The sequence below is a fragment of the Takifugu rubripes genome, chromosome 22 (genome assembly GCF_901000725.2).
Source record: "Takifugu rubripes chromosome 22, fTakRub1.2, whole genome shotgun sequence".
In the NCBI taxonomy this organism is placed as follows: domain Eukaryota; kingdom Metazoa; phylum Chordata; class Actinopteri; order Tetraodontiformes; family Tetraodontidae; genus Takifugu; species Takifugu rubripes.
In genome coordinates, this window is record NC_042306.1 from 8,246,361 (window position 1) to 8,534,718 (window position 288,358).

The 288,358-nt window shown below is 41.8% G+C and overlaps 3 protein-coding genes and 1 long non-coding RNA gene across 6 annotated transcripts in view; 1 reads left to right on the forward strand and 3 right to left on the reverse strand.

Moving 5' to 3' along the window:
• LOC115247966 (BMP/retinoic acid-inducible neural-specific protein 3-like) overlaps nucleotides 1-4,669 on the reverse strand; it is a 36,207-nt gene extending 31,538 nt beyond the window's left edge. The window contains exons 1-2 of the mRNA XM_029831141.1: nucleotides 4,658-4,669; nucleotides 3,724-3,787 (exon numbers count right to left, since the gene is read on the reverse strand). Of these exons, the coding sequence (XP_029687001.1) occupies nucleotides 3,724-3,787; nucleotides 4,658-4,669 (76 nt within the window). The remainder of the gene's footprint in view (nucleotides 1-3,723; nucleotides 3,788-4,657) is intronic.
• A 25,907-nt stretch (nucleotides 4,670-30,576) lies between these two features.
• brinp2 (bone morphogenetic protein/retinoic acid inducible neural-specific 2) lies at nucleotides 30,577-156,246 on the reverse strand. Its single transcript, XM_011616381.2, has 9 exons — nucleotides 155,682-156,246; nucleotides 96,188-96,631; nucleotides 75,547-75,737; nucleotides 72,625-72,806; nucleotides 67,061-67,166; nucleotides 54,950-55,186; nucleotides 37,326-37,548; nucleotides 33,239-33,545; nucleotides 30,577-32,904 (listed from the first exon to the last, which is right to left on the reverse strand). Exons 2-9 carry the CDS (start codon nucleotides 96,562-96,564, stop codon nucleotides 32,083-32,085), a joined length of 2,445 nt encoding a protein of 814 aa, XP_011614683.2. The 5' UTR covers nucleotides 96,565-96,631; nucleotides 155,682-156,246; the 3' UTR covers nucleotides 30,577-32,082.
• A 20,437-nt stretch (nucleotides 156,247-176,683) lies between these two features.
• astn1 (astrotactin 1) overlaps nucleotides 176,684-288,358 on the forward strand; it is a 254,474-nt gene continuing 142,799 nt past the window's right edge. The window contains exons 1-12 of one of the 3 annotated variants that reach the window (XM_029830837.1): nucleotides 176,684-177,153; nucleotides 225,255-225,436; nucleotides 234,446-234,696; nucleotides 234,845-234,987; nucleotides 237,835-237,981; nucleotides 249,529-249,636; nucleotides 251,577-251,726; nucleotides 257,354-257,521; nucleotides 261,766-261,850; nucleotides 264,287-264,361; nucleotides 269,281-269,418; nucleotides 277,117-277,267. In XM_029830837.1, the coding sequence (XP_029686697.1) occupies nucleotides 176,844-177,153; nucleotides 225,255-225,436; nucleotides 234,446-234,696; nucleotides 234,845-234,987; nucleotides 237,835-237,981; nucleotides 249,529-249,636; nucleotides 251,577-251,726; nucleotides 257,354-257,521; nucleotides 261,766-261,850; nucleotides 264,287-264,361; nucleotides 269,281-269,418; nucleotides 277,117-277,267 (1,908 nt within the window). In that variant the 5' untranslated portion in view covers nucleotides 176,684-176,843. Of the gene's footprint in view, nucleotides 177,154-225,254; nucleotides 225,437-234,445; nucleotides 234,697-234,844; nucleotides 234,988-237,834; nucleotides 237,982-249,528; nucleotides 249,679-251,576; nucleotides 251,727-257,353; nucleotides 257,522-261,765; nucleotides 261,851-264,286; nucleotides 264,362-269,280; nucleotides 269,419-277,116; nucleotides 277,268-288,358 lie in introns of all 3 variants that reach the window. The other 2 variants (XM_029830836.1, XM_029830838.1) reach the window with 2 other exon arrangements.
• Nucleotides 262,128-274,509, reverse strand: LOC115247898 (uncharacterized). Its single transcript, XR_003886959.1, has 4 exons — nucleotides 274,211-274,509; nucleotides 273,998-274,107; nucleotides 262,609-262,746; nucleotides 262,128-262,388 (listed from the first exon to the last, which is right to left on the reverse strand). It is a non-coding gene; the product is annotated as an uncharacterized lncRNA (long non-coding RNA).

Genomic DNA, 288,358 nt, shown 5'->3' on the forward strand with positions numbered 1-288,358 from the left:
GGCAGCAGTTTTTCGTGATGTGTGGGTGATCACAGAAATCAAAATTACGTTTTCTGGGGTGCTTGGAAGAGCCAAATCCATCATGTATTTGGCCACTTTAAAGAGTACCCACACGCCTGGCATGAATATGAGAATTATCATATATCTGTCAGAATGGCAAATTCTCTTCCCTGCTCTTTGCACACAGACTCCAGAAGCACTGGTGGACCTGATGAGGGGGCAGGTAGTGAACCAACCTAAATCCGAGGTACTAGTTCTTTAAAACCTATGGCATCATACTTTGTCTGTAATTAACACTATATACTATAATGATTTGTTAAGATATCAATATATGTCTTTTTTAAATTATTATTCAGAATTAGAACTTCAAAAATATGAAGGTTGATTTTCCAGGATTGGGGTGGTCCACCCTGGTGATTTCTGCCTATGGCTGCAAGGATGCTGAAGTTAAACTTCCAGGCTGCCATTGTGGAACAACCTACCCTGTATGCTTCAGGATGGTGGGGGATGCCGCATGCAGCATACTTACTCAACACAATGTAAGTGAGAACAAAATAAACGGTAGCAACATTGTTCTTTGAATCCAGACTGCATTCCCCAGCTGTCTATATGACAGTCTGACTTTAGGCAGAGATCATGCAATTATTACTCTCCTGTCCTGTTGCTGAAAATAAAATGGATAAGTGGTGTTGGCATTCATTAGTTATAAGTATCCAACCACTCTCATTTTCCTGTGAGTTCTAAATTTGCATTTTAAGCACAATAAATCATCAAAAGTGTCTGTACAATGAGTAATGAACCACAAACAAGACACTAGAATTTTCAGCATGTGTTGGAACTAGGGGAGGCAAACCCTCATTGTAAGCCCTCACTATTGTCCTGTGAGAGATTATAAGGTATACCATGGGAATGATCTCAGTTCACTATATTTTTCTAATAACCTTTTTTTTTTTGCTTATAATGTGTCTGTCCTAAACTCCTTCCACGATGTTCTAAGGTCCATGACAATAAATAAACTGTGACTATATTCTCATTATCAGACTCCTGTCCTGAAAGAAGTGATGCAGTTGATGTCAGTGATGAAAAACAAGGCAGCTTATGCAGCTGGAGTGGGAGGCAACCTCCGCCCGAGTTCTCTGCACTTGCACTCACATCAAAACGAATGACTTTAATAAAAACTCTTCCACACAGTGAGGAATGTTAGAGAACCTACCAAATTTAATGGAGTTAAAGTTACATATGGGTACTCAAGGTGTCTTGCTTAGAACGGAAGAATGACTTTTATAATGGAGCTCAAGGCTGGGCAACTGCCATCTCTGTAAACACACCTGCAGAGACAGAAAATGAGTTCTTGATACAGATGATTTGTTGTGTCTGGTATTGTAATTCAAATTTTAGTCATGATGTGTGTCTAAGCAGGCAGCATGGTGGTGTGGTGGTTAGCACTGTTGCCTCACAGCAAGAAGGCCCCGAGTTCGATCCCCAGTTGGGACTGAGGCTGGGGACTTTCTGTGTGGAGTTTGCATGTTCTCCCTGTGCCTGTGTGGGTTCTCTCCGGGTACTCCGGCTTCCTCCCACAGTCAAAAGACATGCATGATTGGGGATTAGGCTAATTGGAAACTCTAAATTGCCCGTAGGTGTGAGTGTGAGAGAGAAGGGTTGTTTGTATATATGTGTTAGCCCTGCGATTGACTGGCGTCCAGTCCAGGGTGTACCCTGCCTCAGCCCATTGTGCTGGGATAGGCTCCAGTCCCCCGCGACCCTCAGTGGAAGAACAAGCGGTAGAAAGTGAGTGAGTGTGTCTAAGCAACTTCAAGAGTCTCTTTTAGCAGTAACAGAATGATCATTTGCCTTTTTGTAAATCCTTACCCTTAAATGAAAACAAGCACCTTTGGAAACCTATCAGCATTAGAACATGCAAAGGGAATGAATGACCACTGTCTATAGCTGAATGGTGACACCATAATAATATACAGAAACATATCTTTCCAATAATAAAAATAATTCAGCCATTTTGTCCCCTGAAATCTGTATTTTTACATTCTCGGTACATCACACTGAACTGCTGGGTAACTAAGTTATATCAATGCACAAATGCTAATCTGAATGACATTGCTCATGTTAAGGACTTGTTTAAGGCTGAGATGTAGACAAGTGAATTTCCAGCCACATAATGACTGTAGCAAAAGAATAATCGCTGATAACATAATGAGTACAAGCCAACTCCTGCATTTATGTTGGAGCTAAATCACAGTAATGGACCGAGCTGTGGCCTCCTGCTGAGCTCATACAGGCTTTGCTCGAAGTCAGGGATAAACCACTTAAGCTTAGACAGGAGTGATTGTGTTTTCTCAGTCCTTTCAAACATTAAACACAGAAAAATCTCAGCATGGCCAACTGAAGTTGACTTCAATATTTAAGATTATAGGAACTACTCACCACAGTATACACATGCAGAGACACAAAGTGAACAAATTACAACAAAATATATATAAAATTTCCCTAATTTCAGCAATGATCTTGTTGGGGATCAAACTTGAAAAGGGATCCTTTTCACTCATAGTTTTAGATGTTTTGTTTCTTATTTATTTATTTCCCCTTCCCCTCTAATGTCATCTATCCTAAGGACAAAATGTTCTCTCAATAAATAAGTCAACATTCAAATGTATTTGTGTACTTGGGTGTTAGCAAAACCTTTGCATATGTTAATTGTTCTATCAAGATGGGTTGATTTGGAATCATTGGGCTCCATTACATCAGGCAGGGAAATGTCTTTATATGATCAGAGTTGGATTGAAATATAAGTGAAATGTTGTTTTGCCTTCACCATTTTAACATTAGAAGGATTTAAACAAAGGATTATGGAGTTACAGTGTAGACAGTGCAAAAGAAAAGAAGATTGTCCCTTCATTTCCTTGATATTCTGCTGCGTCTGTGGCCTTACAGAGAAGACAGTTAAAATAGAAATGGCACCTTTCAGCGACCCTTGGCAGAGTGCCCAGTATGATCGCCCTAGGACATTTATTTGGACCTCTGATGATGCTGGGTCAGACCTCACAGAAACTTTCAACTTCCAGGACACCACTTACAGCACAGCGTGAAACGGAAAGAATGAGGGTTAGCTTCTCTGAAACTGAGGTCACTGAAAACCACTGAAAACCAGCTGGACTGCTCACACTGCCAAAACTGAGCACCAAGAGCTGCTTTTTTACGCTCTGTCTTATGAAGACCTTTACACTTTAAAATCACAGTGATTTTAGTGTTGATCTGCGATAAACTCGCTCACTAATAACAGCACAAGTACTTGTACTTTTGGAGAAAGCCAAGAGGTCAACAGCTCCATGCTTGTTGAGGCTATTGTACTTTCTATTATTGTATAACATTTAAAGTACCACATTATTTTACGTGTTTCCATAAGTGTTTTAACTCTGTGGCACTCACAGATTAGTGTTTGTGCAGTTGTTTTAACATCTTAATAGGACACTGATTTCAAATGATAGTCGTTTGATGTGAGACTGATTGTTCGATAGTCTGACTGTGAATCTGGAATATTTTCATTACAATTATAGGGAAATGTTCCAGTTCACGAAGGTCATCAATATTGACAAAACACTTAGACACACACATTCTCATTTGTCTCGCTCGGCCTGTTTTCTGTCTCGCGTTGGACCTGTCCTTGCTGTTGTTGCTGACTAGGACCTGGACCTGAACCAATCCAGTTACCTGTGTCTGCATTGCTCAGTTCCATGTCTGTTGAGTCAAAACCTTGACATTTTTTATGCTGGCCCTGAAATCACAACATCGACACAAAACACAATGACACAAAATACGAGATATCCATCAAACACAACATTAACAGAAAAAAAATATGAACCAAAACCCGAATAGGGAAGTATACTCAACCACACATGATTAACCCTGTCTGGAGGAACGACTGGTGCACCCCTTAATCCAGAAGTCATGTTATGTGAGGTGTTCAGGGCATGTCCCTCCGGTAGGAGGCCCCCGGGAAGACCAAGGACACGTTGGAGAGACTATGTCTCTCGACTGGTCTAGGAACGCCTGGGGAGACCCGTATGAGCTGGAAGAAGTAGCTGGGGAGAGGGAAGTCTGGGCTTCTCTTCTTAGGCTGCTGCCCCCGCGACCCGACCCCGGATAAGCGGTAGAGGATGGATGGATGGATGGATGGATGGATGGATGGATGGATGTTTTTAAACATATTTATTCATAGAGGACACATTTAGAAATGATGTATAGGTGCTTTTATCTGACTCTATTTTGCTCCTTGTTATTTATATGACTTGTTAACTCATTAAGGATCCACATACACACTTTGCATCTGCTGAACAAAGACTTCTCTTTCAAACTGGAAAGGAGGGGGAACATACATGAATTATGCAAAAAGAAAGCAGGAACTTTCTGCACAGAAACAAACCAGGCCCTGACCCTGCCTGGCAGAGAATGAGGGTGAATCTATTGTGCAGAAATAACAGCGAGCATCAAGTGCTGCTCCTTTTTTAAAACAATACCAGCATAGTGAGTGTGGTGAGCTAAGAGGAAAACACACCCTCTCTCGACTGCACTGCATTCCTGTTATTTTAACATTTCATCACAGCTACAAAGGTGTTTTTCAGCCCACCAACACTCTCAGTCTCACCGTTTGGGACATCGTGATATATGAATGTGCTGTTGGTAAACAAGCCCTGAATACTTTCAATAGGTTTTGCGGAGAGCTTTTTTGAGACAGTTGTCGATACGTGACTACAGTTTATTTGAGGATTTTATCTTTTCCTATAGAATACTGAGTCCGTCCCTGCCTTCATTTGTTTTTTGAGTTTCGGTGAAACTGAGCACACACAATAGAAGAAATAGAATTTCTTTCTTCAACTGCAGAAAAAGAGGTGAAGGCTCCCGGAGCAGAAATCTTGGTATAACTTTAACTGTAGTGTCTGTTAAAATGTAAATGTTTGCACGTGTAACTAAGTTAGAAAATCAGAACGATTCAGATGTATTATAGCCTGGATTTCTTCAGATTGGCTGCCAAAGAAAATTGCTGCTGTTTTACTGAGTTTCACAAGCTCCAATTTTAAAATTTAAAAAGGTAAAAATGGGAAGCCATTGTGTTGGTGCCATTTTCACATGTAGTCATGTTTCACATGAAATGTCTGCATAATAAGATTGTTATGTATAAATCTGTATTGGTAGAACAGAAACAGCAATAATGAATCACACCAACATTTTATTTAATGTCACCGAAGGTCATGAGTTCACCTTAAGATCTAATTTAAAAACATTCGGAAACCACATAAGGAAAACAGTCTATTGAAACAACAGATGTTAATTCCATGTTGGAAAACCTTTGATCTGTTTATAAGAATCAGTTTTTGCATTCTACCCCATGCTAGAAACCTATTTTATCCAGATTTAGTTCCCACAAAAATGCCAAACAATAAACTCCTGCCAGCCTCCCTGCAAACACACATATACCGGTAGACCAAAATTGTAAATCACATTGAATTGTGTGTTTTTGTGTCTAGGTCAGAGATTGTATGTCCCTCTTCAGCCCCTCTACAAACCTAAGAGGTCTGAGTCAAATTTGGAAAAAAGCCTTCAGTTTGCCTAGCCTAAAGACCCTGTTCCAGAGCGATGGGTGCATCAGGGAAAGAACAGAGATAGATGTGATGCATCCATCATGCCTAGTGCCTACTGCATAAGCCTACGGAAGCAGTGCTCCAATCTGGGGTTACTGCACTCAGGTTCAGGTTCAGCAACATTATGTGACCAAAGAATGAGGTCAGCTGACTAAACATGCAATATGACCAGGTTGTTTTGTGAATCTTTCGTCGATATTGTCCACTCCGTGGACAGGGGCGTATTCTAAGGTGACAATGCCAGCATTCATCGGGCTTAAAATGTGGTTCAGGGAGACTGAGACATCATCACATGTTGAATAGCTAGCAAAGAGTCCAGAGCCTAACCCCAATGAGAATCTTTAAGATGTGCTGGAGAAGGATTTGTGCAATGGTCCAACTCTCCCAACATCAATACAAGATCTTGGTGAAAAAAAATACAACCCTGGTTTGAAAAAAAATTCTGCAATTGCAGAAGCTCATTGAAACAGTGCCACAGCCAATGCGAATGAGGATTTTTTATTTTTTTGGCAGCAGGCAGAGAAGCGACTCATGTCTTCAAACCACAGCTCTGGAACAGTAAGGCACAAAGCTCTGTTCAGATGGAGAATACATCAAAGAATCTATCGTTTAAATATCAGAGTATCTTTCTTGGACTTTCAAACACAAATATGATATTGTCCAGACAATCACTGATCAGCTTTATCTTTATATTTATCTTTATCTTTACCACAGTCATGTTGGAGCGTAGAATGACAGCGTTTACCTTACCTGTATAGAGAAGAACGTGCTAACTCACTTCCCCTCCCTGTCCCTGACAGAATTCAGAGGAGCACACAGTCACATATACCACACCATCATCGCAATGCAGACTGCAAGATTGAAAGCCTCCCTGAATTTGACAATGGTGGTTTGACACATGCATAGCCATTGCGGACACATATGCTTGAAAAAAGTATGTATGTGGCATCCACTTGAATTTCAAACGTACACATTACAGCTCTGATGTGTAAAGGGAAGCTCCACATTATGATTCATACTTAAACACACCACAATATGACTTTATTTTATATTCTTATAAGGCAAGGATAATTGGATCTGCATAATTCTGCTTTTTTTTTTTTTTTTAAATGCTGTGTTCTTTTTTATTAAAGGAAATGTAATTGCAGCTATGCTATTCAGTGGAAAAGGGTGTAAAATGTCTCAATATGGTATATGTTTTAGAGCTCAAGTTTGATGAAGAAAAATATCTTAAGGTGTTTTTTTTTTAAGGAACAACTTTACAATTCCAAAATATTACTATTCAAACTGATTTCAGAGCGAGCATACTTCTGACAGGCACTGTGGAATGCTGAAAAGTGAAAGGATTAGTGTCTCTAGGACCTGTCTTCAAGCACTTAAACCCACAGAATCTCCGCACAGCTTCGCATCTTTTTATTTTGGATTTGTCATCACCTAGTTTTCTATTCATCTCAATATGTTCAGTGCCATTTAAATAAGGAAAATCATTCCGATTCCATGTTTTAACAGCGATGAAATGATGAACTCACAAGAGCATCTTGTGAAAGATGCCAACATCTGTGGTGTGTCCTTATAACCACCAGTTTAAGGCAGTTATCTCACACATGGAAGAACCTTCGGATGACGTGATTTATGATTTCATGATGTTTGTTTAAGATAAGTCAATAGACTTATGGTTGCAAAAGCTCATTTATAAAAGTCACCCTAGTTTTTTCTTATTTTCCCAGTGAAAACTGGCAGGGATAAGAGTGGACTGGTCTTCCATTCTCTTCCATACTGAAAGCCAGTGGGTGAATTATCACATTCAAACACATCAGTGTACGTTAACAGTAAAGTTCCAATCGTCCTTATAGAGAGCAGCAACAATCTTCCGGAAAATTGACAAGATGAGGTAGCTGAGACTTGCATCAGTGTGGAGTCTGACAGGATCACAGTGATGGGAGATCTTAAAAGCAGCATGGAGTGTGTGGGCAAAAAAACATGAGCTGGTCAGACTTACAGACTAGTTATTATTATATATATTACCGGTAGTTTATATATACACACGAGTATGTGTGCGAGCATATATATCCACACTGACCGCCCCAGGACCTTGCTTGTCAGAAGACATTCTGCTGTGCAAAAGACAACATGAAGGGTTGACTCCCACTTGCTCAGGGGTCATATATTTGACCTTGGAGAAGCTGTCAGATGCTTTATTTCAGCAAATGTCACACTCTGCTCTCCTCTTCTCTGCTGTCTCCTCAGTCCCCTCAAACCACAATGAAGGCTGATCAGAGAATATGCTTTCACACATCACTGATTTCTCTTCAGTCTAAGCCCCATCACACTTTTTATGCCTCTGTCCCTCTGACTTTACTTCAATTTGCCCTTTCCCAGTCTCTCGTCAGTGCCAGGAAGCTACGAAGGAGAGCAAGAGAAAGGATTAAGAGAAAGGTAGCGAGGAAATAGATAAATACTACCTCGATAAAACCCAATTTTCCACTCATTTTTCCGTCCCACAAGTGGTAGCAAACTGATCCAACTATGCACTTGAAAACTATCATTTCATTCCATGAAGTTTTGATAGCATTACTGCTCTCCTCTGAGTGAGATGCTTTAGCTCTGAGTGTGTTTAGATCACTAGTGGTTGATTTAAGCAGCATTTGGTCCTCCCAGTTGAATTACCGGAGTAGAAAATACCAGTTTCAAGCACACTTTATGATCTAGTTTGGAAAAAAAACAAAAAAAACACATCAACACAGCTCAGTGTAAAAGCACTTACAACACAGTTCATCACAGGGGAGCAGGAAGGTTTCTAGATAAGGTGTCTCTCTGGTAACGTTTCTACTGCACTTTCAGAATCATTTTAATCTATCCAGTAAATCATTGGCTTACATCCATTTTTAGAGTATGACTCAAAGGATGCAAATGGCTTTTTAGATTTCAAGATTTGGAGCCCACGTGAGGTGGAATTACTGGATAACAACTATATTCTACTGACACAAGATACAGAGCAAATCTTTTTTTTCTGCTACTTTTCAGAGAACAAGCCCTCTTAGTTAAAATATGACCGTGAAGGTGCTGAGTTGCTTCCAGCATCCCGTAATGATTTGCCTTTCTTATGGTGTTGAAAACATTAATACAACAAATGTTAATTCTAGTTGGTGGGCAATTGAGCTGTCTGAAAAATCCATGAAAATAGGACACTATAAACAGCATCAGATGTCAAGTATATCGATGAACGTACATTGTCTAAAAGTGTTTCTACTTATCACTGATAGGATCTTAATGTTGGGATAGTTCGTCTGATAGTTTCAGAAACTCTACGTTAACTAATTCAAACCAAAAAATCCACATGCATGGTCGAGGGCTGAAATGTAGACCTTGCTGAATGCTTCACATTTTACATTTTGTCCGACCTAAGGAGGAAGGGCTCCTTAACGTCAGCATGGTCATCTTTATAGCACACCCTTCACTACAGCATTGAGCACTGTGTTGATGACTCTGGACTGACCAATGCCTGGGAGAGAAAAAATAACCGGGAACTTCATGAACCCTCCCGTGCCCCCCTTCCCCCCCAGCTAGTGGCTTAGCACTGTATATATAGTAACTCTGAGTGTGTAGGGATGAGTCATGTGTGCTTTTGGGTTCTACCTCCAGATGTTTGAGTCTTCTTGCCTGTTTTGAACCGTGTTGTCTTCCATGAGGCTGTCCAGGGTAACGAGAACATTGTGATGCTCTGGAAGCTCTCTGCAGATGATGGCTTTTGCTGTTAGATGCAACCTACACACTTTCAAGAAAGCAGAGCCACCTTGGGTGTGTTAGTGTGTTCTGACTGCAAATTGCCATGAGTTTGAATGTGATGGGTTGATTCTGAATGCAGCCACATCTACAGTTCTCACATGACTTCTCTTTTTTTCCATTATAAATACGTGACATTTAAACAGATATGTGGAAAGACCCAGTATATACAGTGGCCGGCCGTGCATTTTACACCTAGGCCTTCAGTAGTGCTCCGTCTGAATCAATCCAACCCTCAATAACCATTTTATGGCTATAAAACTTCCACTGCAGGTACAGCTGCAACACACATAAAAAAAATCGTCAAAAATAACCTGATAAGATTGCAATATTATTGTTACAAGTTATGGTTTTAGGTTGCAGAAGAACTCAGACACAGACTTCTGCCAGCTTATTCTACAGTTCAACTGCAGAAAAGCGTCACTTTATTAAGCACGGAACTGAAGACACGTGAACGAAGGGAGGTCTTCAATCACACACATTACCTGGCTTATGGTGTGCAAGTGCAAACAGTAATTAAACAGTAATTAAATACATCAACAACCAGAACTCAATAAATAGAACACTAACATTTAAAGTTGCAAAAGATAACATTTACAACAAACAAAAACAGGGTTAACACCAACCTGAACCCACAGACACACTGCCACAAAGCATGCTGGGAATTTCCCACACTGACCCTGTCAGTGTATTGCGTCAGGTTGCGTGAGTATTGCGTCACTTCCTGTCTCCTCTATCGTTCGTTGGTTGCATTGTGCATGGGGTGCCGTATTCACTTAATATTGAACACTTGGTGTGTTGTATTCACTTAATATTGAACACTTGGTGTGTTGTATTCACTTTACTTAAAATTTTGAACACTTGAGACATTCTAGTCACCCGATATCAACAGTGAGAAACAACCCATATTAAACAAATACAGGGCTTCGCCGATCACTAGCGTTAGCATGGCCTCACCGTCTGTTTCACCCGGTGTCTTTGTCTGTTCAGAGTGCGAAATGTTTAGTTACTCCTCTGCCTCCCTTAGTGAAGGGAATAGGTGCAGAAAGTGTAGTTTATTTATGGCTATGGAGGCAAGACTTAGCGAGCTTGAGACGCGGTTCCGCAGTTTGGAGTTAGCTGGAGTTGCGTCATGTAGCCAGGGTAAGCTAGCTGCTGCGGCGCCGCCTAGCGTAGCTACAGCTAGCGGTCCCCCGGCAGCAGCCGAGCAGCCGGCTAGCCAGGGCGGCTGGGTGACGGTTCGTAGGAAGCGTAGCCCAAAACAAAGGCCCGCGGTGCACCACCAACCGCTTCCCGTGGCTAACCGCTTTTCCCCACTCGGCGACACACCCGCTGAGAAACCGACCCTGGTAATTGGCGACTCTGTTTTGCGCCACGTGAAGCCGACTCCAGCGACCATAGTTAGGTGCATTCCGGGGGCCAGAGCGGGCGACATAGAAGCAAATTTATGGCTGCTGGCGAGACGTAATCGTAAATTTGGTAAAGTTATTATTCACGTCGGAGCCAACGACACCCGGCTTCGTCAGTCGGAGGTCACTAAAATTAACTTGAAGTCGTTGTGTAACTACGCAAAAACGATGTCGGACTCCGTAGCATTCTCTGGTCCCCTCCCCAATCTGGCCAGCGATGAGATGTTTAGCCGCATGTCATCGCTTCGTCGCTGGCTGTCACGGTGGTGCCCCGATAACCAGGTGGCCTTTATAGACAATTGGAGCACCTTTTGGGGAAAACCTGGTCTGATTAGGAGAGACGGTGTCCATCCCACGCGAGATGGTGCTTCTCTCATTTCTAGTAATCTGGCTAATTTTATTAGACCCAAACTGACCTGACAATCCAGGGTCCAGACCAGGATGCAGAGTTGTAGTCTTACACACCTCTCTGCTGCTTCCTTAGAACCCTCACCCACCAACAATAACATATTTAACACTATAGAGGTAGTCTCTGTTCCACGGTTAAAAGTTCACCAAGCACAGAGTTGGGGAGCGGTCAATCACCAAAATCTTATTAAAATTAATACTGAAGCACAAGTTGCAGAAACTAATATCACAATTAAGTGTGGACTGTTAAATATTAGACCTCTTTTGTGTAAATCCCTGTTAGTGCACGACCTGATAGCGGATCATCACATTGATTTATTTTGTCTTACTGAGACCTGGCTTCAGGTGGAGGAGTATGTGAGCTTAAATGAATCTACTCCTCCTACCCATCTTAATTATCATATTCCACGTGTTACTGGTCGAGGAGGGGGAGTGGCAGCAATCTATCACTCCAAGTTATTAATTAATCCCAGACCAAAACATAGCTTCAGTTCATTTGAAAGCCTGACTCTTGGCATCACTCATCTGAACTGGAGGACAGAAAAGCCACTTCTGTTTGTAGTTGTATATCGGCCCCCTGCTGGGCCACATTCAGAGTTCCTGTCTGAGTTCTCTGATTTCTTATCTGACTTGGTCCTTAGAACGGAAAAAGTCATTATCATTGGAGACTTTAATATCCATATGGACGTTATAAATGACAGCTTTAGAAATGGCTTCATTTCATTACTTGAGTCAGTTGGTTTCCTCCAGCAGATAAACCAACCAACTCACAGCTTTAACCACACCCTAGATCTAGTTCTGAGTTATGGTGTTGAGGTAGAACATGTGTCAGTGTTCCCTCAGAACCCAGTCCTGTCAGACCACTCTTTGATCACTTTTACATTTATGATTAAGGATTCTTCTATGCTCAGAACAAAGTCTTACTATAGCAGATGTCTTTCAGATAATGCTGTAGCTAAGTTTAAGGAAGCAATCCCTGTGCTGATCCCAGGACCACCGTGTGTTTCCCCAGGGATCAATCATTATAATCTTAGCCCTGCTGAGGTTGACTCTATTGCTGAAGGCGCAGCAACCTCACTGAGAATCACGCTTGATTCTGTTGCCCCCCTGAAAAAGAAAATAGTAAATCAGAGGAGGTGTGCCCCCTGGTATAATGCACATATCAGGACCCTCAAGCAGAAAGTGCAAAGACTGGAAAGGAAGTGGCATTCTTGTAAAATAGACAGCTACCATGTAGCCTGGAAAGATATATATATATATATATATATGTGTGTGTGTGTGTGTGTGTGTATGTGTATGTGTGTGTGTATATATATATATATATATATAGACGTAAAGATTGATTTGATTGATGCTATATAAATAAAGATTGATTTGATTGAGATTGATACTCTTCACCCGACTCAGAGACCCTCAGAGAATGTTCTTTTGTTCTGAGCTTAAATTCATCGAATTAAATTAACAACCACAACCTCTTTTTAATGTTTTTTTATTGCATTATTTTCAAGACAATTATTGCTGTCCCCCACAATTCCCTGGTCTGTATGTCCTCAGGGCATGGCGATGGTGAGTCAATTTAACTTCCTTTCCTTTCTCCACTCGTCATGCCACATGTTTTGTGACATGTAAAAAGCTGGAACTGAATGTTGAAAAAAAAACAAACTTTTATTTTCTTTGGTGGTGATTATTTCCATATGAATTTATGAAGGGTGCTTTTCTATCATCGATAATCACAATAGCATAATCTCTACATCTCTGACTTTAATAAATCTGCATCTATTTCAGTTACTCTGGCCGGGGCTGCCCTGCACAACATAAGGACAGCAAATGTGTTTGATATGATTTTCATCTGTTTCCTGTTAACCCTTGCTTATTCTTAATCGAGGTCACAGGTGTTGGACTGTGTCCCAGCAGCCGCTGAGAGAGAGGCAATAATGGCCTCCATTGGCCGATGGAGCACATTAGCTTGCTGCTACCTAGAGTCACTGAAGAGTGACGTCGTTGTTCACAAATCAGCCAAATTTATTACTACCTATAAACATATACATCTGCTTTTCCCAGGACAAAAAAACAGGAAGAGGTAAATACCCACATTATTCTCCTCTAGTTGTGTTCAAGTGTCAGCAGCCTGCCTCATTAAAACCGTAACATTTATTTACACTCATCCAAAGTATCGAATAATTGCAAAGAAATTGGTCTATTCCATGGCCTGTTACAGCACAAGTGCAACACAGCAGTCTGGAGTCGCTCCAGGATGCTGCAATTAAATCCTTTGTTCTTCATCAAATACCGTATCTGATCTGAGATTGCCATAACTATATGGTAGAACTCTAGAAGGTAAAGAAAAAAATGTTTTCAAGCCAAATAGTGCATATATACAAAAAAATATTTTAACATGCAAATGCTCATTAGCTTGAATAATGACTGTAAATTTCCTGGTAATATAGGGGTGAAAGGAAGAATAACAGAAAAGATTGTTTCTGTTTTGGCTCTATTCTCATGAATCCCATTGTGCTGTCTGAACATTTGTTTGCTACGCTTTTTTTAAATTCTTGAACTGACAAGAACGAGAGCTCTCTCCAGATTCTCTCTATTGATGCAGCAGCTCCACCATTTTGCCTGGAAAGAAAGCCTGGAACGACTACCTTATCCACCTGCTTTGAATGACATTTATTCAAGCATTTCAGATAAATCTACATACTTGTCCATACTAATGTTTGAGGTATAATATATTTACTAAAAAAAAGACAGCATATTAATTGTCTCAACTTTTATGCATAGGGACATACATCAAACCTAAATTATTAAAATGAAAAGGGAGAATAAAGCTGCATTAATTCATGAGAGAAGTAAACGAGTTAATAAAGTTCTGAACCGTCCATCCGGTTTGATGAAGTACTGAGCAGACGTTCGCGCAGAGAGTTCCTGTCAAATCTTTGTTTTATTTTTTTCATGTGAAAGTGTGCATGGCACAATGAGAAAGTCAAAAATGAAATAAAAGATGGTATAAGCAACTGGAACATCTTGACTAAGCTAGCTAGCATGGGTAATAAGAGAGTCTTTCACTGCCTAGTGGTGTGAATACTCCAGGCCCTCTGTTACCCTGGATTCACACAAAAAGCAACATCAGGTCCCGGGCAACTGTACTGCCATTCATGCTCATGCAGATCGGCGACCAGAACTTCAGCAGCGGTGAGTGGTGCAATGGGAGCGACTTAAGTGGCAAGTGGAAATTGCAAGAAGCTCAACTTTAAAATTTGCGTGTCCGCTTTTTCCAAACTTAGCAACAAGGGGTTAAATTTATAAGAAATAGAGTACTGAGGTCCCATAGCTAAATGTATAAGCATTTGTTAATTGTTTAATAGTTATGTACTACATGTTTAGCATTTGTACAATTATGAGTCATGAATTCTACATAGGCCTAGTGAAAACAAGAATGACAGTAGCTCCAACATCATCCAGAGCACAGCTGATCACATCTGCACTACAGCTTAAAACACCGTCCCTCGGGTCGCTTCAGTCACGCCTGGTGAGCAGCCACGCTCTTGCACAATGTGAGTGACCAGAGCAGCCGAGGGCAATTATGTCGCTTTTGGTGTGACTCCAGCATAAGGGTGCCTATATGTATGTGTGTTTGTGTGTGTGTGTGTTGTATCTGTATTGCAGGTTCCAACAGTTGGTAATTAGGTGACTGAAAGCAGTTGGCCACTGTCTCCTACAAAACTGTCCATGGTTTCATTTGTGTCTCCTCTTCCAAATGGGTACCATGCACTTTTGTGTTGCCCCGTTTGTCCTCATCGGTATTAGTTTAAATAGCTTTACAGTCACAGTCTCTTTGTCTTCCTTTTTGACTGCAATTGTTGTAATATTTCAAAATATCAATCAATTTTTTATCTTTCATTTGGCTTCCTTTATTTGCCTTGATCTTAGAGCCAGGAACACGATGGTGAATACTGACTTTGAAGTTTAGGATGTTGCGTAAAATTGAATAATATCATATGGTGTTGGCACTAAAATGGATATTTTGTTGAAAGTAAAGTCTGAAAGACAATGGTTAATATAGTTGTTGACCCACACTCGCATTACTGAAATAAAGTGGTGTGGAATCAGTAAAAGACATCGGTCATGCACTCATCAGCTACTTTAAGCCTGTTCAAGTGCTTGTTAACACAAAATGCTAATCAACCAATCACATGGTCACAACTCAATGTACATGTGGTCAAGACAACTTGCTGAAGTTCAAATAATAGATCATCAGAATGGAAAAGAAATGGGTTTTAAGTAACTCACAACATGGCCTGGTTGTTGGTGGCGGATAGGCTCTTCTGTATTTCCGAAAGTGCTGATCTACTGGGGTTTTCATGCAAAACCATCTCTAGTGATTACAGAAAAGATAAAATATCCCATGGACGGCAGTTGTGTGGACAAAAATGCTTTGTTAATGTGAAAGGTCCGAGGAGAACACTGGTTTGAAATCACTGAAAGGCAACAGTAACTCAAAAAACCATCTGTTATAATCATGGAATGCAGAATATCATCTTTGAGTGGAAATGTACCCCAGTGATATCTGTTGTCTCCTACTATTAGTTTCCCCCTTAGCCACAGCCAGAATCTGCCCTTATCCACCTCCTCAGGCATTGATGGCAACCATCGTCGAGTACATGAGCAGTTTAGGAGCCGGAGAAGACTCTATATCACAATTGTGGAGGATCTTGCTCTGCATTCTTTGAATGCTTCCGATCGTTGGCAGTCTCCATACCATCCTCCCATGGGACAGTTAGTGTGGCTGTGACCACATAAGAAAGTTGGGATGGATTGAGGTTTCTATGATCTGCCTTGGGAACTGCAGCCTAGAGTGTTTATTTCGGCTGATTGCCATGTTGACCTCTTCCTGACCTTCTCAATTTCTTACTTTTCAAATCTGGAAGGCAGCTCCAACCAGCTTGTCAGTGGGTTCCCTCAGCTCCAGCACCACTGAAGCCTTCTTCTGCTTGTATTTTCAGGCATGTATTTCTAGGAGCATACTACACCTGCACAGTGGCAGGTGCAGCATGCTCCTGCTGAAGGGGTAAACCTCTACAAGACATCTCAGCAGTATAAGCCACTTCCTGATGAATGACTTTGCCAGAATGTTCTTCTTGTCTGCCACTGAGGAGCAGTCTTTTTTTTTCCTCTTCAGACACTACATCTCTGGTACAATATGAACTGCTAGGTCCATACTTTATATTGTGGAAGGTGGGTCTGACGGATCCTGGCTATGCCATCTGTGAGCTGCCTCCTCACCTTTTTACCCATCTATCAGAGAGGTATACCATGTAGTTTTTACCCAGGCTTCAGACAGTTTGAGTTGCCAGCACTAGGATCTCCTCGCCACCAGCACCGCAAATTATGTTTTCAAATGACCATATTCCTAAATAAGAGACCGCACGATTTAGTGGGTTTAATCATCATCCTCCCTCACCACGCAAGCTCATAAATTCTCCTCAGAAGTCTTATTGTACATGCGGCTGTCTTGAGAATGGTGTTGATGTCATTCATTTAGACTTTCACTGGTGGTGACCTGGTTGTTGATTCAATGATCTAACCACCGTCCTTGCCCCCGTGAGCATGTTCTTGAAGGCTGCAACAAACAGGCTAGGAGAGATCAAGCATATCATGGCAATGCCTATTTTTAGCTGCAGTTCCCAGCCTATAGTGAAGTCCTGATGGGTATATCGCACATCTGGAGGTCTTCAAAGTACTTGGCTACCAAGATTCTAATCCAGTCTCGAATGTAGAAGTCCAAAGCCTACTCAATTTGGTGGGTCACAGACCAATGTACATTGGCAAGGTCCAGCCCCATCACATGCAGGTCAGATCTCTATCTTTCTGCTCTCTAGATTTGCTCAAGATATGGCTGCAGAATGTTCCATGCACCCTGGAAACCCAGGTACGCTTGCCTTGTGGCAGCTGGTGTTGATGCACCCCATATGTGTGAGGTAGCTTGTTAACCTCCTAGCTATGAAGGAGAAGAATATTTTCCACTCAATATTCAGGACTGTGAAGCAAGGAATATAACTTGATGATCTCCTAATTTTAATGATTGTTATGTCTGGAGTGGTGGCAGCCACCATTGTCATCCATTTTTTTGTGTCAGACAGATTTTGCTTTATCAGGATGAGGTTGTTGAACTCATCATGTATCATGATTAAAATAAATATATATATTCAAACAATGAGAGCAAAACTGCAACAAAACAAACACAAAAAAACAACAGAACACAAGAACAGAAGAAACAATAAAAACAAAGAAAAGTGGAAAATAGACAGGACCCTAATGCTAACCCCTATTAACAATATCTTATTGACAATAACAATACACATGCATTTATTTACACCTGTAAATACATACACCTACACACATGTTTAGACATGGATACATGTAAACACATTCCCCTACAGATGTATGTAAGCATAGTACAAAAGTTAATAATGTTAATAGTAATACAACAAATTCAGCAACATTGAAATTAAACACAAATACAAAAAAAAAAATCTGCATTTAAACTACACATTTGTCTTTCATAAATGTGATTCCACAGCCAAAGTAAGTACTTAAGTCCACTTGTGCATGAATCTGTAGATATAGATATGTCTGTGTTAATGTTAATGAGCATGTGTTTAAATATGTGATGTATATGTTAGATGTGTAAGTCTGCCACTTGGTGTACCAACTGGGATGCTGCAACCCCAATCACACCAATCCAGGCAAGTCAGAAGTGGCGCAGATGGAAAGAATACGCAATGACCCCTGCAGGATAGAACAGAGCAAAGGGCCACCAAACCTGCGGACAACCACTGTCCTGCCCCAGGGGCAGAAGAGCAAAGGACCACTGAAGGAGCTCCCACAGCAATAGGTGCCAGCACCAGATAATTACAACCCCAACCCCACCGGAAGCCAGGCCCCCAGGCACTGATAAATTCAAAAATTCGAAAATGTACATCCCTTCAGCCCAGGGTTCGCCACTCGCCAGAGAAACTGTAGCAGTTGCAGGCCACCGCCCCTTGGGAGAGTATAAGAACCCGTTTGAAAGTAACCCAGTGAAACCCAAGATGCAGCAAGCTACCTGCACAATGGGAGGGGTGGTAGGAGTCAATTCCAAGAAAGTCAATTCCTACACACTCATAATTACACACATCCGTTCACAACACACTTACACGCATTCCGGCAAGGGATACACAAAGAGAAGAAGATAAAAAAAGAGCAACACAGGCCCACAGCCAATCTGGTCTGGTCACTCTGGAGCACAGAGTCCTACATCCCCCCACCCCAATGAGGTATGGGCAAATGTTATTTTCGCCCCTCAAGGGCAGAAAGGCACTCTGGATCCTCCACTGCCATCCCCCTGGCTGCTGTGGGGAATAGTCCCTTTAATGTCGGTATATATGTAATGGAGTGTTGTATGGATTGTGGGTTGTTTAAAGTGTAATTAAAATAAGTTCTCCAGCTCTTTGGTGATTCTTTCATCTTGATTTGAAAAATCTTGATTAGAAAAAAAATGTCATAAGGTTCACACTTTTCAAAAATGATTATTTTTATATTGATAGGTATTCTCTTCCTGCTGTAATACAGCATTTTCAAAGAGTATTATCATACCACGCCCAGCTCTTATTTGAATGCTCATTTATACTCTTGCTCAAGTGATCCACGCTTTTTTCCTAAATAGTAACATAAACATCTTTTCTCCATTTCTACTGAGGAAGACGTTGAAGGTGGCAGTCAAAAGAGAGATTATATCCCTCAGCAAGGCAACACAAAACGCTGCCCCTGAATTACACAAAAGAGACAAAATGAAATAATTTAGTTTCAAAGCAAGAGACTGAAAACTACAATGCTTTTCACTTTGATTACTTTATGAGCACAGAGTGAAGGCCAGATGACATTTGTCACCAAAACACACCACACACAGTAATCCAGCCAATGGCAACACAATAAATGGCAGGAAAGGAACACATGGATGACAGGGACAAGGACATATGTAACATTTGTAACAGCCATCAGACACATTGTTAGAAAATTTGTCACTAATATATTTTAATAAGACAATCCTAAACAGCACCTTGAAATGTCTGTGGGTATGTATCCATTATGCATCTATTATAAAAATGTATTTACTAGCTCAAATTTCTGGCCACTGAGCAGCTGTGTAGTTTATCAACTTTTTCAGAATCACCTGTGATCACAACTTCAGAAGTGGTTCTGGATGTTCTTAGGGTATTAAAACTCAGAAGGTCTTGTCTGGGGTTAGGCCCTGGGATTCTGGAAAGCGCCTTGAAACAATTTTGATTGTATAAGACACTATATAAATAAAGATTGATTTGATTTGATTGAGATTGAGAAGGGTGCAGACATAAAATAACTGACAATTTTAATAAATCCTATTCATTCTTGGAGAAATGCTGTTCAAATGATGAAATTAAGCCTGAGCAAGAAATCCACATTAATCAAAGTAAACAGTCTGTAAGAACTGCAGAGCAACAGATCCTTGTATTTTTCAAGAGCAGATTTATAGACACTCATCTTAAGGTACTGTTAAGTGTCATCCCGAGTGTTTTCCCTCTCCCCCTTCCCTTCTATTTCTTGTCTGTGTTTCCTTTGTTTATTTCCCGGCTGGGCAGGGCTGCTTTCAGGTTCCCATCATGCATCCTATACCCACCTGCATCTCATCTCCTGATGATCATCCACACCTGCCTCCTGCTTTAAAAGCCTGATCCACTCCTCAGTTGTTGACAATTTGTTGTTCAACCTCTGTGTTACAGCCTGGCTTCTGAACAATCTGGCTTACATGTACCGGTATGTTTTTTGATTCCTTTTTTGAGCTCTGAACTCATTGTCTGTCTTTCCTGCAGAATGTCTTTTTGGATGCCTGTTCATGCTGCCCAGCCTGGTCCAGCTGCAATTGTGTTTTGTCTGCCTCCAGTTCCTCTTGGTTTTGTTCTAAAACATCAGTAAAGTTTTCTGTTCCAACTAAAAACAGTTGTGTGTGTGTGTCTGCCTTTGGGGTCTCGGTTCATGTCTGCAGCTCCTAACAGGTAGGAAGATGAATTGTTAAGCTGAAATCTCATGCACATGGAATTTAATAATGTGGACAGTTTAGGTATAAATACAGTAGTTTAAAATATCCAATCAGAAGGCCAGAGCTTTGTTATTTGGTATGTTTTTTTTGCAATGTTCTTGAATACAAAATCTTTTTTTTTTTTTTAGCAACATCTTGGTTTATAGCAGGACAATAAAGCATCCATTTCTGAAATGGCAGATGGAGGTTCAGACTTGTATAAGGAGAGCTAGATGAACAAAATTTGAAGCATGAAAATTAATCTTTTAATAAGATCATACATGAAGTTTTTTTTTTTTTTTTTTAAATACATTGATTTCTTTATGAGCACAGAGAGGGAAGAATAAATGACATTTGTCAAGCTGCATCTGGGCCATGAGCCAGGTTGCCTAATCACCACCTACATAATCATAAGATTGGTGATCATAAATGAAAGTCTTCCACTTTCCTGGTCATTGCTGGATAATATTTTAAGCAGATTAGGACATACTTGAGTGGAGATTTGTTGGTCTATTGAGCCAATTGTGTACAACTGGACTTAATTAGGCCCTGTGAGAATGTCTTCATTGATTCCCATCGCTGTGAAGAAGCTATGGATTCACCCTCATTCTGACTGTAAGCACTAAAGTCATCAATTAAAGCTTCAATGCAATTATTAAAACAAGCATCCAATGAAAGTAAGCAAAGTAAGACTTTAGGGAAACTAGAATAATCCCTGTATGGTTTTCTCTTTTATTTATGTATATATGTGTGTGTGTGTTTTGTGTCACTATATTACTTTTATTGCTATCGGTTGATTTAATTAAATTTCCATGTCATTGCAATAGTGTGAGTACAACTCAAAAACATGGAGTCATGACTCGTGAGAAATTCAGGAGGCTTTGCATTCAGCCATTCAGTGACCTCAATGACCTCAGAGACAAGATGATAATACAGAATGATCTCACAATGAGAGAGCAAACTTGGAAGTCATCTGGCTTGGCTTCGTCTCTGGAGTATGTAGGGAGAGCCCTGAAATCCGTTCTACTGTCCAGATTTGTTGTCCGACTTTGATCACACTGGTTTCATATTTCCAAAACACAAGTTTGGATAATTGATGTGTGTCCATCTAAACTGAAACAACTGTACACGTTCACACACTGCATTGTTAACATCAAACAGCAGTTTAAAGTAATTCCCAACCTACACAACCAATAGCAAGCTCCCCCCCCCCTAGAAGTAGTTATTGTCTCTTTCAGTCAGCTGTCAAAATATGCTTTCATCAAGGAACACATATCCCAACAATATTCCATGATGAAAAGATTCAAGCTCCCTTCTTTATAGTAACAACTGGTGTTCGTGTGTGTGTGTGTGTGTGTGTGTGCATGTGCTGACAGGCATAAAGCTGATGTGCAAAAGGCTGGAATCACTTGTGGTAAATGCCCTCCCCCCCAACACACACACTCACTGAGCATGTCCACTTGATGAACAATTATCATTCATTACCGGCTGCTGACAGCCGCTCTCTCTCTCATTGTCCTGCTCCCACTTCCTGCCTTCCCTATTCCTCCCTCTATGCACCCCCTTTTACCGCTGTCCTTCAGTGATCACCATGGAGCTGTCATTCTGTCAGCCCTACATCAGCCTATCGATTCACAGATCTTTACCTGACCACAGGCAAATGCTTGCATGCCAATTTCTCCCACACTTCCTTCCTCAGTCGCTTCTGTTCCTCTGACTCCTCCTCTAGCCCTAAGTAGTTTTGGCAGGGAGCTAAATGATCAGCTCTAAACTTCAATTCTCAGAAGACAGGAAGTATTGCTCTTTTGGGAGGAGTGTCAATGGTGTTTAGATAGGCAGTTGGTGGTGGGAAGTGCTAATACTCGCATTTGGGGATCTCACATGTATTTAGCAAAGAAACTGAAATGTTGAAGCTCTAGTTGCTTTTATTATTATATTATTTGTTGTGCAATTTAGCTATTTGCGTAATTGCAAACCATTCATGCTAAGGTCAAAAGCCCAAACTAACAATAAGGCTACACTGGATTTACTAATGCAGATAACAGGAAACATGTTTCATATGGACAAACCAAGCTACTAATATTTATTAAAACTTACCATTCATTAATTATATTAATTTATGTATTGTTTTCATTTTTTATTTTTTATTTAACCCTTGCTTGACCAGTAAATTAATTGAGATCTGAAATCTCAAGAGACTTGTAGACCTGTTGTCCATAAAGTTGGAATAATTTTGCTTTCAGATGCATTTCTTATTTTTTATTAGGAATAACCTTTGAGCTGTATAAAATGTATAGAGGGTAGTAGAAAATTATTCCTTTTCTTATTATTACCCTCACATCTCATAATTTTCAAATGAATTCCATGTCCTCTGTCGTGTTGTCTATATTCACCAGTATATTTTCCCCGCTGTCAGGGCTTTGAGTCTGAACTAGTGTCCCCACATGTGGTGACAACAGTGCCCTGGCTCTGCCAGAAAGACTGGGATGAACTGTCCCTTCTGCTGTGTGCTGTCCTCTTGTGATCATGCTCATGGCTAAATGACAGGATTACTATTACACAGGACAGCTACTTCCACGGGAGAATATTTGGATGTCAGCCAGCCTGTCTGAGTCTTTCTCTTCCTCAATTTGTCAACCTCTGTCGCGTTTGCTCCTTTTCAGGCATCTCCATTCTACACAACACAGCATGTCACTCATTCACTCCATTTGTGGTAACAGATTAAGAGTGAATCAGTTGAAAAAGCAAACTGTCCCATATTTACTAAGATAACGTCACTAAAGGACAAGACAGTTTCAATGTAGACCTGTAAATACCCATTCCTGACTGTATGTGGTCACTTCCTGTACAAATCCCAACTCAGCAACAGCCCTATTGCCCCTTCACTTGCTCGGCCTTCAGTGATGACTCAGACTTGCAAAGCCAGAGGGATTTTACAAAAGCTTTATCTTCAATTGATTACATCTATCTGTATTTTCACAGTAGTACTGTGCAAAGATAGGATGGGATGCCAACGTTTTAGAGCTGCGATGGAGGTTGATGCTGTTCCATTTTTGAAGCTAGGCGACAGTAACATCACTGATTCATTATTTAGATTATGAACTCAGGAGCTGGCAGGTATGTTATTTTAGAGTAATCTAACCCAACATGATATAATCTGGCTGTATTGCGAGTTGCACTTGTCAGTGAAGATATTTTCTGACAAGTTGCGGACTCTCTCATTAAAGTGTTTCTAATAATGTGACTTCATTGTTACTATGAAATACTCTACACAATGACCCATTTTTAAATATAACTCCTTGTTGAATTCATTGTCCTTTAGTATGAATTACAATTCACTGTTTAAGCTCCTTTGCAGGAACCCCCCTCAAGCACTGATGGGCCTTGAGTAGATCGCATAAGATGTCTAAATCACTGGTCAGAGCTGATTTTCCTATGAATCACAACCTAAAGACAATATTTCAGCTGACTGTTTATAATCAAATCTAACATGTACTGGTGGATTAGACCTGAACCAGCTTGTATAATGTACATTTTAAAGGTTTACTATCGTTTTATGTTTTCCAGTAAATCTATGACAATCAAATTTGTCTCTAGGTGCTTTAAAGAAACCTTGACTCTGACCTCTAAAACAAGCAACAGTGGCAGGGAAATCTCCCTTTTAACAGGCAGAAACCTTAAGCACAACCAGGCTTATATGGGGGATCCTCTTGTGTATAGACAGATGGGTGAAGTAGGAGGAAAGGAGGAGGAAGGGAAGGAGGCAATGACAGAAAGAGAAGATGAACAGACACAGACATTTGTCATACATGTAAAGTAAATATACATGATGGTGAACAAAACCTGAGCAAGTCAGTGGGGTAAAAGGTCAGTGCACAATTATTTGGTCTGTGATACCTGTGGATATATGCAGTGAGAGACAGCAATGTAAAAGCTGATACACACTGCATTACTGTAGCTGGTATGATTATGATCATATGATCACTGCTTTTCCTCAACTTTGATTCAAGGTTAGAAAAGGCTGAAAGCTCCATCTTTGCATTTCAATGTCACATTCCTTCACAGGACTCTTTCCCACCATGAATCATTGCTCTGGGTACATTTGTAATAATATAATTTTAAACTCATGATTCTGGACTGTTGTTGATGACCGTGTCAAAAGACCTCCAGGTGCAGGAGAGGCTTCTGCACGTGCACACATGTGCCAGTCTATTTCACCAATTTTACCTCATTAATTCAGATGGCCTTACTCACTAAACATCATAAATCACTGCAAGACTAGCAGCCCAGGCCCTACCTATTTGTTCTCCCTCTCCACCTTATCCTTGTTCCACCTCTGCTCCCAAGTCATCTATCGCTCTTCAGATCACCTTTTAATTTTCTCTTTTCCTTTTCCTGCTGCGCTCTTCCAGTGAAGTTTGTAGTCCGCAGTCCGAACGCTACGCTGATGGATTGGCTGTCATTGGTAGGCCTGAAGATTAGCCCAAGGGCAAACCCCCTCCTGTTCCCTAGGTGCCACACTGAAGATGAATAACTGTTTATTGAACTAATGCATAGTGACTCCATCCTCACTTCATAATAGGGTTAAAATCAGTCTGACTGGACTTCCTCCCCTCCTTTCTGTCTGTCACTCCTCCTACCTCTGTGCTCTCTACAGCAGATAAACCACTGCCCTGATGCAATGTGACAGTCTATGTTTGCTTCTTGTTTGCTCCCTGACAACCCAGGAAATTGGCTTTTCATCTTACAAAAAACACCACACTCCACATATTAGAGGGCATTAATCTTATTATGAGAAGCCCTGGATAATTGGAAATGTATGCTTTCATTTAATGCCAGTGTACGGTGGGTGCATTATACTTGAGCTTTTTCAACCTTTTGTTTCAGTTCGGGCATGTTGTATATTCCTAACCAAGTAAATAAATACTGGAAGCATGAAAGGTATTTGAATGTCACTGCGACGTGTGTTTCTCTTATATACATTTATGGTGGTGAAAGGGATTTTGGACAGCAGTTTACTTTTATTCAAGGGTTTACTTTTACCACCAGTGAAGCTCTGTTCTCAGAATTTTTAGATTTTTCACATCCACACGTCCCTCCTTTAAGGATCAGGTGTTTATTTGTATTTATAAATTATGATTATTTAATAAATGTGTTTTTCCTGTCCTGATTTTGCTGTTCATATGAGGTTGGTGACGTAAATAATTCTGCCTATATACCAATAACTAGCTTCAAAGCAACATTTTTTGTTCTTAACCACTATATAACTGCTGCAGATGATAACAGGGTTTAATTCTTTATGAGTCACCAGCTCAATCTATGTTAGCATTTTGGTACTTTGCTCAAGATCACCATGGCAGTGCTCAGAAGGTGACTTGGTCCCCTCCCCCTGCTACCAGAACACTTTCCATGTTTTGTCCACGCCAGGGCTTGAACCGACAACTTTCCTGTGGTCAACCGACAACTCTCACCTGGACTACCGCTTACATCAATGCGACTGTTTATGAAAATGTGAATGTTTTACAGGCTGTTCTATCTAATGGTTCCAGCAGGCCAATTGCACAATCCCTCAAAACTTGTAACATCTGTGGCCTTGTGCTGTGTGATGAACTGCACATTCTAGGGTGGCCTTTAATTGTGGGAAGCCTGAGGCACACCTCTGTAGTAATCAGGCTGTCTAACAAATACGTATCTTGATTAGATTTATCTGCGTAAATGAGAAGTGCTCAGAAACAGAGATTTGGGTAGATTTGTGAACAATATTTGAGAGACGTGGTAACATTGTGTACATAGAAATGGTCTTAGATCTTTGAGTTCAGCTCATGAAAAATTGGGGGGAAAAAGTGTTGCATTGATATTTTTGTATCACTGCACGCCTTAATAGGGAAAAGTTCAAATTGTAATTGTTTATTTTTGAGATCAGATGCTGGTGAGAATGAAGAAGTTTAAGATCTAAGATCTAGCTTGTAAAAACAAAGCGGTGTCATATAACAGTTGACTTCATGAGATTACCCCTACTGTGGTTTCTATACCTTTTAAATTACTTTTCATAATATATGATTAAATTTATTTATAAAGTAAAAATTAAATACAGGGACACAGGGAAACCCTGTCAAATTCCATGTTCCATTCTAAAATCTTTGTGTATTAAAACCTTCCTCAATAATGTGGCTAAACATGAGGCAAAATTTTCACGATCATTGTTTAGCAATAAGATAGGATGCCAGTTGTCCAGTACTAAAAAATCTTTCTGTTGCTGTAGGAATAGTTATTAAACCTTGGCATAACAAGGAAATTCTTTGTTAAGACTCTTGATAAAATCATTAATCAAAAAGGGGGCAAGCTGGATAGACAGTGTCTAAAATTCTTAGATAAACCCATCTGTCCCTGGGGATTTTTTCAACTTGAGTTTTTTAATGTCATCTGTATATTCCCCATCATTAGTCTATGACATAATAATTGATCAAAATCTCCAGATGTCAGAGCCTCCTCTAAGAAATCAAAAGAAAAATCACTTTAATTTCATAAAAGCTTAGATTTTTATAATATGACTGTGCCACCTAAAGATCATTCGTTATCTCTCTTAATTTGCCCTTGTTTCTCTAATCTGAAAAAAGTAACTTCAATTTTGTTTGCCCTCTTCAAGCCATTTGGCCTTTAAAGGTATAAAAGCTCTATTGACTTTATTAATATTGATAACTGATCTTGTTTCAGTTGTAATGTTTGCAAATGTGCCTCTTGAACCTCTGAAATATTTTAAGGTGGTACAGAAGATAAAGATATCTCATCTATTAAATCTCTTTTGGATGTTTTTATTTTTTTAAATAGTTGATCCTATTTTCATTAAGCATTTAATACCGTATTTAAAGTTTGAAACAACTCTTCCTGTTTTCCTGTAGCCCGCATTGCTATGGCCCTAAACATTACCAATAAAGAATATTATACCCAAAGAGCAGTCTGAGTGAGCTCTAGCGATCCTGTGTGGAGAAAGTTTTAGACCAACACCCACTTCTGCAGCTCTGCTCTATGGAAGAGGGGACCAATGGAAGTTTCTTCTCATTAGAAGATAGTTCTCAAACCCCGGGAGACTTTCAGGTGTGTCTTTGAAAATACTGTCCTGCTTTTCAAATGTTTTTCCCTCACCAGAATCTTCCAAAATGGATTTTTTTAAATTTAATTTCGACACCAGGTTTCACCATAGAAATAGTGAAAAATTTAAGAGGTTGTGAGTTACGTTTATTTGAAGAGCTGAGTGACATAACTACACATTGGTAAAGTAGGTCTTTGATGCACCTTTTCCATTAAAATTGGATAAAGCTACAGAAAAATTGAAAAGTTCTGAAAAAGCGCTTACCTCTTCTCCGCCATCTTGGATTGTTGGCTATCTGCAATCATTACTGAGTCAGTTATGAGTTAGTTAGTCAGTTAAATCTAAATCTAGCGGATTTTCGTATCGTCCTGTTGATTTTTTTCCCCTCAAAAGCAAGTAGCAACAAATCTAGTGACTTTTTCTGATGTTTTGGAGACTGATGTGAAATCATGTAATTTAGTGTTGTGTCACTACTATCGTCGAAGAACAGCGGGCGCTGAATGAGCTCCTCCCCTGTTTCAAGGCACACAGGCGAGCTCCCAGCACCCTCCCGTAGCAGCTCCAGCTGCAGTCAGAGCAGAGAAAGCACTTTGGTGACTTTGAAGCACAGAAAAGTCATTTGGAACTGCTTCGCATCCCATTTTCCATTGACATGGAAACTGCACCTGCAAAGATTCTGAGCTGCAGTGTAATAATGGCACAATTCACTCCATTCCTGAGGGAGTGGCCATGCTCCATCTTCATTCATAGATTTGGTAGCATATATCTTGAAAAGATGGTCTCTTTGATGAAGATTAACAAATAATCACAGAGGAGTCACCTCACCGGTGAACACCTGCAGTCCGTCCTGAGACTCCGTGCACTCAACCTCACACCAGTGAACTTCTCAACAAGAAAATATGCTAAGCATCCAGCTTTGGCAAAATGGCATAATAACGACAATATAATGTTATGACTTGGTAATATTACGGAATACATGATTTTTATTTTTATTTTTTGGCTTTCTTTGGTGCATGCTTTGTATACACTTTGTGTAATTGTGACAGGAGAGTTAAAAAGTTATAAAGTTTCTGTATTTTTATTTTGTAATATTATTGCTTCCTCTCTTTTGATTCATAATACTGTCATAATACTGAAACATTTATCTTTTTTCGGTTCAATAAATATTTATTCTGTTTAGCCTGACTTTAATCGTGCTTTGAATTCTGGCTCCCTCTGGTTTACATCGTAACCAATATAACAGTAAGTCAAAGGGTACTGAAAATACATTCTCCTCACTCATTTCTCACCACACCATCACCAACCACACATTTTTGGACAGAAATAAAAAGTATTTACTGAGAGAAAAGCACTGCTGCCACAGTGATACATGAGGGGCAACTGGAGCAAGCGACAAATCTTAGTCACTGGCCAGAAATTGTCAAAGTACAATTAAAGGTTTTTATTTTTAGGTTTGTTGCTTATTTGCCAAAAGCAGTTAAACACAGCTGAAATTAATTCATCGTTGAGGTTCATTTTAACACTGTCAGTCTTGAAAGGTTTATTTTTGTGTCCATTTGTGTCCGTAGTGCTTGGCACAGAGGGAAAAGGCAGTTTTTCCTGTTTCATTGATATTTTCTTCTACACTTCTACAATTTCCTGCCTTTCTGAAAAGAGCTTGTTGGAAAACGTGTGTTTGTGTGTTTATGAGAGGTTTTACACTGCCTAGATAATGATGGTATGTTCACGTTGGGCATGCTGGGTTATCGAAGCATCAATGTTAGCATTTAGACCAAAGTTCTAGAGCAAAGAGACGTAGATAACCTTTCTGAGATTGCATCAAGGTCATCTTAGGTTGTCCATTCATATGTCCCTGTCTGTAGCAACTGTCATAATCCAGCTGAGCCACTGCTGTATTAATCAGAACACATAATATGTTCACACATTTTGTTAACAAATGCAAAAAAAAAAGAAAACCTGAAACCAAAAAGATGTGGTGTTACTGCGATATAAAATCAGTGGGAGAATGTTCTTGACACGTCACTGAATTCTCACAGAATCTCAGATAAGCTATCAGAGATATGAAGCACAAGCCCACCTGATCACCAAAGTAAGATGAACTTTGCATCCCTGCACTTGATGCAGATGACTTGATGCAAGATAGCAGCACTGTCACCAAATGACTACGCATGAGTACATAGTCATACATGATGCTTGTCTTTGTGCAAGATTTGGATTTAATCTGTGTTGTCAGTGTAGATCACAGAAGCTGTTGCCCTTGATGATGGTTTTGAGAAATTTGAGAAGATCTGATGTTCTATGGGGATCAGGATAGATTCAACTTGCATCACGCCGGTATTGCGTCGGTCCCACATGGCTCCTTTGTTGGCAGGACTTACACTCACTGTCAAAACTCTCTAGTGAGGTATACACCAAAGGTGCACACTATACCATTGGGGATGGTTTTTTTTACACTGTGTATTTCTTCTGCATTTCTCTTTATTTCTTAGAGCTCATGAAACAGTTCAGGAGAGCTTAAGGAAATAAATCTGCAGATGTTAATGTTTACACAAATCTTGTTAAGGTCTAATTTCTTCAACCATAGATCATTCATCGCCAATTGCACCATGTAATATATGGCAGAACAAACACACCAACGCACAATTAGAAATGCTCCACTGTGCACAAGTTGTGGTGCAGAGCCAATACGTAACAAAATCTAAAAGCCGTAAATATTTATAAATCACACAAAATGCATAGTTGACTGCATTGAAGTGATTCTTCTCCTGTAATTGCGCACATAAAAAGCACATTTCTCCTCCAAAAGGCATGGAAACTGTGCATGGAAAACCTTTTCTTTGGCCATTGAACTTACCAAAGTTTATCAAATCATGTTTGTCCCGTCTCTAATCTTGTCTCTGTTTTCGAAAGGTAAAAAGTGAAATGCGCACCTAAAACCTGGATAAAAGAAGAGAAAATGACTGAAGTGGACAGTGAGCGATACATCTAAATGCGATTTAGATGCCACTGAGGTCAGCAAATGCAATCAGTATGAGTAATGGCATTTTATGTGGATGGCGGTTGATGCGGTGTCTGCACTGGAAGGTGACCTGGTGGGATAAGTCAGATGATAGAAAAGAACAAGGATTTCAAATTGATAAACCACTTTGTTTTTACTTAAGCAAGCTGAGCACAGAACTGCTGAAAATGTTATACAAGGTTTACTGACTCAGTGAGAAATTAGCGAAGTAAATGTTGTATCAAGTATCACCCCGGTAGGTTTGCAGCTCTCCAGAGTGTCGTGGCTTTTCGGTAGAAACTCCAGTCACTGTGGACGCTGGTGACTGCTATTGGGTCCAAACATGGAGTAAAAACTGTTTCATTGACCTGAGACTAAACAAAACAATTTATAACCATGATAAAGCCATAAAATCTGGTCTTGTGACTCATGAAAGAATTGTCAAGGTGGCGATTTTTGCAACAATTACAATATGCAAGTACCGGTGTGACCCAAAGATTCACAACACCAAATCAAAACGAGAAAAGTTCCGAAAAGTGCGACTGGCATCTACATGAAAAAGCTACATTAGCACTGGAGAATGTGTCCGCCGTTCTGTTTTTGGGAGACGATAAAGAAGATTGAAAGCAACACAGCCTTGGCTGGGAAATCAAAAATAGAACTTAATGTGCTTCTTACCTTAACACTGACTCCATATAAGGCATGAGTTTGTCTGGTTATAAACCTTTTTTTTTGTTTTTATTTTTTTTTTTTGTCTTTGCACTTGGTTATCTAGAAAGCTATGTGCACTTGTCCACACCTCAGGTTAGATGGAGCATTATTTACAGCGCTGTATCAGCACACTTTTGTGACCACATCAGAAGATTGCTTAATGATTTTCTGCTCAACAAAATCTAACCTAACTCAGTATTTAAAATAGTTTGCCATTCATAATGCCGATGTGTTTGCCGTCTTTCAGTATGGTAACACCACCAAGGACATAACATCACTAACAAGCTTCTTACTTGGATGTTTAGCATAGACACTTACAGTTTTCCAAATGCCAAAACAGAAGGCAGATATTAAAAAATAAAAATACTCAAATACAGTAACAGGGTCGGAATTATCAAATATGAGAAACGGTTAAGCATAACATAACTCATTCACCATATATAGTATTTCTCATCCCACGAGACTGTGCTGTAACCCAAAAGAAAGTTAGAAAAGGGGATCCTCTTCCGGTAGCTCAACTGTGAATACTCCTGAAATGTTCCTCTATACATATCAAAATCACCTCTGTCTTTTCAAGTTGGAGGTGTTTTAATCAACATTTTTAAAATCATAGCTTCTCATCAGTTCTGAACGACAAAAATCTCTGTTGTATTGGGTTGTAGAGTTTGCTCAGAGCAATCCATCATACATTAGATCTTGTCAAAGCGAATCGGAGTCCTCTTCCTTGAACTTCACACCATCACTTTGTAGTTTGTCCAAATGCTGCCATATATACTAGATTCTTTCTCCAAGACAAAAAGCCACACAGTATGGCTTCAAAGTCAAACCCTGCCTGATGAGTCAGTTTACTGTGGTCAACTTAATTTTGTCCCTGAAGCAGCAACACTTTTTTTTGTGGTGTCAGTCCTGAATCAGACCTCCTGAATTAAGCTAGCTAGCTAGCTGCACAGCTGGGCCAACTCCGGTTCAGGAGAAGCATTGGGAAGTTTGGAGTTGAACATCTGGAGAGAGTCCTTGATGCGTGCGACCTCTCCAGCCGAAAGCTTCAGCCGGTGGCGCAGCAGACAGGAGAAGAGATCAAGTGGCTGTGGCGCTGGGGGGGACAGTCGGTTGATCCGGTCCCTCATCTCCAAAAGCATCTGAAAGGCAGCATCCTGTGTACCCTGTGTGTAGGGATAGTCCAGCTGGAGAATCAGATCCTTGATGCCTTCAGGGTCAAAGTGCATGCTGTACCCAAACACTTTCAGTGTGTTTATCTTCATATAACCCAGGTTGGACGTCTGGTCATCCAAGTCCAGAGGTTCGTAGAAGAGTGTTTCGTTAACTGTTGGATCGTCGGTGATGATGCGGCTTCGCAGATAGATGTGCACCGTTTCGAAGAAGGACTTCCATTGGCTGCCCAGAGACAGTGTCCAGTTGTAACACTGTGCTGTGACCACAGCGTCCAGTCGAGTTCTCTCCCAGTTAGCGAATTCCGGCTGATTTACTGGCATGAACCAACTCTCAGAGTGACTACCGCCAAAGGGATTGACATAAATTGCTGGTACAGGCTCAAGTGTGGAATTCTTAGTGGAGCATATTTGGAAAGAAATGCCCATCAGCATGTGGATGAGGTTGGACTTATTCTTGTTGCTTTTAAGTGTTAACAACATTCTCTTCCTCCACGCTGGATTGAACCAGCTTCCCAGGCGGACATCATTGCTGATGTAGATGGCGTGGACTTCTATTCTACTGTCTAGCCGCTGGAGGAGATACTTCACCTATAGAAGAAGAAATACACGTTATAGTGGAGGTCTTTCACAAGAAAAAGCATCTGTGTCAATCTGTGATGCATATGTTTGCCCACATGATGATTAGGTTATATGAGAACGAAATGGTATTTTAATCGTGAGGGCATATTTACATGGTGGCAAACATTAGTATTTGCTGAAATCAGTTTTCATGACGTTGTTTGCACTCATTTACAGCCTAGCATATGGGGAGATGTTACACCTCACCCAAACGCTTGCTGGTAGGCTTTGTGTTATCCTAGTCTGGTAAGAATCAACAAAGTGGGCGCCTGTGCTAAAAAAGTACTATTTTTCACACAAGGACCTCAACATCAGGGATATCCAAGTCCAGGTTCAGATAGTGGTCCAGAGACGGGGCAACGCTGGGTCGACAGGCACCGAGATGGAGGATGTTGCCGTGATGACAGGCTCCACATCGGGTCGAGTTGTCCATAGCACAGGAGGAGCAGGATAAGGCTGATGTGCCAACGATGCAGGGTATGACTCCCTGGCAGGTTGGATGCTCCACGGGGCAAACACAGCTCTTCGCCTCCTCAGAAAAGAATCCCAGGACACTGTGCTCATTGCAGTAGAGCAGAGACTGAGCCTTAGTCAACCAGAACCCTGCAGGCCTACAAAGAGAAAAACACCAATGATGCACTTCATATAGGGCAGAATATTACAGCCCCAAAACAAGTGTGGCATGCTGGTGTGGAGGGATGAATAAAAAAAAGAACATCTTTAAAGTAACTTTGTAACTTTGAGGTTTTCAATAACCCCCGCCAAAAAAAGGATATCATAAAATCAGGCCCACAATGCACTGCAATATTCGCAACCACGGGCTTCATCTTTGCAAAGACGCAAACAGCAGTTTTATTTTTAACACAATTGGATTTTCATGATACTGGAGCCCAGATTTAAAGCACCCCCTGACTCTTTTACTGCTTCATACACATCAAAAACAAACAAATCACTTTCATGTATTACAGAAAAGCTAGTTGGACCGTTGCTCTGTCTTTATTAGAACTATACGGCAATTTTTACATGGCCAATTTCTGTTGTTACACAATTTTGAAGAAACACCTTAAAAAGATCTCGGTGTCCAACGGGAAAAAAAATGTCAGAGGGAAGCATTCACCGAATTAAATCATAGATGTGCAGCAATCTGTCTGCCTTTTTTCCAACCTCCTCCAGATACACAACACCATGAGGATGTGACAGCGAGACTGCACACTGTGCACTGACCACTCCACATTTATCCACTTATTCATATTCATTGCTATTCTGATCGTGTCCATCAGATGATTGCTGACATTTGCTCTCACCACAGTCATCTTACTCCCACATGCAGCTGCTGCTTTCTGCCTGGTAATAACCTCTTTCAATCATAGCCGTCCATCCTATCTTTCTTACATTCTGCTTACTGCTCCTCCCTGTGGTGCTAGATTGCTGCAGCTTCGTGGCTTTTCTAACCTACCTGGATCTTTGCACCCTGCTTGACCCTTCATACCTGTTTCGCTTTTCTTAAATTTCTGACTATTGACACTATGGTAGACATTGTTAGAATGGTTCAAAAACATATTTAAATTGAGTATTAAATGTGCCTGTCAAGCAAAGTTCATTTACAGCTGTCACTGTTGGGATTTCTGGGTTGTGTCTTGCTGCCTATTTAAGCAGGTTGTGCCTGCCTGTCAGTGCCGGGGTGTCTGTTCATGTTGGGAGTGTGTTTGTTGGTCTGGTGTGGGAGCTTGTTTGGGTTCCTTGGTGTTGGCTCCTGTTCCTGTGTTTCCTGTTGCCTTGGAGGGCCGCTCCTATTCCTGGTTTTCCTGGAGGGCCGCTCCTGTTCCTGTTCCGTGTCTCCTGGAGGACCGCTCCTGCTCCCCTGCAGTCTAGGAGGACTGCCTCTGCCCTCAGGGTCTCGGGGCACGTTCGTGAGGCGAGCGTGTCGCGCCGGACTCCCGAGTCCTCGCCGGTCCAGGAGGACTGCAGCCGTTTGAGGACTCACCGGTGTTCCGAGTTCCCGGCAGTCCAGGGGGACTGCGTCTGGTTTGGGAACTCGCCGATGGACCTTGGAGGAGCAGACGCTGCCTCCTAATCGCCAGCAGTCCAGGAGGACTGCTTTGTCGCCAGTGTCTCGGGGCACGTTCGTGAGGCGAGCGTGTCGCACCGGACTCCCGAGTCCTCGCCGGTCCAGGAGGACTGCAGCGTGTGGAGGACTCACCGGTGTTCCGAGTTCCCGGCAGTCCAGGGGGACTGCGTCTGGAGTAGCGTCTGGTTCGGGGACTCGCCGATGGACCTGGGACGGGCGGACGCTGCCTCCTGATCCCCATGCGGTCCAGGAGGACTGTTTCTGTTGATGTGTGCTCCCCTTCCCTGTAAATAAAGCCCTTGACCTCTCCACCACTGTGTCCTGGCCTGCGTTCGGGTCCGCTACCATCATGTAGCGTAACAGTCACAGCATGTTCTTCCATTAAGAACACTGCAATTTAGTGAAGTTTAATGTTGGTGCAAGAAAAGTTGAATCCAAAGAGACTTTGATCCAATTATGTTCATGAATTCAGCTCATATTAAATGTTTTAACATTGCAAAACATTTGCAAATACTCTTTTGTTCCTCTGCCAATTTTCATGGCCTTTACCTGAGGAAAAACCTCTGTCTGGTTCAAAATATTTAAGACTTTTTTATGCTGTCATAGATAAATGCAAAAAAAAAAAAAAAGGTTGCCCCACAATTACACTAATATTTATTCATCCATCTGATTTCCTCACAAAAATATTCAGTTAATGTGGAACTCGGCACCTACTGGCAAGTTTTCCTTCTGAAAGCCGGGGTTTGCTGTGAAGGTGAGATGAAAAGGCCGACATGCATAAATTACCATCCTCTTTGGTATATTAACAGTAGCAACAAATTCAGACGGAAAAACTGTCTCTGCCGATTTACTCCCGAGGCTAAGTTCAGCAAATCACACACAACATTGCTCAAATGCTCCGGCAATTCTTCTGCTGCCCCCCAGGCCTGAGTAAATAGACAAAAATGAATGATGATAAAATAAATGGATTTGAGCAGCAGAAAATAGGAAGCCATTGCAGCTGAGCATCCCATGATAATATGCTGTTGCTGGTATTAACTGGGTCAAGACTTTGACTGATGGGTGAGCCAGACAATCAGGGGGGAGAGAGAGCTGGAATGACAATAGAAGGGTGAGTAAGGGAGAAATGAAGACAGAAAGCCAGGCACTGCAAGTGAGAAGGGGGAGATGGAGTGACTGTTTCGGGGGAAAAGACTGTCAGGGAAATTAAAGTGTGCTGTAAACAAGTGGTAAGCTGTCAGCCTGGGAGAAGGCTTGATTACAGCGTGCCAAAATAACATGCTAGTTAACTCACAAGAGCCCTAAACATCAGTAACCAGACCCTTAATCTTGGCTTTCCCTTTTTTAAATCTAATTTCTGCTTCACTGCTCTTCTACTCATGACAGCAGAGTGGAGCCAATAACAGTGTTTGACTGGAGAAGGCAGCATGTAGAACAGACTCAGGACAGGAACTTATTTTTTCTCTGATATTCTACCACAGGGGTGCAATGTCAAATTACATGCTCTGACATTGCTTTAATGACATAAATTTGAGTAATTCTGAAGCATATAGTGGGAAATCAGACAAAGATGTGTGTGATTGTATTTGGTGTCATCTGTTTGTTTTTTGGGTTTTTTTTTTCAGGGCTGTCAAGACTCTTATCAGTCATTTCTTAATGACATCCATGTTTAGGTTGGGTCAACTTCCAGGACAAAACTAGTAAAAGTATTCTATGGCGATGGTACCTTAACTAAAAATGGTAATTGTTAGGAAGATGCTTTCATTTGATTGCTCAAAAATGTCCATAAATCACTATTATTATTATTATTATTGTTATTATTATTATTGTTATTATTATATAGTGTAAATGTTTGTCAGTGCAAATGTTTTGCATTGATTTGCTTTACAAGAATTCTACTGTCATAACTGCAGTGTGACAGTGGATAAACATTGTGATTATACTGGGACAGACAGGTGACGATGACTTGTTATTTTTGGAATGATGGTACATTTTCCCCTTAATCAGAAGTTAATTAAATAAAATATGATACCTATTGTTGGTACCTATATGGTCTGTTTCTATTCTGTATTTCTATTCTAAAATGTCTTCTCTTCCGGATAAATAAAATCTGAAACAGCAACAGCTTATTTGTGCTCCACCTGTCTACATCTCAACTTCCTTTGTGCGTAACTTTGGGAGTTTTACCGAATTCCCCACTGAGCTCTTTCTAGACTGATAACTGTAGACTTCCCAGCATACTTTGCTTGAACCAGCAAAGAAACAATCAACTTCTTTCTTACTCATTGGGGTTGTTTTGAACTGCTGTATCGCTGTGGGTTACCTCTCTCTGGGTAGACTGATGTCAGGTTGTTTAGGGCAGCGTTTGCTCAGGGTGAAGAGTTTCCTGACAATCTTCTGGGCTTTTCCCAGGATGGAGGCAGTGCTGGACTCCAGCTGCGTATACCGCTTCTGGAGTGACAAGTCGACTGACCAGAACTTGGCAATGACGGACACATTCAGGAAGCGATCAGTGGGCAGGCGCTTCAGAAAGGCTTTGAATTCATCTGTAGAGAGGGAAGAGGATGCACGAAAGGAGAAAAAAAAACAATCATTAAAGGCTGGAAAATATTTAAGATTTTAACAACGCTCATTTTTACTGCAACTATACTTGCCAGACAATGTTTCCTCGGTGGCACACATATATAATGAGATAATTAGGAGCTGGGTGGATGCTTGTGTGCTATTAAAATACAAAACAGCCCTCACGTTCTAATGAACTGTCATTACAGACTAAACACCTGCACTTCAATATGCAGTCACACTCATTTTCCTCAGCATTAGAAGCTTATTGAAGTCCCAGAAGGGTTAGCAGCACCTGTTAGCATTGTTTATGGATGGCAGAAATCATGCAGCCCAAATCAGGTAAGAACAATAAAAATAACAATAGAGGAACAATAGATTAATCAAAAGAGATCAAAGCCTTGGCCTTCTCACTGATCAGCATGGGGATTTTAAAATTTTACAGGTTTTTCATTGAGGTGTGTGTCTTATGCTGACTGTCAAGACCAACTAAAATAACAAAAAAATGCTTATAGGATTCAGCACCCCTGTTTAAGACCTCTGGGAAGATCTGGTAGACTCTACAGTTGAGCTTCATCTCAGCTACACCACTGCAAATACGGTTCTTCATAGAAGGGTTGTGAGAAGAAACCTCTCCCAAAACCTCACCTCAGAGTTCAGCTTCTGAACTATGACACGGACCATCCAGATGAGCCAGATGCCTTTTGGAATTAAGTCCTGTAGACCCATCAAGTTTGCAATCAGCAAAAAAATCTGAGGTTGAAAAAGTGGACGGCCTCAACAGATGATAACGGTCCTAAAATCACCTTAAAGTTGGACATTGGACCACCTCAGGAGGCACCAGCTGAAGGTTCTTTTATGGCTCTCACAGTGCCTTGAACCTTTTTTCCATTAATTTGTAAATTTAAAAGATTAAAGAAAAACATGGTTCTGTTTAAAATATAAAAGGGATGTGTCACCTGTAACTGACATTTTGAAAGATCATTTCATCTTCCACCACCTGAAGTGTTGAGATTTTGATCTTTCTCATGTCACTGTATAACTCTGAACAACTGTAGTATATCTGGCTTCAAAACTTCCAACACATTTAGATCTTCACTTCATTATTTGATGACTTGACAACAGCCTTGTGACCCATGAGTGACACATGGGTGATGCAAAAAAGAGGAGTTTCTCCTTGTATCTGCGTGGGTTCTGTCTGGGTCCTCCAGATTCCTCCCATAGTCCACAGACATGCAATTAGCAACTCTTTTGACTTTATCTGTAAATGTGAGTGTCAATGGTTGTTTGCCAGCCCTGTGATGAGCTGTCCCATGGTTTTACTGGCCAGCTTCTGCTCCGAATATAACTTAAGACACTGTAGATTTCCATAATTGCTACTCTCTCTGCTACTGTATGTTATCCTTGCAGGCCTTTGCTGCCTGAGCCACGTGTGTCTGTCTGTGTGCGTGTTTATGTGTGTGTGTGTGTGTCTGTGAAAGTTCTGACAAGGAAAAGACTGGGCACTGAACTGAAGATTGAGAATAATGTTGGACCATTTGCAGTGCTGGTTTAGCCAAAGTGTTCTGTTGTTAAGATCTCTGTACTTCTAGTCTGAACTGGTGGGTTGGTATTATCCCAGTATCATGCCTCTGGGAAACTTAAAGCTGTTATTTCTCTCCCTTTTTTTTCCCGAGGCCAGATCTGGAAGACCTTCTAGGATTAGCCGTGTGCTAGAGAATCATATTCCCATGTGCTGTTATTGGCAGGAAGACATGGAGGAAATCTGCAGCCAAAGCGACCCGAGCTGAGCAGGCGTGATGAGACGCAAGCCTATTACAATGTTCAGTGATCCCAAATGACTCAGTGGTCCATGTCTCTGTCTTTTTACGTATACCTATTTGCCTCCACTCCCCCATCCCACCTTTGCCGCTTCCGCTCGGTTTTACACCTGCCTCACCTCTTCCTGTCTATGCTGACATGGAGCTAAATTAGCAGCACAACATTAACTTTGTAATTACTGACTATCTTCCTCAGATGGGCTGTTTTTAGTGCTTGTTTGGTGTCACCTCTACTATCTTCACTGGAATACCTGTGTGTGGGTGTGTGGGCTGGGTGGGTGTGGTGGTAGGACTTTATTTCGAAAGGTGCTCCAATTACCCTTGATCCTGGAATTAATCTATCTAGTTCTATCCTCTGTGGGTGAATGAAGTGTGGAAATGAGAGAGGCTAAACGTGCGGCACATTGCAATTTAAAATATAACGATTGATGCTATGAAATTCGAATTTGAGCCTAATATCCTGACAGTTGGGGATATTCCTTAATCGTTACCACGGCTTCTACATAAGCTGCTGCCATCACACGTCTTTGTGTCACTGTAATAGTGAAGGGAGTCCTTTGAGGTTGGAGCTTTTTCCGCCCACCTGAAGATAGTCACAAATCTGCAGCTCATTAAGTTTTCGACATTTTCCAGCATCAGGTCAAAAAACAGTCAGTAATTGTGTCCCTCCTTAAGAGCGATGATGCAGGCAGAGGGGAGAGAGAGTCGGCTCGGCTAGCCACTTTTATTCACCGTGCCAGGGGAGGAGCTGCACAAAAGACTACAAATGTCCAATCAAAATGTCCAAATCCAATCGGCATCCACTTTCTGCCTCGCCACACCTCTTGTGTACTGGTGATACACATAAATGGAGATTAGATCAAATACAAGAGGGTTTGAATACTGTTCTGATGCACAACACAGGTCTGAAACAAACTCCAGTGTGAAATTTAAAGGCTGGGCAGAAAATCAGTCAACAGCCACCAACGGTGAGATGTGAGAGGATTATATTGATCTTTTCTGTAAACACTGCAACACAACCTGCTATCTATCCATACAGTGTCTCACATTCCTAGACACTCTATGGATCCACCCTTATTCTTTGTTCTACATCAGTGCCCCTATCGTTATACCTTTTTTCCCCCTCAAATGTTCTGATTTTCTCTATAAATCTGCACTGAGCAGTCTTTTAACATTGTTCAACCTAACCACCCCCCTTCATCACTCCTTTCTAACATGCTCATCATTATTTCTGCCATCACCCTTCTCAAATTTGTCTCTCTGTTTTTCTCCCTTTTCCTGACATTTATGACTCCATGTCCAAAATTTACGGCCAATTTGGCGGCTCAAAATCCATCAGATTAAGAGGGCATGGGTGTGGGGGGTGGAGTTGTTTTCCATAATGGGTGACTGCACTGCCCTGAGAGCTCCATCTTTGCTCCGAGCTAGTGATTCATGACATCATCAAGTAGAGACGACAGCTAAGTGACTGGCTGGCTGAGGGCTGTTCTTTCAGCTCCCTGCAAGGGCAGGAGGTATTTAAGTCTGAATTGGGATTTTGGGAGCCAGACATGTGTGGAAGGCCAGTGGTAGCATTGTCAGTCAAGAACATCAAGCTGTCCACAATGAGAGAAATGTGTCAAGCCTATAATTCCTTTCCATCTGCATGTTGTCTTGCAGCTTGGATGCTGTATATGATGAAAATCAGAACAAATTAGCTGGAAGACATCATTATGCAGTCATCATCACAGGTCCTTTGTCACAACTGAAAATTGGAACTGATGGGTTTACTAGAACCTGTCATGTGTAGGAGTGAACACTGTTGCTTGGAACATGCTCTTTGTTTCCCTGCAGTGCCCCTTGTCTGTCACTTACATCTTAAGTTAGTTCCTCTCATTAAATCCCATATGAGTCCTCAGAACAACAACTTCAAGAATCCTCCTTCTTCCTCTGTGCCTTTAAACCAGTCACAAACATGACAGACAGCGTGGATGGAGCTGGGATGTCTTCAGGCGATTAAAGCTGGATGGGAAACGGAGAGCGGAAAACAGGGGTCCAGAGCTGTCGAGTGAGCTCCCGTTTCTCGCACTTCAAAGCGTCACATTAAAGATACCGTCCCTCATATACACCCAACTCCACTCGCACAACAGTCACACACGCATACTCGCACGCATGCACAGAGGATCTGATGCTAGTCTTCAGTCATCGAGAAACTACAGCTCCTTTTTAGAGCCCTCAGCACTCGGTGGATGATCGATCCCTCGGAACACCAGCTCACTATTTTAGGTACAATTCACTAACTTAGAACACAAATCCTTTCAATCCACATGATAGCTCTTAACATGCGATGATGGAAATATAACACGTACATAGATGCAGTGCTGCTGGAAAGTATGTGCACTTGAACAGCTTAGATGTTGCTTTTGTTTTTCCACGATTTTCTTATTCATCATGACCAGTTTTATGTATGAAATGTCAGATATATGTTTATCAATTGCAGGTACTTGTTTATTGGGACTTGTTTAAGTAGCCCAAAAAATGAATTACTGATGAGAGGGTTCACATACGTTACATTTTCAATGTTTTTTTTAAATAAAATTATAGCGTTTCTCCATTATTTGAAAAGACACTTTGCAAACTGGGATTTGGATGTACATGTAATATGGTTATTTTAATGTTGTTGTTTTTTTTTCTTTACAAAAGCAGTGACCACGTTGGGAGAGTTCACACAGATTTAAGCTGTATATGCATACATATGTACACATACGTATACGTATACTCAGCAAAAAACTCTACATTAGAAAGTGATATTCTCTCTTCTTTTGCCCCAGCCATAGATCTAATGTTGACCTAATGTTGACCCCCTCCAGTAAACCGACAGGTCAGCACATTTAAAAAGCTCTTATTTAAACCCACAGGCTCAGTCACGGAGGGCCATCCTTCACTGAGAGATGAATAGACCAAATGACAGTGTTTTCATTCCCTTAAGAGACATCAGTAGGCATTGTTCGAAGGTGAGGAATTATAACTTTATGCAGAGCCACAAAAGGAACACACTTAGCACATTCCTGACATCAGAGGAGTAAAAACCCCACTTGATATGTGCACACAATCATGCATTTGTGGCAGATTCGCACATTGCTTCTCAGGGGAAATATTGTAGTCAGTCAGTCAGTCAGTCAGTCAGTCAGTCAGTCCGTCAGTCCGTCAGTCCGTCAGTCCGTCCGTCCGTCCGTCCGTCCGTCCGTCCGTCCGTCCGTCCATCTATCTATCTATCTATCTATCTATCTATCTATCTATCTATCTATCTATCTATCTATCTATCTATCTAGCTATCTATTCTTAGATTAACATTTTGTCTGGAATACAGATGGGCCACATGAAGCCACACATGAGCCACACCAAATGATCAAAATTACAAAAAATAGAAATAAAAAAGTTCCCAGTCAGGGGAGGATGCTGGATCTCTCCTTTGCAAAGTTATTTCAAGCCTCTTGGTGCTTCTTTTTTTTTTAGAATTCAGTGATTCTGTCTTTTCCCACAGGAGTCAGTAGACAGAAAAAATTCACATTATTATTTGGCATCATGCTTTATATTGGGCTTCCTTTGCTTCAAAAGTCCCCTTACAGTTCAACCACATGCAGAGAGCCTCAGGCCTCCACTAGCATGCTTCCTGTCTGCTTAAGTAAAATTGCTGCTCTTCCCTCTCACCAGGCTGCTGCATTATGCTCCAGGTCAGCCTAGAATGACTAGAGTTGAAACAAACGTTTCAGTATTTCGCTGCCCCTTACCTTAGCATACCGGTTTAAAGATGAACTACCTTCCTGACTCCTGTCGAGATATCAGAAATGGATAATGGTTCCCATCGAACTACAGAGGTGGGGGGTACTCTATAAAGCTGATTCCCACAGAGGGGAAAAATATTAAATTGGGGTTAGTTCTCACTGTTCTATTCATCATTGAAAGAAATCGGGATCATGTATGTTCTTTTCAGCAGCGATCGTTTTTAGGTGCGACATTGATCTGGGAGCTGCCTATTAAAGCCTCCACCTGCTGAAGGCATACCCTAAAGATCCACATGGTTCCTGATGCTTCTACCGCATATGGACCCCTTCATGCACAACGTTCACCGGCAGGGTGTCTTTGTAATGCTTTCTATTCAGGTTTTCTTTATTGTTGCACTTCCACAATGGTGAGCAGTCGGTATTGTTCTAGGATATTTTTTTTTTTTTTATTTACTTCTTTTGGAAACTGCAAGCTGTTTTGAAACTTGTCCGTAATATGTTCCCCAAGATCCTCTCCGATTCAATCTTATGAGTTAAAATCAATAACTCATATTTCATACTGAGCAGAGCACAGCCACGTCTTGTTGGGAGCTCCCAACACTAGACTAGACTAGAATGCTCATGGCAAAGCTGTGCTGAAGTTTGCATCCCATGGAGATCAACACTTTTATTTATTTTTTTGCTTTAGTAAAGCTGTAGGATGGTGTTCAAGGGCGTTTTCAGAGCAGCTGTGAACTTTTTTTTTTGCTTTTTCCCCCCCTGACATTCACCATGATTGAGATGTTGTGAAAAAAATGTGACATTGCATTTTATTATCCCCTGCAGATTTTTAGATTTTCGCTGTTTGGAGGGTATTTGGAAGAAAGATGAGGGGCACTGCTGCCAGACAGCACAGATCTCTGTGCATTTGAGAAGATTACAACGATGGGAAGAGGGAAATCCGTCTATTAAAGTACTTAAATGTCACTGCTCCTCTCACGCATGTGAAATATTGAAGGCCTTTGTTTTAAAGTCGTTGCAAGTTGGTCCACAACACAATCGGACCGTGCCTTCCTTTGAGGTGCGTTCAGTGTCATCGTTGCCTCACGTGTTTCCCAGACAACTATCACAGCGAATGAGGTGACGTTCAGAATCAGGCATCAGGAGGTCATAATAGATCAAAGATATGCTGCACGGTTTCAGAAAACCTGTATGCATCTTCTCCACAAACATTGTTTAATAAGAAACCTGCAAGAAATGGACAAGTACTGATACCAATCCCATTCGTAGAACTCTTAAAATAAGACGGCTTGAAGACATATTTTCCCTCTAATATTTGAACAACATGTGGTTCTCTTGTATTGGCTGAACATTAGAACTTCTGCACACGATATAAATACATATAAATCAGAGAAAAAAGTTCTAGTAGCTTCACTACTATGGTTTAATGCAAAAGATGCATGCATGGCAACACGTGCACTGAACCACTCTCAGGCACTCGTTAACATGCAGACGTTGTATAATAAGAGGAAGCCATTGTAGGGTCTGATGGCTCTACTAATAAGGGGAATTACCTTTGAATAGTCCAAGAGCCTGAGATAGAAAAACAGGCCCACATGTGTGTGGGTGTCTTCAGGCAGATGGGTTTTAACAGTGTACCCAGTGGAGCTGCAAATGATCACCAGTTACAGCTTCGCTGTGTTACCAGCAGCAGCATCACGCGTTCTTTATTTGTCATGTTTTGGAGCCAAACGGATGAGTAAACTGCAGTAAGACCACAATTTACAGCATCGTATTAATGAGAAATTACACATTGGGGGAAATTCTGCACATTCAGGATACAAAATGAATGCGACATAATATACACAACATTTGTCACACTATCTGTGCCATGCATTTGCTTTCTATCATTTCTGGATGACTGAAATTGTACATTTCCTGCTCTTAAAGGCAGCAGTTGGACATTTTATTCATATGTCCTCAGTTTCCTGTAGCTCATGTTTTTATAGTAATGTTTTTAGTCAAATCAAAATAATGTTAAACTCTTTTGGAACCTCAAGGACAGATTTGGCTTCAATATTATCTAAATATGTAATTCTGGCTGTGAAAGGGTTGCCAGACATCGCTGCATGTGATAAATTCAAAACCACCAATAACAAAAGTCCAATTTCCATATTCCAACTGTTCAATGACAAGTAAATATTGTCTAAAATCTAAAAAACACCATCTGCAAGAGCGTCAGCATCCCTTTTTGAACTGAATAATTTGGATTTAATTACTTGTGAACCAAAATTATTTGTCAATATTATATTGGCCTTTAAAAAAGCATCCACTGGCTTCTGTTTCCAAACTGCTTTTTGAGGTTATCATTTAGTGCATGCGACCTGAACTATGTGCCAATACGATACAGACCCTTCAGAACGGTTCTGATTGAGGACAAATTAAATCCAGGCAAACAACACAAAATACAATTGGTTCATTTTATAATTAGAAATACAGAGTTGCCCATCACAGATAAATTGAGCATTTCAACTTCTCAAAGATGGGAATCTTGCGGAGCCGAGAGCAACGTAAGTAAAAGACTGAAGTGTGGGACTGCCCTGAGCTCTCACTGCTGAAGGACTGAGAATTACTGCCCTGTCTGCTGAGACTGGAGGGTCAGGAGAAGGAGAGGCAGATTAAAAGAGATTGACTAAGAGAAGAAATAAGACAGAGGTTGCTGGAAGGGTTCTGGCCAGTGTTACTGCAGGTTACAGGAGGCTAACCTTCTGCTGGAGTATTAAAAATAGCCTTTATCATCTTAACTTTTTTTTTTTTAGCTTAACACAGAATGAAATAAATCCATTTAATATTAATACTATAATATTAATACTTTAAATTCCCAAGTGGTTTATGATACTTTTGTTAATGAGCTAATCATCTGAAACAATAAATTTGCTTCAGATCTAATCAGGCCACTCTGGCTGAGTCAGAGGTTTGATTCTTTACTGTCCACACTGTTAAGAGTGTAGCTTCTGTCTGGTGGTCCCAGCTGCACAGAAAGTGTCAGCGACTCTCCAGAGGCCCAATTACGAACCAGCTTATCAAGTGTTGCCGCTGTGTGTGCACACTCGTGTAAGTATGAGGATGATTGTGTGTCTGTGTGGGTCATGGCTGCATATGGGGCCTTTTCCGTTCACGGGCTGTTCATTAATGAGGCGATGGCATCTTTTGCGCTGTTTTTAAAGTTCACCTGGAAATCAACTTTCCAGACAGGAGAGCATACAGCCTCAAGGGTTGCTTTTGCGGCCTGACCTCAGTCAGAAAGCAGCTACCATCCGGTGCAGGAGCATGCCAATTAGTTTTATAGTCAAAATAAAACAACAAAAAAATCATCACGCCAGAAACCAACAACTATGAATCGTTAATGATCAAATGTGGAGAAGGTGTTGCCTGATTTCTGTGGGCTCATTCCACAGTTTAAGGAGTGAAGATTTTGTTTTTTTTGCACTTCTGATGCGAACAACAACTGAAACTCAACTGTATGAGGCACATGTGTCATCTGAACACATTTCTATGCAGCATGATTTAAATACTTGATCAGCTCTCCATAAGGGCAATTTAAATGCCATCTTTAATAAATTGGAATTAGATTTAAACAACTAAATATTAGTCAGTATAGTGATATTTCTAAAATTTCAATAAAGTGCATTTGTGCTGTGTACGTGTTTCTACTGAAGGGCGTTTTGGGCACGAGCTTTCTCAAATTTTTCATGAAATCTCATCTCCTGAGACTCTGCGGGGCGAAAGACAGACGTACACATCCTGTTGCATTACCTCAATGCGGTTGCATTGACAATATTAAAAATTGTCAAGATTATTTATTATTACTTCTAATTAAATAGTCAGTCCATAAGTTCTGTGTCACCGTAAATGTAACAAAGTGTTTCAGTTGCACTTTTGCAATATATTTCGAGATAAAATGTCTGAAAAACCTTTTCAAAGGAGCGCCTCAGTGATATTTTAGAGGTTTTTAGAAATTCATCTGTTTCCATTAGAGGTCTTTTATTGTGTCATTTTGACTTTGCTCATTTCTAAGGGTAATGGAAAACAGTCTAATGACATTACTAGTAAATATAGACGTACTTGTCATCCTTTACATCCTTTAAGAAAAAAAAAGAAAAAAAGACGTACTCAGTGCTTGAGCGTCCGAAGAACACAGCAGCACCTTTAGCAGGTGTTGTTGTTCCAGCAAAATACTTAAAGGATGAAATTAAAGTGGAGAACATTAATCGAAGTGGATGAAAAGCTCAAACTAACTCTTGGGATTACATTTGATGAGAGATTGAGTCCCTCTATGTATAGGGAGTTTTTAGCTGTTGAGGACCCTCAATGCAGCAGTTATCCGTTAAATGAGGCAGCCCACAGCACCTCTGCACCACCTTACTCTCAGTTATGCTTCAGAGTGGTTGGTCCTCTCCAGTAAGTGACACAGGAGAGATGATGGGAGCGTGCTCATCAGACCAACCAAGTCCCCAGAGAAAGATGGCACCTCCTCCCTCTCTTATCTCTACTTTTAGGATTAACAGTTTTTCCGAAGGTTGCCCAGGCTCACCTGAGGAAGAAAAAGAACTCTGTGTGTTTGTGTGTGTGTTTATCTCTTAAAAAAATGAATTCCTTAATTGTGGCTTGATTAAAAAAAAAGTCTTCCAATTATTATTAGCTGGTACAGTTTTCCAGCATCCATATTGAGTAATGTGGACTGAGCCAAAATGGAGGAAGAATCTGCATTTAATGATGACTTAATGATAAATTTAATGACGAAGTCCAGCAGGTTTAATTCCGCGTGAAATCCTGTTACTATTCTGTCTCTAACCAGCACTGAGTCCTTGGATAGATGGGACGGAAATAGAACAGGACAGAAATTATTTGTACTGTGCTTGTCTGTGTCCAGTGCCATCCATGGCCCCTAACAGTTCACCCTCCAGGCTTTTCTGATGCATCTTCTTTGTACTTACAGGCTTAGCAGAATTACCAGTGACGAGGCGGCGCACAGTCCCGGCATCACTTTGTCTCACCAGGAAACATGTGCAAACTGGAACTGCTGTTCACTGCCTGTCTCCAGGCACTTGCCCTGGGGTTGTTTAAAACAACCCCTAACGTGTTGACTAAAGAGAAGAAATATATGCGAATGACTTGTTTTATGCAATTTCAACTTTCACTCCTCCTCAGACTCCGTTATTACTGTCAGTTTTCAAAGTCTGACTCTGCACCTGTCGACTCGTCACAGCGTCTCGCCGCCTCTGTGTTTCTGTATGATCCACCTCCTTTCTCTTCCCCTCTCGCCAAATCCTCCTCCACAGACATCTGTGCGGCTTTGCTACTGCCAGTGGTCAAGCCATTTGAGACAGGAATAAAGAAAGCGGCTGCCCACTCATTTCCAACCCCCTTCACCCCCCCCCCCCCTCACCCTCGCCTCCTCAGCTCTTTTCCAAGTATGTCGGCGTTGCTTCAGCAAAGGTTTTTCTAAAGGTGAGACACGCGATGGCCTCCACTCACACATCTGAGTCACAGAAAAGATTTAAAAGTTAAAGTAAAACAGAGAAGAACTGATGAATAAAAACACATAAAAGATTATCACTGAAAATAACTGCACCCAGAATTAAACAAACAAAAAAAAATTGGTAAATAGAAAAAAAGTCTCTAATGACTCAAACGCAGCAGCACGATACTCATGAGAAAATTTAAAAAAAATCAGCAAAATTAAAAAAGTGTGTCTTAATTAGAGTGCAAAAAGGGAAAGTGCAATTCAAAGGCAAACATGGAAGGATGATCAATGGATTAATGGATGATGGATGTATGTATGTATGAATACATAAAGATAATTGGACACTTTTGGTCCCAATTTTTCCCTTCCCAACCACTTTGCCAGATTATCTTGTGTCTTATAAAATTGTCCTATACGTTTTTATTATAACATTGTCCTGTGCTGTGAGATGTTATTAATAAGATATTAAATTTGCTCAAGGAAGCAGGCATAAATAAAAATAACATTCGTGCTGTTGCCAGGATTTTCTCCATTCTTTTCTCTTTTAAGTGAAAAATAGACCACCATCATTCTCTCCTCCAAGTTGTGTTTGCCGGTTGTTGCCATGTTTATTCTTTGTACTATTAGATCATGTGTGATCACGCAAGATTTCTGGCTTGTTGGCACAAAAGTCTAGATCAGCGGTGGGACGGAATCTTGACCTGCCAACCTTTGACCCCAGTGACCCACTCAACGCTTACACTGACAGCTTGTAATAATTAATGTACTTGCATGATCTATGCCTGTTCTCTCCTCTCCCTGTCCTCATCCCCCTTCTCCTCCTCCTTTTTCCTTGTCGCTGTTGCTTTTAGGGGGTCATGCCCTGGGATTGAGTCCAGGGCATGACCAGGGCATGGGATTCTGGGAGCACACAGTACGAACAAAACATTTCAGTTCCTGATCTCTTAAGATTTAGAAAATCCTTACATGTGGACCCCGCTCTTCTCATAATTCATACATTAAAAGTTAAAATGATTCTAAAACAATTCAACCTCATTTCTTCCCAGTGCATCCCCATCACGGCCTGGAGCCCTTCCCTATGCTGATGATTGAACTTATCACTGACGAGTGATTGTCAGTTGTGGTGGATAAAGAGAATAAAGATAATAGCTGACCAGTATGTACGATAAATTTACAATAATCAACCAGGTTATATTTGTATAGACGAGCAATTCCTGCCTGACAGCATCGTGCGATCTAGCAATGGGCCTAAAGCAGCTAACACTAATCTCATAAATGAAAATGTAAATGTGTTCCTCAATAGGTTTGGTTTTTATTCAATAGCGCTTTCAAGCATAAAGGTGACAAGAGCTACAAAGGAAGGAAAAAAGAGCCACATTTTTTTTAAACTTGCAGAGAGAAAGATAGCAAAAACAGAGCATAAAGCTGCATGTGTGAAATGCCTCCCCTGTATAAACAAGGAGAAGGAGGGAGGAGGATTGCCAAATCTTGAGCCGCAGTCAAATTAATCTCTGAGAAAAAGATAATTGCCTAACTTTTCTGTCGCCTACATAAATCCAGCAAGCCCATTTGCCACACAGACACCCTGAAACAACACAACCCAACACAAACCAACAGCGTCTAAGATGGAAGCAGGCAGAGATTCAAAGTGTTGGGGTCCTGCTCATGCTCAGACATCTGCCAGAACTATTTGTAGGTGGTTCCAAGTATCAAACAGATTCCCCAATGCTCCCAGGGAGGCTTTTTAATTGGGATAAATGGACGAAGAGAGACAATTTCACAATTTGTACTGCATCACACGACTAGAGCAGCGAGACAAAAAGTAAGAGTAATGAAGACAAGATTAGAGGATGGAACGGAGAGAAGGGAAGTAAAATATTTATGATTGGATTCATTGAAACTTTATGCTGTATTTATGTTCATAAGGGAATGACTTATAATTTCGGCACATTTGTATGTGTTTTCTTTCCTGAAATCTCTCACTTCTTCCTGCATTGGCGCTGACAAAGTTTTGTTGGGATATGCTGTTGGGCTCAAGATTGAAATCAAACAGGTTAATTAAAAGCAAGGAAAATGAAGACAATTTAGACGAAAAGATTCACGGATACATAACCTTTGCCTTTTTTAAACTACAATCTTATTATAACATCTAGGATAGTAATTAGCAGCTGCCGTGAGCTTTTATTAGTTCCGATTGATAAGACTGAAATTTTTCTCCAGGGCAGAATTATCACCAAATATCTAATCATGCAGGATGTCCAACAGGGGTTTATGTGTCTTACACGGTGGACCTTGCTGACTTAAAGGTTTGTGTCTCTGTTCAGAATCAGAGGTGGCGCTCACAGAAGCCACTGGATCTCTGCAGGGCCAGCTCTTCCGTGGTGACAGACAAACAGACAGACATGTTGTTGCAGCAACATTTTGGACACCATCATTTTTCTTTTTCCAGACACTGAAAGTGGTTTTGGCAACACGATCCCATTGGTCCAGCCTAAACACTTTACATGAGGTGCACTGACACCATCACACATCCATCCATCACACGTGAGCGCGCGTGCTTCATGAGCCGCAAAATCAAACAAAATCCTGCTTTGGTAGTGAGAGCAAAAGGTCTTTCCTGGCTCTATCTCTCAGATGGGAAATTGCACTTCCTCTTTTCCAGCCCAACGATGGGGACTTGAATCTCAATTACTTAGAGGCTTCACCGTATGATTCATGTATGAGTGTCCTCATTAGTTACCTTGTCTGCACCATCATGCTCCACTCTGTGACACGTGTGTCGGCTGTGAAGATGCCACCACCCCCCACACACACACCCTCACCAGCCAACTTAACACTACAGAGGTCCAACGTAATGATTAGATGTTCGGTACCACTGTTATGGTAATTCCAACCCCATGTCAGAATTTCATCGTGCTTTTCATTCAAATTTAGTGGCTGAGTCTGTGAGGCACCGGAGTCATGACATTGGCTGGATGAACTCCTAAAACTGTGATACTTTTCAGCCACAGCTTCTCTATTACGCCAATAAAAGCCTGGATGCCATTGCGGTTCTGTAGCGTATAAAATGAGCCACAAAATTCAAACATTTGAAATACCCTCCAGAAGAGGAGAAAATGTTTGTTTTTGTTCAGATTTCTGCGCCTTTAATGTATGTATTTCCATTATTTCTTTTTGAAAAATTTCCAGATCTTTTGTTTTGTCTTTGCACTCAACTTACCATCCTGCACATGCCAGATGCCAGATGGCGGTGACGCGCTCCGTTATTTGACAAAGATAGATATTTTTTTCGAATGGCTTGGATTGGACCCGTGTTTACGCAGCTGGATTTGAATAGAAGTGAATCAGCTACCCCATCGTATTGGAGCAGATACAATATTCCGCCCCAACTGCATCCAGCCTATTTTAGGGGATAGCCTGTTGAAATACTGCCTCCACAATCTGCCACGGTACTACAGCAGTTAATTTCTTATCTGTACAGAATTACCAGAGAACACATAACAATGTAGCTTGGATTTTAAATGAGCTTCTCGTCACAATTTACAAAATACTGCCCTCTATATGACTCAAGTAAATGAAATGTTATTTGGATTTCTGGCTCCCATTTCAGTAGGCATTCTAGGATCTTTATGAAGAGCAAAACTTCTTTCTTTTGGATGTTGATTTGTCATTTATTACCATCAAACCAAGACTTTTACGTGGAAACATGCCACATTTCCGCGCTGTTAATGAAAAGTATCAGCGTTTCTTGGCAGTGAGGTGAGATTGGGCCTTTTAAGAAGCCACTTGACAGACACCAGCGCAAAGGAGTCTCTCGCTGATCTCTAAAGCTGATTCTGCTTCCAATTTTTCCAAACACAAAAGGTGTGATCTTCAATCCATCACTTATTCACCTCCACCAGTGATCAATTCAAAAGGATACATTTGCTTATGTGGCTCCTGCTGCTGGGAAATTTTGAGCTCTAGATTGAGAAAATGGCATTTGGCTGAGTTTTAGGGTATCCTTCCCTTTCCCCCTTGCTCATTGATGCACACTTTGATTGGGACTCTCCCTTGTTCTCTTTCTGTCTCTCTGTCACACACACATAAAAAGCTTGCAGTGGGTTTCTCTCACCACAACAAATTTATCAGCCTGTCCCAGCAGACAAGATCCACACCGAGTTCTTAGGTTCCCCCAGAAGCCAAAGCAACTTTAAATGTCCGCGTGTGTGTGAGTGTGATAATGAGAGGGGATCCAAAAGTAACAGTTTGAAAGTCAAGCACATTTCCTGTCGATTATCCTCCAATCTTCCCACATTAATATTTCATTTCACTTTGCCTTGCATACGTCTGGTTAACTGTGTGAACGTGTTCTTTAAAATGGGTGGAAACTTCGAAGAAACGGAAGATTTGTGCGATGGGACGTCAAAGTGAACAACTGTGGTATTTCCAGCTCACTGCACAGGCGCTCAAGCCTCTCAACAACCCAAAGATCTCATTCAGTTTAGTCAAACGGCACAAAGTTTAGCTGCTGACATAAACAGGTGATGTCCCCGCAATTATGGGTCTTCATTTCAATACTCCTGGTATGTTTAGGAAGATCTCATTTTTAGCAGTGGGGAATCACAGAAAACTGTTTGCTGTAACTGCAGAGCTGCAAACTCTGCATACACACACGCAGGCAGTGCGGTGTGGAAACAATTCCGGCATCACAGTTATCTCTGATGGGACGGAAGGGACTCCATCGTCTCCCGTCTGTTCTTCACACTTGTGCTTGCCTTAAGCAGAACACTGAACATCATGAAGCGTTTGCTCAGTTGCTTAATCGTATCTGTGCCTTACCTCAACGATCAATCTCTAAATGTGTTGCAGTACATTGTCAACCTTTTAATATATTGCTTCATAAAGGCCTGTAGTTAATTAGTTAGTTCCCTTTGACAGTGTCAAGAGTTACTTTTTGTTTTGTTTCTTGCACAACATCTCAATATTGCACTATCCTTGGTAATTTTTGGTAATAACTTTGGTTGGCCTCCAGTATGGAGGGTTTTTGGTTCACAGTTGAAAAATCTTTGGACAGGTTTTGAGTCATGTAATCTTTTAATGTGGGTTTTTTTCTTCATCAGGAGTGACATTAAGTCACTGTTTGCTAATTTTGCGTTGTCAAGGAACACCTTAATCTTGTTAAATCAAGTTGGCTTCAGTTATTAATCTCAGTCCTGTTTTAAGCCCTGGCCTGACACATCGTAAAGCATCATAACATAGTTTATCTTTATATTATTAATGAAAACATGTTATTTTACAAGTAATATTCCAAGTTTAATTGTATTCCTATAATTAAAGCAACAAAAACCCAAATCTGCCTCTGAAAATCAGCTGTCAGAGTTTTGAATTATCATCAAGCAGCCAAACCTGAAACTGGAACCTCCAGCTCTAGTCTCTTAGCTCCTCTTACACAGCGAGAACATCCAACAGGACCTCCAACATTACATCATTATTCTCTTAGCAGAGCCAATTTATTTAAAAATAAATTAAAACCAACCAGGTGACTTAAAAAAAATAGATAGTGAGGTGTATTAGTATAGTTAATATGACTAAATCAATATATTCTATAATATTAATAATTTATTTTGGTTTTTATTTTCATTTAATAACCAAGCCATACATGCATTGTATTTCTGCTCCTTCCTCAGCTTGTTTCAACATTTCCAGCTGTATCGCTAAAAGAATACTATTTTGACTCCAGGAGGGGATCGGCACATGAATCACACGAACAGGGTCTACTTGTTGCTCTGCAAAGCGATGATTGTAAAGCAGCACTTCCAAATCCACCTGTGGAGTTTCCTTTGGCAGGAGCCCCAGACAGGATGCATGAATAGGTTAATTAAAAACAGTCGCCATTTGGTCTGAGTCAAAGGTTTAAACTTTAAACTTTCATTGACCTTTAAGGCTTCTGTTCTTTCAAAATTGGCTAACCATCTTTGAACTTGTCTATTTTGGCACTAACTTCGATATGTAATTCAAACAAAACCAAAAGCTCAGCAAAAAAAGCGCAGCCATGTGAAAACCAAGTTGTGATTATACCTCCAATTCCTGTTTATATGTTGTATTTATTTTATATTTATTGTATATTTTGTGATTTAAAAGATGAGAATTCAAAGGGATTCTTGATGATCCATTAAACCCTTTACCTTGTAGTTGCTGGTGAATTTAAGATGTAAATGACAAATGTGCTATATAGTGTTAATAGGAATTAGATGCCAGAACAGCGACTTTGCATTGTTTTAAGGCAGCATTGTCGCATCATTCCAGGATGTACCTGACTCCATGAACTCATGGTTCAGGGTGCTCCAGGCCTGCTTGCTCTTCTCCAGGTTCTCCTCCATGACCTTGATATCAGCAAAGGGACAGTTGCATTGTGGGAAGCGGGTTGAGCAATGGCACCAGCAGTCATTGTTGTGGCAGAGCAACTCGCCCTCTGAGTTGCACGCCACATAGCTGAGGGCTGCCTCTACAAAGCGCCCACGTAGGAATTCTGGCAGGACATCTTGCAAGCCTGAAAACAAAAAAAAATATTTGATTGTTACATAATTAGAGCCCATTTGAATAATGATACAAGTTGTATTTTAACACATGAACAAATGCAAATGAGGAAAAATCTAATTTGCAATATTGTGAAATACTGTTTTTTTTTCTCCTTGTTTGAGATTAATTAAATTATTAAGGATTCCCACATTCTGAAAAACCTTTAGTGATGACTGTAATTGTTAGACAATCACTGCATCAGAAACACTCTTTCTGGACACAGTCAATCTCTGCGTCCACAAAGGTAAATTTCCAAAGGGAAAAAAGCATAAATGCCACTGAGCACAAACCAATAACGATTTCAGAGATTCAGATGCCAGTTGGAACGCCAAAACCCATGATGACATGAACGTCCACTAATGATGAGAACGTCATCGGTACCAATCAGTTGGCACCTTCATTCTTTCTACATTTATGCCTTATTCTCATATTTTCATAGGGAGCAATTCCATTTTTTACAGTCATGTTGCAAAGAATCAAAGCCTCATTTCATTTTAATCTGTTGTGTCCATTTACTCTTTTATGTGTTGTATTAATATTTTAATACCCTTCATTGCCTTTGTTCCTGAAATCCTCTCCTCCAAACTCCTCCACTGTAATGTATCACTTTCCAGGTAATCACCACAAACAGGAGTCTCAGACCGTCAATACTGGTGCACCACAGGGTTGTGTCCTGTCCCCACTGCTCTTCACACTCTACAACAACTGCACTTCCAAGCACCTTTTTAAAAAAAATCTCATGCGGAGTGTGTATATTCAATATTTTTTGAAGTATGTATACACTCTCCTATAGATAATTGTCTTGGATTATTTTTAATTCTATTCGCTAATCCCCAAGTAACAACAGCTAAAAGCAAATTCCTTTTTTTTGGCAAAAGATGAATTTAGAAAAGTGGAGAACTGTGGATATTTCCACATATTTGTGTAATGGATGCCTCCATTGTGTGCTGCCGGGGAGGGGAAGTGCTGAAGCCCGCCCAGCTGCTGAATACCTCCAGACAAACTAAATGATTTATACGGTAATCAGGGAAGGTCAGTGGTCATCTTGCAATGAACAGGTATGGTGTAAGGTGTGGCTCACATCAGCTCTGTGTCTGATTAGCTGTAGTCTGATTAGCTGTACAGTGACTCCTGAGTGCGTTCGGATCTGCTCTCAGAGCTGTCCTCTTCTACCCGTTCATTTAAAGCACGTGCTGTTCAAGCTCTGAACTGTAACTGACACCCACCTACACAACTGGGTAGCAACTCACTCATCAACAGCCTGCAGATTGTCTTCCCAGCCCACGTCTCTGATCTCTGTCACATCATCCATTTCCCCGAGAAGTAACAACAAAAAGGGAAGACGGCTATTAATTTGGAGTTTTGGTCTGACTGTCTCATAAATCTCGACTTTCACACCACTGGCGCTGATAGTAAATAACGTGTCCTAACAACATCCTTAAAAAAACAAATTACCGGTAGCACTGTGAAACAAACCTAAAATACAAAACAGACAAATTTATCTGCTGATTCTTTTCATGACAATTTTTGCCCAAACGTGTTTCTCTCTTCAGCAGAGAGGACTGTGACCTGTCACAGCGGCTCATGTAAATCACGAGACTGCCAAGGCTAAATAGCACGCCTCAGTTGCAAGCTCCTGTTTTTTTTTTCTTCCCATGCCAGATGATGGACGCTCTAAATGACAAATGGAACATTCGTGATTTCTGACAAAATCTCATCCTGTACTGACAGTTTTCAGGAGCATTCACAACAGTAACAGTGTCAAAAGTGTGTATATAACCTTATTGTAGCTTCCTGCTACTCTGAATTATGGGTGATCATTGGCCACACAGCAATACAGTGACTATAGTTTTGAGGGATCTGCCTCTATGCAGATGCTTCAACTCAACAATTCAAGGCCTAGCATGAAGAAATTTCAATATGTCAAAAAGGATATACACATTTGTTTTTGTTTGTAATTTATCTTAGCCAGCTGTGATCTGTTCATATTCTGTTCATATTCTCTTGAAGGTTGATAATAAATCCAACATTAGGGTAGGTCCCCATCCATGGTGATGGGTTTATGAGCTGACTTGCTGACTAGAATATAGAATATAGCCCAGACTCTGTTGTAGTCTAAAACTTTCCATTTCCAGTTGTTAATTTCTAAATTGCAGCTGTCAAAACCAGTGTTTGGAAGCATGATCGCTGATCTCCGGATGATGCGTTCATTTTTATGGAATAAATACTGCAGTGCTTTAATGTTGTAACTCTTAGCACAACAGGAGGAGCTGAACAGAGGGGTTTTGGAAGTGGGGAAAAAAAGAAATCTGTTTTCTCAAGAATGGCAAGAAAAAAGGAAGCATGAATAAGATTGTAGTGAATTGCACACAGGAAGGCGCTTGAAGAACCATCTTAATCCAAAACATGCTTGAATAAATACACGTATCCAACATCTGCCATGAACCGCTCCATTCCCAGGACTTAAACCGAAAATTTGTCAGAATTATTGGTCTTTTAAGATTATTTCTGATGAATCTACTCCGCACTTAATCTGATTAAAGATGTCATCCTTTCACAGCCTTCTCCTATCTAAAAGGAATCTCTGGTAAAACCGGATGCTGCAGTGGCAGAGACTTTAGTTTCCAATACTAGTTTCCATCATTCAGGACACGTTTCAGTTCTCACTTCTCATTGAACCATACACATGAAACCATCTAGGGAACCAAAGAAGCAAAAAAAAAACAAAGCAACAAATGTAATCAGATCATTTGATTATCAACTGCTTTGCTAGTCTAACGCGCCTCGGCTAATCTGAGAGTCACTGACATACGTGCTCATAATTCATCTCTACTTTCCTTCATTTCTGTTGCAGATTGACTCACAGATAGAACACTATGTGATAGCAAAGTTTCAGCTTCCTTGCTTTTATTATTCGAATGAGACTTTATTAAATATACAAAATGATGGTAATTATGGCGGCAAAGCTCGATGATTGTACATGGCGGCAAAGCTCGATGATTGTACATATTAAGGGAAGTCAAAAGCAGATGCGTAATGTTAAAAGAGCGTCATTAGGAACAAGCTGGCAGCTTTTGAAAGGTTTGACTTACAGAGCTCCTGCTGTGTTCCCTGAATGTGCCGATTGGACCGCGTGTCTTTTCCTGTCTGATGATCATCAATTTGTTGTGTCAAAAGCTTCCTGTCTGCCCGCCTCACCATCTCTTTCTGGATGATCGTTAACAACATGTCAATCCCACTGTGCCCTGCTATGAATATGCATGTCTTCTTTGGTATTTACTCTTTCAATAGCTCGGAAAGAGAGCTGTAATTAGCCGCAGTTTCCCTCTTGCGTGGTTTGGCAGGTGCTTTGAGGTTTTTGTCTCTCTGTGTACCAGTAGCGAGTCTGGCTCGGTTTCTTCGTGTTGGATGGCAGCTAAATAACACTTTTCCCTCTCACCAAATGCCATTCCGATTTTTTTTCCCCTGCTCTCTTCCACCTCATTGTCTGCCTCTCGCATCCTTCAGTTATAATCACAGTCACATTTGGAAAGCAGTTAAACTAATTTTCCTGTGGACATTTCTGGCTCTGCAAAGACTAATCTCCTTACTGCGGCAGCAACCATCGCTGCCATGAATTTCCTAAAAAAAAAGTACTGGATTTAATCTAAAGCCTAAACATTTGAATTGTTGTGGTGCACCCATTGAACAAACAGGTGAAAAGAGATAAATATTAATAATCCCATTTCAGATCATCTTCTTTTATCAGCTATTAGCAGAATGGATTTCACCTGAATCATTAAATGCTCTAGTTGTCTCATACTGATGCTTTTTATTTGACCCCCAAACTGTTTAAAACTTTATGTAAAATGCAATCACCATTTTCCCTGATGTTCTTTCTTCAAATGATGACTAAGTGGCAGACATTTAACCTTGTATGGAGAATCTTCATCACTGTGGTAATATAATAAATGCAGTTTGAAAATGAGTAACTCAATGAAGACAGGCTCTTGTTTTTTCTAATGCGTATGATATATACAAATTAAAATTGCAGCAAATCTAACACTTTAAAGAAAATGTTAGGATAAATTGATTTATTTGGTGTGTTTAGCTGCACAGAACTGATGTGCAAGGAAAATACAGTTGTGTGTGTGTGTGTGTGTGTGTGTGTGTGACATCAGAAACTCTGAAATGTGAAAATCAATGACACTCTCAGACATTCATATTCTTTTAATAAATCACTAAAGCCAATTATAGATGAAACTGTGTCAGTTCCACTTTATTTATTTGCTTATTCAATTGTTTATTTAATAATAATTGTTCTGCCCACTGACAGCTGAGTAATAATAATTGATTACCTCTTTATTGAGGCTCCTGAGATGTTTTAAGCAACAAACGAACATTTGATCCTCAAAGCTATTGTGTTGGAAGGAGAAAAATGGTCAAGCTTGAGGATTTGAGAAGGTTCGACAGAAGAAAACTGTGATGGCTGGTTTAGAGTTTAGAGCATCCCACTGCTGCTCTGGTTTAGGTCTACAGTGAGCAGACTAGCAAAAAGTACTAAAGAAAGGTCATCAGAAGCCAAGGCTTATTGGTGCAAATGAGGAAACAGTATTCTTGATTGCTAACTGGCCTGTTTAGCAGGGTTGTGATCTAGCCACAAAGCCAGAATGCTTAAGAAATGGTTTGAGGAGCCCTATAGGTGTTACATTATCTAGACCTCATTCACTCTGTAAAAGGGGTTGAAAAAACAAGTCCAATCCATGGAGACAACGTAAGGGAACTGCTACTAACATCTTTAAGGTGGTCTAGTGGGGTCAATGCTTTGATGAGTCAGGGATGTTCTGCCAGCAAAGGGAGGACCAACACAATATTAAGAAGCTGGTCACATTGATGTGCCTGATTGATTCTGCAGTTCGCTTCTAGCAGTGACAACCATGGTTTCAAAATGACCGTTTTGACGTTGAAATGAAATCGAAGTTTATTTTTGGCTCTTTTTGACACTCATTTCACATAATATACTCTATGGGGCCTCCTGGGATTTTGATTCCCCAAGTCATCTGTTCACACATGCAGCAGACACGAGGAGAACGTCTGCATCAGATGTGTTTAAAGACACTGGGAATCCTGACGACGTCCAGATGGTTTGAGAAAGAGACACAAGTCCTCCCGAACAGTCAGAATACTGCAGCCCAACAAAAGCTGTCAGACATAGTTGATAGTAGTTGTGTAAATTAAAGTGTACATCTACCCTCTCCCGTCCAACCTCCTGATGCATTTAAACAATCGATTAGGTGTTTGCTCCAATGGATGGAGTCTCAGTCAAAACCAAGAAACAAAATAATAAATGAATGAAACACTCATAGCTCTTTTTGAACGCCATCCCGATTAGGTCAGGATTATAATAGCTGTGTGGAAGGATCTTCTCTCTATCTGACTGAAATAAGAATCATCATCCAAAAATGAGCCGACCTGAACACACACATTAAGAAATTAAAACCAACTAAAAATGTGTACTTATGCACGTACATTAAATGAACCCGTTTATTGGATAATTTTAAATCATCGTGATTTTTGGTATCGTGGATTTTCTACTTTCTGTATGGAAAGAAAATGGCAGGATGAGCAATGAGTCAAGGATGTAGAAATAGCTCCAGAATTGACTTCAGGAGGCCTCTGGCTTTGAAAATGTTTACAACCCCTGAATAACTTATTTTCCTTTTATTTATTTCACTCACTGCTCAAAAGATAATCCTTGGTAATTCTCATGAAATCCGGTACTGCTGAGACTGCTGCAACTTCAGTATCAGAAAAATCTATGAAGCAAAACATATGGTGTTCAGGGCTACGAAACAGGAGTGAGGAAATTGAAAGAATCAACCAAGGGCCTCTCTAAAATGGAATAAAACACCGTGGCATTTTACGTCAGTGCAGGTATTGTTTTGATGCTATCATGATGACAGGGCATGTGCGCACGCAACATCATGTGTCGTGGGATCATGTGACTGAGATTTACGGGATTACACAGGGATGTTTGTCTGAATAAAGGTAATAGCTGAGGTATCAGGGCAGCAAATATGAAACATGTCATTTGTGATTTGGGCTGACAACACTGACAAGAGTATTCTTTGTCACCCCCTCTTTGGTGTGGGTGTCATCCTTTCTTCCAGGAAAGGTTCCTGGGGGTGCGGAACTGCGGGGGTCCCCTGCTGATGGAGGCTTTCAGCGTCATTACCGGCAAGGTTTTGCTTCCATCCAGGAACACATTTCGGTCACCCAATTGGAGGACAAATAGCAGGGCCGTGGTTTTCTTTCTGTTTCCCTCTCAGTCTCCAACATAACCCACATTTTGGGCAAATTGATGCTCTAAAGCCCCCCCCCACCTCCACACACACACACACACACACACACCTTGACAGAACCTTATCAGTTACAGTGTGTTCTCCTTCTACTTCACCAAGAGTTAGGTGCCCCCAGGGTCCAAGTCTCACACAGGAGCAAAATAAGGTATAAAAGTGCATTTTGGTATAAGACAATTCTCTAAATCTCTTTCTGATAATATTGTGAGCAGTTCAGTTGGACTTATTAATAAAGAAAAAACTTGTAACTAATTTCTAAGTTCAAAATAACAATTAATTACTTTTTTCCTCCCTCCCAGACTAAAATAAAGCAGGTATAATTGAGTTATACTTGAACGTGGGAGAAGAACATAATTTTTCTCTTTTTTGTCTAGTTCTACTGTATGTGGTTTCCATTCAATATTCTGCCAAAGTAACCTTATTATTCATTATTTAAAAGGCTGTTTGTCATGTTTGTATCCTTTTGTATTGCTGTAAATGTTGTTGTCGTCTTTGGATTATTATCACCTAAGACTTTTCTGACGCGGTGCATTTTTGAACACTGTTCAAATATACCACACTACTTACTGTATAACAAATCTAAGCTAGAAAATAAGAAGTAACTGGAGTTCAGTCAGTAAAAGCTTGATGGCTGTATTCTAAAACCCTGTCTGGTTTGTAGGAGATGCATGTTTAATGAAGTGGAACCACGCAGGAACCTTCCAGGGGTCACAAGAGGGATCCAGACTCATTTAGGCCCCAGTCACACTTTGCACCACTGTAACAGCATGAGTTAGTGTATAAAGGACTTTTCTAGCTTTCTAGCTGTCTGTTTTTTCCTTCTGTGAATATCTGAATGTTCTGCTGGCTTGTCACATCCATTCTTCATCCTTGATGACAGGCAGTTGTTGCAGCCTTATGATAATTTTGTGTTGCTTCACTCAGGCCTGCAGTGGGTGTCAGAAAAACATGGGCCGTGAAGCTGCGAATACAAGTCTGACCTACTTGAGGTGGTTTGACTGCTACAAAAATGTAACTTGATTGTTCTGCAGTCGTCTGAGTGTCCTGAGACTTATCTCAGCTCCGACCAATTCACAATATTCTACGTACATACTGACAAACATGGTTGTTTACATCCCTGTATGAAGTATACTAGCGTGTGTATCACATCTTCAAATTTCAGCACAATGTAGCTTGTTGCCATGTTTGCACCAACTGTAATGTCACATGACTGGGTCGACATGAAGCCATGTCAATCAGGTTCAACTGTTCCATTTAAGCACGTTTAGCACATTTTGCTAATTAAAACAAGAACTCATAGTTTTTCAGTAATACTGACATGTGACTGTAAGGGCGCACATTTATTACAAAAATGACTGCCAAGGATCAACAGAGACACAAAGATGTTCTGGGTAAAGTCTAAAAGTCATTATGGACTTTTCGGATGCAAAAACTCACCTGAGAGTAGTTGAAATACATATAGAAAAAGATCAGATACATAACTGCTGCATCCACATGGGATGGATGTAAAATCCTTGTGGAATTGTTGAAGGAAGCTGCAATAATTGTTTCATAAGAAGGAATGGAGACATTTTTTTTCTCAGATAATAAAATAAATTAAGCTAATTTAACATGTTTTTTTTTAAAAAAACAACATTTTTCTACAATTGTAATAAAGCGAAAAACCCCTACAAACCTGGAAAATATTAAGAAACTCATTGAAAAAGCCTGCAGGGGGATTTGAGGGGAGGCTGCATTAAACAGGTTTAACCTTTTCCTGAGAATACTGTTTAGAGAAAAAAAAAACAAACAAAACGAAAAACAGCTGCTAAATTTATTCCATGTTCCACGATAACTGACAGGTGTGCTGAGAATAAGTGTGTGAATGCTGAGAGCAGTGAGGAGGGCGTTTGATAAACCTTTCACCCCACAGGGGCAGAGATGTTGTACAGCATCTGTCCCCAGGGTCTGCTCTGCTGCAGCTATTGATGGAATTCCAACAGGGTTCCAATGGTGCATTGGAAGTCTTTTCAGTTTTCCAGAAATTGATGTTTAAAAGAGTCATCAGAATATAATTGTCTTGTTTCTGACAAAAAAATGAAAAGAAAGGACTTGCATGTTGTTCTCTAAAGGTATTTGGCTGCAAAACAACATACATATGAATCAAACAATTTTTTATTGTAGCATCCTGAAAGTATTTTTTTTTTTAATCTTTTACACTCCCTGAGCCATCCTCTTAGGTAATATAGGCCATTTTGATTATAAGATTAGCGCTGCACTACAGGCAGACTGGAGCATCCAGACATGAAATGAGTATCGATGGGGAACTGGTTACAGTCCGGTTATCAGATACTTGTGGTCATTACTGAAATGAGAGCAGCACCTCTATTCTACCACCCTGAAGATGGAAAAGTAAGAACACTCCAGACTTGGAGACCCTTAACGCTATTCTTATTGCACTGAAGCTTTACCATTACACTAATGTCATGTTATACATTATCTACTGCTGTTTTTAAATGATTACATAAGATAAATAGACTAAAGGTTCATTTACTCAATAGCATGCTTGAAATGACCACAGTTGTGAGTTTAAACTTTGTTCTGTGACTGGGAGTTTGGTGAGAAATTAAAATGTGTTGATGTTCTTATATATGATAGTTTATAGGTGCACTAAACATATAGAGTGTGAAACTAAACCTGACAGTAAAGTTTGTTTTTTTAAAACAAAAAAACAAGTAAAAGTGTTGATCTCATGTCCACTGCTTTCTATTACGTAAAGGATAGAAGGAGCTTGTAACCTACACTTTTGTATGACATGTAATGATTTAGTATAATTTTGAATGTATGTATGTATGTATGTATGTATGTATGTATGTATGTATGTATGTGTGTGTGTGTGTGTGTGTGTGTGTGTGTGTGTGTGTGTGTGTGTATGTGTGTATTTATTTATTTATTTATTTTAGCACTTCAAATAACCCAAGAATGTTGAACAGTGTAGACAGAAGACAGGATTGTTATCCATATGGGAAAGACTGATTAAAAGCAGAACAAACATCTTCAAGGACACTGGAAACTCTTCCTGCAAACAGTCAGAGATGGATGGAAAGGATAGAGAGGAGGGGAGGTGACAGAACTAGAGATGTGGGGTTAAGCTGTACATTTGGAGGTCAGATAGGGATGAATGAGGGTACTGAGGCACTTGTAGGTGAGCAGCAAGATTTTGTGATATGGGACTTGACCGGAAGCAAGTGAAGATGGATGAGGGTGATGCACTGTCAGGCTTTAGTGTAAGTGAAGATCAGCAGAACAGTTGTAGACATACTTGAGCCTCTCTAGGGCTTTGCTGGAAACAAACAGAATGATATTACAGTGGCCCAGACAGGTAGAGAACCACTGGGGGGGGTTGGATGTTGATGTTGATATTGAGCTGTGTGTTATTGTATATGAGGGGAAACGGAGGCCCTGTTTCTGGCCAAGTGAAGAGGAGAGGTTAAACAGGAGACACTCAAACACAGAACCTTGGGGTTAGCCTGGGATGATTGAGGACTGGGTGCATTGCCGAACAAAATGGGACCCATCAGTGTAATTGAAGGAGAGTAAAGGGTCAGTTTAAATAAATATGATAAAAAACACTTTGGGATTAGCAACATTTAATAATTGAGACTATTTTGCATCATGATTATGAAGATTTTTTTTGAAAACTTTTTTGAAAAAAGTTTTTTGAAAACCCTTTTTATAACCACCTTCATAGTGTTGAAGCAGGGTGTCACTCAGCAAAGGCTTTTTTCTTGCTTCTGAAAATTACAGAATCCCAGAGACAAAGTCAGGAGAAACTGACGTTCTTTTATAATTATTGAGCCCTTTCTCTCTATTTCCCCAAGTCCCATCAGGTTTGTTTGAAATCCATTTGGTAGTACACGTGTAGGCTAATCCTTATCCAATGAAACATGGAAGGGTGAAACAAACAGCAGTGCAAAAGAGGAGTGCCTCAAACAAAGACATCCGGCATTTGCCAAATGCCTATTGGCTTTTCCAACTTTAATTGGCAGGGGTGGCTTATTCACGGGGTTGGATTGTGCTTCCTCAGTGTCCACAAAATAACCATTAAGGTCAAAAGGAGATGATGCCTGGCAGTTTTTACCCTGTGGGGAAAGCAGTCAGCTTTACTGGTGCATCGTGATGTTCAAGTTAACAAGGGAGCATCTGCACAACTTGCAGCTGTTAAATGACGGCTTTAATTATGTTATTTTAATGTCAGTTCCTAAAAGCTCCACCTTTGAAAATAGCTAAAAGAAGAGCTCATTAATTGCTTAGGTCATTCTATAAAAACAACAAGTAACAAAACAACACTTCAAAAGGTTAATTTGTACAGATTGAAAAGTGTTTGGGTTGAGATTTCTTGTCAGGTTTAAAATTTCTGTGAGATAGAGAAAGAGGGAAGGAAAATGCAGAGGGAGCCAAACTAAGTGGGAGAAAGAGGAATTGTATAAATCAGCATTATGTTAAATATGAGAATCTGGCAAATAAGGGCAGTTGGTATCATCTGAGCTAAAGTGAATTGGGCATGAAGTATCGCATTAAATATTTCAAAAGTGTAGTTGTACTTTTCTAACTCTTTAAGGTGTCGTTCCATTTAAGTTTTGGCCATCATCTTTAACAATAATTTTGAACGTTAAAGTTGACTTTGGTTTGATGCGCCACCTTTATCTTAGTTATGGTATGAATAACCATGGCTCTGTTAAAATGATGTCTGCTCTCTCTACTACCTGCTGCTTTGCCTTATTTTAATTGTAAATTTGTCTAGCATGTTGCAAAATGCAAAACAAGAGCCATCATGTTTAAATTAGTCTGAAGCGCTAACAGACGCAGCGTCAGAATTATACCTTCCTTTTCCTCCACACTTGGTGATTAATACATGAGGTGATTAGTTCCTTCCAAATGTGTTCTGGCTGTTTGCTGTTGCAGTATGAGTGCAGCCTCATCCCAGGCCAATGGCTGTTTCTCAGTACGATGTTGAATAATTTATACCCTTATGGATATTTCTGTGCTAAAACTTCCTCACCCTATTCCCACCTGCTTTAACAATGAAGATTCCCCGTTTTCTTGTTTTGGTTCACTCATTGAAAAACAAATAGATCCTCAAATGTGGAATTTGGACAGAGACAAGGGGGTATAAACACAGTAAAATGTTTTTTATTCCAAATCTCCTCCCTCTATTACAGGTGCACACAAAGTCTGTGGATTACGTTTGCTTCTGTATTCTATAGTGAGATTTCCAGGTGCTGCTTGGGGGGTTAGGCCGGGGTCAACGTGACCTGTCATGGTCTATCTGCAGTCTGGTAGGATAACAGATTTCCCATGAGATCGAGGGGCAGTCAGGCAGAGCAGACATATAAACTACTGCAGCGTAAAACAAAGGGTCAGTTTGGTCAACGACTACACAGAGGAGGATGGGGGGCCCAGGTGAGTGTTGATGGAGGTGGCACCAGTGCGAGGTTGAGTTTTTGTGTGTGTGATTGCAACCTCACCTTTCAGGTGGATCTTATTTTCCGGGCTGTGCACCAGCACTGAGCTGACTGAATCCAAGCTGTCGTAGTTACTGCAGCCGAGAGGCCCCGTCCTCGTTTCCGTTACCTGAGAAACAAAAGAGTGGCAGACTTTTAAAATGATGTCCTCTTTAATGCTTAAACACATTTAAGGTGCTACAACTATGGAAGCATACTGGAAAAATATATATTGGGTGACTATCATGTTATAACATGCATATTGTATGAATATGATAATTATAATGTTTTTTTTTCTTGAATATACAGATTGGATATTGAAATAATTAATTGTGTATAGGCAAATCAATGGACACATCTAGCAGCGGTAGCACACAGAACACCATCACATCTAGAGTGTCATATCGGTTCTTCTGTCTCTACGATTCCATTTATTTTAGGATCCTTCTCAGTGAGCGCATACTAATAATGATGTCAACCACGCTGTGTGGCAGCATTTAGTACATTTAGATGCACAACATTTTATTTTGGCATCTCAGAATTTTTCCCTTGTCCCGGTTTTCATGCAACAGAGGCCTATTATGTCACATAAACTGGAATCAGGCAGCAGACTTCAGGCAGCATTTCGAACAATGGGAAGATGGATAAGCGTATGGAGCTGTTCATCTCATTCGTAATCCATGCGTAGCTTATTGCCCAAATAAGTTGCACTAAGATTCCACGCTGCCTTCTTTTTAGAGTTTCTTCATCCAAGAAATCTGGTCATGACCATGAGGTTCAGTTTTTTATAATAATGACATAATAGGTCAAGTGGAAAAGGGGCTGAATTAACCCACACACAAGGTGCCTATCGCCACCTAGTGTTGAGGAGGACATGTTTCAGTTCCTTGATTTTATGCATTGCATGTAAACTAGGACAAGGATTCAATTCCGACGAGACACCAAAGTCAAATTTAAGCTCAGTTAAGCTGTGCATATGAATTTACTAACTATATCTTTTCACTCAGACTGAGCATGTAGTCAAACTTGATCAACTCCTGAAAATTTGCCATTGTTGCCGCTACTAGTCCTACAAATCGGCACTTATATGATACAAATTATCATCTTTGTCCAATATATTACATTTGTACATTAGTTATTGTGTAATAATGTAAAAAGCCATTAAAAAGAAATATCCAATGACAGCAATACACTTCAGTATGAAGTAAATGGCGTTGTACCCGAGAAAACGTTTGATTCTTGCAAATCTGTGATGTGGGACAGGAAGGGCCAAAACAATAAATAAATATAAATATATCAACTCTTATAAGTATTATTCTGACTAAGTGTTCAAGAGTTTTTAACTAAATACAGTGAGAGTTTATGTAGGTGTTTAAATTGTGTTGAGGTAAAGCCAGAAATTCATTTTACAGAAAGCAACTACAATATCTCTGCACATTAATATGCTAACTAATACTAACAGGAGTGACTGTTACTAATCAGTAAATTTGTCAAATGTTTAATTTGTTAAATGCTCAATCAAAATGTAAACAAATAGCAGTAGTATACCTCAGTGATGGACAGATCATGTGTTAGTACTTGTAAGACTGAGAGAAAGAGAAGAACATTTAACGTATGAAGTCAAACTCTGTGTAGACACAGCTAAAATAATAACTAAAGTTGAATTTAATCAAGCAAAATGATGTTTTATGTAAAACCACCTCCTCAGGTATGATGACTTTTTGAGTTCGGCCTGATGTTGAGAAGGATTTTGTCTGATATCAAAGCATAAAATATTCTTCTGATGCCATCCATCAGCATGGGGATGACATACAGTGAATCGCTGTTTTTTCCGAGCACAAATAAACAGATTTGTTTTTGTACAGAGCTGTAGCAAACCGCAGTATTTCCTCCTGCCTGTGAAACATTTAGAACCCAACCGTCTGCAGCTTCAGGGAATCATTTATTCCTTTAAAACCGAAAAAGAAAATGTTTGTCCTGAGCTGTCTTATTGACTTCACAACAATTTAAGGTAATGAGTGTAAATGAATGGCCAGGAGCAGAATGCAAACTTCCTAACTTCATAAATTGTCTGGCCTGAACGCGGCAAATGTGGATTTACTGCTATCAGATGGAATTAATGACATCATGACATATGACTTTCATACTACAGAAGAATATGAGATACTTGGGTAAAAGCGGAGCCTCATATGATTAAAGGCTGGGATCATTTTTCTCCTACATAACCTTTACTGTACTATTGTCAATAAAGTGATTATGTTCACGGTGATGTTTTACAACAACATTATTTTGATTTTATGGTATGGTAGCGTTCTGACAACTGCAGTAAAACAGTCCTTTAGTTCCCTTCGTTCGGACGCGCCAGTTTTCACACAGTGTGACAAGACAGGAAAATTGCAGTCAGCACTGGAAATGTGATGGCAGGCCATGATAATGTGCAGTATCACCCTTGCCATCTCCCACATTGTGCTACCCAGAGGCGTGTATGTGGGCACAGGGTCAAGTACATCCCACTCAGTGTCGCTTGTTCTTGGGTGATGAGTTGACCTGGCAAGGACCCACCGCAGTGGGTGTCTGGAATAATAGAGCTCATTTAAGAGGCACATGTGAGAGATGCTGTTCTTTATATTTTGTGTTTTGGCTGATCAAGTACTTGAGCGTGTGCGCTGCGAAAAACCTGTCAATGTTTAATAAGATTCATCATCTCAATGCTGTCCTGAAAGACCGGCAATCAGGTTTATCTGCATATTTGTGGTTGTTTTCTTTAATGTTCAACTATAACTTGCTAATCTTGGTCAATGTTGATGTGACAACAGAAACTTGTGATAATACAAAATCATATTTAAAACTCCGGGGGCAAAAACATTTGTACTCAGCAGAGGATTCAGGTGATAATATGCTGTTTTCCTTTCATGTGGAAGCAATCTCACAGCATGCGTCTGGCTGGATGACTGTTGCTATAATAATATGTGGTCCAGAGTGTCACATGAAAAGATTCTCAAAACATCACTGTTTCTTTTTGTTCAGTTCAACATTATCTCCGACGAGCAGCAGGAACGACTATATTCCTCTGAAAAGGGACGGTGCAACTAATTTAAAGATTAAAGATTTTTAAAGGTTTATTAAGTATGTTGTGAAAAGGACATGAGCTGTTTTCAGATTTAACAGTTTCCTCAACCACGCTGCAGCATTTTCTGTCTGTGTCTCCAGTGTTGCACCTCGTTTCTTCTCCTAACTCGTTGAAACTGAACTGAGTTTTGCTCAGCTCATTGTGGTTGCTCAGCTCATTGTGGTTGCACGTAGCTCCAGTCGTCTCTGCCCTGATCTACCAGCTCAGTTCCCAAAGCTTCACTGATAATCAATCATTTAAATGCTGTATCAGTAAACATGTAGCTCTGGTTTAAGTCGAACAGCTGGAACCACTGGTTTTGAGCTACACACAGCAAAAAGCACAGAGAGCTTTGGTAAGTTGCATGTTAAAGTGATAAGGCAGGAGGCAGCTTAAGATAATGATTAGACTCACAGTTCAGTTACTTCTGACAGTTACATCCCTGAGTAAAGTTAACATTCACTTATTTTAGGTGAACTTGTGGGACACACAAAGCCTGGGCCTATTGGGGCCTTTCTGGAGACGTCACATTCAAGGTTTTGACATCAAAACGATGGTATGCACAAGCCAAACTCACAGGGCCTAATTTTGAACTCTGTTAAATTAAACGGTGCAACAAAAGTGTTTATTTATGAGCGTCCTTCTTGTCTTCTGTGTCAATGAAAGCAGAGTTTCCTATAAAATGAGTACTTTATTGTTTGACTCAAGACCAGCCGTTGAATATAAATTAAATGCAGCCCTTTTGTCACAGAATATCACTGCGCCGGAACCAGAAGGCACAAATTGATGTTGAAAACAGATCTTAATGGTCACCATTTACTTATCTACAGTTGCTGATTGCTTGGTGGAAGATAATGGAATACTTTAGTGCAACATTCATTCATTAGCTTCTCCCCACAGACACAAATGTATCAAAATGGGTAAGATTTCTGCTCCTAATTAATTCATGCTGAGTGGATAATGTGGTTCTGTGGCCTAATGGGAGCTGTCATGACTGAGATAAAGTATTCATGCCCCAGTCGCCAAAGAAGATCATGCTTGTTGTTTTTCTCTTCTACACATTAAAGTGTGGTTTGGTTTTCGCTATATATATGGGATATTTAGCATTAATGATACAGCAAAAAGATGAAGCTGGATCTGAAGATGATTCTGGCTACAGCTGAGGAATATATGAAAATATATGTTCCATGTTTTAACTACTTCACACCCAGCAGCACCAAAGACAAATGATCACTCATCTGCTGTGTGTTGTGTTGAGACTAGCATCGCTTTGTGGGAGTTTGGGATTATTTCCGGAATACATGTCTTCCAATTATTTTTTCTTATAAGACTTTGGTAACATCTTAAAAATCATAATCATGTTCCAGCTCTGCTTTTCTGAACTCAAATGATGTCATTATATTGTGAATTGTGAGCCTGCCTGTTTGTCCTTTGGACGGGGCCACTTTAGCGGGTTTGTTGAACACATTTGGAAAGCGCTTCAGTCCCTTTCAAAGTCTCTCATGGCAACATAAATCACACACATGCCTGACTCTTCAAAAACAGACTTATTTTTATTGTCGTTGCACATATTAGACAGCAGTGCATGAAGCACAGTGGAGCACTTTATAATGAGTCACCTTAGTCACGACGCACACAAAAATGATGCACAACAAACATTCATTTCAGTCAGATTTGCTATTCGAGCTGATGCAAAAAAGCAACGACAGGCCACCCACACACCTGCTGTCAAAGTGTGAATGTGTTTCAGTGTGAAAAATGTATTTCTGAGATGTTTTTCCCTGTCTAAAGATAACTGAAGGAGGTACAAGCAGCAGAAAAGGTAATGGGATTAATGCAGTTTAAAATTAAAAGAGGACCTGAAAGCTTGTTTGGTTTTTATGAATAAATGTGTTTCTCCTCATCAGGTTGCGAGGAACAATAACAGAGTGTGCAGGTAAACAAATAAACAAATGACCTCAAAAGCCTGTTCATTTATTCAAGTTCTTAGCAGCTCTGAGGTTTGCACATGCACATTCAGCCCCCCCCCCACACACACACATGCACACACACACATGCACGCACACACATGCACGCACACACACAGACACAACAGCTGGCCTACAGCAGAGTACAGTATGCATAAATACTCTGTCCCCACAGGTACTTTAAGATACTTGACATTTGCCACACTTTAGTGCCTCTGCAGGCTACAGTTCACACACACTGTGCTGTAAATCCAGCCTGTCATAACAAAAAAAATGTCCTTGCAAGCTCTCTCATCTCTCACCCTTAAAAAAGATTGTTTGCGCCTATAGCTTCAGAGCAAGCAGAACTATTTGTTATGGGTGCAGCGTGCAGCGATGCATCCTGGAGGGACAGTTTTATGTTTTCTTCTCTGCCTTGATGGGTGGCTGTTTGTGGACCCACGACCCCAGTCCAACATGTAGCAGGTAAAAAAAGGAAATTTGCATAGGTGTTTTATGTATGTGTGCTGTACCTTGATAGCAGAGGTGGCGATCTGAAGGTGGTGCAAGCGCCTGAGCGTGCTCTCGCGATCTGTGAAGTAGGAGGCCGCCAGCTGATGCAGGAGCTCCAGAGACACCACTGAGCTGTTGCTGTTGCTCTCAGACTTTTTATTCAGCTTCTGCTTGTCCAGAAAAATGGTTAGAGACTCCTCCCCTGTGGATGAAGTTTAACTTTGTCACTCTCAAAAGACACTGATATACATAAACACAGTAAATTATTTAACATTTCATTAGATACTATAAAGCCCTCTTTTTTTATCTTCAATAACATCACATTATTTGCAACAAGTTTGCACCGAACCGCCCAGGTGTTAACTTATAGTGCAGCAAGTTCATGTAGATGGAGCCGTAAATGTCATCCTTCTTGTTGCAGCACCCTCAATGCTGAGAAATAAGACAGTGAATCAGAGCAGCTTCTCCGCATAGTGGAATCCACAGATTAGCAGAAAGCACAAAGGTCCATAAAAGAGTAGGATTGTTCCAAAATAAAAGGCTGTCATCCAGCCTGGAGGGTCTAAAAACACCCTCCATCGACAGAACTGCCTGTTATTCTTCCCTAATTGAACAAAACAACAAGAAACTCAAGGTTTTTTTTCAGCTCTGTAGCCAAACTGGTCATAGCGGAGCCACATGTACCTTTTTTCCTTGATAGTGATGACTTCACCAGCTTCCTTACTCGTAAAATTTTAACAATTATAGAGAAAATTACTTATTCTGTTAGACAGTCAGCAGACATTTTCACTCTAGAAACACCTGGAGGCCCTAAGGAGCCCTTAAATTCCTTTTAACTTACAGACTTTTGTGAGACAACCTCTTTAATTAGCAAATCTAAGTCCACTAAATGTCTCAGACCCAATCCCAACTACTTTCTGTAGGATATTTTTCCCTTGATTTGCAGTTCTGTTCCAAGCCAGATGAATTTTTCTTTAGTCACAGATTATTTTCCCCCGACTAACAAGGTCACAGTCATCAGACCACTGCTGCTATGTTCCTTTCCCTTCTCTTCATCTCTGAAGTTCTTGAGCAGGTGGTGGTGACTCGATACTTGATCAACTGAAGAGGAACAGTCTGGTTAAGATGTTTCTGTCAGGTTTTAGAGCTCATACAACACAGAGTCAACACTTGTGAAAGTTCCCGATGATCTTGTCAAAGGTTCAGAGCATGAATTGGTCTCAATACTGGTTGTGTTTGCCCTTAGTGCTGCCTTTGATTCAGTTAATTATAGCATCCTGTTAAAGAACCTGGTGAAACCGGGATTTGAGGGACAGCAGTAGACTGGCACAGATCATATACCAGTAGATACCCAAGCTGATGATATTTCCTCTTCATAGAGTAGGGTTAGTCATAGAGTTCCACAAGGTTTTCACTTGGACCAATTCTTCACATTTTTACCTGTTTTCCAGAGGAAACTTGATTCAGCAGCCTGGAATAAATTGTAATTGCTATGCTGATGACACTCGGCTATATTTATCTGAATGATAACCTATGAACCCAGGTTATTAGTGTAACATTGCAAAGATCACGATCAATCTGGGTCAGAATGATGCTGAAATGCTCTTCCAGCATTTGTTACATCCAGGCTGGATAACTAATTCAGTGTTAGCAGGAAGTCTAACAATTCTTTTAGAAGCCTCTAATACAAAATTAGTTCTGACAGGATTTAGCTAAAGAGGTTAATCTTCTCCTATACTGTCTTCTCTTTATCACCTGATAAAATCCAAAATAGACTTTAGGCCAATCTCCATCCTATCTGGAGAATCTAACAGCACCAGATCACCCCAGTCGAACAATCTGCTCTCAGAGTGGTTTAATGGTGGTTTTAGCAGTAGAATGGGGGGGTGGGGGCTTTAGCTTCCTCAGTAAATTTTTAGTCAGTATGATTGCTGAGTTCATGTTCATAGAACCAGATTGGATAATCTTACCCTAGCTATGCTGCTAAACTTTGAAGGTTAAAGTTCGATGGCATTACCACCTTTGAATAACCCCCCTCCTTTGGGCTTCTGTAAATCACCTACAGATAATCTTAACTGTAACAGAAGCTGTATAAATAAAGTTAAGTTGAATTGAACAGCTGAAAATAATACCATGAGCAAATTGGCTGATTTGGATTTACTTTTTAAGGAGCCTTGAATGTATCTATTTAAACTAACCCTTATCCTTCAGCTCCTGGTTCAGCTAACATCCCAGTCACAGCCCCTCTATGGCTGAAGTTTGATGCAGATGATGGTGATTTATTATCATTTTAATCCCATTTTTTTTGTCCTACAAATGAGAAGCCTCCTTTTAGTTTCTGATCTGAGTACCCTGGTGTGCCACCCTTCCACCAGACGCTTCAAACTAATGTTTACAGAAGTTGATGAAATGTACTCACACCATTGATTTTCTAGGAAGTCAGTTCATAAAGAACAGCTGTCAAAGGTGTCTCTGTACACCTCCCGTTTGCTGACCGCTCTCAGCAGTGCATTAATACTGTAAGAAATACCAAAACATTGGGGTCGGGCAGCTTGTTCTGAGGGAACTGGTTTAGAAATTAATTTAAAACAGAAAACAAAAGATGAGCAACATGGAAAAATGGGTCAATATATTCCGTCTCATGTTGTGTCCAGGGCTGATCAGTGGGAAGGTTGAGTAAAGAAGCACCTGGGCTCAATCTAGCAAGTTCCTGGCTTGAAGTGTTTTTTTTTTTTTTACATCTTTTCTTTTCTTTGTCTTCTTTTTTTTTACAAGGCCATTTAAACCCTTCTACAGTAGCAGCACTTCTGCGAGGCGATTGCCAGCTGCATTATACTTCCTATGATTCCTCTGAGACCTCTAATGAGCTACTCCTCTATTTCTAGAACACCTCGACACACCACTAACCTGCGAACAGCACGTCACCTGCGGTCCTGCCTTACCTCCCAGGGTAGCAGAGATGAGGAAGTGGGTTCCGTATTTCTTGATGAGGTTTTCGTTGATTTGCTGCAGGGTTGGCCGTCGCCCCAATAACCGCAGGTTGCGTAGGAACTCTGGCGCTAAGGGCAGCGGTGCTTTGAGGAAATCTCTCTTCTCTGTTGCCAGGCTGCTCACCTTCCAGTGGCTGAACTCCCTGGAATTAAATCATTAAGCAGTCGTCATGAATCAAATTTTCATTGTTCATTCATCATTTTAGTATTTTACTTGTAAGTGGCAATTATTGTCACATAACTAACAAAATAAACTAGTTGTTAATGTTACTTAACTTTTCTTATCAATATATAAACTAATATCAGTAATACATATTTGAGTTTTTATTTTGAATGATATGCCCTGGTTTTCTGGCTGAAGAACTCCCCCCCACTGTTAAAAGCTTCAGCAGCTGCACCCTGGGTGCTCCCATTAGGTGCCATTGGGGCCTCAACATTGTTTATTGAACTCTTCCTCTTTGCTCATAGAAAACCTCTCCCCTTTCCTGAGATGGAGATTCATTTGACCAACGTGAACATTCGACTTTCTGTTGAAATGTAATATCGGACTGGAATGATCAACCGCTTGATCAAGGTTTGATCTGTTGTACACTAAGTTCAACAAGAACTGCCAATAATATTTATATCATGTTTCATCCCTAACAAGGAGGTACCAGCAGTTAGGCAAATATCACCACTCTGTTTTGTTGGGGGTATTTTATATTTTGACCAATCTAATGTAATGTTATGTAATATAATGTAATGGAATCTAATCTAATCTAATCTAATCTAATCTAATCTAATCTAATCTAATCAATCGGCTTGTCTAAACTGCAGCAAAGACAAACAATTCATTTCAGATGGTCAACAGACCAGAGAAAGAGATCAGAATGGAAAATCCTCCCATCTCAGGTATCCGATAATTATTTCGTGCTTTCAGTCCTGCCTCAAATAAACCAGAAAATATGCGAAGACGATCTAATTAGGGGAACCCTGCAAATGCAGTGTGTATGTAAAGAATATGCTATGTGAATTTCAGTGCATCATCTTTGCATTACCCCCTATTTTCCCAGGGCCGCTCTCTTTCATTAGCTTTTATACACGCTTGTCAAGATGACATCAACTTCTTTGGTATTATTGCAGCCAACAGTGTGACTAACAGATTAATGTGCCAAATTACAGTGGTATCTGTAGTTATACTGTCCAGGCATTGTATCGATCGACAGCAGCATAAATGAAGGAGTCAATTTCTCCTTATTTCAGGCGATGCAGAATATACATGTTATTATTCTGTATGTGTTGCAGAGTTTGCAGCTGTTACATTGCATATTAGCCCTTCAAGGAACTGCTGCAACACTCAGCACTAAAAGCAACAAGGCTTTCCCCACAAGGAATGAGGCTGAGAACATACAGAGTCAACCCCAGTGATTCATTAGACGCTTCAGTCTCTGTAATGCAACAATTACGGTAGTGTTTACAGTTTGACCACAGTCACACTGCAGTTTGTAAAATCTAATTTTGTCTCGGGCCTCTCAATATAAAATGAATGAATAAATAAAGGGAATAAATAAGGGAGATCACACAATTGAATACCATTTTGCTACTTGATGAGCTAAACAACCCGAAAAGTGACAATACGGAAACTTCTGCCTGACACAAACACACAAACATAGAACCATTGTGTCACACACGCAGCAGTGATGATTAAAAAGAGACATAGTAAAAGTAAAAAGGCATGAAATCATTTCCAAACACGAACCATGCACTGAATTGATCAGCTTTGTATAATGTTTGGTGCTTGTCATTTCAAATCAAGCATGCAGTGAATGCACCATATCCACTATTCCTCATTGAAAGCCATTTTAAAGCAGTCGATACATTCAAGCTGTTTTGGTCACCTTCTCATCAATTAGTGTTCAAGGTTGAAGCACTCCACAATAGAACAAACAGCGTTAAGATGAGTTTTACCAAAAAAAAGAAAGATTTTTAACAGAAAGGACCAAAGTCACTGCAGCTTGGATACGGAGGACAAATATAGCGATACTTATTCCAGCAGCAGCAGCATGACAAATATCCCCAACCAAAGGTCAATCTCATTTAAATGCAGCAAACTATAATAATTAGTGTGCAGCCATCACATGCATCAGCAGGCATTAGTTGTAGCCCCATATTGAATCCAGCAAGTCACAGGATAGCAGCCAGCAGTTGCCCACTGATTAACTGGGCCTGATTTAGACGGATGTGTTTTCTGAGCCACGCTGCAAAGACCGAGCTGACGCCAAAGGGTCGAAAATCAGGAGCGGTGCATCATTTACTTTTCTCCTCGCTTCACTTTCTAAGAGTTAACAGTGAGACTGTTGGCTGACTATTTGTCTAATGATGATAGATGCTGTTAATTAAAAGGTTTTAGCGTGGCGCTGATTGCACCTGCACACTTTGTGCTTTAGCAAAAGTGTTAGGATTGCATCCCTCCCCCACTCTTCCTTTTTGGGAATTGAGAATAAATGAAATTCTTGGCCTATGCAGAATTTCCCATTCTATGGTCTCTGTAGCCGCTGTTTGGAAACCGACGCCTGGATGGAATTAGCTGTCAGACAGGGATGAATGGAGAAATGCTGGGGTTAAGAAACACCTAACAGTGGCTCTGATGTCTGCACACCAAAAGGCAACTTAGGACCGCGGTGTTAACACTATTTAATAAACCGCCGCATAAGGTACTTTGGCAGTTGTAGCCTGTTAAAATAAGTAACTAACTAACTAACGAACAAAATAACTAAATAACTAAATAATACGTGCAAAGGACTGGCTTCCCCTCAAAACTTACATCTGCTAATGTCATGATATTTTACATATCACACATCTGCTACAGCCTCATTAAAGCTAATTACAGTGTGTGTACTCAACACACTTCAACTGGGCTCACTGATATTCCCTTTCTTTGAGGTCTTGGCAGAGATATTTTGGCTCTAAAAATGTGCCAGTCAAATATTCATAAAGGTCTGGGTTGTTTTTTGGGGTTTTTTTTTAACTCCACAAATGTGTTTTTAGATGGCATATGTACAACTGCAGAGGCGTCTATGGTTGCTTCCCATCGCATTTGAATTGTCTTTGTCAAAAATGATACAGAGGGAAAAAAATGTGTAAGAGAAAAATGGACACAATTATGAATACAATACAACAAGAAAGCTGCAGTAAGATAATCTTCAGTATGATTTGTATATTTTATTTAATTTTCTTAAAGCTACAATGTCTATAAAAACCTTCTTGTATTTTTTCTGCTTTTGTTCTTTTTAAAAATCAACTGTTAATATAAAGGCTATTTTTTTACAAGAGTTTTTTTTTGTAAAGTTATTCATTGTCAAAGTGAAAAAACAAGCTAAAAGTCTACAGCCCAAATTAATCAAAATGGGTTCTGTCCATGTTAAACGTGTTCTGAAAGAGAAAGCAAAATGAAATTACAATGTTTTTATACCAAACAATCCCAGAAGATGAAGGAAATACAGTATGAGCAGCAGTGTGTCAGGGTATCAACAAAACCCTCGACAAAAAATATTTTTTTTATGAAGGAATACTGAGGGCAGCAGCGCAGCAATATGGACAGTCACGTCAAATGTCAAACTTGCCAGTCAAAGCAGTTGTCTTTGGTGAAGACATATTGCTTGTTGTTATATATTCACAGTTGAGTGTGTTAAAATAATTTTAACACAGTAACCCCCATGGATACTGCTGCAATCCCATTAAATCATAATTTCCCCTTCGCCATTGTGATCGTCATCATTAGAATGAAAGTGGCAATCCAATTAATTCTCCCATCTTTGTTTTTACAGACTAATGTTTTCCTCACCAACAGCCACCCTGCCTGGCCAAGATGCAAACAAACCATCCACCATCTGTTGGAGCTGAGTAAATGCACTTTCACAAATGTATTCATTGATGCATCTGTTCTGGTTTAGAAAAGCACATATAAAGCTTTTTTTTTCCTCCCGCAACTCTGCAGACATGCTGCAACCTGACCAACATGCAACATGAGAATTGTTAATATGGCATGTTTTCATATACGTATATAGAAATATATGGAGATTTCTTCGGAACGAGAAAGGACTGAAACAAATAAATATGGAAATTAGAGACATAAATGTTCAATAACTCAATCCATTGTTTACTTGGGTGTTGATTAAAGTAAACAGACCAATTCTAAAAAGTGCATTTATGTCATGGCTTGAAACATTGGTTCTTGTTTGGTTCCGCGGGCCTTCTTTTCTCATCATGTTCCAGATGTCTGCGGGTACAGCTGTGGCTCACTGAGGAGAATTCAGGGGCAGCTTAACTACCTGCACGTCTCTGTGGGGAAACCAGAGTGTTTCTGCCACTCCGGGGGGACCAGGCTCAAGCTAAAACATCATGTTTTAAACAACTTAAAGATGACATATAACTGCATTTATACAAACCATATACCGTAATAATTTGTGCATTTACAAAATACAAGTGACCGTGAATCTGTTTCACTTGTGTTGAGGTGACAATGAAAAATGCATTGGAGAGAAAAAGTCTTTTACATGGATTTGCCATGAAGCATTCCTGTTTTCCCCTTTAACTTCTAGTTACCGGTGGTACAGTTCAGGGTACCTGAAGCCACATTGGTTTGCACAAGGAATCCCAGACATACAGAACAGAACCTCTATCTGTACAATTGCACAAAGATTTTCTAGAAGGGTGCTCTTTCCAAAACGGTGTTAAGACCATCAGGACCGTGGAGGTTATATCAGTAGAACCTGCTGTCAGACAGGGAGTGCTGGATCGAGCCTCTGATGTGCATCAACCGACCAGTCTAACCAGTATCTGCTACAGTGAGGAGCAGATACTCTGTATTCATCTACAGGTATCGCCACCTTCATAGTTGTATGCTGACCTACTGACCTCCGACCCCGCTGACCCACTCAACTCAACTCTACCAGTTTATTTTAATTAATATAATGTATTTTTATGATCTCTACCTATTCTTTCCTCTACCTGTCCTCCTCCCCCTTCTCCTCTCTCTTTACCCAGCTGGCCATCAGCAGGACGGTCCCCCTATATGAGCCTGGTCCTGCTCAGTGTTTCTTCCTGTTAAAGGGGAGTTTTTCCTTGCCACTGTTGCTTGTTCAGGGTCAGGCCCTGGGATTCTGTAAAGCACCTAGAAACAATTTTGATTGTAACAGACGCTATATAAATAAAGATTGATTGATTGATTGATTGATTGATTGATTGATTGATTGATTGATTGATTGATTGAGAAACAATAGGATCACTGCCAGAAACAGCCAGCCTGTGGCCCCCCTCTTCTCCACCCCACACCTGTGTGTGTGTGTGTGTGTGTGTGTGTGTGTGTGTGTGTGTGTGTGTGTGTGTGTGTGAATTGTTCTGCATACTTTTTGGCTGACTGTAAAGTCTTGCTTTACGTTAATTATGTAAATGTTCCTGAACCAACGGCAGTTTCAATTAAGGGTTCCAGTGTGAAATGGCTCAGGAAGGTTGTGCAGCTCATCCTCCTCTTCCTGACTGAGCTAAGGCACAAAGCCCCCAGTCTTTGTCATCCTGGGCTCTCCCTTCATTAAAACTCTCTTCAGTCTTTCGGGAGCCTGCTAGAAATAGACCCTCCACCGTTTCTGGTGGGTGGAAGCCAGCGTATGATTTTTTTAATGATCCCCGAGTTGCTCCCATGAGAATCATTAACTACCTACTGAAAGGAGTTGAAGTGGGAGCTGAAGGCAGGGCCCCCTAATGGTGATCATATTCTGTCAGCATTCGGGAGGTGTGACACAAAAGGCGGTGGGGGGCAGGGGGCTGTGACAAGAAGTCATCTACTGTCTTCAAGCCGAGTTGAGTGTGTTGTTAGGTCTAAACCAGAAGCGAGTCGTGATTGTGGTGGATAAACTGTGGAGGAGACGTCACAGTCATTCCAGTGTTGAATCTTATGCTGCCCTGAACCTGTACAGGACATTTCTAGCTTGACTGAGTCTGTCAGAGAATTTCAAAATTAGCTGATCTGATCTGCGTTCAATCAGAATCCATTCAGAACCAATTAGAATCAAACCAAAAACAAGTGAACAACCCACAAGAACGCAATCTTCATCAACAGATAGCTGCAATCATTTCATTTTTATTTAATTCTTCCTCATAACTGGTTGGTCTTTACGTGGGTCCTACATCAGCCACTTGCAAGTTTTCACCGCTCCATTAGTCGTGAAAATCCAACAGTATCATGGGTTTTTGCATCTTACATGAGATAATCAACAACCAAATCAATGGAGAGAGGCCCTGAAGCAGCAATATCTCACACCTACACAATTAGTTTTAGTCTCTTCACTTAATGAATTCATTATTTAAATCACGTATTTCTTTGTTTGGTTCTTTCTTTCATTTATCAATTTAACTCCAGGGTTCTAAAAGTAGCTGAAGAAACTCCGCGAGTGAGTCGAGTGTCCCCTGAGTTTTGAATGAGCAACCACTTTTTTTTGTATTTGTTGCTCATTCTGGGCTTTTTTAAAATGGTTTTCCAGTCATTGGAGGTCTTGTGGAGAGTCAAAAGGACCAGTGAACTAAATATTTCATTGCAGTCATTGTTTGCTACCTCTGCTTAAGGGTTCTGTGAGAAACACGACTAAATCATGATATCATTATGTCCTCAACTTTAGCTTTTAGTCGTTTGAAAAAGTCTCCACGAGAAACTCCTTTGCAGAGGGACGCAGGTCAGGAAGATGTTATTCCAGAAGGTAAACATGTGCTACAACGGCACAAGTGCTGATCAGAGTGGGCCTCAGATGCCTACTTGTACCTACTAAGTAGGTACAACTACTACTAAGTACCAAAAATACTCATTGACTAACCGTGAGCACATTCTGGCTGGTCCTCACAAAGGACTGCTTAAGGGTTGAGACCTGATTTTAATTTAGAGCTTAGAATTGGGTTTAAGCTAGGGTCAGGGTTTGGGGGTGAGGGTGAGGGTCAGGAGATGCAGGATGTATTATGTCTATTAAAGTCTTCACAAAGTACAAGGATGTGTCTATGCCATGCTTTTCAATGTGAGACTGGAGGACAAATGGACCATATGGATAAAGAGTGGACAGTGTCCAGGTTGTGCTAAGAACCATTTGATTGGTCTGTTGTGCAGTTTGGCTGCCGGCCTAATGTTTTGCACGCTGGGAGGTGGCACACTAATGGAAACAAGCAAACGGTCACAGCTCTGACTTTTGAAAAGTTTCAGGACGCGAGAAGGAGAATCTTCCACCGCAGTTTTGTGGAACACATTAACCCACCGCTGAGAACAAAACCTCATCCTGGCATGAAATTGATTCAGAATGTTACATGAAACGGATGATGTGCATTTATCCAAGGGGTGAAATTTACTGTGTTTAGCACTGCTTGGAGCCTGTATCTGTGAAGACAAATATTAAATACTTGACAGCATATGTATGCCGCTCTTCTCTCCATGTGCCCTTCTCAGCATTGGCTCATTTTCTTTCCAGGGAGGAACAATAGCGTTAAGCGGCAGCTTCGGCAGCAAAGAAACGGGATGTGAAACCAAGGACATAAAGTCTGCATGCAAAGCCAGCTGATGCTTATTAAAAATATCGTATGGAGCTCAGAGCAAATACAGTTAGAATCAATGGGCCTCATTCACGAACCGTTCTTACGAACAAATTTGTTCTTAAGTCCCACTTACGAACATTTTACGAAGATTGTGGCATTCACCATTTTCTTCTTATCCTGGATTTATGCGTAGGTAAGAACAAATCCTACGAACACTCAGGAGTACTCTTACGCACATTTCAGTGCCGACATGTTGGCATGGTTGTGTTTTCTTCTCTTGTGCAGTTTAATAAAATTCAATATTACAATGATAATTCTGTCATATTTATTTATTTATTTATTTATTTATTTCCTATTTTTGGTAATTTACAGAGAATTTTAAAATTACTTAAATGTGCCAATGACTTAACATTAATCAACCAAATTGGAAACCATGCCAAAGCTGTCTTTTTATTTGATTTTATCTTGATTGATTTTAATAGGGGATCGAGGGTATGCCCTGGCTCCCTGGTTGTTGACATCACTGACCAACCCTCAGACTCCACAGGAAATTTTATTCAATCAGATGCATGCGCGCAGTCGCTCCACCATTGAACGCACCATCGGCATTTTAAAGGGGCGCTGGATGTGTTTGGACACAGCAGGTGGCAAATTGCTGTACAAACCGCAGAAGGTAATTATTTATTTTTGTTATAAAATCTGCTTAGATTACGTTTATTCATCGAACTTATGACTCTCCCTCAGTATTACAGGTCTGTAGGATAATCATGGCCTGCTGTGTCCTGCACAACATCGCTACGAAGCGTTGTGTCCCTCTTTCCCCCTCAGCCACAACCCCGTGAGGATGTGCGTCCTGGCGGTTCACGTTCGAGCGCAATTAATTGCCCGTTTGTGAATAAAATGCATTATTGTCACAATTTCAGTCTAACAGTCTTTATTCACTTCAAAAAGAAAAAAAATAAGAGAGAGCGGTTTCAGAGCACAGCTTTTACACGTTTATTTATTTTTTTTACATTCTTATTTTTTTTCTCGTTGATTTCTTTAAGCGTGCTATAGTCATCAGGGTTGAGGCAATTTTATCAAGCATGTTAGCCATCCTTTCTTGATTGTTCAACAGGGCGTCAAAATCCGTTATATTCAGTAGTGTTAGTGCTGGTTATACCAGCACTAATAAAAAGGAAACATGGGAGGCAATCACACGTGCAGTGGACGCAGTGTCAGGAGAAGGACGCTCAGTAGCGGAGGTGAAAATCTTAAATCTGAAACCAAAAAGACATAGCTAAATTCCGACGGGAGACGCAACAGACTGGAGGAGGAACAGCAGACACCAAAAGATTGTCCGAGTTGGACCAACGCGTCGGGGCCATCATCGGGGAGACGGCACTCTCAGGTAGCCTATATGGGGAAAATCTTATACTGTAATTGTAATGTTATTTACTTTAATTGATTGTTGAATTTCCCCACCTCTTTAGGTGTACCATCGGCTGAGTGTTTGGATACAGACCTGGGCCCCGTGGCAACACTGTCACCCCCTCCCTGTGCGTCATCTGCACCAGATGAATCGGAAGATTATTTATTTTCTGGAATAATAGCTTTATTTAAAAGTTGTAGTACCGGGGGAGTTTACCATAGTGTGTGTGGCATCGGAATACGTATTGGACTGAGGGTCGCAGCCATGGCTTGACTTATTAGCCTATTTATTCACAGATGAAGTCCCACAGAGCCAACCTGTGGAAGGACAGACGGAGCCGTCCTGCAGCCATACCACCTCCAACACGCGTACTCGCGTCCCTTGCCTCTCCACGCCTGAATTCTGACGCCGTGTTGAACAATCAAGAAAGGATGGCTACCACGCTTGATAAAATTGCCTCAACCCTGATGACTATAGCCAACACACTTAAAGAAATCAACGAGAATGTAAAAAAAAATAAACGTGTAAAAGCTGCCGTGCCTGCAGTCCCATAAATAAATAAATAAATGAATAATGTATGTAATAAATAAAAAATATGACAGAATTATCATTGTAATATTGAATTTTATTGAACTGCACAAGAGAAGAAAACACAACCATGCCAACATGTCGGCACTGAAATGTGCGTAAGAGTACTCCTGAGTGTTCGTAGGATTTGTTCTTACCTACGCATAAATCCAGGATAAGAAGAAAATCGTGAATGCCACAATGTTCGTAAAATATTCGTAAATGGGATTTAAGAACAAATTTGTTCGTAAGAACGGTTCGTGAATGAGGCCCAATGTTCTTAAACTAGGTAAAGTGAATCAGATGATGTCAGAGGACGTTTTAAGGGTGAGTGGCTGCTGATCAACAGCTAGAGGCAGGCTTTAGTCGAACACCCGCTTTTGTTTCAACATAATCGCACCCAAAAAAGCAGCCCCTGTCAGCCACCGCGGCAGCTAATATATACTTTTAGTGGCTTTCCATTTTTGTTCACAAGGGATCCAACATCAACTACATGCTCATCTCATTTTAAGTTATTGCTTGTTCTAATCATTCTGATGCATGAAACAAATGCTAATGGAAATCCATCAATCAAATGTCTTTGTCACAAGTGCAATCACGGTGATATTTAAGTGCAGGTGGCCGCCACTAAAATTCATTAATGCTGCCGCCGCATTGTTGTAAGTGTCACAGGGGAGCTTGGCAGATCAGGGAGGGAACAGCAGTCCCCTCCTCCCACTAGAACTCTGGAACTGGATCTGGTGCTCCAGCTGACATGTACGTACATGTCTGCACTACAGCAGCACACCAGGGCCAACTGATGAGAACTCACACAGGATTTGTGTTTAAAGATGTCTTTAAAGATTAAAGTCTTTGATTTCAGAAAGCAAAGAAAAAGAAAAGAAAAGAAAAAAACACTCCACTGTGAAGTACCAGTGCTAAAACAATGACACTCTCTCCCCCCTCTCTCTCTCACACACACAGACACACTCATGAATATAGATATAATATATCCTCCCATCATATCCTATATCATCTAGTTTCTGATTGTCTGACAACGAAGCAAAAATGATGCTACTGGAATCATGTAAAAACAATTTAATTATTAAAAACCCCCCAAAAAATGTGTTTTTCGGCTGTCCATGAGTCTACCTGCTCTGAGATAATGATAGAATAATTTCGGTGCCAACACATGAAAAAAAAACCAGCCTTTCAGGATTCCAAACCTGGCAGCTCAAGGTCGTACAGTCCATCAAGCAGGCTGCCGTGGCAATCAAATACAGACATTTTTCACGCTTTCTTGAAAATCAAAAAATGACCCTTGCCAAAACCTCCTAAACCGAGCCCTTTATTTGCTGCCGGTCATGTTGGAGTAATTACAGAAAGATGTTTTTGCAACACAAAATGTGTGTGGAAGGAAAAGCAGAGGGAAAGTTGCTGGAACTGAGACAAACTATCGCTGGAAGACACAGCCAAAGGAAACTGGCAAATGACCGCGTAGAACCAGATCTTCCCATTCAGCCGACAGGAGATGTACTGATTCCACACCTTGATCAACGCCAGAAGGCTCATCTGTTGTCCAATGACGACGACACGCTGGAGAACTTTTGTACGAATGTTCTCTGCACAATGGCCCAACAGTCACATGTCACATCTGCATTTAAATTGGCTCCTTGCTCACAATACCTTCAATGTTCTCTTGTGTTAACAGGCACAAAAGCTGAGGAGAAAGATGAGGGCTGCCAGTCAGGCGGGAAGCATGTCAACATTTCTACCTCATTCGCGTCTCTCTTTGAGCCAGAATAAATGAACTCCTGCATTTGTTGCCTATTATTCGTTGCTGCTCCTGGAGAACACCGTTCCTGTCCACATCGTCGTCTGCTATTCACCCATATGGGGTCCTGCCTTTCTCGCAGCCTTCATGTGAAGGATGATGGTCTTCTTAGACTCTGGAGGTCACTTTTAAGACCGTTGTCTCATTTCCATTCTGGGTGCATCCCATCTGTTCAGTTAAAGTCAGGTGAATCTCTGATTAACAGCACAGACATCACGTTTCTGTGTTCTCGTGCAGTAGACACACTCGGAGCACATCTGAGCGACCTTTGCGACTGTTCTTTTCTTGACATTCCCGTTGCAGCCACTGGTAATGAACACATCTCCTCTTAATAAGGCCATAAACACTTTTGTGTCAGTTTACGCTCAGTCAGTCAGTGCACAAGAGTGCAGATAGACCTTCAGGGACAAATATGTTTGATGAACAATGTTGTTGTTTTTTTATTTTTTATTTTGAAGCTGCTGCAACTCAAAAATACACATTTTATATGGTGCATTTCAATTCACAGGAGTAAACAGAGGACGGCGGAGGTGGTCGTAGAAAAAAAAAAAACACAGAAGCCTTTCAGATGCACTGGTGTACTGTTGCATTATAAAAGGTTCATGGGGTCAAAGGTCACACAGTTCCTGTATGTAGGAAATCAACGACACTCCACTAAAAATGCCTGAGCACATCTGGCTAACACTTCTGGGAGCACCGGTTAAGTGGGTTTGCATTCACATATAAGTTTTTAATGGAATCTTTTCAAGGAAGTATAGATGTGAAGTGTAGAAAGAGCAATGAGACTGAAGAGATTTTCTTTCTCAAATTAATTCAGAAGAGCTTTATATCACCGCAAGATGGTGTGTGGTCAGAATGGATGGTCTGATGTAAGAGAGCCCTGGAGGCACCGTGTTATTTAGTGTAGACAGGACTATCCCGCTGTTGTGGCTTCAGTGGTCACAGCATCAGTGGTGGTTGATAAACGACGACAGACTGCAGGAATAAGTGAAAAGTTTCTGAAATTGAGATTTTGATGGACAATCAATGCTAAACCTCATCACTGTGAAGTGGAGACATTTTCCTTTAAAAGGCATTTCATCAGGTAATGGCCAACACGGGTTGGAAATTGTCCATATTTCATTCATTTTGCCTGTCAGATTCCATATTTCTGTATGTCCGACTTTGAAGACTTTGAAGATTTTGGAGCTGATAAATAGATCTATTATTAAAAGTTAGACCAGGAAGACTCATTACGCTACCTCAGCTCTGCCTCTTGGCTTCTGTCCATCTACATATTTTCTCATTTGCCTTGATTTAACATTCACAAGGGAACTCCCCTCTGGTACCGACTACTTTCCATAAGGCTCGCTGCATGATGCCCATCACTAATCAGCAGGCTCTTCTTACTGCTGATGTTCCACCAGTTTCTTAAAGGTGTTTAACAGTGAAGCTCATGTTTTGTGCTGGGACTGTTCCGTTAACAGTACTCTGCGGTGTTTCTGGTCAGTTTTAAAAGAAAGCAGATGTCCAAACAGCTTTTTTGTTTCTGCACTGGGTCCAATTCTTTCTGAACTTCACTGCACATAGAGACTCGTCAGTCTGATACTTGAGGGTAAAACTCCATGTGAAAATAGGGCCGTTATCAGTGGACATGATTATTACTGACAATCACAGGGTCTTCTGATCCACAGTGAGAAAAAAGGGGGGAACCAATGGACATCTTTTTTAAAATTAAGAACTACACACTGAGAATTCTCAAATAGATCTGTTTCACTGACTGGTTGACATATCTTGTCAACTTCAAAAATGAAGCAGAGACAGGACATCTTTTCAACATTAAATCTAAGTGATCGTGCTGAAAATATGAGAAATTAGGTCCAAAATAGCACAGCCTGTGTTCCCTGTTATCTATCTCATCAAGAGAGCAATAATTAAAAGAATAGGATTTTGAAATCTTATTAGGTTGAATCATCATCTACTTTTGGAAGAGGCCATTGGCAGAGAGCTGATGGTGCGCTGGTCTGTGAGGGTTTATGGATATAAAGAGTAGGAGTATTTTGTTCAAAAAAGAGCCAATCTATGGATGATGAAAACATGCCTCAATGCAATCAGCGTTAAATCTAAGGCAGTCGGCTTTGATGCTAAGACTTCAGATATTTGGGTCTGAGAGGCTCGCATGTGTCCTCTCTTACCTCCTTCCATCTTTAATTTGCACATTCAGCTGAAGGTTGGGCTCCACATTTTGTACAGTCGTGTGTGTTTGGTGCTGATTGTTCTCGAAGGGATGTGAGTAATGAGGTTTCCACCTGTTTCACTGGGTCTTATTGAGGATTAATACATCTAAATACATGTATTATCACTGCGTACTCCTTTGATACATTCAGGCCGAAGAAAACCTAATTTAAAACTCCCCCCCACACCTAGCTGTTTTAATCATACTTGCAGTTTTAACCTGCCTGTATCATTTGAGCAGATCCCTGTATCTCTGCTTTTCTTTCTTACAGTGCTTTAAAATTTGCAGCTCTGTGAGAACTGAGCTGAAGACCTCAGTTTCCTAAGCAATTTGGTTAGGGGCCAAGTGGAAATGGAGCGGCAGTCGCACATCAACACCTCATTCTCTTCGTCTCGTGTTGAGTCACGTCTTCGACAGTGGTAACGATCCCGGTTAACTTCCACTGTCAGCGACAAGTCTATCAAGGACTCAGCACCTATTTATTTGCAGCATATTAATGACAATCATCTAGGTCTTGGTTTGCCATTGGCCCTGAACATATCCGCCAGGTGGAGGGGAAAAACCGTCCTTTATGTTGCTCTCAGTGAAAATGAAAATAGCCATGAATCACTTGATTTATCCAACTGAAACACTCGGGACTCATTGCTATTGATGACCACTCAGTGTGCTTATGTGCAAAGACAAATAATTCCAAATTAATCTGCTCCACTGGGTTAGTAATGAGTCAGTTTATCTCCATTTTGCCGGCTGAAGCATCTTTAAGAGGCAAAACTGCCATCTCAACAGCAGATGAGACTCTTTCTTGAAGGGTTATAGAAACATGAATATTTTCCAGCTGGTTTTGAAGGATTGTGCTCTGACTAACGTTAATCACCCACTGTGATGGTAGGGAATGGGAAACGATCTAAGTGTGAAAAATGTATTTACACCTTCTCTCGCTATCAGTCTCATCGCACCGCTAGGTTGGAGCAATGGAAATGCTAGCTCCCAAAGCAAGGCGGTGGTGAGAGCTGACAATAACAGCACCATCTCAAAGATGCCATCTACCTGTTTTGATGTTCTTCTCATCAGATAAGATATGGGTTCTCTTTACCATCTCACTTGGTCTCCATTTCTATCTAAATTCAGAACAGGTAGAATGTCATTGCTGGTTTTGCTCAGGATAGTCATAACTAGGAGGTTCTTTGCTGTAAGTACGTCCTTTCTGAGCCTGCATGCATTTTCTCCAGGTTCTTCTGTTTCCTCCCACAATGCTGTATAAATGAAATTGCCCTTAGGTGAAAGTAGGTAAGTGTGTGTTCCCTAATGTATTCTTGCCTCCTGCTGGTTGACGACTGTGATACACTCCAGCACACATGGAGACTTTGAACAGGGAATGGGTGTCACTCCAGACAAAATGGTTGGAGTGATGGAAACTCCTGTGTATGCACCAATATAAACTACAATTGCAACCTGTCCATAAGGTTCTATTAAGAGTCTATACGTTGTAAATGTATGCATAGCTTTGTCATGTTTCACATCTTGGCAGTATCTCATATGTCTTGCTACTTGATGCAGAGTGTTTCTTCTGTGAGCATTTGCTCTGGTTCAGCTCCATCTGGAACACATGCAGTCCAATAAGGCGTGTGGTGCCACAGCTCTGTAAGCATGTACAGTATGTGGTGGATATGTCCGGCTGTCTAGGCGAATGGCCAGCGAAGAAGCCCAGAGTGAAGCCTCTGTGTTCCAAATTCAGTTCAGTTCTCAATTCAGTTTTGGTTTAAATTCAGTTAATTTCAGCCGACTGATATAATTTGTTTGAGGCGAGGATCATGATACGATCGGGGAGTGTTTCGGCTCAGAACCACTGCAGCAAATAGACAAATAAAGTTGTAGCTGAGACGCGAACAGTGAGGCAGTGGGAGTGAACGTTGTTGAACAGCTGCGGTGGTACAACGGCTGAATCACCAGGAGCGATGGAGGCAGCAATCAGCAACGGCCCACAAGACCCATCCAATGTAGCCCTCTGATGGTTTTCCATCACCTTACTCATCTTTGATGTTGACGACCACAGAGGAAACAGATGTTGGGATCCCCAGCTGATCCTGTCCTGCGTCACATCAGCCAGCAGTCTTTGTCAAGACAACCAAAACCCCTCTTTTTCCCCTGCCCTTTTGTCATTTCTGGCATATTATCATTTAGAAAGCTCTTTTCAAAGTCCAAGACCACTTTAAAATAATTGGCCAACAAAGCCTGGATGGCAGGAGCCCAAGTGCAGAGCATGGTAATTTGGTCTCTTATATATCATGTCATGGAATACTGACACTCAGCTGGTTGCCCACCATCCGTCTCCTCACCATCACAGCCGGGATGCACCCAACATGTCATGGATGGCCCAGTGACGTAAACAAACGTAAACAAAAGAAAGTAAAAATCAATCAACCAGTGCGGTTTTTGTTTACTTTAAACCGCAGTTGGACTCATCTTTTTGCTTATCCTTGTAAGTTTTTGATTGTGTTTTGGTGTTCCAGAAGCTTTTCAGTTTTTAACTCTTAAAATAAAGCAAACACCAGAGCCTGAGCTGTCCATCAAACCGGGCACTCCTAGGATGAGGAATGTCCCTGCTTTGTCATGAATATTCGCTCGGTAGAAGCCCAGCTCAAACGTGTTGTGCATTTGTCGCCAAATCCTTGAAGACCTGCGACACACTCTTTGTTCCCGAACATATGATTTAGTTTGATTTAAAAAAAAGATCTAAATAACCTACATTGGAACTTATAGAATAAACAATAATACAAACAGCCAGAAATCACAGCAGCATTGCTACTACGCAAACTGGTATCATTATTGATCCCGTTGCTTTAGCTTGGCACATCTGATCACGGCTGGGGTGTATTTGTCCTCCAGTATCTCATTTATATTTACTCACTTACCGACTTTTTATTTTAGGAGTCGGGTGAATTTACTGGCGCTCAGCAAGAGTGTTTCAATGAGAAGATTCTTCCCTTTTTTTCCCCGCATTTTTCATTTTTGACCATTAGGTTCAGAAGCAGAATTTGCAACCAGGGCAAAGCAATAAAAATCTCTAGAGAAGATGATTAACTACATCACTAAGTGCAAGAGAGGGAGATAGAGAGCCTGTGAGAGGAGTGTTGCTCTTGTGACCGGCGCATGTTACATTCTCTTCTAAAAATGTTGCTTTCTCTTCTCTATTAGCCTCTAATATTAGCTAATGAGAGCAGCCAATTCTGCTCTCACTCTGGAAAGTTAATGCACAGAGAAGTCTGCCAGCACATATTTTCTTAAATGTTAATCAGGCAGTAGCATCAGAGGGGTCAAAGGAGGACAACTAGAATCAGAAAAGACGTGCTTTGCGTGTCGCAGGGTCGTCGTGTTCTTCTGCAACAGTGAGTTTATCATCTTTGATTCTTCCTGCAGGCTTCTTTCTCATTGAAAGTATTATTACCGGTACTGGCACAAGCAGTGCACTGAAATGAGTCTAATATCACTAAATGTTTCATATCCAATATCAAACTTGCCTGTAACCACTGAAATGTTAATATTTTTGCCATTTTACCAAACAAAAACCAGTGCCTGAGTTTTAGCCTGCAGGTTTGACTTAGAGGAGAGACAGGACAGAAACAAAAAGAAGCCATTAATGTTTGTAAAACTGGACCCTGAAGAAGGTGAAGGCTTAATGTGAGCACATAGAGCTCACTGAAGCCAAACGGTTGCTAGATGCATCGCACGTCTGCATCACGCGAGAGATTAAAATGTCTTTCAGACCACAACGCCAGAGGTAGAGGGAGAAGAGGGACCAAAACACGTGACAGAGATGTAAAAAGAAAATCACCCCGTCAGTTTTACAGCTTTTCTAATGCCATCAGTAACAGTTTGAGACCTTAGAGTGGTGTAAACTCATTTATAAAGTCACCACCGGGAATCCAGTACAGGTACAATTCAGTCTTCTGATCACTTTTCACACTTCAACCTATGGAGCAGGAGCAGAAGAAAAGCTTCATCCCCAGGGTCACCAATGTTGAAGCTTCACCTTCGTGGACAGTTTGAAGGTGACATTTTGAAGGTAATTAAAAGTCCAGGATGATGTTAGAGTCACATGAAATGTTTATGGCTACTTTTGTGAAAATTGGTTTGAAATAGTGATGAGAAAATTAAATAACTGAGAAAAGCTGTATGTTCCCTGTTAAGAATCTGAAATAATTGCAATTTCCGTCTGCATCTTTTCGTTGAAAAATCAGTCATGTTTGCCATAAATCCTGGAAGAAAAACAGGTGTAATTAACTTAATGTGATGAATCATCAGGCAAACAGTCAAACTGTCAGATGTTCCTCCTCAGAATATATTTCAGTTTAAGAATAACTGGATGAAGTATTTGGCTAAACTGAAGAATAAAAAGAGAAAAAAAGCTTGCGAAGGATCGTGGCTTTTTGCTTGAAAGGCTGAGTGAAACGCTGAGTCATGGTCCACATGACGAACCTGACCTGCCACAGGACTTCAAACGTCCACATCATTTGTAAATGATGCTGTCGCTCCAATTTGATTCAAGCTAAAGACAAGAGGAGGAGGAGGAAGCACCATTAGAAACCAGAAGGTGTCCTGCTGCAGCAAGGAGGGGGAAACGCTGCCTCACCGGCAAAAGTGGGAAGTGCAGGGGTTGGCTTAGGCTCATATTTATTTGTATGGTCTGGTATGGTATTTGCAATGGTTAAATGAATTGGTAGCACCGAGAAAAACCTGTCGTGTTTTTCCATTTTGACACATTTTCTTCCATTCAATTTTCTCTGTTCGAATGAGCCATCAGATTTTGTACTACACTTGATGTCAGTGGTCTGATCTTTAGCAGAAATGTACGTTCCACAGGTGAAGGGCTTTACACACAGTGAAACTTTCCCACATTGCAGAAAATGATTGATAACTTAGGGCTTGGCAGGCAATGTTCCCTGAAGGAAGCTCTAACTTTAAAACAATGTCTTTGACTTCTGATCATGGCTCGTAAAGAGATAAACATGATTAATGGCCTCTAGAAGAAACTCCACTGAGCTGACTCCACCTTAAATGATAAACATCTTCTGAGGCTGACATATGACTGTATATTTCATATAAAACTAAAGGGATTTTTGTCTTTTTGATGAGTCTGGAGCTTTAAAAGAAGTCACTTGAGATAAGCACGAACAGCCGCCTTTCTTTGGCTGTAATAAAAATCTACTGTGTTTTCTTTTAATGAAAGTTGCTCATGAATTGCTCTTTCATCTCTGAGCTCCGTTCTCTTCAATCTTGCCGAGTTCATAAGCCAGACGCAAAAGAAACCACGCAACATCTGGAGACAGAGCTGTCAGTCAGCTCCTGTGGCAGAGAACCATCTTGGCTTTCATCTGATCAGAACACACAGAAATGATTTTATATCCCAACATTTAACGCTCCCTTTGATTCCTGCACTCTGTGAACAATCCGGCGCTCTATAGATCTGAATCCTTCAAATCAGAGCACACTTAATGAACATTAACACAAAGAAGTTTAGATTAGTTTAGCTAACCACTATTTTGTGACAGAGATATTACCTATGCATTGCAGAAAATGGATGGTTTATTGATTGATTGATTGTTTGATTTTAAATTTAAAAGCAATTGATCCATCTGTGGGTACCATAACCACGTAGTTGGACTTCTTCTGAGTTTCTCAGCGTTTTTTGATTGTGCTTTTGCTCCATAACCCCCCAATTCACTTTTTAGCTGTGATGTTGTAGCTGCGTCGGTCTACTTGTTGGCTAAAGCAAACCCACCACTTCTACCTGCTGAGAGCCAGAGACTGAACTGTCATTCAAACTCCTGTGATGATGAATGTCCCTTGATTGTAATTCTAATGAAAGTCATGGGGGACACTGGATCTAAACCTAACAATAATGGGTTAGTTTCAGGTGTCTCTAGCCCAGGATGCAGACTCCAAGGGTTAGAAAACATTTTTAATTGAGGCCAGATGGAACCGGTAGGTCAGAAATCCCGAGTGGATTGCAACCCTGAAGGATTGGGTTCTTATCTCCCTACTCTAGTCAATGGACTGTGAGAGAACACCAGCAAGACGTTCCCATGGGGAAATCAGAATCAGAATCAGAATCGCTCCATTAATCTGTGAGGTTTCTTATAAAGATTAGTTTATCGATTTTACAGATTTTTTTTTTTTAAGATTTTTATCTCACAGCGGAAAAACCCCAAACTTGTTCCTATAAATAAAAATCAGAGGGGGGGTGAGCATACCAAGTTTTTACTGCTTTTCTGCCATCAGATCTGAACAGAAAAGCGCGAACAAAAAGATGGAAACATCATTGTCTGACAATACGCTGATCAAACCTGACACATCCAACAATGTTGCTGCTGCGACTAGATCTATCCTCCAGCACGTTTTAGCTTTATTTGCTGAAGTGCGAAAGCTCTTTACTACACACACCCTACTGCAGCTTTGTTCTGGTGTCGTTTCTACATTATTAAAATGCGCACGAGTCTCCACATGTTCTTCACACATTTGCACTTATCTCGTTCTTTACCACTGACATCCATTTGTATAGCACATGGTCATACGTTCATGCACTTTACTAAGCCTTCAGTGAAATTTGTTCAATAATTCAAGTTAATTGGCTTTAATGGACATTTGACTTCTAACATCATGATGCGGTTTGCTTTTATATATACATAGAATGATTTGAGAGGAACTGAAGGCACGGCCTGTTGAACGCCGTCTGCCTCCCAGCTGAGTCCACAGATCAGGAAGCTTTTGGAACAGAATCCAACAAGAGCGTGAGGATAAACCATGTAAACACAGAATCTGACAGTTCGGAGCTAACCAACAAATAATTCACACATACTGTGTTCCTTCATTTTACCTTCACAAACTTTCAGGGCAAATGGTAACTTGATGATGCTTTTGAGTCATTTTAGAGGTCAAATTTTGATACAATATCAAAATTTCTCTCTGTACTTCTGTGCATCACATATGAGGAGAAGTAAGCATGTTTTAAAACATGGTATTCACACTCACACACACTGACCTGTAGATCTTGTATCGGGTTGAGAACCCATGCTGGAATCTCTCCCTGAACTCGGTGTACTCAGGACATCTGTGGAAAGGTCCCTTCTCTGACAGCAGCCAGTCCAGCTGCTGTCTGCTCTGCCTCGCGTTGAAGAGCGAAGAACTTGCCGTCAGCAAGGAAGTGGAGGAAGAGGGGGAAGATGAGGACGACAAAGAAGAAATGGAGCCGTGGAGAGGTTTCCCATCACCGCCCACCTGTTCTGCTGGGGCGGGCCACGCCAGACACAGCAACACCCAGGGCATCCATAGAACCATCAAGGAGGAAACTGACCATCTACCAAGACAGGAGGAGCCGTGGAAGCACCTCTCTCTTCTCACTGGCCATTGAGTCGCCATGGTCCCGGTGGTGATGTACTAGGGCACCGAGGACCGGCATTTCTTCCGACAGTCACCTCCCACTGGCCTGGAGAACAAGAACACAGCCGCTTAGTGTCATTTCCAAGAGGAGCAGGTGAACAGCATTTACCTGTCTAAAGTATTCGAGTCACGGGTTAACAAGATGGCACCAAGGATAGCAGGGCTACTGCAAAGCTGCTCCAAAATCTGTATTTTCATAATCATAATGAAACCAGCAACATTGAGGAAATCAGACAGGCCTCATCTGTTGGTGGTTGACTGTAATTTCAGATCAAATTACATGCTCCAAATATCCATTCTAATTCATGCACCACCAGTCTTGGTTAAATTTCAATTTCTTTTGTGTAGAGGATAAATGAAGCCAGTTTCATTAGCAGATGGTGGTATAGCTAAATCCAGGCTGTGAAAAAGTAGAAGTTACAAACTGTAAAAAGAGAATGAAGCAATTTCTGGCAGTTTGGCAGTTAGTGCCTTTCTTCTAGTGTCGACAAAGACAAAACACTAAAATAATAATCAAGCTAAGGCGGTGCAGATACATCTGTCACAGAAGTTCAGCTGCTGTAAAAGTTTTTAACTAATGTGCTTCCATCTTCATCCTAATAGAGTCTAAACAGGGAGGTGTATTAAAAGAGGGGAACCAAGAAACCCAGTCTGTGCTCATTATCGCACAAATCCGACCTGTCTGTTTTGGTGTCGTGGGTGTTTTGGAATTGCCAGGAACTCAGATGGCTTCCAGGTAATCCTCTTGTTAGCTAAGAGGAACGTTCACCTGCCGATTAAGCGTGAGAACCCCCACACCAGTGGGCCGCCGAGGCCCCCTGTCATGTCTCCATCTCACCTCTGCTCTGAAGTTACCGTATTTTCACGACTATAAGGCGCACCTAAAACACTGAGATTTTCTCAAAAATTGACGGTGCGCCTTATAATATGGTGCACCTTGTGTGTGGACTGAGTTCTGAAATCTGCTGTGCGCCTTTGGTGGGTGCACTACGGTAAACGCTCCGCCAATCGATTAGCGGCACACCTACGTGTAAGGATCCCCTAAAATAGCGCCGGTCAAGTGAGACGCGTATGAATGAGGCTTACTTTAAACTGCAGGCCATCGAATATGCGGCTGAAAATGGCAATCGAGCAATCTTAGTGTTTTTGCTTTATGAGAGGCGGCATCTCTCCATATGCGCGAGGACAACTGTTGCGCAGCGGCTGCCAGCGGATTACCAGGAGAGGGCGACCATCTTCCGCACCTGCTGCTGTGACAAGATAACCGCGCCCAGCCACATCACCAACATGGATGAGATCCCTCTGACTTTTGACATCCCTTTGACCCACAAAGTGGAGAAAAAGGGGACCAGCACGGTGGCGATACGCACAACGGGGCACGAGAAGTTGTCGTTCACCGCGGTTCTCGGCTGCCACAGAAGCGGACAGAGCGCTGGATGACGGAAGGCGAACACTCCTTCACAAAGACTATGAGGCAGCGGCGGGCAAGTTATGCCACCATATGCGGGTGGATTGTAGACGCATGGGCTATGATACCGTCTTCATGTATTGTAAGAGCTTTCACAAAATCAACGCTGAACCGGAACCGGTCGGTGAGTCCGATTCAGATGATTAAGAAAAGGAATTGGGGATGTTGGACATTGAAATAGTGCAGCTGTTTAATTCAGATACAGAAGATGAAAACTTTGATGGTTTTGTGGCAATATTTTGTTCAATAAATGTGTCGAAACTCACTGTTTTACTTCCGTTGTTATTTTTTACTGTATGTTTCAGCATGCGCCTAATAATACGGTGCGCCTTATGTATGTTTTAAATACAGAAATAGCACCCATAACTGAGACTGCGCCTTTTATTACAGTGCGCCTTATGGTCGTGAAAATACGGTACCTGATTTGATTTGGTGCATTGATCCGCTTCACTCTGTGTTTCTAACAGAATTTCTTCTATAAATTAACCCTACAGAGGTCTAACACCATCATTTCTTTCATCAGACAAGCATGTACTTTGCTAACTGTGCTTAAAATGAATCAGTTTAATGTAAACATTTAATCAAACAAAATGCACTTATTAGTTTGCGCCTGTTTAATAGAGAACAACCAATGAGATCTATGTATAGAAAAGTGCAGTTTCAAGAACAAGACCAAGAATCTTCTACCTGACTGATAACCCAACTGCATTTGGATAACAATACTAATATTATTATTTGACAATAATACTAATGTGAATACTACTACTACTACTTATAACAACAATAATTATAACAATAATACCACTAATAACAACAACAATAATAATATGTTAAATTGTAAGTGATTTTTATCAATAGCCTCATTAAAACTGGACTTGGAGACAATATAATGACAGAAGACTACAGCGCTCAGAAAGTTGATGGTTCTCTCACTGTAAACCTTCTGATTGTTTGGACAAAGATGGTTTAACATTTCTCCAAAAACTAGATTAGAAGTCATCAAACACTGTCTTACAGGTCATGGGTTTGAGAGCGTGAGCTCTCCGCATAACACCGGAGAGACACGGGAACCCGCGACACATTGATTTACCACCGAGACCTCTTCTTGTAGCACCGAGGCTTTGTTTTGCACAGTGTGAATCTTCTGGGAAACATGTGCACGCTCACAGCAGATATGTAAAGCAGGAGATCCTTTAAGTGGATTGGGATGCTGGGGATTCTCTGTTTATCTAAGAAATAAATTAGATAATTATTTTCAGTGGATAAATGCAAGCCCAGACTGGAGTAATACCCTGGATAATGCATTTTTAATTTCCAGTTGGTGCAGATAGATTCTTGTAGTTTAAATTGGCAGTTGGTGGTGTCATCTGTTGAGTGAGTACAACTCAAAGCAGGACTGAAACCTGACTAATGGACCACAATGCTGAAGATTCAGCTGGTGGAAGCATGACATTGTGTTTGTGTCCCTCTCCTCACGTTTATGTCAGGCATGTCTGTTCAGGAAACTGACAGAACGGAAAACTTAAGTACGGTCTGAATTTATGCTGAACCTAAACAGATGTGATGAAGGCATTTTACGACGCCCCCATTTGTCTTCTGAGACTCATGCTCTGATAATAAAATGCAAAAACAATGACACCGAGGCGATGTTGGGGAATTCTGAGGATCGCAGGATGAAATATAAAAATAAGGAAGCAGTCAGGTGGAATCGCCCATGTCATGCACTCAGTGCACTCAAATAACAGCTCAGGGACCAAAGCGGTGTCAAGGGAAGCAGCCAGTTGCATTTATTGGACTTATTTAATTTATTTATTTTGGCCATAGGAAGATGTAAATTGTAATACAGTTTTGCACAAATCATGTGACTAAAGGAGTGGGAAATGTGAAACGGGTGGTGGAATTGCTGAGACAAGAACAGGGAGATGCTGAAAACGGACACTCAAACAGCAAAAAAATGTCTCGTTCCCAAATTGACTGTGATGCTTAAGCTTCCTATCAAGCCACAGAGTGGCCAATCATCGAGGCTGCCGTGAGAAATGTTTGGCCTCCTGACCTGTTGAAGTGATTCTGTGTTCCAAACTTAAAGGCAAAGAAGAAAGTGGGTGTAAGTTGGACATTTGTCCTGTCTTAGTCAGGCAGAATCACAGCTCTGGAGCTGCTCTCTGGAACAGCAAAACTACTGAGGAGGATCCATGTTTGTCCCTTGATAAGCTGGTTGTGGCTGTGGATCAGCCTAACCAGTAAGCTTTTAATGGAGGGGGAAATGGAAGCACCTGGAGCAAACCCAGAAAGAGAGAGAGAGAGAATACCAACTAAACACAGACAGGCTTGCTTATGGTGGAGATGAAACCCATGACCTGCCATGAAGCAATACTGCTAAATACTATCCTTAAGAAGAAGAAAGACCTACTTAGTCCTGTCTGTGATTATCAAGTGGAGAAAGTGTATGATGTATACGTTCATGTCATTAAGAAAATAGTCACGTTGCTCATGCTTGCGCTCTGGATGTAAATATTTTAACAGGAACACTTTGAACCCTGCAGCGATGATCAAACACCCGCATTCCTCCCACCCAGCTCACCTTCACTTTCAGATGTGAGTCATAACAAAAAAAGCATAAAGAAAGTTTACAGCATTTCAAATGTGTGACTGGATTAATCAGTGGAGGACAATGCAGAGGCATGAAAGGACATCTGATTAAAGGCAGGAAAGAAGAGAACGTGTAATTGGCTTTCTCTCTGATACGCGACACCCAGCGGCGGAGCACTGTGCACGAAAACATGCATTCATATATTCAAATTCATACAAATTGCAGGATTTAGGAAGAAACACAGCCTGCAAGAATGTCAACATAATGCTGATAATGTCTGGAGACACTCTAATTACGGTGGGGCAATGGTGAGATCTGGCACTCTGGCAGATGCACAGCTGCGCTGAGGCTTGTGTTTGTTGGATCTGCATGAGTGTGCGTTAGTGTGTGCCCCGTGTGCATGCACGTGTGTAGGCCCGAGCTGCATCTTTGCTGAATTCCAGGCTCGAAAAACAGCCATATGGTGAATTAGAGCCGATCAATACCTCTGTTACCGTCTCCACCATCTCATAATGAAGACAACAACAGCCTGTCAGCGTGGCTCGGCTCAAAGTGACATTAGAGCAGCCCAAAGAGCAACTTGCAGTAATCATATTCCCAATAATCTGGACATCTGCTCATTACCTCATTACTGAGAGCGGTTTGGTGAGCTCACACATATTAGGCCATGTTTTAAATTAAGATAAGATTTATTTACTTTGTAAAACATACTGTTTCATACTATTACAAGTTATCAAAGAAAAGCTTTTCTGATGAGGGGAGAGGAGAGGAGAGGAGAGGAGAGGAGAGGAGAGGAGAGGAGAGGAGAGGAGAGGAGGACATGAACCAATAAAGTGAGAGAAAACTGTGATGGTGATCATGTTTTTGTTCCAATAGCTAGCTAGCCTGTTAGCAGGGGGACAGACGGACGGACAGATGGATGGATTGACTGACTGATTGATTGATTGATTGATTGATTGATTGATTGATTGATTGATTGATTGATTGATTGATTGATTGATTGAGAGTTTAAATTTAAACATACACATGTGGATTAATTGCTGGCTGATTTTGCTGCTTTCAAATGGACCCTTGCAGACTCCACCGTGTCTCAGTGGGTTTTCTGTCTGCAGCTGGGTAAGGACAGAAAAATGACATCACACCCTGCAGCATTTGGAGTGTACCTGCGGGTTTTTGTGCAACGCAAATGATTTAGAAGCCACTCGGAGGGGAAGTGCAGCATATAGAAGCTTTTACTGAGAGACAACCATCACCATTTTCCAAGTGCTTCATTTTAGACATTTATTGTTCATTTATGCTCAGTCAGTTATGAATAGTTATTTACAGCCATCATTACATTCATTTTCTATTGACAATCTCCACACAGAAAGGCCCCACACAGAAACTGGGGATCCCACCCTCAACCTTCTTGCCGACAGGTGCTCGTGATAAGCGCTGCATCATTCTACTGAATAGTTATTGGATTTCTATTATCATTCTGTGAAGTCTTTCTTTTGTTGCTTCACAGTTCCTCTATAGTTGTGCGTTTAAATGCCCATTTACGGTACTCAGAATTTTAAGCCTTCTTCCTACCCACTATTGTAGTTGTTATTCCACATGCTAAAGCTTACGTATTCAGTTCTACCTTTATGCTCACAATAGATGGCTGACTCACAGGCTTAACAAGCTCAGAGCAGAACCATTCTAATAAAATTCTTTCCATATGCAACAGTGGGTGGATAATTAAATGAACTGAAAGCCCCTGGTGGCCCATCAAACATTGCAGCTCTGAGCACATATAGGCCAGAATGATCATTCCCACTATTACATGGACAATAGGACTTTGACACAACTAACAATTAAATAGCTCCACCACAGTGTCACTGGGATGGTGGTTGGATGAACACACATCCCACTAGAGGAGCGACGCAGCTCCACAAATGTAACTGTATTTTGAAGCCAACTCATCCATTAATGAGCCCATGCTTTTTTATGTGGACAGCAGTTGTAGTGCAGTTTGTCAAAGAGAATAATGAATTACCACATTGTTACAAGTCTTTTATTCTAAGATCATTTTCTCTTTGCAGGGCAGAAAGATTTTCTATCACATGGCATTTTAAAAGTTGAAATTTATTGATTTTTGAAGCTATATTTGCAATATACTTCAAAATTGCCTGAACCGATACTGTCAATTGAGAATTATCCATATCATTTGCTGCAGCAGCACTTTAACTCAAAGTCTCATTAACCAACAGCCAGTCATTTACTGTCTTTAAAGATGCACCTGCAGCAGCCAGGAAGCCCATAAGGATCTGAATAATCCTTTCAACCAGTTTTTTTTTTTTTCATCAGCAGCAGTGTGCAACCACAACTGATAGCATGCAATTATTTTGACTGTTGTAAAAGTTGTCCAGTGAGAAGTCACAGCCACCCTTATGTCTTTGAAGGTTCATCTGGGTCATGATCATTCTGGTTGTTGAATCATACCGTGAATTACCAGGATTACCATGACCTGGGTGACTGAGAACCTTCACAGACATATTGCCTCCGAACTGATGAAGCCTCTTGGGTGAAACATGAAACGTCTTCAAGAAACTCAAACAATCCAGTTGCTCTGATGCACCTACCAGAATCCGTATGTTTGCTAACAGACTCAGCAGGCGAACACTCCCTAATGTTGACTATGCTTATATAGAAAACAAGGATCAAGTATTGGAAGCAAACATTTATAAGAATGGGGGGATTTGTTCTGTCTGAAGTTAATAGCCATTTAGCCAGTAAATTGGTATTAAAGGTATTAAAGTAATTAAAGAGTTTTAACAATTTCAAAAATACTGCTTTATTAACAAATGGTTTATAGATTTGAACAATTATTACAAGAGTCTTTTTACAAGAGAGTGTGTGAATGGGCGAATGTGCTGACCACAAAAATCCATTTACCATTTACTGTTTATCACTCAACAGAATTAAGGACGCATCGAACCACATGTGTTTCAGAACGTTTAGAACATCTTGCAAATCATATTTATATAATCACATATTTTTTCTGGTGGTTTGTGATCTTTCAGTGTGTTTCTTTTTAGGTTACCGCGATGACAGGTGGGAAACGGGTTTTTTAAATGACTTCAGGATCATAAGAGCATGAGAAGATCTGTTTTTAAATGACCCTGGCTTCATGGCATTTAGTCACATTTATGTTGAAAAGGACGATGCAAAACCTTTTAAGGCCATTTCGCAATGTAAGTAATGGCCGCCCAGTAGCCATTCGTCTTCAGTAAGTGGCGTTCGGGCAGGTGGAGAGCCACGGGCTGTCTGGCAGCCATGCAAGCAAGTCTGTTTGCTCTAAAACTGTCAGCTTTATGCTCATTCAGCACTCACTGACTCAGCTGCACATTGGCCAGAATTCAGAGAGAACCTCCTTTACTCGACCTGTAATATGGCTGATGAGAAAGGTTAATAAGATATCAGCATTTAGTTGCTGTTAGGGGCTAAAGTCTGAATGTGGCTCAGGAAAGCAAGATAGCGCGGGACCTGAGAAGTGATAATTGCTGCTGCCTACTGTTGCAACAGAGGGCATAGCAGTGAGACAGGCGCAATTCGGCCGACACGTGAACAATGTGGATAGATGCTACACACATGTCTAATGCACGTGTTCCTACGTAAAGTGCCAGCCTCCAGCAGAAGCCAGGCAAGCTGTTATGAGTAAATAAACAGACAATAATGAAAGCATGCAGCCGTCACATTTATGCACACGGCTGCTGCTGAACCTTTGCGGTGGGCTTTTATCACTCTGGAGAGGAAAATCGTTTCCCTCTTTTCCGGGCTTTGTTTTTCAGGCTATGGTAACACAGCTCCACATGACCCGTTAGCACCTTCCTCACCTTCCTCCAACCATCTACCGCTGTCTTCATCTTTTACAGTTCCTTGTCCTTGTCTTTTTCACAACACAATTCAAATTATCTAATTTTTAGCAGTGGCAATGATGTGATTAATAATGTTCCCCATATATCACTAGGCCTTTCTTATTTTCCACATATCTTCATCGACTGAAAAAAGAAAACAACCTTTGAAGATTTGACTGTTTGAGACCATTTCCCCTCTTGAAGCTGAAGGAATTCTCCGGCATCTCTGTCACTCAGACACTTCCAGTCTCCCTAAAGCTCTTCAAAGTCCAATTCCAGGCAAGCGTCAGTAGCCATTTTGTATTCTCACACCAAAGTTCTATTGGTAAGTCAGAGCGGGTCTCCCAATGCTTCCATGGTATGTGCGCATGCAGAGAAACACCTCAGCTCTCCTTCTCAGTGTTTCCTAGATCAAACGGTTTTTGAGTTCAGCCAGGAGCTGACATCGTCTTCCTGAACGTGCGGGGCCGGTCCGGTCACCACTGGTAAACATCACATTTTCCTGTCATCCCTTTGGGGTGGTTGTAAAGAGTTCTTATTTCCTCTGCCCTGGTTTCACACGATTAGACAATACCATTTTTCTCCTGCTTCCCCTTCTTTAATCATCAGATGAACATTGCAATAGTTCACACACACCAACAGTTGAACATCTGCTGCACAATTCAGAGCTCCAGAAAGTTCCTCATCCTCTGGACCACAATAAGAATGGACTCACATCCCATGGGAACTATGCAGCTTCATTATTCACTGTTCTGGTGCCAGGAGGAAACCCCCATGGGGAGGTAGGAGAGTGAAATATTGTCTATCTAAGCATGCAGTTTAAGAAAGAATGGGGTGCCATCAAGAGGCTGTGTGGGCTGTGCGCCCTTTAAAACGTGTGGGCCCTGTCACTCACAGTGTGCCGCATCTCAATTACCCTGACAATCAATTTAATGGGGCGAAGAAGTTATAACCGGGTTGACACCAAAATGCGCTCCTCATTGTAGCGCGATTGCTACTGTCAATGGTGTGTAATCAAGGCCAATTGCAAGGCCACTGTCTCATCTCCCCAGCAGCCAGCCGCCGTTGACATGTGTCACCAGCACTTCATCCCGAGCTTCTCCGCATCACTGCAATCAGCCCGTTTTTCTCTGATTGAAATAAATGACAACGTTGGACGGGGCTGCAAAGGAAATAATCTGCGGAATTCTCTCTGGGGCCCACCTAGTTCCACTTGAACCCTATTAAAAACAAATTGAATCCGTTCGGCAGCGGGTGGTAGGATTTCAATATCTGAGCATTTTGGTGAATCAATAAATGAAACAACTCTCCGCCTTGTGCAGAGTGGGTTAATTTGCGTTTGCTTCATCAGAGTTGCCCTCTGGGACAGAGGCACCCCCCCCCCATTACTGTAGTATCTATTAAGAAAGCCAGTTGGCCCGCAGCGAAAGAAAAGGCATGATTGAAGACTCTGTTCTCCCACAATCAGCAGCAGCAGCAACGTGCCTCCATTTCCTGGAGCACGTTTGTTGCTCAGCATAGAACTGCAAAGAATTTTGGAACATCCGTCATCTGTTACTGGTGGATTTGAGAAGAGCGAGCAGATCTCCCTCTGTATCACAGATGGATCCCTAATGATTCCTTAACCAACCATTTGGATTGTGTTGGCCGTCATCGGTAAATTCAGAAGAGGCCTTGTGAAATTGCCATGGTGCGCCACAGCGAGCACTGTCTATCCTGCATGTTCGATTGGTCATAAATTAGTAGAAAAATGCTCTCTGAATGCATATGTCGAAATCAGCTACTTTCAAAAAGAAAAAAAAAATGTGATTAAGGATAATTTAGAGTAATTATGGCCATTAGGGGGGGTATTAGGTCATTGTTAATGATGTCAGCTATGATGGTTGTGTAATTTAACAGCCCCAACAGATGACTCGCCGTCCTCACTCTCTTCAAGCCTGACTGGCGACCCACTTTATTATTGGCGCTCGCAGACAAATAATTTTTGCTTGGCTCTGGTTAATATGGCGCGCCGTCACTCTGCTCTTTCCACCTTGAGGAAAATCTACGGCGAGGCATTTAGCAGCATTGCTCCGCTCCTGAGGTGGAATTTGATTAGCACCGATGCTCCTTGTCCTGGACCTCAAAGGAGTCTTCAGTTAATGTTGCGAACGAGCACAGTGCCTATGCACTCACTGTATCTGCATCTATCTATCTATCTATCTATCTATCTATCTATCTATCTATCTATCTATCTATCTATCTATCTATCTATCTACCTACCTACCTACCTACCTACCTACCTACCTACCTACCTACCTACCTACCTACCTACCTACCTACCTACCTATCTATCTATCTATCTATCTATCTATCTATCTATCTATCTATCTATCTATCTATCTATCTATCTATCTATCTATCTATCTATCTATCGTCCACCCGCCCGTCTGTCTGTTAAAAGGGAGTTTTTCCTGCCACTGCTGCTTATTTTGGGATAAGACTGTGGGTTTCTGTAAAGCCCCTGCAGACCCATCCAATGGGAATTATGCTGAACGCGTCCATGGTAATAAAGTCACTGTTACCCGTCCTGATCAAAAGCTCTACTCGTTTGTCATCCGTGAACTCAGCACTTCCGCTGGTGACGGCATGAGTGTGTTGGTGCTGGTTGACTCAAGGTTTGATGTTTCTTTTAGTAGCCAGGACACAATGAAACATGTTTGAACTTGGTTTAAAAGTTGAAACAGATCTATTTTCTTTTTTTAAAATCACTCCCCCTCAGCACGTGTAACCACAGCACCAATGTGGTTCAGCAAAAATAATCCCTGCTCTGAGCCCACACATCCCAGCTGACTTGGGAATGAAGGAACCTGAATGTTAGCTTGAGATAACCGTAGTGTTGCTGAATATTTATGTTATTATGTCTAATTATAATTATAATGATTAGACATAATTATAATAATAATAATTGTTTTTACTATTATTATTAATAATTGTTTTTACTATTATTATTATTATTATTACAAGGATCAGTAATTTGGCAGGAAGGACTTAAATGCATTTCCAAATGACTTTTAAATGATGTTTAAAATGTTTGGATTTGGTTAGATTTAGCGCCACATAGACAGAGTTGTCTGCGTGTATGGTTTTTTTGGTATTGTTTTTATCTGCCTCCACCAGCTTAAATTAGAAACAAGCCAAACATAAAACATCCTAAACACAGGTTTCATTTCACTAGTGACACATTAAGATCCACTGAACTGTTTGCTAAACTACCCAGCGCGCATAAAACTGTCAGGTATTTAACGCAAATCAAGTGTGAAGGTTAGACATATATTTCATGCCACTCGCTGAAAAACAGCTGTCATAAGTCCCTCCAGTGTCTATGTGATTTCTATTCCATCATTTTCAGTTCAGGAACAACACGCTGCCATCACTGTCTGGTGGAGGTATTTAATGTGATGACACCCGGGAGACAGAATTATAACCGTGCTGTTCAGGGCTGATAATAAAGGGAGCCAGTCTCTTCTGTTGTTTGGTAAGAAATGGACAAAAGCCATCGTCTATCTTCTGGCTGTAGGCTTGAGTGACAAAATGATGTCCATCGGAGCTCAGTGGGTCAGTATTATGATTTTCATTGCATGTGCTGTGGGGTCCTCGTGGTTAAATCTCAACCTTTATTGCTTGAACCTTTGTTCAATCTTGTTTGAATTATACGAGTACACAGCAGCAAGTTTTCTTGATGTTGGATGATGATGATGGAAATGTGAAGAATTGGTAAAATGCACACAGCTTTATCTGGTCATTTGTACACACAACAAACAGGATAATATACTAATACCCTATAAGACAGCAGCCACTTTAATTCAATCCATCTTAAATATGGACTAAAGGAGGAATAAAACTTATTTAGCCTTCAGAATAGCAAGCTAATGCTAATGTGTTGCAGCATTGATAAAATTGGTTTCTACCTTTTCTATTTTCTCCTACAAATGCGTCACCTATAATCTCTCCCTCTAAAATGTAGACACCATATGTGCAATGAATGCTTCAGCCCTCTTCAACTAGATTTCTCACAAGCTGCTTCACTGTCATCGTCCTGCTCGCCACATTGGTAATGGCGGAGAAACTGGTGACACTGTTAGGATTTGTGGTTGTTTAGGACCCAAACGCAGGCAAGATGCAGTGAGGAAAGGTCCAAAAATTGGTTTTATTAAACAAACACAAAAGGACAATCCTCCTGGACTGCCGGGCAGCAACAGTTCTTTCCCTGGATGCCCACAAGGAGCTCCAGCGTGGAGCCACAAGAATCACAAAAACCTTCAAAACCAAACAACATTACCAGATACACCAAGTCACACAAAAATCCTCCAACACTGGTAGGCTGGAGTCTTAGACCTTAAATAGGCGGCTGATCGCTGATGTCCTGTAGGTGCGCCAACAGGTGGCCGGAGCATGGCTCCACCATGCCCCCTGCAGGAAAAACACAACTGGGAATCCTGGATCACAACAGACACTTTTCGAAGAAAATTGCTAATTGCTGTGGCAGCTCTCAGGATTTAAGAATCTACATTGTTGTTTGTGAGTGTGCAGTGGATAATCTACCTTCCGTGGATCAACTTTAAAGCAATTTAATGAGATAGTTTGGGAGCTACAACGTGTCGGTGCGCTCTTTTCTTTCTGACTCTCATGCATGAGAGTTAGATGGAGTGATATGGGAGGATGGGTGGAGGATGGAGGTGAAGGTTAACGCAGGAGATCAATAGCAGGACTGCATCTGCTGACATATTTTCAAACAGCTTTTTCAAAAATCTCTCAAACACTCTCAGAGGCCAGCATGCATTGACTTTCCACATGTGTAATAGTGTGTTTTATGACTTTCCTGCATGTGTGTGTTAATTGCTGTGGCCTGAGTTCCCCACCACTTCTCTGACAATTAGTTTAATGGAGCATTACTCTGTATCTGGGCTAACAAAGTCAATACATCGACATGATGTAAACGTAAAGTGTCTAAAGTGTCCATTCCAACAATCATGAACGCCCGGCAACACATTTTTAACCACACAAAGAATCGACAAACTATACAATGGGTGAGGAAAAATCCAGTAAGAGATGCAGGATGACAACTGGGAACGGAACAGGCCATTACCGAAACAGGAATCATCCTGAAAGTTACGTGTTATGTAATCTATTAAAACACACATGTCATTTTCTTTAACACCAACAGAAATCACATACTAACTTCCACACATCAGGACTCTTCTGCAGCCATATGTCAGTAAACATTACATGTGTTGGGCAGCTCTTTGCTGAATCTGCGGAATAAAGGTCTCACAGGTTTTGGGGCCATGTTATCTTCAGGTTGTAGACCAATTCAATTGTTATTGTTCACTTTGGTCTAAACTGGTGGGGCCCAAAACATTACTGGAGGTTGCAGTCGAGCCAGGTTTTCTGCCCTACCAGGCAGAAAATGGTTCCTTTTCTGTCCTACCAGGTAAACCACTTTTTCTACCTGGTAGGACAGAAAACCCATCCTGACTGCGGCTCTAGAGGATTGGATTTGGGCACCCCTGGTCTGTACTGTGTAAACTGTCAGTCTGGAGAGGACTGGGCTGACAAGCGTTGGGATGCCGGTTCAAGCCCCGGTACGGACAAAACTTAGAAAGAAAGTGTTCTGGTTGCAGGTGGAGTTGCTAGAAGACCTTCAGAGCACTGCTGAGGTACCCTTGAGCAAGGTACTGAACCACCGAATGCTCACATAGTGCCCTGCCAAGAGAGGCACATATAGTGCAACATGCAGTGTGTGTCTACTTCATGTAAGCCTTTACAAAGAAGCAACTGGTATGTGCACATTGGTAATGTTAATGCTGATGAAGCCGTGAAACATTTAGAGATTAAAGAGGGAAGCGTCCTGGTGGACAGAGTCTGTGCTACATGGTTGAGGTCAGAGGTTCAGCTTTAATGCAATTCCCATTAAGATTAAACTATAAGAAATTACCCTCTTACTGTATGTTCTCTGAAGTGATGTAACCAAGGAGGCTTTGGCAAGAATATCAACATTTGTTGACCCACGGGAGCCACATCTAGGCTCTATTTTACTAATAATCGGCTGTGTAGCATGTTATTCATGTCAAAACTTGGGACAGGGGGAGAATCCCTCTCTGGTTTGATTCACTTGCATTAAGGAAGGCAGAGAGTGGCTCCTGTTCTCCTCCTCCACTCTGGTGGGTTGATGAGTATGTAGCAGGATTACAGAGACCAGCTGTGCTTTATCTGGATCAATAACACACGTATTAGCCGTTCTTATGAGGTTCAACTTTGTGGATCGATACAGAAATACTTCTGGCTGGTGCACTGAATTCATTATAAAAAAACCAAAAACAAAACAATGAACATGTGGATTCTTGCAAAATGGATTCAAACCTGGAAATGAATTTCCACGTTATTTTTTCCATTACTTCAACGTAACTGTGGACTGTTTGTACAGTCTATCTGGCTGTTCTTTTATACAGCAGAAAGTTAAATATGATGTTTTTCCTCTCAGTACCTTTGAAAAAAGAAACTCAAAAATCAGTGAAAAGCTGTTTTTGCACTTTTGGAGAGAAGAGGAAATGACACATTGATTAGCTAAATGCTTCCCAGGCCTCCGATTCAAACTGCTTTAAAAGTGGATTTTCCTTTCAAAGCTGCTTATTTTGCACTACACAAACGCGGCGACTTCTCCGGATGAAAAGTTTTCTGTGAGATTGGATGAACAATGAAGGACGCCCTCCCCATCAAGTCAAGTGTCTCCAACATGCACAGAAGGAGGACTGACTTTAGATTTTGACACCCTCCCAAAGACATTTGCAAATGTTTAAGCCAGTTTAATGTTTTCTCCTCCAAAGGGAAGCTCAAGCACAAAAGCAAATGCTTACAGGAGCTTCGTCACGTCACATTTAGAATTAAATCACGCCATTTTCTTCTGGCGGAATCTGCAGTTTAGGACTTTGCGTATGTGATTGGATTCATTTATTTGCTTTACAACTAAAGGTGATTTTTAAGCAATTGCAACCCAGTTCTGACAACATGATACACAAAGCCAGTTGAATAAAACCTAGCATGATAACTGATGCCCTGTATTCATTTGTATGTGGTCCAGATTCAGAGAACACATTGGAAGAGGGGAGGACCAACCATGAAACCTGGCGTTGAGTTGAGAGGAAATTGAGGGATGAAGTACATGAAAAAACACCTCCCAAATCTCATTTTAACACCTAACTGAACCCCAAATGCACTCACTGAAATAGACAGATCACTCTCTCTGAGGAATTTCTCTCTTCTATGTTCAAAAGCATGTGAAGAAACAGACAGACACACACATGCTAATTAAAATTCATATGATTTAAGTGCATGAGAAAGGCTCAAACATCGAGGAAAGCCACTTGAATGGAGCCACATTGAAATGAAGTATAATAAATTCTCATAGGCAGAATTCAATTAAGGAGTGAAGCTCAGCACATCTTTTAGCTTCTAAGATCCTGAAGGTCTTTAAAATTGAAAACACATTTCAGCCAGGCTCCAGCGCTGTATCATCTATAGATAGATAGTAATTCCTCTTTCTTTATGTCGCTGTGTTGTGAGCTGGCAAATTCCCTCAACTCGGTTCTTCCTTGAAGCGATTTTTGCTTTTGTCACTGTCCTTCAGCATCTCATCTAAAAAAAAAAAATGTGACTGATTCATTAGTCCATGCGTATAAATGTGTGGCTGATGATATGCTTCTGTTGTGTAACTAATTGGTTCCACCTTCATAAAGTATATTCGTTAGGATTAAATGAAAAGAAATGATTTTCGAACGCTTCTCGCTGAAAGTCAATTATAATCATGTGAGTCAGAAACTGAAAGAAAAATAAAAGACTTTGATGGTGACAAAAAATATGAAGGTGAGACCAGGTGATTATTTCAATTTAAAAAAGGAGGACTTGAATTTGTCGGCCGACCTCAGAAACCTTTGTGGCCGACATTATCACCTGAGTGGTTCACCGCGGGGGAAATGTTTGTGGCCACCGTCACCTCTGAGCAGCACCGCTGTGACGCTGAAGGCCTGGCGCCCCTGGCAACGCTGCCATGCCAAGTCCAATCACCAGCTCTGCTTTGCTACAAAACAGCTGAGTGCCCCTGGAGGACCGAGCTAGCAGCTAACAAGAAACAAACACTCTTGTGTCCCTGCTGCCTAATAAAAGACAGCGAGAGGGTGACAGACAGAAGAAGGAAGCCACTGGGATAATAGAGGAGGTATAACACCAGGGCTTGGTCTGCAGACCACTGCCTTTGTAAGGACACAGCAGCTAGCTCCATGTAGCCGCAGCCGTCTGCTATATTCAGCCAAAGGAAAAATGTCTGGAGTGCCGTGTCGGACGATTAAGATGTTGTTAATTTCCGTAACATAAAGCGGCGCGATGGGATTAAATAACATTCAAGGGATTAAATGGAATTAAAGCAAAATCACTGTTTGATATTCTGTGTAAAGCTGAACAGCCCAAAATGTTTGGACAAAATAAAACCTGTAACGATTCACATTAATATGCTTTTGTAAAACTGAACATTAGACAAAAACAAAGAGTGAATTAAAATCCGTTTCTGGAACTAAATACAATAGTGAGCCAAGTAGTTTGCCCGATCTTTCATGTAAACGAGCAAATTAACACAGGCTGTCAGCACAAGACAGCACCATAATCAATATAGTACAACATATCAAAGCAAGCAGGTTTCAAGAGCCAAGCCTGGAAAATACCACTGACTTGAATGTCGGTGTTCTTTGGTGTAAGTATCCAATCAGGGCATTTTAAAGATTGTTTTAAGTATAAGAAAGAAACTTTTTTAAATGTCGCAGAAAGCAGGGCTGGATCTTATTTCTGACTATCTTTTGGAGTTTTCTGCGAAAAAGACAGTTAAACCGGCATGAAATCCAGAGTACCATATTTTCACGACCATAAGGCGCACTGTATTAAAAGGCGCAGTCTCAGTTATGGGTGCTATTTCTGTATTTAAAACATACATAAGGCGCACATATTATTAGGCGCATGCTGAAACATACAGTAAAAAATGACAACGGAAGTAAAACAGTGAGTTTCGACACATTTATTGAACAAAATATTCATTCTTCCGCCACAAAACCATCAAAGTTTTCATCTTTTGTATCTGAATTAAACAGCTGCACTATTTCAATGTCCAACATCCCGAATTCCTCTTCTTAGTCATCTGAATCGGACTCACCGACCGGTTCCGGTTCAGCGTTGATTTTGTGAAAGCTCTTCCAATACATGAAGATGGTATCATAGCCCATGCGTCTACAATCCACCCGCATATCATGGAATAACTTGCCCGCCGCTGCCTCATAGTCTTTGTGAAGGAGTGTTCGCCTTCCGTCATCCAGCGCTCTGTCCGTTTCCGTGGCAGCCGAGAACCGCGGTGAACGACGACTTCTCGTGCCCCGTTGTGCATATCGCCACCGTGCTGGTCCCCTTTTTCTCCACTTTGTGGGTCAAAGGGATGTCAAAAGTCAGAGGGATCTCATCCATGTTGGTGATGTGGCTGGGCGCGGTTATCTTTTCGCGGCAGCAGGTGCGGAAGATGGTCGCCCTCTCCTGGTAATCCACTGGCAGCCGCTGCGCAACAGTTGTCCTTGCAGGTATGGCGAGATGCCGCCTCCTCATAAAGGGAAAACACTAAGATTGCTCGATTGGCATTTTCAGCCGCATATTCGATGGCCTGCAGTTTAAAGTAAGCCTCATTCATACGCGTCTCACTTGACGGGCGCTATTTTAGGGGATCCTTACACGTAGGTCTGCCGCTAATCGATTGGCAGAGCGTTTACCGTAGTGCACCCACCAAAGGCGCACAGCAGATTTTGGAACTCAGTCCACACACAAGGCGCACCATATTATAAGGCGCACCGTCGATTTTTGAGAAAATCTCAGTGTTTTAGGTGCGCCTTATAGTCGTGAAAATATGGTATATTGTCTTTTTTCTACTTTCCCATCCACCATGGTCATCAAGCAGGAGGATCCCACAAACGGTCCTGATTCCGGAATGGGAAGGCAATTGGACTTCAGTGAGATTCAATCAGGAGGACACACTGATGAGACAGAAAACTCGGGCTGATCGGGGTTTCAGGGCCACGACGCTGACAGTAGCAGCTGCTAATGAAGCTCCTGCTCCCCCCACAGTTAGCCATGGATATAAGAGATGAAGCCGCTACTCCACTCTTCCTCCGCAATGGAAGTGGGGAAAAAGCCTGAAATAAATTCCCTGAAATTTCGGAAATGCTTCGAAAAAATTAATCAGGAAATAATGGTGCCTGCACAGTGCCGACCCCATCCGCCGCTCGCCTCACTCTATCTTCATTCTTCTTTGCGTTCCTCTTTTTGCTTCTCCCCACAACCCTGCATCCACTGGCGTTTCCAGAATCATCGTGAAGCAGCCACATCATTTTATTTTTACCCCGCTGGCTTCGTCGGCCTTCCTTGGGTTTGCCAGTGGACAAAAAATGAAGAAGAAAAAACTCTGCTGAAGACAGTTAACATGCTGCCTACATGCTCAAATGAGCGGAACATAAGTGGAACGTTGGAGTCTTTATGTGGTTTAATATAATAACTATGTCTTAACCTTGCAACCTTGCTGATGGCCATTTGTGTGTGCAGGTTTGTTGAGAGGAGGGTTCCTTCTCATCAGAAGTGGCCCAGATCAGCTGCAGTACAACACCTTCTGTTCTTTGTTGAAGTACAGCTGGAAGGCACAAATAAGGACCTGCCGGGCTTTTAAAAGCGCACCTCCAGTACATGACTGGAAGGCAGAGACCATCACCTCGGTCCTGCTGACTGGGATTTGATCTCAAAACTGAAAGATGCCGCAATTTCCTTCTGGAATACGCACAAACATTCAGTATCTAGTTGAGAAAACAAACAAAGGGCCAAAAAATGAGGTGGTTCACGTGTTCTTAATCGGAGAACATTTACACCCAAACTCCTGCAGCTCATATAGCCAGCGCTCATAAAACACCCATGATGCTCTTTACCCTGGACCAGCTGTCCATATCAGACTTTCCATTATCCTTTGGTGTTATACCAAATCTAAGAGAAAAGCTTGCCTGAGCATCATTTCTGCATCCCTTAGCAATGAAGCGTAGCATTAGCCTGGCGGTTCGTCATTTCCAGGGAGATTGACATCAGCAGTATAACCTTCCTCATCAGGGAGTATTTTCAGGCCCAGACTGCTGACAAAGCTTCGGCCAGAAATAGCTCATGACTTCCAATTTAAAGCCGTTGAAAGCGTAGATGATTGGAGAGGAACGCGATGAGGCTCTGTCCCCGTCTGCTTCCACTGCAGCTCCATATACTGACTCAGAAAAAACACCATTTTTTGAATGAACGATGATTTATGTAAATAAGCTGTCATTGTCTTCACTCTGCAGCCCCATTTTCAATTAAAAAAAAAATTACAGTATGTTGGCTCCAGTGGGCAGATGTAGCCCAAACAGGATGCCAGGGTGGAATAAATAGAAGAAAGTGATCCAGAGAGTTTGTTGAGCCTGTCACATGTCCTCAGGGTGCTGTTCCAAACTGTAGGCCTGATATGTCCCCTGTTATCCCGACCATCCTCCATTATACAGTAGCAGCAGCTGCTGTGGTACATCCTTAACCTGACAACCAACGGCGGTGACAGTTAACTCTGAGGCCTGTGCATCCCTGCAGCTCCAGGCAACATGATTCTGACATGAGTGCAGTTGTTTGGAGTCACAAGGTGTCATATTTACGACTTCAACTGCTGCGAGAGGATTTTTTTCTTTTGCTTTGTATCCTTGGAATCTGTAGGTGAACTCAAACAATGCTGCCGGTTCTCCTAAGCCTGCCTCTGTTATTGTTATTATTTTTATTATTAAGATTGTTATTTGAAAGTCTCATCACATTTTGCAATGTTCTTCGGCTGTAAATTGTTACAATGGGCTGTAAACGCTGCATAGTGTGACTACTGATGGCTAATTTAGATCCATAATGGCAGATTTAGCCTTGCTCAGCTGAAGTCAGTGTTGTAAACATGATTAAACACTGCTGCTGAAACAGTCCTGATTCCTTATTGAGCCACAAATATTGTTTTTTTCTTTTTTTATCTTGTATCTTAATAATATACAGACTTATAGGAATTAACAAACAGCAGTGAGAGCGTTAATCTCCATTCTTATGAGCTTAATATTAAAAAAGAAACTCAAAACCATGAACATTATCTGGGCAGACATGTGCTTTAGCTCTGATTTAGTTCATATTCAGCCTGTTTAACTGCGTGGTCTCGCTTTTCCTCCCAGATTTCTTTTTTTACTAGTTTTCTCCCCTTTTCTGGAAGAAAAAAAGAGTCAGAATTCTGGAGTTACTGCTTGAAATGTGGGCCCATGCATATGCGAGAGTTTAAACCACAAGGCAACAGGGTGTAAGTGCATGTGTGCGTGCGTGTGTGCATGAGGGTGCAGCACAAAGATGCTTCATCCAGTTTCCTTATCTTAAATGCACTCTAAAAAGGGCCTTTTTAAATTTAGCCTTTAGATATTATCTTACATCTCTGTCTCATCTTGAAGCCAGACATACGCACCAATTTATTCATGCACGCACGTGCACACACACACACACACACACACACACACACACACTTATCTTCAGTAAAAACACAACAGATAAACACATCCTGCCCCTAACGGGAAGGTCAGCAAAAGCAAACCAAAAACCTTGAGCGTTGTTGTGCTGTCAGGGTGCACCATGGGAAATATGACGTCAGCAGTCCCATCACATGATGGGAAATCCTGATGGATGTGAGCATTGACACCTGGACACGTTGTTTTGGTTTTGCCTGAGAGCAGGAAAAGGAAAGGAAAAAAAATCTCCCCGATGATCGATTTTAGATTTATGAAACCTGATGAGGCTCCACAGAAGAAAAGGCTGTAAAAGAAGAGCCGTGGGGCTGATTTACAAAGCAGCAGGCGGCGCACACTCACTTCAGCTGACAACAAAGGAAGTTTTGGGGCAAAAAGGGAGAGAGGACTGCCCATATGTGTCATCATTTGCAGCTTATGAGGGAGCTGTCCTGGTCTACAGGGCCACAGTTCTGAGGGTTCTGCTGTGCCTCACACACCACCTGGGAGGCTTTAGCCTTAAAGTCTTTCTGCCACAAAGTGTAGATTTTAATAAGCCACAAAGCCCTAAACAGCCTGCGCAGTGTGGAGATCTTGCCTGCTGACTGTTAAACCTAATTTTGAGATGGGGTTTCAGTGTTAAATGAGTAGGATTCAACATTTTAAAAAACAATCGTAACTTATAAAGTCGCTCGCCTTAAATCACAGCTGGCTTTGGTTTTGATGTTTTTTTTGTTTTTGTTTTTTTGGGAACAGTTTCAGAAATATTCCCCTTGTGAATCTTAAAAGCAGCTTTTCCCGGCTGGTTCCTGATCCTGCTGATGGTAAAGCTAAAGACTCCAGTTCTGTGACTTCAGTACAAAGACATTCTGCTGGGTTTTGTTCTGAATGCTGTAAAAGATGAGGCGTTATCGTGTGGTCCGCAGACAGGCAAAATCTACCATTTTTTTCTCATCCCGTAATTGACTACAGCATTTGTTTTAACACGGTTGATGTTGCTGTTATTTCTGTAAACATCTGTCAAATTACATTTACACATTTTTTAAGAGCCTGCAGGGAAATACTTGAAATATTAGCTGCAAAGTAAGAAATAATGGCCCAGTTCTTTCATTCTAAAATATGAGCAGCGACACGTCGCCACTGTTCATTTGTCTTTCCCGCGTTCTTGTGTTGTTTGTTTTTTCCAATAAAGCAGATATCGGTCAGAAAGTGTGGCTCTTCTCCACACTGTGCGAACTCATGGTGTCTATCAGAAGCAGATTCTCATCCATTCTGGCCGTCCTTCTGTAATCAGGCCTTCATGGCACTTCCTGCCAAAAGTGACAAACAGTTCACAGAAATAACTGCCAGGAATCCACCAGCGACACAATACGCTGTTCCCATGTTCAACACTGTCGCTTCCTCCATCCATCTGTTCACCCCAAGACGCGCATTTCATCGTCTTGACCGGGTTCTCTGCTGAAAAGTCAGGACAAACTGTAAAGTTAAAGGTCATACGCATCCCGGCATGGCACAATACTGGAGCTCCAGAGGCTTCCTCCTGCCACGGGCTTCATCCTAGCCTTTATTACCCCCACAGTCTTTTCTACAACCCTGCCTCCATGACCACAGAATAAATGCATCAGCAAAAGGGTCAATAAAAGGACGTGCAAAAGTCTTTTTTATTCACATGGGCTGGTGAGGGCAAAGGTCAGTGTTTGCAGGCTGAGCCATCATGTGGGCAAGGTGCCTTGAAAAGCAGCTGCTGGCTAAATTTGCATCTTCTTAATGGGGCAAAATTGCAGAAGCAAAGCTCAGTTTAATTAAAGGTGCTAAAGTAGCTGAAGAGCAGCTTCCAGAGCAGTCATGTGTCCAGTCCAGGGTGAGGGGGACTAATGAAGGGTCAATAGGTGTGTGTTTACATCTGTTCACTATTAATGACTCAGGACAGCTGCAGTAAACAGGTGTCATAGACTGTTTCCAGTGAGAAAAGTGTTTTTGTGGACCTACTCTGACTAACTTCATGAGACAGAAGCATGAGACACCACTGAATCCTCTGATGGTTGTTCACACTGCAGTCTACAGTGACTGCCTCCCACTGTTACTGTCTCGATCTCTGTGGTGTCCCCACCACTGTGGTGTCTCCATCTCTGTAGTGTCTCCATCATTGTGACTGTCTCCATCTCTGTGGTGTCCCCACTATTGTGACTGTCTCCATCTCTGTGGTGTCTCCATCACTCTGTAGTGTCTCCACCATTGTGAATGTCTCCATCTCTGTGGTGTCCCCAGCATCGTGGTGTCTCCATCTCTGTGGTGTCCCCACCATTGTATTGTCTCCATCTCTGTGGTGTTCCCGCCATTGTGTTGTCTCCATCTCTGTGGTGTCCCCATCATTGTGGTGTCTCCATCTCTGTGGTGTCCCCACCATTGTAGTGTCACCATCTCTGTGGTGTCCCCATCATTGTGGTGTCTCCATCATTGTGGTGTCTCCATCTCCGTAGTGTCTTCACCATTGAGAATGTCTCCATCTCTGAGGTGTCCCCACCATTGTGGTGTCTCCATCTCCGTAGTGTCTCCACCATTGAGAATGTCTCCATCTCTGTGATGTCCCCACCATTGTGATGTCTCCACCACTGTGATATCTCCATCATTGCAACTGTCTCTGCCACTGTCATGTAGTGTCCATTTCTCCAGAGCAGTTTCAGTTTCAGCCAACTAGAACTCAGTATTCATCTAAGATGGCTGCATATTTAGTTTTGCTCTTTGGTCCATTTTACTACTGTCTGGATTTTAAAATCTCTAACATTTACAAAAACACCCAGTGTGTAGAAATATAAGCAAAGCTCAGGGCAAATATAATATTAACATAAAATGGATGAATGGATATGATATAGCAGTGACAAAGCTAATATATGTTTGTTTACATGCCAGAGACGGTTTGTTATCTGAGTCGTTCAGATCATCCCGGAACAACACTCCCCTACTGAAAACTTGATCTGCGTCCAGGAAATAAGCACAGATTTAAATATGTTTCCGCGTGTATGCTTCTGGCAGGCACACAACATGCACAGAGGTCAACAGAGTTAAGAGAGATCGCTGAAAGGAACCAAGCAAATCAACCCCAAAGTTGCTCGACGAGGACCTCAAATCATTCAACAACAAGACCAGTTAGCTTCAAATTCGACTTAAAGGTGCACCGCACGTGGGTGTGTGTGTGTGTGTGTGACTTATGTAAAACGGTGCTCTTGTTTTAGCTTTGGAACGCTTGTGACAAAGGCAAAGAGGACATAAATCAACCTACATGTAGAACCTGTTATGAGAAACAAACAAACTTTAATGATGAAAGAACAATTTAAAAAAAAAACCTTGTCACCTCATTTGGTGATAAATAAGTTACATGACTCTAACTTTGAGGTTACCATCTTTTGGTCCCTTTTATTTGTTAGAAATGGGAAATTGTCTGTTTTTTTTCCTCCAGAAAACTTGGATAAAATTCATTCTGCATTCTTGTCAATGAAAAAAAAAAGCACGACTACGCTTATTTTAAATCAACGTTCAAGAGTTTTTAATGTGACTCTTCGATTAAAACTGAGGTCAACTTCACCCCCAGGATCTGCTGACTGGCCCCTGCCAATAAAAATAAAACCCTGCGATGTGCATTTAGCCACAGTATAAATAAGTAATGTCATGTATTGGCTTCCAGTTCTGGTGTATTCTGGATGCCCTCTTTTTTTAAACAATAAAAGTCCCTTTATTGATCGAGAGATCGCATTTCAGCGCTGAATCTGATCTGCATGTGAACCGCTCCCTTTATTTCACTCGGCAAATCAATAAGAAGATCAACACGTGTGCCTGTTACAGCGACGAATCACAGCAAACATCTGTGTTCGCGCAAAATCAGATTCATCTAAAAGGCGAAAAATAACCAGAATTTCTTGTTTTCTGCAGCCTCGTGTGGGATTCTCATTTTCTTTAATCCAACGCTCCCACCAGACGCTCCATCGTGTCTTCGAAACAGCTCTTTGACCAGTGTTGGAGAAGTGTTTGATCATGACAATCAGCCTTTCGACTCTAGTGTGGTTTCACTGCGCCTGCTGCTAAAAAGCAGCTGGAAGACATTTGGATTTTTGCCTCACGTCACCTTGTTTTAACATAGTTTGCATTTAGGGGCTACAGGGGAGGGTGTTGCTTCATTTATTAACAAGCCAAGCTAAGCTCTTCTGTTTCTGCTCCATTAGAGCCCAGGCTGTATCCTCTGACGACTTTTTAAAAGCTCGTCTCCCCCTCACACTGTTGTATTCCTTTTGATCTAAAGACACGTTTGCCTTGACCACACTGAGATGAGCTGATTCAAAAGGTCCGCTGCATGCTCTTCATCTCTGCTGCTGCTGCGGGCATCTCCACACATCTCCACTATTCAATTACATGCTTGAAAACTGTGCTTTCAGCACCATTAATAATGTATTCAAGACGCTAACAACGTGAAAATGAGAAATTGCGGATAGAGCAAAAATAAAAACTTCATTTATAACCACCTTTTTTTTGGAGCCTCGAACTCGCTCAAAGCTCAATAATTCTGCTGCCCTCAGAGATGCATCTGAGACTGGATCAGGTAGAAATATCCCCTTTTCCTCATCTAATCGTTTGATTCAAAGGTTGAAATGTTTTCTTGGTCTGTTGTTTTCAGACTCTATGGGCTAATTTTTGGAACTTCTTCGCACATTTCGGCACTGAAAGAAAGAAAACATGAGTAAAATATTAATCTGCTGAACAGAGCTTTTGTTCGATTACTGCATTGTACGGTCCCACACACTGGACAGACCGCACGTGGGTGTGTGTGTGTGTGTGTGTTGGGATAGAAGAGTTACAGAACAAAGCAACAAAAGCACATTAATGTGCCTGACGAACCAGAATCTATTTTCTTTTCACTCTAGATTCCAAAATGAACTTTATCTTTGTGTTACTTTTGGAGGCAACAAAAGAAACAATGAATTATTCCATACAGTTCGGCAGCTTCAGAACAGGCTTGAATACGCCTCTGTTATCTCCCCTGCTTAAAGACCTAGATGTGCGTGCACAGACACACCCCAGCTTCTACCAGCTCAGATCAGGACCACCATGCACCAGTTTATATTTCACCCGTCATTCATTAAGTCAAGGTCAAACTTGATTCCTTGACTTAGCCTTGATTCCTGGTTGTCGCACTCTCAAGCTCTTTATGTTTGTCTCTTTAGGTTTGGCTCTTTCTTTTCTCGGCTTTCCTCCGTATGGAAGAGACAACAGGGCTGGTTGTGAGGACATTATCCTCCTTTGATCGAGGGGAATACATGAACCTATTAAGGCCTTGAGGCTTATCTATTAACTGGGAACAATCTCTATGACCTTTCTGTCTTTGCTAATTTCACACAATGGCCTGACCTTTAAGCGAGTCTGCAGGAGACACACGCTTAGTTAAGGATCTTTGCTACAACAATGCTGCTTTCTGCTGCCCAGAGATGACAAAGAGACCTGCAATTATCTCCTTCATTATTGCGGGAACTTTTTTTTATTTTTTATTATTCCCTTCTTGTGGAAATGTGGCATTAAAATGATTTATTCCCTGCTCTTTGGGTTTCTAAATCCAGGTGTGTTTTCAGCAGTTTCAGCCTCCTCCTGATGGATTATCAGGTCTTAGACCCAGTTTCTATTTAAATGTGCCAATGGGCCTTAATTAAATGTCAGACTATAGAGATTGTAGAAAAGAGAATTTAGAATGACCAATTAACTCAAATAAAAATGTAATGATGTTTTTACGCGCAGGCTCAACTTAAAGTCTCGCCCCATCGTAAACCCGTTGTGAGTAACTTGGTTGGGGCTACATTCTCTCTTCCCTTCACGTCCCATTGCATTTGTCCATTGCAGATTTCTGGCCCGGTGTGTTGCAGCACATTAATTTCTGTTCTGTGTATTTGTTAGCTTCTTTCCAGACTGCAATAAAAGAGCGCCAAATTTTGTACATTCACGGTAAAATGGGTTGCCGATTAAACCATTTATTACTGCAGGTGAGGATTGGTGCAGTTATCATGTAGATGCTCAAAAGTATCAAAGGGGGCATGTTGTACCCAGGTTTGAGCAGCAGTAACAACAAACCAGGTCACTTAGCCTTGGGTTTGAATCGGTGCATTATGCTCCACAAGAAAACTGGGTGGAGTTTAGACCTGTTGAGCAATACTGCACCTTCGTCAACTCCATTCAAGGATATTTACATTTTAGTGTTCATTAAAGTCTCTCTATGGGTACAATCAACAAAGAGGAAACCACCTTAACAATGAAGCAGCAACTCCAACAATGAAGAAGCATGTGGAGGCACTTCCCCAGCACTGTGCTGGCATTCTTGAAAGGAAGGGCTTGTGGACTGTTTGCCAAATGTTAAAAGTCATTTCCTTTCAATTTGTAGAATTACGGAGAGTTTACTGAAGCATATCTGTGTGCTGTATTTGTCTCCTTTACTTCTCACAATTGTGGTCATTTGATTTCCCTCAGTGGCTCCGCTGGAGTAACAGAATGGGGGCTTGAGGATGAGCACAAACTGAGCCCCCTGTCCTCCACGGCTTCATTTAATTGACTAATCTGCTCTGCCCTGCCCACGAGCGCAGTAAGCCCGTTGTCGACTCAAAGAGGCTCCACACTTCAGATAAATGAAAAGGAAAACATCCAAGAGCAGAGCTGGATTCTGCCATAATCACATGCAATGAGAGAGAGCGAGTGAGTGAGCGGGAGAGAGGAGTTGTGAATTCTATTAAGATGTACGAGAAGACAGATGCCAAAGCCATTTATTCGTCCTTGCGTTCTGGTTAATCCAGCCCAGCAGATGTGTGCCTGCAGGTGAAGCTGGATGAGGAGATGATGAGTCATGAAGTCAGCCGGAAAAGAAAGCTGGCAGAACAAAACAACACAAGAGAGCATATATCCCCCCAACATTCCCCACTAATGAATGACTATTAATCAGGTAACAACTCAGTTTCTCTGGTTTTGCCTCTTACTAGTGAAAAATACACATGCCTGTTTGCCGAGTGGCACCTGAATGTGTTCTGAATTTAGACATGGAACCACTCACGGACCAGCTTACTTGTTGGGATTTCTGGTTTGTGTCTGTCTTTGGCCTGCAGGGTGTGGTGTTGGGCACAATTGCGTGCAACTGGCACTGCAGGCGGGCGCACCTGTAGGCAGTTTACATCTTGCTGCCTATTTAAGCAGGTTGTGCCTGCCTGTCAGGGCTGGGGTCTCTGGTCGTGTGGGGAGTGTGTTTGTTCGGGTTCCTTGGTGTTGGTAGGGTGTCTGTTGGTGGTGAAGCTGTTTGGTCGCTTTCCCTGTCGTGTTTTGGTGCTCTGAGTTTCCTGGAGGGTCGCTCCTATTCCCGTGCTTCCGGTTTCCCTGGAGGACCGCTCCTGTTCCTGTGTTCCTGTTGCCCTGGCGGGCCGCTCCTGTCCCCGAGCTTCCGGTTTTCCTGGAGGGCCGCTCCTGTTCCTGTTCCGTGTCTCCTGGAGGACCGCTCCCGCCCCCCTTGCAGTCTAGGAGGACTGCCTCTGCCCTCAGTGTCTCGGGGCACGTTCGTGTGGTGAGCGTGTCGCGCCGGACTCCCAAGTCCTCGCGGGTCCAGGGGGACTGCTGCATGTTGAGGACTCACCGGTGTTCCGAGTTCCCAGCAGTCCAGGGGGACTGCGTCTGGTGTGGGGACTCGTCGATGGACCTGGGACGGGCGGACGCTGCCTCCTGAGCCCCCTGCAGTCCAGGAGGACTGTTTCCGTCAATGTGTGCTCCCCTTCCCTGTCAATAAAGCCTTTGACCTCTCCACCACTGTGTACTGGCCTGCGTTCGGGTCCTCTAACACCACGTTTCGTAACATTACTGCTCCTTTTTTATGAGCTGTTATGCATCCTTTGGAAAATCTTAAATGCCAGCGGTGAATGAACTCCGTGAAAGGCTCACAGAGAGGTTAACGTGGACATGTGCTCAACAGTCGTACCGCTGGAGCGACCACTCTGGCACCAGACGATTCTGCCAACATAAGAAATGATGCATGCGTGTGGTTAAGCAGACAGTGAGTCAGCACATTGACATGGCTGTTAAAATAATTCAAGACAATGACATGTTTACACGCACATGAATGCAGTGGTGGGGATAATTGAAGTGGGCAGTAACAGCTGGTGCACAACTAATGACCATCTCTGTATAGCATCAAGCTAACTGCACATGGTAAGACGCTAACTAACATTTCTCGTACAACGATCCCAAGTGTGGTTCCTTTTTAAGTTTCGCAGTCCCACTGAGCAACTTATGAAATTATCAAAGATCCTCTGAGCAGGGAAGTGGCCACCGGCGCTCCATAATAGCAGCACAGAAAACCAAGCGGAGACAACACAAAACCCGAGCTCGCTTAGCGACAGACCAGACAATGAAAAATGTGTTCATAATGCTGAACACAAGGATGTGTTCTCGCCAGCAGCATAGTGCAAACATAGCTGCTTATTGCGTTTAATATCCAGACTTGAATATTCAGCCATGATGCACAAAACTTCATAGTGGAGAGGTCATTTTAAAGTGTGCCTCCAACAACATTGGGTTCACAGAGACTTTGATGGGTATCTTCAGACAGCCGAACTTGTGCTGTATTATTTCTTGCACCCCAGAAGGAAGTCAAAGAGAGAAAAGGGCAGAAACTTTCCCTCACCTTCCCAGGACTTGTGTTTGAGAGTTTATCAGTGGATCTGTAAGGTGCCTGCTGGCAATCTGTGCACATCTTCCTGAGACTGCGGAAGGGCATCTAATCGGTAGAGGATTTCCATACCTGCCTCCCGCCTACGGTAATCTGAAGTACATCGCACGTCCGGCTGAGCATTATTTCAAGAGGCTAGGAAATAGATAAGCAAGTGACAGAGATGGAGATAACACTAATCCTTGAGTGGCGCCGGGTCGAAATGAGTGGCCGCTGCAAAGCGTCAAGGTAGAGGGCCCATGGGCCACAGCGGAGCCGGGCTGAAACTGAGCAAGAGGAGAGCACGGAGATATGACGTGGAGAGAGCGCAAAATATGATATATGAGACAATAGAGGGGAGAAAGGAGTGAAGGAGAGGGAGCACAAAGACAAGAGGAGATAATAAATGGATTGAAGGGACGTTTAAGACCGGAGGCATGTCCGCTGGAGAGTTATCTCCGATTTATTATTTATTATACACATAAAATATACTGCACCATAAAGTAAGACCGAATATGACACATTTATGTAAAACACAAACTCCTGAAAACTAAATAAAAGAAAGGATATTATCTGCAATTTCAGCGTATAGCCTCTTATGTGGTCGGGACTGTTTGCTAGGATTTATTGTATATGAGGGGGAAATAATCTAATGTTTCATCTTTAAACACAATGACAATTCAGATTTATTCTGCTGGTTTAACGAGATCAGAATGTTTCTTTGCTTATCTGTGCGGTCCTGCCCACATCTCTGCAGCAAGGGTTTGATCAGAACTATAAAAACACGGACACTCAAAGACATGTTTATGGCAATGACGAGTTGATAAAGTTTAAAGAATTAAAAACATGAAAGCAGCTCCTTGTTTGCCGCATCACGGCCGTGTAATCCGGTATCAGTGATTGTCCTCCTTCAGTATGGACAGACGGATGGACGGACGGACGGACAGACAGACAGGCAGGCAGGCAGGCAGGCAGGCAGACAGGCAGGCAGGCAGGCAGGCACCATTTCCACCTTTTACTGGAAAAGGAAATATTAAAGTAATGCACCAGCAGAATGTTCTCATAGTCAGATTTGAAATGCAGCCTCAGTCACAACAGGCTGGATGTCTGACAAGGACAAAGAATGACGAACGTCTTTGGAAGCTGCGCGTCTTTGACAGTTCCGACTTGCCCAAGGGCCGAGTCGTGAAAGTGAACATGAAATCCAAGTGGAGGGACTGAACAAATCGAGATCAGGTATTTCCTTTTTTTCCTTTGTAGCATCACTGCCAGTAAATGCATCTTTCTAGTTAATTCCAGAGACAGATGTAACCTTCTGAAGAAACAAGGCAGATTTAAGGAGCGAAACTCTCGCACGGCTGTCTTTGAGCTGCACAAGCCTGTTTAGTGGCTCTGATGGTGGTAGCGCCATGAGGCAAATGTATGTGTCATATTTAAATTCTGATATTTCACACATAATTGTGTGACAACCCTCACACACATGCTGATGGTGTTGTGTTGTTTTTTTTTCTCCGTTCTTGTGATTGCAACTCCCAGAAAGCGTGGCCCGTTGGACTTTCGTGAGACACATCTTCATCTCAGAGGATCCGAAAAGGGGATTAAGCTGCAGCATCCATTCGCTCCAGCAATGAATAAGCTTACATTATTTTAAAGAAAATGCTTTTCATTCGTTAAAGAATGAGTCTGTGAAGTGTTTACTCCTCTTTTTAACGAAATGACCAGCTGCATGTCAGGGTCTGTGCATCTGTATCTGTAGTAACTGTAGTAGCTGTATCTGTTTATGTTGGCTTTTTTTTACTGTATTCCATCAGTCATGTGCTCTGTTTGCTTCTGTGCTTCAGACTTTAACTCGTTTGGGCTGCGCACTGAAAATTGACCTTTGAAAGTAAAACATCAACACAGCCAAACACGCATGTGCTGCAGCATCACAGTGAGGATGAAATTAAACTTCTAAAACTAAATAGGAGTGTAAAAAGATGCACTTATACGAGTGGGCCAGTGCTTCCTTGAGGCTTCATGGTCAGTAAAAAAGACAGTTAAGCAGATTCAAACCCGATCCTTTATTGCTTTTACTTTGGTTGTATTATTGTGTGAGAGATACTGGTATAAAACACATTTATGGCTTTACCTTATCCTGAAACTGCGGTAGTTCATTTCCACTGGAACTTTCATGGTCCTTTTATGCTGGATTATCATAGACAAATATTACGAAGTACCACACGTCCCCAAGTAGTACTGTTCCATTGTGATGAACCGACACTGCGTCCCAAAGCTCCTCCCGGGAAGACAGAGGGTCCACAGTGATCATCTGGAGCACATCTTGTTCTCTTTGTTTCTAACTGCATCACGAACAGGGCTTCATTTTATTTTAGGCCAGGATCACATAACCAGATCACAACTTCCTTTTTTCTTGACTGCTTTATCTCTGTTAGGGTCATAGGGAGGGTGCTGGAGTCTATCCCAGCTGCATAAGGGCAGAGGCACAGTACCGTATTTTCACGACCATAAGGCACACTGTATTAAAAGGCGCAGTCTCAGTTATGGGTGCTATTTCAGTATTTAAAACATACATAAGGCGCACTGTATTATTAGGCGCATGCTAAAACATACAGTAAAAAATAACAACGGAAGTAAAACAGTGATTTTCAACACATTTATTGAACAAAATATTCATTCTTCCGCCACAAAACCATCAAAGTTTTCATCTTCTGTATCTGAATTAAACAGCTGCACTATTTCAATGCGTCTACAATCCACCCGCATATGGTGGCATAATTTGCCCGCCGCTGCCTCATAGTCTTTGTGAAGGAGTGTTCGCCTTCCGTGATCCAGCGCTCTGTCCGTTTCCGTGGCAGCCGAGAACCACGGTAAACGAAGACTTCTCGTGCCCCGTTGTGCGTATCGCCACCGTGCTGGTCCCTTTTTCTCCACTTTGTGGGTCAAAGGGATGTCAAAAGTCAGAGGGATCTCACCCATGTTGGTGATGTGGCTGGGCGCGGTTATCTTGTCGCAGCAGCAGGTGTGGAAGATGGCTGCCCTCTCCTGGTAATCCGCTGGCAGCCGCTGCGCAACAGTTGTCCTCGAAAACACTAAGATTGCTCGATTGCCATTTTCAGCCGCATATTCGATGGCCTGCAGTTTAAAGTAAGCCTCATACGCGTCTCACTTGACCGGCGCTATTTTAGGGGATCCTTACACGTAGGTCTGCCGCTAATCGATTGCCGGAGTGTTTACCGTAGTGCACCCACCAAAGGCGCACAGCAGATTTCAGAACTCAGTCCAGACACAAGGCGCACCATATTATAAGGCGCACCGTCAATTTTTGAGAAAATCTCAGTGTAGGTGCGCCTTATAGTCGCGAAAATACCAAGCCTGAATGAGTCACCAGCTCATCCAGCGCCCCATGTGAGTATTTGGGGGTTCGGTACCTTTCTCAAGGGTACCTGCTCTGAAGGTGTCCTGGCTTCTCCTCCTGCTACGAGAACACCTCCCAAGTTTTGTCCACCCTGGGATTTGAACCTCAATCCCCCAGCTTCTCAGCCCAGTTCCTTACAGGTTGGCGGTACCTCAGATGCCTTTTTTTTTTAATCAGTGAATTGGATTGGAACATGACTGCATAGTGCTGCCCACATTAATCAACCAACATCATTTCAGCATCCTCAACAGTGACAGTTTCACTCTCATCCCTGCTCATCACTCTACACCCCTGCAGTGAGTGTTACAGAACCAAGATGCCTTAAAAATGTGTCTGATGAAAACCATGTGACCTTGTTGACATGTCCATGTGCAGCCTTTAAGGCAATGCATGTCATAGCGGACACACATGAAGCAATTTACATGGTAGCTAAATATTCCTGGAGTTAATTGATGGCATCTCACCATGTGTGAAAAGGAAAACCTCTGGGATTTACTGCACAGCAGGAAGATGAGACTTTGACTGCAGAAATAAAGAAGTTCTGAACCATTAGTTCTTCCTGGAAAGGTTTTTTCTTGTAAATCTGTGGTATATGTTTTGATGGAATTATTGTAATTATTATTTTATGGTAGAAAATGTAAAAAAAAGTTTCAGAATCTCAAACAGAACATGACACCCGGGAGAGTCCGCACCCATTTGAGGATGCACCAACAACCACTGAGAGCATTCAGTGAACCTGCAGCATCTTGGATGAGAGCAGAAACGTCCTCAAGAAGCCAGCAGAAGGTCTAGATGATCATTTTAAAACTAAAAAGACAAGTTCTTCCACCTTTTCACCAACCAAATTCATATTTAAAATGGCCATAAATTGACATCAAAAGGAAATCTAAATAAACTTTACTTCTGAAACTCACTAAGCCATCAACCAACCTGTGTGAAGAAAACTGTCATAAATGCCAATGTGAGGCTTTATGGAAGGCTGAGGGGAAAACATTCAGCATCAGCAGGTGATTCATGTATTATGTATGAAGGAAAGCACAGCGGGCTACTTTTGTCACCAATAAAGCTTCTTGTAAAGTAAGTGTGTGTGCAAACACATCAAGTTGTGCAGCCATAGCTCGATTATCGGGGCTGGAGCTTGGCTCTCGAGCGATCCCAGCACAATGACGCAGGGACGCAGGGAGGAGCCGCCGTTTCATTTATCAAGAGCTGTTGTGAAAAACAGCAGCCGAACCAGAAAGGGGTGCGTGAAGATGTTGATGATGCCGTCAGTGGAAACTGTGTTGTCTCGTCACTGCTGCATCAGCTTGCGTCCGACGAGTGCACGTCTCAGCTCTTTCTCAACTTTCAAGCCTTGATTTTGCAAGACCATCAGAATGTTGATCTCATTATGAGCATCTGTGTGTGTGTGTGCGTGCATTTGTGTGTGTCTGTGTGTAAAGGTGTTTGGGCTTATGCCTGCAGTACGAGGAGATGCGCGTACAAACATATGAATAAGAATCTGTGTGTGTATGTGTGTGTGTGTGTGTGTGCGTGTTTGTGTGTGAAAAGGTGTTTGGGCTTATGCCTGCAGTATGCGAAGATGCGTGTACAGACATATGAATACGAATCAGTGTGTGTGTGTGTATGTGTGTGTGTGTGAGTGTGTGTGCTCTAAGGCCAGCATGCCTTAATACCCCTTTGACGCATCAGGGGAATATTAAAGTCTTTCTAAGTGACCCTCCCACTTCATGGAGGGGTCCAGGTCGATCAGGCCCCTCAGAGCTGCCAGTGACCTCAGAAGCCAAGCATGGTATCCTGCGTTTCTTTCATTCTACATAGTGGGATATTTAATATATGTGTGACAGCAGGCGGTGATGGACAGGAGGGAACGCTGAAGGTGACGTGTGGTTGACAGAATGCGAAGCCGCCAGGAGCAGGCCAGCGTTTGTGACACACATCTCTGGAGGAAGGGGTGGGGGGGTGGAGAAAGAGGGGATTGCAGAGAAAGAGCAGCGAAGAGTATGAAGGGGGCTGCGAGAGAGTTAACCTCCATCGAGAGCTGAGACTGCTTCCGATGGCCAAGAATTACCAAACTATTTTGTTCTTTTTGCCAACCTTCTGAGCGTGGTCGGAGCTGGATGCACAAGCTAGGTAATATGCGGTGCAGCAGGCTTGATCCAGGAGGTGTAGGCCGTCCTCGGACCCACGGTGTTGTTGAACCGATTATGCAGCAGGCATGACCGTGCTGCCTACACGCCCCGCAGCAGAAGGTCCAGCTAGGTCAGGGGTCCCAGTGTAAACCAGGCTGAGCTGACCCTCCGCTGCTTCTGTTTCCCAAAGAGCAGATGAGCGGTGTGTGTTTGACCGTCAGATGATACGATGTCCTCTGTAATGTATTCTGCAATCCACGTTTGATTTCCTTATGTCAGTGCCGTGGCACTGGTAATGATCTGTTTGACAAAGAAACAACTCTGATACCTCTACGGAATTAAAGTCCATGCAGGCCTGATGATGGGTGGAGTGTGTCCAATTGCATGTTTTGTCTTCTGGTGGGTTTTCATGACTATCTTTCTTCCTTCCTGCCAAAGAAATTGGAAAATTGTGTCTTTTGGATTTTTATTTTTTTTTGGTTTGTTTTGTTTTAAGCCTGTGAGCATTTTTAAAATTGCTTCAATTTTCCCTCTGTATTTATGCTAAATTTGTAGGAAGGCGTGATCATTTCCACTTGAGTTTAAAATTTATTCAGTAGCAACTTTACCCCATCTTATCATTGACAAAAACAATTGCTGGTGATGACGATGATGAAGGTACAGCTGATGGCAAGTCAAGTCTGATGGTCAGGGTTAGGGGGACTCAGCTGGATAATGGATTAAGTCTATGAAAGTACTCACAACTATAGTACAAGCATGTGTGTGTGCATGTGTTTTAGTCAAGACAGACAGTGGAGGCAGCAAGATTTGGGACAGGCGCTAAGCAAAGAATAACGGAACGGAATAAAATATCAAAAGTGGGATAACACTAAATGGTGAATGACAGCAGAGCACCAGTCTCACCAGAAGAAGTGATTCACTGACCTTTCCCGTCACCTATATCATGTGTGCAGCCCATTTAGAAGATAGTAGATGAATATTTAGTAGATATAACGCCAACATAAATCTCACCATGATGTTACAGACAGACACGCAGTAGGCAGTTCATCATTTAGGACACCATAGTATGGAGCCTGTAATGTGTACAATTGTGAACCACCATATTCTGATGTGTATTTTTTAATACTAATTACTGATATCTTCTCTCAGTTGTACTGATTATTTGTAGAAACTTAAGATGCCCGACACCATATATCTGCTGTAATATATTGTTGGAATTGTTGCCGTCATGTAGCAGGGTTTGCTGAGGCCCAGGTCCTGTTTACAGGGTTAAAAAATAAGAAAGATAGACCTTTAAATCCAATGAACCTCTTTTATGAGCACCCTGCTGTAAGTTCATAACATGCAATTTACCTGTTTGACATAACAGAAATATCAAAAGACTTCCTTGAACCAGTTTCTCCATGGGTTTCACATATTGCTTCCATCAAAATAATTTGATTTACTTACTTTTTCTATGCAGCAAAATGATCTCGCAACAGCCGTTATTGGATAAATCGATTTAGTTCCGTCTCATATAGGCTTTCATATCCTGTGGGAAAATGAATCAGGAATTTTGTTCAATTTTTTCTAATTAGATAAACCCAGATGATACGCGGTATTGTGTGTCTCTTCATCATGCCATCAAGGATCTCAGAGAGATTCATCTCCTGGAACGTGCATAATGCTCCTTCAAGGCGTCGAAGCTTAGCGTTGTACAATAATTTGGAGGAAAAACATCAAAGGACTTTGCAGAAAAATATCACACCTGAAAACTGATTATCAAAGAAGCAAAAACATTAATTTTAACTGAACACTCTCCTTACAACTCCTTTTTCTTTTTTTTTTACTGATGCACATTAGGAATGTTTTTGAGCTGATAATGATAGGCAACATGTTGCAGTAGGACTACCACTGGTGTGTTATTCACGGTTTGGGATAAATAAAGCACTAGGTAGTCATATGACCTTCAGCTGATCAGTTGACCTTAAGGCTGAGATGCAGTAAGCACAGATAAACACATGTGAACTATCAAAACCTCACGTGGCCATAACAACTAATGATTTAAAAACTTGAGGTTTTTGTCTTCCTCTCAGAATTATTTTGACATCTGTATTTGTATATCCAAATGGTTTTCATTGTTCTGGACATACAAGTCTTGTAAAACAGCGGTCCAAGGTGGAGTCTGGAAAATCCTCAAAGATGAGAGGAGTTAAAAAAATACGACTCACAAGGTGTGGAGCCAAGGAACCTAAAACCTTTTCACTATGAGGCAGCAGAACTAGCTAGTACACCACTGTGTTACTGTGCACCTCCTTCTAAAATCAGCTATGATCACATCTTTCGCTCTTTTTATGTTAATAAGTTTGTAATGAACAAAAGAAAAAGCTGCAGAGCTGCGGCAGCTTCACTCATCACCTGCTGAGAACTGAATTAGTGCTAATACCACAAACTGCATCACCATCATCTGATCCAGCCCATTCCTCATATTATTTATATAAAAACATGGTGATACATGTTTGTTCCCTCACCCAGAGGACTATTGAGGATTATTTTCAGAGAATAAAACCCTTCTTGAAGATGAAGGAAAAGAAAATGCATAAACCTCAGGGAAAAAAACACAACGGTAGCTCATTTTTGTATGTCTTATGAATGTGGTAAATGATACACACAGCAACATGTCAATAGATCACAGACATTAAAGTACTCAGTACCATTGATTTAGAAAATTCATTGTACATTTGGATGTCTTCTGTGCTCTGCTGCCCAGCAGGTTTGCAGAGAATCTATTTATTTTCAAAGGTGGAAATGTCAGACTGTTTGTCCACATTTCAGCAGGCGGCAGAAAATATACACACGGCTATTATTACATACGCCCTTGACGTTAGGGGCCTTGCAACTCTTTCAAGACGATATGTGGATGTGTGGGTGAAGAGATGGAAGAAAACAACCACACTTGCTGAATCGTTGCAGTCCAGCAGCATCCAACTTTGGGATTCGACAAGATAAGCAGATACAGGTTCAAGGATACTCTGGATCACAGGTTGATGATTTTTTTGTCTTTTTAACCTTGTTTTTTAATGTTTTTGTATGATAATGTAGAAATGCCAAGCGCAGCATTAGAAAGACGTATTTCAGAAAGGAAAACACACGTCCCTGCTTGTCCAAAACTGGGAGAACTGGAGCAAACCACATGACTGTCGGGTAAGATTGAGATAAGGAGCAGTTGAAGGACATTTAAATATTTATTCTGTAGTTGAAACTGCAGGGTGCACAATTTTGAACCAAAGCTTTTGCTGGGCTTTGCATCATTTTGACGGCTGAGGATGAGTTAAAGCCTGTGTACAGATCTCATCAAGTTTGAAATGTGACTTGTTTTAGCTGTGATTTTCAAAGAAACCTCTCAGCTATGTCTACTCACTCTTAGATATGAAGTTAATTTAGTTAAGGAGTACCGGTACCTTCAGCTACATCCAACTCTGAGCAAGAGAATTATTTGCAGTACTGTCGATGTCCACAAGGTATTGCTTTGTTTTAGGATGGAACAGTAGACAAAAACACTGCTCGTGTGCGTCAGCTGGTGGAGAGGGAGCATTTATTTTATGGCGGAATCAAAAACTCCTTCTCCAGATTTATTCTTAATGAATGATTAACTTGAACACTCCTTGACAAACAGTAATTTGCTGATAGTAAACACAAGCATATTTTATGTTTTATGTCCATGTTTTACCACCTATCTGTGCAGAGATTTGTATCTGCATGCAGAACAGACGGTGTGACTTTAAACACAGAAAGCAAATGAGCTCATCATTTATCATTCAAGGTTGTGAGTTCTCCAAATGATCCAGCTGGAGACCAACCTGTGACTGACCTTATACACAGGATCTATAGTTCGATACTAACAAATCAAAGAGGGCATCCAGTGACAACCCCATCAATCAAAGGCCACTGTCTTTAAAAGCCTATTGTTTGTGAGTCTGTGTCTGTGAATGGGTGTGTTCTTGTACTTGCTACATATTAAGTACAGAATACGTACTCTACTAGCAAATTGAGGACATTATAGGGAAGTGGGGACATTTTGGCTGGTCCACACAACTTCAAAAGGATTGATTCAGGGTTAAAACATAGTTTTAAGGTTGGGTTTAGAATTGGACCTAGTTTATGGTTAGTGTTGGGGGATTAGTTCTGATGGTTAGGGTGAGGGGACCAAGCTGGGCAATGCATTATGTTTATGAAAGCCCTTACAAAGACAGAAATACAAGGATGCGCGCGTGTGTGTGTGTGTGTGTATGTGTGTGTGTCACTCAGCTCCCATTGTTCAGTCCATTGCTCATATTGCCCATTATTAACCACCTCATCTACTTGAGCTCCTCCAGTGAGTCTGCACACACACACACACACACACACACACACATACACACACACAACCACACAAAGGTTTAAAATACTCATTACCTCTGCCAAAGAGACACACAGACCTTGACCATGTGCATCTTAACGCCCGGTCATTTTGTCGGTAATAGTGACAGTTATTACACACACAGCTGAGTGAGCTGCCTGCACATTGGAGTGTTTGATCGATTACTGAGCCCTGATGGCTGCTGCCCCCAAAAAAGGACAGGACCCCAGCCAGACGACAGGGATGGGAAGATAATGATAAACATCCATCTTGAAGTACAAGGGACCCAAAAGGGGGTGAGACAGGAAACAGCCGGACAAATAATCCATTGATGTAGGTTCTGTTCTCAGCTGCTGCTCGGATTCTTCTTACCTCCTTGGATAGAACGATCAGCTCCGTCGAGTGTAGCGTATTTCTTTTCTTCAAAGAGTCTTGGAGTAGGAAAAAATAGCTGTGTTTCACTGCCTTGGTGCCTGATGGATGGTAATAGCAGCCTGGTGTCATTACCAATAAAAGTTAAACAACACGTAAGTGACCCAGAGTTCGGGTGACTAAAAGCTCAATTTCACACCGTCAATATTGTCACAGGAAGTCATTGCAGCAAGCCGTTTTTTTTCCTCTTTTTTTTGATTGAAACACTTTGGTACGACCTCTCGCACCTCTTTCCATTTCAGCTGCAAACATTAATTTTTTTTGGGATGAGAATCAGCACCTCCAAATCCGAGGCCATGGTTCTCGACCGGAAAAAGGTGGAGTGCCTTCTCCGGGTAAAGGAGGAGATCCTGCCCCAAGTGGAGGAGTTTAAGTACCTCGGGGTCTTGTTCACGAGTGGGGGAAGAATGGAGCGGGAGATCGACAGGCGGATCGGTGCGGCGTCCGCAGTAATGCGGGCTCTGCACCGGTCCGTTGTGGTGAAGAGAGAGCTGAGCCGAAAGGCTCAGCTCTCGATTTACCGGTCGATCTTCGTTCCTACCCTCACCTATGGTCATGAGCTTTGGGTAATGACCGAAAGAACAAGATCACGGGTACAAGCGGCTGCAATGAGCTTCCTCCGTAGGGTGGCTGGGCTCTCCCTTAGAGATAGGGTGAGAAGCTCTGCCATCCGGGAGGAGCTCGGAGTAGAGTCGCTGCTCCTCCGCGTTGAGAGGAGCCAGATGGGGTGGCTTGGGCATCTAGTCAGGATGCCCCCTGGACGCCTCCCTGGTGAGGTGTTCAGGGCATGTCCCTCCGGTAGGAGACCCCCGGGGAGACCCAGGACACGTTGGAGAGACTATGTCTCTCGACTGGCCTGGGAACGCCTGGGGATCCCTCCGGATGAGCTGGAGGAGGTAGCTGGGGAGAGGGAAGTCTGGGCTTCTCTCCTTAGGCTGCTGCCCCCGCGACCCGACCCCGGATAAGCGGTAGAGGATGGATGGACATTCATTTTTGAAATAAAGAGCAGAGTGGGAGGTGTATGACTGAAATGAAGCGTATTTATACATTAACGGCGATAAAAATAGATGCCACACAATAATACCTATACTGTAATTTAAAAAGGAAACCTATACCTTGGGACTATTTCTGACCCTTTGCTTTTATCTTGCACTACTAAGATTCATTTCAGACCACCAGAAAGACCCATGACAGGTAAACGCTCATCTAAGGCAATGTTGGGCCCCGTTCTCCAAAATCAGCATCTTCATTACAGAGAATTGTTGGGTTTTTATTCCTTTCTTCCCAGGATTATTTGCGGCTTTCTGAACTTGATTTAAAAAAAATCCATTGTCCGCACTGCACCAGCTATATGGAATAAGGAGTAGAAAGAAACTGAAATTCTTGAAACTGACTCCACAGCCTTCACCTGTTTTTTAGTCTCATGTGATTTTAATGATTTCCCATTTTCGTCTCTGTTTTTATCTGTGTAATCCCATTTGTGTCTTTGTTGCCACCTATCTTGTCCAGGACTGCCTTTGAAAGAGACTTTTAATCTCAACAGGATCAATAAAAGGTGAAATTAAAAAAAAAAAAGCAATTTATTTGATATGAGTAATCCCCAAACAAACCAGACAGAATCCCCATTCTGAGCATTTTCTTCAAGCTCTACATCATCGTTCAACTATTGGATAAGCTGCAGTCATGGCCATTTTCCTTCCACAATCTGTGGGGTCAAACATCTCTTTTTCCAACTGTGACGCTCCAACGGGCATCTTTCAAGCCTCCACATTTCTAATCAGCCCACTTTTTACAGTCCTCCAGGACATTTTATAGACAGAATTACAACTCAGCTGATCTTTTATATGCATCCTAATTTAAAAAGTGAGAGAGATTTTTAATTTGTGTCTGAAATGTGTCCCATTCTTACATTTCATTCTTCATTGTTGATTAAATTTGGGGCATTAAAATGATATGTTTCAGGTCCAATTTCAGTTTTCTGCAATTACCTGATAGAAAGAAGAAATGTGGGTGAATAATTCAGCAGACTACTGTTTTCGGTGCATTAGAGCCAGCCTTTAAGAAATAATGTGTTGAAAAAAGTGCATCAGTGCTGGCTGAGTCACGGAGGGAAAGTATGGAAACTTGTAGAAGATGGCACAGTCCAATTACATTTAGAAAACACACAAAATAGATCACATGATAGTCACAGTTTGCTTCTCGCTGCGGGCGAAAAATGAGATCTATCAGGGATATTTCAGTTTTACGTTGTGGAGCTTTTAATTAAGCAGGAGACATTAATCTCCATTTTCTTCATCATGCGGCTCGGCTCAGTCAGCGTGCTGCACGAGAAAACGGCTTTTTGAGGGTAGACATACAAACTTCGATGGTGCGCCGCTTTCGCTACACATATTTGATGTATTGGAACTATTAAAAGCAGCGTGGATTCACAGCAGTCGATATCTGTCAACAACTAAGATGGAATGTGTCTCGGAGATGGGGGTCTACATTGAATTTCACTTTAGGAGAACTGCTGCGTCCCATTTACCTCGGAAGCCGGACCTGGAAATGATGTCACAGCTGACATTTCAGCGTTCCAGTCACAATGTTGGAAAACAAGATGGCGACATCCACGAAAACTATTCTTGCCCTTGTTTTGTCCAAATATTTTAAAAAAATCTGCTTGAAAAACATGTTTCTTCTACAACTTTCAAACACGGTAAACAAAGAAGAAACATGAACAGAAAGTAGCCTACTTTTGTCTCTCCACGTATGTTGTTTCTAAAATGCATAGAAGGGCAGGTACTCTGTTTACTGTTTACACTCGTGGCAGCCATCTTTGAAAGCCAACTCGGGGTTAATGAGGAATCTTAGACTTTCCAAGTAGAAAATCCAACTTTAGGGGCATGGTGTCTTTCTCACCCTGTACAGAGCTCATTTAGCTTGGTCACATGACAATCACCAACCTCTCAACATTACTGCAATAGTTGTGATGAAGAACCTCACCTGAGCTCCCCCGTTATAAGACGGACAACTACGAGCATGGGCCACAGCTGTACAAGACAGTCGGCAACACTAATGACCTGAACTTTGATCTCTTGGTTGTTTTTCAAAACTTCCTGTAACTATTGTGGCGGACATCAGCGTTAGCAACACTTCCCTGCCCACGCTTCAATTAGGGCGGTCACAAGACTTAAGTTCTATAACTTGATTCAAAATGGGGTTTTACAACATATCCTAAATGTACCCAGGCTCCGTACAAGAAAGCTCAATAAGCACACGATTCACACTGAAACCGAATCCCTGTATCAGACCTCACCCAGGGGGCCAGTGGGTTCTGCTTGTTGTATTTTCACATCACTCCCGTCAGCTCCATCGCCCCCAAGTTCAGCTGCCCATCAGCTACTATGTTAACATGGTGGGTAAACTGGGTTAATTGAATTAAAGAATTGAATTCATTCCAAAAGATGAATCACTGGAACGGAAAGTTCTGCCAATCCCCAAACCAGCAAACCTGTCCCAGTTTGTTAAAAGTTTTGTCCATCACTTTCAGGTCAGTAGCTGTGTGGTTCCCCGAGGTGGACCATAAATTCTATCCTTGATCTGTACAGATAAGACTCCTTCTGCTGCTTGGAAGATTTATTAAGTGATTCTTTGCAATATTAATGGCATCCACAGCCCTGACATCATAATTAGGTAATAGGACATGGGTTCATGAGATGCACAGCAGGGCATTCACACTGGATCTTTCATTAACAATACACATTAACAATAATATTAACAATATGGGCTACGCGGTGCAGTCAGATAAGGCTGAAAAGGGCTGGCACCAAAAACCAAAGTGAATAGTTACAACGAAAAAAAATGTTTGACATAAACAGGCAGAGATCTCACTGGAGTGAAGGGAACATGGTGTCTCTGCAGATGTTTGTCCAGCATGGCTGCCGAAATGCTGGAGCAGAAACTGTGACGGCCAGATTTAAACAGGCCCAGACATCAGCTCAGTATCCCCAGCACCAGTTCTGCCTTGAATCTGAAATGGTGTCATGATTTAGGTTATCGCAAAATGAATGATGACCACACACACACACACAAACACACACATGCACACTGACACAAAAGCCCACAAAGTGCTTCATTTTTGGAACAACAACCTTCAAAAAGGAATAAAGCACAGGAACTATTTCATATGAATAAGAATGAAATAATCTCCAAACAGGAGGCAGGACAACACCTGACTAAGCCATCATTAGGGGTCACACACCTACACACATGCGCGCACACACACACACACACACACACACACGTACAAACTTCACATTGAAAAGTCTGGGCTGAAATTAAATAGAACCATAAGAACTACTTCACTGCCATGTCAGTTATTACATTTGTGGTTGTTGTCAACAGCGCAGTGGTTTGCCCCCTCAACATGTCCTGTAGACGAGAATACTTGTGTTCCTCTCTTCTGTTATCACCATTTATAGTGAGGTTTTATGAGTTCCTTTCCTTCATGCATCTCATGTAAAGCCTGTAACTGTGATGAGGGTCTCCATGCTGTACAATAATGTAGTGATCAGTTACTCTGAGTGCTGCTGTTCATCCTGGGAAAGACAAAATAAGGAAAGAAAGGAAGGTCCCATTACCATGCTTTATTTTTTTTGTATTCTGAGCCTGCAGAGTTTAATGACACTTCTCTAAATGCTTCTTTCCCATCATAAATTAATCACAGGCTTTTATTTTTCTATTTTTCTTTCCATGTTTTTTCCTGCTCTCCTACAACCTTCTGCAGTTCCAATTCTGAAGATGGCTTATGGAAATAATATCCATATCTCAAAGAAACTCTCTGCCGAGTTACCAATGTTCCACGGCCCATCTGTCGCAGCTGACTCTTGCTATCTCTTCCTTGAGTAATGGGCTCTGACCTGGTCTCCCTGGTGACCCACGGGGTCCTACAACCCTCCTTCTCATCTTTGCCTGCTCGCACCCTTCTCTCTGTTTTGGCAGCCAATTAAAAAGCAGAGGCAGCGGTCAGACTGGACCCGTTCCAACGGCCTGGACAGGCCCGGTCTACACTGGCCATCCAGGCTGTTACCCAGAAGCAAGTCAATCTCTGCTGATCTGCTGATCTCAAGCATCCAATAAATCATTTCCGGAGCAAGCTTTGTCACAGAACCACAGGAGAATACGGCTTTATCCGCCGCCAAATCCTCCCCATCTTCACCATTTAGCATAGGCTGTTGATTCTAAGGTGACCCTGTGATCAACTACTGAGTGGATCAGCACCATTCTGCTGTTCATCCTGGTATGTTTAGGTGGGGGAGATAGGAAGCCCCCATGGCACAATGCAATCACATAGAAGAAAAAACATTGTTAAATTAATTGACAGCTTAACCTTCCACAGTGATGCTACTGTAAGTACAGCACAATATCTTTAGATTGAAAACCACAGGAGCAGCTGACTTTATGGAACAAGTAGCACACAGAGTTTAGGTAAATGCCATTTAATAACTCCTTAGATGATTTTCAATTCATTTCAAACTTTTATATTATATCTCCGGACCCATAAAAACAATTTACAATCAGTCAAAGCAAGAACATATCATTTCATGCTGTTGGGCAACGGGGTGCTTATATTTGCCCAGAGATGGTGGGAAAATCAATTTTACAGGTATTTTACAAAGAGTTCCAAGAGTGTGCAGCAGAAGAAGAGAAGGCAGTTTCAGGTCTGGTTGACAGTCAGGGACCTCTGGAAGAAACCAATTATTTTGCCGAGTAGGACAGTGATGGGCGCACGGAGTGAACATCTTCACCACCCCGTGGAAGCTTTATTTTCCCACGAAGTGAGTAAGCCCTGAGTAACTTTAGGTTAATGTGGTTTAATTAATACCTATCTCACGTGATGTCATCTGACGCAGTTGTAGACTGATACATTCCTCACACCTATTTTCAATTACTTTCAACACATGAATATAGATAAGACCATTGGTTAAACATTAAAGGTGCCCTCTGCAATCTTGATAAAGACAAAACTAAAGAGAACAAGCTCGCCCCTCCCCCCATTGTTTCCAGAACGATCACGAATGACATCATAATCGGGAGCGGATCTGTGCTACGTTAATGTCACTAAGATGGCCGAGCTAACTCCAAATGCTAAATTTATATTGCACAATAACCCCCTCCCCGTTTTGGTGCACCCGCTGTCACCCCAGGGTTGTTTTTTAATACCTTTACGGCCCCCGTTTTCTCGAGGAGCGGGCATTTTCTCAGTGCATTCAGGGGTAGGCAGCAAGCAGATCAAGGGGAGACGCCAACGATTGGAGACAAAAATTAAATTGAGCTGAACCCCACACACATAGTGCGCCTTTAATGATGCCTTTAATATGTTAATAACTTCTGATCCCAGGATTGATCACTAGTCTGTCTGCTATGACATGCAAAAAATAAACAACAAAATATTAATTTGTATTTTGTTGTTGTTCATTGAGAGATGTCAACACATGAGCCCCCAGAAAGAAATTCCCAGATTAAACACAAACCAAGACATGCAAGCTCCTACATTACGAAGCCCCCACCCCACCCCCACCATGCTTGGATCACTCCCAGTCAATGGCAGCAAATCTCCTCCCAGCTTTTATTCAGACGGGTGACTATTAGAGCTTAGCTAATGAATGCACTGGGATAATATAATCTCAATAATCTCTGTGAAGCCTCTAATTGAACCATATGCTAAATGTGATGTATGACTTCATTAGGAACTGATGTCTCCTTTCATGTGGCGCTGTTAGTGACCTTGACTGGCTTAGTGCATCACGATGGAGGCTGAGGCCCAATCCTGTTAGAGTTAGTCAGCATAGCTGGCACATCACGGCAGCCTGCAGGATCAGTGCAGACACCAAGTTGAAGGCGACACTTCAAACTTGGACCGACTACTGATGTTGAAAAGGATGGAGCGTAGAGAACAAAGATTTCTGAGCGAGGTTGATTCATCAGGGTAACAGTCTTTAAAACAGTCCTAGCATACGCAGCATAATGTGATTAACTTGCACTTGCCTGAAGGCTGTTTTTTTTTTTCTTTTTTACTTTGTTATTCTGTAATTAAATTAGATTCAATCAACTCAAAGTAACCTCAAAGCAATGTTTAGAAATGTTGTTGGCTTTAAAATCATTAGGCAAATGCTTTTAAAGCAACTCATTTTTACAATGCAAGGATTTGAACCACCTGTAGCCAGTGCCAAGAGCAACTGCATTTTGTTTTAAAGTCAAACCTCTGATGAAAATTGCTTTTCTTTTTTTGTTTTTTGCCCGTTATATGTTAATGTACACATGAAAAAAGTCAAGTGAATGAATGCTCTTTTTTTAAAGTCACAAAATACAGTTGGTTGGAATCAGCGGAGCGTAAAGGAGCTTACAGACTGTTTGTTTTCCAAAGAGGCCGCTAGTTATGTTTTGGAAGTTTCCCTGTTCTTTGAAACTAAATCACAAAGCAGCCTGACCCAGCTCCCTGCCCTGACTTCCACCTTTAAAGAGGCTAAAGCGGAGAGAGTATGCCTTGTTGCCCTCCCAGGCTTCCACAATGATAGTAGAGAAGGTGAAAGTTCAGCAACAAATATTCCACTAATATGGTTACAATGTAGGGGCCCAGTCAGCCCTCACGGGCAGCACATGACAGGATCAACATATCTCTTTTATATCTGTACAGAAGAGCATCGGCTCCTTATCTGCTGCAACCAATTAATGCTCAGATTGCCGCTTTGCGCATTAGCGTTGGAATAACTCAACTCAGTGATTTTCTCTATTCTCTGGCTTCTTCTAAACAATCTTTGTGCCATCATTAGAAAGAGCTTTGCAGCCTTGTGATGTTCCCATCAGAATATACCAACAGGGGCGAGAGTGTGCAAAACATACCTTCAGTCCAATTTCCCTGGAATAAACTGTAAGTTTAACTGGGGTCATTTGTAAGTATTAATATTTTAACTAAGATGATTTTTCTGTTAATACCATGTTGTATCTGTGTCATGCCTTCATCATCCTCAGATCTTCTGAGGCTGGTCTCATCATCATTCTGCATCATTTATAACTACTGATTGAAATCAAAAGTCTTTAACTCATTTCACCTTTTGAAGCCCACACACATGCCAACACACACACACTTAGGATGAGACAAGCCTGCCCAGACTCATTTTTAACAATTTAGGCATCCGAAGTGAGAGAAATGCTAAAATATCAAAAGTAACACTAAGAAAATACAAATCTTTATTTCAGCATATGAAGCCAGTAGAAACATTTTTGTTTGTATACAATTGTTTTTATGGGTTTGGGGTTTGAGTTGAGGCAAGGGTTTAAAATCCTTTCACTTTTCACATATGTGGTAAGAGATGTGCAACACATTAGCTTCGCCAGCTGTTTAATCTCTTTCTAGAGACTTGGTTATCGGTTGGTTATTGGTTGGTATTACTGAGTTCCTTCCTTGGCAAACATGCTCAAAAGATCCTGGACATTGATCCTCTTCTCAGAACTTTTCTAATTATGCTGAATTTGAAAAGTGCTTTCAAGTTTGCAGCAGTACAGTAGCTTACCTTAGTGAACCAAAGTGTGCAACACCGCAAGTGTCTTCTACCAATCAGAATCCTTCAGCGTTCCTCCCTGTCCCTCGCGATTTTCAGAGAATCATAAAATTCTTTGAACACGGTGCTTTTTTCACAAAAAGTTTGGTGTTGAGGGAAAATTTTCTCCCCTGGTAATTTCAGTGGAAACACGCCGAGGTTATTAAAAATGCCTGGTAAATGATAAACGTCCCAGCAATACTATAAACGCAGGCCTACAGTGAATACTGTTGGCTCTGCTAATGCCGACTGTAGATGAGGAACTAAGACTTACAGGAATTACATAAATACCCCACATTAACATGTCTCATTTGGCAATTTGTTTTTCTTGTTTACTTCAGTTCAACAGTTATTTTAGTTTAACTGATAAATTTGATAATATATTGAAATAAGTTTGATGATGTATAGGTTAAATGAACCAATAAGGTGCAATAAGGTACAACCAAATAAACAACACGTATTTTATAAAATGAAGTCGCAAATCATTTGCATAATCAGACTTCCAGGAATTTCTTCTGTCCTCACAGCATCTCTTTTTCTGTTGTCTCATTCTATTTTCCTATGACTCATTACTTGAAGGACAAAGATGATATGAGCAATTTCAGGAGAAAAGTCTCATTTGGAATTGTTCAATCAATCAGTCAATCAATCAATTTTTATTTATGTAGCGTCTTTCACAATCAAAATTGTTTCTAGGCGCTTTCCAGAATCCCAGGGCCTGACCCCAAACAAGCAACAGTGGCAAGGAAAAACTCCCCTTTAACAGGAAGAAACCTTGAGCAGAACCAGGCTCATGTAGGGGGACCCTCCTGCTGATGGCCGGCTAGGTAGAGAGAGAGGAGAAGAGGGGAGACGAGAGCAGAGGAGAAGAGAGGAGAGGAGGGGAGACGAGAGCAGAGGAAGAGGAGAGAATAGGCAAACATAATCCACAGAGTACATACAGAAATACATTATTGTTAAGCTTCCTGTTTAAGACCGTGGAATTCCGAATGTTGAGCAGATCTGGACTGGTTAGGGTTCGAGGTTGAACCAATCAGCGTCGGGGAAACCTCAAGCTCCTCCCAGGGGTTTTTCAGCGCCAATTTAAGTACCCACCATAGAACAGTGACTCGGTCAGGACCCGTGAAGGTTCCTGTAAATGGCCATTTGGGGGAAGGTTCTTGCAGCGAAGACACGCAAGTTACCCTGAAGCTCCAGCTGTGGAGACACACTTAATGTCGTCAAATCCCCTTCCAACCTCGGGTGACCTAAACACCACAAAAAATGAGGTAAATTTATCCCGTTCTGTCAATTTGCACTTTAAATTCTCTGCTATCCGAGCCCGGCACAATAAATACCTGAACTAAGCCCAGAAATGTAGATGAAGTGGGTCAGGAGAATCCACCTGCCCCTCTGTGCAGGAATAATGTGTACCAGGCAGTGATGGTGGTGAGAGCTTCTTGAGCATCACCAGAAAAAGTAAATGCATTTTTGTGTCACATCCAATTAATCAGCACGATCCAGCCCGATACACACATCAGCGCTGCAGCTGATAATCATTGTATTCTTTGCCATTAGCGTCTTCCCTAATCATTATCCGGGAGCGGAAGAGAGGCAGAGGAGGTGAGTGAACCACGTGCAGCCATCAGGCACTGCAGTGCAGGATAAGCTATAAATAATAGACTTCCTCGGTGCTGCGAGAGTTTGGTGTGTCTTCGTGTTCTTTCGCACAGCCCATGACAGGGACCTGGTTGGCAATTATAAGATTCAGCCTCACTTATAAATGAATTTAGAGTAGCGGCTCGCAAGTGCTTTATTCAAATGCCAAGGTCTGTTTGGGGTTTGACAAGAAAACAGTAATGGAGTCCTCGAGGACATGTGCTTTGGGAAACATAAGAGGTGATGTAGATTTTCAAGAGAGAGGACATGTTTTTTTATGCACAACTATCATGAGCATAAATTCAGGCCGCATTCAAATATTCAACACGTTCTCATCCAAACTCATTGCATATTGATGGTTTGTCTCACATCTCACCCTTTATACTGATGCAATTCTACCGTTTCACATCTTTAGGTGAGTTTGTTTCTTTGGGATTAAGCACCGTGAACAGGATTAGTGACTCTGCTGTAGTCTCTGGAGACATCTAGCTTCCAAAAGTGTCTCCTTGTTACTTTTTCAGCTATGCAAAATCTGCTCTCCTGGTTGAAAGTCTTGCGTGGTCGTCCATTCAACCCTGACTGACACCCGACATGGAGATTTCCCATTTTGGAAAAGGATGACACGCTATGTTTCCTCTGTTTCACATTGTCAAGGGCTGAGGTGGACATCCTTGCATGCACAAGCACTCAAAACACTCAAGTGTCTGACAATTAAATGCATGTGAATGACCTAACATGAGGGCATAGACATTTGGAGATTATCTCTGATCCCAGTCTCAAAAAGCTGCATTTATTATCATCACTGTGCTGGTGATGTGCTGGAGCTTCACCAGTAACATCTTCAGGATTCTACAGCAGCTGGAGAACATCTCTTCCACAAACCTGCAAGCACAGTCACATATTCTGGCTCAAACTGGTTCTGAAATGCTCCTAGCATGAACTGGAGCTGCTGATAACGCTGCTGCCACAACTGGACTATTGTGACAAGCTCTTGTTCAACTAAATGACTCTGAGAGGTTCTATAGATTAAACAAATGCTAATGCTGGTGTTCAGTCCTAGAAACAGCCATAGAAACAAACAGGTCATGAGTAGATAAGAAGTATGTCTGATGAAGTGGTGCATAGTTATGCATGTGTTAACATTATTGCAGTGCTATATGTTCGGGCTAAAGTGAAATGTCAGGAGATGAGCTCGTTGTGGAGTTTCATGGCACTGGACAGGAAGAATCAGCACTATGTCTCTCTCCCACAGAGTAGGAGGAGGACTTTGTCTCTTATGGGGCTGCCTGGTGCCTTTGGATTCTCATGGATCCTCCTATCACCTTCACTGTGTCCTCCTCTTGTCCCCGGCCAAGATGCTGCATGTCGACCAGACTGTATAGAAGATGGCCAATGCCACCTCACACTCATAGAAGGTCCTCAGGAATGTCGCCTGAACTCCAAGTCACCTCTGCACAAAGACATCCTCCACAAAGCCCTATGACGCCACTGTGGTGTGTCTCTCACCTCCTCTGTCCCTGTTGGACAGGTAGTACAAAAGTGATGATGTGAGTTGGTGGTCTACTCCCACCTGCTCCATCTTGCCCAACAGTAAAGTGGGCTGAATGCTGTTGAAATGCTGGAGAAACCCCAGAGAAATCTGAACTCAGGACTTGGTGCAGGATGGATGAGGACCAGTCCCTTGTGCTGCAGCCAAATTCTTCCTATATAATTTCTTCCTGTCTCCTGATTTTTCCTCTCAGCTGAAGTCTCCAGAGATCAGCAGGGCCACTGGGGTGCTGTGTTTGCAGCCTGCTCACAGCTGCATGCAGGACTTCACAGAGCACGTCCCCATTAGCAGCGAGCTGTGATGTGCAGTACACAGTCACGACGGTGATATGAAAAAATGCCCCTGGGAGATGGTATGGCCTCATGCTAATGGCTACCAGTTCATCGTCCTTGGTGCGGAGCTGCTCCCAAATAGTGATGTGTCCCATGTTCCACCATCTTCTGTTGAGAAACACAGCCAGTCTCACTGCTTTTCTCTCAATACTTTACTTTGTTGTGTCATCTGGAAGCCATTTTACTTGGTGATCACATCCAGAGTTACCATTGTTAGCCATGACTCCACAAACAGCAGACTCGTTGATGTCAACATTGCATGCTCCTCAATTTATTTATTTTTTCTTCGGGGAGGAGGATCATATGGGCCCCATGAAGACAGATGGAATGACCAGTCAGGAATATGTCCACCCAGGAGGGCACTCTGTCCCGGCATGTCTCTTCCATGAAGCAGCCCCGAGTTAGCATGGAGTGCTAGCAGCTGGTGCCTGCTGTAAATAATGGGATGGGGCATGGTTCCAGGAGGGGTATGATGAACAGATTTGAGTTTGAGGTCCCTTCAGCAGGGAAGAGGGGGCTGCAAAGCAAAGATTTTGAAATTCGGCCCACACATTTTTAGGTCTCAAAAAGAGAACGTGCAAACCTGGGAAAAATAAAAGGCAACCAGGAGCTAGAAATTGCTTGTAAATTGCCTGAAAGCATTTCAATTCGATAGAACATTTCCGTAAAAAGGGATCAGGTTGTTGTTAGCTGTCAACGTGTGCGCTAAAGCATGGTGACAATTTCCCCATTAATTATTGGCCAAAATCACAAATCTCGAACCAGTGTTTTTTTTGTTGTTTTTAAAAAAAATCATTAATAAGACAGATATTATTTTCCACACAACTTAACATGTTCAGTCCATTTGAAAGCTGCTTTAAAAGAAAAAATCCTCACTGGATTAAATAGAAAAAAAGAAGAATTTTACTTTTCTGTGCAGATGTAAAAGGGTATTAAAGTCACCCATGCAGATTCCTACAAATACAGACAGATGCCATGTTGCCCTCATCCACCCGCTGAGCTGACTGAAATGTCAGCAAGACTCCTGTCCATGTTGGAGCTCACTCAGGATTAATGTACATATGAGAAACAATGGCGCTCTCGCTGTGCGCGTAGGCCAATCCTTCTCATGCCATCCTACTGTGGCAGTAGCAGTGCTTCCTCTCCCAGACCCAAACCGTTTGAAGTAGAGCGACTTGCTGCCCTGTATTTCGTCCATTCCTCCCAGAAGGTTCCAAAGTGCTGCAAACTGGAGCCGGTACTTTTGGTTAAGTCTGTCTGTCTTTCCTCGCTGAGGTCCCTGAGCTGCAGTTTCCAGTGAGTTGCACCAGAATGACGAGGACGAAGCATCTGGGTGATTTGAGTAAGAACTTCAGGGAGTGTGGAGCAGCTGCAGGCTTCGTTGATTCATCAAACACACAGTAAGTGATGCTTTCCAACAAATCACAGCACCACTGACTTTAATGTCTTTCTTGTAGCTTGAAACATCGCTTAAACTGATTTAAAACTGTATGCATCACATAACAACAGAAAGGTAAACCAAGAAGCTGGAGAACAGGTCCGTTAGGGCCCAGTTTGCTTCCTATTCTTTAAATACTTTGACTCCTTGACTTCATTATCCCTTTTGGGTTACAGGGAGGGTGCACAAATGGGTGATGCAGGGTCCACCCCTGGATGAGTTGTCAGTTCATTGCAGGGCCCGGTGTGAGCATTTGTGGGTTTGGTTCCTTGCTCAAAGGCACCTCAGCAGGTGTTCTGTCCACACTGGGGCTCAAACAAAGAACAGCCCATTCCTGCAATAGACTGAGATACCACAACCTATCCTTTAAACACTATTGCATCTAATATCATGGTAAAGCAACCACGCACCTACACACTGAACTTCCATCCATTAGGTTGATATGTCTCATTCACAAACAAAAATCCGTGTTTCCTTGTTTGGAATATGACCCAAAGTCTCAGTCTGTATCTAAAAAAGTAATAGCTAATATGAGAGGGGAGGTCTTCACCATTTTGGGCATCTGAATACATTAAATATATATAAGCTCAGCACAGTTTATGGATGTTTTACTGCGCTGGAAAAAGTTCAAAAGTTCTCTGACCAGGCTACCTGGCAGGGAAAGGTTGGTTTCTATGGTAACATGCAACAGCAGCAGTCTGCCTGTCATCAGACATGTCAGCTCCTCTTTCAGTCAAGCACAAAACCAGAACAGCACTACTTGGCAAGCAATAATCAAAACCCACTTTGTGCTGCAACCAATCAGTCATCGATTAAAATCCCTGCTGACTGACAACTTTGACAACACTGAACGGACCAAACACTGTCACCGAGGTCGAATTGGACAGGGAAGAAGCTACATGGAGAGCAGCAACTGCAGCCTAGGCTCCATATTTCTACCTCTTTTTGTTACTGTTATAGTTTACATTCCCGTGATGCAATGAGACGCTACGATGATCGCACGCTCCGCCTGATCAGCTGAACCAGTAAATCTTCAGAGATCTAATTAATTCACATCATTATGATTTTTTTTCCTCCCCTCATTATTTATAAATTATTTACAACATTTTCCAGTCACACAAAAAGACATGAATGCACCGACATCTAAAGTTTACACCGCGTGGGACTGAACTCACCAACCCACAGCTTTAGAGCACTGAGGCAAAAATGATATTGCACTTCCATCGGTCAATAATCAATTAGACTGGGACACGGTTACACAGCACGAAAACGCCTTCCTGCTCCAAGACGCCGCTTAAATACACCCCCTCCCCAACACACACACACACACACATATACGCTGAACATCAAATGAAGCAATAATTGTTGATTGCTGGTTGCTGTTGGTCAGCGGGTGACCCCCCATCCTACATGGGTCACATACAGCCGGTCATTTTTTAAAAAAAAATAGCACCAAATCAAAACTTCAACCAGCTGTTCTCAAAGTGAACCTTCACGCAGGTAAAATTACAGCTGTCGGGATTAGCTGCCATGTAATTGTGTTTGCTACAGCTGATTGATCACAGAGGGAAACTTTGAGTCACTACAGTGGAAAAATTAATTAACATGCCCCTGTGTGATTTTAGATAGGACGGACTGCATTCATTAATCCCCCACCACCACCCCCACCTCCTTTGTAAGCTGTGAGATTCCGTGTGAGACCACGGCTGATGTTTTTTTTTTTTTTTTAAATGTTTCACAGTTGATTGCAGTTGCAGCCTTTTGCATTAAATTACACCCAATTAGTGAAAAAGGCATTAATTGAGGGGGGGCAGGTGCAGTTTCAGAATGACTGCATCTTCCCAGTTTATCAGATTTAACTAGCAGTTAATTAGGAGTTAATTTCACATATATAAAGCACAGTATGAAAAAGGGAATATAAAAAATTCTGTTCACTAACTGGCTTCAGATAGGTTGATTATATATTCGCTCATCGTAAGGAGATATACACACATAAATATGAGACACATATATACAGTATCTTCAGCGACACTTTTTTTTAAATCACATATGATGAATTGGGAAGCTGAGTGGGAGCACCACTTCCTAACCTCCTCACCTGACAACATCCAACCAGACATGAAGGGGGGAGCTTCCACTCTTCATTGGAATCTAAATATTCACTAAATTAATAACAATCAATAAACCAATTTACCAACATTTCATTGAAGTGATGTTTCCAACTGTTAGAGCACATTAAAGGAGCAATAAGAGAAATTCATAATTTCTAGGTAGAAGAAATTAAAAAAATGTAACTATGCCATGGCCGCCTATATGATGGCCGCCTCCCTCCTCTCGGAGCCCGTGGCCTTCCCAGCAAATGGGCCTATTTTGGGGTCAAAATGGTGGAGAGCTGAACCAACCGTTTACCTGAAGATGGCCAGGATCTGTCATTGCCTCAAAGAAATAACAGCAGTTGTTGAAGACATTGTCGGATCAAGAAAATGTTCCACAAAATGGTGGTGTGGTGTTCGCACTTTGCAGATCTTCCTTTACAGCTGAGACAAAGGGACCAGAAGGGACCGTAGAGAATTTCAGGTTCCTTAACCTAACTGGAAAGCACTCATTTTTAAAAGATAGCTCGCAGTGCCAGGACATGAGACGGGTCACAAATCTGAAAGGCCTCCATTATGAATCAGTGGTTGAAGAGGCTGTATTTTCAAACCGCACGTGTCCTTGCAGTTGAAAGGGTACAGCTTTGTGGCATTGTCAGTCACTGAAGAGCATGCACACCAAGTGCATGCATTTACATTTATATACACACATTTAGCTAATACACTTGTCCCTTTTCTTATTGACAGCAAGAGCAACAGTGGCTCTGGTTTTGCAGGAGCACTTCACGAGCAGCGCACAGACGTCGGCACGGAGTATGAAAAATTGTCCTTGGAAAAAGGACAGGACGAACTATTAGAAACACAGCACCAGGGGTTTGATGGGTTTTCTTTTCTTTTACTTTTCATACACAAAAGTGTGAGAACTAAGCCCAAGCAGGATGTCTATGTTCACTAATACATGTATGGTCTGTCTACGGCATATAGGGGAGACATGCCATGACAGTCCTGCTGCTCAGACCCAGAGAATTTTGCACCTTTGAAATAAACTATAGAGACATAATCATGAGGTGATGAGCCCGGAACAAAAGATCTAATTCTTAATTGTACTTTTACAATTTTAAATTGCATTAATGTTTTGGAAGGCTTTCAAAATTTATTTAATTGGTGTGGAATTTTAAATGAACTCTTTATATCTGCTGCTGCTGAGGTTCACCTCTTTAAGCAGTGAGATAGAGGGAGCTAGTCCAGACCAGGGAGCACACAGCACTGATGAAATGGATCCCACTGAGCTCTCTGCAAAGAAAAAAAAGATCTCTTAAATTTTAAATTTATATCATCTCTTTGCTGATGTGTTGCTGCACACAGAGAACAAATTATAGGTTTCATTCTGTGAACAGCTTTACCAGCCTGGACAGAAAGAATAGGCAGCACCATCATTACCGCATCAGGAATCGAGTAAATGGCGCCCGATGATCTCTGCATAAAGATGGGCGATAATGGACCCCACAGGGTTCAGGACAGGAGTCAAGAAGGTACCCAGTAAAAATAAAAACATGGCATGACATCCATCCATCCATCCATCATCATCCTTCCATTCGTTTTCTCCTTCTTTGGTCTTACATCAGATGTGCCGCACATTTTCTTCCAGGGGCCACAAAGAGCACAATTCATAATAATCCATAAATGTTACGAATAAGAGATAGAGGAATTATACAGTATTTTTTATAGCAAAAGAAAGTTGTTTATTTCACTACTCTCGTTTTAACAGTGTGCTCCCGGTGGACTAATTAGAAAGTGCAGTTAATGTCATTTTTTAGATTTTGCATTTTTCCCACAGGTCAGATCGGATGCTAAGGTGGGCCAGTTTTGGCCCATGGCCAGTGGTTCTGACACCTCTGCCTTACAGGGCCGCACGGGGCTGGAGCCAAGCCCAGCTCCCTTTGGGCAAGAGGCGGGACCCCGAACGAGCTTTCAGCTCATCACAGGGTCAACATGGAGAACAAGCATTCACACTCACATTCACACCTGAGGTCAATTTAGAGTCAGCAATTCACCCCAAACACATGTCTGTGGTCTGGGGGAGGAAGCCAGTGGACCCGGAGAGACTAAATCAAACATTTAACTGATGAATGAAAATGTGTAAAAGGAGGTCTCCTTTTGGGGGATGTGAATTATAGGGTCAATAATAGTATGTAAATGTAAGTAATCACATTTCAGTGAATCAGTAGAGAAGAATTTCTCACTTTTTTCTTTCTCTGACAGAAAAAAGGACATCATCACCCCAATAATCACAGGGTCAGACCGCGACCTCGCAGGGCACACACACAGGCCACTTGCACACTCACACTGAGAGGAAATTATTTGATTTAAATTGTCACCAGCCAACCATGAGTGCATGTTCCTGGTTTGTCTGAAGGGCCGGGGAACATGGGGCACATTCAAAAGCCCAGGTTGTGACTGAACCCAGAACCATTTAGCCCAACCTGTGCTAACTACCTCCTCACTGCATATATCCACTTTTTGTATACATTTTTTTTTTGTAACTGCACTGTGTCAGTGACTGAACCACTGGCAGAGAATGAAGACATTTGCTTTGTTTTTCTTACAGGCAGGAAATAAAAGACAGGGGTTGCTATACATGGGTGGAAAAGTCAGATATCTGCATTGATTTTTTTTATCTTTCAGTTCCCCCCACTATATATATCTATATATCTATATCCATCTATCTATCTATCTCTCTCTCTCTCTCTCTCTCTCTATATATATATATATATATATATATATATATACTATCTATCTCTATAGATAGATAGATAGATAGATAGATAGATAGATAGATAGATAGATAGATAGATAGATAGATAGATAGATAGATAGATAGATAGATAGATAGATAGATATCTCGAGAGGGAGAGACTTTATTTCAAGTGTCTAAATTGCACAGATTTATTTCCAGTCATGCAGATCTCGACGCCAATTAATAACAAGAGCCCTGTTTGTTATAGGACATAGGGTTTCATTTGGGTTGTATATTTAGATTATAGATCATAATATTTCTCTTATTCTCTGTCTGTCTGTGTCCCTGTCTCACTCTCTCTGTCTCTCTGTCTCTCTCTCTCTCTCACACACACACACACACACACACACACACACACACAAACGCTGTACATGCGGACTTTTACCACCGGGGACTCTGACAGTGGGTGTTCTGTACAGTATGAATGTAAAGGCGCATGGGTCCATTCTCCGAGACTCCGTGTGCAGCCACATATCGGACCAAACAGTTACTGTTGTGCTCGCACGGTTCAGCGAGTTATGGAGAAATTGCGCGCTGTAAAGAATTATTGTGGGCGATTGAGCGACAATGTCGCACAGAGGCAGAAAGAAGCGCGCAGAGACGGGCAGCGTGGACAAAGGTGCTCAACACACACAGAGCGAGAGAAAGAGAGGAAGAGAGAGAGATCAGTGCGCAAATAGTGTTCATAACTAAGTGAAAATATGTGAACAGTTCCACAGGCGCCCGCGCAAGCATACTGCTTGAAATAACATAAAATGTTCTTAACATCCAATTTCCTCACATGCACATTGAACTTGCGCGCTGTCACACGCACGTACACACACGCACACACACACACACACACACACACACAGGCTGCAGTCGTCTGTGGTGCTGAGGCAGCAGGCTGCTTCAGTCACTTCTCCATCCTCACCTTCTGCACATCCACCGCGGAGCCCGCATCTCAACACAGCCTGCTGTCTCTCCACACCACAGGGGCGCCTGGCACCCATCTCAGCGCACACGCAGACGCACACTCACCCAGGGCGTGAACGCGGATCCTCCCCGTGTGCTTCTTCTGCGTATCCGCGTATCCAGTTAAAAAAATAAAATAAAAACGGGGGAAGAGACGATGATAAACTGGAAGGCAGTCAAACGCCACCGACTTTTCTTCCTTCCTCTCTTTCCCTGCGTGGCTCACTCCCCCGCTCTTCCTCTCTTCCAGAATTAAAGCTGGAATAATCCTGGCATTGTCCCGTTCGTCGATAAAGAAGTGACGAAAGCAACCAAGACAGATTTACACTCGCTACTGACTACAGATGCTCCGTGTTCAAACAGTCTAGTGGAACAGACCCCGGCGTGGATAGAGTTGCCAAAAGTTTGCTCTTGAAGTAATCCTCTATTTTCAGCAGGATAGTAACGCACCTGCGGACGGAACCGAAGCGCGCAGGTGTCCGTCAAGCGACCCTCCACCCCCGAGCCTGTGCGCGCTTTTATTTCCCAGTCTGCCGACTCTCTGAGCGGCACAGTCATGCAGTTTCAAAACCCAGCATGTCTCTGGGAGTCGCTCTGGATGGCGCGTTTCTTCACCAGCTCCTCTCGCTCTCTCTCCACTTTCTCCTCTCCTTTTCTCTCCATCCTTGCAATGTGAAGCCACGCCCCACCGGATGGTAATTGGCTGAGGGCTGCAGAAAAAGAGAGGGGCGGAGGTGAAGCTGCAATGATGCCAACAGAGAGAGACGTGTGTGTCTGTGTGTGTGTGCGTGCGTGCGTGCGTGTGTGTGTGTGTGTGTGTGTGTGTGTGTGTGTGTGTGTGTGCGTGTGTGTGCCCTAAGTTTTAGACTCATTCATACCGACTTCAGCTCTCCTGGCGTCGTTTTTATGAGTTACTTATTTGATTTGAAAGTAATTATAATTAGTACGTCACACCTCCCGATTCTGTTGAATTGTATTATTCTTTAGAATTCTGACTGAAAAATAATTAAAGAAACATGCTTAATGATTTACAGTAATCATTAAACCAATCCAGAGTTTCATTTACTAACATTTGGAGATTTGTACTGCTTTGATAGTGAAAATATAAAGAACCTGAAAATGACAAAGTGGTTGGAAGATGATGGCGATGGAGGTGTACTGTATGCTAAAGATCCGATCCAATGCTAGCTGTGAAATAAACGTACTGCATCCATAATGGGAGCAAATTAGGTCGGCAGGCCTCATACTGAAGCGGTGCAACAACACGTTAGTGGCAGGAGGAAGTACAAAAAAAAAGCTCTGACAGCTCCTGGGAGAGGTTGTGATTGATGGCAATGCTTCAGGGAGCGTTTCAATATGAACTTGGTTAACTCAGAGCCACACAAAGCATTCATCACATGCTGCCATGCAGGATTGAGATGCTCAACTGCAAGCTAAGCAGCGTTTTTTTTTTTTTTTTTAGATAGGCACCTGGGGAACATCTTCACAAGCCCAGCGACTTCCTATTTGCAGCTATTTTTAAGGTGTAACTCAACTGATCTCAAATGCTGCCACAAATCAAAACGTTTACAGCATCAACTTTGACAGGTCAAACGCTGTACGCTATGCTATCTGAAATTAGGATGCGGCTATGATAAATGTAAAAAAAATAATTCTAGTATTGGATATAATCTTTACATTTATTCACAGGTTCAACAGTTTTAAAATAATAATAAAAATGCATCTGCAATTATTGATATTTAAACAATCATTTTTTTAAGTTTATAGATTTTATACAATTCGTTTCTTTTGGTCAATTCTTGGGTGTAGATGTATTTTGGTTTGGTTTCTAACACCTTTCTATGTCACTTTATTAATTTTGAATGAATAAAGGATTTTTTTATTTTCTCTATCTATAAAAACAATAAAAATGGAAAAATGCCATTCATATATCAAGAAGAAAAATGAAAGTATTTGTACACATCTGAAATAGGAGGAAAACACAATTTTATGGTTTATATCATCCTATTTCAGAGGGTGGAGAACTTCACTGTGATTAAAGAGAAAGCACTAGACCAGTTTAGGTCAGATGTATCAGACAGTTTGTTCACATTAATAATACTTCCTCTTGTAGTGGGGTAAGTCTTGGAGTTCCACAAGGTTATGTACTTGGACAAATCCTTTTAACGTTGCATGCTCCTGTTAGGAAATGTTATGTAGTGTCCATTTATTTGTTCCTTCTATCCTGAACAATTGTAATTTTTTGCTATTAGGATGTCAGAATGATTCTTTGAGCAGAATTGGTCCAAAATGCTACAGCTAGAGGTCTGACAAGAATAGGCAATCATCTCAATACAGCTCTGCTCTGCTGGTATAATTCATGGCTTTCAGAATCTTTAAAAGGAAAATGAGTGGCTGGATCCCCTGCTGTTGAACTCTGTCATCCAGTACTCATCAGGCCCGATGTGCCAGGAACATCTATAAAATAATTCCAAACATTATCTCTCTAAGTAGCTCCTTGAGGGGATACAATAATTAATTTCACCCACAGTGCAAACATTCCAGATCTAGATCCAGCACACCACTCATGTTGGACTTTCAGGTCCACAATGGCCAATTTCATCCAAACACATCCATCAGCCAAACTGCAGTAATGATGTTTGATCATTTTGTTCCTGATTATTTTGAGTAAGGTTGGATTTATTTATGAACAAGATGTCCTTTCTATATCACTTTTGGATAACTGCATGTCATTCCATATTATTTTTTATTTTTATTATTTTTATTATTATTATTATTTGGCATTAATATGCTATTAAATCAGACTCACTCATGTTATATGTCATAAGTATGAATTATATCACAGGAGAACAGGATGCCTGCAGTAGCACTCTCAGGTCATACAGCTTCAGAGGGTCAATGGCATCTGAGATACCCTTTACAAAAGCATACAGCTTAACAGGCTTATTTGAAGTGTTTATTTGTTTTGCCACATTTATGTTCATTAAGGGAAAATCATTAAGTAATTTTCTGGTGAGAGAACCCCCAAAGCTCCAATTGGCAAAATGACCCAGTAAAAGTGGGGGGAAATCTCGGATGTGCACTTTGGTAACGCAGCACTTTGGCATAGTTAACGCATTCTGCAGCAAAATGAGTTTTAAAGTTTGCTTTTTCAGACAGGAGGTTTTGTCCCTTGGCCATTTTCTGCTTCTTTCAGCCTTTCAGTATTTCTCCTTGTTTTCCCTAATTTATTACTTCATTTGAAATCAGTTCACCTTGATTGTGCACTCTTTAATAGCTCCTCGTGTACAAATTGAATGTGAGTTTATTCAATCTTTTTCATCATACCACTGACATCAGCCTTCCCCAAACAGATGGCGACTTAAAGCTCAGATGTCAGAACCATATAATGGAAAGGAGAGCGAGGATGACAGCAGCTCACACAAAACCACAGGATATGTGTTTTTGTTTCTTTCTGCTTTCAGAAAGACAACACCCACTCAGTTGTCCAGCTTAATCTCCCTTCTTGATGATTAATCTCTTTTGTCCATTGTATGACTGGTTATAAAATGGATGACAGTAGTGACATTTTTCTGATCTTCAATACAACCGCCAGTAAAGGCCCTCCACATGTCCTCATTTGGTGGAAAGCGTACACACTCATGCTGCATTAGCTCACAGCTTCAACTTCAATTCAATTTAAAAAGCAGTTTTCAATTCTATACCTTTGTAAAATGCCAAAATGTGATACATAATGTTGATCAACAGATGATACAAAAGGAAGTTTTGGTGCAACTGTTAGAGTTAATGTAAAAATCTGAGAAAGAATTAAATATACAAAGTGAGGCTTTGCTTTGCCTTATGGATAATTGCTATGAGGGCCTAGCTTCAACATGAAATGTGACAGAGCAGGAGAGCATGTAGACCAGAACCATAACACCAAATTGATGTTAATAAACTGAACTGGCCCAGCTTTCACACAGTTTAAGTTCAGCTTTCACACACATCAAGGTCTTTAGAAAAAAATTACATGGGGTAAAATGTCCACATATAAATTTTTTTGAACCTTTCGACAGACCAAATATTTTGGGCTGATCAAACTGCATGAAATTATTCCCTTTTTGTTTAGTGGAGGTCCTCACAAATTATCATTATAAACTATTAAAGCAAGCAGCAGAAATGAGCTTCCTCCGTAGGGTGGCTGGGCTCTCCCATAGAGATAGGGTGAGAAGCTCTGCCATCCGAGAGGAGCTCAGAGTAGAGCCGCTGCTCCTCTGTGTTGAGAGGAGCCAGATGAGGTGGCTTGGGAATCTAGTCAGGATGCATATCCCTCCGGTAGGAGGCCCCCGGGAAGACCCAGGACACGTTGGAGAGACTATGTCTCTCGATTGGTCTAGGAACGCCTGGGGATCCCCCCGGATGAGCTGGAAGAAGTAGCTGGGGAGAGGGACGTCTGAGCCTCTCTGCTTAGGCTGCTGCCCCCGCGACCCGACCCCGGATAAGCAGCGGAAGATGGATGGATGAAAGGATGGACTATTAAAGGATAGTAATAAAGTATATGTGAATACAGATAGACATATTTACTGTTGTAACAGCAGGCCATTGTCTCAGTTATTGAATCCAAAGAAATATGAGTCAGTATGTACTGGAGAATACTCACGTGGTGTGACACCTCCGTACTGATTGTGAATCACTCACTGAGAGACCTTCCTCCCTGCATTCATGAACAATATAAATATCTCCCTGAACAGAGCTCCTCCGATGGCATAAATCACTTGCTGAAAGAAATACTTCCTCTCATTCCAACAAAAACATTTCACTTTGCAGGTGTACCTTAGCAAAGGGACAGAAAGGGAAATTTAGACTACAGGTTGTTTATTTGTTCTCTTTTTAATGATTCTAAGCCCAACATGAAATGTCATGTTGGCATAAAAAGCTGTCCTCAGATATGAGGTCCTAACACGGTAACCAAGAACCTCAGGAGGTAATAGTGGAGGGTGTAGACACATTGCCCGATTCCCGTACATGGCTACAAATTAAACTTGACAATAAGCCTATAATAAGCTACCGGTTTTAACTTTTTATTACTTCTCCTTTTTGGCTTTCAGCCATAAACAGACTATACCCGTCATCCATATTTTGTCAAATTTCTTTGTCTAACTGAGGTTATAGTTGCGACAAGGTCCCAGAGATGATTTTAGCAACTCCATTTCTGTGGGCGCAACATTGATGTAGTTCTCCGAGCAGACACAGATTGTGGTAAATGAGCCGTTTGGTGGTTCCTGGGATACAAAACAACTTTTACACAGGAGATACAAATCTCAACACTATGGAGGGATTCGTCCAAAGATCCAGGAGGGCAAAAAGCACAAGGGTTCAATATCTAGCTCACCAACAACTCAACTCATAAGGAAATGTGACGGGTGCGATTAGGACCCAAAAGCAGCACTCTGGAAAACTGGACCGTGGTAATGACCTTTATTAGCACACGGGCAAACAGGAACTCAGGCAGACAAGGAAGCACAGGAAACAGTCCGTTTTTGAGGCCCAGGGCCCACACAAAGTCAGTGGGTTTCAGGCTCGAGGATTGGGTCGAGTAGAGTTGGAGTGCGGAACCGAGGGGGGAGGACGTGAATCCTTGGAACCGTACAGTCCTGTTTACAGTGGGCAGGAGTGACAGAACGGGGCTTACAGGAGATGAGGCCGACGATGTAGCTGAGCAGTTAGTGCAGTTTGGGGGTGAGCAGCAGCAAAGTCAGGACCAGGCGAGTGGGCAGGAACCAGAAACGCTGAGGCAGAAGTCGTGGTCAGGGGCAGAAAGCAGGTAGGTTTTCCAGGGAACAGGCGAGGCAGGCAGAATGAAGACAGGCAGGGTCGGTAACAGGTAATCCGGCAGGGAAATAACACTGGGAAGTCTCGCATCAAAACAGAAGAACAATCTGGCAATGACTGAGAGTGCAGAGGAGGCTTATAAACCGGGCTGATTGGGAATCGGCTGCAGCTGTGCTTGCAGGTGAGTGGAGTTGAGCTGACAGGGTGGGAGTGGCTGGCAGGTAGAGTGGAAAATTACCGGGACAGGAGGGAACTGGGGGAATGAGGCTGTGACAGGAAATCTTTTTGTCAGCCTTTCTAAATAAGAAATAATTTGCTGGCCTCATTGGTTTGAATGAGGTGATTTCACACACAAGTCATGAGTATGAATGATTCTTAAGGAAGACAAATTTAAAACCATATGACAAGACGGCAAGTATAGGTATTCTTGTACCTCTTAGTTGTAATTAGTCTAAATGTTAATAAGTTTAAAATCTGTTAAAGGAGAATGGTTCTGCTTCTAACGCTAATAGAAATAGTTAACTGTATATTTCTTTGCAGGTGGTAATACACGTTAAGGGTCCTGAGTGACCAAGTAATTTGTGCAGTCACTTAGCTCCTATGAGTCATTAGCTTCTGTAAGGCAGTTAACATCTGACAGAACAGATGTTAGTAGTTCTGCTTTCCTTCTCTGGTTGTCTATAAGGTATATATTTTTTTGTCTTGATGTAATGGAGCTGACCAAACACTAGTTTGGCATTCGGTGTAATTGGTAGAAATGACTTAAGGCTTCTTCTGTCTTTTCCCCCGAACAGTTCAACTGTCCACACCACTAATGTTTCATGAGTTCTTACTGGGAGAGGGAACTACAGGGTGTTTCACTAATTTGGATTAGTGACTACGGGGAATTGCATCACACACTGATCTGACAGAGAGAGGCTAAAACATTGTGACGGCAAATGTACAGAAATAGCAGAAGGTGGCTCCAGGTCAGATTAACAAATTACATCTCTTTTCAGTCTTAATCAGTTTTTACTTCACAAAAAGGCAGGCGCTGAGAGGTTGTAGCGACTGTACTTACAGCCATCCCTATTAAATCTCCTTAAATGTTGCATTATTAGCCCTTTGCCATCACCTCTGTCCTCTCGGAGTGTACACACAATAAGAATGGGACTTCACCACAGTGAAGGATCTGTAAAATCACTGAGTCCACGTCTTCTCTAATTACACCACAAATACAACCTGATAGCACACTTGTAAGGCAGCAGAAAAGAGCACTCTGTTCAACCATTTCATTTCTGTTTTTGAAATTGAGGTCTTTGAATTTTCTGGAAACATGAAAGATGGTTTGATTAAACTTGGAGGACCTTGGAGATTATAGTTATAACTAAGTGTATTCAATTTAGCTAAAAAATCATCAGTCTAAAAATGATTAGATATTATCTATCTTTAAATTGTCATTTGTCCCAATTCTGGTTGTGGGGGACAGCAGCGCCAGTCAAGTATTCCAAATGTCCCTTTCACTAACTTTGTCTGGAGGACACCCAGCCCAGTGCAGCGATAATTTCTCCACCTGGTCCTCAGTCTGCTTCATGGCCTCCTCCTAGCATTATCTGTAAGCTTGTTCTTTCAGTCATGGGCCATTGCTAATATTATGGGTGAGAGTAGGAAGGAAGAGCAACCGTTAGATCAAAATATTTTCTTTTTGCCCAGCTCCCTTTTATCCCTTTAATATTGTGGCAACCTGAACTTAATACCACATCTGCTGCTCTGATTCTCTGGTCACTTAGGGTAAGGACCCGTCATTCTGGAGTAGGCGGTGGGGTTTACAAGTAAAACAGAACCATGGCCTCTGTTTTAGAAGTCCTGGGCTGGTGATTTGTTGGAATCAAACAAGCACTGAAGAGTCTGACATACATGCAAACTGAATGGTTCTAAGAAGTGGCACCCTCAGCAAGTACCACAGGAGCACCTTCCCACAATGTATCCAGAGTATTCAGTGACATGACCCATAGAACTCAAATTGGAGTGTCAAAAGATTTGTCCAGCAAAACAAAACAGCTTTTGCAAAAACCTGAGTATCTGCATCAATCATGTCTGTCTGTGCACTTGGTACCTGTAGAAGAAAGTTCCTATAGCTATCTGCTTTCACTGGTAATAAAGTAACCAATGAAAAGCGTGTCAAAATTTTGTTAAAATTAAAGTGCACTTCACTCATAACACCACAATGATGCTAATTATTGCAGAAGGGGGGAAATGCTGCAGAGGCTGAGCTGAAATAAGTAAGTAAAAATAGAAAAAAATGATAATGACAGATAACATGGAAGGTGGAAAATGATTCACCAAAATTTGGGTGTATAGACCCGCATGATAACAACTCAAATCCCTGACCCCCTTACTTGTTACCTGACAGTCTCTCGGTTGCACAGTGTTGCCCAGGATACGCTGTAATGGCTTAACAGCTTCAATACTTGAACATCAATTTTCCTTGTGTGAAAAACAATTCAATCTTTCAAAGTCTTCTTCAACATCATTTCTTTGAAACTCCTTTTTCAGCATTATTTCTTTTCAAGTTGTAAGGTATTTTTCTGTGTGTTTCCCTCCTTGGGTTGACGGTTGTTGGCGGACACATCCTCAGATGCAGAGAAAGCTAGACTCTGATGTTACCGGGAATCTTTTAAAGTGTTCCTTCCACTGTTCTATTATCAGCACTGAGCATGAGGGTTTCTGGTTGGATTTGTGGGCCAAAAATATTGCAAAGTGGGATGTTAGTAGGAGTGGTGCTGGGACATTTTAGGGGCACTATTGAGATGCCTTGAGCAAGGTGCTGAACTTCTACATGCTCTATCCCTGTCCATCCCTGCACTTACATGCTCCATATCGTTCCCTTGATGGTTGTATGTACACATTTTCAATGTATATCAATGTATGATTATCATTATATTGGTAAAGGCCTATACTTATCCATCCAAATCATTAGATTCAGGCATTTCAATTACATCCATGGCCACACGTGTGTAAAATAAAGCACCAAGGCATGCAGACTGGCTCTCCAAACACTTGTGAAAGAATAAATCAGTCTCAGAAGCTCAGTGAATTCCATCCTGATAGGATTGAAAACTTATTGCTACTAAATATTCCAGAGTCAACTGTTAGTGGTATTATAAGTGAATGGGAATAATAGTAAGCCAGCCATTAAGTGGTGGGTCACGTAAAATCAGAGTGCAGGGTCAGCGTATGCCAAAAGTGTTTGCCAACCTTCATGTGGCCTTTAGCTTAGGTGCAGGAGAAAGTCTGGAGAGATTCATGGAATGAGTTTCCATGAAGTGATCAGCTGCAGCCAAGCCTTACCTCACTAAGTGCATTGGACGCAGTGGTGTAAAGCAGACTGCCACTGGACTGCAGAGCAGTGGAGATGTGTTCTCTGAAGTAATGAACCACACCTCTCTGTTTGGCAATCCCATGTATTTGTCTGGGTTTATGAACTGCCAGGGGTAACATTTGGTGGAGTGAGAATTATGGTGTGAGGTTGTTTTTCAAGAGTTGTGTATGGCCCCTTAGATCCAGTGAAAGGAACTCTTATTATTTCAGCATACCAAAGCATTTTGGACAATTTCAAGTTCCCAACTTTGTGAAGACAGTTTAGGGATGGCTCCTTCCTGTTCCAACATGACTACATACCCATGCATAAATACAAGCCTGAATATAATCTTGATCTTAACACAATAGATGAAATGAATTACAGCGGAGGTTGTGAGCCAGACCTTCTTGTCCAACATCAGCATCCGAACCAAAAAAATGCTCGTCTGTAAAACCCTATGGATTGGGAATGGGATGTCAATTCAATTCATATATAGGTTAATCCAAAAGAGAAAATACTTTGGCAATTTAGTGTATTGTAGGATTTCTTGAACCCTTTTTTTCTCCCACTCCCATTGGAGACTCTAACAGGAGCACAGGAACAACCTCTCTAACACAATTGCTTGATGGTACATGGAGAAGTAGAGGAGGGTACAGGTCTTCTTGAATCCAAAGGCCAATACGAACCCATATGTTTAAAAAAAAAATGTCTTTGTGATGATTTGATTTCCATTACTGTATTTGAAGTGTAATAATGTTTCTGTCCTGATTAATTGACTACACTCATCTGTGCTGTTTGCATATTAGGGTTCAATATCATTCAGTAATGACATGGACTTGTCCCAAATTCCAAGTCAATATTTGTAGCTCTATGTGTTCCTTTGATATTTGTACATTAACTAAGAGTTTTTAGAACAAATGTGAAATTTGCAAAATGATTATTTTTCCCAATCACATCCACAAAAGTAACTGACAGGTTATAGCACAATAAAAATGATAAATCCACTGCATCAGACACAAACTGACACATTACCATAGTAATAGCCGTACCTTTTCACCCCAGGACAGGTCGTCTTTACCAAAAGATCCTGAAATACTGCAGGACTCTGGAGTAATGGAGGTGATTATATTTTTATTAATCCAAATGAGTCAGTATAACGGGCATAAATATAGCCTTTCTCTTCTCATTGTCATTTTCAGCTGTTTCTTCTTTAATTTTAGCTTGTTGTTAAATGAATCAGCGAGCCAACAACGAAAGATTATTAATTTAAATCAATTCTGCTGCCAAGTTTTCTGTGACTGTGCATTAAAGTGTTCTCACTTTTTCTCTTTCTCCGCAACAAAACCCCGGTTGCCTCAATGTCACAGCAGCAAAGCAAAGACAATTAAGGTGTATAAATATGTAAATACGGCATTGACAGCTCACCAGGAAGAACGGCATAATGACATTTTCTGCCCTCGTTTGGCTAATCCCCAAGACACCTCCAAATTAGAAACCTTAATGACAACCAATAATGCACAGATGGTCAAACTCTGGGAGCGCGCTGGACCTTCTGATGCTGCCCCGGCTCCTTGTGGCCAATCTCTTCATGCCAGCACACAGACATGTGGGGCAGCACGGGCATACTGAGAAGCAGAGCCTGCATAATACAGAATACATGCAGCGGGCAAACACACACACACACACACACATATGCACATCACCTCACCAGATGCCACCCCGCACCCATGGGGGTGATCATGGGCGTAAGTAGAAGGTCAGGTCTTGGCAGATCATCTACAACCAGGCTAGGCTCTGCTCCAATGTGCCTTTACCATATGTGTGTTTTTGTGTAACGCTATTGTTTTGGTGTCTCGAGTAATATGTCTGCAGGGGTTTTGTGGCAGATGCTGACCACTGCTTCAACAAAGTGGATATACAGCCCCCCCCCCCCCCCCCCCCCCCCCCCCCATCTCCCCGCAGTCAGACCACAGGGAGGCAATGACACCAGTGTTTGCACAGAGATGTTCTGGAAACACTGAGAGAGAGATCAAGAGCAGAGACAGGTAGCCGTTTGATTTGGATGCTTTCCTACTGTAATTAGTTCAACGACTCTTTCTCCCTCTATCACATCAGAAAATGTCTCATCAAGAGAGTCAGCCTAAATCCTATCCCAAACCATAAAAGTCAAATACAGTAACAGCGATTAAAGAATTTTCGACAATCATTTTAGGAGTAGAAACAGAGTAAAAGCTTCTACCAGTGCCACACCTGAAAGTCACTAGCAAGTTCAAAGCAAAGATTCCCCAGCCTACCCCACCCCCACTTAGACTGAAATTCCTAATAATAAATAGAGGGGGAAGGGAAGGGATACACTTTTTTTCTGAAAAATGGAACACTAGGATTGCTCTTTCTTTGTTTTCCTCTTCACCAGGTTTTCAGGAGCCCCCCCCCCCCCACACACATACAAAAACACAGATTATATTTTGCAACATTTGTCAATTAAGGTTTCCATTCAATCATTTCTGAGAGCTTTGTTTTTTAAATGCCCATGCTTTGAAGAACAATTCCAGCCAAATTCTACCCAGAGCTATATTTTTCGCTCTACAGTAAAAGAATAAATATGAAGTTGTTTTTGGTTTTTTTCCAAATTGCTGCTGTTCTGGGGTTGGACTTTCTGTCCCAGCATCGCCACAGCAGTGTCTAAATATTCCAATTATACAGTATATTCAGTATGTATTGAGAAAACACTTGTGAAAGCAATTTGTTATTCCTTTAGTGATATAACAATAGAAAACGAAGGGCTCCAGACTATCTGCAAACATACTAAGCATTTCAGCATGGCTCGCATGAGACTGAATTAAAGCTATTTGTACAAACACGTCTGCTTTCTTGAAGTGAAAAAACCCCTCTGTGTGTGTGTGTGTGAATACCTATCTGATGTTGACAGAAACAAAAATGCTGCCACTTTTTTGTGGGATCTAAAGGGAGTAAAAACTGCACAGCAATCTTTTTCCTTCCATGATGAATGTGTGTATATGTATGTATGTGTGTTGTGTGACGGTTGAAGAATAAAACAAATTTCACCAAAATAATCCAAATGGATCATTACAGTTTCTGTTCACATATGGTGGATATCATTTGTATTCCTCACTTTTACTTTTGCAACTATTACAAATTATTTTAGAGATTCATTAACACATTTAAAGCTAGTGACTTTGATTCGCTATTGTTAACATTTTCACTCAAATTTGTACAATGATGGATATGCACACTTAAACAAAGGAAACACATATGAGTCTGTAATTTACTGCACCACAATCTGAACAGTCTCTGCATTCTTAAAGTAAAATTAAGCGCACAGAGCACAAATTATAACCAAACAACTGGCTAAAATAATCTGATCATCCATGATGAATTAAAGAGGCAATGCTAAATAACTTACCTCAAGGGTAATTACAGTCACATCTGTCACTCAGTGGCCATGAAATGCACAGAACATGAGGTAACATCCTGAGCTACAGGATAATTGTCCTGATAGTGGATTTCCTTGCAGGACTTTGCTCGTATGCCCAAGAGTAATTGTAAGCATAGCTGGTAGATTTAGTGAGCTTTTCCCACTCAAGCCTCGGGCGCTCAATCACCCATTCGCGCTCCCCCATGTTCAAAAGCCTCATAAAGTATTGTGATGTAATATAAGTCTGGGCAAAAATGCCTCGTTTTACATAGAGAGATATATAGATAAACTCTTTATGACCTTAAAAATGATCCATCTGCGCCATTTGTTTTAAATGTATTGACCACCTTGCTCGTAAAATGATTTGGATCATTTTTGTTCATTAGCAAAAAGCACAAGGCATTATTCCAAGAGCAAAGGAGTGCCTGCAAAGACAGGCGTGTTGATGGATGACTGACATCTCTCTGTGTGCCCTTGGACTCCACATTTTACTCTGTCAGTGGCCAAAGCAAATACAATACAAACCTAATTGGTATGTCAGATCAAAGCGTTCTGACAAATACTCATTAGAGGAGAGCTGGATTAGCACCAGTATGTTCCCAGTCGGGGGTTCTGAGGTTGGAAATCAAATTAGTGGTCTGTGGAGTCATGCTGTGTCCAACCAGCACCTCTTTTCATCCGTCTCTTTGTCTTTGATCCCCCTTAAAATATCCGTGTTCGAATAAAAAAAATAGATTTAGAGTTCATAATTTTTACATGACATCAAATTGGTGCTGTTTAGATGAAAGAGCGAAAATATTCTAATTTGAGATGTACAGTTATTGACTAAAGCTGTAAAAGCTTGAATGGAGTCACACAGGTGCTTCACGTAGAATCTTATTGTGGTATACCAAACTATAAATAAGCTATTCATGACTTCTTTTGTAATTGAGGCAGATGGTTGAGGGCTGACAGACCATCTTTATTAAAGCGGTGCAGATACAAGTGAGGCCTCTTGAGACCTGCTATTATTATTTTGTTGTTGGTTTATCTTATTCCAGTTGTGCCGTTTCCAGGCAAAGCAAATAAACAAATAAATAAAATAAAAAAACCTGAAGCTATTTTCTCCAGCTCATTCTCGGAGCAACCAGCGCTCTCCCGTAATCCCTCTGTTGTCTTCCTGGTGCTGTACATAAGAACATGCTGGCACTGCACCCTCCTGTGATGCATCAATTCTTGTAATATATCCACATTGCATGTGTAGGTGCTGGGAGGTGTTTTGTAATGGCATGAAGCCTGAACAGCATGGCTGCCAAAAAAGACTACAGTTTAACCCCCGACAGCCACCAACTTGCCTAGTCTATAACCATTCCCATGGCAACCAAAGAATGAGTGTGAATCTCCAGCCCTCTCCTAGTAAAACTATTTCTAAGCATAGCTACATTTTCCTTATCAGTGTTTTGGGAATGTTGCAGACGCAACTTTAAATTGAAAAAAAAAACATTACCCTTAGGAGGTTATGTGACAGTCGGCGTCTCTTTTTTAGCACAAACACTGGAAGTGTTAACAGAAATTAATGAAATTTCCGTGAAATGATAATGGACTAAGGAACAGATGATCACATTTTAGTGATGCTCCGGATTCCGGAGGAACCATGATCCTTCAAATATCAAATCCAAGGGCTTTGATCATAAAGCAACCTCCTATGTTATGTAATCAAAGTACATACATACATACTATGGGTATTTCGCAATATGTGGGGGAATGAGCATCTTGTAATAATATTCTCATAGCTGTTATCACATTTGTGAGGCAGATAATACAACTAAAAACACATGAATAAACACGATTCAGCCATTGTCTATGCATGTGAAGAATGTTTTTCTTGAAGAATCAGTGCTGCTCATTTATTTTAATTCTGGTACCCAGAAAAACCAGTGACCACATATCAACATTTTTTATCATAGACAAAGTGTTGATGCTTATTCACAGTCTTTCACTGTCGACTTTAATATAACCTCCTCTGTCAGTGTTATTTGTTGTAAAATCTTTTTAAAAGAGAAATAATATTGACTTTTAAGATCATAATACCACATCTTTCAATATCAACATAATATTCTGCTGTAATGGGTCACATACTGATCAGATGATAACATACACATATCTAAGGTCTTTGGCCTGAGCCTTCTTGCAATCTTCCCCTTTTTTTCAGTCTGCTGATTATGCGTAGTGACATTAAAGGTACTTGACTTGGGACAAGGCTCAGTTTTCCAGTCACCTCAAAATGTTAGTCTGGGCGTGTGGTAAGAAAAAGTATTTCTTCTTGAAGTTTCTGAATGTCATCCCTCATGTGTTGCCCTTCTGCTGGACAGAACAGGTATTAGTTATATACACTCACCGGCTACTGTATTCGGTACACCCTGCTAGGCTGGACCCCCATTTGCCTTCATAACATCCTTGATTGTTCATTGCGTACTTCTCAGTTATGTGACATGGTGCATTATCCTGTTGGAAGTAGCCATCAGTAGATGGGTCCACTGTGGTTATAAAGGGGTGGACATGGTCAGCAACAATACTCGGGTAGGCTGGGGCGTTTCCATGATGCTCTATTGGTATTAAGGGCCCAAAGTGTCCCTAAAAAATATCCCCCTCACACCACTAGACCACCACCATCACGAAGGTGGGATGGATCCATGCTTATTTTAACTCTGACCTGACCATCTGAAACATCACAGCTCAAATTGCGACCAGGCAACATGTTTTCAGTCTTCTATTTTCCAATTTTGGTGAAACTGTTCAAATTGTAGCCTCACTTTCCTGTACTTAACTGCCAGGAGTGGCACTCTTGTCTTCTACTGCTGAAGCCATCTTCTACAAGGTTTGATGTGTTGTGTGTTAATAGATGGTATTCTGCATCCATTGGTTGAGTGTTACTAAGTTACTGTTGCCTTTGTATCATCTCTTTTTCACACCAATGCCTGTAAACCCTAAAGATGGGTTTGTGTGAAAATTCCAGTAGTCTGAAATACTCAAACCATCCTCTCTGGTACCAACAACCAGGCCACATTCAAAGTCACTTAAAACCCCTTTCTTCCTCTTTCTGATGCTGGATTTGAAGTTCAGCATGTTGACCAAATCTACATGTCTGAATGTCATGAGTTAAGACCATGCGATTGGCTGATCACATATTTGTGTTAATAATAATTGAACATTTGTTCCTATGGTGGCCAGTGAGTTATGTGTACACATTTATGTATGCATTCACTCACACACACACACACACACACACACACCTCCAGCATTCTATACACTCTCACTTCCTCATTCTTTCTCTTTTTGAAAGACTCCTAAACCTTTGTTGGCATGAAATGCAATACAATTTTATGTAAGAATGATGGTTCAGGTTGGGACAAAAATGTCAACCGAAGGCTGGAGTCAGTGGGTCAGTCTCAGAGGAGAATGCTGAGAAGGTTCCAACCCGCTGGAGCAGGATACTTTGATTTGAATATGGACCTGTATTAACCTTTTGTCATAAATTCAATGTAACTCTCTTCATGCAAAAAGTACTTTGCAGTTAACCTAATCTTGATGCGGTGTCATTTATTTTAAAGTGCACTGACACCATACTCAGATTCTTAAGCATTATAAAAACCAAATGGAATTGTGTCACGTTCCACATGCTAATATGCACTTGATATTTTGATTTGATCTCAATTAAACTGATAATCATGATGTTGACCTGGGAACTGATTCTTACACTTGTGCTAACTCATCTCTGTAGTTGGTAAAAAAAAAATGAAAATGAATATGTTCTTTCCTCACATGTAGTTCAACGGTTTATCTGCTTATTCTTGTCAGTTCCTGGAGTGATAAATAAATTATATGTTTTTATGTTTGAAATCAAGGCATGTTATTAAAGGTTGAAGTAATCAACTGGTTTCCTGTCCTTTGTACACCTTCTTCAGTTGGCACTTCTGCTATTTTGTCCTGATTGTTCCTCCCCTAATCAGGACAAACATTCATAATGTTGAGATTATCATAATTGCTTGAAATTTCTTCAGAAATGACTAAGATGTTTGCAAAATAAAACATGTGACTTCAACAGAGGCAGACAATATTCTTTAAATTAGCCACAATTAACCTATGCTGTACCTCGTTCAGGGTCAATGGGAGGGTGCTGGAGCCTATTCCAGCTGTAGGCTGAAGGCAGGGTGCACCTTTAGGATGAGTCTTAGTTCATATGTGGAAATAAGTGAGCATTTTTAGCCTTTTGACATGGTTCAGGGGTACGTTGGCAATGCTCTGAAGGTGTTCATGGAACCTCCCCCTTCTACCAGAACACCTGCCATGTTTTGTCCACACCAGGGTTTGAACCGGGAATCCTCCGGTCCTCAGCACTGTCCCCTATAGCTGCCACCAAAAAGAATTCTGCTTCATGTAGGTGTGAAGGAATTCTCTTTTTTGAACAAATTGTGCATTGGTTTAGAAAAACGCTGGCTGCAGTCACCAGTTGGCTCTGTCATCTTTCCCCAATAATATGATGGACACACTAAAGAATGCAAAAGCAGGCTGAAACAATAAATGAATACAAACACAAAAATAATGTGTTTCCTGCATTGGAAAAGTCCTCCAGACTCAATCTGGCACAACGCCGGTCCTTGTTAGGCCGATCCAGAGTGTCAGACGGACAGATTTCCTCTGCTGGAGATGCAGGCCTTTGTTCCATGCGAGAGCAGCTCCACTGGTTGTGTTTTACAAAAGTGCGACGCGCAGCAATACTTCATCTACAGTGTCACATTCAAACCTAATTTTGAAAGATCTGCTGACTCAAGGCTAATTTCTACATCACAAAGCTCTGCTTCTGTCTACTGTCAGGAAGAAAATGCAGACACGCCCGCCTGGGCCTTTTTCAGGCTTCTTTTGTCTGTTTTTAAAACGGTGCCACTCTAAGGTCCATTGCCCCTTTTCTATTGTTAAAATAACTCTGAACTGGTAGAAAGACACTGCTGTGGGACAATACCCACCACGAAGCCATCAATCTTCCTGACTCCACTTGTTTTTCATCTGCTAAAACACTGAGACAGCAGCACTGTGAACCAGTGATCCACTAAGGCAAAACGCTTGCAAGCGAGAACTCCAGTCTTTTATCGCATACTAGATTTTCTAGCTTTCTAAACTGTCAGGGAACTAACAAAGACACCGGTCCACCCAGAACACAGGTGACTTTAACGTGGCTGAAACATTGTCTTTACAGACTCAAAGCTTTTGTTTTGATGTTGTTAACATCCGAACTGGATTGGAGAATTTATGGGCTGGATTTTAAGAGCAACAGGGGCAGTGGACCTGAAGCAGAGGGGAAACGGGTCAGGCACTGCCTTTGTGTCAGTGGGCGACAGGAGGACTCGCGTTTCAATCCTTGACGGGAAATGTGACGTCATATCACCCGTCCTTAGCACTGTGCATTAATGCATTCAAGTGACCAGGATGTGGTCTCCGTTTACTCTAATTAAACACCTTGAAGGACTCTTCTTGTCACCCTGAAAGAACATGACACGCATAGATTATATTTCATTTAGGATTGATTTGACTATTTAAATTGATTTTTAAACATTTCATTGCTATACCTATAACAAGTCTGCTGATGTGTGTCAGAACTTGTATACATAATGGACCCATACCTTTGCAGGATGGGTGTGTAGGAAAATAAAGAAGAATCTACACAATGTAGAAGAATCAAGACTTGGACACAAACGTTATGTTTTTTGAATAGGAGCCAAATAAGACTCGAGTTAATTTAGAATTTGCACCATTTGAGAAATTGATCCCTGGCATGTAAAGGACTGTGCAGTATGTGCCATCTCTGTTTTTCATAATAAAGACAGCGCTGAGATGTTCCTTCAGATTATTGTGAGGCAAAAGCGCAGATGATTGCAGGGGATTATGGGAAAACTGGAGTAAGCTTGGAGTAAAATGCGCATTGTTATAAATCCAACGATAAGCTTCAAATTTAGCTTTCAGTGATGGAAGTAAAGGAAGGATTTTTTTTTGAGTTGCTGTTTTAAAATCTGATTTCATTCCACTTTAATATCGTGCTAAACATCCTGGGAGGCAAACTATTCAAAAAGGCTCCATTTAATATCAGCAAGCCACAGTATACTTATCAACATTTCAATATGAGCCCTTGATAAGGATGAACAACAGTTCTGATCCAGCACTAGGTCTAACCTCTGTTAAAGAGGTGAGACTGGATGATTTGAACCAGATGTTCGAGGGATCCAGCAGCAGGATGACAAAAGGTCTTTTTTCAGCTGTAATCCACTTTACAGCCCATGCAGGGGCCGAGGGGAGGCTGAGCTGAGGAGATGAATCTGTTCTCTCCTCATCACAGAAGCGTCTACACAGTGGGGCAAAGCTTTGCTTGTCTGGTAATGGGAAGAGTTTTGAGATGAGACAAAGCGGTCCTTCTCTTCATCAGGCCCTCGGTCTACCCTCCCCGACGCTTCTGCACCTGCTAGTCACAGTGGCTGATGTATGTGCTCTCTCCTCTTCCCCTTCGCTGCCTCTTTCTTAACTCTCACTGATGCTCTTTCTTCAGCTTCTACCCTCTTTCAGCCTCCTTTTGATTAACAACAGAAGGCCAGAACTAGCATGAGGGAATCTATCGCAGGTCCACCTCTCCTTCACAAGCCCCCCTGCTTGCAGACAGCCCTACATTCCTTCCTTCACCTTCTCTTAACCAGATTTTTTCTTCTCTTGCACAGGTCAACACTAATGAATGTATGTAATTTGGTTTTAGTATGTCACAGTAGACATTTATCCATATTTACATTAGGGAAACTTAACAACTAAGCTTAAAGTGCAACCACTCAAAGGTTAACATTTCTGCAATTCAAACATTCACACTCACACTGACACACTGGTAAACTCCAATAAAAAAAATCCACACAACAAAGATGCTGGTGCTTACCAATATTAGATTTTTCAAATGACAGGATAAAAGCAAAAACCCATCAGCAAAGACCACCCTTGAACCATATAAAAAAAATCAAATAAAATCCATTTCATGCCCAGTCCATGTGTGAGTTGGCTTCAGATGATCGTTAACAAGTTTCTCTACATTTTTTAAGGCAGAGTAAGAGGGGGAAAAAAGGCTCACTCTGCTTTCACTTATTTCTTCTGGACAGGCAAACTGTCAAAGAATCTCATAGCAAGAGGGTCAAACACTTTTAGCAGCAGGCTCTTTAAAACAGCATTTGATCTTATTTTAAAACTGATGAATTTTCCCTCCAGCAGCCCATCCTCAATAATGAATGAGTGATAGTTGGGCCACAAAGTGAATCCAACCACTTTCTCTGTCCAGCTACTTCTTAAAGCTTAACGTCATTTCAGGGCAGCCAATGTCACTCCACCACCCCAAGCTGGTTTTTCAGCTTCAATCTGAAAAACTGCCCCATTTTAGACTTTTGCTTTCTGTTGAAGATGAGAGGCAACAAAGATGAAAATGAGAAATAGCGGACGACTACAACGCTGTAAAAACATGGTGACAGAGAAACACACAGCTTCTTGGAGGGTCCCTGTCTCTAAAACCAAGTGGCATTCTTCAAATAGCTGAGGCTAAATTCTCATGTTTAGAGTCTGGCCTCTGGCGAACAATGACACAAACCTTAGGGGTGCCCAAATCTAGTCCTCGAGGGCTGCAGGCTGGCCCGTTTCCTGTCCTACAGGGTAGAAAATGCTTCATCCCTGGAGAGTGGGATCCCAAGTGAAAGTGTTGTCTACGGTGTGGCAGAAACTTTGACAAGGTCCCTTGAGGACCAGATTTGGGCACCCGTGCTGATGAAACTGGATATTGAAACATGAAACCTTACTTCTCAGGCTGTAAAAGATCTGATCTGAGACCAAATGTTGCTGAGTTGGATCAAATGGCAGGGAAGGAAGCTGGGAAGATCTCATACACCCAAGCGAATCGAGAGGCTCTGCTTAAAGCAGAGGGTCTTCAAGATCCAGCTCTTTACCCACATTCCAAGGCTGGTGGTGGTGGGGACATGGATTATATTGATGCGGAAATTGATTAATTTCTGTGTCAAATTATTCAAATTCTTGCCTTTGCGTTGTTTTGGAGATTATTTTAAATTAAAATTACATGTTGACAATCTTGGTTGGTGGAGGGCAGTGAATTGGACTTAAAAAGGTCCTTCCAAACTGATCGAGTGGGAGGGTCTAGCTAACTAACTAACTAACTAACTAACTGACTGACTGACTGACTGGTGATTAAAGAAGTAACTAAAATTCTGAAGAAGCATGTGGACTTTGCACTGGCACGCTGATGCTTTTAGTGATGGAACCCAAAAGGCATTCTGTTTGCTGCGTCTGCTAATCTATGACAAGCCATTAAAGATCCATTTAGACAGTTTATCGATCTCTTGCACTGCCGGAAACACGCAGCAGTGACACGGTCACTGCTCTGCGCCGCATCTCCAAACACGCAGAGAGAGCAGGAACAAGAGGCGCTTGATTCCTTCACAGGCAGAGCCCGCGGAGCAGCACACACTCCCCGCCTCTCAGCTACTGCTGGTTTCTCCGTCTTGCCGGACTGAAGAGATCGAACCAGCGCGACTCAGAGAGAAACAGCTGGGAGGGGAGAGGAAACGGAGCACCGGAGATGGCGAGCATCAACATGGGCCCGAGCATACAGCTGCTGCCTCTGGCTCTGATTTGGTTATTTGTGGCGTTTCTGACGCCGAACGTCGGCGGACTGAACGGCGACGAGGACCCGGGCGAAGACAGCGAGTGTAAGATGAAGAGCGTCACCGTCTCCGCGCTGCCGTTTCTGAGGGAGAACGACCTGAGCATCATGCACAGCCCGTCGGCCTCCGAACCAAAGCTGCTTTTCTCCGTCAGAAACGATTTTCCCGGCGACGTGGTGGTGGTGGACGACCTGGAAAACACCGAGCTGCCCTTTTTCATCCTGGGTGAGTTTCCGGAAACAGACTGCGGCTCATTAGCATCCTATTTAGTTGAAGCTTTTATTATTACCACACCGAGGCTGCTTCAGTTAGCTCAGGCCCGGCCAATTTCATATTTACACTCATGAAAGGAAATACCCTGAAACTGCACAAACACTAAATGAAGGGAACGCTTCAAATGCTTTTCTGTGTCAGTCAAGGAAACTTAAATAGTTTAGTAATTGGCATTGATAAGTCATGGAGCGTGGGGGACGTTTTAGACCAATAACAGGCCACACAGCATTTTAATAACACCATTTCTCAAGTCTTGCATGTGTTCATTCAGAGCTGTTTCTAATGGAGATTAACACACGTGCTTCTGTTGGCCTGCTGGTTAACTGGCCACTTTACTCCAGCGCTCCCAGTGAACTCTGTCTGTTCAAACATGCCATTGTTTAGGAGTTATGAAGCTCTTCCAACATTAGACTCAACGGATTCCATGCTGGCTGGACCATACTGTTGTGTCTCTAGAAAACTTCCGGCTCTGCGTTGAAGTCAGTGTTGCTGTCCGTGGTGCTGAATCTTGGCTCTGTTCGGGGTTTTAAAGGTCTCACTGTTGCTCTAGACGTGGACCTAGCTGCAGATTCAGTTCAGGCTCCACCTTAAAATAAGCCTCTCTTTCTTTGAGTAACTCCACCAACTCTTTCCCTTGGGATCAGAACATCGGACCTTTATGAAAATACGGTTTGTTCTACTCTAAAACCCTATTTTACTTTATAATGTTCCTAAAACCTACAGAGGGTTGCTCTGAGCTCATCAAATATCATCTGAAGTGAGACCTCCAGTTTTTATCCTCTCTTAACTTGAATATTGGGTTCACTCCACCTTCTGCAGCCGTTACAGCAGCTTGTCTCTGCAGTGTCAGTATTTTTCCTGAGAACTTCAACGCTAATGTTCTCCAGGTCTTCTGCTCCATTACCTCTGAATGAATGACAGATCTGCTTTTGTTGTCCAACTGGCTCAAAATTTGCTGGACGGGGTTGAGGTCTGGACCAGTCCATTATTTTCAGTGGTCCAGCAGATTCCTGCTGTCGCATGAAGATCCAAGAATAGAATAAACTTTATAGCTTCTGATGCCTAATAATCAGTAGTACAATAACCTATGTGACTATGAGATGATGCACAAACCTATTTTTAAAAATGATAGTAGTTTAAATAAAATAAAGCAGATTCTTTGAAAGTAACATAACTCATATGTTAAATCAGTTAAGCGCAAGCGTTAAGTTTAATTTGTTTCCCTTCTGCAAAACATCTGGAATGCTTGCAGATGTTACACAGGAGTAAATAAGTGCATCACACGATTTGTGGCGCACATCTGCAAAGTATCACACAACCACATTTGTCCATGTTTGTTCCCCCTAGTTGTTTAGATGACGTAAAATACAAACGTTAATCACGGTAATCCCGTCCAGAAGCTGAGCCTCTTTAGATCTGCGTGTCAGGCGTCAGAATAGATCAATAAAACTTTTATCAGAGCAGTCTGTTATGCTAGGCAGCGCATCGCTGCGTACATCAGTCAACATAGCTCCTTCTATAGGTTCTTGTTGAGTTTAGAATGTCTGTTTGTTGCAGCACTACACCGTTCAAAATGCCTTCCATGGCTGACAGCATATGAGTTGATGCAAAGATCACTAGCAACTGTTGTTTATCTTGTTTGTCTCTGTATGTTGTGCTGTGATGAGCTACAGAGGTGTCCAGAAATCACTGCAGCGGGTATTCTGTTTTTAACACTTATATATGACAGTAAATAGTACCCTCCGTGATACTTGTGGCCCTCTGTGATACATGCATTTCCATAAGACCGTGGTGACTGAACTGTTTGTATAATTTATTTAAAAGCCTAATTTATGTGACAGTTAATTCATTATGGGGTTGAGGGAAATAAATGAGGGGAAAACAGAGAGAACAGCCACTCTGTCAGGGCTGGCACTCCGTATTAATGTCTGAATTTGTATCTGACATTTCCTTACATTACACGTCACTGCAGGGAATAATATTTTAATGAAAACTGGCGGTGGGGGGCTCAACACGGTTCCGGGTTTCCAGTGGGAACCCTGCTGCCCAGACACAAACAGTCAAGCGGCTGCCCTGTTTCCTTCATTATTATAGTTGGATTTTGTCCACTGCTGGCTTTGGTTTGCTGTTTCGAGTCAAAAGTATGATGTCACTTTATCACCCACAACTTCCAAACACTCTATAACAAGATATAGTGAAAACTACATCAAAGGAAGTAAACCTACAGCAATAGGGCTTTTGAGAAAAATCAGGAAACACATTCACACCAGTGACTGATGGTTGTGTTGTAGGTGAAAACCAGTTTGGCACTGGGCTGTAGTTTGATAGTGATGGTGAGGATGTGCATATGCAGATGTGGAAGGTCTATCCAGCCACATTTCACTAGTTCAACGGTGTTCAATTGTGACCCACCCTAAAGTGTTGAACTTGACCAGGGATTCGCTTGAACACTAAACACAGGGTTCCCTTTAACACTTGGGTGACTTTTGGAAATGCCTTTTCGATTCCAAGCTGATAAAATTGCATCGGGGACGTTGCTGCACATGAAAGCACAGATTATTACTCTTCATTCTGAAAATGTTTTCTTGTTACTGCATTCTTTATTGGTTTCCTGTCTAATGTGCAATTCAGACTAATTACAGATAAATGATGAATCCACTCTGCTGTTATAATTTTCATCTGTGTTATGGTAATAATCTGCAAATTTGACGGATGCGGTATTAGTTGTTGCCAATATGATTAGCCACAATTACCTGCTTGTCTCTCCGTCACTGTCCTATTGATAGTTTCATTTACAAAATTCCAGCCAGCACGTAAAGCACGCGGTGGCTCTAAATGCTCAGTCTTTGATCTTTAAATGCAGCTTTTGTGACACTGTGTACAGGTGCTGTCCATGTTGAGTCAGTGAACGCAATAAATCCTGGTCGTATCAGCTCACTCGATAAAAAATTCCAATTAGTGGTCAGAGGAACATTCTGCATCCTTATTCACGCCTCAGTGTGTTAATTGACCTGATCATTGCTATCACTGAAATCTCACTGAGGCTCCTTCTAGGTTTGTAGGATTCAGTTATTTGGATTTCATGCACATCCTGAATGCAACAGGTGGAGCAGGAGAGCAGCATGGGGTGACCCTGAACAGCAGTCTATTGCAGCAACGCGGGGGTTGTTTCCCTGTATTTAGTTTGGATTTTAGCTCAACGCTATGACCAAAGTTTGAATCAAATATAAATGTTCAATTTAACTGAAGAATATAAACTGTGACACTAACCCCATTGTCATGAGCATTTACAGCTAGTTTTGCTCTTTATTTCTCAAATATAAGAAAATAACCAAAACAAACACTAGTTTTTGATTCTTATACCCTAACCCAAATCCTATTCTCATTCATCCAATCAAATCGCCTCTTTATTTTATTTAGCATGTGTTACAATCAAAAGTCTTCCAGAATCCCAGGGCGTGAACCCCAACAAGCAAGAGTGGCAAGGAAAAACTCCCCATTAACAGGAAGAAACCTTGAGCAGGACCAGGAAATATGTGGGGACCCTCGTGCTGATGGCCTGGTGGGGAGAGAGAAGGAGAAGGAGGAGGACAGAGGTTCTGGACCCCGGCAACCTTAACCTGTGGCAGCATAACTAAGATGGTAGCTAAAGTAATTAGATGACGCTGTTCTAAATATGATAATTAGTGTGACTAGAATAATGACTGCAACTACAGAATTACTGCATTATAACCTCTCTCAAAGAGGAAGGTTTTGAGTCTAATCTTAAAAGTAGAGATGGAGTCAGCCTCCCTTACCTGGATTTATAGGCTTCCATATGTGATACCCGGAGTTTGATATGGTCTATGACCCACAATCCACCGCGTCTCCTGTAGAGTGGAAACATAAAGATGAAACATGCTATACTGCAAAATCTCGCCCAATTTAATCACAAACCTACACTACCGAAGGCAGCTTCTTAGTCAGTAACAGTGATTTGAAGATGGTAGCTGACTTTAACTGCATATTTGTGCGTGTTTATTAGTCTGGGTCCTTTGCTTGCCATTGATACTCTTTATATCCCCACCTCCCTTTTACAGTTGCTCACATTTTTCTTGCCAAATTGTTTCTCTCTGAAGCTTCTAAGAAGCAATTTGAAAGAGGAAATTGTGTGATTGACAGTAACTATCAGCAGCAGGAGCACAGCCACTCATTAGTGTCAGTAAAACCCCGCTACACTATTAGAAATGGATCCTTTATTGTTGAGCTATAAATTGTACAGGAGGTGAGATATAAAGAAAAGATAAAAATGCCCTCTGGGAAAGACTGTAGCTTTATTTGCTCTGGTAGCTATTTTCACGTCTGCAGATGTTTATTTTGGATTGGAATGAAACAAAAAGGTTTTGTGGTTATTGCAATGGATAGTAAATGCAAGTTATTGTTCCACGATAACAAGGCTGCAGCATGTACTGTGAAATATCATTAACTAATGTAGATAAATGGTTTTATTGATTAGTTTTGAATAACTAAATTGTGTAAAAGTGAGAAGCTCACTACAGATGTTGGACATACATGTCACTGCAGCTCTAAAATAATCATATTAATGTGATTTAATGCAATTTTATTGTGGTCAGGTGGAATACGGTTAAAACATTGATGAAGAAATTCCTGAAGCTTTTATCCCAAGTAGGTAGGAATGGGAAAAGTCTGTCCAAACTATTTAATGACTGATGCATCTGTTGTCTTTAAAACCCATTGATCCTGAGAGTTTTACGGATCACACTGCACCTAAAAGCCACCTGAAAAACCTTTGCAGACCCCAGTTACATATATTATTAAACTTGCTTTTGACAGTGAAATTCTCCATTGTGTCATTGAGGTGAGTTTCCTCTTACCTACATTTTAGTCAGACTGTAGCCATAGTTGAAATGAGACTGCCTTGGCATCCAAGTGCTTCCTGTACCTCTAATAAATATTTAGTTTTTGTGTGAAGAGCATGACATTCAGAGCAGGAGCTGATCTATAACGCACTGGAATCTACATTCGTTCATTGGCTATGCTTGGAAGAAGGCACTCACAGCCACTGCACTCTTTATGATAAATGGCCTCATTGGATGTCATGTTTACGCCACCAAGGGCAACCTCTTAGAACTGGAGTGTGAAATTCATGGACAGGAGCTGGAGCAGCAAGTTTTGGGATATTTTGCAGCTGAATCTGAAGCAGTTAGGAGAAAGAGGAGGCCTCTGATTCTAAAATAGTCTGCTGTAGCAGGTTCAAGTTCAGGGTCCCGAAGTTTGATAAACTAAAAAAGCTTTTCATTGTTGACAACTTTGATTGCATTCTATAGACCAGGGATGCCCAAATCCAGACCTCGCTAAACGCAGATGTGCCAGGTTTTCTGTCTTACCAGGCAGAAAATAGATCGTCTAAGGTAGGTGAGATCCCATGTGAAACCAATGTCTACCTGGTAGGACAGAAAAGGAATTACTTTCAGCTCGGAAGGGCAGAAAAGCTGGCTCAACTGCGGCCTTTAAGATCTGGATTTGGGCACCCCACTATATATGCTCCAGTACATTAATGATCTACTAGAGTTTTCTATTTTTTCCTCTTTTTTGTTGGATTACAACCCCTCAGACATCCCAACAGCTATTTCCACTCGAAACACATCTTACTGTTTTTTTATTTTTTCTGATAATCAGTAGCAGTAATAGATAAGAATCGCATCACTGGTGAAAAGGAGCGCACGCAGGAAGATAAAAAAGTCAGGCAGAACAGGTAGCACACTTAAATACAGATCCATTTTTGTGGTCTCCCACATATCTTGTTGATATAGTTTATTTTTAAAAATGTAACAATTGCCTATGTATATTTTTTATACAACTGTCAGACAGTGGGAGATCAAGGCAGAAGAAAGTGCAATCTGTATGCAGGCTCACAGAGGCCAGTGGGAGCAGATTAGGACAAACAGTCGGACGTTGGCTCGAGAGATTTTTCCTGCTTCTCCTAAGATTAAGGTGTGGTAATTTATGGCACCGCATGAACAGTCTGCCTTTGAGAGTCCTTAAAACAAACAAAATGCAAGATTGAGTAACGTGTGCCCATGAAAACAAAATGTAAACCATATCCACCAGAGGTTCAAAGATGATCTGCTGTTGATGGGAGCAAGCACAGAGGAATGTGGGGAGAAAGTGGAAGAGTCATTTTTTGGGGGGGTTTCTCGCTCTGATGTCCTGATTTCATCAGCCCGGCAGAAGACATACATCTTAATTTGCTACTGTCATCACAGGCTGTCCCCGATCTGTCAGGTTCTCAACCTGCAGGAGAGCTGCAACACACACACACACACACACAAACACGCACACACACACACACACAGGACACCAGTTCAAAGGCAGCACGGTGTTCTACCATCATTTTTTCAGAGAGAGATGCTACTTTTAGGTTTGATGCGAGTGCCACAAGCCAGGTTTGATTTCTCTGATATATGTGAATGTTCCTGATATATTCCTGAGCCAACCTCATCTGTGATGTCAGGATAAAAATGAGATAATTCAGTCAACGAAACATTGATAACATTGAGACATCTGAGGTAATTCAGTCAACAAAAGTTTTGGTTTTTTTTAAAATTTAAATAGTAAGAATTGTGGGTTAATTAGTGGAAACTGCTAGTTATTGCTGCTGATGCGACATTGTCTTTGAGTAAACAGTTGAATATTGTATCCAAGAGCTCTTTGGCCACAGTGTCCTTGTCAATAAAAAATAATCCTGCGGCTCTGCATCACTGTCATCGACCATGTTTAGAACCGGTGTGTCAGCCCTTGGCTTCGATTAACAGACTTTTCTGAGAATTGCCTTTGATCGAAGTATTTAGAGGCCTCTCAGACCATCTTGATTTATCACCCCGGTGAGGAGAAATTCCCGACTGTGTTTGAGCGACTGCTTTCCTTTCAAAGTCTTTTTCCCCCAGTGTTGGACCATTTTTGCCCCAAACTGACAGAGATGAAAAAGGTTAAACATCAATGACCTCTAAATCCATTCAAGACTGACAAAATATAAGTTCAAAGTTCAATCAGGACAAACCAAAATAACTTAAAGAAAAGAACAGTAGTAAAGTCAAATATAATTGCTATATTTACTTCTCTGTAACAAGTGTGCAGCACATTCTGCATCGCCGACATGTTTGTATCCAACATATTGTTCTTCAGAAAACTTTATTGACCATCATGCACCTGTTTTGCTTTATTTATTTAAAGCAAAGCATCTGAATATTTTTTTTTGTTTTGAGCCTGTCAGTATGTGAGGGGCCAATAAAGTTTTTTTTAAACCTGAATCAGAGGGTAGTGGTAGCTCAGCCCAAGTTCCATGGGCTGTTTAAAATTTGACAATCAGCCCGTTATTGGTTGTGAAGTGTACTGTGGGAAATGGGCTTGCAGTGCAGACTAATGGGCCATCTTTGACCCTGACAGTTTTCCAACCATTCATTTTCTGCCACTCCCTTCAAACAATTATTTCTGCTGTCTGAAGAACCACCAGTAAGCCCACTTCATACTTTAGAACCTGACAGTAATATCATGCAGTTTCTCCACCTGTCAAGAAATTAAACCAAATCAGAAAGGTAATGAGAAACCTCAAGAAGGGGGAATAACTGCTTTCATTTCCAGTCATCTTAACTGTGTCTTTTGTGTTATTCTTCCCTTTTATATTGAAATTTCCTCATCTGTTTAAATCTCCAGACAGAGGGCGAGCGTGGTAGCAAGAGTTTATAGGTTGTTTTCAGTCTTTCTTTGTGGCCGGGTGGCTGGCAATAGATATTGATAACCTCAGAGCTCTGCTGTTATGGATCTGGATGCAACTGTAATAGCTTTTCCTTTAACTGCTGTAAAAGAAGAAAAAAATAAATGATATACACTTTAAATGAGTTGAGTAGTACCTCTCAGTTCCCTCCTCCCATGAGAAATGCAAACCCAGGCTGAAATCAATGCAGTTTGGATTGTGAAGTCCGTAAGCCCCAGAGCAAAGGCGCAGCTCCGGTATATATTGGACCATTTACCTTCCACTGTGATCATTTGCTGACTATTCCTTCCCCAATTGTATGTTCTTTGTGTCCAATCCCACCCTGTGCTGAGCTCTCCACACACGAGACTGTCAGAAACGGGAGGCAGCGGTAACTAAAACCTTTGAGCTGTCCCATCGAATGGACACGTCTTCAGTGAGCTCATGGAAAGGCAAAGCCAGTGGATTCTCTCTGAGGATTTCAGCCCCTCTTATACTGAGACCCAAAACCCTTCCTGCTCATTCTCTTCTTCTAACAACCTTGCAGCAGTTTTTCCTTGGAACGTTTTCACGAGGTCAGACTTTAAGTGTGATGGAAGCATCTGAGGCGAGACTCACGTCTTTGTCATCTTTGCCTCCAGCTCAGTCATTTCTCACACTTTGACAGCCACTTTTCCTCATCAATCAATATTACTTTTCTGTCTGAGCTCATTCAAAGGTTCTTCTGAAATGCAGTTTTTAACTCCTAATCTAGTGGATTTTAACCTTCATCACCATCAACATAAAGTAGAACAACAATTTTAAGTTAATCAGTAACTTTGCTGGAGCTTTTTCTGTATTTACTTTTTATAGTTGTAATTGTTTTGGACTTAATTTGCAGAATAATATATATGTGTTTGTGTGTGTCTGTGTATGTGGATATACATATACTGTTTTATTCAGGCTGTATACACACAGTGGTGATGGATGGATGGATGGATGGATGGATGGATGGATGGATGGATGGATGGATGGATGGATGGATGGATGGATGGATGGATGGATGGATGGATGGATGGATGGATGGATGGATGGATGGATGGATGGATGGATGGATGGATGGATGGATGGATGGACTATTAAAGGATAGTAATAAAGTATATGTGAAAAAAAGAGAAAACCTCTCAGATCACTTAGTGGAATTGACATGATATCAATCAGACCAGATTAAATAATAAAACTTTAAGGTTCCAGCAGCTTTTAGGCTAATTCAGTTTGAAATAAATGAAGTCAAAGCTTGGATGGGTTTGAATCGTGACGGTTGCGAATTGTTGATCATCTGAGGGGTGTTGTTCAGGCTTGTAAGGTAGGAACTTTCAGACATCTATGTCTCCCTGCTGCGGCTTCTGACCTTTTTATGTCAGTCTCACAGGCTGAACCAAAGCTTTTAGGATCAGTCAGTCCCAACTCAAACCAGGGCTCAGCTTCTGTCCTGTTGGCAACTCAAAATTAACAGCAAAAGAGGTCAAGGATGAAATGAAAAACCAAAAACATTCCCCCGTGACCTTGATGCATCATATATTGAACAACGTATGAGTAAACAAGAGTTTACAATGACATGTCGGACTCATATGACAGAATTGTAGCAGGATCATTGAATTAAAGACGAATATAAATACTTCATGTAATGTTTGAGTTTCTTGCACATGGCACAAACAATACTGAAAGTGCCACGGCAGCTGTCTGTGAAAGTGCCACGGCAGCTGTCTGTGTGGATAACCAGAGCCTTCATCGAGACTGACAGATAAAACACATCTTTTGACCTTTATGTCTGATAAAAGAAGACACCAAAAGGTCAAAGTATAAAAGAAAACATGAACTTAAGACTGAGCTAAGACTGGACTCTGTTGGATAAAGCCTTCTTCTATTCTTGTAGCAGCCATTTCCTCATTTGCACAACCACAGAGGGCTTGTTTCACTGCCCTGAGGTACATCAGCATCCCTCATGCAGGTATTGATTTGTCTCCCTCCTAATTGTCAACTCAGTGACAGAGATTATGACAAACATCACATTATCATACATTTTTCATTAATAATATACCACATTATCATTCAAACAAGGTCTTTTGTAATTTAAAAGGTTTTCTGAACATAGCTAATTAAAATGTCCCTGATTGGATGAATAGTAAACTGAATCTATAAATCTTAACAATAATAAACCAAACCCACATATTTCTTTGCTTTTTGTGTAACTTTTGAATGAATGTACACAGATTTTGTCTAAGAATAATAAAATAATATGATATAATGAAAATGGTGTCAAGTGTGACATTCCTATAATTCATTGAGGAGTCCTGGTCGAGCATGTTAAACGCAGTTGAAGGAGCTGAAACTTTAAAGCTGGTCAGGTAATTGGGAATTTATGGCTTACACAATGTCATTTGGAGCCTGCAGCCAGTGTCTGGGCTGAGGCAGACAGCTGTGTGTGGGGTGTGCAGGCCCGATGGGCCATGTTGTTGAAATATTTACATGCCCATCAATTTTCATCTTGTCAGGGATTGCTCCCTGGAGAAGTGTGTCTCCTATAACCTGGGCATGAGGTGAAAATAGAGCCTATTTAATGGTCAATGGACAGTGACATAAACTACAGAGGAGCTGAGATGAATTCCTGTTTATTTAAGTATATACAACTGAATCACTGTTAAATCATCCCAGACAAATAACAACAAAGATTTAGCAGATTAAAGATGGCATTTTTATTCCATTATTAGCCCAAAAATATATATTATAGTTCAAGTAATTAATGTCATTGCGTCTGTCTGTCTGTCTGTCTGTCTGTCTGTCTGTCTGTCTGTCTGTCTGTCTGTCTGTCTGTCTGTCTGTCTGTCGTCAGCACGGTGTAGAGCTGCCAGCCCCTGTTGTTTAAAAATAAAGGTTGAGTCAAGCTTCAGCATGTCTGCCACTCATTGTCACCCAATTGACAGTGAAGAGCCAAAGATACACACATGTGTGTGTCTAAATACTTTATCAGAGATCCAAGCAGAGTAAATTGTCACATGCAAACAGAGCTCAGCAGTTTGCCTCCATGTTAACAGATCCTCTCATGTTTGTTGCAGTGAGATAGAAAAAAGCCACTGGAAGTGTGTGTGTGTGTGTGTGTGTGTGTGTGTGTGTGTGTGTGTGTGTGTGTGTGTGTGTGTGTGTGCGTGTGTGTGTGTGTGTGCGTGTGTGTGTGTGTGTGTGTGTGTGTGTCTGTTCCCTAAATAGGGTGTGACATTAAGCTGATGATTAAACCTCTCAAGGGTGACAGGTGAAAGAAGCAAGAGACAACTGAGCAGGGAGGCACGACAGCTGACATGAGGAAGAGGGGGAAAGGTGACAGGAAAGGAGGAAAGAGGACTGACGATGAGGAAGAAAGTGGAAAATAGAAGATGGGATCAGGGAGCGAGGGAGGAAAGGCAGATCTGCAAACACCTTAAGAAATAAACAGGGCTTCTTTCCCGTAGTTATTCTGGTTATGGTATGTAAACTGAATTGGGTGGAAATTTATGCACTATGTCATCATAGTACAATCTGTTTAAAAGACACCACTATTTAAATTATGAATACTACAGCGGACAAGTGTGGATGCTCAAATTTACTCACTGCTGTTGGTTTTTAATACTTCGTCACTTAGCAACGAATAGTAATTGCACTTTTTTTTAAATTATGTTTTGTTTTTCTAATAAAAGATTTGAAATAAATCATCCTGTAGCCAATATAGCCATATACATTTTAGCTGCTATTTGCTGAATTAATCAGTGTGTGTCCTTTAAAAATTGGCCACTTGTCTGACTGACTTATGCCATGTTTGTATTTAAAATAGCTAATCATCTAAATACGTTGACTGTGCTGAATGCTAATGATGCTGCTTTATTTATTTTATATGCAAATATTTGCATATAGAAACCACGCGTGACCTTCAAACCTAATAAAAGGAAGATCATAAAATCGTATGTTGTATGCTGTCTTCCCTGCAGAGATTCGTAAACAGTCTCCTTACACCTCTGAGTCTTTCATATTTAATAATCATCTGGTGCTTCTGTAAAAGCAATAATCAACAACTCGCTAATGACTGATAAAAATGGTGACATTAAAGTCCTTAATTAACTACAAAATAGCAAATAATGTGAGTCCTCTTCAGCTACGGCAGCTACACTAACCATAGAAGCTAACAATAAACATAAAGCTAGTAATGATGTGGCATTTTTATTCCCGTGAACTGCTAATTTTAGGTCTTTTAATAAAAGCTACATGTAGCCAATCACAGCAAAGAGATTCACAGCGTTCATTAATGCTGCTATTCCCTGCATAGCGCTCTAACTAAGATGTACGCACTAACTAGGTCACTTGAGCCAATTCCCCATACATCTAGTGAATAGGGAATAGTTAAGGAGTGTGTGTTTTCACACAGCTCAAGAGACACAGCATCTCAATAACAAGCAAATAAACTGATTTGTCTTCAATTGCTCAGTTTATTTTCTGCATTTAGTTCTTTCGTTTGTTGATTCATTTAGAAAGTCATCTGAAATTAAGACTTGCTGCTTTGGCTAGAACTGTAATCATGTGGGTGGGCTATAGACTTACCATTTAAAGTGTTTGAAGGTGAGCAAAAAACAAAAACCCCAACAAACATCACTGTTTCTGCTTTTGATCTCTGAAAGCTGCTGGCACAGCTCAAATTACCTTCCGAGCTTTCTCAGGAGACATCTTGCTGACCGGCCAGCTTCGGCCCAAACAAAAACACTCCCAGTTTGTGCACATGTGCAGAAACAAAATCCATTACTTCTACTACACTGTTCATCACCTGCATCTACAGACTATTTCTGACCATTGCTTACTGAGCTTTGCAGTTAGACTTGTTCTTTTGACATGTGGCGACAACATCATGACAAAAGTTTAAAGATGTCACACTGGGGCAGGTTTAGCATCGATGATGCTCAGGGAGCGAAATCTTTCTCGGCTCGCAAACTCCCAGAGGGCTTGGCAGAGCTTGCATGGGTCCCTGAGTTCCTCTTATAAGGAAGTGTGTGTACACCAGCAGACCTGTGATTGGTCTGACTGCTCCTTAAGTCCATCTGCAGGAAAACAAAGTGTTTGCCATGTTATGATAAACGTCAACGTCTCTTCTGCTGTTTAACGCACCGTTGTCTGTTGATGTGGACCGTCCTTGTCAGCCACATACATTTAGGTGATGAACAATCTGTCACATTTGGAACTGCTCTGATTCTGGAAACTCACAGGAAACACAGAGGACCGTGTGGAAAAGTCCCTGTAATTAGTTCAAACTGTGTATCGATGACTGGAATTCACACAAAAACATTATAGTTGGACTAATAAGGAATTTAATTGTTGTTGTTTTTTAAAACTGCCATCATCAACATGTATTAATATCAGTAAAATGAATGCATACAGTGAACTCTGCTTTAGTGACATCGCCCATTTCTTCACATTTAGTTTGAGTTATTCAGAATCTGTTTGTCACCAGCACAGAAGCTAACAATCACCTTTTCCGCTGTTTTTGTCCAGTGTAAACGACCAAAAATGTGCACACCATTTTTTTTAACCTTTTTTTGCATGACAGCGTTGTAGCCTGATGAAGAAACAAGGGAAATAAATGTGTTTTGTTAGCTTCTTTTTCCCCCTATACAGATAGATGATTTGCTCTCTAACTGCATTTTTAACGAATGCATTCCTCGGGGCAAATATGACTCATTTCCCAAGAATGACCCCCCCCCCCCCCCCCCCCCCACACACACACACACACACTCTATCTGTCTCTCTCTTACTCCATCTGAAGAGGATTCAAGTTTTACTGTGACACTTTAGGCTTACTTCACATTCGTCTTCATTACTCCTGTTATTTGCCCCACATTTTGAATTCACATTTCTAACATTAAGGCCACATGCACAGCAGCCTCGACAGTTCCACAGCTCCTCTGACATAAAGTCATCTGCCAGAAATAGGGAATAAAAAGGAAATGAGCGAAAAAGGTCCAGATAACTGATCACACCGTTGTCCTGTTTGATTAGAGGAAGTACAGCAGGAATTATACACGTTGGTTCTAAAGATAAATATGTAGATGAAGTTAGAGTACATACTGTATCTGTTTGAAGTTTACCCAGAAAAATCACCCTGATGGATGAAAAATGACTTGAAGTGTCTGTTCAGTACATCTTAGTAAGCTTTAATCAAATGTCTATTTCTGAGCCCTTGGCCTAGTTGCTGCTTTGCTTTTTGTTTCGCAGCTGATTTCTAATTTTACTCCAGTCCTGTTGGATTACCTTCATCTACTTAATGGCTTCCTGATTGCATGTCGAGTTCTTCTGTTAGCTTTATTAAAATTTAATTTCTGCAGTAATTAAGCAAAGCGGTACTTCTTTTCTTCAGGGGTGCTCGGGCTGCTGAGTTATAGGCGCATTAATTAGACGTGATGGTCTTGTAAATAAAGCAAGCTGTGGTTTAATTGCAATGCTGGCAGAGTGTCCAGAAAGAACGTTGAGGGATTGTGTCACATACAATAGTTTCCCGCGGGGACTCAGAGTAGTGCTCTCCTCTGTTAGATGATTATTTGATCCACCAAAATAATCGTGTCTTTTCTGCCTTCAGCCTTCCTGGAACTGACAATGATTTAAATGTGGGAGTGCACATCTGAGGTAGAAACATTCAGCCAACAGGCTCGGCTAAAAAGACAAAACAAAACAAAAAAAAAAAGTGGCGCCGAGACGAAATGTTCTGCTGTCGGATAAAACCAACAGTATTCGAGCTTCAGTGCTCGAGACGGGTCGTCTGTCTTTTCTTCTCAGGGCCCAGATGGTAACATCTGTTTACACCTGTGGCACATGTGCAAAAGCAGATTGATAGATTTAACAAAAGCGACAGAGATGGCAGTATATGGCAAAAAAATCACAGGTTGATTAGAGACAAGCCCATAAATCATGGAATGTTGTCATTGTCCAATGTGTGTGTGTGTGTAGGTGTGTGTGTGTGCGCAAATGCTATCTTTCACAAATCAGATAATACATTCTATTGGCTTTTGCTCCGGTTTGATGTGACGTTTATGTGAGGAATTCATGCACGTGAGTCCACAAATTAGAATCAGGAGGCAGACACACAGGGGCTCTCACACTAATCTTTGTGGGACCACATTTTTCATCTGCCTGGCAGCTGATTCAATCAGGACCTCTCCTTCCAGCCCTCTATATTAATTCTGTGGACAGGAAGTCTTAGGAGCTCCTGGTAGATAAACAGGAATGGCCTCCACATTTTTCTGCCCCGGCATTTAAGCAGCCTAATGGCCGTATGCTTTGAGACCGGCAGATGCGCACTTCACCTCTTTCCAACGAAATGCTGTCCATCACCAGCAGACAGCTGGGGCAGATCACCCACATAGAAATACATTCAGAAAAAGTGCTTCCGTGGCGTGATGACGTTAACAAAGTCTGAAAACATTCATACCGCATTCTTCTAAACCATTACACAGTATGAGCCAGTTTCAAAAACACCTCCTCCAGCATGACGGAACTGAACAATAGACTTTTCAGTTGCTCCTGACTGCAAGATGAACCTCGAGATTCGTTTAAAATCCGTCTTGCGCTCACGTCCACCGCGGGAAGTGCAGGTTTCGAGCACGTGGGATGCTCGGCTTGACGGAGACATGTGGCATTACTGAAGGAGCGAGGAGGCATTATGGAGGGAATTATAAAGACAGCCTGACAGACAGGCACAGCGTGGCGTTCCTCCAAATGAACGTGGAGGCACCCGCCGCACGGCTCATCCCCGCAACATGATCAGAACCTTTGAAGCTTTTCGAAAGCGCGGAGCAGTCCGGGAGAATCTCTTCAGCGGCTCGGAGCACAGGGACGCGGCAAAATGCGCGACGTGATAGCATGTTTTGAACCGTGAAAACCCGCGCTTTGATGAGATCCTGGAGTCACGCCGCCGTCCACGCTCGGCACCGGAGCAACCAATAGATGTGAAGTGTGAATAATGATAGTAATGACGATAACGATCTCCGCCAGGAGAGGCAGACTCACATCCCATCAAGACAAACACGATTATCAATCCGAGGCCTCTCCACAGCTTTACAAGCTCTTCTTTATCATGTTATGAAGTAATCAATAATCAGTCATTTCAACTTTTCCTTGTTAGTGTGGCAGATTGGGTTACAGACTGTGTAATATGCTGCTCTGGTTGTAATTACACTGTAATTACGCCAAGCGATCAACCTCTACTGAAGTGAGCCCGGTCCTGCTCAAGGTTTCTTCCTGTTAAAGGGGAGTTTTTCCAGCCACTGTTGCTTGTTGGGGGTCAGGCCCTGGGATTCTGTAACGTGGAGGCACCCGCCGCACGGCTCATCCCCGCAACATGGTCAGAACCTTTGAAGCTTTTTGAAAGCGCGGAGCAGTCCGGGAGAATCTCTTCAGCGGCTCGGAGCACAGGGACGCGGCAAAATGCGCGACGTGATAGCATGTTTTGAACCGTGAAAACCCGCGCTTTGATGAGATCCTGGAGTCACGCCGCCGTCCGCGCTCGGCACCGGAGCAACCGATAGATGTGAAGTGTGAAAAATGATAGTAATGACGATAACGATCTCCGCCAGGAGAGGCAGACTCACATCCCATCGAGACAAACACGATTATCAATCCGAGGCCTCTCCACAGCTTTACAAGCTCTTCTTTATCATGTTATGAAGTAATCAATAATCAGTCATTTCAACTTTTCCTTGTTAGTGTGGCAGATTGGGTTACAGACTGTAATATGCTGCTCTGGTTGTAATTACACTGTAATTACGCCAAGCGATCAACCTCTACTGAAGTGAGCCCGGTCCTGCTCAAGGTTTCTTCCTGTTAAAGGGGAGTTTTTCCAGCCACTGTTGCTTGTTGGGGGTCAGGCCCTGGGATTCTGTAAAGCGCCTAGAAACAATTTGGATTGTATCAGATGCTAGATAAATAAAGATTGATTGATTGATTGATTGATTGATTGATTGATTGATTGATTGATTGATTGATTGATTGACTTTTCAAATATGAGTAGTGATAAAACTAGATTTTGACTGTAAGTTGAAAGGAAACTTTCTGAAAATGAATTTTATTTCATGTACAGTCATCACATATTAGTCTTTAACATGTCTATACATGTGTTTAAGTAATGTCTCTGGTTGGTTTAGGTACCCTGATATAGCAGAATAAGTGGTTGCATGATTTTTTTCATAGAGATTTAACCTTGAGTAGAAATATGCAGGATTATTGAAGGTTTGTCTAATCACTGTGGACAGGGAGCAGGGTAATGAGCTGCTAATGCTACAATAATGGTCTTTTTCTGTGGTTACTGACTCCGCCTCATACAGGATATTAAACATTATCCTGACTTAATGAGCCAGTTCCTTCTTGACCTGTGGTTTATTGTACCCACATTTTGTTAGAACACTTGTCATCTTTTTTCTCCCCCTTTTCCAGCCCTCTTTTGCCAGTTTGAGAAGCAGTTCCACATAAGTGAGAGAATGGCCAAGCATTGTTCTTAAGAAAGTTCTCCAGGTTAATTCAGCCTCTCGGCGTAGAACTCGTTGGACCAAAGGAGGACAGATGCATTTATCCCTTGAGTTAGGTGAAAAGACAAATCAGGTTGTCATTGTTACTGCTTTTGAAAGTTCTTATTAATGCCATATAATGAAGAGTTGTTTTATATCACTTTGTAGAATCTATGGCAACTTCATAATGTCCTTATAGCAGGACCCTGTGTGTCTTTATATTGGGACATATGCACATATGGCCTCAGGGCACTAAAGTGGAACATTGTGTATTTACTGAGCAGCAGCTTATTGATAATGTCCAGATGCATCGACCACCTCACAATCAGTGTCCCACATATTTACTGACAGGAATGGCTTCTTTTCTCCACATATAAAATATTTGAAATTGGATCCTGCAACACTTTGTTGTGTTTTACAAAACAAATCACACAAATACAGTAGATAAACAGACTTTGGGCTATAGATCATTTCTAATCTATTTTAACTCTTTTCAAAATACCAATTATTGTCTTTTTTTTCTAACAGGCACTATCATAATTCCCCTCATGCATGTAATGGAAGTTACCTGATAATTCCAGTAAACAAATAGTGGCTGCAGTTGTTTATTGGAGTTATCTACACAGCAAAGTTTTTTGTTGAACTTTGAAACTTCAGACCAAAAGCAATTAAGTGAGTACAGAGATGATGATATTGCCTCAAAGTGCTGCGGGTTTTACTAATCACACTGTGGATTTGTTGTGTCTCTCAGTTATTTGATTGGTTGGTCATTATGGGATATCTTGAACCTGCTGTTTGCTCACTGAATATCTTTTCTACCCTGTTTACCTGTTGGGAAGAAAAGAGATGCTTTTCTATTTATAGACATAAATAAGGGCCTCTATATCAGTTTTCATGTTCTACTGAACTTTTTATGTATATTTCCTGTATTAGAGACTAAATCTTAGTAAAACTTCTGTATGTATTAATGGTATTCTCATATTCCTGTATTTGTTCTCTTTTTCTGCCTTAATCATCAGATCCACTGATGGTTTTCAGCTCCTTATTATTGTTTAAAACAGTCATCTAGAAGCAGATGTAAAAGTGAATCTGTCCTCACACACTTTTTAAGTTACTGTGAACTTTAAAAACATTTTAAAAAAGTCTGTAAATTGATACATATCCTCTCTAAATGTACCTATGCAGGTAAGATACAAGGCTAAAGCTAATGTATTCCACTCTTACCCCTAAAACCACCTTAACCCTCAACAGTCCTAAGGTACAAGGACCCTCCAAAATGCCCTCAAATCACAAAAATGTCCTCGTTTTCTATTAGAATGCAAATTGTACACACACAGCCACCCACCCACACACACACACACCCTTCTGGTTTCCAATAAATAAGATATGCATTCTGTGGTTTGCCATCCAGCTGTGAATTGGAAGCATTTCCATTTTATTTTGTATCTGTTTTCTATTTTCTGTTTGAAATTTATGCCACTTTACGTGTCATTATAGTCGTGAAAGATCATTGTTGAACAGTGTCAGCAGTGGGTGCAGCCACATCTGTCTCAGCACAGATGCTCATAACTGAGATTGAAGAGGCTCACAGCATCTTTCTAAACTGTTTGCACTTGTGTTGCATTTTTAATTATGGCCCTGCTGTTGGCAACTTTCCGTTTTTTTTCCCCTTTGCATGCCATAAATGACAGAATTGTTAAGATTTTATTTCATACTCACAGTCTTTGGGAAAGGAGGAGGGCAGACAGACAGGGCAAAGTGATAATCCAAATCTAAACCATAATCCCCAGATAGAGAAAAAGACTTCATGGATAATCCAAGCGCGGAGGGTTTGGGAACACTAGGAACAGTCCAGGACATGAAAACACAACCATATAACCATGTACTAAACAATCCTTACAGTCAAGAAGGTGAGAACGAACAGAAGAAGATGCGCAGAGGAAAGAAAAGCTGAACACAGGAACAAAACCATCGGCCAAAAAACCGAGCTGAACCAAAATCAAAATGAATAGAGTTATGAAAGTGACTGATGCTGACAGACCAAACGACAAAGCAGGAACTAAACACAAAGTAAAAACAGAAACCTCAAAGAAATTATTCTAAAAAAAAAAAGGATGCATCACTGCAGAGAGAGCGAGCAGACAGACTCACACTAGCACCTCTGGAGAGTCACAGCCGCTAAACATTTGGCTAATTGCTGAAGCACATTAGCACTTGTTCCTCATGGTCATCACCGATGCACATTAGCATCACTTAAGATTTGCTCTGCTTTACTTCAACGAGTCCAGGGGTATCTGGGTTACACTGATTACTGAGCTTTGCTCCCAATGCTCGGCTCCGGTTCACGTTTGGAATGTAGCGAAATTAAAGAATAAAACACCTCAAGGACAAAGTGTTGAGAGCCGTGAGCGTCTCAACACGCAGCCTTTGAGTAATGTGACTTCATTATGTTTGTAATGTCATCAGTCTCCCGACTGCTAATGTCCACCTGATGTAAGCTAATGTGCTGATTTATTTTCAATGTGGCACTTAAGGAAAATACATTAGATGTGTTAGTATGTTCTGACATTGTGACACACGTCACCGGTGACTTTATTGCTTTATCGTCCTGCGCAGGTTATATGGTGGAGGCAATAGAGGTAGAGAATACAGTAGAGTGGGGTGGGTGGGAGGGACTCGTGTAGGGGCCTCTGAGCTGGGAAAAACTTGGGATTCTATAATTGTAAAATAATAATGGGATTATATTATTATAAAAACAGAACACCATTTTTAAAGCCCCAGGCGGGTGCTTGGGGCTTTAAAAATGGTGTTCTGTTTTTACTCTTCTACTACATTTGCTTTCTTCAGCGGTGATGTTGTGCTGTCTTTACATTTAACCATAAGTATTTATGTTTATACAGCGAAGATTGAGCGAAATCATCTACAAATCCACTGATTTCTGAAAGGAATTTTTTTCGTTCCCTGTGTAAATATAGTGTAAAAATATATGGGCATACTACAGTTAGAGATATTTTGGGGGGAAAATAAGGGATCCACAAATTAAACCTAAGTCTCTGTACATCATATAGTTTCATGGACTCAACTACTGGGGAGAGCGCACTTAGCCCCAGAATGCTATGCTGCGGAGACCCAGCACCGAGCAGAGCTGCGGTTTCGCCAACAGTACCAGCCAACAGAAGGGCATGGGATGGTGCTCTGAATGTTGGCAGAGACACGACTATTGGGGTGTCCTAGCCACTAAGCTAAAAGCTAACCTCTACAAAAATCTGCTTCCATCCATCTTCCTGTCCAGCATTCACTCCCTGGAGAACAAAATGGATCTTCTTCAAGATGAAAACATGACAGAGACATACCTCAACTCATCAATCTTGGACGACGCTGTTAGCATCAAGGGACTTACTACATTCTTGTGCCGGCAGTATCGGCACACTTAACAGTAACTCCCGATAGGCTAGGGGCATCAACAACAACTTTACATCAACAACAACTGCTGTAATAATGCAAGGATTGTCCCCAGACATTGCTCAACAGCCATTGCCCACTTGACTCTAAATTCCCGGGGAGGTTGATTTAGTTTCTATCGCTGCGGCGCGCATGCCCCCCGGCGCTAACACATATTAGTGTTCATTGTTGCTGGGGATAAAAACAGTCCTGCCTCACTTCCACCAGCATGTACATTTTCCAAACAAGGGAGAGAACACATTAACTAAGGTCAACTCCAATATTAAGGATGCATTCAGACCAGCGTCACACTGTCACCTTGGCTCTTTAGACTATTTAGCTGGTATGCTAATTCCTTTTTACAAGCGCCTGCTGTTAAGAGAAAAATCCTACATTGAAGCAGGTGATGTTGTGGTCTGAGGGGGTGGAGGCACCACAGGACTACTTAAGTGCACGGATGGGAATAAATGACGTCGGTGTGAGGAAGAACGCCGTTGCCTTGCCAACCAGAAGCCCTCAAAGACTATTGACGTACTGAAAATCAATAAAATGAATAACAAACTTTGTGATTATACTAGCAAAACACCACAGACATCAGGGATAAGGTGGCGAGGTTTATGGGTTGTCACAAACTACATTCACAACAGGGTGCAGACTCATGTTTTAGCAGATATTTTTAACAGTGCACCATATTTTTCTGCACTATATCTCATCATTCTTCATGACTGCCACCGTCAGTGCTTAAAAACTCCAATTACATCAGTCAGTGATCACCGGCCGTCACGCTCACCCTCGTTACGCTGAAGTGCTTTTAAGGAGCACATCAGCTTCAGACCCCTTCCAGTTTACCCACTGCTCCACCAGCTTTTAGTCTCTTCACCGAAAGTTTTCACATCTGGGGAGGAGGGACACCAATATGTGGAGGCCACCCTTAATTATGCTATATCTGAACAATTGCTATACATTTAATTATATGTCCTGCAGAAATTAAGTTAACTTTAAAAATCCTATTTTAGCGATTATATAACGTCCACTTAAACTCTTGAGTGACAATGTCGGTCAAAGCAAAAAAAATCAAACAGAATAACACGTATAGATATAGGAAATGATACGAACATGGTTACACAGGAGTCCGACATGATCCAGGATGGACTGATTCAGTTTATTTCTCTCTGTCTAATATCTGTTTTATCTTTTGAATATCTGCCATTTCATAGAGGCCTGGTTGCACAATATATTTCTCATTTATTGGAAACCAGAAGAGTGTGTGTGTGTGTGTGTGGGGGGGGGGGGGGGGGGGGGGGGGGGGGGGGGGGGGGGGGGGGGGGGGGGGGGGGGGTCTAGATGGAATTTTTGTGGGATTTTTTTTTTTTTTATGGATTAAACTACTAATTAAAATCTGATACTTACAAGGGAGGATAAAATGGACCAGTGGACATTTAAAGGCTTGAAAAATGTTTAATTTCATTAAGAAAATGAGCCATTGCTCCTTTTTTAGGCTCATAATTAATTTCGACAAGCTGAATTTCTTATTTTTCATTTTTCTAACATGACCTGAATCCTCATCTGGCCTTGATTTGATTTGACTTTGGGAGTTCTTCAGATTTAGCCTGATTTAACCCGGCAGAGCAGATTTTATTTGATATTTTAAGTGTGGATGGAGATTTCCTTTAAAATATTTTGTGTTGAATGCGGAGTGCACCCTAGAATGTGTCACCAGCTCAGTGCAAGGCCCTGGGTGCACATTTGGGGTTCAGTACCTTGCTCAAGGGTACCTTGGCAGCGCTCTGCTAAGAACAGCATGAGTCCATAACTGTTGACTGAACCAGTCAAAAGAACGCCCTGTTTCTGTCATCTGGTCTGTCATTGCCTCACAAATCAAACATGTCCAACCTGTTCTCCAACCAGTACAACCAGTAGCCAGAACAAGTCCAACCAATGTGACCCTGACAAATGTTTCCCCACAGAGGTACCTGCTTGATGAGCATCTTAACTTTTAATTCCCCTGGACTGCTCCACCTCATTTGATCAAAAAAGATTCAAGAATATTGAATTGAACCATAGATGTAGTACGGATGATGCATTTCCTGCACCGTTTTAATGGAACAGGGAGCTCTGTTGCTCACATCCGCACTCTGCGGACTGATTGGGCATAGCAGCAATGTAAATTATGGGAAAAGGAATTTAAAGTTAAGTTCATTTCTCTTGTATTTGCTTTTCATAATTAGAATGAGTCTAAAAGGGGGAAATAATGTGTAGCTGCCGGGGCTCCATGGAGAGCAGGCTTGTTTCAATTATATTACGCAGTCATTTTGGGTCCTTTTTTCACGAGAGCGATGACAATGAGTGTTCTGCATCTGGGAAGTCTGGAAAACAACAATCATTCATAATTTGAATATGAGATCTGCAGCACAGTTACTGTTATTGTGAGAGATTATTTCTCCGACACACAAAATCCATCATTTTGACTTTTGCTGTGAAATATAAACAGTTGATGATTTTAGTAACTTGCTTCATTTTTATATACTTTTATATTGAACCAATCTGTTAAAAAAATCCCCTAAATATGCTATAAGATTTATTTCTTTTTTGTTAATGTTTGTTTTTTTCAGGTGCTCCATCGCATTTTTTGGTCCAATCTTAATCACCTGCTGTTGTGTTTATCATAATGACTTTGTTGATTAGCACTGCTTACCAGTTTGTAATTAGCATTTGCAGATCTGTCAAATTTTAATTATGTTTTCACGTTACACCGCGCTAACGGTGCAGGTATAAAATGAACCCTGTGGTAACTTTAGCTCCAAGCCTTTAGAGGATTCCTGTTAAAACATCTTTTGCTGTAACTGCAGGCGGACGATTTTCTCTTTTTAGTCACTCCTTCAACACTTTAGCACATTATATCCTTATGACCTGTAAAGTGGCCATTTTTCTGCTTTATTGTGCTTCATTCTCCTTAACTGTCAAATAATTCCTATATTAACTGCATGAATGAGTGAATCCATTAACTAATTACCCAAGGTGCTTTAAAATTCCATTTATTTATTTTTTTATTTATAGCATTGTCCAAGAGATCAACGGGTTTGCTGCAATGTTGTGGGGCAGTTAGCTGCATGAGCCAATCAATCAGCTTCTCCACTGGTGATAAAGTCAGTTTAAGGTTTGAAAGCCTTCTCAATTTAATTAAGGTTTTGACGATTTGAAACAAGACAAGGAAATATCATTGAAGATAGTTTGAATGTCATTGAGAACACATCATTTTAAAACATAATATTAAAAACAGGAAGATCGAGTTTTGTTGTTCCGGACTTCCTAAAATGAGACTAAATGCTTAGTTGTTCTTTCCCCTGATATTTTTTTAAAGCTAGCCAGCAAGCTACTGAGCTACTTTGTGCGAAGTGTGTGATCATGTAGGAAACAATGAGGCACTGAATGTGTGTAATTATGCCCTATTTATGCAGCACATTAGTTCCAATATGTCAGAAAGTTCTTTTCAGCCATTAATCAGTGGAATTTGACCGCTGTAGTGTAACTGACTGGATTTGTGTTGAGGAAACGGCTGATGTGAGAGAAGCACACAGATAATTAAGGTAAAATCCGAAATTGATAAACTTTAAAATTCAATAAAGCAGTTTAATGTCTCTGAGTTACGATTCTTATCTGAATGTATTTTACTGATCAAAGGAGTCCACTGTAATGATTTTATATCAATGTTATTAATAAATTGAATAACTGGACCTTCAGTTGGATGCTTAATCTGCCACAGAGAGCAACTCTCAGTCTCAGCAAGAGTAGAGCAGCAACCTCGTCATCACTCAATCATTAAAGGCATTTAAAATCAAGTCAAATTATCCGTGCTACTATCCCATGGTCTCTGACTTGGGGGGAGTCGAAGGTTGTGGGAAGGATTATGATGGTGAAGCAGGTTTGTGAATTAAGCAGCGGTGGGGTCCTGGTTCTGCTTGGCTTCCTGGGGGATTTGGAATTATATGTGTTGTTTGACGGGGGTTGAGAATGATGGAGGTAAGGTAGGTGTGAGTGAGCCGAGACTTAACGAGGAGTTTGGAAAAAAGGCCATTGTAGATGTTTTCAGTGGTGGAGAAGAAGCATGTTGGATGGGATTGGAAATTTTGGTGCAAGAGAAGGCAGATTTGGGAACTTTGTTGACATTCCATAGGAAGATGACTGCAAAAGGATACCAAGGTTGTGAATGTGTGAGGAGGGATCATGCCATTGCTGTCAGTAAAGAGGCTGATGTTTGGATAATTAGTAGGTTATTACCATAGATCATTTGAATGCATCCACAGTTCTGGTCCTGTCAGGACGTAATGTGAGTGTTAGTTTAAGGATCGCAGTCAGTCAAGTCAGTGGAAGCTGCTAATGGCTGATTGATGGATGGACTGACCGCACCCACAACCATTTCTTCTGTAATGCGGGGGCAATATTTTCAGCACCCTGATTTTGCAACACCGATTGGCAATATATTTATTCCTTTGCCATGGCAACCGTATGCGAGAGGACGGAAATGATACAAGTCTGCCTGGAAATTCACTGGTGAATGTTATGTCGGTTAGTGGACATAGTAGTTTATATAATTTATATTGCATGTTGGTGCACAAATGATAATTAACAACAGGGTGCACCAAGCGCCCCTATGGGCAGCCTGCTGCCTCTATACCAGTGGCCACCCACCATTGCCAGTGCCAGAAGCCTCCTAATCAATCACACCGTCCTCCTCTACGGATACTGTGGTTGATGGCATGAGGAGGTTTCAATTAAAATTAGTGCTGATAATAATCATTAGAATTTAATATTCACCACTTAACACCTTGAGTTTCTGGGTTTGGAAAGCTGGATCATACCTGGAACCCAGGCGGGTATTGCTTTTGATCCAAACCTTTATTGATGAGCCAGTTGGTCTGGGACTAAATATGTGTTTGATGTTTAACCACGCATCTCGTAAAAAACATCATTACTTCGCTCCTCGTTTGCATTTTCCTGGCTTTGTAGCGTTTGACTCCCAAGAGCTTTGATATCATCTCACTTTGTTCCAGTTTTGCTCGTTTTCAAATGTTCAGTTTCTTCATGTGCAACCGACATTGCTGAGATGAATCAGTCAACGTACGCGACTACACTTCACTGACAACGGCCATGAGTGACCATGAGCTATGAGTTTTCCATGACTAGAACTGTGATTATGGACCGTAGAGAGAAATGTCATGGAAGGACAGGAGACTGGTCCAGTATGGTGGGGAAACTCCTCCTACACCAGGCAATGGAATCCAGAAGTGGCCCTAGAACACAAGGGACCAAAGAAAAGAAAATAGATGATTGTTTACAGTCTTTACCCAGACATCTGCTATTTATTCAGACTTTACATTTATTATGTATGGACTACATGTGTGTCTGGGGATAGTGGATGATATGAAGAACTAAACAAAGTGGAGTAATTGCTTGATTTTCCATCTACATATTGTTGTTTTATTGATCAACAATTGGACCTAGGGGCTCCTAACATGCCCCTGTACCATCTTCTAGTAATTTTTGCCAAATCACTGTTCTTTAATACAAACTCTGACCTTGAAATGTGGAGTTTCTCTGATACTTAACGCCCACCTTGGCCTCTCACCAAGTGTTGAGACCAGCACGGATGAATGTGGCGTTTAGTTCAAAAGAATATTAATGTCAGCAGTCTCTGAACTACGGGGTCAGTCCAGCCATTAGATGTCTATTTTAATACTACTGATGTGAACAAAAGCTGGTTTTGTGTAAACTGTTTTTTGAAAGGTTTCTGTGCAGTTTCCAGCATCATCATTCATACATCTGGTACTATTTCACTGTGTGAATTTCCGCAAGGCAGAAGTGACCTGGCCTTTTCTTCGGAAACAATACCTCACAAAGTAGACTTTTTGCTCTACCTGGATTGGTTGGCTGTAAGTGATCTCTTCATACTGTTTCATCCATGGTGTCCACAAACAGAGACCTCTCATGAGTGAAAGAGGTTGTTTTTTTAGCTCCGCTTTGTCAGAGCTCACACATTCTGTGTTGCAGTTTCCCTGCGAGATTGGGTTAAATGCTGATATCTATCAGCTAATTTGCTAATACTTGGGAGAGTGGAGATATATTATCCATCATGTGTGTTTTTTCTTTGTCCTTAGATGGAATCTACATAATCTACAGTTATTCTGAGTGTGGAACATTCATCGAAATCTAAAATCTTTACATTTATTTTGGCAGAAAGAGTTATTAAAAATCCCCTGGTTGTGTTTGATTTGGTGCAGTGGTTTTCTTAAAGTCATCAATACTTGGTGATACTTTTGCCAAATACATGTATCTTGTATATATAAAAAATAAATCAAAATTGAACTACATATTTAGTTCAAACAAGATTTAATTAATGTGTGCAAACATTGAGATTCACCTAAACCCAGTCTGCGTGTGACCAATCAGATCCCTGGTCATTAATTCGGAACTGTTTACTCATGTATGATCCTCACCATCCCCACTGTGACCAGGACACACAAAATGGATGACACACTACTTCATTTGCATCATTACATTGTTGACTTCTGAGGGGGAAATCTCACGTTGTTGACAGTGTCATTTTCCACAGAGATTCATTTTCGAAGAAACAGATGTTGTATTTGCATAATTCATCAGCGGCTTGTTTTGTGGATGGATTAATGTAATCAGCGCTTACATGTAAATCTGTTTCTTTTTACACAGTAAAGGCATCCCGTGGTGATTCTTTACATAATACAGCCAACTTAGTAATGCCTTATTACTCTGTAATAAAGAGTGCTGCAATGTACGGGTTTTATTCATTGCCTGCAAAATAAAGCATAAAGTATTATGTGTATATATATATATACAGTGGGACCTCTACTTATGAACGTATGAACGGTATATTTACTCTTGTTACGAAGGAAATTTCAGGATATGAAGGTCAAAAATACGCTACCGCTGCTACTCGCAGCTCGCGGAGTTTAGCAAACACAAACTTGCTTGTAGCTGCTCTGACATTGGCTATCGTCTAGCATTTTCCTGTCATCCCATTGGCTAGGAGGGATGTCAATATGTACATGTTTGTGTCTATCCCAGCGTCGCCTTCGTTTCACTTTTATTTATTGTGGGTGTTCGTATGTTTGTCCATTAGATGGAGGTGTTACCACAAGTGTTAACGTTCGTTGTTAGTAATGACGGCTAATGTAAGATTAGCCTGTAATAAAGTTCATTTTGTTCCTGGAGAAGCCTTGCACTGAATTCCTACATGTATTGTGCGGTAATGATTGTAACATGTATTTGTTACATGTTTTGATGCATTTTTATGATTTATAAAAAAAATTACAAAAAGTATGTCAGAATTTTTGGGGGCTTGGAACGGATTAGGGCATTTACATGGAAAACGTGTCTCCACTTACGTAATTTTCAGGTTACGAAGCAACTTCTGTAACAAATTAAATTCGTAAGTAGAGGTCCCACTGTATAAAAAAATCTCTTCCTCGTCCTCCTGGGCAGTGCCTCCTTCCTTCAGACTCGGGTCCTCTACCAGAGGCCTGGGAGTCTGAGGATTCTGCGCAGGATCTTAGCTGTTCCTAGGACTGCACTCTTCTGGACAGAGATCTCTGATGTGGTTCCTGGTAACTGTTGGAGCCATCTACTCAGGTTGGGTGTTACTACCCCTAGTATCCCGATCACCACTGGGACCACTGTTGCCTTCATGCCCCACATTCTCTCTATCTCCTCCTTCAGCCCTTGGTACTTCTCCAGTTTCTCGTGTTCCTTCTTCCTGATGTTGCTATCACTCGGGATTGCTACATCTATCACCACCTCTGTCTTTCGGTGTTTATCCACCACCACTATTTCAGGCTGGTTGTCCACCACCATCTTGTCAGTCTGGATCTGGAAGTCCCATAGGATCTTGGCCTGCTTGTTCTCCAGCACTTTTGCGGATGTCTCCCACCTGGACCCTGGGACCTCCAGTCCATACTCAGTGCAGATGTTCCTGTACACTATGTTAGCCACCTGGTTATGCCGCTCCATGTATGCCTTGCCTGCCAGCATCTTGCACCCTGCTGTGATGTGCTGGACTATCTCAGGGGCATTTCCACACAGTCTGCACCTGGGGTCTTGTCTTGAATGGTAGACTTTGGTCTCTATTGCTCTGGTGCTCAGGGCCTGTTCTTGTGCAGCCATGATTAGTGCCTATGTGCTGTTTTTCAGTCTGGGCTTTGTCAGCCACTGGTATGTTTTCTCGATATCAGCCACTTCCTCAATTTGTCGGTGGTACATTCCATGCATGGGCTTGTCCTTCCATGATAGCCCCTCAGGTTCCTCCTCCTTGGTGGGCTTTTGTTGCCTGAGGCTTTCACTCAGCAGTGGGTCAGTGGGGGCCATCTTCTTGATGTATTCTTGGAGGCTTGTTGTTTCCTCCTGGACAATAGTTTGGACATTTACTAGTCCTCGGCCCCCTTCCTTTCGCTTTGTGTACAGCCTCAGGACACTGGAGTTAGGGTGAAACCCTCCGTGCATGGTGAGGAGCTTCCTTGTCTTGATGTCAGTGGCTTGTATCTCTTCCAGTGGCCAGGGTATTATGCCAGCAGGGTATCTGATGACTGGCAGGGTGTAGGTGTTTATGGTCTGGATCTTGTGCTTACCATTCAGCTGACTTTTCAGGACCTGTCTTAACCTCTGCAGGTATTTGGCTGTGGCTGACCTCCTAGCTGCCTCCTCATGGTTACCATTTGCCTGCGGGATCCCCAGGTATTAGTAGCTGTCCTGCACATCTGTGATGTTCCCTTCAGATAGTTCAACCCCGTCAGTTGCGATCACCTTTCCTCTTCTAGATACCATCCACCCACATTTGTCTAGCCCAAATGACATCCCGATGTCCTTGCTGTAGATCCTAGTGAGGTGAATCAGTGAGTCGATGTCACGCTCGTTCTTGGCATACAGCTTGATGTCATCCATGTAGAGGAGGTGGCTGACGGTTGTTCCACTTTGGAACTGGTACTCATAGCCACTCTTGGTGATGATCTGGCTGAGTGGGTTTGGGGGGATATATATATATAGAGAGATATATATATATCTCTATATATATAGATATATATATAGAGATATATATCTATATCTATATATATATATCCCCTTTATTATATATATATATATATATATATATATATATATATATATATATATATATATATATATATATTAAAGGGATTAAAAGATGTTTCCAAGTGAAGACTTTTTAAAGATGAGTGTGTGTTTTCGGGTGGAAGATTGAAACCCAGAACCCGATGACATGATTCATGCAGTTTCAGAGTAAATTCCTAATTTCTTCCTAAACAATATTCAGTTCAGAAAAAAATCATTTATTTGCAAGTTATCCACAGGAAATAATCCTACTCTCGCTGGCTTCCACAGGATAGCTCACATGCTTGTTCCCCTTTTTAATCCCAGCTAAATTCGGCATGCGACAAGCGTGGAAACGTGCAATGTTGCCACAGTGGGGGTATTTGTGTTACTGTAGCTGGATCCTGCAGAGCAGTCTTTGTTACCGCTGTGCTTTTGGCCGACACCAGTTGAGCCAAACAGAAGACAAACAGCACACACTGGCTCGTTGGTCGGTTCTTTGCAGGTTGGAGATTAGTATGTGATTTACTTGTTTGCCTAATGTGTTTAGACGCAGTGGGTCTGTACAGTGTTGAATGTGAGCCAAGGTACAGATTATTTTGAGATGAATAGTTGTGATCCACATATTTGTGATCATTGGAACCAGTGAAGGTTTTGGAATGTTCCTTCCTCATCTTCAATTTGTATCAGTTTGAAAGTATCAGCTTGGAAGTATCAGTTTGGTTTCCATGGCGAGGTAGCTTTTGAGAATATTTATGGATATTCTTTCATTGAGCCACGCTACAACGCTATCAGCTAATCTGACTTTCCTCTGAATTGTCTCTCATCTTCAAGCTTGTTTAATCAGAAGCTATGATGATTCAGGAAAACAATGTTGATAGTCCACAAACCTAAGATCCTTCGTGTTAATTTTTCTAATAACACCTTTACATTGCTCACCATATTCGAGCTTTGGAGGATTCTGTACATGTAAGCATTTATACCTCCCACGAGGAGGTTGTGTGACAGCTGGTGTTTGTTTGTTTGTTTGACTGGTAGCAAAATAGCTTAAAAAGTTATGAACAGATTTAATGAAGTTTTCAGATGTTGATAATGGGCCACCAAAAAGCTCATTACATTTTGGTGATGTTCCAGATTCTAGAAGGACTTTGACTGCCAGGGGGGTTTGACTATGAAGCAACTTGTCATATAACCTTGTATTGCTTTTGCCTACTATACTACTGGTGTGTCACAATATGTGGAGGAAATTAGCTGCATCTTTTTAAGTTTAACGACCTTCATTAAAGGAAGAGAGGATGCTAGAACACTTTCTCCAACTACATGAACAAGTATAGGGTTTAGGTCGAAATATGTGGGGAAATGTGCCCCTTGGCGAAGATCTACACTTCCCCACTTCAAATTAAATCTTTCTGTCTGTACATATGTGTATATACATTCAAAGTTATCATTACCCAATACAAATGAGCTGGTTAAAAGCTCCTTATGGGGGTTATAATGAGCAATAAAGTCACAGAAAAACTCAGATCTCGACCCTTAATCCTGCCTGTCAGTTGGAGAGGTGATGGTAATCCACCAATTGTAGCAGTAAGATGGGGCAACTGGGTGAGATGGGAAAAACATGAGAAGAATGGCTGTTAGTGAATCTATCACATTTATTGTTCTTCTTCTTCTTATTATTATTATTATTGATGCTGCTGCTGGGGGGAATTTATGATGTTGCGAAAGAAAGAAAGAAAGAAAGAAAGAAAGAAAGAAAGAAAGAAAGAAAGAAAGAAAGAAAGAAAGAAAGAAAGAAAGAAAGAAAGAAAGAAAGAAAGAAAGAAAGAAAGAAAGAAAGAAAGAAAGAAAGAAACCTCACCTGTGGTCATTCCTCCCTCACCCAGCTCGCCAGCCACCATCGCTGGCACCCCACGCTCACCTGTCCCCTGCCCCACTTCACCTATCGCTACACCCTGTTCACCTGTTTGACCCATGTCTCTCATCTCTCCTGCCTCACCCAGTTTACTTATTTCACTCATTCCATCACCACTCTCACCCAGCCCACACAACACTTCAATTTCCACCCCAGTTAAATCCCTTACCTTCCCCGCCTCCCCACTCTCGGCAGTCACTTCCACCACCATCTCCACATTTTCATTCTCTCACATGCACACACTCACTCCTTTTCCCCTCCGTCTTCGACTCCATTTGCGGTCTGTCTGGGTTCCCCCGCACCGCACCACCGCCGCCTCGCCGCCGGAACAGGCCGCGGGGTCGGGCACGGCGGACTCCGCCGCCGGCGTCGCCACGTCCGGGACCCTGCGGCTCGGACAAGCCCTGGCGAGGTGTACCTCTTCACCACAGTTAAAACATTTAAGGGCAGAGGAGGTTGCAAACAAAATATAATCAAAGTCGTCGACACGGACAACAAACCGATAATTAAACTCCTCCACCTTGTTGTTTAAGATGATGTGGACCTGCCTACGGTGAGACACTACGTGTCTCAACGATGGCGACCGATACCCCGACAACAACTTCCTAATTGGGGACACCAGTTTCCCATGTCGGGACAGTTCTTTCGCCAAGAACTCATCGCTAATGAACGGCGGCACGTTGGACAAGGTAATCCATGCCGCCGGCTGCGTCAGTGGAGTCACCTGGACGAACTGCCCCCCCCACGGCGATCCCCGTCTCCACTAACCTGCTCGCCTGTTCCACGTTCTCTACGAACAGCACCACCGCCCTGTTCATGCGGTGGATTTAATTGAACTGTGGCCGATTTCCTGGCCCTCAGCCAGAGCCACCTCCTCCACACTGAGCACGGAGCCCGCTCCCACTTTCACCCCGTGTCTCCTGCTCAACCCGGTCAAGTTGGCGTTCGCTGCCATGACAGCCGCACGCGGTCGGCCGCCCCACAAGCTCACACACACACGCACTCGCTAAACTAATAAATGAATACAAAACACACACAAAAAAACTATATTCTCTAACATTCATACTCACACGAAAAAGGCCAGAATAGGAAACGCGTTTTAACACATTCTCTCATTCGTTCTCTCTCTCTCCCGGTCGCACTCCTTCCACCACCGAAAGAAAGAAAGGTTCATCATTTCACTTTGACTCCAGCTTTCTTTTCTTGCTTTAAAATGTGAGCAAACAGACTGATTGTTGTCTTTTTTGTATTAAATATTTGTCCCAAACAGAGATTTTGTGCCCTTCTCTGACACCCTTCTGCTGAAACCTTTATGTATTCTTGTGGCACTGCAACAGATTCACCAACAAAGGCGAAGCATGAATAGAGAAGTCCTGCTGTGGGCTTGTGCAGAACTTCAATAGAAGTCCTGGAAGCTAGTTGGCGGGCAGGGTGCAGGGGTCCCTGCAAAGTTATTGAACTTCTTTCTTTCTTCCTCACTCTTTTTCACCAGGATCTTTTTTATTACCTGGGATTTTTTTTGTCGAAAGCCACAGCTGAGGTATGAAAGCCCCGCTGTCCTTAGATTAGGTTCTGCTGGTGTGTCTGATCAATGAACCAGAGCCAGCTCACAGCCACAGCAGCACCGCAGGGTCACACCTACATCCCACCAAGTGGCTGGATGGTGATAAATTCATTGTTGTGCATGCTGCTAGCTGCAGATAAGCCCATAGACGTTGAGACGTTCACCACCACAACAACGGCAGCGTCAGTGCAAGCTGGTCCAACCGCAGCTTTCGGACAAACCATCGCACCCATGAACACTCACCCACACACCCTCATGGTCTTTAGTTTCAATGCAAATAGGCAAACAAGCCAACAAAAGTGGTGGACACCCCATACACACAAAATATGTCTTTAATGATCTTCAAAACAATCGCTTATATAGTGCTGCATTCTGCTTCTTCCAAAGTTTCATTTTAGGCAATTTCTACTTTAGTACTTTTACATGACAATTGAAAAAAACAAGTTATTGCAGACTATAATGGCACAACTGAAGTGCATGTAAATGCGTTAGTCCAACTGGCTTAAATGCCCAATGAGAGGGGAAATTCATACGCTCCAGCCTCCTGAATCACAAGTACGCATGCTCCACCAACGTCCCCGTGCCGGTGTATTACCCTGGAACCAAACCTATCCCCGAAAGCCGGTCGCAGAAGAAGGCATTTAGAGATAACGTGCATTTGCACAATACTTAATGCACACATTACGTACATGAGCAAAGCTGCACTATTATCCATCTTCCTGTTCGAAATGCCGGTGTGCTGCCTGACTCCAGGAAAAGAGAATATATTAACCTGCTGAAAAGATGCATATCTCCATCTAGTGTTAAGGAGGAGGACATCATCTTTTCAGTTCTTTGATTTTCTCTCGCATGTAAACTAGGAAGAGTAACGGATTTGCACGAGGCATTGAATTTGCAAGTCAAATTTTAGGCAGAGCTCAATTAAACCATGGACGCAAATGTACTGAGTGACTTTACCCCAGCTGGCAATCATTAAAGTCAAAGCGCTGAAGGTGCTGAGCAAATGATTACTGAATGTGAGGATGCACGTGGCCAGATTGAATCCATCAGTGGAAGAAATTAGTTGTCAGCTCTTTAGCTGCAAAGAGTTTTAACCAGGAAAAGATGAACTTCAAAAGTTCTCCTCACGTCACTATAATTTATAAGTTGTTTCAGTCAGATTAATGTAATTAGAGACCTTGTGCACCATGAGGCTCAAACTAGAACTTATTAGGGGTGTCCATTTGCACTCAGTTCTCATACAAGTATTTAGTTCCACAAAGTAGTCCAACCCAATATAACATAGTGTAATTAACCGTTCCATGACTATGGCAGGTATAAAATGGTTCAATATGTGGGTTCTAAATTGCTTGTATAATGACCATCTTAAGACCAAGTGTGTGAACGTGGTAAAAGTTGCTAATTTACTGCTGAACGTCACCTTCAACAGCCTGTCACAAAAAATCCAATGTGTTTCACTAGAAAGGAGCTCAGTGGGACGTCAATATCGGCACAATTAATGTTGGCAGAAAAATGTTAACGTAATATACTGGACTGCCACCCTCCGGTAAGTTACATAATCAATATGTCAGAGCCTGCAGGTCCGTTTATTGGCGCTGACAACGTTGAGCCATTTAGTTTTATATTTGTAGCCTTCTATGCGCAACATTTACACTGGTACACAAACTGTACAGCTCTTGTGGTGTGTGTTGTAACAACCTTCTTTACAACCTTGTGCAACCAAGACAAACTGCACTTTTTACATGATATAGAGCCCACTCTGCCATGGAGCCCAGCTGTGGTTGTCTGTTTGTTACTCTCTCCATCTCTACAAAGGATCTCTGTAGGGCCGTCAGAGGGAACTTTGGGTTGTTATTTATTCTAGTAATTATCCAATCCAGTGGCCAGTTAGTAGTTCTCTTTAAAGTTTTTTCTCCACATTTTTTCAGACCTGCAGGTGTAGAAATAGTCCTGGTTGACCCAGACCTCTTTCATATGAGAATTATGGAGACCAAGAAGAAGAATGTGTCTCTTGTCCAAATCCTTGTCCAGCTTTGTCTCTGAGATCTTCAAGTAGTTCTTTTTGCCTCTTGGACATAATTTTTGCTTTGACGTGCACAGACAGGAGTGTGCCTTAAAAATCAGGTCCAATCTATTTGGATCCACATGGATGGACTCTGATGATGTCGAACCATCTCCAAGCTGAACAAAATAAATGGATGGTACCTTATTGACCTACATGAGTGTGACAGTCTAAATATTTATTTTCTTCTAAGACTTATTTTTATTTTTTGTGACTATTTCTTAAATTCTGTATTTGGGCTGCCTTCATGACATAGAGTGATGCTTTTATTAATTAAATTTAAAAAATAGTCAAATACTGAATTTTGTAAATACAACATAATCAGCTCCTAAATTTTAGTTCTGACCCAGCTAAAATCTCCCATTGAAAATACGGAAAATCACAATAGTAGCATCTTTCCCCGAGTGAGTGAAAAGTTCCCACAATTCGTTTAAGAGCAGAGGCACTACATTTTCATCCTGAATAGTTTTCTTTCACCCCGTGACTTCACTCTTATGATATATGAGGAAAAATAAATATAGATTTTTTTATGCCAGTTGCAAATTCACAAAGAATTGAATGCAAGTGCCGCATATTCCCCCCTCTTCACCAACACTTTCAGGTGATGTGTTTGTATGGCTCTGGGCATCTGCAAACCACCACCAACAAAGGTGAGATGACCTGCTGGCAGTGTTGGACACACCAAAATATGGCAATGAGTATTTTATCATAAAGGCTGACCTTGGTGCACAAAATTCAAATTGAGTAGAAACACAAGTCAGCATTTTTATTTTTTTTTGTAGCTTGAAATATATCCGTGCATTATATATTTGTCCCAGCACAAAAAATAATAATGCATATGATCCAATGTGACTTCTATTCATTGACAAATACAAAGGGTTAATGCACGATTTCTTTGTTGCCTCAGCAGTTAATTATATTTTATTTTTACATTCTTTATATATATATATAAAATTATATTTTCAAAAAAAGGCCTGGGAGTCTTGTGACGGGTGCAATTGGGACCCAAAAGCAGCACTCTGGAAAACTGGGACCGTTGGTAATGACCTTTATTAGTAATGGGGCAAACAGTAACTCGGGCAGACAAGGAAACACAGGAAACAGTCTGTTCTTCAGGCTCGAGGCCCACACAAAGTCTCGGGGATTGGGTTGAGCAGAGCCAGAATGCGGAACCGAGGGGGAGGACGTGAACCCATGGAACCGTACAGTTCTGTTTACAGCAGGCAGGTGCGACAGAGAGGGGCTTACAGGAGATGAGGCCGACAATGCAGCAGAGCAGACTGGGGATGAACAGCAGCGAAGTCGGGACCAGGCGGAGAAGTCAGGACCAGGTGAGCAGACAGGAACCAGAAACGCTGAGGCAGAAGTCATGGTCAGGGACGGAAGGCTGGTGAGTTTACCGGGAGAAAGGTGGTGCAGACAGGTCAGAGGCAAACAGGTTCAGCAGCAGGAGGTCAGGCAGGTAAGAAGTGCTGGAGAGTCTTGCATGGAAAAGATAAAGAACAATCTGGCAAAGAGTGAGAGTGCAGGGGAGGCTTATAAGCAGGGCTGATTGGGAATAAGCTGCAGCTGTGCTAGCAGGTGAGTGTTGTGAGTCTGAGGATTCTGCGCAGGATCTTAGCTGTTCCTAGGACTGCGCTCTTCTGGACAGAGATCTCTGGTGCGGTTCCTGCTATCTGTTGGAGCCATCTACTCAGGTTGGGTGTTACTGTCCCAATCACTACTGGGACCACTGTTGCCTTCATGCCCCACGTTCTCTCTGTCTCCTCCTTCAGCCCTTGGTACTTCTCCAGCTTCTCGTGTTCCTTCTTCCTGATGTTGCTATCACTTGGGATTGCTATCACCACCACTGTCTTCTGGTGTTTATCCACAACCACTATGTCAGGCTGATTGGCCACCACCATCTTGTCAGTCTGGATCTGGAAGTCCCACAGGATCTTGGCCTGCTTGTTCTTCAGCACTTTTGCGGATGTCTCCCACCTGGACCCTGGGACCTCCAGTCCATACTCAGTGCAGATGTTCCTGTACACTATGCCAGCCACCTGGTTATGCCGCTCCATGTATGCTTTGCCTTCTAGCATCTTGCACCCTGCTGTGATGTGCTGGACTATCTGATGTGCTGGGCATCTCCACACAGTCTGCACCTGGGGTCTTGTCTGGAATGGTAGACTTTGGTCTCTATTGCTCTGGTGCTCAGGGCCTGTTCTTGTGCAGCCATGAGTAGTGCCTCTGTGCTGTCTTTCAGTCCGGCCTTTGTCAGCCACTGGTATGGTTTCTCGATATCAGCCACTTCCTCAATTTGTCGGTGGTACATTCCATACATGGGCTTGTCCTTCCGTGATAGCCCCTCAGGTTCCTCCTGAGTTAGGGTGAAACACTCCGTGCATGGTGAGGCGCTTCCTGGTCTTGATGTCAGTGGCTTGTATCTCTTCCAGTGGCCATGGTATTGTGCCAGCAGGGTATCTGATGACTGGCAGGGCGTAGGTGTTTATGGCCTGGATCTTATGCTTACCATTCAGCTGACTTTTGTGGACCTGTCTCAACCTCTGTAGGTATTTGGCTGTGGCTGACCTCCTATCTGCCTCCTCATGGTTACCATTTGCCTGCGGGATGCCCAGGTATTTGTAACTGTCCTGCACATCTGTGATGCTCCCTTAAGATAGGTCAACCCCATCAATTGCGATCACCTTTCCTCTTCTAGATACCATCCACCCACATTTGTCTAGCCCAAATGACATCCCGATGTCCTTGCTGTAGATCCTAGTGAGGTGAATCAGACAGTCGATGTCACGCTCGTTCTTGGCATACAGCTTGATGTCATCTATGTAGAGGAGGTGGCTGATGGTTGGTACCCATAGCCACTCTAGGTGATGATCTGGCTGAGGGGTTTCAGGCCTATGCAGAACAGCAGGGGGGACAGAGCATCTCCTTGATATATGCCACATCTGATTCTCAACCGTCCAATTGGTTTGGAGTTAGCCTCCAAAGTCGTGTTCCACAGCTTCATGGAGTTCTGGATGAACTTTCTTAGTGTCCTGTTGATGTTATACAGGCACTCTAGTATCCGTGTGTGCGGCATTGAGTCATAGGCTTTCTTGTAATCAATCCACATATCACAGTGGTACAGTGTGCAGACAAAACATGGAAGGTGTTCTGGTAATAGGGGAAGGTGTCAGAACACCTTCAGAGCACTACTGAGGTGCCCTTGAGCAAGGCACCAAACCCATAAATGCTCATATAGGGCCCTGTGATGAACCTACCTTCACTGATTGTGTGCCCTCCCTGTGACTCCGAAAGGTGTAAAGCGGTGAAGGAGATGAGTCAAGATGAGTATTAGCCATGTTTTGGTGTGATTAAGGGAGTTTATTCAGTTCAGTGCAGATATCCAACCAGTATTGAGGTAACTGGAGTTCTTTCAAATGAGCAAAAATAGAAAAGTTTCACGCAAGAATTTAATGGTAAGAAACTACAACTAAAGAAATGATGCTTGCAAATGCATATAGTGTTGTCACTGCTCACTATGGAGAAACTTTCTGTCAAGTTCTGGAGTCAGGTCAGGTCATGTGGAGAAGACAGAGACACCATCTGTGCAGGCCTTTTATGGAATTGAACTGGGAACAATTCTGACTTTACCTGAGCAGAAACTCAGATGCCCTTCTTTAAACTGCATCATTAATATCTATTCAGAAAGTTAATGTGCAGCGGCCTTCTGCTCTGAGCTGAGGTGCTGGAGCTAGTCTGGTGCCCTGCTGCACGCTGAAGGACCATTTAGTACCAAGAAAATTGAGTTCAAGGTGACTTAAACAGCAAGGTCACTTTAATTGTTTGCACTCAGATATTAAACTTTGTTCTCACTTGGGACCACTGGAGATTTAGTGTTCAGCCTTGTGAAAAATGACGGAAATGGCTAAATCATTTTCATTCAAGGTGTGAAACACTCATGTAGATTTAAACAAGGATGGGAAATCACTGGACAACGATTCCCATCTCCTAAATTCTGTTTAGATGTAAGTCAGTGAAGAGGAAGGAAACTCCAAATTAAGCTTCATCTGCTCAATAAAACAACAAAGGCTGAAGTATGAACAGCCTAGCTCTCCGCCATGGTGGGGTGAAATGGGGATTAGGACATTTTCCACCATCAACAAACATTTCTTCATCTCCTACATAGAGATTAAACTGTTTTCCATACCCGTGCCTCTGCAAAAGAACAAATGGGTGAACCAATGAGACGTAGCAGAAATGGTAATTGCTATTCGTCTCTCTGGATAGCAAATGGCTTTGGTGTTTGTTTGGTTGGGTGCTCCATGTGTGGTGACGTGCATGTTGAATAGAGACGACAATGAGACGAGTGCATAACAGGAGAGCTGCTGTATGGCTGCTTTGATAACCTCATTCAGCAGAGAATCGCTCCTTGTAAACGTGCTATAGGTGGACTGATTTCTCTTAAGTTCAGAGAACAGTGAGGCATTATTTATTTTGAAGAGGAATGGGTTCTCTTTGTATCACTGTCGTTTGATTGAATAGGTTTTTTTTCTAGTGACGGAGGTAAAACAATAACTTGGACGAACGTATGCATTAATGGTATAAGATACAGTCTTCTCCCCAAGACAGCCTCACTGCACCTGCATGTTTCCAGGCATCGGTTTTGGGCCCCAAAACAGACCTTGTGGTCAAGAAAAAGAATATCGACGTTTATGGTTACCTTAACATCCTGGTGTCGAGATCAGGTGACTATCATGTGACCCGTTAGGAAGTGACTCCTTTAAAATGATGTTATTGCCTCTATACAGGAGACATATTTTACTTTTCGATGAAGTTGTTATAAAATAAATAAAATAAAAAGCAATTTCGTGTTACTAAGGAGTAAAAATCATGTTTGTTTATTTTTGAATAAAGAACTACTAACCTCTAATCTAATGCATAATGCAATAGGTAGGTTTATATTCTTTGGCATAAATATTCAAATGTTTCAAGCATTATTTATACCCACAAAATGAAGGTATGTTTCTGACTCTATAAGCATGAATAAAAAGGATATAAGGATATTGTAATATTTGTATTTTTGTGTAACATGTTGCCAGTTAAATGATATCCTGATGACAGAGATAGCGTTGTTTTCTTGTTGCTTCCACTAACAAAGTACTGCCATCATGTTTCCATTGGATCCAAACTATTTCTCAGCTTGGCAACAATAGTATTCTTCTCTTTTTTCCCCCTCCAAATTTCCAGTCACTTGCGTGATCACAGTGGCAGAAACTGCGTGGGTGAGCAAACTGAGGTTTGTAATCAAAGCTTAGCAGGTCAGCCCTGTTAAATCTCCATCAAACTGAGCTGCTTCATGTGCTGCTTCATGCAGGGCCCCCTGTAATCTCCGCTCACCTTGCCGTGGACCATCTCCCTGGCCTCCACGCTCCGCACCACAAATGTAATAATACGACAGGAACCTGTTAAAAAAGGAGCCTCTCAAGCTGTTACCATTTACCCAGGTTTTGTTGAAGCAAGCGGATTGTATCGGGCAGTTTGTTGAGAAAGAATTGCTTTGATTGATTGTGCCACTTCACACTTTCATTCATGTAGAAAATTGGCAAAGCTGGACAACACTGCAAAAGGAATAATGAAGAGCCCCCTGCGTAGGCATTTATGTCCTTCAGTGGACGACAATTTACTCTGCCCAGACCTCTCTTTTCCATCCCTTCCCTTCGGAGCCAAGGGAGTTTCACTTTTCATCCGAACCAGACGGTCGTGCAGTGGATGGACAGCCTACCCTGGAGTTTCAAATCCATCTCCATTCCCCAATCTGAGTTTAGCTTGGCAAATAGTTTGCTTAAATGTTCTTATTTTGTTACAAAAATCTTGGAATGGTTTGGATTTAATTGAACACCTTTGCTTTGGTTTTCAAGTTCATCAACCCCCTCCGATTTGTGCTGGTTTCTGTCTCCGCCTGCTGCAGGAGCCGAGCTCCTCCGTTGCTGCTCAACGTTGGGTTTAAACCCAGTGACCACACGAAGCAACTTAAATCAGTCTCAGAAAAAAATCCGAGTCAGGTCGGACTGTCAAGGTCTAAGCTTAATGTTACTGTAAATGCCCAGTCAAGCCTTGTTTTAAAATCACAGTGAACCTCCCTGATCACAGATTTAAAAAGTCAATTAACAAACAAGGCACATCAGAACTCTGTATCTAATCACCTAAATGTGGAAGCTCCGGTTAAGTGGGTCAGAAGAAACTTATTCCTGCCTAATGGAGCAGGGCTTGTCTTCCAGACATGGCCGTGTGAAGGTGGATTTTCCCGTAGCGTAATGTCAAGGGAAACAGGACCTCAATTATTGAATTATTTCACTTACTGGTAATTACTCTCCCAGATAAAAATAAATACTAACACCTTAAAATAATCTGGATTGGATAATGTTTGGGTTTAGGACCATTTGGGATATTTGCACTGCTGCTTATCCACACTGGCATTCCTTAGAGTTTGGAAACGTGTACACATGTTGGTGTGTAGTGCTGGAAACCTGACTGTTGCAGCAACGGGGAATCGTACCCACAAGTTTGAATTTAGATGAGACCTCCCATCAAACACCCCACGCATGTTTCTTTAATCCCCCCTCTGGTTGCTGTACTTTGCTACTCCTCCCAGTATACCTGCCTCACACACACACACACACATAGTTTCACTATCTCTCTTTATGTCAGCACTCCAACCAAAAGCCATGACTGCGAGAGGGCAGCTTCCCTTGACGCTGCATGAGTATGTGAGCAGAATAGCTTCTGTCTTCACACACACACGCACACACACACATACATCTCACTGCTGCTGTGTTCCAGTGCGAGCACACAGCTCCATGGCCATATGGTCTTCACTCCCCCCTCCTCATCTCCAACACAGAAACAGCCCTCAGAAAACAGCATGTCTCTTAGATTATTGTTTAGAGACTGATTTTTCTTAAACACTTGGCCTGTCTCACTACTTTTGAACATTAGTCGATATCTTCAAATGAAGCACTCGGCAGCACAAATGTGAGACCTTCCATTTCGCCTTTTGTTTGTTTTATTCAATAGGTTTCTAACTTTTAGTTAATATATTGAAGCAGTTTATTGGGTTGAAGCTCAAAGTAGCCTCTAATTAGGGTTGATCCAGCCATTAATCTGTTAGTGGAGGTAACTTTAAAGCCGAGTTTATGCTTTTTGTTCTGCGGTGGTTTACAGGGGGTATGCGCAGGGATCGCATCATCTGTGGGCTCTTTGCGACGCCACAGAGACACAATGGCACCCCTCCCTATGTGTAGGAAACACAATTATGTTGCCTATAGGCAGAACCATGATGAGCCATTCAGAGTTCCCTTTAATTTCAGGGTTTCTGGCACAAGGCTTATCACACCTTCCAGAAGAAGAATTCATTTCAATACATTTTCTTAAAGTTTGAGATTAAAATAATATAGTCAGAGTATCTCTTAACCACTAGAACCATTACGGCTCTGTAGAAATGTTTAGGTATTTGTGTGTGTACTGTAATATATAAAGCTATTGATACTAAATCTAAAATCTTTAAGTTTCTGATGTGAAAAATATCAATTAACCTGAGATACAATGGGTTACATAAAAGTAATACAAGAATTAATATGTTGGCATTACTTGAAAATAGCATGAAAACTGTTGTGATTTTTGTAATTAAAATCCATTTTACATTACACAGGCACACCAAAATATTTCAAATGATCAATTGTCAGCTAAATTAGGAGGTAGAAATAACTACATTTGTTCTCTATTCTTATTTGAACAAAACGGCCAAGCGAACATTGGACCGGGTCTGGCTTGAGTGTGGGATAATACTGCACATGTGTTTGTGATGGATGCACACAGTTTATCTTTAATGAGCTGGCACAGTCATCTCTCCATCCTAGAAGGCCATCTCCCATCCGTCGTTCAGACGATGGAACAATCCTTTGTTCTCTGCTCCTCTGTGATGCTACCGGCCATCGGTTTACACTGGAATTAAAACACCCAAGATAGATGTTGTGTCTGTTTAATGCAAAAGGATTTTAGGCCTGTTTAAACTTAATCTCTCTGTGGATCAGCATTCAAAGGAGGAATAACACTAATGTCACATAATCTGATTACTTAGCCTTACATAGGCCACTTTCTTATTCCTTTCCTCCTGATACACCACTCCCTTTATCTTAGAAAAATCTTTCTCTATCTTCTCCTCCCATATTTCCATTTTTTTCCTGTTTTTTGTCCCTGCTGTCCTTCTCTTCCTGCTTCCCTGGTGGTTGGTACTATACATCATCTCAAGTGGCAAATCTGTGAGCTCATTAATCCCATTAAGTTGGGAAGGTCCTTTTTTTGGGGAAAAAAAAGAAAAGAAATTGGCGTCTCGCATTATGGCCCATGATTTGCATTTAGGCTGAAACCAGATGAGAACATTAAATCCGGGCTGAGAGTCAAGAAAACTTTCTCTGCAACGCGAGGGTGTGGGTTAATGTCACGGTTCATCTTTTTGTGCTCTCGCAATTACAAACACACACATGCTCTGACGCAGTATTTTACTACTTCAACAGGTCTCTGCCTCATGTTTAAAGCACACATCACACACACACATAGATGCTCACACACACTGGTACATCAACAGAAAGCCATGACTGTGAGAGAGCAGCTTCCTCCCGACACAGAAAATTGAGAAAAGGTGATGGGAGACCCAGCTACTGCTGTGCAGAGAGTACCAGGGAGGACTCTGTGCACTGGAATTCTAAATTTCTGTTCGCAGCAGAAAAAGGGTAACCAAGTTTCCCGGGTAACCAAGGAGCACATATATCCACAGTAGAGTTTTAATGACACTGTCTGACTGAAGTCTATATTTTTGCAGAGCTCCTATGCCATGTAATTTTTATAACACATGGATTTCCTTTCATAAAGTGAGATATCTTTACCGAAGATTAGTGGTGCAGAATTTGCAAGATCCTTTTAGTGGGTGCATCACGCAGGATCATGTATGCAGCTCCCAATTTACTTGCAAACACCGGCTGTTTATTCAAAAATGCATAAAGGCAAATGGACGAGCAAATGTTGGTCATGTTGACAGTCGAACCATTAGTGGTGTTTACATGCGCAAATTTTCTTGATTGGATTAAAATTTTGAGGGATTGGAAAATCCAAAGCCGCTGTTTAGTTGAGTGACATGCAGAGTCTTTTATGTTCCCTAAAAGAACTGCAGAGGAAACTGCGCTTCTGCCTTTGCTGGCAACAAATGCAGAAGTGGAAAACTGGTGGGGTTAGAAGCACCTTTCCCATTCTGGGTTTTTGCTATGTAATAGCCAGCTTTCAAGCTTTTCCTGTGATTTTTAATTTGATCTGTAGTTCGGTGAATTCCGGCACCCCCCAGCTTTTCAAGCTTTTGTCCTCCAGCTTTTGAACTTGTCTGAATAGCTCAGAATTTCTAGCCTTTTGACCATCAAGTCATTCAGTGATTCTGAGCTCTGTCAAAGTGTCTAGTATGAAATTTGTATCAGACACAGAGCAGTTAGGCTTTGCCACCATGTTCACATCATATCCTTTTGCCACTAAACAATGCAAAAGCGGAAAAGCATCATGTGGACGTTGGGCACACACCTGCAGTCAGGTTAGTTTTGCCCCAAACAGATTGGGGTGTATCTGGACTCGATTCAGAAAGAGGATCGGCATAAATATTTCCAATTAGAGCCAAATCAGATGATAATCTTCCAGATGATGTTTACATTGCACAAATCTATAAGGGGCTTTTGATGTTTTAGACCAGCATTAGGTCATAAGGCAATAGGGACAACACAGTGAGCTTTGCTGAAAATAGAATTTGGAATATAAAAATGAAATGATACTATGTGACAACACATCAGTGGAACTTACATGTGCTGAAGCAATGAGGAATCAGATTATATAGTTTATTTTGAGCAGGACGGCAAAGTCGGTGGCTGCTCTGTCTGTCGTGGACTGGGCGGAGGAGTGTAGGGTTCCTGTTTGAAACCTTGGTGTGGACTAAAACTTTGGTGGTGTTAGCAGTGGAGCCAGGACATCTTCAGCGCACTGCCAAGATACCCCTGAGCAAGTTACCGAACCCCCAAATGCTCACATAGAGGCCTGAGCTTGCACTGCATTCACGGGAGAATGCTGCCTTGACCATAGGCAGCTAGGCAGGCTCCTCCCTGTGACCTTGAAATGGATAAAGCGATTAAAAGATATTTAAAAAAAAGTTAAAATCTGGTACAGCTGTAGGTTAGATCAAACTGAAAGATTACGAACCTTTACAACATTTCCTGGCCTAGAAGAGTACTAAACTGTGTATAAAAACAACGCAGACATATGAGCAAGGCCCACACCATCCTCGAGATGTATGTCATTTTCTTTGAAGGACAGAGGCTAGGGACAGAAATACGGGACAGAGACTCCTTTGTCAGGGGTACAGAAGGTTGTATCCATTTGACTTCCAGTTTAAAGGCAAAACTATAAGTCATGCAACAAGGTTTTCAAATGTATTTGTTATGATGAATCTGTATTATTTCTAGAAATGTCTCCAATGAAATGGAACTAGAAGATGCTGCAACAAATATAAGCAATAGAATGGACTCTGGAGGAAAGGAAATGACTAATATCTTAATGCATAACTAAAATTGGTAATAGGTTTTGTGTGTTGGGGGGGTTCAGTACACGCGAAAGCTGAACAATGTCATTCAGAATGTGTTAAGATTGCTGAAGTGCCGCCTGGTGCTAATTGCCGCTAAACTCTCCAACACCCCTTGTGTTAGGTATTTTGCTAATGAACCAATGTGTTAAATGTATTTTTCTTCCGTGATGGCGTTTTATAATTCACGCTTATGATTGTTCACCTGAGTATAAATGTGTCTTTTAAACATTATGTCACCAAATCCAAAACACCAATTACAGAAGCAGCAAAAGATTCAAACCTTAAGAGTCCAGATCAAATGTAAAATCATGTTCCCTTCTCAGGAAGCATAACAATTCTTTGAAACCCTGGGTTGGTCTGCATTATTTTGGTGCCATTGTCTTTCTATTCTGTGTGTTGGTCACGTCTTCACCCTTATGTCCCACGCCACCAGAAATGCCTAACTTGCTGCTCGAGTCGCTGAGTTCTGACTTTTGCCTTTGATTGAGGCCTTATCCTCATTATTATTTACCGACTGCGATTTTATTTCCCCCCTGCTAGCACAGCTGCACGAATAAAAAAGCACATCGAATGGACTTTGATCAATTATGAACTACTCACTAATGGTGTGTGTGTGTCCCCTCAGCACAGCCTCACCGTCCTGCTCTGCTCTGCATTGTGCATGCACAAATTCTGTCTTAAGTTCATTGCAACAGCTGTGTCTTTGAATTATTTGATGTAGCTTGTATAGCAGCAGAGTTGGGGGCATTGTCTCATACTAGCAATTACTGCAATAGTCTTTCGCAAGGACGTAAAGTATGGATAGACTTCAGAACGGCACTTTTAAACAGAGCCTCAGCTGCCAACAATGATATCTGTCCATCAGGAACCAAATCATGTAAATTATGCATCACTTTAAAAACATATAGAGCTTTTGCGTGTCCCAATGATTGTAGGAGTTGTCAGGCGTCCAACAGGTCCTGACTAGTGTTACTGCTTATGCACCAAAGGCCAGGTCAGAGGACCCACCCATTCTGGGCTCCTTTGGTGGGTCTTTCAGAGGTGAAACATCTTCGAGAAACCAAAAGGAAGTTCCTTGAACTCCTTCAAACTGAGAAGCTCCATGGGCCCACACACTTTAGTTCTTCTGTAGAGAAAACTATGTTCTCTTTTAGTTCGCCTCATCAGGAGATGTGTGTGAAGCAAAGTTATGGAAACGGAGAGAATCACCATGAGCATTTAAATATTATCTGGATCTACACGTGGATTTGAGGTGGGGGGGGACAGCAGTCTTTGGTCTGCTCTAATCTTTGCTGCGATTTATATGTTCTGGTTAGCTTCCTCTCTACTTTTAAAACAAATGTGGTCATTCATGGGGCTCTGCCATGCATTTTGAGCGGTTTCCATTTCTGCACTGTGCGTTTTGGCATATGTAACTAATACTTCTTCCCGAGAGGGCTGACATCTATTGGCTCTGAAGTTCTGGTAGAACATAGCTTGCAAACTATCTTCTGCTCCAGTGCTCACAACGCTTATTTCTTGTGCTGTTTTTCTTTTTAATGTTGATACAGCAAGGCATAATAATTGTTTACTTTTTTGCATTTTGTCCTAAAAACATGGGACTTAACAATGCCATAAGAACAGAATCATTTGGAATTATTAGCGCTCTCATGGCAATGTAGTATAGTTGATAAAAGGTATTTTTGAAGAGATGTTTGGCTTTTGGAGGTCCCAATTTTTTATTGAATTTCCGGAGAGGCAACTTTACTGTTTTATAGTGTCAAAGAACATTTGATTGTGCCAGTGTAGGATGACCATATGGAAATGATACCAGTTTTAAAATTCAAAATATTTTGTATGTCTTTCTGAGTTTATAGGAGGTGCTGCTGTATTCCTGCTATTCTATTTCGACATAATTAAACCTCACCAAAGCTGTTTCTGATCTGATGATAGTAAAATAATGGTCTTTTTCATCTTTTAATTTTTCATTGCATTGCTACATGTTTTCTAGAGATTTCTGGCAATTCTGAAGACATCCCTCTGGTGCGCTGGAGGCAGCAGTGGTTGGAAAATGGCACTCTGCTCTTCCACATCCACCACCAGGACGGTGGCTTGAACCTTCCGGACCCGACCGAAGACCCAGCTAACGACTCGGCCAAGGAAGAGCTCCGCATCCTGCACATTTCCGTCATGGTAATCCTCTTTTCTGCTTATGCTGTGTGTTTAAAACCAGCTAAAAACAACCGGTTTTGAATCTTTCAACACCACAACACCTCTTTTCTTAGAGATTTGATTTTCCAAAACCTTAATAAACAGAATTTTTTTCCCTCCGTTATGGTTCCATTTAGATAACTTGAATTAATTTTCTTTTGAGCAGAAACATCACTTGGCTCTGTTCATAATACATGTGAGTATGTATTTGTTCAGAATACTCCAGTCACAGAGACCATCTCTACCATTTCTATAGATTTATGGAGATGCTAGTAGCATCCAGCAGGCTCTTTTTACATCGTGCACATCTTGGATATTTTTGTAAGAATTGTTTCTGCAATGGCGCAAACCTTTCAATTTAGATATCTAAATATTTAAACCACCAAAGCTTGAAACAATAGTATCCTTTGTCTTTGTCATTGGAGATACATTCTGCAAATGACAGTTAAAACTTGTACTTCTGTAGGAAAACATATTCACTTATCCATATTTTAGTCGCACATGTCAATTTTTGCATGGCTGCACTCTGTTAAACCTTATCTGCTCTGTCAGAAGTAGGAACTGAATCTTTAGATCTCCCAGCTTCCTCCTCTTGCCAGAGGGAATGTATATTTATTAGATCTTAGATATGCCACACCTACTCCAAGTGCCCTTTCCAGCCCAGTCATTACAATCATGCCGTGATAGATGCAAATGTATTTTCAAATACTGAAACATATCATATCTGCATATACAAGTGATTAGTCAGCTTGTGAAGGAGGTTTTGTGGTTGTTTGTTTTGCCAGCAGCTGCATCTGCTGAATAGAAGCAGAGAAGCGCATCTCAGCTGCCGTGGAATGTCACAGAATGGCGACAGACCTTGAAACAAGTAGCTGACCTTGACTCTCCACTGCACCTTGCATGTATAAGTAAACATGATGACAATCTGCTGGCAGCAGATATATATATAAATTTTTTTTATTTATTTTTTTTTTTATGTGGAAATAAGAGCAAACACCCCAGTGAGGAGCTTCTTCACCTAATTCTTTGAATTTACTTAAATCTCACATTTTGACTCTTAGCTCCATCTGCATTTCACATCCCGCCACCCACAGGTCTTTGTCCTCCTAGCGCCACTAATTCCTCATCCTGAAAGAGCTATTGCTGCACTGCCACGTGGGCGCTTTCATGAAGGTGTGGGTAGAGAAGGATTAGCATGCAGATATGAGCAGACCGTGACAACAGATGGAAGCAGCGTCGCCACTGTTCTGCCCAGGCGCTACTGCAGCTCGCCACCCGGCTGGAGGCCTCGACCTATAAATCCAAAGCTGTTCTACTTGTTCAATCCCTTGTGGGGACAATACGTGTCCATGGGCCCTGTGGTGGCTGGTTTACAGGCTGTTTAATCCCAGCCAATTGGCCACTTTTCACAACACAATCTTGGGAGGTAGAAAGCAAACAGTGCGTTCTGAGATGTGGAACCCGCAAATTCACCTTGATGTCACAAATGCTTCTGGTGATATGAAGATTTATTATTCATGCACAATAATAAGTCAAGACATTTCAATTGTAGGGCTAAATGCAGCAACACTATTGGCTGATTGTTTTAGGGCATGTTGGAGAGCCTACACTTGGTCTCTTCTGGCGTGGCTTTTGTCGTAGGTCTACTTCCTTCTATGGTTCATGCCGTGAAGGCGCTTATCCTTCCATGACAGCTCCTTGTGCCCGTGGCATCGTCTGGGGTCGTCCTGCTGATGTGCTCTTGGCCCCAGGGGTTTTTAATCCTGGAACGTGGCACTGGCGCTCACTGGACCTCATGCTTACTCAAGCTCACAGCTTAGACAGCAAATGTCTAAGGGCACTGGACATGGGCAGAAGTCTTTTGTGCCCTGTGAGCAACTTTCTTGTCATGTCGCTTCCTGCCTGCAACATTTATAGCTGATGATAATGGTTGACAATTGTAATCTCGTTTTGCTAATTTTAAAGGACTCACATTGCATTTTGTTAGCTCTCGATTACGTCTTTCATTTTGCGATGCTTATTTTGTCAGCTTTAAAGCCAATATTTTATTCATTAATTAAGACAGAAAAAAAACACATAATACTCGACAGCTGCAGCGTTTCTTTTCTGCCTCCATCGGAAGCATCACCAGATGTCGGCTGGTGATGCGGCTCGTCTGCTGATGTCATGGAGGCATGATCATCCTGTCAGAATTGACAGGTCAATCACATCTCCTGCTGCCCGTTCGCTCCCCCAGGACTAGGTTCCAGGTGTGTGACAGCATGTAGGCTACCTTGACATTTAGCAGACACATCATCAGGCAATCGTAGAAATCTGTAGTAAAGGATTTTGCTTTAGTTGTTCCAATATTTGTCCCCCTATGATGAGTCATGATAGTCACAAGGAAATGATGAAATACTGAGACTTTAAAGAAGCAACTGAGACTGTTTTTAAAGCACAGAACTCATCCCATAGCAGCCCAGGAGTAATTATCACATTCCAACCCCCAGGTGGATCTTAGAAGTCACTATCTTTGGAGTGCTTCATTGAAAGCCTCTCATTCTCATGTGGTGAATGTTACAGCAGCACCGCTATGCTTTTATCTCATGATACTGTAACGGCCCTTGGTCTGCACCTCCCAGCATGGTCACTTCAATCATTTGGCAAAATATCGACACTCCCACAGTTGCATTTTAGGCTTGAAAACGAGAGGTGTCATGGGTTCAGTCCTAAATTGGAACTAGGCTGAAGCTAACAGAGCAAAGATGCTATCCAAGGCTAGGAGAGATTTTTTTTCTTGTCTGTTGTACAGAAGATATGTATGTTTTTTTCCACTGCTGTGTTGGTTTCAGAATTAAAACCATAAAGGGAACGCTGTGCCATTTCATTCAAGTGCATTCTTCTCTAGTCAGACCCTTTATTCATGGAGTGTTGAAAGTTTCTTTGCTCGCATGCAGCAGCAAGGTGACCACAGTGTCCTCCACTCCACTGATCATGCTGGGTCATCCATAATAGATGACTAACCTTGTATGTCTGTGAAAAAAAAAGGCTGTCTGTTCAAACGTCTACCTCCAAATTCAGTATAAACCAGACAGCAACACCTACATTTGCCAATTTAAAAAACCTATACAAATCAAGAAACACGCATTTCTACATATCCACTTAATTATCGATGAACAATTCTCATTTTTAATATCTCCAATTTCTCAGTTTTAATTGCTTGTTTCGCCACAGGGCTTGGAGGGATCAATGCAATCACACATGGATTACAGAGTTATCCACACAGAACCAGATCAATGACGTTACTGTGAAGATTAATGTGCCTGTTCAGGCTCAGGGACTTGACAAGATGTTTTTCCTTTCTTGGGATTCTATTTAGCTCTATTATTTTTAACACTTATTACTTCCAGGAGTCAGAATTGACCACCTCAACTAATAAATACATCAAACCGAATTTAGAAACGCTTGCAAACAACGTCTTTTCTGAAAGACTTTTCTTGTGTTCGATGATAGAGGTGTGTGAATGAAGCTCTGTGCCCGTTTCCTAGCCCCTGGTGAGGTTTCATCAAGTCTGATTCAGCCGGCTGCTGTCCACTGTCAGAAAACTGGCACGCTTCATATTTACTATCTTTGATATGATGTATTCACCTACAGGCTGTGATACTTTAATGTAAACCACAGGGCTGTACATTTGTTTTTGATTTAGATGTTTGACGATCCACGCTCTGGACAACAGTTTATTGTTAATACATGTCCAGAATACCCATTTTCTTTCAAGAATTGCTAATTTTCTTCACTTTAAATGTCCAAATTAAGTCCTAGAATTTCTAGCATTTCCTCGCAATGACACCTAGATGCTGCTCTTCTTGTAAAACATGACATGAACAGCTTATGGCCTATTGACATTCACGTGTTGACCCTCCTCACACTGGCGCTGATAACATCGATCGTATAAACCTTAAATCAATGTGGCTCCGACCACTTGTGAAGCTGAAGCCCCGGCTGAATCCCAGCCTCCAGCGCTGCTCTCGGAGCATCACAGGTTGCCGTGAGAAACCTGCTGAGCGAGACAAACTAATCCATAAGTTCCCCCTGGGCGGCGTGGAAAGCACACAGCCCGAGTGTCCGTGCGCAGTGCTGCTTCCATGTTTGATGTAGGCAACAGAGCAGCAGGGTAAGGCTTTGAAAAAACAAAACTACAAGGGAAAATTCAATTCATTCCAACCCAAAGAGAGAGAGAACTCCTTTCCGCTTCCACTCACTGCTGTGGACCAGTGTTACCAATGTAGAGGTGGACATGATGAGTGATGCCAGAACATCTCAGCGATAAATGAAGTCTGATCTTCTCCTGCACGACAGCTGCACAGACTCGATTTGAGGCTGTGAAAAATGTGTGGAAAAATCAATGCAGGCAAGGACATTTCTAAATGGGCTAATTAGACAAACCACTTTGATTTTTTAATTTTTTTTTTTGGTTGATTGCACATTTTCACAAACACGAGCAGATCACCTTATTTGGCTTGAGACAAATTCTATTTTTTTTTTTTAATTCCCTCATCTCTCCAATCAGTGTCCCCAGAATAGAGGATACGGCGAAAGCAGAAATTACGATTAAGAAGGTGAAACCAGCAATCAATGAAGTGTTACTCAATCTGGACATCTGAGGACAAATAATTGTCCTTCCTGCGTCGCTGATCTTACAAGTATAAATACTCTAATGATTCTTAGACCGAATCAGTGTGATGCGTAAAAAAAACTGTAATTCTGTAAAAACAAAAAAAACGGGCACAGGAAAGGTTCAGCAGGCTCGGATGACATCCGCTCCAAAAGATTTCTGCTCCAGATGCTTCATTTCTTCTTTGAAAAATATAAAAGGCACCAGTAATACTGAAAATCTGCACAAATCCTTAGGTCTGTATTTAACACAAATCCTGACATAGGTCAAAAATATCTTCTTTTTTTTTTCCATCTCACACATTCCAAATTCCAACTGTGATTCAAGTTAATGGAATGTTTTCCTTGTTCTGGTCAGAGAAGTTGATAAGAAGACGTCCTGTCCTCTGTTATTTGAACTTAACTGCACCTTTATCATCACATTCTTGAAAATACAGACATGAAATATGAGTCCCAAGGTTGTGTGCAGAGCGCCAAAGCCATGACTTTCTTTGCATTGTACCATAAATTTTAATTTTAGAGGATTTCTGGAAACACGGCGTGTCTTTATTTCTCTCTCTCTCTTCCAATAAATGAATTAGTCACACCCAAAGGAGTGTGCATACGAAACATAAAATGGTGGAATGCTTCTTTCAAAAAGAAAAAAAAGCCTTTAAAGATTATGAGGAACAATTAGAATTAGAATAAAGCCGGAGGATGGACATGTTTTCTAATTAATAATATCGGCTGTTTTGAGAAAGGAAGATGGCTGCATCAACATCAAACATCTTGTGTATGAACACAAGAAACCATCATGAGTGAGACGAGCAGGCACTGCTCCACAGCTAGAGTAGTTGTTTCGTTGCTGTAGTTTCCCTGTCCCTGCTGTATTTAATACCTCATACACGCAGCGTGGTGTTTAGTCTCTTCCTCCATCTTGCAGCTGGTCATTTGTCTCAAATGTCATTTTTTGCTGTGCATAAGCTTCGCCTTATACAGACCTAAATGTTTCTTATTTCGAATGACTGTGGAAATGAACTCTTGATCAGTGTAATGTGCAGCGGAGCCAACAGGACAGATGTTTGTTTATGAAAAAGAGCTTCTTTTACTGTGCACTCTCAGATGCCTGGGCTGTGAATTTAAATGCATCCCACCTCAGTGCCACAGACCATGCGCAACCAACTCAGCCCTGCATTTAGTTTTATGACTTGTCACAGTTCTCGCTGAGACAATTGACCCAACTGCAAAACTGTCATTGGAACTCCCGTGAGCGGGTCCTGAAATGTTGTTTTCACAGATGAAGAAGAAAATGAATTCCAGAGATGATTTTTTTTGTCCCCCAGCAGGGATTCCTGTTTCAGGCAGAAAGAGATTGTTTTACTGAATTCTTGTTGTGTCACGACCTAGCAAGGACTCGCTTCTGCCGGAGAGTCCATTACAACGCTGACCTGTGACAGCAGAGAGGCTTTGTCACAGTGCTGCTGTGGCCCCCAAGGAAACACTAAACATTAAATGGCATTTTATGTGACATATGCCATTTGACATATGCCGTTGTACTACACCTGCTCAGACCCTGTTGTGAGTGAATGCTATATTAACTACTACTGAAATCCCCCGAATGGAATCAAGAGGGTGAAACCATTCTTGTCATTAATACTAATTCAAAAACCCTGGTGTGACATGTGTGAAATGGTTCTGTGACTTTCACACTCGTTCAATGACAAAATCAGCTCAGCAAAGTTTAATTTAAATCCACTGGAGGTAAGACATATTTTACCTTGAGAGCACTGGGCCAGTCACCAGGAACTGCTATATCATCTGTAACCTGGGATCTATACTAGTCCAACCATTTGGTCATCATGAAGCCTAAAAGGTCGCTTATTGTAGCTGTCAGTCTATGTAGATGTTTGAGATTTGCTGCCCACTAAAGCCTCACATCCGAAGTGATGGAACGATCGTTCAGTGCTAATACTGTTCTCGCTCTGTCAGGCTGACAAAGGCCACGTCTTCTCGCTTCCATCCAAGACTTACATGACAGCGAGTGTAAGTCATGAGGATCACTGGTGCCATTATAACATCATCCTCATCCGTTAGTAAGTGGATTATAGGCTGGAGCGCTGGCATGCTCTGATGTGTGGTCTCCTTTTATTGGCTTTGAAGGAAGACGCAGTCCACTTAGTCTTCCCTTTGATTCTTTCTAATGACATTTTTCTGCTCTTATCATCTATATTAGGCTCCTGTATGGGGGGTGCTAATGCTGTTTGATGGGCTGGAATCACATTTGTCACCGAGTCAGATTAGATTCAACATCGCTTCATGAAGTTGACGCTTGACAGCTTTGTCTGTTTAACTCAGGAGTCAATCAGAAGCTAAACGGTGTGCAATCTGCACTGTTTGCTAGTGTCAACTCTCCAGGAGAGCCGCATTATAATGTATCATAGACACAGTTTAAAAGAACCATTAAGGATCCCCTATCACCTTCTTTATTCTCTTTGTTCTGTCTGCGTTCAGTTGACTACGCTGACGAATTGCTGACTGCATTACAAAGTTTATCAGTCCCATTTTTCATCTGACTTGTAATCAGCAGATGTGTACACAGGTGGGATTTAGCTCAGCGATAATTGTGTTTAATGGGCAGAGGAGCCCCGATCAGAATTAATTTAGTGTTTACTTTTACTGCAGGGTCACAGAATCGGCCAATTAACTCCATGGGCCGGTGCCAGAATCTTTTGATTTCCTGGCCGGATGTGTCCATGTGAGAGAGAGTTTTAGTGTGAGACTGTGGCGACTTTCGCTATGAATGTATTGCGCTATAAATGTATCCATTTTAACTTAAGTGGATTTTTCGATCACTGCGTATAATCCGATGCATAATGTGGCCCATAGCGCTGTGTCATTTGTTAATGCCCTTGACCACGCAGATTGAGCAAACAACTTATGCTAATGGGCCTCTGCCTTTTTTCCATTTTAAATGAATGTCAGCCATTGAGACCCATTTCTGTGCATCTTTTGGGACACCATGTTTGAAATGCTAGGTTTTAGGAATTGTGGGTCAGGTCACTCGTGCCACCACGTTGACTGGACGGCATCATTTTCCTCAGCAGAATAACTAAAAGCTTTATTTTTCATTTCATTTTCTACACTTGTGGCAGGAAGAATCTGGACAGGAAACACCTGGCTGGATGTGAAGCTTTAAGTCGTGTTTTGTTCGGAAGGCGCGGATCATTAAAAAGAAATAACAAATCTGTCTGTAGCGGTAAATTGTTGCTGTCTGCCACATCTGTTCTGCAACCTTGACATTTTCTGATTTTCTCTGGATTTCAGCTCTCAGATACGCAGCATCAGATTAAGAAGCAGACTGTGGAAAATTGGACAGGATGGTTGTAAATTACAATCATTTTTGCACTTTAATCTCGCCTTTCCTGTCATTTTTATCAAATTGCCCACTTTCAGTAACCTTAAAAACACAAAAGAACAAGTTAGAATCAAGAAAAGGCTCAAAGGCTGGTTTAAATGTGTCATATTTTCTGTCTGCGTTTATTCGCCTTAGAGAGTCAAGTAGATGTCTGCGTCTCTGTCACGTTCCTTCTGACTGGATCCCTTAACGTCCCACCCCCATCCATATCATCTCCCAGAGATTTGGACTCCTTTGTCTTCTCTTACACTTTGTCTTACACTTGGCAATCTGCTGTGTCTCTTTCTATCCGTGTCCTGTCCACTAACCCATCCTTGGGGCAGGACTGGTGTCCTTCCTCTGGGCGTCCTACAGTCTGTTCCTGACCGATTCTCTGTGGCTGTGGATGTCCTGAGTGTTTGTTTTTGCTTTTCTATATGATTTCCTAACCCATCCTCTGACTGTGACCATACCAATATTCCCAATACCATTGTTTTATTATCACTCTAAAACACATTGAACACATCAACATCTCTTTCTACTTCAGTATTTGATGACCTGCTAGCGACAATGTCCAGCGGATAAAAAGTCATTCTTTGCAATTGAATGTACCAGAATTGTATGAATGGGTAAATGCTTGAAGCCATCACTGAACCCCCGAGTTCATCATATTTCTGCGTTTGCTACATCAGAATTTGTTCCAGATGTTTCTGGCTCTACCCGGCATCACCAGCATCTTTAGCAGAGCCACCAGTCACGTTTGTCAGCAACGTATCTATGAATTCAGCCATTTATTTGGAAGATGACCAATGTTTAGGAGTGTTCTGCTACTTTAAAATCCTGATGTACATTGATCACATCCCACGTAGGTCTGGTATAGATGTATTTAAGTTTCCTATATGAACTGCAGCTGCTGGTGGCATTACTTTGATCCATTTCTCCATATCTGTTCCCCCCCACCCCAGGGCGGGATGATCGCCCTTCTGCTGTCCATCCTGTGTCTGGTCCTGATCCTCTACACCCGCAGGCGCTGGTGTAAACGCCGTCGCATCCCTCAGCCCCAGAAGAGCGCCAGTGCGGAGGCCGCTAATGAGATCCACTACATCCCCTCAGTGCTGATGGGAGGACAGGCCCGCGAGAGCCTGAGGAACTCGCGCGGTCAAGGCCCCAATTCCAGCGGCACCTTGAGTATTCGGGAGACACCCATTCTGGACGGGTACATAAAGACTGTGACACTCACATGAACGTTGAGTGACTACTTTTAAACTGGAACCTCTGCATGAAGCACTTCTTCATACCGGACGGGGGGTGGTTACAGGATCCACACGTGGCTCCTTATTGTTACTCTTTTACCTCCCCGCCAGGTATGAGTATGACATCACCGACCTGCGTCACCACCTCCAGCGCGAGTGTATGAACGGTGGGGAGGAGTATGCCAGCCATGTCAACCGAACGCTCGACTCGCTGCAGGGCTGCAATGACAAGAATAATATCGACCTCACCACCGGTATGGTTATGATTATGATTATGGTTATGAATCATTGATCACTTTGTGAGAATAGATGTGGCATTGTAGCATGAACGTATAGCGGTCATGCTAATAATGAATGCTCTTATACCTCTTATACACATACATATATTTACACACGCATATCTATACACTTTATATGTATTACTTGATCAACTATCAACTTATCTCACTCTTACATTTATTTTTAAGCTTGACCCTGAAAATACACCAGCTTCCGGGGCGACCCCGCAGGCAGGAGTGAAGGTGCTCACGTACGATCTCACCATGTGACGCGTAAAATGAGCATTGAAAGAAGACATGATTTAAAATATTACCTCCATTCGGAGGAGTAGAATTTTATTGTTGTTCAGCTCTGTGTTCCTTTATTATGTGGAATGCCATTATTTATTATTATCTTAAAAGTGTGCCCAGAACTGAGCCCAGCCGATGCACACACACATACGCGCACACCCACACACTTATGCGCGCACTCTCACACACACGAACAACACACATTGATTTGAATGGAAATGAATCAGCTTTATGCCCAGCAATCACATCCAGCGTATCTAAGGGGGACAGACCCAAAGGGCTTATTACCAGTGATACGTAGGTGTTATTATGAACTGAATCTTGACTAGCAAAAAAAATGAGAAGAATCTGCTTACATTCTGAGGTTGCACGAGTCATCCTTCAGAGGCTGTAAACGCTCCTCGCCTGAATCTCGTCAGAACAATCACACACCTGAGTACCGGGGTCAAAAATGTAATGTAGAAAATGCGATTCAAATCTCGTTTAATTCAACAGACCTGAGTGGTTCCAAAACTAGAGCAGTCAGTGTTCATAACATCAGAGTGAAGCTAACTGGGTGTCAGCTAGTGAAAATAAAAATGGTTGCATCTGCTGATTAACATATCTTAGTCATTTATTTGTGCTCTCTAGCTGCTTGCCAGTGGCCATAAAATTATTGAAAATGCTAATAACAGTTGTATAATTAATGCAGTTATATTGATTTATTAAGCTGGAATACTAACATAGTTTCTCATTGTGTTGTGTGTCAGCTCAGTTCTTTTAAATGAAAAACTAGTTTCCACATTTAATCTTTGGAGATCTCACTTGTCTCCTAATTAGCATATGTTTTGCATTTGAATCAAACATAATTTATTTTTGATTGAATTGCAGTAACTCAGCAGATCATCAGTCACATTTGTGGGTGTTGAGGATACCTGGTCATGGTGTAAGCTGGGACCAGCGCTGACAATAATGCCAACAGAATCCAATTCAACACTGTGTCCTAATATATGTTATTTCCTCAGAGGTGGGATGCAATCATGCAAATGTTGGGTAAACAATGGAGTTTTATAGTCTTTGTTCATGGATTACATTGGGAGGTTGCAGCCATTTTCATTTAGATGTCACAAATGTGATGCATCCATCCACACACACACACACACACACACACGCACACACACATACATACATACATATCATCACCTTGTTATGCGTTCTTCAGTTACCGTATTTTCACGACTATAAGGCGCACCTAAAACACTGAGATTTTCTCAAAAATCGACGGTGCGCCTTATAATATGGTGCGCCTTGTGTGTGGACTGAGTTCTAAAATCTGCTGTTTGCCTTTGGTAGGTGCACTACGGTAAACGCTCCGCCCATCGATTAGCGGCACACCTATGCGTAAGGACTCCCTAAAATGGCGCCGGTAAAGCGACATGCATATGAGGCTTACTTTAAACTACAGGCCATCAAATATGCGGCTGAAAATGGCAATCAAGCAGCTGCAAGACATGAGTCCATGGTCAGAAAGTAGAGAAAACAAGAAAGTGAACTGCGCCAAGTGAGGAAGACGAAGCTGAGTTTCCACGGAAACAAAGCAAGGTGGCCCGAGCTGGAAGACCGAGAGGAACAGTTGGTTGTGCAACAGCGAACAACTGGAAGGGGTGTCTCTACTGTCACCATTCGACAAAAGGCCAAAGCGATTGCTGAAGAAATAAACATTGAGCACTTCCAAGGAGGAACCCTCGCTGTTGCACAGCGGCTGCCCGCGGATTACCAGGAGAGGGCGGCCATCTTCTGCACCTACTGCCACGACAAGATAACCACGGCCAGCCACATTACAAACATGGATGAGATCCCTCCATCGTGGGAGCACTGGATGACGGAAGGCGAACACTCCTTCACAAAGACTATGAGGCAGCGGCGGGCAAGTTATGCCACCATATGCAGGTGGATTGTAGACGCATGGGCTATGATACCGTCTTCATGTATTGTAAGAGCTTTCACAAAAGTCGGCATCAACGCTGAACCGGAACCGGTCGGTGAGTCTGATTCAGATAATGAAGAAGAGGAATTCGGGATGTTGGACATTGAAATAGTGCAGCTGTTTAATCCAGATACAGAAGATGAAAACTTTGTTGGTTTTGTGGCAAAATAATGAATATTTTGTTCAATAAATGTGTCAAAACTTACTGTTTTACTTCTGTTGTCATTTTGTACTGTATGTTTTAGCATGCGCCTAATAATACGGTGCGCTTTATGTATGTTTTAAATACAGATATTGCACCCGTAACTGAGACTGTGCCTTTTATTACAGTGCGCCTTATGGTCGTGAAAATACGGTACATTTCCTTGATGATTTTTAATATCATGCCAGCCTTTCTTGCACTCTGATTCTTGCTGTTTGGCTTCTTCCCCACTGAAAACTCTCGTCAATGTTTGAATAGCCTGAAAACACCCAGCACGCTGCTCTATTTCCAGTCACTCTCTCCTCTCCAGATGTGTTGCAGTGCATTTCGAGAACTTGTGAATGTATCCAATTTTCCTCCACAGTGAGCGACAACACCAAGCTGGCCTTAATGAACAAATGCAAGGACATCATTGCCACGAGCCCCATCGACAGCAACCACCAGCAGAACACCCTGTTACCACACAACACCTCCACCAGCCAGCGCAAACGCCTCTCCAACAACACCCGCTGTGAGTCATACCTTATATTTGCCCTTTCCCAAGAAACAAAGAGAAGAGATCCACACTGGACAGCAACCACAGGAGCACTATAGCCCTGGACTATAATAAGTAATGGTGGCCAAAGTGATTAGAACAGCTGACAGACCTGAACCTACAATTTTTTTCCCTCCCTGCCTAATACAAAATCTCATTTTATTTCATAAATTTGTTGAAATTTTAAAATGTGCTCTGAGCTCAGCAAATGAGTGAAGTGACACCTGTTTTTATCCTCTTTACTTGAATATTTTGTTCCTCCGCCTTCTGCAGCCATTACAGTAGCTCATGGTGTCAGTATTTTTCCTGGGAACTTCAACACTAATGTCCTCCAGGTCTTCTGCTTCATTCCCTCCGAATGGAAAAGGGATCTGCCCACTTTATTCTCCAACTGGCTCTAAAATTGCTGTATCTGGTTGAAGTCTGGACTTTAAGGGGACAGTCCATCTTTTCCAGTGGCCCAGCAGATTCATGCAGAAATAGATTCAACAGCAATCTGCTGGACTACAGGAAATGATGGACTGTCCCTGATATAAATAATAATTATAATTTACTAAAAACTGAAACAGCACCACATCATTCTGGTAATAACCCATCAGCAGAATGGTTGTTGACATGAAATATGTAAATTGCTGCAGGCTTTCAGTGGAATTTTTAGCAGTTGTTTTTAGTTAGTTACAAATGCTGTCAGACCTGCAGCTAAACACTGCAGAGTTTTCTCTTCCCCTCACCTGTTCCAGACGTGTTCTCAGGAGGTAGCAACAGCCCGGAAACATGAGCCAGAAAACCTCCAATGGACAGTTCACTGTTTAAATTGACTGTTCAAATTATTCTATTTACATGGTGGAACACATGAACTAGTGGAATCATAAAAAGACCTGTTCAGCTCTAAGAAAATGCACACCCTTATCAAAAGTAGCTGTCCATGATTTTCCATATATTCATTATAATTGAGGATTAATCCTCACAGGACTTTTTCAGCCAAAGACAGATTTGTGTCAGGATGAAAGCCCAAAACCTCACAAATATTTCATCTGATGTGAATTGGACTGATAGCAAAGGAGACATTTTTCCAAAAGGACACTCGATGTGGCCAAAACTATAAATCAAATTTGCGCCAGATCTCAAGATATTAGTGCTATTAATGTAGGATAAAGATGAAGCCAAGTGATAATAGTTCTGCAATATTAATGAGTCCATAATGTCCCGCTCTGCTGGAACACAATTAAGAACGTGTATTTTTAAACTGAGCTCAAGAGAAATGTTAATATACTACTACTACTACTACTACTACTACTACTACTACTACTAATAATAATAATAATAATAATAATAATAATAATAATAATTATTATTATTATTATTATGACAGAGAACTGGATGTTTGGGGAGCTTTTCTGAGAAAAATCATGCACAACACAGGCAGGAGACGCTCAACTTGCTGCAGTGCTGCGATCTCAACCCAGCTGCACCTGTTATCATGTCATTTATCTGCAAATGTCCTCTCACAGTCACATAGCTGAGCCGAAGTCATGGTGAGACACACCTTACAGCTTTCATCAACATCACACATGGCCTTTGGAGACCTCCCAGGGACCTCCAATGGGCTGAAGGTCCCCTAAGCGAAGGGCAAAAGGGAAATGGGGCTACAGCAAGTCTTTTCAGTGCATTGGTGATGAAGCCACCATGAATGTGAAAAATAAATCACCTTAATCTTCAGTCTAGATGCATGCGAATGTGAAAACTCCACCATGCTGCACTTTGCCTGCCTGTGACCTTAAATCAACCCATCTTTCCATCAACAGTCATCCAAAGTTCATTGTGTGGGGGTCGTTAGCATTCATTACCATCCTTGTCCTGGAGAACTCTTGGTCTCTGCAACTTTTTGACCTTTAGTACTCTTCAAATTCCAAGGTTGTGATCATTATGATTGGATGGAATTCAGTACCTATCAGTTTATAACAAAAAACAACACTAACAGCAATATATTCAAATCTATTTGTGTACGTTAAAACGCCTCCTACAGATTTTTTCCTTCTCCCATTTTTCTCTGACCTTGACCGTTGATGAGAAGGCAGCCACTTTTAAACAGTGCACGCTGCAATCAGAGAAGCAGGACATTTATGGTGTAAACATGAAATCTTTGCTCCAAATCTGTAAAGCTTTTAAAAGTACATCTTGTGTCTATGATCAACAGCAAGCTGCAAATGTGGTTTTATGCTAGCACCATGAAGCCATTGAATATGCTAATGATAATAAACACAACATACCATTTCAGACACACACACACACACACACACACCAAGGTCAATAAGGACTTCTGTTCAGGTTTGGTTTGATCTTTACTGGCTGTCATTTGCATTTCTTAACGTTTATTTTATTGATTTTTGATTGGAAATTTGATCAGACAGTGATGTTGTTGTCCTCTGTGGAGACATTCTGATGGAGAAAATGGACTTAATAACTCTTTGATGCTGAAGATGCTTCAGCACTTTTATTGGCCTCCAGAGCTTCATCTAAAATCAGCACAGTTGGGACAAGCTGATGGCCAGGCGAGCAGGGGGGGCAGGCCCGAGGGCTCCCATCAGCATTTCATATTTGTAGCACAAGCTATATATTTTGTCCTCCTTACTGAGTGTTTCAGAAAAGTGAAGCTCGTGAAGGTCAGTGTGCCCCTACTTCTGTTCTTCAGTTTCAATGGAAAAGCAGAAGAGCTTCCAGACATCATTTGTCATCAGTTAAATAGTTTCATTCATGGAAGACATTTAAACAGTTCAAAGACAGAATGCTGATTTTTTTATTTTTTTTATTTTAATATGTGACTGTTATAAGTAAAGCTGTGACAGTCATTGATATAATAATAAAGCATATCTTTATTATCTTTATTTAATTTTAAATGGATTTTGAACTAAGTTATTGGCATTATTATTATATTGCCTTATTCACGTTTTTGGTTGCTAAAATCCAGTTTAATATTTTATCCCATCTCTCCTTTATTTCATTGACTACAATATATTTAAAAGCAGCAGTTGTAAAACAATTACTCATTTCTTTGCAGCACAATATTTTAACTTAATTTACTTACTTCTTGCAAGTGTCACCATTTACAAAATGCTTATTGTTGGCTGTGGACCCAATGACACCGATGTTCTTCAGCGATTTGAGCTCATGCATTTTCTTTGTTTGCAGTCTTTATTCAGCTATTCAAAATGTTATTTCGGGCTGCTTATCCGAGTCTGGGTCAAGGGTAGCAGCCTCAGCAATGACTCCCAGATACTCCACTCCAAACATTTTTCCTCTACCTCCTATGAGGGAATCCCAAAGTGTGCCAGACATATACTCTTACAGTGTCCTACATCTGGACATGCCTGAAATGTGTCCTGAGGTGAACTTCTTGTTCTTCCCGTCACTACCTGAAGCTCAGGGTCATAGGTGAGGGTTGGTAAAAAGCCTGGCCTTCTGACTCAGCTCTCTTCAATGCAACAGTAGTGCAGGTGCTGCCCAGATCTTCTCCAGATCCATTCATACCTCACTCATGAACAAGACCCTGAGATACGTGAACCCCTCCACTTGGGGCAGTTACTCTTAGAAAAATCCAACCTTTCCAGCTGAGGACCATGGTCTCAGACTTAGAGCTGCTCTTCATCCCCTGTGTGAACTGCCCCCGTGAGAGCTACATGTGAGTGATATATGGGGCCAAAAGGACAACATCATCAAAACGCAGAGATGGAATCCTTAGGCCCCTGAATTTGACCCCCTCCCCAGATGGCCGCTTCAAGAAATTCTATACATAAAATCTGTCCTGTTTTGTATTTTATATCAAAGCACAACACTTGCTTTTCATTTAGTGTTTATTAACATTACACATGGGCAAACCCACTCGATCACTTCGCGGTCCTCTACAAAATCAGATTCTATGAGAATAGTACACCATCCTGTCTCATATTTTTAACCACTTCATCCCTTTCAGGCAGGGGGACGGTACACAATGGGCCACGGCAAAGTCTACTCCTGGATGAGTTGCCAGTTCATCACAGGGCCCTATATGAGGATTTGTGGGTTCTGTACCTTGCTCAAGAGTTTCTCAGCATTGGTCTGAAGGTGCTCTGGCACTTTTCCCTATTACCAGAACACCTTTCATGTTTTGTCTGCCCTGGGGCTCAAACCAAGAACCCTCCAATTCTCAGCCTTGTTCCCAAAAGATTGAGCTATCACCGCCCTGTTACTTTTCAATATTACACAATTCACATCCGTATATTCCCAGAGTGTCCTCCGAAGGGGGCCTCTGGGAAGACGGCCTTTTTCATGTCCTTTCTAGCATCCTGGCAAAGGTGAAGAACAGGTCCATGACCAGCAGGTCCAGCCACATTGCTCCTCTTGAGCTTGAGGCTGGACTAACAGTCACTCTCCTCTCCGATACCACCCCCCCCTCCCCACACACACACACACACACACACACCCTGGTCCCCTATCTTGAAGATGTGAACCAGCAACTTGATTTGACTCTCCCCACAGACTCCCCTCAAACTCCACACAATGTTGCAGTGTGAAAGCCTTTCAACATCCAGAACCTAAGGGTCCTCGGAGTACATCTTGTCCTCCGTGGGGTCCTGCCGCTGCGGAGTTGTTTAAGTGCCTCAGCAACCTCCGCCCTTGAGCTGAGAGGTCCCAGCTCTGAGTCCTCTAGTTCTCTGGTCTCTGTGGTTTATTTATCCACACTCAGTGAAATTACAGGACACTTAGAGAAGGTGACAGATGCTGATTAATCATTCAAAAAATGCACAAATATACTTTTCCTGATAGCTTTCCAGCTTACCAGCTCCACAACTCTTACTCGTTTATTTACTAACTTGGCACTCTCATCGAATTTATCGTGAAATTTTTAGCATCTCAGCTCACAGTTTTTGTCGCGATTTATGATGGTACAGTATATATTCACCCTATACACAGAAATATTTAACAGCTCATTTACATTCACAGCATTTTCACCCTTTAAGGTTGGCCTTGCAAGAAAAAAATGGACAATTTGAGCTTCAAAAATGAAACAAAAAATGGAATTTGTTGTTTTATTTCCGTTGCTGTCATTAAAGTGATTAGTAGGTGTGTTATTACACGATTGATTGATGTTTTTATGTCCTGAAAAAAAGAAAACGAGCTGCCTCATTTCCATGTGGTGTTTCTGAATCTTCTCGGAGTGTTCCAACCCAGAACCTCCACATTAATGTCTTTAGAGATTCTAAACTGGAACCAGATGTAAATGTGTGACTGAGCATGAGTGACTGGTGTGTGTTTCAATCAACTGGTGAACTGTCCAGGGTCTGTGTTTGTGGGTGTTCACTACAAAAAGTACAAAAAACATTGTTACATTTTCTTCTTGCCTTTCATTTCCTTTTCACAACTATTAATTTAACATTTATATGTTTTTTGAAGTTATTCAGTTGTTTGAGTTTGATGTTCTCCCATCACAAACACACACACAGGCCAGTAAAAGTTATACATTATGCATTTTTCCGGTTATTAGAGTAGTGCTGAATTACTCAATGCTCCTTCCCAATAATGTCTGTGATTCTGTGTGACTATTCCTTAGCGAGGAGCGCAGGTGTGTGCGTGTGTGTGTGTGTGTGTGTGTGTGTGTGCAGTCTCACTGTGGGCAACATTCTGTTGCGTCAGCGCTGTTTTCTGTCAGTCACAAATCAGTGCTAAAAAAGCAGCATCACGCAGTCTCCATGTGAATGTGGCTCTTTGTTATTCTCCTAATTTTACCATATGAAGGACACTTGAGAATGTGTGTCCTGCAATGTGTTATTATACACATTGCATTTTTTAACTCGTATTCCTGAGTTCCCTCACTGATCTGCTCTGATGTGGAGGTTTTATAATACTGCAGGAATGCTAAAATTCTGGATTGCTGCTCTGACATTCATCGCCTCAGCACGCTGCACCTTGGTTAATCTCTTCAGATGTGTACTCTCACTAGCCTCACTTGGTCTCACAGCCTAAATAAGGAATGCTGACTTTTTCATTCTGCACTTGTATCAGTTTTCTTCCACATAAGCCACAGTTTTCCCTTCCAAAAGAGAAGCAGGTTGAGCTTCCCAGCTAATACTACCTTCTGAGGGGCATATTCAGGCTCTTAGAATGGCAGAGTTTGACTGCTCATGTTTATCTTCTGAAGACTAATCTCCCAGTAGTATGTAATACACAGACCGTGCAGCACAGCAAAGGAACCATGAAACTTTCTGATCACCTTCATCTTCTCAGTCTTTGAATATGGGTGTGCTGTTTAGGAGCATAACCCTCTTAAAGTCTTAATTTCCTCCATCAAAAATCAACTGTGATTGGGGACAGCTGTCAGTTTTCAAATCTGAATGTCTGGTGCAGAGGCTTTGACGATCTCATGGCATGAATAACATTTATTTGTTCTGGTCTGTACATATACATATAAAAACTGGTCCTCGCTGAGACCGTTCAAGCAGTGATTGAAACGTACGAAGATGGTTTACCACCGACCGTGTCCAAAATCAATCACCAAACCCTACTCACTATATAGGAAGCAGGATCAAGTGACCTAACTGAAAAACATGAGATCATTGGGCTGCCATGACCTTAATAAAAAGGCAGGAAGAGGGAGGAAGACCTCCAAAACTTCAGATCTACTGGGAGTGTTGAAAGGTGGTAGAACAGTGTGATTTCTGCTCATCATCTTCGACTACTTACTCCTCATTAGAACCAAAGCCAGGGCTTTACGTGGAAAAGGTGACAGATGCATCTTGCAGAGCTGTAGCCGACTGTTGAACCAAATCACTGGGGAAAAGGCATCAAGCAGGAAAAATACTTCTAAACGGGTTGGTGCTTAATTTAGGGCTGCAGATCTTCAGTGTCATTTGCAGAGCAGACCAATGTGCTGTCCCCATGACCGAAATCAAGAACATTCCTACATCAGACCATTTATTTCATATTAAATGTTATTTCTTATACATACAGCACTTATAGATAGATAGATAGATAGATAGATAGATAGATAGATAGATAGATAGATAGATAGATAGATAGATAGATAGATAGATAGATAGATAGATAGATAGATCTACATCTTGCCAACCACTCAGTGCCCTCTCCCTCTGTCAACAGAACCTTTTTCAGTGTTTTTCCAATCACTGTTGATTTTAATTTGTCAGCAGACATTTAATAGCACCCTGAATCTTGTTCCAAAGGATTTGTTCCCTTCCAGTAAACATTTCTTCCAGAGAAATGAATATTGCTTTATTATTAAATCAGCAGCGTGAAATGCTGAGACAATGGTGTCATCGGTAAATTTTCCCCACTTGTGTAATAAAGCGGTGCAACATCTGTGCTGTCAGATAGTCATGGCTGCCAATACTATTTACATCGCACATTGCCGTTGTCAGCGCGTGTTGTTTTTAGATGAAGCTTCCGTGATGAGCGTTTTGGTCTAGGCGTCACATTGACGTCTTTGTCAACAGTGTTTTTATTCCTCTCTTTTTGTGAGGGATCTTCTGCTGTATAATCACACGGCAAGTGATGCTTGGGGATGTTTAAAGTTGACACTCACAAGTATTTGCGGGAGTTTCGCCTCTATTTTCAGTCGACACGCATCCCGCGGGGACTGCTTTGATGGATTGTTCCTTTCCTTTTGCTGTTGCTGACACTAAAATTGGCATTACTTAACATTTGACCCGGGGCACCAGCGTCTGCAGCGTATAGAGTATTGGTCATGTCTTTGGTCACTTTTGGGGTCAGTTCCTGCATGTCAGACATATCTAATTTGTTCTTTGTGTGTTATTGCTTATTAAATTTAAAGTTTTGATCAAAAGTCCAATTTTCATATAGAAATAGGATTTACTAGCTTCCAGTCCTGATTCTTCATCATATCCTCCATTTGCTTCGCTGCCTCTTTTGTCTATTACAAAAGAATCTTGGAAGAAGCCTGAACAGCACAAAAAATATTTCAATATCCCTTTTAATCTTTTAAAAGACTTTAGCAAGACACCGGTAGATCCAGTGCTGCAGGCCTCATAATATGATTGTTAGTGACCCTTTAATATTATTCTTAGACTGCTTTACTCTGTCAAAGATAGGATTTATCCTAATAAGGATGATTGTGACATGTTAATAAGGGAATAATGAATAATGGTGAATTTACTGTTTGGTCCTCCTCCCAGATGTGACTATCAACCTATCCCTCATCCATTCACTCCTCCTGCTACCTCAGCCTTATTGTCCCTGCTCCGTTCATGCCTGTACCATGGCATTTCAGTTTATTTTAACTTATTTTTACATATATAACTGCAGCCTCTCTCAACCATGATGCATTCTCAGGTCTTAGCTCAACAAACTTTACTCTGATCACAGAGCAATTTCTTGTACTCCATGTAATTTTAAGTTACCCAACGATGGAGGAGTTTACATGTTCTCCCAATTCTCCAGATTCCTCCCACACTTGGGCTGAAATGATGACTCAACTGACCTTAGGCATGAGTGTCAGTCTGAGTGGCTGTTTGTCTGTGTATATTAGCCCTGCAGTGAACTGACGACTTGTCCAGGGTGTACTCCACCTATCGCCCGAAGGCAGCTGGGCTCGGCTCCAGTACCCCTGGGGCCCTGTAAGGGAAAAGCGTTTGAAATTGGATGGACGGACCCCCTGCACACTCTACTCCTTTTATCTGTTTTTTAATTCATCATCTACCAGCGTTAGATCTTTTAGTAACTGCAAATTTAACTCATTTTAATCCTAATTTAAGGATAAAGGATAAGGATAAAAAACTTTATTGATCCCACATCGGGGAAATTACACGTTACAGCGGTAGCCCGTGGTGTACAATACAGAAAAGTACTAAAATTAAAAAAAAGACTCTTATATTATGTACATTGCTATGCACATTATACAGTATATACAGAAATAAAAAATTATGTACAGAAGGAGTGTCGGACAGTGTGAAGAAAAATGAAGGTGCAATAAGATGTGCAAATAAGACATTCCAGAGGTAGGATGATTAGTAATAACCCTGGGTTATTGGTGCTACAGTTAAGTGTTGTGCATGTTGAACAATCTGACGGCAGTTGGGATGAATGACCTGCGGTAACGTTCCCTTTTGTAACAGTCTGCTGCTGAAGGAGATGCTTAAGGCCCCCACAGTCTCGTGTAGGGGGTGAGAGGTGGTGTCCATAATTGATGTCAGCTTGGCTAACATCCTCCTCTCACCCACCTCGTCGAGTCCAGAGAACAGTCCAGGAGTGAACAGTCCAGTAATTTGAATATAGAGAAGACTTCTCTTTATTTCCTCCTCTCAATCCATTTTGAATTCTATTCAGCAAAAAAAGTCCTTCCTTTAGCATGCTGTGGTGTCTCCTCTTTAAAAGAAACCATATCTTGACCCTTCTTTTTCTACTAATGTATTCATATTCTCCTTTTTGGTCAAAATATCCAATTACAAATTATTCAAAGACATAAAGTTTTTTGGTTTTTTTTTTCATGAGATGCAGCAAGCCAGGAAGCCTTGCTGCTGCTGCTGCTGCTGTTGTTGCTGCTGCTGCTGCTGCTGCTGCTGCTGCTGTCAGCTGTCAGCTGCCTCGGTGGTGTGAAATGCTGGCTGGCTCAAACCTTTTTACATCTTAAATCTTGGTATTCAGCCCTCACACCCTCAGTGCTGTCAGCCTTGGCTGTCTGTCAATCAGTCAAAAACATCAGAAATCCGGCTGTAATGTTGGACTCCAAGCTTCTGACTGCTATGTATAAAACATGCTCAGTGAGGTTTCATCCAGCTTTTATGATTACATTTAAACTGTAAACATCATCAACCAATAATCGCAGATATGTAGTAGATATTCTCTCTTATATCATCAAAGCTGGCAGAAACATCATTACAGTAAAAAAAAAAGATGGGAACAATCTGCATTACAGTAAAAATGAATCTGTAATTATACTTATCATACTTTTCCTATACTGAAAATAACTGATAAATATTAAATCTCCGATCAGATTCAGTACATGAAACTTTGTGTCCAATAAAAATTAGGTGCATCAGTAACAGCATATATCAACGTATAATCTAAAGTATATGCAGTAGTGAATATTTAAGGTTGCTGATGCACTTTTGTAAGTATTTATTTGAGTCAATATTTTCCATATCATAAAATCTAATTCTGCAAAGACTCGCTAACTCACACTGCATTGTTATTGACTGTCCTGGCGGACTGGTAGATTAGGCTCATTCTTTTGTGAAAAGCAGTCAATAATGTGTAACAGTGTAATGAAATAATACTCCCACAGACAAGATATGAGAAATCGAATTGTCTTTCATGCTACTGCGATATTAATGCGACTTGCTGTAATCTGAGCTGAGGGATGGACATTATGAAGCTTGGAAACATTGGGGATCAGGGACCAGGACCAAGTGACTTCACATATTACGGACCACAAGTTTAGATTATTTATTTCATCATTTTAAAACTCAACCTCAACTGCCTTTAAGTGACAGGAAAAGAAAAGCCAAAGCCTATGAAAGCCATCATCGTGTCAATGAGTACCAGGAGCAATCATTAAAAAGCGAAAAATGACAACATGCATGCTGCATCTGGTTCAATACAACAGATCACAGTCGCGCATCTGTGGATCAGCGGGTGCAGCAACGTCAGATGAGAAGTCACTTGCTTGTTTTTTTTGTCTCATTTCTTCCATGTTAAATACTCACATATAAATCATGGCGGCTGAGTAAGGAGAGAAGTCCTGGTGGTCCTGGTGATGGCAACTAAGCCCCGCCCACTGACCACTCATCATATGGCGAAAAGATAAAACTACCATTTATGTGGCCACTAATTTCCCTCAGGCGTCTTTCTGACTTATTTTTTAGCTCTAATCAGATATTTGATTGTTTCCAAGCATCTGTATCTATTCCGTAGTGCAGTAAAAGTCTCTTTCTGTATCTGCAATACTAAAACATTTCCAAATGCAGAAATTTAGGATCCTGCAGACATCCTCTATCCTTTATTTATTACTGCTGCTGTTAGCCACTCAGACAGAAAGCATGTAAGCAAATCTCACTTTGAATTTGATGTTCAAGGTGAGCAGCCTTTCAAAGACCAATGTTGAGCCTCAAAATGGAGAAGATAAAGCTGAAGGAGTTGTGCTGGGCTCCTTTCTGCTGTGAAGGTTGATCCAAGACTTGTTTTGTGAGCAGATTCTCGTCGATCCTCCGCTACCTGTTTCAGTCACTGACCTGAGGATAATTCTCCTCCTCTGGTGCTGGTACATGAAGCTCCTCAGATGAGTCCATGTTCAGCCAGGCCTCTTAAGGAAGCGATGATGTCGTCTCCAGTGTTAAAGCGCAGTAGAGGTGACGGCGTGAGCGTTCAGCTCGACCTCCGTGTCTTTCGCTCCCCGTTTAATCAGAAATCCTCTGATCTGTCCATCTGTGGCCTCACCTGGGAGACTTGAGGACAAACGTTCTGCCTTCCTTTTCAGCGTGGAAAGTCATTTCATTTCTGTATCTGTGAATTCAACAGCGGGTTCAACATTCTTGAACCCTGACGGGGACTCCGGCACAGAGGCAGACAGCGAGCCTCAGCTGGCCTTTTACACCGACCCAAACCGCAGTCGCCGCCGGAGTCGAGGTATGAGAAATGGTAACGCCAACAGCGCGTGGGGCTCAGGGGGTAAGCAGGATCCGCACACCTACAGACAGACAACTCGCCGTCCTGTGGTATTACCATAACTGCGACGCATGAAACGTAACCTTTACAGCAGATGGATGGCTCCAGTGTAGTGTGTGCTCGTGATGACAGAAGGGTTCATGCATACAGGCTCGTGTATATATGGACCGTTTGGCCGATGGTTGTGAGCATGTCACGCTGATCTGTACGTCTGCACACAATCTTGTTGACTGCAATCACACAAGACTGTGAGATCAGCTTCCGCAGAGCAAACATCCATCGATTCCAGCCACATTACCCCGAGTGTGATCTCTCCGGCGGATCTGGTGGTGCAGCATGCTCTCTCTGTCTGCATGCCGTGTCCGTGCAGGTTTGATGTGCACTAATGTTGCGTGTGAGCAGGAGCGCGATCTCTAAAATTAGATAATTTAATAAATAAAAGCGAGGCCTTCCAGAATAACGGCTGCTGTCAGAAGGTGTTGCAAGCCTTTATGACGCCTCCGAGCCAATTATTTCTCCGTCATGTGCACAGGTGTCACAAACACAGCGAAGCCTCCAGAAGTGTCACTAACACCTTTAATTAAAGAGGCTTAAGAATAGATTCACGCGACTGCTTGGGCTCTTTTGTTTAGTAAATCCAGGTAAAACCTTAATAATGCGCACGGGTTTCATGTATGGACAAATGAGGGGAAAAGGAATAAGTGAATACAGCAGTGGAGATCATCAAAGTTAATGACACTCGTGAATATACTAAATAAAACTGAATAAACGAGGCCTTTTCAGCAATAAAAGATGTCTGTGTTGCATGTTAGCCATCATCATGAGCCCCGTTATCATAATAACGGGCTCTTCATCGGTGTGTTGGTCCCTCAGGCTGGTTGGCCTAGAGGATGTAGGATTTCTGACTCTTCATGACTTTGCAGCTCAGCATGTACTTATTTACAGCCTATATTAGGCTTCACCATAGAAAAACTTCATTCTTGGGTATTTTTTACTCCTGTTGCCCAACCTGTCACCAGATAAAATCATAAACTGTGACCTGCCAAGCAATTTCATTTCCTGCTAATTATGCTGTTGGATTTTTTTATCAGTTTAGCCTCCCATCATCAACTTACTTGCAGAGAAGAATGTATGAAAATTCCGGATGTTAGAGGCATTCTTGTCAATAACTTGAGTGAATAATCCAGTTTTAAGTGTTATCAGAGGGGTCAGACCGTGGCTTTATTTAAACCATTTCCCAGGGCAGCTTTTCACGGAAGAAGTCGAAGTAATTTCAAAGTGACACTGCAATCTAGAGTTATTCTGTTAGTCAAGAAATAACCTTCTAAAACAAAGTCTGAAAGGCTGGTCTCAAGGTCAGCTGTGTGTGCGTGCATCCGTGTGTGTGTGTGTGTGTGTGTGTGAGCGCGCATGTTTGCCCCTTGCGGCTATGAGGTCACATTTAACACTTTTCTGTGCCGCACTCTGCAGCCAAAGAGATAAGAGGAGCGTTCCAGCTCTGGGTGAGGGGGAGAACAGAAGAGAGCGGATTTTTTCTCTTTTTTTTCCTTTTTTTATTTACGCCTGCATCTCTTTCTTTGGCCACATGCCAGCACTAATACCCTTCAAACGCGAACCTTATTTGTGTGCCACTGAGCTGTGCCGCAGCTAAACCTCCCGAAGGTTTGGGAATTCTGATCCACAGGTCCTTTTCATGGCCACTAAGCTCCTTTTTGGCTTGCGTTGAAAATACATGTTTGTTCACACAGTATGTGTTACATGTGGTTGTATGCGTGCATGTTTATGGGACAGTGTGTTGAGCAGGGAGGGAGGGTCTTTAAAGCATGCACTTCTTCACATGTTTCTGTTGCTTGTTGCTCCCCTTCCTCCCTCCTCCTCCTCTGCATATTTGCCCCCAGCAGCAGGTTCCCCGCGGAGCCCCATCAGCAAGACCACCCTGACGCTGATCAGCGTGATCAGCTGCGTGATCGGCCTGGTTTACTCCTCCCACCTCTCCTGCAGCCTCTCGGTGCGAGTAGTCCTGCATGTGCCGGAGCACCTGATCGCTGACGGTAAGGAATTTTATTTATTTATTTATTTTTGACCGCATGCAGACTGCAGCCGCAGCTTTCCCAGCACACGCGTCTTGGTGGGTGCCCAACATCCTCGGGGCACAAGCTGAGCTGCTGTTTTTCTGCCTGCTGTCTGGGGAAGCTGGTGGTGTCACACAAACAGAACACAACTACAGTGTGGTGCATTGGGGCCGTCAATGTGTTTTGCTTCGTTGGAGACGAAAACTCAATGTGAGGAGGGCCCCCTCCTGAGCTGCCCCCTACAAATGTACTCAACACATGAGAGAGCATTCAAAACTGATGGATGGATGGATGGATGGATGGATGGATGGATGGATGGATGGATGGATGGATGGATGGATGGATGGATGGATGGATGGATGGATGGATGGATGGATGGATGGATAGATAGATAGATAGATAGATAGATAGATAGATAGATAGATAGATAGATAGATAGATAGATAGATAGATAGATAGATAGATAGATAGATAGATAGATAGATAGATAGATAGATAGATAGATAGATAGATAGATAGATAGATAGATAGATAGATAGAGGGGGTGCTCTTGCTGAGAGGTTTTCTGGTGGTCCAGATGCGCTGTAGACAGACTCTGCACACTCATCTGTCATCTGCAGCTCTGATTTGATTCTGAGCACCTCCGGCCTTCTGGCGGTGTGCATTGGCCTGCCAGGGAGATATTAAAATTCCATGGAGGTGCAAAGGGAGGGAACTTTGAAAGAAGAGATGAAAGATGGCGAATGCGCCTGTTGAATTATAAAACCGCGATCGATTTAGGACGTTTCTATAAATATCTGCATAGTCTCATCAGATGGGATTTGACGTCTGGCTGAATCAGATGAGTAACTGGGGAACCACTGAAGAAAGAAACTGCTAGTGTGTGTGTGTGTGTGTGTGTGTGTGTGTGTGTGTGTGTGGTGTGTTGTGGTGTTGAAAAGAATCTCTTCCTCGGTGCCTCCTTCTATCAGACTCGGGTCCTCTACCAGAGGCCTGGGAGTCTGAGGGTTCTGCGCAGGATCTTAGCTGTTCCTAGGACTGCACTCTTCTGGACAGAGATCTCTGATGTGGTTCCTGGTAACTGTTGGAGCCATCTACTCAGGTTGGGTGTTACTGTCCCGAGTGTCCCAATCACTACTGGGACCACTGTTGCCTTCATGCCCCACGTTCTCTCTATCTCCTCCTTCAGCCCTTGGTACTTCTCCAGCTTCTCGTGTTCCTTCTTCCTGATGTTGCTATCACTTGGGATTGCTACATCTATCACCACCACTGTCTTCTGGTGTTTATCTAACACCACTATGTCAGGCTGGTTGGCCACCACCATCTTGTCAATCTCAATCTGGAAGTCCCACAAGATCTTGGCCTGCTTGTTCTCCAGCACTTTCGGGGGTGTCTCCCACCTGGACCCTGGGACCTCCAGTCCAGTCTGTGTTGGCTCCAGTGCGGAGCCAACACAGGAGTCAGGTCCTGCATGTTCTCCACTCCGGCAGGGCAGCGTGGAGACCTCAAACAAGCAGGGAGAAGCATTTCAACAAGTTGCAAACAACCAATAACGAGGAAACAGGAGTCAGTTTAACCATTCAGATACGATAACTCTCCAACACTGGTAGACAGGCGCTCCGTCCTTAAATAGGTGGCCTGATGTAGATTGCCGACAGGTGTGTCTGCCTGCAGCGCCAGCTGTAGCAAATTATCAGCTCCTCCATGCCCCCTGCAGGAAGAAACAAGCAGGACCACAACAACACATGATCCGGAACCCTGGACCCCAACAACTTATCTTGTGTACCTCTTCAGTCGGGTAGCTAGGGCTGTGAGCCTTTGCTTAGCAGTATCCGCTGCCTCAGTTGTGGACAGTTTGTTATATTTCTTGGGCAGTTCTTTCCTTAGATTCACACCTCTACTCAGTTCTGTTAGAAGGCTGACTTCTCTCCGTACCGCCACGAATTTGCCTCTAGCCTTATCCTCCTGGGGCAGTTTGCTCCTTCTGGCTGCTCATGCTCTTCATCTTGTAGCCAAGCATCTGTAGGATTACTGTTGTCGCTGCATACATCAGCTGATTGGTCTCAGTGATGGTAGTGGTAGACAATGGTTGACAGTGCTGTGTTCATGTCCTCCAGTAGAGATTGGTCCGGGGCTTTCACCTCCACTTTGTCCTCTGCAGTTTTTCCCCAGCTGCTGCTCTGGTCTTCTCTCATTCATGTTGTTACATACAGTATTTAGCTAGTTATTAATGCTCGTTCACACGTTGGTACACGCATAATGTATTGTAACACCGTTTTGGGCTGGTGCAAAAGGACTTATGGGTGTTCTATCGGTGTTTTGTTTATGGTCCCTGAATGTCTTTGTAAATAAATAAATAAATCAAGACGATGTGTACAAGCAATGCAATAGTGTGATCATTCATTTATTGACTCTTTGGTTAAATTGTGTTGGGATTTATAAAGATGACTAATATTGATATTGGTGTGGGATGAACAAGTGGGTAGATTGAGAGACTTCCGCTCTGTTCTGCTATTGGAAAGAGTCAAACGTGGGTTCTTAACGACTGAGTGTCAATGAAATTAGTCGCATGGCGACGTTCCTGAGTCCCGAGACCACCGAGCAGCAGCTCACGGCCGGTGATTGTTGGCACCTGCTATAAGAGCTTTAGAAGAAGACTCCATCATCATCCGTTTGTTAGCTAATTGGTTTATAACCACTGATGGGACGTGCCTTCCCCATCCAGAGGATGAAATGAAATTTGTTCAGCAAAGGAAGGGATGGAAAAACCAGATTTCTTTTCACCCCCCCCCCCCCCACAAATCGCAGCAAAATTGTGTGTGATGAATCTCTAGTTATATTTCAGGGAACAAATTAGATTAGCTAAAGCACAAAATGAAGGTTTAAATTAAATGAAAATGTGCATTTGAATAGCAACACTCACATGTGTGCTAAAAATAGCCCTTCCTTTTTAGTCCTTCCTGTCTCTTTTTTTTTTACATTAAGGTGACACTCCTAATGACCACGATGTCAACATCCTCATCCTATTTTAAATAGCGAATTTATGCAACATTCTAAAGGAGGTTCTGCTCATAAATGCATAACTTTCTGCAAAGTGGCACTGTTTGTTTGAGAGAAGCATTAATCACTTTGGGGAAATTGAATTTGCACAAACAGGTTGATAAAGTGCTGAATTTAATTTGTTTAGTTGCTGACTGAAGTGCTGCACAGTGATGCTTAAATAGCCTGTTGACCCCAGTGCCCACTCCACTTATTCCGGCTCTCCATGTTTATTTGGCATCAGGTGTCTCATTTGAGACTCACTTTTGAGGAAACAAAGATCAGGTTCAGTTGGCTTAAATTTGCATCCACTTTAGAACTTTACTCAATTCATCTGTTATCAGTTGTCAGATGTTAGCTATATTTTTGCAGCGTTTATGGGTAGTATTACGATTCCATCATGCCAGTCACAGCCTCGTATAAGTGCCAAAGACCTGGAAAAAGAGGAAAAGTAAAGAAGAAACAGATTGGGGGAAGCAATAGTTTAGTTGATTTAGAGTTTTGTCAGTCACTGAAACGAAGAACAACAAAATACATCTGAGATGAGGCTTTAAAGGATCATAAAAGGGGATGCACTAAACTAGAGCACTCGCACTCCGCCAAGAAGTCATTAAAATGTTTCAGCAAGAAAATGCCTGCATGCGTCCAACGTTGCCACGAGGATGGCACTTTGGAAAGAGCCGCGGCTAATTTACCAAGATCACACTGTGACACGCTTCCAGTAGCGCATATTATAGTCACATCTGCTGGACCAGAACTCACAGTTCATAAGCTTTTCTTGTTATTCTTCTGGTGTCGTTAGCAGATTTGCTGAGCGCACAAAAAAAGAAAAAAGAAAATGTAGTCTGCAAACCAATCTTTCCAGGAAAAGTCACACATGTGGAACTTTTCACAGACAGACTGGAACCAAGGTCAGCAGAACACAAACACACAGTCTGGCCATTTTATTGAAACACACCTGAATTCTCTGCATCCATAAACCTTTCTCACGCCTCTGAAATGAATTTCTGCTAGTCTTTTTTTCCCCTATTCTTAATTTATTTTATGCTAAAACCACTGGAAAGTGGGATGACCTCAATGCAGACATGTATGCAGCGCTGCAAAACCTTTAGTGATATTTAATAATGTCAGGAGATTTAAATCTATATCTCTCTGTGGGGACTTTGTAGAGACAGGCAGAAGGCAAAGCTAATCTGCCCAAACAAAAGCAAAGGGCAAATGCATTATTCAATATAAGGGCAGAAAAACAGACAAATAATAGAAAAAAATAATGTACAAATACTATAAAAGGAAGACTGTATGGTGAATCTAATGGGACCGATCCAGTTACTTACTGCAACACTTTGATAAACATTGATAAATAAAATATAAGACACCACTTATCTCAGGTCAAATATTGATGTTAGTGACATCATATTCAGAGAAAAACGCACAGAATAGCAAATAAGGCTGCAGAACGCAGCAAATCAAAAGAAAATAATATTGACGCCCTCGCCGTCACACATTTACTTTAGAATAAGGATTGATTTCTTTCCACTTGAAAACAACAACGGTAGCAGAATCCACGATGATGTAAACCTTTAGGGTAACCTTGAAAAGTTTGAAGGGAAGCAAAAGCCAAACTCTTTTCTGCCTTCGTGAGGTGTCTTATAGCAAAAGGTTGAGGCAATCAGGAAACATCAGGTGTTCAGCGTTGCCACAGGAATGCAATTATCACCTGATTTAACAGAGGACGGTTGTGCAGAGACACATTAACATTTCTGCTGTGGACTTTTCTACACTAATGTGCTGCAAACGTCCGTCCCCACGTGTTGATGAGATCGGCTCTGGCAGGGAGGGAATGAAGCAGAGCCCAATAGCAGGAAGCATGGGGCACAGATTCGCCATATCCAGTTAATGTATCATTGTACTTGACCTTTGACACGGCTGCAGAATGCAGAACTCCATGTTACGGCTGTGATTAACACTGCTGGTTTGCCCCGGCCGTGGCATCTCCACAGTGATGCCTGAGTGATGTCCAAACATCTAAAAATAAGCACACATAATAGCTTTTACTGCATAGCAACATATATTTGCTTTTTATTTTATCCACATTTTATTGATTCTTCCAAGACATACAGCCAGAATTCTTTCGATGTGATATAGGATGTGCATGAAAATAAACAAGTTTTGTTTTTCACTTATCTTTTTAGTAAACTCTTACTCTTCTTTGATATTAAGTCAGCATGTTTGTATCCTTGACTACATGTAAAGCAGCTCACATCACAGAAACATTATTTATTTATGCGTTTGTGTCAACATTCCCCATCTGAACTCTTACACTGATTTATTCATTGGTCCAAATCCAAACTATGGATTCCACACGTCATTCTTTCCTTTTACCTTCCCTGCTATTGCCAAAATAGAGCCACAAATTAGATGCAGCAGCTAGATGTGACCAAAGCAAAAATGTTTCTCTTTCCTCTTATTCTCCACATATGACCGGTGTTTTCCTTAAGATGCCTCTCGCTGTTTCACTGCTGCAGTTCAGTTCTTAATGGTTTCATTCTTTCTTCACTCTGGCTTAGGATCCAGGTTCATCTTGCTTCAGGGGAGCCAGTTGGATGCCTCCGACTGGCTGAACCCAGCTCAGATCCTGCTGTACCATCAGCAGAATGCCAGTGGACCATGGCTCAGTGAGCTGTGTGGACGACGCCTCCTGGACCCATGTGAGCACCAGTGCGACCCAGAGACAGGTGAATGGACAAAGCAGCACTATTCTGTACTGGGACATGTGACAGCTTCTATGGTCGACGGTAAAATTTGACCTTCGACGCGTGTACTGAAATCTGTTCCCTCTGAAACTAGGGAGCAAGAAATGAGCTGGCAGGGAGTTCATTTCAGATTAGGACCGAATTGGACTCCCATCCTGTCATTATTATGACAGTGCATCATTATTGTCCTGTTTAACTTGTCCTGTTAAGGGCAAATTTGAACTCAGCCATGTCTGATTTCAGTATTCTGCCGTTTGAGCAGCAAGTTATAGTAGAAGCTGCTCTCCGTACTACTGCACTTATTTCCAGCAGTTTGCAGGGGAGGCCTGTTTTGTAAAATGGGTTAAAGGTCCCTGAGGGTGAGGAGATCAAGAATATCGCTGCGCAGAACAAGACGCTGTTCATTATAGAGTCTGATGAGATTAGTAAAAGGAGGTTATTTAGATCGTATTGAGCTTCCATAAAACCTGATGCAGACACTAATTATATGGACTAGAACATCTTTGATATTGTGCAATCATGTAGCAATCACAAGTGGAGGGAAAGACGGGAAGGATGAAAGGAAGGAAATCTGTATTTTAAAGAGGAAGAGGGCTCTCCCTTGCTTTGCATCCATTATTCAGTAGTGTATCTCTCCTCTGAGCAATGCAGAATACGTTCTAACACCTCTAAATGAATGAATGAATGAAAGTATGAATGAATGTAAAAGCATACATTTTATGCTGGTCTTAAATGGGGGAAAAAATAAATTAAAAAAATCCAAATGCCCAGAATGGTTCCTCTGCCTCTCGACATGTGAACCAGCAGATGTAACAATGAGGCTTCAGAAGATGTATTTCATATTTTATTCATTTTATGATGAATTTCTAATAAAACCAGAGCAAGTGTGATTGTGTGTTTGTTGGTGTGATAGAAATGAGTGCTAAGGTGTGTGAGCATGTGTGTGTGTGTGTGTGTGTGTGTGTGTGTGTGTGTGTGTGTGTGGGCTGCTGGGAGATTGCAAGCGTGCTATAGATAGCCTAAATCCAACCCTCATTTCTGCTGGAGGAGATACAGATGAAAAGTGAAATGAGCTTCGACAATATCTGTGCTGCTCCTGTGAGATCAAAAAAATATAACTGTAAAAGAAGCTCCGACTCCTTCCCTTCCTGCAGAATCGAAACCCGGGTCCTCTCAGGTGCTCGCTCTTAGGAGCGTACAGCCCTTTCAAATGCGTGACAGACTTTTCCAACGCGTAAGGAAAGATGGCGTGCCTGTGCCGACACACCACACCTCCGCTCACCGGCTTGTTCAGTGTAGCAGTGAAATCCCGTGGAAGCAAAGATGTCTGCCCGATAAGGCGAAGCAAATCCACCTTATTTTTAAAGCACATTTAAAACTACTATGGTCGACCACAGTGCTGTGAGATGACACAAATGAATAAAACACAAGTTCTGAGGAACAATAAAAGCCTAAACAGCGAACTGAAAACTCTGAGAGCTCTGTCTGTGAGTTGCTGGTGAGTTAAAATGTTGTTGTTGTTTTTTTTTTTTACTTGGCCGTGAGCCACAAAACGTGATCCGGGTGGTGGTAGCTCAGGGTGTTGGGAACTGGGCTCAAAAGCAGAGGGTTCTTGGTTTGAGCCCCAGCATGGACAGAGCATGTTCTGGTAGTAGGCAAAAGTGACAGAATACCTTTAGAGCACTGCTGATGTACCCTTAAGCAAGGCACCAAACCCACAAATGCTCATATAGGGCCCTGCAATGAACTGGTGATTCATTCCTGGGTGAACCATATGTGATATATAAAGCAGTTGATGAGATGACAGAAGATAATCTATAATTGGACATAGGACTAAGTGCTTCTGAATAAAATTAGAGGGCCATGTTTGTTTTTGTTAAAGATGCCAATTGCCAATAAATAAACCGTGGGGAGCTCCACATTCACTCAAAACTGGCCCTAAAGCTTCTCACTCCTCAAACTGTGTCTCCAATAACCTTCGTGTGAGAAACAAGGATTCTAGGATTTAGAGTGTCACAAGTGGCTGAAAAGAGCATCCGGGTTCCCCAAATCATTCCAAAAGATCATTCATACTCTTGAAGGAACAAATTCTGGACTGTGAAAAGCTTTAAAATCAGAATGTGGAGATGAATGCGAGTTTGGAGGTGATGGCACGATACCACAAGCCAAAACCGCCACTAATAACAGCTTCAAGGTCCAGTAGTGTCCCACTCCTCTTTAACAACATGAGGTGGTCTGACGTCTGCGGTACAAGACAAGGCTTCTAATTTAATGACATTGTCAAGAGCTGAAACACATGGGCTCATAATAGGTAAACATCTGTAGCTGAAGGGTCAACACACGGAGGTGATATATTGTAATGGCCCTTTTCCCGAGCCCCTGTGGGAGGAAGCGGTGAGGTGGATTGGAGGTCATGAACAAAGGAGCTGATCGTGGGGAGACAGGTACTCTGTCTCTCTCCCTTTAACAAATCTCTGATAGTTGTGTCAACTGAAGAATAAGGAAGTTCACTCGGCTGGGTTCCAACAAAGAGAAGATCGCTTAAACTCCACATCAAGGCTGAAGGCAGTGGATAAATAAGCAGAACGGGGGGTTAATAACATGGCTGACACTAGGGTAAGCATCCAATCAAATAAAAGAGGGGCATAATCAGAAAACACAGCTTGTCAGTCTAAGAAGCAAACGCAGTGCATGATCAAACCAGTTTGAATGTGTGCATGTGTGGGTTCAGTCGCACCCTGTCCAAGGTCAAAAGCATCAATGAGATCTATAAAATCCTCAGCTAAAGGCTGTGAGACAGCAAAGATGGATGATAAAATCTCAGACAATTAAAATCCTGTTGTTGCGGCCCAGTGGGGACCAGGGAGTAACCACTGATGGTAGCTGGGCTGAAAGGAGTAAAGGAAAAAAAAAACAAGGGGGGGGGTTGAAAGGAACTGAAACAAGGCTTGTTCTGGACAGGCAGCGGCCATGCTAGACGGACACATAATTGACATGATAGATTTTCAGATCAGGGTGGAGAAAAGCATTTGGCAGAACCCTTGTAGTTAGGAGACTAACGTGACCGCTCAGAGGATCAGGCCCCAACATCCTCTGTTCAAAACAAGAACAGGAGATCCACCACAGCTGCCTGCAGTTTTTGAGAAAAGTCCCACAGGCCATATGTGTCTCTACCGGGGCAGCAATCTGGGTTGGCAGGAAAGGTCAGCAGGTATCCCTGGCAGGACAGGAAGGGGGACAGGACACATTTTCTGACCCCTTGTGACACATTTTGGTGGATACTCTAACAACAGACGGACATCATAAACGTGCGGAGGGTTGAAGCTTTGCTTCAAAAGTAAGGGTAAAAAAGTGGGGTATAATCTCAAATAGTGGTGCCAGCTTGATATTATTATTGAATATCCAATACGTGTTCATAGTAATGGAAGCCTGATGAGAGAGAATGAAGGTAATGCTAAAATAAGTTCTGGCTAAGTGTAGTGACTTTACAGAGTCAAAGTAAGAGGTCAAAGTAAATCACGTTTCCGGACCAACCATCTATGAAAGCAGCAGATTCAAAGATGCAGCAGAAACACGTATTCGACGGTCTTGTACGTACTAGCAGCTGACCTTTCCCGTCAGCAGCGGCGTGTAAAAGACCAAAGTGTGTGCCCTTCACTCGTCACCTTCCGAGCATAAGCTGAACATGTTGTACACGTTACTCCTGAGTGCCTCTAAACCAAAGGTGAGACCCCATCAATCACACTTGGCAAAGTCAAGGCCAAGATTTCTCCTGGGACCTGACAACAGAACAAAAACTGATGCTTGGATGTTCCGGGCTAAAAGGCTTCAGTCAACAGGGTGTCAGCACCCAGCAGTTAGCGAAGCTCCATCCCTCCGTCGTACCCACGTCCTCGCTCTGCTGCCGAGGCGTCGCCTTAGACTTAAACTTACCAAAAACTTGAGTCAAACAAATCATTTCTGCATGCCTCCACAGTGGTCCTGAGCATGAGGAACAGGGGCGCAGCTGATTTGTTCCACTCAGAATTTTGCTGTATGTGACCGCCTGTCTGATGTTAGACAAGCAATCCTGTTCTAGACTCAAAATCGAACAAAAAAGATGCAACTTGGCTAAAAAAAAGGAACAAAATGTCAATAAATCAATGATAATTGCTAGGAGCTAAAGGAATTAGGGGAGTTCTGATAATAATGAACATGTGATTGAATGAGCCCGTCTTTTTGTGCAGGAGAATGTCTCTGTCTGGACGGCTACATGAAGGACCCGGTCCACAAGCACCTCTGCATCCGCAGTGAGTGGGGGCCCAATCAGGGGTGAGTCCTAATTATCACCTCATAATTATTAACATCAGCAAGAGAAACCATTTGAGTTGCTGGAGTGATGCGAAAGAAGACAATGATGTGTCAGATTAGACAATATTATATGGTTACGACATCAGTCAGTCACCGATCCTGCAGGCAAGAATTCACTCAAAGTTAACGATCCATTTGCAAGTTATTTCACATAACCTACATAAATGTTTAGATTCTTTTAAATGCTTCTATTTGGCTGCGTAAAATTTAAGTAAATAATAAATAATTGACAGTATTCAAACATTTATTCCATTTACAGACCTTTAAAGTGAGAGAAAGATGTGAAATGTTCTGACATATTTCTCTTTTAAATTGATTTAGGATGAAAAAATGTAGGATGGAACATCTTATATAAACAATCTGTGTCTTCCTGCCGCAGATAGCTCATGTTCACCGGAAAATATAGATTTAGATTTGTAGTGTGAGAGATACATGACTCATAGGACGGCATTTATGTCCCCAATGAGTATGTGCCTCATGTTCTCAGCCCAGGATCATCCTGCAAAAAAATGAAGTTGAAATGGTTATTTTAAAGTTTAATTTCTTTTGCGTTGAGTATTTAAGCATGTTAGTTTGAACTTCAGAAAATATTGTTCATGTCATGAAGACCAAAACATTTTGTCACATTGTTTCCATTTATGTCATTTAAAGTGCTACAGTCATATGGTCGAGGAAGCTTCATTCAGTGGTTTTTGAGTGAAAGGTCATTTGTTCTGTACCGAGATGTTGATGGCTCCATCTCAGCATTGAATAATGCTGCCTCAAGTCTTTGGAGCAAGTCTCCAAATCTCGCTCCAATCGGCTCGTTAAAAGCTCCTTGACATTTGGCTGCTGCAGAACCACCCAGAGGTTCTGCTCTGAAAATGAAGAAGTGAAAGGATAAATCGATGGATGGGGTGAATGTGATATTGTGCATCCCACCTCCTTCTGATGTGTGCGTCACACTAGTCTTTTTTTTTTTTTTTTTGAAAGCCCCACATAAGCATTTACAGAAACATTTTTATTTTTACACTTTTATTTATGTGGCCTTTTTATTGACCGGCTGTGCTGACTCGGGCTGTGCTGCTGTCAGATATGTCGATAAATTTCCTTTTCGGGCGCAAGAGCACAACGTAAAGAGCCCCATCTGAAATGCAAGAGGCACGTTCGATAGATATATCGATATATTGTCGGAGGTAGAGGAGCGCCGGTTTGATAATCTGGTGTTCTGGACATTTTTGCGATGGGCTGAAACCTTCTGGCGCCGATGTTTTTAAGGGGAGCCGCAGCGTTCAACATCTTTTCACTCTCAGCTATTGCTAAGCCAGGTGAAGAGAAAGGGGAATATACTCCTCAACTCCAGATTTAACATCACAATGCCTCTGTTCAGGTGGAGAATGGAGTCTGGAAACTTCGGTGGGAAAAGCAGAGCTCCAGAGCACCTCCCCACAAAGTCACATTTGACATATTCAGCAGCCAGCGTGCGTGTCCCCAAACTCACAATGATGGGCAAACACATCGTAAAGAAAACTTTTGCTGCCTTATTTATGTTTTCTAGTGCGCAGTTCCCCAACTGGACGATTTGTAGATGTCATAGAAGTATCCTGTGAGTTTAGTTGCCGTCAGCGTTAGCCTGTCTCATCACCTCGACAGGGCCTCATACGGCCAGTATTTCATTTTCGCTGAATTTCTCTAGCATCCAAAGAGGCTCAGCCAGCTGCACAGCCCTGAATCTTGTTCCCTGGCGGTTTTCTCGTGTCTCTGACGTTGTTGATGTAAATGTTTAATGACCACAGCCCATGGCTCGGAAGCGGCTCCGCTCTTTGTCACTGTTCTTTTAGCTTTCGCCGGCAACCAAGTTTTCTCTGAATGACACTGTGCCTCTGTCACTTCTCCTCACATTCTCAGTGGCCGCCTCCCGCCCCCCCCCCAATCTGTCGCTCTCCATTCATCTCCATCACTCCCCCTCTCTCGCTATGTCCTCTTGGAATCTGTTGCCTCTCCTGGATGATTTCCCCCCTTTTCAGTCTCTTTGCCCACCGCCTGTCTCTCCCGTGTGAGCCTTTTTTCTTTTCCATTTTGTCTCATCATGCTACCCCCTCTTATCCCCTCCCTTGGTAATAGATATGAGCCAAAGTCACATTGCACGTCAGCTGTGGGAAAGAACATTTTTCAATCAGCGTGTTTACACACGGCGCACATTGCAATGCAGCTTGTGATTTGAGGGGGCTCTGCAAGGCTGGAATAAATTGAAGTCAGACATTGAAACATGGCTTGTGATTTTCAGGGCTTTAGATTAGGCAGGTAGGGTGCGCTGAAAAATTTAACACCTCTTTTCACTTTGATTTTTAACACACAGTTTTATTCTCTTCTGTCTTTCTTTGTCTCCTCTCTGATCTGTCTTCCTTTTCATGCCAGTCCCTGGCCTTACACCATCTTCCAGCGTGGGTTTGATCTTGTGATGGGGGAACAGCCTTCTGATCGCATTTTCAGGTAAGGGAAACTTCACCAAAAACGAAAGTTACGGGAAAGTTGTGTTTCTCTGTGCTCCGAAAACATGCATTCATCATTCCTCTACTTAATGAGGAAATGTCTGTTAAAGAAAATCAGCTAGAAATGCATAACATGCTTGTAGCTACTCTGCCATTGGCTATCGCCTAGCATCTTCCTGTAATCCCATTGGCTAGGAGGGACGTCAATATGTACATGTTTGTGTGTATCCCAGCGTCTTCTTCATCTTCGGGATTTATTGTGGGTGTTTGTAAGTTTGTCCATTAGATGGCGGTGTTACCGCAAGTGTTAACGTTCGTTGCTAGTAATGATGGCTAATGTAAGATTAGCCTGTAATAAAGTTCATTTTGTTCCTGGAGAAGCCTTGCACTGAATTCCTACATTTGTTGTGCGGTAATCTAATTGTAACATGTATTTGTTACATGTTTTGATGCATTTTTATGATTTATAAAAAAAAATTATATCCGAATTTTTGGGGGCTTGGAACGGATTAGGGCATTTACATGGAAAATGTGTCTCTACTTACGTAATTTTCAGGTTACGAAACAACTTCCGGAACCAATTAATTTCTTAAGTAGAGGTTCCACTGTAATATAAAATCCACTGATTTTTCAAGAGACTGTCCAGAAGGTCAGAACACAGTTGCTGCTATCCACCAGATGAAAATGTGAACAATTTAGAAGAGCTCTTCAGGAGAGAACTCCACAAATGTTGTGTGAACTGATCGGAGCGGGAACCATTGTAGGTTACCACCCCGCCCTTGGAGAACACTCTAGCATCAAGCTTAAGTATACACAGATGATTGCAATCCCAAGAAAAGAAAAGAACTGCGTAGAAGGCCTAAGAATTATGATTATTGCTGAAGAGAAACACTTCAAACACACATTTTAGTTTAGCACAGCACTAACCACCACTGGGCTCCTCTGTGGACCGTTCTCCACTAAGCAACTGTTTCCTTGTTTGTATGAACCAAATAGTTCCTAAATCAGTATGACACTCCCTAGTTGTCCATTATAAAGAGGGGCTTGTTAAGTGGTTGTTAATTTGTCCGTTGTTCAGCCACATACGTCATTCGGATCACAGGGAATTATCAGTGCACACATTCCCTGAAGAGATGGTGAAAAGACTTATGAGACAAGACAAGCAACTTCCTCATAATTATCATAAAAATAATATTACCATTTACATTTAGCCTGCTGCATGATGATATAACAATACCAACTTTCATAAGTTACTATTTTGCAGTAAACAGAAGAACAACACAGCTTTGTTCTTCATCTCCTCTCATCCTAGCTTATTTTCTATGCAGCCTAAACAATTATTATAAAAACCTTCAACCTTATGAATTAAAAATGTGCATATTCTGCATTAAATAGGCAGTACACTATTTTTGTGCCACTTGTATCCATGCATAATTTAACAGTACCAATAATGCATTTGGTGTTGAACAGTAGGAGGTGTTTCACTTCGACATATTACATTTCTGCACCGTTTAAAGATTGATGATATTCATTGACTCACATATAAAGAATTGCTTGAAAGCCCTTATTCCACACATCTGCTGTTTACAGATTTATGACTGTGTTTTGTCTCAGGGGAAATTCTTACTGGCCCCTCTGTGTCAGGCTTCCTCATTTTGTATGCATTGTGTCCATTAGCACATATTGTCCTTCTGTTCAAGGAAGAGTCATGCAAAAAGGATAACTTTGCTCATCGGTAGAATAAATAATCTCCATCCAGCTGCTTGTCATTTTTCTGAATCACTAACACAGTGAAAACATTCATCTTTTGAAACCTAGCCAACGTGTGGACCTTAAAGGAGGGTCCATTTTTTGCTCTTACATGATGGAAAAGTAAAATAGTTCAGAAACTACTCCTGCCCCAACATTTCACATGGAAAAAAGAGTCCATACAGTAACAGAGTTGTTAGAAATGATTCTAATCTTTTTCTACAGCACAGATAAACCCTCAGCTTTGCTAGCCTCAGTCCCACATTAATGCATGTTACTGTGAATGTGTTTCACGCGCATTTGAACTGCCTTCCTGCACAAAATGATCACTTTCAACAGTATACAATAATCATCTCTTGCAGTTCCTGCAGCGGCATTTGCAGAACAGTATTCTCATTTTTATTTTTATAGAGCAGCTAAACCTCCAGGTCATGCCTCACATGCATTGAGGTTGGAAATTTAAAAAATACCTTGAGTATGTGGCTCCTGGAGCAGTTAAGACATGCCCAGTCACTCTCCAACTAGCTAGAATTGGTTTCCATCTTGGCTAATAGCAAAATTTGACCATAATAGCCAGGATTCAATCAAAAAAAGCCCTCACTCTTACATATTTAATACAAAATACATCATTTAAAAAAAAAAAAAAGATCAATCAACAACACTACTTCATACCCGAATCTTCTTTTCTCCTGAAAAAAAAGTGCTTTGAGGGTTTAGTTACTCTTTATAGAAGTTTCGAGTTATAGAGATCTTAAATTTTAGGTTCTACTACTACTTATGCACCTAAAACTCGAAAAGAAAAACCTTGTAATCACGGCTGTGTCCCTCCTTCTCTTCAACGATCTTGAAAAATACTCTGTAACAACACATTTCAAAACTTCAGAATAAGTCAGAGGTCATGATATCCACAGTGTCCTGTCAATATGGACCCCAGGAGACTCTGCAACTTCTACAGGTGCACCAAAGATTGTTTTGGTCATCTATCATGAACAACTTACTGTGGGGGTAAAGACAGATACTCTAGTGCATTGAATAAAAATTGCAATACAGATGTAATATAAAAAGTGCTATGCTGATTTTATCCCACTAAGGAGGTCTTGAAGAGTTTTAAATTAAATATAAACTATTCTTGTACTTTGTGCAGTGTTGATCTGGAGAGGCTATTTCCCTTTTTTATCACTGTCATAATTCAAAGCAATTTTGGAATAATATGAAAGCCTTTGTGAATGGAAAAATGGGTACCACTGTTTGATTTACTGTGTTTGATGGGATTCTATATCTCATGTTTAGTGGGATGGATAACGTCGCTTACATAATGCAGCTTTTAATTATGCTCATAAAATATAATGTACATGAACCATAATTGTCTAACCTAAAACCTTGCTTTCATTGGTGAACCCTAGCAGAACAGCACCACAACAAAAAACGCTATAAAGACTCAAGCTGATAAAGACTCTATATTTGATTTTATTTTATTTGATTGTTAAAAAGATTAGCAGTGAATGCTAGAACCCCCTGGTCTGTTCAGTGTTCAAAGTAATTCTGTTATTGTGTTTGTTAGACGTCATGTTTTTAATAAACATGAGACATTTTAAGAGAGAGAGAAAGAGAGAGAAAGAGAGAGAGAAATATCTGCAGAAAGAACAGGAAGTATCTACATTGGGATCAGGAAATCTATACAGAGGGAACAGGAAGTAACTCCATAGGGACCAGGAAGTCTATACAGAGGGAACAGGAAATAGCTCCATAGGGACCAGGATGTCTATACAGAGGGAACAGGAAGTAGCTCCATAGGGTCCAGGATGTCTATACAGAGGGAACAGGAAGTAGCTCCATAGGGACCAGGATGTCTATACAGAGGGAACAGGAAGTAGATCCATAGGGTCCAGGACGTCTATACAGAGGGAACAGGAAGTAGCTCCATAGGGACCAGAATGTCTATACAGAGGGAACAGGAAGTAGCTCCATAGGGACCAGGACGTCTATACAGAGGGAACAGGAAGTAGCTCCATAGGGACCAGGATGTCTATACAGAGGGAACAGGAAGTAGCTCCATAGGGACCAGGACGTCTATACAGAGGGAACAGGAAGTAGCTCCACAGGGACCAGGAAGTCTATACAGAGGGAACAGGAAGTAGCTCCATAGGGACCAGGATGTCTATACAGAGGGAACAGGAGATAGCTCCATAGGGACCAGGACGTCTATACAGAGGGAACAGGAAGTAGCTCCATAGGGACCAGGACGTCTATACAGAGGGAACAGGAAGTAGTTCCATAGGGACCAGGACGTCTATACAGAGGGAACAGGAAGTAGCTCCATAGGGACCAGGACGTCTATACAGAGGGAACAGGAAGTCTATAAGGAGGAACAGGAGGTATGTACAGAGGGAGCCGGAAGTTTACACAGGGTGGTAAAAGCTGCCCAGTACATCCAGCAGTGCATGAATAAAGCCATTCGGATCCTAAGAGACCCTCAGCAGCCCAGTAAAGACAGGTCCAGCTTCTGCCATCTGATCGACAGGGTCACAGCATCGGGATTTGGAACAACAGCCTTAAGACGTTTTTCCCACAGACCATAAGACTGCTTCTGACCAAAGCACATTTATATATCAGAACCTGCCCATTTTTGCTTTATATTCAAACTGTTTCCTGTTTGCCAAAATTAAACTGAAGCCTGTAGTTGGTGTGACTCATGCACGGGAAGCTTTGTCAGACATAGACCAAGGTTGGTCTGCTGAACACTGAACCACACGCTGCAACGCTGCCAGTGGAAACCAACACATCCAATTATATAACATGTCTGATTAAAAAGTTGCAACTGTCTTCTGATCATCTGTTAATCTTTGCACCTTCGGCATCATTGGTATAATTCATTCCTTTTTTTTTCTCACATCAGAATCACACATCTCCAAATCAGACTTAAAGTAATCCGTCATATTTACTGTCATCTGACATCCTTTCAAAGCAGCTTTTGTTTATATGGGGGAAAATATGTTGGCAGGCAGAAATCACCACTGGACAATCTTTACAATTATTTCAAAGGCACTGTTGGAGTTTTGCAGTCCTGTGTGAGCTTTATGTAATTGTTTCTCTGTGTTGAGTCATGGTTTCTGTCTGCTCTTGTTTTCAACTGCCCAGAGCTTATATTTCTAACCTTCCTGTCCATCACAGATTTACGTACACCTTAGGAGAGGGAATGTGGCTACCACTGAGTAAAAGCTTTGTCATCCCCCCTGCTGAGCTCGCCATCAACCCCTCAGCCAAGTGCAAGACAGACATGACAGTGATGGAAGACGCCGTGGACGTACGGTGAGTTCGGTGACGCATCTGCTGTTTATGGCTTTATTGTGTCTGTGAAGCTGCAACTGAACCATCATTTCATTCACGTTTGCATTCTATTTCATCTGAGTTAAACTTTGGGTTATTTTATTTTGATGAAAACAGACTGATAGTGGGCGTCGTTGAGAATCTACCAACTATTAGAGCGTGTTGACTCGACTTATATTGAAGCCTAACTCTTTATGGTTTCTCTTCTACTTTCTCAGTCCTAATTTGTGTCAGTTTGAATGAGTCACCCTAGCAACATTCTGAACTATTTGGTATGAAAATATAACTTTTGTTAGCAAAAGAAAAAACTTCATGAGACTAAGAATCCAATATTGATGTAATTTTACTGCTCTGAGGAACACTCAAGGAACACACAGAACGAGCACTAATAACCACAGGAAATAGCACTTCCACAGAAAATGCTGGAGAACCAAGAACAAAATGTCCCAAAACAACGCACACAAGGTGCAAATAGCAGATCTATTTTAGTATGCGGCGTACTGAAGCTGAGGTGTGAGATCCATATCTCATTTTTCAATATAAAGCAGCAGTTGGACTTCTAATGCTAAATGTTGTGGTGAGGATGCAGGAGAGGGGCTCTTCTTCTGTCTCTTCCACGACGGTCATATTTATGCTGGTGTGGCTGAAGAGGTGAACAGCGAACCACAACTTCAGAGTTTCCCAGATCCTCTTGAAGGTCTTTTTTTCTCAAACAGGGGTTCTGACTCTGAAAGTCTTCTTGGTATTCTAGACGTTCACTTGATCTCCACTGTTGCTGTTAAGAGTCTTTTCTTAGTTACATGTGAACTGAGGAAATGGGGACCTAAAACATTTTGCTATCTTCTTACAGTCTTCTCCTGCTTTGTGGGCATCAATCATTTTAATTTTCAGAGTTTTAGACAACTGTTCAGAGGACCCATGGCTGCCGATTGTTGGGACAAGATTAGAGGAGTCTGGGTATTAATAAAGCTTTGAAATTAGCACCACATGACCTTCGCTAATGGCTCCGAACGGGCCTCGATGCTAACAGGCTAATGAAGGTCTGGTACCCTGGTCAAAGTGCGGTAATCTGAGAGCTCAGATCTCCTGAGATTCACAGACATTCCCTTTTTTGACTATAAAGTTGTAAAAGACAAAAATAATACTCCGATATGGCTGAAAGCATTGAAAAGTTTTTGTTGTTTTAGAATTATTTTATTTTATCTTCTGCTAAAGGCGCTAACACACTGCAATGTCAACGTGTAGTATCAAGTCAACTCATATGTGAAAGTTAGAGAATTTACCTCAAATACAATTTTAGCAAAGAATATACATTGTTAAAGTCATTATATTAAACAAAACAGCCCTGCATCCATTACAGTTTAGAGGCCAAACTCAGAGACCCCATGCAGCACGACTAGAGGACAAATAAGCTGATGATGCTCACCCATGAAACAAACAGGCCTCTTTTTTGGTAACTAAGAAGTCAACATACTTGTTTTGATGGAAATTTGATCGTATGATGTTTACTGCTTTTCTTATTAAAACTGCTGTCTTCCAAAGATCATTGGATGCAAATTCTGCAGGCCAGAATGTCAGATATTCTGGCCCTCATAGCTTCTTATATTTGGACAAATATATTTGGATCCAATATATTTGTTTCAATGAGTACAAGCAACAGCATTAGCAAATATAAATGCTACTTTGAAACAAGTGAAGCGCTCGGGGATGATTTGCTTCCTGCTAGTTTCCTGCTGTCAGATCTTACTGAGCTCCAAATTTTTCTCTGTATCTAATTGGGTTCAAATGCTAAAGTGTACTCTCCCAACTTCCATCCTTCATTGTGAATCATAGGCATAAACATAGCATACATTATGAAAAACAAGGTAGTTTTTTATTGTTATTTATTGATTAGAAAGATTAGTCTCGATGTGTTAGCATAGCTTTGTTAGAACAGCTATCACCATTTCTGAGTACACTCAGTTCATTTAAACAGTTCATTTTCCCCAGTTGAGCTTTAAGTTGAGCTATAATTGGTGGCTGTGCTAACAAGCAGAAGTGAGGACTGCTGCCAGAGATGACTTCCTGTCCTGTTTTGCCTCTTAGGCGATACACAGGCTGGTCTTATTTATTGATGAAGGTGGCTGGGTTCACAGCGCAAAGAAGTCGCTGCAAAGGCTATCCTGGCAGCAATCACTACCTCACTCAAACTGTGAGTTTGGTGCACAGAAACATAATTAGGCTCAGCACAACAACACGGGTTTTGCAAAAATACCAGTCAGTCCAGATCTCAAAAACACATTTCAGCTTGTTCCAACATTTCCAGAATTTTGTTCTTCCTCCAAATTATTTAAGATAGATTATGTCTGATGGCATTTTTATTTTAAATATGTAAATGTTTGTGACCCCCACTACATGCAAACATGTTCAAAGGGTTCATTAAATATGTTAATCAAGATATTTTAAAAAAAGAAAGAAAGTTTAGAGATATGGCACAAAACTTAGCTCTATCCTGGTGCACTTGGATGTCCTACAGTTAGCCCCAGCTGCTACATGTCCTATCTTCTCTCAACCTTGTCAAGGACAGACCTGCACACATTTAACCAGCTCAGCTCAGTGGTCAGCAGCATTCTGAAGGATCAGACTAGCTAACGTGACAGCCCGTGAGCCCATGGTATTATGTCCCATCTGTTTAGACAGGACTTGTTTAAGTAAAGACTTCCTGTAATTAGTCCTGAGAGTCATCGGTTAATGTATGCTGGAGCAGGGCCTGTCAACTCATCAGTGTACACAACCCTCATTTGGTTATTGGCCCTGTGATAAATGATGTCAGCTAAACTTTGTCTTCCTCAAATTTTCCCCTTTTTTTGTTCTCACCATTTGTAGAGGGTTTTTTTTTTTGAGCTATGAAGTAATCCTTCTGCGGGTATATTTAAAAATCTAAAACATTCTGATGACAAAACCTATCTGGCACAATATTTCAATTAACTCTGACGGCTGTGACCCTATTAATCCATTAGTGGTTGGCAGAATTGTTGTCCGACAAGCAAATGTTGCCACAAGAATTAGATGTTTGTCTTCTGTTGTCACCATTGCAAATAAAAACAAGATTAAAATGCAGTAACTGCACAGATTCCACATTCTCTTTCTCTCTTGCCCCGTGCTTCTTCACATGAACACACAGACCCTGCTAGCAGCTACATTGACACATCCCTCTGCCTGTTTTCCCAAGTCGTCCGTGTGTTTTCTCATCAGAATGTCTGTCTGAATGCTGATATAAGCAGCTAGACCATAAAACAGTTTGCAGCTTTAAAATCGAAAGACGCTGTGGCATATAGGCATGCCTGATATGAGCTTCGAAAATCCAGGATCAACACCCAGAGACTTGAGAGCTGCTATAGGGAAAACACCACCAGAAACACGTGGCAGCGAATCAAGTCAACCAGAAACTACAGAAAGGATTTAAACACAACTGTGGTCCAGGAGACCTTTCTGGACAAGCTCACGAGTTTTTATACACATTTGACCAATACAACGGAGATGTCCTCTTAAAGCCCCCATCAGGCTGTACTCCAGCTGCCATGCACAGGTTCTCAGGTCACTTCAATCTAAAGATTGAAGATCTATAGATCAGAAGGTCACTTCAATCACTTCAATATTGGACCGTTTGAGCACGTATGCACATAGGCATGTTCCTGAACTAAAGCTCCATCTTTAATAGGAACAGGCTGAGGGAGCTGACCGCTAAACTGACAGACCTGTAAAAAAATGGATCCTGGATAGCTGGTGACGGGGGCGGGAAGGTCGGTCTCTTCTGAGCCTGCAGTAATCACAGGAACGTCTACAGGGATGTCCAGCTCACATTAACCACTAGTGTGCCTCAACCTAAGACCAGAACGGTGTGGTCATGTGCACACCTGACTGTCCTTAGAGAGGATTAGGAGTCACTGTAAAGGGACAGGGATCTGCTCTTCTATAGAGCGGCCTGACAGCTGTGAGCCATCCTGAAAAACAGCAGAGTAATAGAGAAAAGAGCACAGCAGCACCTGAACAAAGCCAGTTTTAAACAGCGGCCCTTCAGCCAAGCCTACAGAGGGCTGGCTGAGGGTCCTCCTCACCGGCGATATCACAGAGTGGAGTGGCAACACCACCGCAGCTAAGAGGAAGACGCTACAGTGACTCATTAAACTGAGAGCCCTGAGAGAGAGAGAGTCCCCCCCCCCACCTCTGACAATGCTGGTGGAAAGAACTGAGCATCCTAAGGGGACAAACATCATCCAGCGGTGCCCTGTCGGAGTGGGTGGACTCGGGTTACGCAGCTATTCACCGCAGGCCTGTTAGCATTGGCATTCACCAGACCTGCTTTTCCAGCAGTGGGTGTCAGACTCATCCCAGAGCCCCTTCCCACTAACCAGTAGAACGTGTCCTGTTTATCCTGCACTCATGTTTATTCTGTACCTTCACCTGCTGCTGTAATGACATAAATGCATCCGCCGTGGGACAAATAAAGGATATTTTATCATTGTTTACTAAACTGTCTGAGCTATGCACCAAAAATTCCCATAGACTTGTTCTTACTCACCTAGATGGAGGATGATTCTGTTTTATTCTATGCTATTTCAGGCACAGTAGACATCACAGGCTACGAAAGGAGGTTGAGTTTGTAGAGATCCCTGCTGACCACCTGTATTTCTAAAGGAAATAAAGATTAAAAAAAACAAAAAAACATAACGCGGACGCTTGAAACATTTTCTGTTTTTCAGAACAGAATATGGAAATTGAGTTGCATTTGAACCCTCTCCTTCCCTCTTGTCAGCAGGAGAGTTTGTTCGATAACTGAGTACAGACACGGCGGCAACGTCTTCCCCGCGTTTTCATTTCCGCGTTGCGTCGCAGCATTTTGTTTTCATTGCCAGCGTTCTTTACGTTGCTGCAGAGGCTTCTGGTTTCTCTCTGATATTTGATGTGACAAGCTCTTTCTACAGCGTTTCCTCGGGGGACCATGAGAAAACACTGCTGGGAGCTTCTCGGAGCTGTTGATTTCGCCTTGTGTTTAGGTTTTTCCGCATTTGATAAATGCTCCTCGCTCCGTTTCGCTCGCCGGCTGATGGGCAAATAGGAGTTAACGTGTTCTGGTGGGCTGGTTCCACAGCACATGTGAATGGATGAAGCACAAGCTTAATGACACCTTTATGGCAAAAGGTTGGTGTTCAGATGAGTGATTCTGGGGTTTCTCACCTTGTAATTGTTGTTCTGTTCTTATTAATAATGTACATAATTGACACTTGTGTCAAAAAGACAGCTGGCAGGAAACATGTGAAGTGTGGTGCTCTTAAGTTGGGTTTGACGGACTGGTGACAGGATGACAGATGCACTCACGCCATCATTCTCATGACATTTGACAGCCTCTTGGTAAACAAATCGATCCACACTCAATCAGCCCCACAAGTGAATATCAGACTAACGGAACATTTTTGTTAACAAACTGAAATGTTCCATCGACATCGAAGCCTAAAGTTTTGTTGGGTTTTTGTTGATTTAAACACCTGCCCTCTCTAGCTCAGGTCAGAAGGGAACATTCTCTCCAGAGATGTTTCGAACCCTCGTTTCAGCCGGACTGTCTTCTTCAGATCTGTGCCCAGACACAATCACGTCTCTGCACGCTGGAGGAAGTTCTTTAGACCTCCTGGCTTGGTCTTTAAATAGACAGTCAAGTATAAGACACAGGTGATCAAAAGAAATGGAACGTCCCCAGATTTAAGTGTCAGGAGAACCTGAATACTTGGGAAGGGATCTTTATTATCATGACACAATGAAAATGTTAATTTTGAATCTTGAATGAAATATTCAGAGGAAGAGGAAGCTGAAATCACTGCCTGAAATGGAAATGCGCTCAATCTTCTCTGGTTGAGTCCTCACTGACAAAAGAAAAAAAATGAAAGAAAGCATCTGCGTTGCTACCTGTCGGCGCCTCAGGCAAGGACCCCCCTACACTCACCCAGGAGGTCCTTTTACACTTTTATCCCATCACTAGATAAATTAAGTATTTATAGAATTTTTTTTTTTTTTTTTGGGGGGGGGGGGGTTAAAAAAATACCTTCCAGGAAGTTTAAAATCTAAGTGGAAGATAAGCACTAGAGCAAGGATATACCATGTTCGTAGTGACGAGCCCAGGCTTGATTTTGTATGATGGGATGCAGGACTGAAAATGAGCCATTTTATTGCTGAACTTCATAATAATTTAACTTGAATTTAACTGTGTTGTTCAGTATTTGGTGAGGTGTTTCAAATGAACAAGATGAGACTATGTAAAAAGATATAAAACCATAGATTTGATCACAGTCTGAAAATGCTGCCTTTTGTCAAAGGACTAAGTGATTTTTGGATCCCTGTAAAATAAAAAGAAGCGTAAGAAGAAAGCATCAATAAAGAAAATAAAGTTGATTTCTTCCATCCCAGAAAACAGAAGACTTATTAACCTGATGCATCTTCTGGTGCTTTAGGTTGGTTTTAGTGAATCTACCTCCTGCTTGTACAGATATTTTCTTTACTCAACTGATAAAATGTACCTTTTAATAAGAGTAGTGGATTTTAATTTCCTCCTGCAACTTCATCTTTAGTGAATTTTGTGTCATCTGCTTTACAGAATATTTCTAGATTCGACAGAGTTCATGGTGCTGTCAAGCACCGGCCTCGAATAGACTGCAGATTTTTTCAATCTTTTATAAGAGCCTCCGAACGCATTAAAAAATGTCGGTTTTCATGGTTCATAATTAAGTGTTTACAATGTTGAAATGATCAGATCATCAGCCATGATTAGATGTATATTGATTCAAATTGATAATCCCAACAATCCAACATTTAGGCTGGCTGTGCAGCCGTCATCTTGATGGTTGAACTAATAATAGAAAATGGTTTAGAAGATAACATCAAGTTGATTAAAAAAAAAAAAAAACCTTGTCCCCTCTCTCAAGCTAAACAAGAGAAAATGACATTTCTTTTTCTGTGTAATTGAGATTCGGAGGACGCCTGCTGCAGTCTCTACTTTGTTCTCCATTTGCAGCCTTTTCAAATGCTGTTGTCCTTCTGTTGCGTGGAACGCTCACTGGCCTTCAAAAAGGTTTGAAAATAGGCAGACTGCTCATCGCTAGGTTGATAACAGTGCACGGAACATTTTAGCTGTAGACCGTGACACCGCAAAAAAGTTTGCAGAGAAAACATCTTTTTGACGGCACTGCTCACTTCCAAAACAACTTGTGGTTCAAATTTCCAGTCAGATCAAAGTCATAAATGGCTTCCCATGCAGAGCTCTGCGTCTTTTGACAAGATGAGCTATAACCTGACGAAACATAGATGGCTTAATCAGATTTCAGAAAAAGGAGAATTAGATTTCGTATCATCATCATTATTCTGAACTTTACCAGCATTAAACAGGTAATCCAGTGGATATTGATGCCCCCGCCTTCTTTGAATGTTTTCTTCACAGGTCAGACTGGTTTCAGTCATAGGTGAGACTTTCAGCAGTCATAACATGGATGCATATTGGTGTGATCACTTTATTTCTAATTAGATTTGTTGGTTGTCTAATTGGATCTATCTTCACTTTGCAGAATCCACATGTAAGCAAACCTCCACCACTGCTTTCCACAGAACCACGCAGCCTCGTAACTGAGTTCCTTTTCCGGTTTGTTTCTTCAACAGAGAAGAGCTGATGATCAGTTCATCCTTTGATTCTCTGGAGGTTCTCCTGGACTCCTTCGGGCCTGTCAGAGACTGCACCAAAGACAACGGAGGCTGTAGCCGCAACTTTCGCTGCATAGCTGACCGAAAGCTGGACTCCACTGGATGTGTGGTGAGTCATGTGGTGTGGGGTGATGCTGAGTGCAAGGCAGCAGCGCCGGTATGTGACAGCAATAGAACACCCAAATGATGCACACATGCACTAAACCTCTGCTTTTCAGCTGTAGAAGCAATGAAATGGCACTTTTTGATTGCATTCCACAAAGATCCAAAAAGGCTAAATCCACTTTTGCTGCCCAGCAGCCACCAGAATGTTAGCTGACCCCCCAATGGAGACATTTATAGTTTGCGGCTCTTCATAAGGACTGTAATGGAGCTATAAGTATGATATTAAAGTGCTCCAGAAGCACAACTCAAACATTAGAAATACTCTGAAGAACAGTGTTCTTGTAGAAGTGACAGTCTGCAGAACTCCCCCCTTCAGGGATGTCTTATTTAATGCCTGCTCAAATGTGTCTTAAGTGCTGGATGCTGCGTGAATGCCGAGTCCATCAAGGTTGAAGTCCTCCTATTTGCATGAATATTCCTCAATAAAGACATCACGGTGGTCACGGTGACTCACATCAAGGATGGGGACGAGTGCGATCTGCACTCCGCGATGTCTAAGCAGACAGCTTGACTTTGCCTGTTGACTCACGCGCCTGTTCGGCTGACAACACATTTATTACCTCCAGGTGGTGCTTAGTAACCAGGAAATGCATCAGGCACATTTGCTTGCTTCGCCGTCTGCTCACAGATCAGTAATGCCATTCTTGATATTTTGACAAATCCCCGTACCGTCTGCTAATGTTTTGCTTTCCCTAACACCCCCCCTCCACACACACACACACACACACCATTCCTTTCTCAAATGCCCACTTTCCTACTTTCCCCCAACACTTTAATTGCTTTTCAAGTAGGCCTACTTTCATGAACTTGAGTTGAGGCTTTCAGGCACACTCACAAGATAGAATTTATGCAATCCAATGTGCTTCATCTTATCTCTCATAATGCTTCTCAAGGAAAAGGCGGCAGCTAGAGAGACATTTTGAACGAAGGAATGTTCCCTTTAGAGATTAGTGTATCCTTTTATCACAAGACTACTATATAGGTGGCAGAAAGTCTTTTTAATCAGATTTCAGTCATATTTTACATCTTATATCAGTGCCCCCAGTGTTAGTCAATCTGTTTACCACATCCTGGCTGTAGATACAAGGAATACAGCATCAGCATATATAAAACTCATTCTTTATCCCCACAGTTTCGACATTTGGTGTCTGTTTTGTAAAGCATCACAGATGAAAACTGTTTCAACAGGATTTCGAATGCCGCCACGGTTTTGACCGTGGCCTCGATGAGGGGTTATTTTCAAGACTTGTTTCTAAAATGAAATAAAACCGAGGGATTGTAGGTCATCGAGATCAGGGCAGCCTTGTTGTAGGCAGGAGGTGATGAACAGCTGCAGCCTTCCTCCAGCGAGTAGAAGCCATGGGTCTGGAACTGTCTCTGAGGTAGCAGTAGACACAACCACCCACCTGAGGTTCTCGCTGAGCCACAACAGCATGTGTTGGTCTGCATGGGGCTCAACAAGCTTACGTCAATTTGGTTGATTATAAGATGGTATTCGAGCAGTGATGTGGTTATTGCGACTGGGACTGGTGTCAACGTTGGGTGGTTTTCGGTTTGGATTTTTTCTTTTAGACGATGAAAATTTATATCCTAAAATAAATCAGAAAATTGTATGATTGCCTTTATTTCCATCACCTCGGTGATGCCATCGTGCGTGGTTTGGACTATTTCTCTATTTCAGGAACTATTTTCCCTGAAAATACTGTTGGAAATCTTGTCATTTTCTTAAGTGAGCTGCAAAAGTATTGTCAAATACATTGAAACGGTCCAAAAAGCCTGAGCTCTTGCTGCCTTGTCCTGTTTCCCTTTTAGCAGACACGTTCTGTGGCATCGCACTGCTGTAACCCATCAGTGCCACAAATGTGAAAAAAGTGTTCGGGTCCAGGGTTCTGGGTTGTTTTTTTCTGCAGGGGGCGTGGTAGAGCCACGCTCCTGCCACAGACGGACGCACCTGCAGTCTATCTGTAATCTAGCCGCCTATTTAAGTAAATGGACTCCTGCCATTTTGTGTTTGTTGAATAAAACCTAGTTTTGGACTTTTCATCACTGCGTTCTTGCCTGCTTTTGGGTCCTGTTAAAACCCAGACTGTAACAAAAAGTGTCAAACTGTGAAAAAGGATTGGAGCTAATAGCATTCTGTTCATCCACTATCTGCAAACATGGTTATGCACAATTCTCTCTATCTCAGAGCTCATCTTATATCAGTTATACTTGGGCGGGTTTCGTGTTTTGGATTAAAATTAGTCAATGATTGCCTGAAGTCTGGAGCCCTGGACACCAAATGCAGCATTTTCTACTCGATTGTACGGTTTTGTCCACTCGCCCCTGCAGCTGTCTTCAGTTACTTCCTGTCTGTTGAACTCTCTGCTTTGCTTTTATTCAGGAAATAAAAAAGTTTCAATATTGAGGTTCAGATGAGAGATTTTATTTTCATGCTGTTGCAGAACCAACGCAGGGTTTCACATTCTTCCATATAGACGAATGCATTCATGACTGATATCTACCTGGTAGGGAAGGAAACCCTGCTGGACTGTGCCCCCTCCAAGGACTGGGTTGCTATTCCTGGTCTAGTTTATTGTGCTCCCACAATACTCTTAATTAGGAGATAGCATGCATAATTCAGGTTTAGTAATCTGCACATTCAAACTCAACCTTGGATAACACCACAGCCATGTCAATGCACATCAACCCTGCCTACATTCCTTTTTGTTTCTGGTTAAATAAACAGAGATTTTTAGCAACACGTTGAAACAAGCTAAAACAGCCCCGCTTAAATCGCCGTTGTGTTTCGCCACTTTTCCTCAATCTTTGCAGTTTTTGTGGCTGGCAGTGCTGTCTGCCCGTACTGTGGTTGCTTCCTTTCTTTCACCGACTGAAGTTGAGACCGAGCCACAGGCGCAGCTTCGTTTTCAGGTGCTAGATTTGCTAACTGCTGTTGTTCGCTATGTACTGATATTCAAGGTCTTCACCACCAACAGTTCAGTTTGAGGTGCCCCCCCATCACCCTGAAAGCCACATTGGTTGACTGGTTCTGTTGTGAGCTCAGACGACTGTGCTGACCAACACCATTTGATTTAGTTACATTTTCAGTTGGAACTAAGCTTATTTAATGATTACTTTTCTGGTAATCTGTTTTTCTCTGTGTCGGTGATAAGGTAACGTAGTGGTGACCAACTGCTTTCAAACTCCTGGATCTACTGCAGCAGACAGACAGGAAGAGAGATTGGCCGCTTTGACTAAAGCAAGTCATTTCTTCATCAGGTTTAAGTCAAACTCCTCTGTTTAGGCATCATATTTGCTCAGTCTTGGTATTGAGTGCTGATATGCATAATAATGTCCAGTCCAGCTTGTCGTTGATCCATCATGACGACCCTCACAAATAACCATGGATTTACTTATTTTTCCTTTTTAGTTGCCCAGGATTTTAGTTTGTTTGTCCTTTGAACTTGCATAAATAAGTGAAGTTGGAAACCCTCTAAATTCAAACTAAAAAAGTGGACCATAAAAGAGATGATGATTATATATATTTTTTTATTTTTTTATTTTTTATTTTCTCTTTCCTACACAGAGTCAATGTCTCCGTCCTGTGGGGGTAATGAAGTACTCCTCCAGTACTCTCCATTCACACCCAACAAGTGTCATAGAGTGTTCACACAGAGAGTTGACCCCCCCCAGTGCCCCCATTGAACGATTACCCTCCATCTCAGCTGTCCAAAGGGCACTGCCCAAACCTCGGATTGCGCGTCGGTGAACCTTTAGACAGAGAGAGCTGTACAGATGTTAGATTTCAGGAGTTGCAGCAATGTTACAGCTGGTTTGACTGATGATGATGACACAATAGCCAGTATCTGTAGGCGCCCAGAGCCCACAGTTCGCATATTTTTAATCCAAGACTTTGAAGATGGTTTCACCGACACCACATTCCGATTTTCCTGCACTTCCCTGATGCGGAAAACCACAAGACGGGTCCACGTCTTGTAGTTTTAAATCCCCCCTTTATATTTCATTTGTATGGTTCAGTATTCCTTAACATCTTGAACAAACCCTCTTCATTATGCAGTTTGTTGTCAAAGTACCATGAAAAGAATCAAATTGAATCTTAGAGAAATTAGTCACACTTTGAACCAAAAGAAGTCCTGAAAGATTTCTTGCAAGTACTTTTGTATTCCATGAATCATTTATAATTTATTATATTTGCATTCCTTAAGCATGTTGATGAATACAAGACTGTTTGTGCACTGTAAGAGCGGTTGCACTGATGCACCATTCGTTATTTCTGTCTTCCTGTCATTTGTGGATCTTTACTCTTATAACGCATGAAAGGGATCAGAGTAGCAGCATGAAAAACACAACTCAGGATGTAAAATGTTGATGTTTGCAGCCTCCTGAGTACAAACCACAGAAAATAAAAACTGAGGGCTTCAGCTCTTCTCCAGGATCTTTTTTTAGGGAATAAAAAAAATGTATTTAACTGTAAATTTAATCAGAAAATACTGCTGAGGACTAATGTTTGTACCTGTGTTGTATAGCTTTAATAGTGAGATACAACTACCGTTAATAGTATGTACAAATAACTTATTTAATGGAAAGGAATATTTAATGGCATTATTAGCATTTTCTCTGGTGGAGTTTGTGTTTCTACTTGACTCTTAGCTGATCTCAGACCTGCCCGCCTCTGAGTTTATGTCGAAGGTGCACAGACGCTGCTGTTGCCTTCAGCAAATCCAATTGCGATCACGCACAGAAAGTAAACATACGCTCAATGAAAGAGGCAGCAGTAACGAGCCGCGCTCGCTAATCTCTGTAAATCTGGCCCCTAACATGCACACTTTCCCATTACAAAAGTGACAAATATGAGAAGAGGCAGGTGTGTAAACAGACAACTCCCCTTTTTCAGCATCTCTAAATGGTCTCAACAGGTTGCATATTAGCGCTCGTGTTTCTGCCAACATATGCCCAGAAATTCTGGCTTCAATAACAGGTTTGCAGAGATGTTTATTAACAAAAACAAAGTTCTTTACCAACCCTGCTGCTAAGCGCCAAACACAGAGGAATCTCTCACTCTTCCCCCTCTTCTTTACCAGAACCTTTTGCTTCTGCTACCAGCGATGCCAAGCTGTCCTTCTGTAGGACGTACCGTCTGCATGTTCTCCTCTCTGTGTGTGTGGGATACACATGCACGTGTCGTGGGACTCAACATGAGCTCAGTGGTGTTAAAGAAGTAATTCTATGTTTTAGTCAGCTAAGCCGTTCCTCTGAAGTTGTAAGTATAGCTTGTTCCACGTTGTGCATTGATCGCTACACTGCTGGAATGGAAGCGTGGTGATTATGCTGATTATCTAACAGGCAGTTCTGGCACCGTTGCCAGAGATGTAAACTATGGATCCCAGGCCTGTCCATCATCCAGCAGCACTGCTCCCGGCTGCCAGGGCAGATATTACAGTGTGGTTATGTAATCATCCTGTGACACTGGGGCTCTGAAATGTACCTCTCATGTGTCTAATCAAGGTGTTAAACCGAGTGAGCTCCAGCACTCCGATTCCACCCGGGTCAATGGTCAGATTTTGGAGTCGGCGCTGCCAGAAGCCTTCCCGTCTGCTTTTAATGCTGATTTTGTGGCGAGCTCACTCGCGCCGCTGCTCTGCACTGACCCACCTCTTCTCTTTTACTGAGATGTTGCCCTGCTGGGGGCAAAGCAATGCAAAGGCCCTTTGGAAGTGGGAGTGTAATAACGCGAGAATGACTGTGAGGTTAATTAGTTTTCCTTCTCACTTACTGTAGCTTTAGCTTAAAAACAGTGGGAAACAACAGAGAAGAGTGCTTAATGACATGAGCAGCCCTCTAAACAGCTGATGTCATGGGATGTGATGTATCTACTATTTGTCCTGTTAAAAGAGTTAAACACGCACAGAAGAAAATGCATTTTAATCACGTTTGGTATTTTTAATCATTATTTTGATTCCATTTGTTCCCCGAAAAAAGACTGGCTGGTTCTCACAAGCCACCCACAGGGGTTCATTTTCCTAATGGGACCAAGGAGAAAGCAAAACATGTCGTAGACTCTAGAGATTTTCAGGCTTCTTATTTCAATGTGACGGTCTTTCAGAGCCAAGCCTCTGCTGGTTTGGGCTGCCTGATGTGAGCATTTTGCCAGTGAGCGCAAGTCAAGATGACTTGATGGAAACTGTTTGTGATTCTTTACAAATCGCATTTTAGCACTTGCTGGATTTCTGTGCTGCCTTTTGTGCTATTTTTGCAATACTACACTTGCATACTTGATATTTCTTGGATAACCGATTAAAAACAACCAGTAAGAATAGTTTTCATTAATAAAACAAGGTGTCATGTTCACTGTAGGGGGCCCAGTAACATCTGACATCAGGAAAAGACGAAAGGCAAAGCAGAAGCAGCATCGGGGTGTGTCTAGGTGAGACGGATGCAGCTTGTAAAACATGTTCCACAAATACCTCGAGAGGAAGTTTTAACACAACTAACCTTATTAGACTCCTGAAAATCCATTATGTGCAATGACTCACTGATTAAATAGGGTTAAAAAAAAAGAATATGAAAACCTGGTGTTGGTTTTATGTGTTGGACTTTATCAGAATCTTTTCATCCAAAATCGGTATCTGTAGGTTATTAATATCAACATAAAAATAAATCCCAATTGTGAATCCCTGTTGTGACATTGTGAGCTGACTGTGCCTGAAAAAATAAGTAAGACTCGCAAACCGAAATAGAACAGTTTAGATTAAGGAAATATGACGGTCATCAGGAAATCTGGGGCTAGCTACAATTTGGTTTCAGTTTGAGGGGTAGAACTAGTTTATCCAGTCTCTTGATACAGTTCAATGATATTTATTTATCTATTGTTAGGCTAAAGAATAAGAGTTAGCATATGGATTTTATCAGCACAGCACTGTATAACTGCTCATTACCTCTGCGTCACCACAAATTAAAATCCATTTTCTTCATACTTTTTGTAGCTTAGTGATACTCATTTTCCCATATCACTGAATATGTTTTATGCATATATAAAAAACCTCTTCCTCTCCCACCTGGGCAGTGGCTCCTTCAGACTCGGGTCCTCTACCACAGGCCTGGGAGTCTGAGGGTTCTGTGCAGGATCTTAGCTGTTCCTAGGACTGCACTCTTCTGGACAGAGATCTCTAATGTGGTTCCTGGTAACTGTTGGAGCCATCTACTCGGGTTGGGTGTTACTGCCCCTAGTGTCCCGATCATACTGGGACCACTGTTGCCTTCTTGCCCCACATTGTCTCTATCTCCTCCTTCAGCCCTTGGTACTTCTCCAGCTTCTCGTGTTCCTTCTTCCTGATGTTGCTATCACTCGGGATTGCTACATCTATCACCACCACTGTCTTCCAGTGTTTATCCACCACCATCTTGTCAGTCTGGATCTGGAAGTCTCACAGGATCTTGGCCTGCTTGTTCTCCTGCACTTTTGGGGGTGTCTCCCACCTGGACCCTGGGACCTGTCGTCGAAATCCTCAGAAGGGTACTCAGACAGGCGCACGAACAAAGTTCACCACAAGTTGAGACCAGACTTCAAAGACTTTTCACCTGGCCAGGGGGAGCCGCCCTCCGATCAGACGCGCACTCTGCCGCGCTGTCCCGGAGATTCTCTTCCTCCTTCCCAGCGTTGTCTCTTTTATTAAAGTAGGCATGGTTACACAGCAGGAGGCATATCTTAGTGACATAGATTGCATCAGCTACACTTCTCACATAGGCGGGGCGAGGTCATGCTCGCTGAGTCACATTGCTCATGTTTTGACTAAACATTTTTTACCATGGTACCATGTCACACATGTCCAAGGCCATGTGGATGCGGAGGCTTCTTTGACTCCCTTGGAGCGGTTCCCAGCATACTCAGAGGCGCCCAGGTGTGGTTAGCCTAACCGAAGCAGATATTACACATTCTTGTTTTGTCCTCCTTCTTACTAAACATGCCTACACACAGACCCATTCCCACACTCCACTTTCCCACTTTCCCACTTTCCCACTTTCAAACTACTCTACTTTTATTAAACTAGCAATAACATAAAATGCAATTCGCGATATTTCACAACAGACCTCCAGTCCATACTCAGTGCAGATGTTCCTGTACACTATGCCAGCCACCTGGTTATGCCGCTCCATGTATTCCTTGCCTGCCAACATCTTGCACCCTGCTGTGATATGCTGGTCTGTCTCAGGGGCGTCTCCACACAGCCTGCACCTGGGGTAGGCTTTTTTTTTTTGAACAGCCCTTACAATCACATGTGGTGTTTCATTGTCCCTACTTTGTAGTTCCAGTTCAACACCTCAAATAAACATCCTTTATGAAAGTCTGATATGACACCAAAACAGTTATGGCCCTGTTGGCTACCATGTCACATTCTTAACAAATCTCTGCAATAACAAATGACTCTCTTATTTTATTTTGTTTTATTCTGGGGACTGACACAGTGCATGCTGTAGGCTCCAGCAGTCCTCACCATTTTGTGTTGTTAGAGTTTCCCTCAGGCAACAAAAAACAATCTTAAGATCACATCTTGGGTCAATGTTGAGAGGAGTCAATATCTGGCTGAGATATAGCTACACCTCAGCCCTACAGAGCACATTAGATTCTCAATACTCATGCTTTCCTCCCCTTGGGTCATTGGATTTATGTGGTCTGCATTTAAACTCATCAGGGTTGGAAGAGCATCTTCTGAAGATCCCGCACTCCGAAGATTCATATTTCCACAATACGTGAGCCTGCAAGTGCCTTTGAAGCAGATAAAACTCCATTAATATTGAATTCGGTTGAAATGCAAAGTTAACAAAAAAGCGCTGGAACAGATGAAAACCAAAGGCTGCAGAACTTATTGAACAGTTTTGGTTTTTGCAGGAACATATGCAGCATGCATAGCGTAACATTGCATAAAAAAGGCTGAAATCATTATAGGTCTCCCAAATCCCAGGCGCTGCACAAGCAAAACACCAGCTGCAGAACCCTCCGCAGAGCATTTGTGGTTCGCTGCAGACAAAAGGAGGAAATAAACAATTCACGCTTAAAAAACATGTCACCTTCTGGAGGAAAGAGGGCCTGCATAGTAATACAATTGCAATGCAACTCAGCTGCAGCTATCACATTAGCACTTGGCTGTCATTAATCAAATTAGATAAATTAATGTGGAATCAAGAAGTGGCACAACTGTCCAGTTCAATAGTTTCTTTTTTAATGAGTTTTTTTTTTTTTCTGATTGCATGCTGTTCAACATAAAGAACAGTCACAGAAGAAAGCTATCAGGACTGTTCTCTCTCCTGGATGTATGTAAGTATTCTACGTTGACATTTCTCGCTCTGTGGTGGTCAATCTTTCTGTAAAACAGCCCCCAAATTACTTTTAATGGTGGAGGGTCGAGCTAACGTCCAGTGAGAACGTCTGTGAATGGCAACATTTGATCTGCTCACCAGTTAAAATGGCACACTGGTGCTGCCTCAGCATACACAGTAACCGACACTTGATACTTGCTGTTACTTTATTATTTCCCACATGAACAGAAAAGAGGAAAATGAAGTGACTGGACATCTGTCATTTTTCTCTAGCAGGTTTTTTTTTTGACTCGGCAGATGGGTTTTCTGATTTATTGGAACTATTTTAAAGTCTGTCTGGTCATCAGGAATGAATCTGACCTGCTGTGCTGACTTTCTCTGTAATCTTTGTTCACCTTTCCTTTCCTTCTTTGCCACGGCACCCCAGTGTTGTTCTGTGTTTAATGTGCCCCCCCTCCCCCCTTCATCCTGCATTTAACTTCAGAACCTCAGATAACCCTGTTTAAAGCTGCCCACGGACCAAAGGATGCTGGGGGAGCAGCAGAGACATGTGTTCCTAGCTCATTAGTTTAAGGAACATTTTGTACAGGCTGTAGCTGGAACCCCAGACTGTAAACGTGCTTTTTCCATTTTTCCCAGAATTATTTTTTTAATTTTTTTTTTACAGATTTTGACTTTAGAATTGACGTCCAAATTTCTATTTCTCAGGTCTCTTATTGTCTCTGGAAAAATTATCATTACCTTGGCAATTGTTAAATTAATTACCTTGATTAGGTTTAGAGTCAGTGCCAGTCACCTTTTTGAAACCATTTTGCATTTCCATTTTTTTTTATACTGCTATTACAGTTGTGTTGAACTTCGATTCCACAAAGGTAGAATTTATTTTACAAATTGAAACCTGAGCTGGGCTTCCTGGAAGAGTGTCCAGAACAAAGGCTTTTAGTAAAGCCTGAAAGACAGGTGATGATGTGGTCAGATGAGACTAAACCTGAAATTTCCAGCCACCACAGAAAACTGATGAGTAAAAAAACACAGCCTATCTTATATGTCTCAAATATTTAAGCTAACCTGATCACGAACCTTCGGCCTAGAAAAGGTCAGACTTAAGCCAATACAGAATCTGTGGTGAGATTTAAAGACCGCTGTTCACAGGCCGATCCCATCTAACACGACAGAGGAGGAGGAATGGTTCAATGGCAGTGGTTAGATAGAGCTACATAGAGCGGCTACATAGAGCCCGGATGACCAACACGTCAGTCGCGACCATCCAGTCAATTGCAACCTCATTGCGTGGGTGGCTCGCATGGCATTGGAAGAGCCACTCAATTTTACAATAAAGGAAATGTGTTGCAGCATTTTTGGGCTCTTCATTACAACTATAAAACTGACTTCTTTGCTAGAAGTGTTGGGAGGGATGAAAGTAATTGTAATAGAGGTAAACCAGTTTGACCTTGTCATTCTAAAAGTAGCTCTTTAGCCAAAACCATGGGTACCGCTGTCATGGAGACTTATCTGCAGTGATTTGCAAGGCTCTAAGTTTAGTTTAATTAAATGTCTAGGATTCTGCTCTGAACTTGCTCACTATAACAACCATATAAGAGCAGAATGAGATAAATTGACCTTTGACATATTGCTTATCTTATCACTGTGAACATTCTCCAAGGTCAATTTTTCTCCATTAAATGAAAGGGGAGTTAAAATATCAGCACGAATGTTT

Bases quoted from the DNA above. Each gene is read 5' to 3' on its own strand.
- brinp2 (XM_011616381.2), bottom strand. From the start codon at position 96,564: ATGGCGACTCAATGGCCAGTGAGAAGAGAGAGGTGCTTCCACGGCTCC. The intron at 75,738-96,187 runs GTCAGTGTGTGT...ATTTAATTCCAG, and splicing joins ACCCGATACAAGATCTACAG to GGAGTTCAGCCACTGGAAGG. The intron at 37,549-54,949 runs GTACATCCTGGA...CCCTCTCTACAG, and splicing joins CCATGAGTTCATGGAGTCAG to ATGAATTCAAAGCCTTTCTG.